This window comes from Catharus ustulatus, chromosome 12, assembly GCF_009819885.2.
Source record: "Catharus ustulatus isolate bCatUst1 chromosome 12, bCatUst1.pri.v2, whole genome shotgun sequence".
In the NCBI taxonomy this organism is placed as follows: domain Eukaryota; kingdom Metazoa; phylum Chordata; class Aves; order Passeriformes; family Turdidae; genus Catharus; species Catharus ustulatus.
Genome location: NC_046232.1, coordinates 8,307,276 through 8,592,991, shown reverse-complemented (window position 1 = coordinate 8,592,991; position 285,716 = coordinate 8,307,276). Strand labels below are relative to the sequence as shown.

Here is a 285,716-nt window from a genome sequence, read left to right as displayed (position 1 = left end):
CCTGACAAGAAAATGAGATAAAGGGCTCAGATACTGAGAAAAAAGGCTAAAAAGACTGGTATGGCAGATTATCGAGGTCCTGTCATACAACTTTGACAGAATGCTGAGGGCAGAGGAAGAAGAATCTAAGAAAAAATTGAGGTCATGGGTTCATTAGGCTAAATCCCACTTTGTTTCATCTAAAAGCTCTTTGTGGAGACAAGTTATTGTTCCCAGCATTAGAATCTGACTTTTCTAAAACTTTTTTTTTTTTTTTTAATCGCCAGTCATATGAAGTTACTGATGAACACTGAAATCCTTTCCCCTTGGAATTTGTGCCCTGAAATAAAAGCTGTTCTGGACAATTTTTAATGACATGCTTTTAGTTATCAGGTAAGCTAAAAAAGGTTGTCATTTTCATAGGGCTTATAAAGGGATGACTGCCAAAAGAGTTTGATAAGTCAAATCCTGCATCTTTAAAATGCATTTGCTTGCATATCATGTAGTCATTTATACTTTTACCATGGGAGTGTTCAGTTAGTGTAAAACACCACAAGAAAGCACAAATTCAGGTTTGTGCTGTTTTGAATATTGAGTCATAAATTATATTTTCTTATAAGGGAAGTATAGAATTAAGCTCAATATTCTTCTGCTGTGCAAGTGATGAGTAACAACTCAAATCAGCAGATGTTAAAAGGAAAAACTGATGGAATTTGCTAATGTGGAGATGATGTATCTGCAGACCATTTAGTTACTCATGAATAAAAAACTACTGCTACTGACAAAACACTGGTTCTAAGACAATTAGTTTAAACTGAAATTTTACAAGAATATTTTGTAGCTTTCCTTTACATTACTGAAGCCCAAGAGAGGGAAAATAAAAGGTAAATGATTTTTTTTTATTAATACAATCCTTTTTTTCTCCACTTGCTTCTTGGTTTTCTGGATTAAGACATTTTGATGCACAAGCAGTATGAATGAAACCTTTGCTTCTTAGTGTAGCATGACTTCACTAAAAATACAGTATATCCACATTTTGTCTGACAATACTTAGCTTTACTAAATTTTTAGTGATACCGATGGTACCTAAAGCAAACTTTCTTGAAATAAAATCAACAGATATTTACCAGACTGTTCCTTTTAAAGAGGTAAAAACTGTTTCCACAAAGTCAAATACAGCCCAAGGCATATCAGAGCTACATGTAGCTTATCAGCACATGTCAAATTCCTCCAGCTCTGCCCACTGAAGCATGTCTGATTTGCAGTATTAACCCATAATTCAACTTGAAATCACGTTTCTCAGTCCTACTGCCCATTTCTCCCTGCTTACAGCCTAATAAGCTTATTTGTGCTGCCCTTATAACCATACTGCCAAAGAGTGCTCTCATTACTGAAAAGCTCTGGTTTCAGTTAAAACCATTCCAGTCCATCTCACCACTAACTTAACTTGTTCCATCTCTACCATTCTGTTTCTAGTTCCTTTCACACTGAAACCACAGCACAAACCACGACTTACTTGGAAAAGTGTCCAAATTTTCACAGCTTCAACGACTTCAGTGGCACTACTTTAGTAACTGGACCATTTGTGTAGTATTAAAGCTTAATTTGGAAAGCTAAGTACACCACCTCTTATTCTACAGGAACCACAAGATATCTCAAAATTTAATCAAAAGATTTAAGAGTCAAAAAGCCGAAGGTCTGACCTTGAATGCTTTACTAAGCACATATTTATGCAAGGGCTTTTCCTCATCACTCAGCATTTTTGACTAGGACTGGTCATGAACTGACAAGAATTGAAAAGGTCAGATTACACCACAAAGAGAATCAGTGCCATCACAACATATACTTTCCCCATATATACTAAAGGTATCTTGACTTTGACTCCTCTACTGACCTTTTAACAAAATGAAACAATTGTTAGCTTCTCTATTGTGCTCATCTCAGACCTTCCAATCACTGCTACATCATTGCTGCTTAACCTCAGGCACACACCCCTTTCCTGAGCTGCTTTTTCTCAGAATAAAATTATAACCTTAAAGCCAATGGCCTGGGAACACAAAGGGTTAGAGGGGCAGAGTGGCTGAGGTCTCAGGAGCACGCACACCCGTGCACTCACAGCGGTCTGAAGTGAGAAATCTGAGTTGTTTTGCCCCACTGAAGACTGCAGGACACATTCCCTGTTGGTCCTTGCATTTCCAGTGCTTGCTCAAAAGCATAAAGGATGCTTTATTGTATAACATGTCATCAAGATGCTAAACTATTAGCTACAGTTGTAAGAATGACATTTCTTGATGAAGAAAATACATACCCTGATCTTTCAATGAATTCAGAAATAACACTTCTGATAAATATATATACACACCAAAGTCCTTAAAATGAGGAGCTAAACTCCTCCCAGAGACCTAATCTCAAACATTTCACCTTATAAAGTGCTGATTTGTGACAAACTTCTTTCTCATCACTATAACCCATAAAAACATACCAAATGCAAGTGTATAGTTTATTTATAGAAGGAAAAAGACTTCTTACAACACTTAACAGGTAACCTGCCAAAGTAACATTTTTTTTATTTATAGCCATACTTATTTTGTGTTTCCTACACATTCCAAGCTGTCAATAGAAGGTCACCTTCTCAAAAATCCAGTTAAATGTCTGGCAATCAATGCAGGCACAAAACAAAACAGTGCAGGAATTTGCTTACAGTTCTGAAAATAATAAGATATTAGCAGAATTTAGCTGTTCACATTGGATTCAATAAGTTCCCCCCATGCACACCCCATTATATTCATCCTTGTCGTAAACCAAATCTTGGGAAGTAAAATTTAGAGCCTAAATTTTTTCACAACCAGGTGTTATGTTTTTTATGTTATCTCATTCTCCTTTAGTTTTGTCTGACACATTCTCTTAGTTCCTACACAACAAAGTTCTGTCAATATTGGTTTTACTCTTAGTAAAAAGCTAATCATTTTTCTTAAAAGTAACTTTGCACTCTACCAGTCCATTCTATGCTAGTTTCACAACTTCCTCTGTTTCATGGTGTAAATGTTGCACTCTCCTTGGCTGAACATTCAGGATGTTGCATACCATCTCTGGTAATCCACTTTAAGATGTGATGGGACTTTCCTCAAGACCTGTTGGGCTACAACCCTAAAGGGCTGGAGTCACTGCTGAGTGACACCCACCCCTCCCTGGGGATGGGGATGCCCTGCTCCTGCGGTCCAGGGGAGCAGGGCACTGGGACCAGCAATCGATACAACCCATTTTAACTAGCAAGAAGCACCTGGTAATACCTTGTTTGTATTTCTTGAACGAGTGACACAAGAAACACTTATTTCATTCCACACAATAATTCACCACAATCAGAAGGAGCACAGTAAGGGCAACACCATCTCCCAGCTGCTGATTACATCAAAGGTTTGCAGCACAAATTCAATTTTATGATGTTAATCTCAACCTGCCACTCAGAAATTTTCTCTGAGGGATATGATTTTTTTTCTGTGGATTTCATTTTAAGAATGATTTTCTTCTTCTACAATCAATAAAGATATGTTTTCATCAAAAGACTCTATCTTGGCAGAATTCAATTGGCCGTCTCAAAACCTTTTGGTGACACAATATTAATTAAGATACTTTATGTTGCACCTAAGCTGGAAAATGGGGCAGTGAAAACATAGTAACTCAACATTTGTGCTTTTCACACTGCAATAAGATACAGTAAAACAATCTTCACTTCCTTGAAGTTCTTTTTTTTTTTTTTTTACCTCATAAACTGTTACATTGTATTAAGTTTCCCAGAAAAAATATCACAACATACTTTTTTGCTAAGTAGGTAAATCAAAAATACATCCAAAAATATAAATTTCCACTTTCTTCAATGGTCATTACAGGCTTTAGCAACATAGTAGCTGTTTAAACACCTTAGACAACAATTAATGCATGTGAGCTAGCAAACTTGGTTTTAAATCCCATTTATCAAGGATATAAACTAAGTTTAATAAAAAGAAATATATTATGCAAGTGTGTGTGTGGAGACATAAAAGACATCTTCTCTTAAAGGTAAAAACCAAAGACATTTACTGTCTGAAATATAGTGTCTGAATGTCCTACTATTAACTACAAGAATGGATATGGCTGGGGAGTGAAACTTTGCTTAGGCACTATGCAGAACTACGTGCATATGAGTTACTTGTCACTTCTAAAGCATCAAGCATAGAAAAAGTATCACCTTAAGTCATCTCCAGTGGAGTTACACCCAAATGGTGAAATACTTTGCAGCAGCAGCCTTTCCATCAGGTTTTAGGATGATCACACATCAATTCTTACAGGAAAGCACACATGACAGAAAGGACCATCAGTCTCTGCAGAATGCAAGCTTTGATTTCTAAGGAATTGCATCTTACTCAAAGATTTTTACCCTCAGTTTTATACACATTCAGTCACACTGGGGTTTATTGAAAATACAGTTTTCCCTGCAAGATAGTGCTCCATCCTTATGCTAGTAAAGTAATAGCTCCTTAAATTTCCTTAATTATAAATTGTTTTTTGAGCAGAAACACATTTATGCCCTTTAAAGAGTCAATGATCCCAACATAATCCCATATGAATCAAAGGACCTACTAAGGTAACGTCATCTCCAAGTTTATGGCATTCAGAACTTGAAAAGTGTAGAGAATAATGAACTTCAAGTCTGCAGCAAAATATCCCACACGTAAGCAAATTCACTTGTAAATAACAAGAGCTTTGATTGAGTTGCATTTGTATAAAATATCACAAATTCTGTAATGAACTAGCCATAATTACAAAAATCATCTTTATTTACACTGTTTCAACACAAAGAAGCCCATACAATGTGGTAAAGTCAAGACAGGTGAAAGCTAAAACCAAAATTTAAAGGATCTCAAACTGACAGGCAGGGAATATGAATCAAAGTTTTAAGTCAATAATTTTGTCTTCCTTAAGTGACCTTGAACTCATTCAAGACAAAAAACCCTGTTGATCATAGAAAGATGATGTTTTTGGTTCAGCTGCACTGTACTCTGGGATGTTTAAATAACAAACAAAATTGGAATCAGATGGTGAAAATAAAACAACCAGAACATTTCACCAGCCCTTGGTTTTTTTTGATTGTCATGTAATAATCATTAATCAGTGGTACAAGCAATTGCATCACAGTGAGGATTTCTAAACTCTGACAAGCTACTTTCTTTCTTTTCAATTTTATTCTGTGGATACCCTCAATTAACAAACAGACCTCTCTGCAGTGTTCTCTGCTACAGGGCATGGAGCTGTTTAGTGTAAACAACTCTGACTTGTCATATACACAGTCTTTCCTGCCTAAGTAAAAAGACACTGTTTATTATGAAGCAGGATTGAAGTCCAAACCCTATTAAAGGCATTGCAATGCATGGATTACAGTTTTCTTTACAGTGAACTTCAAATTCTAGCACTGAAAAATCTGTAAATGAGAAAACCTGGTTATTGTCATGTAATCAGTCCTACTGACACACACCTTTTGAGCAGACCTATCTCAGCACAGCAGCCATTTCTGCAATGAGTGACCCCAAAAAGGCCATAGCTCTGTCTCAGGGACATCACTGACATGTTAAAATTTCATGATGTATTAAGACAACTACTACTTTTTCTAGCACCAGCTAGAAAAGTAATCATGACAGATATGCCCCAAAAGACTCTAAGTGAGACATTCTAATTAATTTTAATTGAGAAAAAAAAAAATCTCAAAAAAAATCCCACTCTTTAACCAGAACTACTTGAAAGAGAAAATGGAACCACTGGAAAAAAAAAAATCAAAAACCAAAACAAACAAAAAAAAAAATTGGTACACTAATGCTTTGCATCTACCCAATAAGGAATACTCAAAATTGAATCATCAAAATAGCACAAAAGCACTTTCACACTTCAAGGAGCTAATATATTGCACTCTATGTATTCTCACACTACCAGCTTCCTCCAGTGAACAGAAACATGCCGAGGCAATTGCTAGAATCTATGTAACTCACTGAACTACCCTGAGAAAGCAGTAACAGACATTAACATCACACACCAGAGCTGAAAGTCACAAAGCTGATGCTACACGTGCAGCAGAGCAACAGAACCTCCCAGAAACGCACGAAATTTACCCAAGAAAGAAAGAATAAGCGTTGTACAGACTAAAAAGGCTTCTCACCCACCAAAACAGCTCTGGAGAACCTACTAGTGCCAAACCTGAGCTAAGGAAGCCGAGCCTTACGGCCGCACAGGACATCCCCAGCAGGATGAGGGGCTGAGGGGCCCCGGCGGGGACACGGCGGGGCCACGAGGGGACACGGCGGGGCCACAGCGAGGGCACGAGGGGCAGCTGCCGGGACCTGCCCTTACCTGCGGCGCCTCCCAGGCTCCGCGCGGGGCGGCGAGCGCTCTGAGGGGCAGGCAGGCACCCCGGACAGGTTTTATCCCTCTCGGCAGCGGCGACACCCGGCACGGGCGGCGCGGGCCGGATCCAGCCGGCGCTCCCCAGCGGCACCGCCGCCCTCAGCCCGGCAAGCTCCCGGGCAGCGAAGGAGCTGCCGCGGCTGCTCCGTGCCCCAGCTGCTCGGGGCCAGACGGTCAGGGGGAAACACGGGCTGGAGGAAAAGCACGTAGGGAAAAGCCGGGCTGCAGCCCCAGCGCTCCCCTCTCGGACCCGCACCCCTCCTGCCGCGGGACGGGCAGGACTCAGCACCCCCCTCAAAGCTGCCCCGCGGGGCAATGAGGCACAGGAATAATGAGGCATAGAAAACTTTTCACCTGCCCGCCCTGCCTGAAGTACGGTGAAAAGAACATTTCTGCAGGCAGGAGGCGGGTGCGGAGTGATTTCCCAGCAGCAGCTGTGGGAGCTCGGGCCCGTCACGCAGCGGGCTCACCTGGCGGCTGAGGGCTGCGCGTGGGCGAGGATGCGTCCTTTAAGTTCAGGTGTTTCTGTTTGAAAACAATTAATAAAACGCACTGCATGATTACCATAAAAACGTGAAACGTGATGTGTGTTCTGTCTTTTTCTTTTTTGTTCAAAGGTCAGTCCCAGAGAAGCTGAGATCTGCCGGTGATTCTTGTGAGAGGCGGGGCTGAACGGGCTGTGCAGGGCACAGGTGAGTTCATCTTAACTACAGAAATACTTAATCACACTCACATCTAGGCCTGCAAACAACATCATGAAACTCGTTATATGAAAAATAATTCTACCCTAAAATCATGTCTTCTTGCATTTGTTGGCCTAAAATCCACAGGGAATTGGAAGGATGTTAAGACATTTAACTATATTTTTATTGCCTATGCTTTTCCTATTTTAATATAATAAAAGTATATATAAGAGTTGCTAAAGCACAAAATGTTTTTGCTTTAGTATTATTGAATTCAGATTTATGCCAAGACTATTTCCCTGAGATATCTGCCTTGGCTTAAATAGTAATGTTCTCAAATGTGATTATAGTCTGCATCAACAGGCTATGTTTTATAGGTAAGTGAATGCAATAAATAAAGACAAAAGCATATAAAGTTTGTAATTTGTTGAAAGGTATTTCTTGCAAACTTTTTTCCTAACTTCTGGAGTTTAGATTTTAAAATATTTTTAATACAATAAAATAAAAAACTTTGAAGATGAGGCTTCTTAAATCACTTCACCATATGAATAATTTTATGTAGGTAAGTTTTAAATCCTGAAAGTAGAACTTAAATGTAAATGGTGCCATATGATTAAACTGCATCAGGCCAAATATTGAACACTAAAACATGGTATGTCAGGGGAAAATTTATAAAGGTACCTCTTTTTCTGGGCTTGGTTATGGAGATTTTAGTAACAATTATATTGATGCAAAATGAGACGATACAAGTCACTTTATGAACCTTAATACTATTTTTCTCAGAAAAGGTGAAGACTTGCCCTTTAAAGTCAATAGTGATAGCTGGAACCTCAGCTAAAGTTTTTGTAGTTAAAAAAATGCTATTGAGAAAGTGAAATAATTGTATGAGACTAAGTAACCTAACAGATAAACTAGATATTGCTTGTGTTTTTTGACACTTCATGTGAGTTGTGAATTCTGCCTGTGAACCTAAATAAATTATTTTGACAGCTTCTCCTTAATCATTGATATATGGAGGCTTCCATAACAAAAACTGTCACATACATTTTGGCACAATTTGACACAAAGGGAAGGTCACACCAAAGACCTTAATTGCATCTTATGTTCAGACAGGGTCACAAAACTGTGCAATTTCTATTTTGTCTTTCAGCATTGTATTTGTTGCCTTGGGAAAACAACTCACTCCATAAAAGTAGTATGCGTTAATACCACAGAAATATATTTTGTGCAATCCTAGAATGGTTGGGGTTGGAAGAGACCCTAAACACCATCTAGTTTCAAGCCCCTGTTATGGGCAAGGATGTCTTCCACTAGACCAGGTAGCTCAGAGTCCCTCTCAACTGGGCCTTGAATCCTGTCAGGGATGGGACATGCACAGCTTCTCTGGGCAGCCTCTTCCAGTGTTTCACCACCCTCACAGAAAAGAATTTCTAACGTCCAATCTAAACCTTCCCTCATTCCTCCTTGTCCTGTCACTACATACCCTTGTCAAAAGTCCCTGCAGCTTCCTTGTAGGCCACCTTCAGGCAATTAATAGAAGACTTTTGCTGAAAATTGTACTGTTCACATTCCACTGTTCTTTCAAAAATAATGTTTTGATTCTGAAAATTGTATGGCTTACAGATACCACAAGATTTTAATGTCATGTTGTTGAGGGTTTGGGAAGATTTGATCCGTTAATTATTTTATGGTGTTCAATATTTTTTCATGTAAACACTTTATTCATAAGTAAAAAGACACATACACATTAAGTTACAAATGTTGTGGCAAAGACAAGATTCATAGAGGAAGATAAAATTGCAAAGATTAGGTATTCTTCTGTATTTCCCTGTTTTGTGGCAGTGGTTCTTGGGAGGAGCCTGCATTATGGGAAAACTGAACAGACTCATCAAGTCCTACCTGCTGTAATATCTGCTGGGATTCCATACGAAAACCAACTGTAAGAATTACCTTGGCTCAACTTTTGTGAATAACTTGTGATGTTTACAGAATAATCTTGAATTGAAATCCATAGTGAGTCAGCACTGGGCAGGGTAGTTCAGAGAAGAATGTGTACAGAGAGTAGAAACAGGAAACAGTGGGCATGGGAAAAATCTCTCTTCAGAAGAAAGTCAGACTTCTTTCCCAAAGTGAATTTTCTGAATCACAGCTACAGGCATCAGTTGCTAGCTGCATTCCTTGGGCATTGCATTCATAGGCTGTTACAGAAAGCTTGCATTCTAATTCCAGTTCTTTTTCTTAATTTTTGGTCTGCACATCACTTCATCTCGTTCTATCCAAATATACAGTAATTTCACGACTATAAGGCGCACCCTTTTGACTAAAATTTTGGCCCGAACTCGGAAGGGCGCCTTATAGTCCAGTGTGCCTTATATATGGACAAAGTTCGGAAATTTGCCAACCTGGAAGTGTGAGCCGCGGGGGGAGCCGGCAGGGCCGCAGGCGGTGGGTGCAGGTGGGGCTGTGGTGCAGCAGCCGCTGAGTGGAGGCGGGGCGGCAGGGCTGCGGTGCCGGAGCTGCAGCCAGCAACCGTGCAGAGGGAGCAGGCAGCGGATCCTCGCCACAAAAAACAAAGTGCGCCTTATAGTCCGGTGTGCCTTATGTATAGGCAAAAGTTCGGAAATTTGTCAACACCCGTAAATGCACCTTATAATCTGATGGGCCTTATAGTAATGAAATTACTGTAATTCTTTGTAAGAGAATGCATGAAATGAAGTTTTGGTTTGGAAAGTATTTTTCAGATTCTTTTGTTGAAGTTTTATTTTGGTTTGATGAACTACTGCTTGATTCAGAAATGCAATGTTGCACTGCAGATTTGAGGGTTCATCTATTTGGGAAACACTGTGCAGCCAATTCGCCCATTAGTGGTTTACATTTCCTGTTGCTAATTTAATAAAAAATTATATTTACTTCCATTATGGAAAGCTTTGACAACTAATAATGAAAAGCACTTCAAAGCTTTGAAAAAATCCTATACAAATGTGAAAAGCTGGGCCTGTTTCTTATGATCTGGCGTTGTATTGGTACCTGTACATTCATACTTCTCACAAAAAAATAATGTCCACTCACTATTTTCTTAATCATTCAGATGATATATTAATTTCAGTGTCTGTTTTTATTGTCATCATCAGCCTATAATTAATTTCTCTAGTTTTCTTCTCTTCATAATCTTTTAAAGATTTTTCCTCTTTATCTGAATGGGTGGCAAAGCAATTTCAATAAACTGAAATATTTATCTGGCCTCAATTAGCAATCAAGGCATGTTTCTGAGATGAATAAGAGCAATTGGTGATTAACAACATTGTTGACAGCTGTCACATACTGAAATATGAAACAGCATTAGCTTACATTGCATTACGAGATAGTTGTCAAGTGGTGAGAATTTATTGTATTATCTTACGTGTAATGTGATGAAATATTGATGAAAAAAATGTCACATTTCATGTCAATGGAGGTATTGTTTTGCAAAGATAAGCTATGGGTATGTTCACCATTAGCTAGACTTGTGGAGAATGCTGTTGATAAAGCAAACCTTTATGAGAATAAATGTAATTTCACAAATTGCTGTCAAAAGGGTGAGATAAGCCTATACTTGTTACATTGTGAAAATAAAACCAGACAGTGGTAATACAGAATTCAACATCCTAATAATTTTCTTATTGTATTTACAGACTGTAGTTTTTGTTTGAGTCTTTCCCTGCCAATGATGAAACTGTAGACGCTAGATCCCACAAAGGGGTAGTTTCACAACGCTATTCATTTAAAAATAGTAATAAGTATGGGTTTGCTGTTGTTGTAAATACCAAGCACTGTCATACTCAATTTCAGCCACGAGAGGGAGCAAGGTGCCAACAGGGAGGAAGGTAAAACCCTAATTCCTTCTTTCTGCTCGGCCTGCAAAACGTGACTTGGTGTTGTTGAATTGCAGTTTAACGGCATTTGGAGGGCCTGGAAGTAACCTCCTTGTTTTGTCCTTCTCGTAAATATTTTTGAGCACTATTTCCTTGCTGTAATTCCTCACGTCACGCTTTTGTCTTGCAAGGTTGTATGAATAAAATGGATTTATTGTTCGTTCTTTGTGCTTTTCTGAGGAAAAGTGTGGAAAGGGGAAAAAATTCAAGGGAATTTTTGTAACAATTTTTCTCAATTTTAAAATTGCTCATTATAAGGATCATGACCACACCTTTTTTATTATTCTTGATTGTGTAAGACCATCTATATTTGTTTCTAAGAGTTCCTGACTTAATACTTTTGTGGGACATGAGAATCCAAGAGAAAGAGATTATTAATTTTTTTTCTATAGAAATGTGATGGGGAAATATTTGGATTTCTTGTAGGTATATATTTAACGTGGTATTAGGGTATAAAGTAATTTTTTAAAAAATAAAAGACTGAAAAAGCTGAGCTATTACAGATACTTTAAAAATATTGATTTAAACACTTCCTGTGTATTTATTTAACACATACAGGAAATAAAGAAACCTCCTAATTTTTTATTTTTGCTATGGTTTCATGGCTTCTTCTTAACACAAATATTTTAAAGTGAGCTGAAGAGAGGATTATGATCTTTAAAAGATGGGTACAGGGCTGATGTAGATTAAAAGCAGTTGTTGAGTGTCCCAGGAACAGAGCATTTTGGAAAGCATTAAGAAAAGGCTTGTTAAATTTGCAGCATCTGTAACTAATAGACTCATAAGATTATGTGGGTTAATTGGGTTAGAAAAAATTCTGCTAAATATCCAAGTAGTCAAACTCAAACTGTTTGTTTGCTTAGGGACTTTTTTTCTTTTAAGATTGGAGAGGAAGGAATTACTGAGCCTTGCCAAATTTTTTGGTATAGGCTTTGTACTGCCACATGGTTAGGTTCAAGCACTCCACTAAATCAAAAGTTCAAAGGAATGTATATGTACAAACATACATGGAACAATGAAAAATGGCATCTATTTGAGATGTATATTTAGGACAAGATACAGAGGCCAAAGTAATAAATCTAGTGCACAAGATGAATAAAATTGAAGTTTCTGAGGAAAAATAATTAAGGTACATTTTCTGTGGTATTAAAAAAAAAATAGACATGTTTACTCCCTGGGTATGAATTTCAAAAGGAATGAAAAAAGGGATAAATTTTTAGTTGTTGTCTCAAATTTTTCATGTGTACTATGAAATACAATTCCGTGTTTTTGTAATTTCTTTTGTGAGCTGTTTACTATGCTATGATTTAATAGATAAGTAAGATCTGGAAACACGCAAAGTTAATTTGGAAATGTGAAATCATTGGTGCTTTCCAGAGCAAATCAGACATGAGCCACTAGGTGTCCCTAAGTGTAAAATAAAAGCAGTAAAGAAGGTAGCTAAGGCTATGTAAGGACACATGGAACAGCAATGAAAGAGGCTGGAGAACATTTCCTTTCATAGACAACAGTGACAATCAGTTACCGAGCACAAATGTTTGATTTGGCCTCTGATGAGCCAAGATTCTTTTGAAACTTATTCCTTCTTTATTAGTACAAGTGCAGTTTAATTTTTGTGTGACAGCAAGCAATTTTACATAAATCATACCAATAAGTAGCAATGCTAACAACAAAATAAAAACTTCACAAAATCATGGTTAACTTAAAATAGATTGTAAAAAAGCAAACGCCTGCTTTTACAAGATTTATATTTCCTTGCGTTATTTATGGTCACTTTTTCTGAGCTGTCTTGCTGCACAAAGGGGTCAGTGCTTTCTGGGCCATGTGAGGTCAGTGGTCCAGATGACTGCACCATTGAAGAGACAAGAGGTCGCAGTGAGGGCAGAACTGTACCCACTTCACATAGTGTATGAGCATGTGAACCTCTGCCTGTTAATGTAGTGGTAAAATGACTGGTTTGTTCATGTTTGGTTTTATTTATGCAAAATATTCAAAATGTTTATCTTTCTTTCCAGTGCATTCTTGATTAGATGATCCAAAATCATTGTTCAGGTGCTAATTCCAACACTATTTGCAAAAAGACAGATAAGTGGTAGTTTTATGAGTACAGTAGTTTCACGAATACAAGCCGCACGGATTATAAGCCGCACTTCCGGTGCCTCGACAATGTTGCTGTCTTTGTCAATAGATAAGCCGCACCCCGAATATTAGCCGCACTTTCGTTCGTCGCGAGAATCCGTGCGCAGCTTTCACAAATTGGCCAGTTAGTAACAGGATCGCGGCATAGCGGGGTTTACTGGCTCGGGGCGGGGCCAGGCAGGCTCGGCCCGCTCATGGTTGCCGACGGGGCCGGGTGGCCCAGCTCAGCGCCACGGCTCGGCGGGGCTGGCCGGGTGGTGCTGCCGCCGCCGCCAGGCTCGCCGGCCGCCCCCCCCCCGTCTGCACCGCCGCCGCGTTTCCTCGCCCTGGCCGGCACTGCAGGCCCCCGCACCGCCGGGCTCCCCCACGCTGCTGGCCCCGATTCTGCTGGGCTTCCCCCGCTGCCAGGCAGCCCCACCCGCCGGCCTTCCTGCTTCTGCCATGCTCCCCTGCACTGCTAGCCCCAGTTCTCCCGGGCTCCCCCGCCCTGCTGGCTCAGGCTCTGCCGCCCTCCCTGCCCCGCCCTGCTGGCTCAGGCTCTGCCGCCCGCCCCCCACACTGCTGGCCCCGCCTCTGCCAGGCTTTCCCACCTCTGCCGGGGCCGGCCGGGCTCCAGCTTGGCTTGGGGCTGCCGCGGGCTCTCACTTCCATGTTGGCAGCTTTTAGAATTTTGTTAATGTATTAGCCGCCCCGGAATATTGGCCGCACTTCCGGGTTTCCACCAAAATTTTGGTCAAATTGGTGCGGCTTGTATTCGTGAAATTACTGTATTTTTAAAATTGAAATCAAGGAAGGAGAGATGTTAAGTGACACGCAAAATTTGTACACAAAACGGCTAAGGTTAATAAATGAATAATTTATTTATTTCTAAAGATTAGGACCAAAATAAAAATTATATTGTCTTCTCAATGCCTGTAAGTATTCAATCATGCAAAATTTTAAATTTGTGGTACTTATTTTTAGTTTGAATACCACTTTTCTGTAATATAGTAACAAGCCCGTGAGATAAGTGTTTTTAGTCTAACAGTCTATTAGCTCCTGTGACTATCACAAATATGACAGGTGGAATATGAATCTGTGACAAGTTCTGGGGGTTTTTTTTGTGTTAAACCTTTAGGATTTTTTTATTGTTGTGGTGTGACTTCACTACAGTTTTGGAGATTAATAACAGAAACTTCAATAAAATTTATACTCTTGATGTTTAATAACATGTAACATTTTGAAGGAGGGCCTTTCATTTGTTTCCTCTTGGAAAAGGGTCAATGGAGGGCTTTGAACTCATATATCAAGGTGATTCTTGTGAAACCCAGAATACATCACTGATTATCCCTAACCATGGTTGTGCCTATCTTTTGGAGGCAAGGACAAAACTGATCTAATTTGTAGTTCCTATCTTCAATATTGCTCATGGTATTTCAGGGTCAGAAATCAACTGATTGATTTTCTGCTTATCCTGTCACTTTGATGATGTATCTCTTGATAGCATATTTTGTTACAGAGTTCATTATTTCTATCTTTTATCACTTATGAAGTCTACTGAAAATTATAGTATACACCTGGGAATGCAGAATCTATATTTCTGAAAGGTAGAAATTAACTGCCCAGGAAAAATGATTTTTTTTTTCTTCTTGCTTTGCTGGTTGAATTCCTGTTCATAGGTTTCAGGTTTCTGTGTCACAAAAATCACATAATGATAATATAGCTATTTATCTTTGAATTTGATCAGAAGAGCGCTTAATTTTTCCCTCCTACTAGGCACAAACCTTCTCCCACTAGTTCTCATTTTAAGGCAATGATTGACTTCAAGGAGAATACAAAAAAACACTTCATGACCTACTCCTCTCAGGTGACTGGCATATTTCTTCATGGCAAGTGTTAAGGAGGTTCTGATGAATGTTGATCAGCTGAAAAATTCACTCTAAATTAATTTGCAAAGGAGAAAATTTGCTTTCTCCTTAAGGGAAGAATTTCTGAAAAGAGATAGTTAAAACATTGGTGTTCCAAAGCCATGAATTCTTTAGGACCAAACATGGGTCAGCATGAAATTAGCTGAGAAAAGACAGCTTCTTGATGGTCTTAGACAAAAATGTAGGGGATGCAAGGATACTGTTCCTACATTCTGTATTCGTAATAACAGTTGAAATTTGGATTTTTTTTCTCTCCCTAGGGTTTGTTAAAAAATATTCTCTTCTTTAACTGACATATCTTAAACAACAGTAACCTATGTTTTCATTTTGCTGTGAAAGTTGGGAGGTTGTCTTCCACATTCTTTCGCAATCAGTATTCAAATGTGCTCTGTTTTTCTTTTGCAAAACAGTATATTAGAATCTATGAGTACATGACCTTAGTCATTGCATTACAAGTATCCTGTAAAGGAGGAACTTCCTGAAAAGAACAATATGTAGCTTTAATGCCAAATAGGTGAATCATCAGACTGAAATCTCCTTGCTTTTGAGGAGTTAAATGAAAGATGCTAGCAAGCTTTGATTTGCTAATATGTGCTGTATGGATTCATATGAAGGAAGAAGTTTTAAAAAGGTAGATTCTCAGTAGAAAAAAGCTCATTGAAGGAATCATATTCTCCTTATATCAGCTGAAAATTTGAATTGAAAAATAACTACATAGCTCTCACGGAAGCAGATCCCTAAGCAGTGACTCAGTAGGTATCTGGTGACACACCCTCAATAACAGCATTATACCTAATTACTCTCTTCTATGGAATAAAGTGAACTGAAACTATAAGCAGTTTTGGAATAGTTTAGTTTAAAAATGCCATGTAAACCATTAATTGTGGGTTTTTTGTTTTAAATTTCTTTCTACATTCTTGATTCTGCATATAGGTTTATGATATTGGGAGCTTTTAATTGAAATCAACATACAGGACTAAAGTTTTATATCAGGCATTAAATAATAACTGAAATATTGAAAGGGTAAAACCTTGGGGAGGCATGGCTGAGTAATAGGGTAAGTACTTGAGGTACTGAAGCATGGATTTTGTCCTGCAGTTTCTATTCTTATGCCCTTTAGCCAAAAACCATCTTGATAGCTTGTTCCAGCTCAGTGCTCCTCACTATTCTTTTGTTAAATATAATAAATGCTTTTTCCAAATGAAAGCACATTTGCACGTGCCGTGTTCCCAGTCCACAGTGACCTTCTCCCTATGCTCAGGTATTCTTTTCATGTTTCTTACCATAGAAACATAACATCTTTCTGAACTACTCATGTAAAAAAAAATTATGTCATTGCAGTAAAGTAAATGAACAATAATGGCCACGGTGGCAGCTGCAATCCAAGGATTCAAGGAAGAAATCAACATTCCATGGGTGTGGAAGAAAGGAAGAGGAGCCAAGTTTGTGCAGTTCCAGAGGGATACAGAGATGCAGCTGTGTAAGTTTGATTCATGTTAAGGCTTACTGTGAACTCTACTTACTAAACCATACTAAGCAGTGATTAGGATTTTGTTCCAAGTAAGTATTTTTTTTCATGTGATCCAAATGCACCCTTGGTTTCAGTGTCTCATCCTGTGTGTACCAGACTAGCTTTGTTAACTTCACTAGAACTCCATTGTTTGCATAAGGTGGGAACCTGTCTCTAAGACTATCAGTCTGCTGTGGGAGGCTTGTTCAGAACAGAACTCAGAAGAGAGATAAGCAAACATATTAATCTAAAACACAAGACCAAAATGTAATAGTTTAACAGCTTCACATTATGGCATAGTTGCAGGACCCTGAAACAACGTACAGTAATTTCACGATTATAAGCCGCACCATTTAGACTAAAATTTTGGTCCGAACCCAAAGTGCGGCTTATAATCAGGTGCGGCTTATGTATGGACAAAGAAGGAAAAGTTGCTGTTTTAGTTTGGAGGACAGGTGTCTGCTGAGAAAGGCAGGAACTTCTCTTTGAAATGGAGAATGTAAACCCCCTCCCTCCAAATTATTATCATTAACTCCTCTTACCCTTTTGCTTCACACACATCTCCTCCCTGTGGAGACTGAGAAACATCACCCCAGCAGGGCAGGGGAAGCATGAAATCATTCCCACATCTCTCTTCTCTTTCTTTCACAGGACCTACAAGACACTGTGAAGCTTTAAAATGAATGTCAACCACACAAAAATCCCTGGCTTAAAATTTTGCAGGCATTTAAATTTTGCAGTATTAAAATTTTGCAGGGAGTATTATCTGATGAAGGTTGGCAATAGAGGAGGGGACCAAACTGGAGCCAGGTACCATCAGAATCTTCCTGGTGGCTAAAAGTTTTGGCCCTGCCTGTCATTTCAGGTGCTATTTCCCTTTCTCCTTGCTTTATGCTGTCCATCAGCATTGTCTGACAGCATGATGTGGTTCATTAAAAAGGGAGGGATCAGGTGCAAGATGAATTTTCCAAAAGATCTTCCAAACGACCGTGTGTAGAGGCACAGAACAGCTTTCTGAAATAGAGTTAATAATTCCAGTTGTTAATAATGCTCCACTCACAGCTGATGCTGTTCCCAGCACCCACAGCCAAGCTGTGCAGATCCCACTTGTTTGCAGGCAGGTTGGGAAGGAGAGAGAAGTGATTCTGAATAATATTTCATGTGACATTTGGCATTTAAGAATATTATGGCATTGTTTTAAAACACTTCATGATTTCTAAGCAATCCTGCCAGAGATTGCATGTATGAAAATGTGCTTATTTGTTTCTATAGGTTGACTTTGCACATGTGATCTCCTCAGCTTTTCAGAGCACTTTTTTTGGGCATTGGGACACACCACAGACTTCCCCAAATTAATTGTGCAAAGTGCACAATGTTTTGAAAACCAGTTCCTAAATAGATACTCGGTATTGAGCAGGAAAAGTAAGCGATTGGGAAAGCACATGAGTTGCTATTTACAGCAGCTGGATTTCAAAAAGTTTTAGCAAGTTACAAGCCCTCTTGAAAACAAGCAGGAAATATTCCACAGTATTCCTTCAATTCAATTGTCATTATTAAGTTGGGGTTTTTTAATGACACTGCTTTTAGCAGCTCAGACCACCTGAAGTGGACCTCCTGCTCACTGCCCTGGCCAGCAGGGCTGCAGAAACATGGCATGAAGGGTGATCAGGGCTCAGGGAGCTTCAGGGATGTGCTTCAAAGGGCTTTTTTATTACTCTGCTCATCATCTTCAGAGCTCTGGGCACTGTGTCAGGCTCTCAGCAAGTGTGGAACGGTGGGGAAAAAAAAACAAACAAGGACAAGGAAGAGGGAAGATTGTGTCTGTAACTGCTCACCTGTAATTATCTGCCATTGTGCATTCTGTTCCTGCTTCTCAGTAGCATAGAACCAGGAGAGTATTTAATTGCAACGTGGCTCTGTCCATGGCATTATCTGCAAGCAGAGCAGATCAGCTCAGCCTTGTGGGGCTGAGGGAGAGATGAACTGCTCTGATGGAGATCAGGAGGGGCAACAGGGCACAGCTTCTGGATCAAGAGGCAGAATAGAAATCACAGGGCACCAGTCTGGGATTAAATAAGTGCTGTTCTCTCTTTTTTCCACTGATCACTTGGTGGTGGCAGAGTCCCACATCCCAGCTAGCATCCCAACACGTTCTACACTGTGAGGCTGATTTTCCAAAGCATCCACAGCTGGCTGGGGGACAGGGAGCTACAGGAACCTGGATTTGGGATTGGATTTCCTGGCTGTGCCTCGCTATCCTGTCCTGTGCATGGGCATTGCACAGTGGCACTGCAATTCAGTCCTGGGGTTGCACAGGCGGCAGCAGCTGCGTGGAGAGGAGAGGAACAGAGCTGTGCTCTTGGGAGTTGTGTGAGGAGGAGTGAGGCTGAAGAATGCACTGAAATTAAGTCATGACTTGCAGCAAAAGAGGCTCTGTAGCAGTGAGATGTACCTGGCCACAACTCTGTGGATGCACATGATGGGGGATGATGTGAATTTGAGCTGCTCAAATTCAGAAGCAGAGGGAAAATTATCCAGACTTGACCTGCAGTGTGACCTGAGCACAGGGAGAGATGCTGAAGCTGTCCCCTCCTCAGTCCCTGCTCCTGTCCCCTGGCTGGAGCCCAGCTCAGGCCCATTCCCAGGTGCAGGCTGCCCCTGGCACAGGTTGTGGGTGAGTGCAGTGTGAGCCTGCAGGTCTGGCTCTGTGCTGTGGGCACTCACCTGGGTACCAAGGAATTTCAGAGCTCTCTGGCAGCACTTTTGTGCCATGAAGTGAGGAGTGGGGTTTCAAACCAATGCTCTCTGCTCTCAGCTGTCCTCTTCCCTGCAGGAAAAGGAGTTTTTATACAGCCTGGCTGGATCTGTGCTCACGAGCTGATCTGACCAGTGAGCAGGAAAAAATCAACCTCTTTGGTGTGTTAGCCAGAACATCCAAATTGCCACACAGCTCTGCAGCCACCTCATCTCCTGCTCCCACTCCCACAGCCTCCGTGCTGGTGCCCTGAAACACTGCCACCAGCATTAGACATAACAGCAGGCTTAATTAGAGCGTGGCAGCATCCTAGAGGCAGAGCTGAGCTGGCTGCACTGCTTTCAAAGGGGTATTAAAAACCCAAAAACAATACACTGGGAAATAGCAGGGCAAGCTTTGTCGCCCTGATGCTGCTGTGGGTCAAGCACCTGTTTTGCCTCAGGTTCATCCCCTGGGAAGAAGAGTTGAGCAGGGGCTCTGTGGTCCCTGACCCCACTCCCAGGATGCTCCCAGGGGTGCACAGTGTGGTGTTGAGCCACATCTCCACCCTGCCCTGCTGGAGAGGGAGATGGAAAAGTGGGATTCACCCCCCACCATCCCTGCAGCCTGGGGTGGAGCTCAGGAATTTATGCCCTTCTGTGACAAAATGAGATGACACAATGTATTTCCATGGTTATCAGAGATCTAAACATCTCCCCAGAGACCCCAGCAGGAGGGAGGGATGGTGATCACCTGAGCTGTGTCCCAGCCCTGCTCTGGAGCTCCAAAGGCATCTGCTCCTCCATCTGATGTCTCAGTGCAGTCTTGAGGCTGGAGGATCCCCATGGATGGATGCTGACAGTCCCTCCTCGGAGGAAAAAAGCACTTTTGTGTCTGGAACCCAGTGCCAGCAGCTGCACAAAAGCAGGACAAGGAGGCACCCACTGTGGGAGGAGAAAGGTGAAGCCCTCGGGCACTGCTCTGCAGCAGACAGATCCCTGAGGCACATGTGCTCCTCAGCTCGAGGCAGATAACAGACAATACCCTGATTATTGGAATGCATTTAGCACTGTGCAGTAAAGTAAAGAATAGCTCTTACAACAAAAAAAGAGAAGAATCCAGAGAAAAAGAAATCAGCCTTTAGCTTCTGAGTCCTCGCTTTGCTTCACCCTTAGGATTCGGTCCGCTGTGTGTCCAGCATAATTATTAAGCAAGTTCTGATGGAAGAATTTTATTTACCCAGCCTCAAAAAAGGAAGAAAGGAATCCTTAATAGTGGATTAGATAAAAAAACCCATAATTTATTTTTCAATAAGTGCTTTAGATGTAAGATCAATGGCTCGAGGCTGATTGATAGGAGCTGTTTGCAAAGACCTTAGATCTAATTGTAGCCAGGCAATCACACAGACTTTTTCTTTGACCAGTACTAGACACCATCCCTCTTGTGCAGATGGGGGAAGGGACCAGAAAATAGCAATACTTTGCATTGGAGAGTTGCTCAGCAACTGCCCCGTATTAGTCTGTGAGCTTCAGTTTGTGCCCCGGCCTGTTCATCTGTTTTAAATAACAATCACACACCTCTTATCAAATTTTTATAAGCGTTGATTAAACCCACCCCACCTCCCCAAGCTTTGTCACAGCCCAGCTAAATAATCTCAGGCCTCACCTGTCTTTTGAGGTGGGCCATCTTCCAGACCCAGTTTCTTCAAACTCCAGACAACCACCCCTGAACTCCCCTCTGATCCAAGGACACTCCCCTCCTTGAATTCAATACTCAGCCTTCAATTATAATATGATGGAAACTCAAAAATTTACAAAGTATAATATTCTGTGTCTGTGGAAATATATATACTGTTAACCACAATTAGAAGCAACAAAAAAAAGATTGCAATATAACCTGAACAACTAGTCATAAACACCACAGTTTTTGTAATAATTTTATTGTTGTTGAGTATAATAATTTGAATATTGTTGTAAAATGTTTTAGCATTTCATGAGAATGTTTATTATCTTACTAAGTGCTACAACAGAATTAGAAATTCATGAAGTATAATGAAATTCAATTTTTTGTGCAATACTTATTTTTACTATATTATAAAATTACTTATGCTTAGCTATAGCGTAAGTATTCTCTGTGGCTCTGCAGTAAAAGAAAAAAGCCTTCAACTTTCTGTATTCCAAATTGGTTGCTTTGCAAGTATCAAAATCAAAGCTTAAGAGCTCCAAAAGTATGTTCTTAATAAAATAGTTGCACTGAGTTTGTAACTTCTGGAAAAGATGGCATTTAGAAATGTGTTTAGATTAGAGACAGCTGCATACAGCAGATAGAAGTTGAGGAAATGAGGGTAAGGAAACCGTTGTAATATTTGTCCTTTCCTCTTCCATGTCTATGTGTAAAGAGGGAGAAGCAATTTGTCATCTGCTCCATCAGTTGATTGGCTTCGCTCCATGTCAGCCATGGGAGGAGCATGCAGCAAAAGTGAAACACACATGCAAGTGAGGGAGCAGCAGCAGAGGAGTAATTTAATTCAAGCCAAACTGTTTATTTTAATTTTGTATAATAAAATCCTGATTTTCAATGTGTGGTCTTTAAAATATTTTTCTGCTGGAATGGAACTTCTTTCTGTAAAAGGTAGGTTTTTCTTATCGAGCTCCTTCATCCATGTGACAATTATTTAGTACGTAGCTATAAGAAGTAACTTCAGAGTGGAGTTGTACTTTGCTCATTTATGTTGATGAGAATATTCCTTGCAGTATTTCCTTCAAAGGAAGCATGTAGATTGTACCCTCTCACAGCGCAGTTGAATTGCTGCAGTGTTTGGCCACTGTTCTTAGCTTAGGCCCCTCAGCATTTGTGCTGAAAGTGAAAGTTTCCTGGATGTGAGTCGTGATGGAATTATTCAGGCTGACAGATATTCTGCAAATATGGGGCAGTTCCATAGAACTATTAGGGATGTTTAGGGAGAGATGAAAGCAAAAATAAGTAATAGAAAGTTACAGAAGCTAAAGAAAATTGGAAAGGATATTGGAAAACAATGGCAATCTCTTGGGAATTTTTCCATTGTAGTGTTGCAGACTCAATTTTGTTTTATTGGCAATCTCTAGGTCCTAAGTATAGCAGTAAAATATATTCAGAAAGCAGGTTTAATTATTGTAGGACTACAGTGATGTTTCATTCAAATTAAACTGAACTGTGGTACATGTATTGACATGGCAGGGAAATTGAAAGAATATTTAATATTGTTTAAAAGTCTAAATTTACTGAACTATATTAGTCAGACGGTTGATACAAAATTAGGACCAGGTTAAATTTTCATACCTATAACTACCTGAATCACAATCCTGTTAGTTCCGGAGCATTTTTCATTAATGGAAGAGATACCATAGTGTGGAACTTTAGGTTGAGCAAAATCAGGATTTGAAATGTTCACATTTTATTTGGTAAGGTGTTTACTCAAGTATGTCCTTTCTAACAGGCAAAATAAGTACACTGTAGTAAAGGATTAGTTGTAAAATGCTAGAAGTTATTTTAGATTATATAGTCAGTCAGCCTTCTGGGACCGTTATTGGGAAGAATTTACAACTGGCATTATGATGTGATTAATAATAAGTATAATACCCTTCCTGGACACCTGACTTCCATTCAGCTCTCTGTATTTTTTAAGTTCCTATAAAGTACAAAGAGTATTCACATGTGTTCTTTCCTAAAGAATTCCAAACAATCATATTATCTTCCCATAGTGATACTTTTTAAAGTATATTTGTTTTCATTTTTTGGTTGATTTTTTTTGGTACCCTTAGATTTTCTTTTTCATAAAACTTATTGGAAAACAGTGTTAAGATATTATCTGAAACTAATAATATGGTCTGTTTGTTTGTTTTTAATACAGTGAAAAAAGGGAGGTTGGATAAAACTACTGGTAAGTCTGGTTCCTCCTTCAAATTCTGCTTTACATTTTTCATTCTTAGGCATGAGTTCTGTATCACACTGAAGAGTCATTTAAGCTTGGGACTACTTTGACATGTTGGATAAACAGTGCAGTACAAAATAAATGTGTAAAGAACTATGCGTATATTTTAAAGATGGAACTATCAACCCACGTTGTGAGCTGAGACAATTTGTAACTTTCAGTTATGAAAAGTTATTGTCTCACAAACTAGTGATATTTCCACTAGTGATATTTCCACTGGTGATATTTCCACTAAAGCAAGTTTTTACATAATTTGATGACATACATGTGTTATTGGTCAGTAGAATTTTTTTAAAATAAGGAGAGTACAGTACTTTAGCTTAGCAAGGTTAGGGAGGAGATGGTGTCTGAATTTTCCCAGTGTGGAAATACAGACAGGAGACACTGATGGACAATTATAGTGACCACGTGTAAACCCTAGGCAATAAATATGAGCAAAACCAAGTTGCTCAGGTCTACACAAGTCTGTCTCCAGGACTAAGATTTAGCCAAGGTAGAAAAGAAAGTCCAAACAGCCAGAGGTTTCTCACACATAGGTAGACTGTAAGGCCTTCAAGACATTTGCAATTACTAGTTTTCAGCAGAAGCTGATATACAACTTAATCAGTGTAGCAAAAATTTCCAGTAGATGTGTGGCTAATAGTTATAATATTTAAATCAAATAATTTGAAGTTATCTGGATTAAAGAAAGGTTGCCTGGATGGATACAGGTAGAGCTGCTAGTTCTTCTAACAACATGCCATTAAATATATGTGCAAAGTATAGACTGAAAAGTGTTTTCTCTTTCACTGAAATCCTAGTGAAATCAGAAAAATGTTATAATGTTATATTTTGTTAGTAGTCAAGAGCTGATAACTTACAGAACATGATTATCAAAATAATTTGATAAAATATAAGTAACTCTAGCTTTCACTTAAATGCTGTTGTTAATGTCATAAGTAGTGGCAATAAAGCTTGAGTGGTGTATTCCCTGATAATTGGTCGTGTTTCCTTGGGCAGAGCAATTCTGTAGGTGGTGAATGAGAGCAGCCTTAAAATGCCCACATTTCTCAAAAACTCTGTGATTCTCTTGTAGATTATTTTGTCTTTTGTATGAGCTGTTCTGCCCTGTTTTGGATTGAGAGTTGAAGATATGAGCAGGTGGATATCCTGCCTTTTTTCTTTTCACAAATATTGCAGTACTTGCCTCCAGTTTTTGACAGGTAAAGAGCTGGAAGCTTAGCCAATAATGGCTTTGTGGAAACAAAACTTCTTATCATTTAGCAAAATTAACAGCTCCTTTCCACTGTCAGGGTATTATAATAATATTCACCCGTGACAGTATTGTTCTTCAAGAAGGTTACATATTCAGTTATTTAAAAGGTAGAATATCTACATTTTCTTATTTGACACAACATTTAAAGAGGGTGAATCAGTCAAAAGCACTGAAAGGTAAGATTTAGATCCAGAGAAGAGCCAAAGAGTCCAAGAAACTACTGGGGAAATAGCTATTTTAAAAAGCAGGTAAAAGGGTTTCAGGCAACACTATAATGCAGGCAGTCCAAGATACATTTTATCTTTCATGCTAGAAAAGGAGCTGCAGTAGGATACCAGGTGATTAGGTTTGATCATCTGGTGTGGCACACAGTAACATGAAACTTTCAAATGGGAAATAATTAGAGCTGAATATGAAATAATACAACAGTGAAACAGACTACCACTAAAATTGTGGGTTTAACTTTCTACCTTGTGATTTATGGCTTCATTTAAAGGAGATACCTTTTAATTATGAGGAGGGTTGGTACTGTAGTTTTAATTTATGTGGGTGCTCTAAATTGCTGAAATTAAACACTGTGGGTTGCTAATTTTCAGCAAACCAATTTAGAGTATTTTTAAAAAAATTCTAAAACTTTGAGTTGCATCTATGAAAATGTTTTACAACTACAAAAGGTTTTGCAATTTTTTTTGTTTTGTTTGTTCCAGTTACACAGAATGGTGGTGTGTGAGCCATGCTTTGTTGATGCCATTTCTCACAAATAAGTCACCAGACATGAAAATTCATATTGACTTTGTCACATTTTTCGGTATAAAAACAAAGTCATGGCTGAGAAGACTGGTGCAGTGAGTTATAGAAAATAAATAGATAACATTGGCTGCTGTTGACTTTTTTAATTAAAAAAAAAATTTCCGTGACATGATATCTTTAGTCCTTTGGTCAAATATTATAATCGTTCCTAATCAGTAAGATTTAGACCCAGGATGTACACAGCCAACGCTGCTTCTTCACACCTTTTGTAAAGTGCAGTGTAATTTGATACAACCTATTCAATGATCTATTGTAGACAGTGACAGCTTCCCTCCAACAGCTCTGAGTGTTTGATTGACCTGTGGTAACACAGGCAGTTCAAAAATTTTGTTCTTGGCTCTGTCTTGTATATATATACTTTGGCAGCAGTTTAATTAAAAAAAGAAATCTTTTTTTCAGTCTTATCCGTGTTGATCCTTGTCTAGGATGCTGGAGGGTAGTGAAGGATGTGTTACAGGCATGCAAACTAAAAAGCCTCGTTCATTGAGATGATAGAATGTGCCTTTGTAGCCTTAGACTCCTATGTCAGGCCCTACAGGATAGAACTTCCCTCAGTTCTTTTGCTTTTTTTCTGTCAGCAGTATATTCAAACACTTTGAAATTTAAAAAAATTTATTATTTTTGCCGATTAAGTCTGATTTTATGAATAATCACACTGTGCCTTTATAAAAATCTGTGATGAGTTCATTTGGGACTGCATCTGAAACCCATTTTGCTGCTGCATCCATACACAGAACTCAATCCAAGCACAAAGACTGAATTACATATTACAAGTCTATGGCCTTGCCTTAGTTGGACATAAAAGCCCATTGGCCAGTCCCCAGTATTATTGTCTCAATTAAAAGCCAAAATAAAAATTCTAGATTGCAGAAAAGGAGTGTGTACTGGTTTCTTGTGAGAGCTGCCAGAGAGATGGATAAACAGTAAAACTCTGTCTGGAAGCTGATCCTTAAAATACTCACATTTAGGATTATATTCTCTCCCACCTGTCACAGGTAGAGAATTTCCTGTCATAATCCTACTAAAGCTAATAAGCATTTCCTTGTTCACATCCACGTATTTGACCCACACCTCTGAGTGGAGGTGTGTATGAAGTATGAGTTAAACCCTTGCTGCCATATGGTTGTGTTTTCATCTTCTGGAAGGAGCTAAAGTGGAGTTTAATGTGCTGGTTATTTGTTTTTCAGACACATCCAAAACATACATTGTTTTAAAAGTCCAAAATTTAAAAAGCACTACAATAGATAGAAGAGGAAGGGAGCCTTGCTGGGAACAAGACTTCATGTTGTAAGTAAAACTGATTTATTTGTATCTTTGCTGTATTTTTATAGCGTAGAACAATTTAGGGCATGTGAGGTCATGTACAGAGCACAAAAGCAAGGAACAAGTATCCGGCTCAGAGAAAAGGTGCCAGACTAGATGTGGGGAACACAACTAAAATTAATTTTGCAAGCTACATGGCAGATCAAGGCCAGCAGTCAACAAGGGGAAGAATTTGTCTCCAAATTTAATTTCATATAATGTTTTAGGAATACAAGGAATGAGACTATAAAGGACTCAAACTGATCCTCACACAACTTGATTTTTGTTTGCTCAGTTTCATTATGAATTATTCCTATTTTATATGCTAATTTATCTAATTAACTGCCAGTTTAGGTACTTTATTTATCATTAACTTAAACCGTTTCTCACTTCTGTCTCAGATCTTTTCCCACTTCACTCTCCATCTTGTTATTTAGTTGTTATTGTTCTCTTTTCTGTGGAGCCTTATGTACACCTCACTGGTCAGGAGAGTCCAAACACTTTTACACTGACTGACATTCTGAGGAAATATGTTTTCAACTGTCACTTCCAAAGGAGTTAAACCCAATAAATAAATAATCCCATTCTATTCTGAGTTAGTATATCAATCTCCAACATTTTTGGTCCCTCCTTTTACCTTGCACAAGTCTTTCTCTATTATCACATCCTTGTTGTTGAAAGAAAAATTTTATTCTTGAGGTCTACAGATGGTTGAAATACGTTTACAGAATTAAACATTTAATTTGCTTTAGTTATTTTTATGAAGAATATCCTTTTTACAATTTTAGTTTTTTTCTTGTCCAAGTATTTCAATATTTTGTTGAAAAAATGAGTTGTTTTGCATAATTTTCCTGTACTTTCTGGTTATCAAAATGGATAAATATAATTTGATTGTAGGCTGAAACTGACATTTTGATTGAAATAACTCACTCCTCCCTAATTTCACTTTATTCTGTATTAAAAATGGAATTTCTAAAAGCTTCTCTAATTTTCCTTCCTGGTTATTTCACATAATACACATTGTTTGGGCCTTATCTTCATCACAGGTTTTGGGTTTTTTTAAGATAGTGGTTGATTTGGGAATATTCTTTTGGTTTCATAAAACTGATTTCTTGACAGCTGTAGCAAACTGCTGTCTTGCTTAGCTGGAGACTCTGAGTAGCTGAGGAGCATTAGGTCAACATATGTACTTTCTTTACATGCCATTTTCTGCATAGACATAATGACATATTATAGAAGTCATCAAAAATTTTGACTTCTAGCCACATCAAATTAATCTTAATCTGGGGCTAATGCCTCCGCAGCTCTCTGGTCACCAGGCTTCTCCATCAGACTGTTCAGAGCCACAGCCTCAATTATCTGAAGAGGAGGATCATATCTGGCTTTGAGAATGTTAAGGAAAGTTATTACCAACAGCTGACCTTTTTAAACACCATTCTCATACTGCAGCTTTCACTTGTAGATAAATTAGTCATGTTTCAGTGTAGAGGAATCATTCCTCTGTAATACTCTGCTGTGATGATTATTCAGAACTTCACTGATTTAGGCATAATAGTTCTATAAACCATTTGGCATTCATTGGATGACGGGGTAGAAATTTCTCAGGAAGTAGTTTGATTAAACTTCAGCACTTGCCCTGTCTGTTACCTTTTGGGCAGGAGGCAATTAAAAAATGTTTTAAAGTAAGCGTGTGTAAATTTTCCTGAGAAATGTGTTATACCATTATTTAAAACATTTGATTTGCTCTTGTTTAAATGCTTTTGATCATATTATATGTAAATGGGTGTTCCATGCCATCATTAAAAATGACCAATTTATTAGGATTATTTTCTTCATTTGCAGTGTAGTAATTAGCAAAGAATACTAAACCACCTTTATAGCAGTTGCATTATGAGGTTGCTGTAGCTCCATCTGCTGCCTACTCATCTATACAACACAGCAGACTTTGAAAAGGGATTATAAACGAGCATTTACAAATAAATGTATCTAGATTTTGATAAGTATACTATAGTTCATTATCTTAAGGACTCTCACTCCGCATCTGCTGGTAAAAATTGTGTTCCATTATATGCAGATATTACCAGCCTGATTTTTAAAAGTTGTACATTGCCCTGACTTTTGATCTGCAGTTTTGCTGTTCAGTTGTCAGTTTAAAGGTTCTGGTCCAAAAATACTAGAAGATAAAAATTTGCAATTGGTCTTTGGTAAGATATTCGTAAAGAGAAAAGCTAAATAAAACAAAAATTCCATATATCTATTCAATTGCAATAAGCAAGTACAGCAGAAAATCAGACATTAATGCAGGATGGTTTTTGAGAGCAATGTGGTGATTTAAGTAGCTGTCTCAGAGGTGGCATCCTTTGCCATTCTCTGATTTCATTTGTTCTTTTCCTGATGATTTTAGGTACTCCACACAAAAAAGTTGAAGATGAGTTTTACTACTTAAAATTAATGGCGATTACATATGAGTCACAGCAGAGACACCAAAGCTACTTTATCATATTGTTCACATTTACAAAACTATGTATGTAATGAGGAACAGTCCCTGAGGAAATGACCACTCTCTTAATTCAATGCCATGGGGGAGTGATATGGCCTGGTAAAATTTTATTTGAAATTCTTACAAAACAAGGTTGTGGTATGATATTTTTTTGGTCAAAACCAGCTAGTAATAAAATACATGTCTTCTATAATTACAACTAAAATAGAGTCTGGATCTGCAGCTTTTGAAGTTGGGAGATGTTTTTGCATTGTTCCAAAAGAACTGTCCTCATCATTTTGTAAGGGCAATCCTGAACAATAAGACTTGAGATTTGGCTTGTTCAGTCTAACATTTGTGTTCGTCCTGGTAGTTTCTATTTTACAAGTATACTGAAAAACCTCCACCTCTCAATCTGCTGTAAGAAGATTATAGACTAATAATAAATAACTCTTATAGTTTGCTGAGCAGTTAAGATTACATTTTCAGTTTAATGATTTCTGTATTCATTTTTTATAGTGAAATCAGTGCTGATGGAAAGGGCTTCATTATAGAACTGTGGAAGAAAGGCTTGCTCTGGGATAGCATTTTAGGAGTTTTATGGATACCTCTTGCCACTGTGGAATATGCAACAGATGTAAGTTGACTTTCTATGGAAATATAAAACACTGAGTAAAATCCAATAAATTTCCCGTTCTTGGACTCCCCAAATATTGTAACAACATTTGCAATCAATGTATGGCTCTAACTCCTTTGCTTCAGTCCTAATATTAAGGCATAATATGGCTCTCAAAGTGACAACTGATATGTATCAGACATACAACCTAGAGAAATAGCTCAGATCCTGGGCCAGGTATAACAGACCACAAGTTAGGGTTCAGCAGCACTGAGGAATAATTAGGAAGGCAGGGATGGTTTGGTTTATATGATTAGAGCGAAAGAATTTTAGATCAAGTTCCATGGGCTGGCTGTTCATTTTGTGACCTTGGGTACATCTCTATTAAAATGGGAAAAATACTGTTGTTCTCTTTTTCATGGGAATTGACCATCGTCTCAAAGAGGAAAACAGAAATGTGCCCTGTGGTGCTACAGAAGAAATTAACAGTACAGTGAAGACATAGGAAAGGATAAGTGGGGAAATTGGGTCAATACAGGAGTAATGTATCCACCATAGTCACTTGGCTACCAGAATGACCATATCTGCTTTCAGTAGGGCGTTCTTATTTTATAAAATAAAGAAAAAACGTTTCTGGGAGTGTGGAAATACTGAAACAAACTGCAATTGCTGCAAATTTTTCTAAATTTGGAAAAGGTAAGAGATACCTTATTCTAATAATCCACAATTCTCCCAATCATAAATATACTTTCATATGCATGGTCCATGGAGGCTATTTTTAAAGAAGTAACTGTGAATTAGAGATTAATTTAATCTTTGCAAATAAAAATTGTTTGCCTTCTTTAATATTTCTAATACATTATAAAGGCAATTGAAGATGGGATAAAGGTGAGAAAATTAGAGAATAACTTCATGCAGTATCTCTCATCAGACTCTATAGCCTTTCTTTACAGGAATTATTAAACATTAATACATTGAACTGACATTTCAATGATTCTTCTCAGAAAATGGAAGTACAGAAGAAAGTAATTCCTGCTTAAATTAGAAGTTGCTCTGTATCACAGCTGCCAAGCGCCATTTCAAGCCTTAGGGCAAGTTGTTCTGCTCTGCTGCCCAAGCTGTTGCTGAGTTACAATTTGCTGACACAGAGGTTGTGGCTTACTTGTAAATACTAAAACTTTAAACAAACAAAGATGCAAGATAAGAGATTGTTTCTTAATTTCTTCATATCCTCTAAACCTTCATTTATAATTAGTCCACTGTGGAACATTCCTAGTCATTTATCTTCCTGGTCTTAAACCCTGCAGTACTGTTCTGGGCTTTATAACTCAGAAATAACCTACTAGGGAGTGTTACTTTAGTAGCTCTCTTTTGGCTTGGTTATCAACTTAGATGGATTATTTCAGTCTTGCTAGAGTGTACTTGGTTTGGCACCAGTTCGAAGGGGAACTGGAAAATCTCAGTTGATAAGAATAATTTTCAGTATTCATATTTGTTGTGTCTTTATTGTCTGACAACCTTAATATCTATTTGTCTATATTGAAGTGCAAATGTTATATTTTTAATTTGATGAATAAGAAAACTTGAAATCCTAATTACATCAACACAAGCCGGGAAATCCTAAAATGGTATTATAAAGGAGCTCCTATTTACTCAGGGGAAACTTCATTCAGTAAAAGTGGATAATGCTATAAATCCTGCCCATGTAAATGCCATAATCTGTTTTTTCTAGGAAGGTCCAGGTTCCTGGTGGAGATTGCATTCTGAAGTAATAAAAAATGGAAGTGAGATTCAAGGCACAAAAACACCAACTTCTCATGAGATCTTATTAGATATCTACTTTGCATTACCTTTTGGTAAGTTACAGATTAAGGTACAGCATTCTAGCCATTCTATTTCTCTCTAAGTTCCTGTAATTTCACCTAAGGTCCTGAAATACAACAAATAGCAATTTTTCTATAGAATCATAAATGTCTATACATCACTGGAGCATTCTCACAATTCCTACTGGTAATCCTTACTGGTAAGTAAGAACCACATCATACAAGGAGCTGGATGAGCACTTTCAGTAGCTAATGGTGATCCATATATGGATTGCAGAGCTAAAGAAGGAGGAACCTCCTTCAGGGCCAGTACTAGATAGACCCTGTGTGTTACAGCTCTGACTGATGCACAATGTCAGTTTTAGTAAAATCCAGGTCTTCACAGCATTTTTTACCTCCCTAGCAAAGGTTGATAGGCCTTTGCTATAATATAATACAATGAGATATAATACAATGAGATTGACTTTACTAAGGTTATCAATCCGTCTATATGACATGGCCTATCTCCAAATAAGGTCACAAACATGATTTAGCTTAATGTGTTACTCTTTAAATAGTCTAATGAACTGTGTCTGAAAAGATCAGTCCTAAACTTTGTGCAAGAATAAAGAAAAAAAAAAAAAGGTGAAGAAGTGTGAATAAGAAACTATATAAAAAGGAGGACTAGAAGTTATAACAAGAATATGCTCTTTCATTGTCTAATTTTTATTTAAAATGCATTATCTTTGATTAACTGTGGTAAATTGTTTTAGGGTGTTAACTCCTGTTAATACATCAGGTGGAATACATATCTTTTCACAGAGTGACTGGACTATTTTAGTTTCTTATAAGCTACAACATGGTCTACCTTTTTTCTTTTTTTTTCTTTTTCTTTTTTTAACAAAAATTACTTCTTTCTTACTACTTGGCCAAAAAACATTTTAAAATATAACCTCTGCCCTGGTTGGATTCTGTTTTTTGTTTGCTTTGGTTTTTTGGTATGTTGAATTAGCAGAATGTTTTAAGTACATCCTTACATCATTCTCATGTCTAGAAATCTAGTGTAACCTTGTATAGAAATTCGAATAGTGTGTTTACGAGATATAAATTCAGATTGTTGGTTATTTGAGGCTGCTGCTTGAAGAGAATGTTGGTTTGTATGTTGAAGCTGGTACTCTGATTTCAAACAAATATATTTGAGGAAGTTCCCAAGACAGGCCCTGGGACTGCAGTCATGGAGCACTGTGAAAATCCTGTAGAGGTCACTCTTATGCTGTAATTTTCTTCATAGAGGAAAGGATTCAACAGCATTACGTCTTGGCTGTTGAGAAAGCCAGGATTAACATCTACCTGGGGTTTGATGAGGGCATTTTCATTGCTTATCCTTTTGAATGACTCAGCTCAGCTGTGAGCACCTGAGAATCTCTCCTTGACTATTGGAATCACTACAGCCTCTTTATTATGACAAACTGGAAAGGCAGAAGACTGCAGTTACTTTGGACAATTCCTGAAAGATGTTCATTTCAAAATGCCAGATAATGGGTGGAAATGTAAGAGCCTCCCATGCTGCTATAATAGTATCACGTCATTTGGACTTGAAATCCCGCATGTAGTAACATGGAAATGTGTTTTCATCAGTAGTTCAGTGCCTTTTCTAGAAGTATCAACTAATGTCACTTGTGGTAGCAATGAAGTGGACATTTCACCATTGCCAGCTAGACTGAGCTCCGTTAAAAGGCTGCTAAGTAAAAAGAAGACCTACAATATTTAAAAATCTGCAAGAGAAGTCACAGTAATAAAATACTGACTTTAGATAAACACTACAGCCTAATTACAAACATTTTTTGTGTCTCTAAAAGTCAAGGTTTTTAAAGGGTAATCAGGGGTTTATGAAATAAGATTATCCTTCAAATTTTTAGGGGTTTTTTTTTAATGAGAGACAACAGAAAAAAACTTAAAGGACATACCTTACTTTTTTTCCTTAAATTCAGCATTAGAGATAGGTAACTTGCTCCTTAATATTGTTATACCTTACATAAAGAGTATAAGATAGAGAAATTAAAGATCATTTTATGGAAGTGATTGATAATAGCTGTAATTTGGAAAATCATTTGTGTATTTTGGGAGCTAAGATTTTGCCAAGTAGCCTACTGAAAGTCAACAGAACTTTTACCTCATTAATAATTTTGGAAAAGACCATGAGAACTCACGTCTTAGGCTTGGTTTAAATTCAACTCATTTTCCCATTTGTCATATACATTAATTAGCAAATGAAGTAACAAAAACAAAGTAGCAATGATGAGATTTAATCCCCGTTTCTGCATTAGTCACCATACTAATGCACTGATACACCAAGGGATCAGCAAATGAGAAAATTAATAGTTTTGATACAACTTTGATCAGCTAAAACCAAGGTCCTGAAAAATCATAATAGACTGATTGTGAAAACTCACCCATCAAAGTATAGAATTCTAAGTACAGACCACTTTAGTTAGTGTAATAATTCACTTATACTTACAATGTAAAAGTTTGCATTAACATATGCAGTAGGAAAACTAAAATATCCCACTTTCCAAAGTGTTACATTTATCTTTTGCATGTTTCACAAATGTTACATTCACTTGGAGTGGAAGACACAACATAAATTTCTGACAGCTTATCTGGTAAACACTGTGCTGGAAAATAAATCAAAGCATCATTCCCAATCTGTGAGCAAAACTGAAAATGGAAGAGATGGGCACACAAATTCTTATCGTCATCATGGAAGAAAACTTCTCACAATCAGGGTCAGATCATGAACCCTTTACTCTCACAAAAGCTAATAAGATGATTTATAGAGCAAAATGATCTGCAGGAAATCAGTTTGTATCTGCAGTTGCAGACTTGTCACATTTCTCCCAAAAGCCTAAGACTTGGTAAAAAAAAAACAAATCTCAGTTTTATGCCTAGCATGTGGAGTTAAAATAGAGCCTGATTTCCTACATAAAGCACACACACACACGAAAAAACCCCATTGAACCAAAATCCAATTAAACAAAAATAATAGATTTCAGAATGCTGTGCATGGAGCCACAAGAAATACATGGCAAGTTGCACTGGAAAATTTTAAAATACAGTTTTTTTCCTAATCCAGCAATAAGTCATTTTTAAACTGTAAAATGAACTTCGTCTAACCAGAAGATAACTGGTTTAGGTCACTCAAAGTTTTAAGAGTACAAATCTGAAGATCATAATTAAGATAATTATTTTTATGTGTACTTCATCTTTTAGAAGTAAAATGGGCTTTAAGATTTCTAGCAGCTTTTTCCTTCTCTATAGATACCCACACAGATTTAGATTGCAGAGGTTGGCACAGAGAGACATCCCTCCAACATTCAAGACATTCACATCAAGATACAAATGACAGCCAGTCATCCATGGAAAGTTGGCTCAGCATACAAGAAAGCAAACTCAGGTATTTTACTTTGTCACATCAGACATGTGTGACATCATTTTTTTATTTTCGATTTTTTTTTAAATGTCTGAATATCAACATGATACATCCAAAATTATTTTATGCAAGAATATGACTGCAAGTTTCTTGAACTTGTAAAGAAAATGCAGGTATTAATTAACTTTTCTATTCTTTTCTATTCTATTCTTTTCTGTTCTTTTATGACTACTATAAGTGCACCTGTCCTGTTCTCACCCCTGGGCATGTGTCTACATAGGGTTCAGCTATTCCATAGTGACTTCCAGAAAGATTAAGAAAGGAAAGGAGACAACTGCTGACATGATTTGGGTATTGTAACTATTTTATTTCATCTGGAAAGTAGGAAAGACATTTGATTTCATTTTTGAAGCTAATGTATTTACCTATTGCCTGCATTTCTGGAAGTTTTCCAGATAAGAGTGAATATTTTTCTATGTATTTCTTTTGAACACCAAGAATGCAGTGGAAAAAAAAAAGAGGGGGATGGGGGAAGGTAATTACTGTCTTTCTGCTTCTCTGAATGTGGAACATGATGATGCATAATGGTGGAAGGGGCAAGGAATAAGGTGGCAACAACTGTATTATTTCTCTGCCATCACTTTCTGCTGAGCAGAGTTGAATGCTCAGGAGGGAGCCCTATCAGGCTCTAAGAACACCACTCAGCAGTGGAGAGAGCAGGGAGAGCTTTGTCTGTGTTGGAATAATCACTTCACTTCCTTTGAACGGCAAACTGGTGAGAAAAAAAGTTCCCTCTACTGTTCATTTCGGCTTTCATAGCAGCTGTCACAGACTGTATTACATTCCATTCAGGGTGTCCTTTATCTATAGCAGTGCAGGAAAGACACTGTGAGCAGCTGACACTCCAAAAGGTGTTCTGTCTTGGTGAGGGGTAGAACAGGCCCTTGGGAAAGGCAGCAAGAATATTTGGTGTGTCAGGCACCTGGCTCTGGTTTAAATCGTGTATAACAGCAGTGGTAATAGAAATCAGCAAAATGAGAGAAAATACAATGAAAACTATTACATTATTAACTTATGTATTCTCTGAGGCAATAACATCTTGATGCACTTAAATAACCTTTTCATATACTCCGAAAAAGCAGAGTCCTGGTGCATGTAACCTCTACACAAAATTAGGAAATAAATGATTCTACAAAAAGCTCAAGCTCAGGGATGCAGTTGGAGAGTGCACATGGGCAAGGGACCACAGTACTGCTTGGGTGCCTGTCAGCCTTACCCTGTTTACATTTCCTAGTCAGTCCTTGCAGGATATTTACAGAGAAGTACGAGTGCTTCCTCAGGGTGAGAGCTGTCAGTAATGGAAGCACTCAAGAGCTGTTTCTCTATATTTTTCTAAGCACATGTCGAGTCATTAGCATATCATCTGTGCTGACGTGTCATTTTCAACAGAGATCTGAGCCTCTGAGCAGATTAAGCTAAACTGAAAGAAGTTAATCCAATCTGACTTAGAAATTCTTTCCTTTACCACTTTGTACCAAATAATTTTATTGAAATTAAATGAACTTTTTTAGTACTAAATTGAGGGTCAGCACCTAAACTATTATTTTGAGATGAATAGTTCTTTTTTCTAATAATAAGTATTTTGAAAGATTCTGAGCAGATGTATGATAGGTTTAAAACTTAAGAGATGTGTATTTATTCCAAATAACTGCATTTGTACTTAAAATCTGAAAAATTAGAGAAGTGGATGAGACTATTTCTTTTGAATAACTGTATTAAACATCAAAATTAACTGTCCTGTAAATATTTAAGTATTAATATGTTCCATATTTCTTCCTTAAGTGTTTTTTTAGACTGATATTTATTCATCAGTTCTTTGGTTATGTGCATAATTGGTGTTTATGGCTGCTGACTTTAGGTGTAGACTGATGACTAATTAAGTGTAATGGAGTAACATTTTCCCATAAAGGAAAAACTCACTAAATCAAAATTTGAAGGATGTAGTAAATTATTAAGTGACCACTTATTGGAGCAATATATTTTTTCCTAGAGGCTTAAAAAAAAAAGGCTGACAGAGAAGAGGAAAATACTAGTAAGAAATACCCCAAACCCACAAATTATCTGGGTTTTTCCCCAAATATCATAATTAATGAATCACTGTGAATTTTTAAAAATCAGCAATCAAGTATTTATTGTATACTTCATTCCTCCTCTCCATAGTAGCCATAGGATAAATCAGTTGGTTCACTCTATGCATTATTAGTATCCAGTGGTGAATGCTACTGCTTGCAGGAATAATGATTTCATGGTTAATCTCTGTGGTACCACAGAGGTAGAAATAATGTTGCTGTATATCCAGAATGTACAGATATACCTGTCAATCATAACTAAAATGTACGGCAAAAAATTGATTAAGTGCATTTCCAAAACAAGCAAAGTGGAGCAAATATTTCTTTTAAAAAACAACCAACTAACCCCAAAACCTAAGGAAGTACAGCAACAGGGACAAGGATCTTTCTTTTTAAAAGAATATTGATTTGTCTGGTGGTACTTGTTGTCTCTGTAGAACTGTAAATCAATCATTGAACAAGGAGAAAAAAGATTTTATTACATTTTTAAAAAACAAGTCAAAACTAAAAATCTGTTATTTAAATGGATAATAGACCATATATGTTTATTTCTTTCTATGTAACCCAAATGAGTAGATGTCATTTATACCTACCCAGGAAGAAAAGGAGGGATATGCTGCCCACAAAACTAGGCTAGACTTACATAGACTGTCCTGACAAATTTGGAGTTGAGTATCTTGTTCTAAAGTGTTTGCTTTAACAGTGCTTCCTCTTTTCTAAAGGTTTGGATGACTGTAACTGCTGTATTCAAAGGAGATATATTACTAAAATTGGACTTCATGACCTGCAGCCACTAGTTGATTTTTATGTAATATTCATTAAACTGATATTAACTAAAATAGTGATTTGTGACAGTAAAATGCATCTTTATTTTCAAATGGATGAAAACTGAAAAGAAAGTTTCAATGTGATAATTAGAAGCTTCTTAATGCTTGAAACATCATGAGCATTAAATGGCCTCTTAAAAATGTAATTAATCTTTACTGGTTTTCCATACAGAGAGAAGCAAACAATTGCTGAGGTTATCAGTTTACAGCCATTTTTCCAGTAATCTGTTTCATTATTCATGCCTAGGTAACAGAAAAAATGATAGACAAGCATAAAATTATTTCTAAACCATGAAAATTTCCACCTCCACCTCTAGGCTACAGGTTATGAACTCCTTAAACTAAAGTCATATTTCCATGCATAGCCATCTAAACAGAGTGTTTGAACATATACATTTGTTTTCTGTTGTGATCATTCAATGAGAGATTCCTCAAATTTAAATTACAAAATAGGTGAGCATAACTGATCTACTGTAACATGTTATTGCTTCATATTTACTGCCAAAAAGAAATAAGGTCCAAAAGAAGAAAAGAAAGAGGCATTTAACAAAATCTATCACATGCAAGGCTTTTGGCTATGAACATCCCCTGGTTTCCAGCTTTCAGAACTGGCAGATTCTTTCCAAAATATAAAAAGAAGTTGACATAATTAGCGATGGGTGGTTTTGCATTTAATTATTATTTGTAGGCTGTTCTCTAAACTGAAAATAGTTTAACTCATGTAACACTTGTGTGTTCCAAAGGCAAGATAAAAAGACTGTTTACATCAAAACCCATGAACCAAGAGACTTCCCTGAGTCTGAGCTATTTTCACATATTGAAGAGAATTCCTCTAAGCTCTTTGGCTTCTTGGACAGTTTTGTTCTGCTTGAGTTACAGAAAGCAGTGTGAATAACAAGGTATTCAGCTTTAGGTGATGTTCAGTCTTGTATAATAAATCAGTCATTTAAAACTGTAAATAAATGTTGTTATTAATTTATATAATTACGATAAGGCAGATCTTTTCAATACGAATCTTATGTAAAATTAAGCCCTTCATGTACCAGCACAGTGCTGAGAGTGCATTCCACTGTACCCCAGGCTTAATTCTCATCTGTCACTCAAACTCACATGCTCATTGATGATCCTTCCTGCTCTGCTGCCCTTTCCTATTTCTGTTCCACCCTCTTGCTTTTCTCAAATCTGTTCCCTTCAGATCTTCTGTGCCATAAAACTATTATTCTTGATTGCATTAAAAGTAGTCCTTTAAAAGACAAGTTTCTAAGGGTCAAACAACAGTGCAAAAGCCTGTGCTGGTGGGACAGGTCCGAGGCCAAACTGGCAACTCCTGGAGCTCAGGGTCAGGGCCAGTGGTGCAGCCAGGGCAGGGCACAGCAGTGAGCACCAGGCAGGTCCAGAACAGCACAGCAGGGTCAAACTCAATGGGTCCAAGACTGGGGATCCTGCTCAGTGGGTACATAGGCAGAGCTGTGCTTGAGCCAGTATTCCAATCTAGGAATGAGACACACAGAAAACTTTCCCATAGAGGAGGCGTAGTAGCACAAAAGATACAGCCAAATTTTGCATCCTGCTGTAACCTACAAAACCCAATTATGAAATAGATTACACATCAAAATAAAATGCAAATATCTTCATCAGATAGCAGAGATCACTCTTGGTTTCTTCCAGTATCTTTCCCCACCAATCCGTACTGTTTTGCTTCTCCCAGTAATCAGATGTTATGAGTTTCTTTACCTTCAGCCTTTTCACAAGTGTCTGTTTTGTTTGTCGTTATTGGGAGTGTTCTGATGATTGTTTTGCATCTTGATATGAACTGATACTGAGCTTTAATTGACTCCCTTATTAATATTCATAGTTTTATATTGTTTGTTATGGCAGCAACTTTTCATAATAAATGAGAAATCATTATGACTCTGCCTGAGATTCTGTGTACTGTAACATCATTCATGATAAATTCTTCAGGCTTGAAAGGGACAGGAAAGGTTTTGAAATTTTCTTTTACCTAGATTAATTAAACTCTATGCCTTCTTATAGGTTTCTGATATCTTGTAACTGTATTAAGTCTATTACTGTTGTGCAGTTATCTTGGGTTCCCAAAAGGTTTACTTGCTATAATGGTTAACACATTTTACTTAGACCTTACATAATAGTAAATTTTTAAGATAACCTTGTTGGCTTCTGGGAACTAGTTTATCTAATTAATACTTGTAACTGTGTGTAAAAGATTGAAAAGATTCAATCTCTGTGCAAGTATTCCCTTGAAACTATAAAAAAATGTGTTCATTTATAGAAAAGCTAAAATAGTTGTCAGGTATCAGTTCTTTTGAGTGAAATTTCCTTTCTCTGTATGACTTGATCTCTAAAAACAACAGCCATTTCATGTGGGGCCATAAGAGCTCTACATAAAGAGCTACACAACAGGAGAAAGGAGAGTTGCCATGAGAAAAGCAGCAAGATGTTTATGGAAAGTTTGATTGGGCTCCTACTGCTGTGTCATATTTCAACCATACACTGCTACCCTGAAAGATACCATTATATTCAGAAGCAGGGAAAACTTCATTGGAATTAGTTTACTATACTTGCATAGCAATTCATTTTGTTTGTTTATTGCATGCATACTCAAGCAAATACTTTTATAATACTGATTTTGACAGCTTTTTAATAAAATTGAAAGATTAGGCATTGGTTATGAAGAGAGAGATTATGTAGCAGAAAATTGAGTTTAGTTGATTGAAGAAGTATGTCTTTCTAGCATGTATTTGGGGAAAACATACCCACATTGTTATTTTTTGAGTTGGGTGTATTAGAAGGGAAAAAAATTGTTTTAATGATACAGCATTGAAATAAGTAAAAAACTGGAGACCAAAAAATATCTGCATAGTGAGAAATCCAGGCAAAATCTGGAGAAATTAATAAAGTTTCCTTAAGTGTCAGATAGGCATTGTTTGCTTTTTTGGGAATAATCGAAGATGACACTTTGACAGATTCAAGATTGATTAAAAGCTGCAACTTCACTGGACAGGAGAACAATGTCTTGATAATGTCTTATTTACATCAACATGTTTCCTTGTGTCACCTGTCTCTTGCCATAGCCTTTGGTCTTGTCAATCAGCTTCTAATTGCATGTTCCTTTTGTTCAGATAAAACACCTTGCAGTTTGGAAATCACTAATGTAGCTACTGCAGCACTGAGGAGATAATGTATCTTGTGGGGCATTGCCTTGTATTATCTTTATATCCATCAAAAAAGCCTGGAAGTTACCTTGTAAAATGTTGATTTACTGTCTTGGCAGGCCTTAAAAAGTGGAATCTTTCTTCAAAGCTGCTGTTCTATGGCAATGTAGGGGGAATATGAGCTATTACCCACTGGCACTGTATTAAGTGTACAAGATCAGTATCACAAGCTGTAGCTTTGATAGATCTGAATGACAGTTACAATCCAGTTCATAGCTCTGAGTGATAAGAATTGCAATTTTAAAAGTTTAGGTATAGATTACTGTACATCTGTGTTTGAACAGCTTTAGCACCAGGCCTGCAGTTGTGGTGGTTCTTTAGAACAAAGTTTAATAAAATGGAGTAAGTTCCTCCAACATAATGAAAACAGGATGCCACCCAGCCTCACAAACCAAACCTTTTAAAAAAAGATACGTTACTGTTTGAGAATAATAGTTCATCAGATAACAAGAAAATCCCACAGTGTTGAATCCAAAATGCCTCTACAGGTATTTTGAAGTTTAAACATTTGAAGTGGCCTAAAATACAGAAGTTTAAGTACATACTTATTGTTTCATTTTCCCTATACCCATTCTCAGCTATTTCTTTATCTGTGAAGAAAAAAAATAAATTTTTTGGGTAATACTGTAAATCAGAACACTAAAATAACATTGCTGTAAAGTAATTGTTAAAGCAAGCTGGGACTTTCTGAATCAGTTTTAGCAAAGACAACAACATACCATCACTAAGTCACACTATGATCAGGCTTCAGACCCATCTGCAGAGTCAAAAGACAAAAGGAGAGGAAGGAACTTTCCTTGCACCACATAGTTATTGTGCCCAGGAAGAGGAGTGGTGGTCAGGCTGCAGTAATTGATGGCTTATCTTTAGCAGCTGGGCAGACTTGGCTCAGGGGTATTTCTAAAGGCAAGCAGAGCCAGACCTCTGTCTTCAGGAAGACATGAAGATCAACATCAATGTGAATTATGCCTATGAGAATCTGGAGGAAAAATTTGAAATGGGAAAAAATATTAGTTGTGTCATGAGGATAAATGCATAGCTTCAGACTATTTATTTGCTCTATAGGTGACTTGAAAGATGTAGCTCTTATAAAAACACTTAAGTTCTTAATGATTAGGTAAGTAACCTGCAAAAGAGTGCTGGAGGAAAAATTGAACAAAGGCAGATATGTAAGCATATTACTTTCAGTTCATACATTGCTAAATTTTTTAATCTAAATGGCTAGAAAACATGTTATTGCTGTACTGTGTGTTTTAGGCATTTAAACAAGGTTACCTCTAAGAAATCAGAAAGTATTTTCATTATTGTAGTAATGTTCTCAAAACACAGACTTGTCCCGAAGAAACTAGGAACTTGTAATTTTAGCTTTAAAAACCACCAAAAACTCAGAACTGTAAACTATTTGAAATTAAATTCATCAGTAATATAAATGTATGATAGAAGATGATAATACAGCTGCTGAAACTTACTATTTTAGACAATAGAAAAACAAATGGAAAAGAAAAATGTGTACTCAGATTTAAAACTAGAATTTTACCGTGGGGGTGAATAACTGGTATCTGACCTATAGTAAGTTTTGTTCTCTGCTCTGTTAGTTTTAAAACAAAATTTTCAAGAGCAACTTGTATATCTGTGAAAGGGAACCTGGGCAGGGACAGAGATTTAGTGCTACCAGAAAAGTATCTTGGAGGAAACTCTGCCCTCTTTTGCCACTAACACACAAAAATAGCTATACAAGGCAGTTGGGTAATCTAAATTGTATTAATCTATGAAGGCTTTAAAAAAGCCTTACTGGGGTGTAGCTAACTGTGGAATGCCTAGATCACTTAATTTTCCTTTGCAATTTCACCACATCATAAATTTCCTTTAAATGTGATTATAACTAAGATGGATGAGTACTGCCTACAGTTCTTAGTGTTTTACTAAACTGCTACTTATTACACAGCTTTTTAATTCTAATTATTCTTTTATCTATACTGTATAATTGAGGTCTATGAATATTTAAAAATTGAATTATAGTTTTATAGTCCAATAATTCTTGATGAGATACCATTTCTATAGTTACATATCCCAGACATATTTTCCAATAAGAATAGTGTGTCATTCTACCAAGTGCATGAATTGGCTTGAAAGCTAGTGATGTAAAGCACCTTGTTTTCTTCTGAAAACTATTTCAGTGCAATCAGCTTCAGCTAATGCTGGAACAAGGACAGGCCTTTGTAGCCCAGGTGTATGTGACAGTGCTGATGTGGCTTTGGCCTGGTGTACAATACCACTGTAGCAACTGCACCAACAGAGATATTCCCAAAGAACTTGTGCTGCTGCAGTCTAAATGAGTAACAAGCGTGCAAATCCTCACAAAAATGCTTGGGGTATGTTACAAACTTCCTTCCAATGCATGTTAAATTGTGTATGTTTCAAAAGTTACAGCACTGGAAGTAATATACTTGAAAGTAACATTCTTGCTATTCTTAAAAACAGAGAGGCTGTTATTCATCTTTCTTTGTTCTTTTCTATCCCCTTCCTGAACTATAAAAGAATGCAGTATATAACTCAGAATTGTCATTGGCCTTATCTCATATTTGTACAAGAATGAGCATTACTGGAATGTTCTGAAAACCACATTTAATGGACAAAAAACCACAAACGTTTTTGTGGTAGTGTACTATCCATCTGTAAGTCTGCTTGGTATGTCCATTGGAGATTGATTTAGGCACATGATGTTGGTTTCAGCCTGACTGTTGCCAGTGGGGAGTGGAAATTGCCAAATAAAAAAATGTGATAATAGAGTGTAATTATTTCAATTTTTCTTCCACAGTTTGTTTCCAGTTATATTCAAAGCTGATGCAATTGACATTAGTGATGAATACTTAGAAACGAATGCAGATGTTCAGGACTGCCTATTACCAAAAAATAAGCATTCAGAAGATGTCATTTTTTTGTCTGTATGTGGCCACACTGCAACTACCCTATAATTAACTGCCTTACAATGAAGTCTGTAGTGAGATTAATTTTACATGAGGTGCCATGCAAATGCAAATCATCACTGCAATGCTAGAGCAATTTTAGTGTATTTGGCCAGCAAAATTAAGAGGGAAAACATCTATTAAATAAAAGCGCCAATGTAACTTTTGTTTTCTGTTAAAAATTCTTAGCTTTTGATAAACCAGACTGAAGAGCCCTTGTATTTATCTAGCCTGTGCATTCCATTGGTAAATCACTGCAACAAGATGGGTTATTTTGATTCTTTTGGCTAAGAGATGTGAAAGCTCACTGAGTTTGATGCATGGTGCATCAAAACTTCGACCTGGGCTGCCTGCTGAGCTCACCAGATCCGAATATTTTGATACTTCTCCTGAGGTGTCATCTGTAGTTCTCCTGGTCTTGTTGTTCTTGTGGCCTGCAGAGCATTGGAGACCACCCTTGGCATTATGTTGTAGGGATGGTGAATCAATATGGTTTTCAGGCACTCTCAAGCCATTTGTAATTTGTTTTAAAACTTTTTGTTGTTCAATTACTGGGAATATTATGCTCTTCTGATTATCAGATACAATTCCCTTGTTTTCTGGTTTAATGCTTGTGTGAAGTTCCCTAATCTGTTGTTGTTTATGTTGTTTCAAAAATTTATAGCAATGCCTGGCACGTATGTTCCTTGTGCTCAGTTCAGTTAGCAGGACTGGTTATTCCCAGCAGTATCTGGTGGGCTTTGTCACCCAGAGTTCCTGTGAAGCACATGTCATCAGAAGCTTTGTTCAGTATTGATAAAGTGTTTTCTGTCAGGTAACTAATTAGTTTCACTAGATCTGAATAAAAAATTTACAACCATTTCTCCAAGCTGGACCCATCACTGTTTCAGCAGGAAATGAACAGGTAGAAACTGCTCCTTGCTGTCTGTCTATGCTGAGTTTCTAAGTGGCACAAGAAGTGTGTTGAAATGCCTGATCTGACTGCTCTGCTCACCAGTCTGATCACAGATAGGTGACTTTCCAGAAGTACTGCAAACCAGTTAAGCCAGAGTTTTTGTCCCCCTCTCTGCATTATGCCACAAAACTTAAGAATACTCTTTTCTCTACTTACTTTTAGTTAAGGCAGAGAAAGTTATTTCTCTCTGAATCAAGACTGACAACTCAATCTCCATCTGACCTTGAGGTTAAATTACCCTGGTAGTACCTATGGTTAATTATTACCCAGTATTTCCAGTCTGGTTAAGAACTGCAGGATGGCATGGCCCAATTACTAGTATCACTTGGTTGATTTACCTGAAAACAAAAAACAGCTGTGAAGAGGAGAAGGGCTAGACCTGCAAACATGCAGCCTCAGAGATGAGGGCAGGGGAAGACAAGTCTCTTCATACTTAGTTTGCATCATGCCCACTCAGCTGTGCATATCAGAGGGAACATTTTTCTCCTCAAATAAAAGAGCACTGTTCCAAAAGTCCAAGATAATTAAATAGTAATGTGTAGACCAAGGGATGGCACTGAAGCATAATATAAATATCCTGCAAAAACTTTACTAAGTAAACAGGCTTCTACTGTCCTCTGTAAATTTTATGTGTAGAATTTTAGTGTATACTTTTTATTTTGCAACTTAACTGGTATTGTACAAGGCAGTGGCTTTTGAATTACTTGAAATCTTGCAGGAGTGGTGGAGTCTACACTAATTATTTTAACCTGTGTTTAACAGCCATTAATGGAATTAGTATTTTTCAGTTTAAACCAACATTCTTTTCAGGTGTGGTGAAATAGCTGAATAATGAGCCCTAATTGGCCTGTGCAACTTCTGTGTGAGGGCAACCAAATACACAACAGATTGTATTTGAAAAACTGGTTGGAGTAAGTGTTAGTTTTTGGTTGGTGGTACTTTTTTTGGGAGAGGGAGTATTGGTTTTATGTTATGTGGCTTCTCAATAACTCCTTTAGTGTAGTTGGCAAAGACTTGGTGAGTGTCCCTGTCTCACAAGGATATGGCTTTACTGAGGAAATGCAAAGGTTTCCTTTTTTGTTGTTGTTTTTTGACACTGTCTTGGTGGTTTGGATTTTGTTGCTGTTTTCTGCCTCTCCATCTGCCATTTGATGTTAAAGACCTTGTAGTCCTCATTTATGAGCTGCTGTAATAGGGAAATGTATTCCTTTGCTAATGTTCTTTTATACCTTGATAATATGAGAAACAGGAATTGTGTCTTTTCAAGCCAGTAAACTCTTTGCTTTAACAGAACCTCCTGTAATCCAAAGGTGATACTGTGAGTTACTGATGGATCTGACTTTGATCCACTTGTCCATAGATTTATCAGATTTCTTTTAATAATTTATTTTCATACTTTTCTGTTCTGAGTAATTTTTCCCTTCCTTTTCTCCAGGGGAAATACAGACCAGAGTAATGAAGGTAATTTTGCAAAAGCAAGATGGGCCAGGGCTATTCAGAAGGTAAGAACTGCTCTTAAAACTACTGATTTATCACTGTAATTTGAAACATTTTCTCAGGGTCAAGGAGAATTCGAGTTCACATGAAGCAGGACCTGAGAATATGACTGCCAAGTTTCTGTTAGTTGAGACAATTCCTTCCATTGGTTCTTAAATCTGTGTAGTTTCCTCACCTCAGGATTTTTTATTCTGAAACAGAAAGAAGATAAGATTATGAGACTTTCTTTAGTCCCAGAGGAGTGATTGCAGTTTGGCCATCTTATAGGTGTTGCATATTAATCCAAATACCATAACATCAGACATCTTTTTCTAAATAATTTTTGATACTGAGGAAAATCAGTAATTCGTTGATATTTAACAAAAATTGTTTAAAGAACATTTTTTCCTAGAAAAAAAATCTTTTAAATTCTACTGATGATACCACTGCCTCAACATGGATTTCTTTATTAGATGTGATAATTAAGGGAAATTAAAATTAATATGATAACTTGGTATCATTACTGACCACGTAAAACAGACAAAGTATTTTCTTTCTCACTGTTGCTATTAAACTGTGTGAACCACTACCTCACACCAGAGGTTGGGAATTCAGATGTCATTAGTTTTTGCCCAATCTTCTGACATTGACTGTAGTGCAAAACTATTGTTGGTAACTTCTGAGAAACACAGCAATTATGTCTTCAGTGTGTACAGTGACCTACAAGAAAATGAAGAATCTTGGGCTTCCTGTTTCATTTGTGTGTAGGCCTTTTGAAAATACTACTTATTCTCAGATAGTGCGCTGTAAAATATTGCTTCTGTGTTTTTATGGCACAAACTTGTTTAGTGTAAATATGAGTAAAAACCCATCTGAAATGCACCTTCATCTGTTCATTTTGAGGTGGACTTTTCCTGCTCTTTTGGAGACCAAGTCCTCTTTCTTTTTTTTGCTGAGTTCTCTTGTCTTTATGATAATTCAGAGACTGTGCCTGTGTGAAAAGAGGGTGGGGGGAAATCTGTTTATACTGGGGTGTTGTGGGAAGAGTACTTATCTGATTGACGTGAGCTCAGTTTCTGCATCCAATTCTGTCACTGGTTTGATTTTTTTTCTGCTGAATGGTAGCTCACTGAAGGAGACAGGCAGGAAAAATCCTGGTCTCTAACCAAAGACAATGGTCAGACAAGTCAAATAGTCAGAGGTTGCAATGGCCTTAAGATAAATTCTTCTGTGAAGAGTTTTCCTTCAGTGTGTGCTTAATTGCCTAGTCAGTGGTATAAACTTATTTCTGAGTTTAAAGCCAAATAACTAGTGCCATGCAGTCAGCAACTTTGACTTGATGAATCAGCTGAATTTTGTTCAGACATTAAAAAGTATTTGAATAAAGCAATATTAAAATTGTACTTCTTCCTACTGCTGTTCTTCAAAGTAATTTTGAGGTTAGGAATTAGAAGATGTTAAAGTAAGCAAGTTAGTATGCATGAGCAGGAATTTTGGGTTGTCACTGTGCCATTAAGTTGCTTTTTTTGTAGCAAAGTAGTCAAACTACCTTGGTGCACTGAATTAAGAGCAGATTTCTCAGTAGCTATCCAGCATCAGTGTGGGGCTGAAAGATCGTGGCAGTTATTGTGAGACTTTTAAGATATTAAAGATCAGGTGGATGGGAGATGTAAACATATACCTCACGTAAAACTTTTTTGGAAGAGGAATATTTCTATAAATATTTAAGAGGTCATTTAATTCCTGAGTTACTGTTTCATTTTATTTTATTTCATTGCAAATTTATTTGCATAAGGTTTTTCTTTTGATAAAGTTATTATCCCTGAAATGCAGCTATATCTCTAGTCCTTTATGCTTCAACCTTGTGGGTTGCCTTGGACTTTTTGCTTTGTCTTTTCTTTCTGAAGACAAACTGGGTTTCAGAAACAGTACATTGGTATTATCTCATCACTGATTTAGTACAATTGAAGTGACATTAAGTTCCATTGTTTGCCCAGAAACTCTGAGAGGCATGAAGGATGAATATCTGCCAATGCCTAATCAAAATAAACTTTACACTTGCAAGTATTATTGAGGCTATAAAAGGCCATCAATAAAAAGAAACTCCATGCAGCACAATAAGATCAGAAGACTAAACAACCCTGACATATTTTGCAGAAGATACAATACTCTCAGAGCCTCATAATGGAGGCATGCAAACAGATGAATGAAGTCCTTTCCCACAGAAAGCAATCTCTATATGTAGGTAACTCCTGTAAGATACTACTGCCACTTGGAGGGAACTGTCTCTACCCATAAGGAACTGGAAAAATAAATAACAACCTTTAGTAACCATGAAGGAGATTCTTAGGCATCAAAGCAGTCTTAGACAAGGAATCAATACCTGGAAGCTTTTAAGAATTTAAAGAGGAGTAACATTTTTGGGGGGCTTTTTTTAAACTGCTCTTGGCAGTTTAGGGAAGTGGATTTAGCTTGGAACAGGGGGAGGGGGAGTGTAGTTTACTCAGGTTGATGGCCTTCAGGTATTTCCTCACAGGTGAAACAAGCATTAATTCTTACTGTAAAAGAAAATTTATTGGTGACTTAGATTCCAGTAATAATATTTGGAATGCATGCTTTTAATGATAATCTATGGAAATATAAAATTGAATTAGGCTGGTCTGATCAAATATGAGATGACAGCCCAGTGGTTCACCAGAGGCATTGTAGCTGATGAATATTTACTCAAACATTGACTAGATAGGAATAGTGCCAAACTGTTTTGGAGAATGTTTCTTTCTAGATAATAAATTGCCTTGGTACATATTTGAAATAGTAATAGCTATGCCTTCTTGCAGTTATGTAAGATCTAACAGTGGTAAGATAAAAGCTTTAGGGAAATCCTTCTCTTTGAGAGGGGGGAGGAATTAAGAATTTGAGGCAAAACTTAATATCAGGAATTAATAGCTTTTTGAAAGACAATGCAAAACTAGATTGGGTCCTTTAATTGTGCTTCTGCTAATTGATTAAAAAAATATTTAAACCATAATTGTTTTAAAATAATGCAGTCTCAGTGTCTGGTTTTCAGTTTCATGTTCACTGTATTCCAGGAACAGTAAACAGTGAGGCGTTTTTTTATTTGCTTTAGTTTTCTAACAGCTTTATAAGTGTTGTGAAGTACTGACAATAATTATGAAAAGATACACTTAGAGAGTTTTTTCTTTTAACTCGATGTCAGCCATGAGCACAATCAAATGTGTTTTCCCCTCTCCCCTCCTACCCCAGTTGTATATGTCACTTTGATTATATCTTTAGTTACTAATCCTTAGTGAAGTAGAGACTGTTTTGCTGCTGAGATATATTCAAATAAATAAATGTCACATCTCTGAGATGGATATATTTTTCATCAAATACACAGCATAGTAATTCATTCCTAAGGGGACACTACTCATGTAAGTTACCCTTTGTATCATTCCACAACTGTATTTGTTGACAATAGTGAATGTTGGAGACAAAAAAACAGTAGCATAGTGGCACTATATTGACTGGTTTTATAATCTGCAGATCAGCAGTGAGAGTGGCACACATTGCCTTGGTAAAGCTTCCTGACTTATTCCTGGCTTTGCACAATGAGCACATCCATAGGTCACTAATTATTCAATACATTACATATATTGGTATGTTCCAGAATTTTAAGAATATCAGGTAGAATTAAATATTCACTGTGGACTGTTGTAATGCTGTTCTTTGTGCTTTGTGGGGAATTAGATGATGGATGCAGTGGTGATGTTCCTCACTAATAGAGAAGTTATCAGCAGCTTCATTTTGTCAGCTCTATTGATTTACTGTCTTATTTATAAAGAAAACTTGATAAAATAATACTAAGGCAGATATTACACAATGACAGCAGTAGGATTTTAAGGCTGGGAAAGCAGAAATAATTCTTTTTTTAGGAGCCAGGGGGCTATGAGATTAATGCCAAACTTCTCTTTAAAAGATTTCAATAGGCCCAAAGAAGTTTTTTTTTTTAAAAAAAAGCAATCTTTCAGTTGAAAAAAATTTAACCTTGTATTCCAAGTAATGCAAGCATGTCTTGAAGTGGAAACAAATAAGTATTTGCTTTTCATAAAGCATTAACAGTAGATATTTTGCATCATGATTCAACTAAAAAGTAATTACTATATTCAAGAAGCAATCAGCATTTTGATTGGGTGAAATTACTGTCAGCAAAGCAACTGGTTTTTTATTTTTGTGAATTTATTTCAAAGATTAAATATTTAAACAAAAAGTGACAAACTGACATTGAAAACAGAAATGAAGTGCACTTTCTTTTCAATTGAGTTCAGCATTAGAGCGTATTTGCCAAGCTACAGATATTTTGATGATTTGAATATTAATTGGTGCATGAGGAAGTTCAAAATACACCTGATAAGTTAAAGGAATTTCTGGAATGTCTTTGCTTTATAAATCACATTTTTAAATATATATTGTATCTGAAGAAAATTACTGATTGGTTATATCAAGCAATCCTACTTCTGTAGTATAAATGATTTTGACTGTCTTGTGCCTGAACTCTGAGTTTATATGAAGAAGGTGGAAAGGTCAGTGTGGGAAATTGGACCAACAGTCCAAAGATCCCATCATAGCTGCCATAGGCTTTCAAAAAGTGGTGTTTAGAAAGTTTATCTTGACAAAAGGAGATACACTGATAAAGGCAAAAGTTCAGAATTGTGTTACACGTCAATTCTGAACAAACTGATTTTGTTTCTTCTATTTCCTATAATTTCAGGTCATCCCTCCTAGAATGACACCCTCTGAAAGCTTATCAGGGAGATAATGTTTTGAAATTTTATCTAAGTGTGAAGAAAATAAAATGGAGATGTCTTTTTATCTGAACAGAGTTATAGTTAACTTACTTAAGGACTTATTTTAACTTAGTCTCCCTATGGTATTGTGTGTTTAGATATTCTTTAATTTAATCCCTGCCCTTCTTGCCCTAAATAGATGTGAAAGTTGAAAATTGCTTTCTTCAATTAATTGAAGGTATTAAGTGTTATGGACCCTGGGAGAAACCTTTATGAGCTGCTGTATCATTATTTGAGGATTCTGTTAGGCAAGGTCAAAAAAGAATTATCACTGCTTTTCTGTTTAAAAAAGAGTGAGATATAATGATTCACAATAGAGGATAAGAAATCTAAGTTTTGCTTTTGACCATTATTATAGAAAATCAACAAACAGAAATGTAACAAGCTTTCTTGCACAATTAAACTTCAGTTCTCTCCTTTGCTTCAGAGCTCAAAAAGGCAGCATTGAAGCATTTTTTCTATTCTTACTGTTTCAAGTAACCATGTTTTAGCATTTTGCAGGTTGTTTTTGGTCTGTTGCTAAATTATTTATTACTGGTTTCATTGGTAACCTGTGGCTAATTCAATGTGCTATAGAATTATACAGCTCCTGGTGCATATTTGTAAATAAATTGCGTGTTTTGTGAGCATTTGAGGGAATGCTGAAATGAAACTCAACAGGGTTTGAAACTCAACAGGGCTCTCATCAGAGAAAGTTTATAAGTGATAATGGATGTTTCACATAAACCAGGAAAAATAAGCCAGTTAGTATGAATCAGCTGAGTTGCTCTTTATGGGCATCATTCTGTGGAGGCAAAACCTGCTTTTTGGAATTTAGGGAAGATAAATAGGATTGTGAAGGCAAGAAACCATCATATTAGAGAGAACTGGGATTGTTAGTTATAAGGATTGGCAGAAAACCTCTCAGTGCAAGAAGGGGAAAGAAACCCTAGGGTGAGGAGAGAGAAATACTGGGATAACCATCAATCATTTCAGTGGGAGATCTAGGATAGGAGAGAGAGCTGAGAGCAGCCGAGAATGGAGCACTGATGAACTCTGAATCCTAACACAAAGAATGGCAGGTCATGCACTGAAAAGCTAATGAATTATATTGATGGCATCTAAGCAGTAGCTAGAGGGAGAAGGCCTAGGGGAAAAAAGATCCAGGAGAGTAAATTACCTTGCTTCCAGATTTCTTATAAAAGATGTAACTTCACAATTGTTGCAATCACTCATTTTCTCAAATCCTTGCAGCATGTGCCTTAGAGTTCCTACTTCACCACTATAGGTCATTCTTGTGATCTACTCTCTCGACCTATTTTCAAATTGGCAGCATTGGATGTTTTCATTCACTGCCAAATAATTATTTTTTTCAAGGTTGGTGAGGCACCCTTTTTCTAAATCTTCCTATGCTGTTGGTGCTTTTGAGAAATCTTGAGATGGCTCTTAATTAGCACCTTTAGTAGCACTGTTAAGTATATACTTGAGTTTAAGTATATGGCTGAGGGTTGTATTGAATGGAGATGCTCTAACTCTTCCACTCTGTCACTTGTTTCGATGAGCTTTACCCTGTTATTGTGGTTTAACCCCAGCTAACAACTAAACCCCACAGAGGCACTCTCTTGTTCTCCCCCAGTGGGATGAGGCAGAGAACCAGAGGGTAAGAGTGAGAAAACTGGATGCTTGAGATAAAGGCAACCTAAAACCTGTTCGCTATATGAAAAGTGGCAACTGAGTCAGATGCCTCATTTTAAAAATGTTTTAGCAAGGATTCTACTTTCCTAGATAAAAGAACTAAAACAGTTTCTAGAATTAATACATTCTTAAGAAGAACAATGAACAAAATAGTCATAAAGAAAGAACACAATGGGGAATTAAATTTCAGAAGTAACATATATTGTTCTTAAGTTATCACTTCAAATACATTACATTTCTTTAGGTGCTTCATAAGTCTGAATGGAGGAAAAAGCTCACTTTTCCCTCCTGGGTAAAAAAAAAAAAAAAAAAAAAAAAAAAAAAAAAAAAAAGTTGGTATTTCTTGGTTTGTTATTGGGCTTTCGACCCTGTAGTTGCTTTTCAGCTACGATCCCATCTTATGATCCTGTCTGAAATCAGGGAGGCAAATTTTAATTAAATTTCAGCAGGCAAGAAAAAGTTGTGGTTTTACTTTGGTTGCCTGTTCCCTTAATTGCTATTTAAAAAAAAACAAACTTAAATGTGATTTTATTTCACTTAGTAGAAGTCAAACTGCATAATTTTATAAACTTAGAAATTGTTTTGTAAAAAGTCTGGAAAGGTTTTTATATGGAATAAGAAGTAGCTTTAGCTATCTTAACTTTAGAATCTCCAAAGCATTTTTCACAGTCATCTGAAGTAAAATTTAAACTAGCTCACAGGTGCGTTATGAAATACGAGAGCAGTTATTTTCTGTTTCCTCTTCTTATCGCAAACCCTCCATTTTAGAAGGAAACATTGAGCTTCAGAGTAAAGAAAAACAATCCGCGTAGAGAAAACAGCCCCTTATCTGAGAAGAGCGCCCGTCAAACGCTGAGCGTGCCTGCCCCGGCGGGTTTGGGGTGCGGAGCCGCGGCGGGGCCGGCAGGGGGCGCGCGGGGAGCGGCGGGGCCGGCCCGGCCCGGGGGGAGCGGCGGGGCCGGCCAGAGGAGAGCCGAGCCTACCCGGCCCGGGGGGAGCGGCGGGGCCGGCCAGAGGAGAGCCGAGCCTACCCGGCCCGGGGGCAGCGGCGGGGCCGGCCAGAGGAGAGCCGAGCCTACCCGGCCCGGGGGCAGCGGCGGGGCCGGCCAGAGGAGAGCCGAGCCTACCCGGCCCGGGGGCAGCGGCGGGGCCCGGGGGAGCTCGACGAGGCCGGGGCTGCGGCCGCTCCGTTTCACTCGGGCAGAACCGCTCCATCCCAGAGCTGTCCCGTGAGATCGCTCTCTAATCGACGGCTTGGATTCAGGAATTGACAGTTATTGCCCTTCTTTGATAAATGGCGAGAAATAGCCATCCCTTAAGCAAACTGGGGAGGTGATGTGCTGGAGAAAGATAGCTTGGCTATGTGACAGCTTTTCTAACTTTCAGGCTGAAATCCATCATGAAATGCCAATTACTTCAAAGTCTTTCTATCAGTTTACAACTGTCACCGTTTAATAAAAGTATTACACAGTAGAAATAGTCAAATAATATCTCAAATGTGTTATTTGATGCTGGATTTATTACACAAAAGTAATGATGGAAATTACTGAAGCATTTTCAGTGGACAGTCATTTATTTCTAAGAATTCAAAGAATCATTTCTGGCAGTCATGATCAAGTAATTCTGCATATAGGCACAAAGAATAGCTTGTCTTTCCATGCAGGCTTATAACTGCCCATTGGGGTTTAGGATTTTGTTTGGGGTGTGGTTATAGTGTTTTCTGTGGGTGGGTTTTCATCATTTTTCTCCATTAAGCTACAGAGTTAGGCTGGAATTGTGTAAAAAGTTGAAATAACTCTCTGCATATTGTATGTGTACATGTAAATACATGTATTTTTTTCCCTTCTGTGTGTGGAAGTTGCTTCTTTAATGCTCTGTTTGGGGAATAGAGTAAATCAGTGTGAATCCTGAGAGTTCTTCAAGGGCAGCTTCATCAACATGTCAGGTTACTGCCAAGTAACCACTACAATGTGTAGGGCCCACATGCAAATTGGTCTTTGGTGTTAGTTTTTAAAAAACTGATGTGGATGTTTTCTCAAGATGCACAGGAGTTTTCATTCCAGGGACTGACTTACAACTATCTGGGCTTCCAGAACAGTGAGAACTTCAGCTACTCTGCAGAATTATAACATCTGCTCATAGTCTAGAAAGTCACCAATGTCTTATCTATGTGAGAAGTGTGTGAACAGAGGTACAGCGTAACTTTGTTATGAATTTGAGTAATTTCACTTGTATGTAATTAGCACGTATTTATACAAGAAATTTAATTCTTAATTGGTCAGTATCATTGCAAGCAAAGTCACTGTATCTCTGGCTTGGAGAAGTTCTACAGAGAATTTTAACTCCAGGGAAGATAAACCATAATGGGCTCTGAAGGTCTTTGGATTGATGTTTGCTCTTTTACTTCCTTCTGAAATATCAATTGAATAATGCATCTGGTAAAGTGTCCCACTTTTGATGGATTGTCAAATAAGTTGAATAAGTTCAGCTTTCAGCTGAAATATTCAGCATGTGGTAACACAATAGATGAGTATAAACAGGATCAACACTTAGGAACTTCCTTGAAGATGGCAACATTAATCCAGGCATTCTGACTTAATGTTATTGGCAAACGTGTTTTTTATTAAACAACAAAAACTTATATTTTTCCAAAACAGTTCCAGTATTTACTGGTTTTACTGTCTGTAGTCTTAAGGCCATTTGTTTAATCTTGCTGAAACTGATACTTATTTCTAAGTGTGTGACTACTATGGGTGGGCATGCTTGCCTAGGCTGCTTGGTTTGTCCTTTTTTCATCCTTACGTGAGCAGTGCTGGTGATTTTGAGAGGCTTTATTATTGCATCTTGTGTAGCTGGGACTATAGCACTGAGTATTGAGATCAATTGGATATTTCCTATTGTGAACTTACGAGAACATATTATTGCATGTTTTGTTGACATGCAATATGGCAGTTTTAAAGAATAAGTTTGATTCAATTTAGTTAGAATATTAAGTAATGGCTGCAGGCTAATAACTAAAGTAAGATTTGATAATCAAACATACATTCATCTGGTTCTTAACCATAAATCTAATTAATGGTCTGTTTATAGGTTGCATTTATGTCAGTAAGAAAAAATAAATATAATGGTCCATAATTACCTTTACAATGATATGCAAAAATCACAAATATTAATTTACAACTGTACATAAGAGATCTGATTCTAGAACTTTTCAGTTTATAAATTGTATGTAAAACAGTGTCCCAGGATGGCAGTACTAACAATAGTACAAGGACTGTGAAAGTACAAAGAAAGTGAAAGCTACAACCAATAAATTTTAACTATTACTAGAAGTTGTTAAACACTCTCAAGTGCTGCCTTTTGCTCAAGGTATCATTTGAAGAAAATAACCGAATTGCAAGCTTCTAGTTACAAATGTCAGTTCTTATAGACCATCCAAACTTTGAGGGTTTAATTTTTGTATAGAAAAGATACTTCAATATTCGCTATGGCATTCCAGTCATGCTGTCTCCCAAGATTGAAAGGGATAATCGCATACCTGTGGGTTTATGCCTGCACTCCTTTAATGAAGCATTTACACTTCAGCTGTGTGTATTCTTTGTAGAATGGTTTTACTTAGGCTCATTCTGGATGCATTTCTGCAGTTCTTCATCTGTCAGTTTTAAAAACGTTTTCAATACATGTAAGGCTGTATGTGGTCTTACACTACTAAATGTGTGAACATTTGAAAAAACACCTGGTGTATTCTGTGCAGGATAATTTATTAACTGCATGCACAATAATGGTCCATTCTGCTGTTGGGATTGCTGTAAATAAACGACTGAGTCCTACTGCCTAGGTATTAATTGGGGACATACAAGTGCTTTTCATGGAAAGTGAGTGATGCATTTCTTCTTATGTGGAGCACCCTTAAATCATCATGGAATGATAGTAGTTCTGAAGAGTATTTAGCAGAATCATTGCCAAAAATGATCAGCTGTTGATGAAAGCACTGCTGTAAGAAATAGCTACCCAGGCGTTTCTCTGGGTCACGATACAAGGTTAGGGTGGAGCAGGGCCCTGCCAACAGGAGCTCCCATCTCCCGCTGCTCCCCTTGCGGGCACGGATGCGCACCTGGCAGCTCCCCCGCGCCCGGCATGTGCTGTTCCTGCGAGCGAGGCTGCTCCGGGAGCCTGTGAGTGGCTCTGCGAGCAGAGGGGCTGCCTGCCACGCAGCAGGGCTGTGCCTATTGCAGCGGGTGCTGCATTCGGGAGCGGTGGCAGCAGAAAACAGCAGCGGGGGAAGTTCCCGGCACATAACGCGCCAGGATGATTACTGTTCTCTCGTGGTGATGTTGTTTTTGAACCGGAGTAGGACACTGACTCCTGCTCGATTACAGAGGAGAAACAACCCTGAGCTGCAGAATGAATTAGTAGCTAACATCACGATTACTCTTCGCTGTTAGCACAAGTTGTAGGAGGGATAAGAAATGGGAGAGGGAGGAAAAAAATCCCTATTTAATGCTGCCTAGGGAATACCGTGGAATTTAGAACAGATACCGTTGCAGACTAGCAGCATGCCTGACTGCACTTGACTTGAATCGCTGGGAAGCAGCCTCGTACTGTATCATTTAAGGCTGAAGGAAGAACAGCAAAATAGTAATGGATTTGTATACAGTGTTTCTACATAAATGGAAAATAATATAAAGATGTTGGTATGTAATTTGTATTTTATTTTTAAGAAGAATTTACTCCAGGTATGTATGCTCTTTGTATTTTTGTCTAGTCTACCTACAGTTTTCTGTTTCCTTTGTTTCCTTTGCTTATTTTCATTCTGAATGTACCTCCCACTGTTCTTGCTAATGCAATGCATTGATTTGTAACTGATTTGCTTTCTAATGCTATAATGTTGATGAAACTGTCTGGGCTTCTGGAATTAACACTTCATTAAAAACTGGGGGAGGTTATTTTGTAAGATTAGTAACTTCACAATATAAGTTGAGTAAGACAGTATGGTGTTGGATTTTTCAATGAGTTGGTATGTTTAAATTGGTCTAAAAATATAAACCAACTAATTACATGAGTAAACGGTAATAATGTAGAATGTTTTGCTTATTTATGTCAGTACTTTTCTCCTAATTTGTGACAGGATTAGCAATAAATTGAGCTTTACGGATGCTTATGTATTTCTGGGTCTTGATTAATCTCCAAGATGAACACCCTGCAGCTTTCTTTTGAAGAGGCAGCTTGCTTAGAGTACATGCTTGATTCTGTTCCACAGCTAAATCTAGGTCTTAGAATACTCTCTATAATGTATCTCCTCCAAGCCACAACCTAAAGAACCACCATCAATATTTCATACGTTTTTGTCCATCCTTTTAGATTCAAGAAGGTAACATTAGTATTTTTCCTTCTGCAATTTCAGAGGCCAATAGTAGCTGAAACTAATTTCTTACTATGAGATTGATGGTTTGTTTTACTTTCAGAGAAATAAATATGCAGGTATAAAATTATGACTATATTAATTAGCCCCCACCTTTCTTTAGTCACCTGGGTCCTTTTGCACTTATTATTTTCTTTCAGCTGACATGTAGTAAGTGAAATAGAACACAAAGCTATGTGCCCTTAAACTAAGGACACTGATAGTTATCTTATAATGTCTAGTAAAAATGTATTAAAATACTTAATACTTATTTGATTATTCATTAGTCTTGAATAATCTTGAAATTTCTAATTTCAATGCAACCTAGTTAGAACTAAGATTTTTTTTAATAACATGTTGATACAAAAAGGTTTAATATTAGTTCCAGCATCTTAATACTGTTGTTAACCCCTGGCTGACAGGATCTCTTGATGTGAAAATAAACTGTCTGTAAAGTTGCAGCTATTTTTCACAGAGAGGGTGACACTATACTTGTTTCCTGTCGATGATTATATAAAATAGTTGCCTTTCTTTAGCGTAATGCACAACTATGATCTGGCAATTGAAAATGTAAGGTTACTTGACACATGCAAATGTTCTAAAAGTCAGCGCTAAATCTTATCATCTAAATCAACATAGTGAAAAAAGCAGTGAGAGAATGCTGTTAAGTCTAAATGCACTAAGAAGAATGAAAAGTAGAATTTAAGGTTTAAGTCATGTTTCATTCATCACAAATTCCTTTTGGAAGGGATATGATGATAGAAATTGTGATTATGAATTAATATAAATTGTCATCTCGAAGAAAAAAGCCATGATGCAAGATAGGTGATGGGTCTTTCAGGGGAATATGCACAACTCAGAGTCATATAAAGGTTTTCTGTCACTATACCATTTGCTTGATCCTGCAGTGATGTCAGCACATTACCATAATGACTATATATTGCTGTGAAAACACTTAAGAAATCTCAGGTAAAGTACTGGGATTCCAGAGTGTAGGAGAATACTCATAACTGAGAATATCTCCCAATTCACTAAAGCATCAATGAGGACTGAAAATTCCAAATTTTCCTTTAACTGTAATGTGAAGGAAGAATTTAGCAAAATAGCTTCTGCCTTATGAGACCATTACAGCTCTGAAGCGTAAAAATTCTTTGGCACCTAAGAAGGTTGTTACACTGGGGTTTTTTTCCATTTATGTCATTCACTTAGGTTGGTAGCAGAGGTTCTTGCTTTCAGATACAAATCTGAGTATCATAGTTGTCAGTATATTGAAGCAAAGACAACTGAGTGATTTTTTTTAAATAAAGTTTTCGAAACAGATTTAGAAATATGTTTAATATCTACCATCATTATCAATGAATGTCATTTCAGGTGTTAAGCATGGTTTCTATCTGTGTGTGCCTACTCATCCTAGTGCATGCTGTTATCAACAGTACTTGTAGTCATTTGTGCTTGTGGTATTTTTCAAATGCAAATGTCATAGATGATTGCTACCATTTATCAAATGAAATGAAAGACCACTTCATCAAAACTGTCCTTTTCATAACCTTTTGTTCTAAAAGTTTGATGTAGCTAATAGTTTATTAGATTTTAGAAAATATGTAAAATCTCTATGTGCAGAGGAATGGAATCCAGAGGGCTTACTTTGCCCATATGAAGTTGTTCTTTACTGTAAACATTTCCCTGGGAATTTTTGTAAGTAGTTAAAAAAACATGCCCCCCAAATCTTAGAGAAAGAAAAAACAAATCAAAGCTGTAGAGTGATGTAGTGCAGACGTAATCACAGAGTTCATGGTAAACTCTGTCCAAGAGAGATCTAATTCAGGGCACTGCACTGCCCGTTCCAAGGCTCAGGCCAGTACAGTTGGAGGGTTAAAATTCTTACCTGAAAGAAAATGGAGGGGTTTTTTGGTTGGTTTTTTTTTTTAATTATATTTTCTCATGTAATCACTATCCTGAAAAGTTGCTGAAACTTTTGAAATGTTAGTATTAAGAGAAACTTTGAATACATTAATATACTATAAATATAGTTTCTGTTTATATTCACAGTTTTAGTGTAAATTAAATCACTTGAGTTCCCAGGGTGTAATGCTTAAAAGACCCTCTACTCAAACACAGGCAAAAGTAGAGACAGAACTGAGATTAAGTCAAAATGTATGTTGATACTTTCTGGTTTTTAATAGGCACTAAATAGGTTCTGATTATTATATAGCCAAGGTCATTGACCTTTAAGAACAGTTGCTTCAATTACAAGTTTTCATGTTTGTAATGTAACTGTAATGCAATTGTAATGTAAATACCACACTATAGATTTGTTTCTAATATAACAGAGTTCTAAACACCTTCAACAATCTTATTAGTAGCTCATAAATGCTTGAATTGCAAAAGCCTCAGTTGCCTTAACAAAACTTTGTAGAGAAAAATGCCAATATTACAAATACAAAGGTGTAGAAAATAGCATAACTAAAAAAGTAATTCTGCAAGTTATTGTAAAATGGTGGGTTTTTCTTCAATTTGTCAGTCTTCAACAGTAATTGTAAGAAAACAAGAAAAAAAACCCCACATCTTTTACTGTACAAAAAAAAAAAAATCCTCTCTTCTTCCATAGTTGTCATAGTGGTAGGGAAGAAGTGAGGATGACCTTTCTCTCCAGAAAAATTACGCATCCTAGCCTGCTAGGAGTTTACATTTTCTTCTAGTCTAATCTGAAGACATTGTGCTTCTATATGTTACCAAGTACTTTAATTGCAACTGTGTAACTACTAAGTTAATTCACTTATGCACGAAGTTCTATATATGACTTCTGGGTTATATGTTCCAAATCACCATGAGCCAGTCAGGTTTCCAACTATTCCAACTATTTTCCTTAAACTCTATTAAGTTATATGCTGACAGAAGAGATATGCAACAGCTGTGAATGACAATTGCATTATGACTGTTAAATTTTTTAATTGGATTCTGTAGTGTACCCTATGAATATATGTGTAACCTCCTCAGGACAGCATTAGGCCTTGAGGATAAAAAAATAAGCAAATTGTAGGCTCTTAAGACGGGTTTCAATCAGCAATTTGGTGGTTAGTTTTATTTTTTTATATTCTCATAAATAGAGAAGGCAACATGTTTTGAGGGTGGTTAGATATGCATAAATAGCATTATCCATAAAGAGATATCACCAGGTGAATAAGCAGATATAGTAAACTTTGCAAATAATTTTGAAGAAGAATAGGAAAAGCTTCCTAGCCAAAGGGCAGAGTGATGATAGCACTCCATGTTCTTGTGCAAATGTTGGAGGGGCTGAAGGGAAAGGGTAAAAGTCTGCTGCTGTGAAAACCTGAGGAATTCTTGAAACAAAGAGTAATTACCCAAAAGAGGAAGCAGGTGTCTTCATTGCTCTGGTCCCTGCCTCTGCCAGGGTCTTCGGGCAGGTCACCCACATAGCGTATGCAGTGTTAAGTGTCATTTTACCTTAAGAGACTCACAAATTACACACATTAAAAATGTCAGTAGTTAAGACTACAAGGAGAATTTAGGAAGAATATAAAGGAGCAGATAAGTGGTCTTAAGTAAGTTCTTCTGAATTAGGTCATCTGAGATGATTGTCAGTATAATGCTCCTGTTATAGTAAATTAATGAAGCAATGTGGAGTGTACACTGTAATGCTTGTCAAAAGGAAGGGAGCGTAGGTTTCACCCAGCAGACCTGAGCTGAGGGCAAGTACACTTATGTCAAGATAACCTTATTCCCAGACAAGCATAAAACTAGTAAAAGGCCATAATTAATAAATCTGTATATCTGAATTCTGTTATTCATTCCTTATGTTCCTCATGGTAAGAGAACCTCTCTTAGCCTCAGTTTCTGCAGATGCAGGGTAGACGGTTAGACAGTTTATACTTTTTTTTTTGCTATGTTTGATTATTTAATTTCTGTGGAGTATTTTGCATATCACAAAAATATATTTGTCTATAGACTCTAGTGCCTATTTTGGCAGTAGTAGGTGGGTATTGTTGCAGTTGAAGACTTCTTGGTTTTGTTTTGGTTCCCCCTACCATCTTGGTGTTGTGAACATGAACTGTCATAGCTTATTTTATAAAGACAAACTGCACTTCAGTCTCATCTTCTTGCTTGCCCCTCTTTCAATACACACAGACCCCTCGCAGTATGAAGGTTAAACAAAGCTATGGTTCTGCCTGGTTCTTGTTTTATAAGAGAACAGTCTGCAACCAAAACACTACCTCTTACTGGAGAGGGCTGCTGCTTTGCAGCTTCATTTACTAGGGCCTGAACAGAAGCTGAGCAGTGATCTAGCTATTCTATATAAATACTGAAATTATATTTTTAAGACTATTCTCTTTTTTCATAAAAATAAAGAACTAGATTTGTTAAAATAATTTTTTGAAATGTGGGTCTGGTGTTCAGATATGTAAATAAAATTATTTTAAAAGCTATAATTTTTAACTCGGCCCACTCCTCCTCCTTCTACCTGACACATTAGTTTTAGACTTGGAATAAGATCCTTTATAAATGATGCTTCCAACTGACATTTTTATTTTGACAGTGATTTGTTATCAACAAATCCAGCTCAATCTGCTTGCAACCACATTATCTGTTCACCATCAGGTTGACCAAAAAAACGATTTTCAAACTTGGTATGGGTCAAAAGTAGGTGGAAGTGTCAGTTTGTCCTTTCTTTATAGAAGGACCCCATGAAGAATTTATTTTAGTTCTAGTTTCACAAACCATAATACTTTCCAGTTTCTTGCTCTATTACCATCTAGCATAAAGTCTATACCTCACTGCTGTAACATTTTACCATGATTCTTTATACTCAGAATGGGTTTACCCAGTGATATTGAACTTCATCATAAAATTACTTTCATTCAACAAACAAGCAAAGTGTGAATTTAAAAAATGAGGTCATAATGGCTTATCAGGAGACCTGGATGAAGCCAGAAAGTCTCCAAATGACAACTTGCAGCTCATTCAAATAATTGACTTAGCTCTCTGTGGTTCTTGAAAGACTTTTCCTTATCTTACAGAGTTTAACCTTATGTTGATTTAAAATGTTAAGAACAACCTATGCAAATTTTTACAGAAAGAAATGGATGAGACCTGTAATGACTCAAACTTGATTCCATGTGTAGACACTATTGTAGAAAATTACTTTTTTGACAGAGTAGTGGTAGGCTGTAAACTGATTAACAGATCATATGACTAATACAGCTGAGATGGAATAGAACTCGCATGAGAGAACATAAATCTGCTCCATTTAGCAGATCTCTCTGTGTTTGTAGAGCTTTTAATTCACTATGGCATTGTCAGACACTGGGTTTGAATAAATTCAGTGCTGAACGTTCAGCTACTTGTAATACTTTCAGTTATCTCTGATAAAAAGCATTGGTTAGACACTGGATAAAACAAACACATATATATGTATATGGCTTGCTATGAAATCAGGATTCTTCTACAGAGAAGCATTAAACCTTATTTGAAGTGAATGGAAATGTTCCAAATTCCAGTAATAAAGTCATCATTTCTTGATGCTTTTTAGACTGAGACAGGAAACAAGCCTTCTGGCTTGTTTTAACATTCTTGATTTGAAGTCATTTGAAGAATGTCCAAGTCATCTAAGTGAAGTTTATGTAGGAGAGCATTTAAAAATCCTTGGCTATGTGGGCAGAGGAGGTAGGCAATCACACTTCAAATCTTGTTCAATAAATGGTTACAAGCATTCAGTATAAGAGCTGAATGGTTAACAAATGTTTCTACATCCAGAAACATGCCTTTGACATTGAAAAGTGTCCCAAGATGATTCCTTTCTCTACTAATAATATGTGAAAACAAGGCAGCCTTGGCTCTGGTGAAAACTTCTCAATATTCTGAGAGATGTCATTTGCATTCCTTGAAAATTGCATGCAGTCTCATGGAGCATTCTTTTGCTTCCAAATATTGCTTGCTCTTAATTCACTCTAGATAATTTAGGCATAAGCCTATGAGAAAAAGAAGTGGCAAGGACTAAGCTAATGTATATGTGTTAAAAATGTGATTCATGTCCCACAGATATTTCACCTTTTTATGAAATAATAAATAGCCCCTTTGGAAAGAGTGAAAAATGATTTCTATTCTTCTGCTCACTCTGCATCCCAATTTTGTTATAACAGGAAAAGAAATGAGTCTGTTTACATCCTCTGTTCCAGGATTCCAGAAGCCAATCAAGATTTTTAGCAGCTTTGCCTGTGCTCTATGCAGCACAGTGCCTTTTGCTGCTGCAGTATTTATCAGGGGTTTATTATTTACCACTACATATATGTATATATGTAATGAGTAAATATATGGAGTATAATAGCAAGGTCAATGAAGATGAATTGTGCAGTGCAAAGACCAGATCTTGAGGTGTGTCAGTGGACCATGATGTTTCATAAAGTGCCAGGGTGTTTGCAGACAAGGACACTTCGTATTCTCTACTCTACTTAAGATACCACTGAGGAATTTTTAACCCTTCATGTACCCTGTAGCTAAACAGACTTCTTATTCTGCCAAAGAATTTTTAGCTGCTTTATAAACAAAAAATGGCCATTTTAAGAACTTCTTTGATGGGTTTTTCAGAACTGAATTTTTCTGAGCTGGTTACCTTGTTTTTTATTCCATGGCTATGAAACTAGGAGGTGAATGACATGCTGTACAGAAGGATAGATTCATGTGTTTAAAATGTATTGACTACGTTTCTATGGAATATAAGCTTTTGTTTTATGGAACAGAAACTTCCAGATAACTCATGGAAGCTTTTCAGACTTCTTTTAGATCAAATAGCTTTCCTGTTGTAATGGCAGAAGTTTATGTCCTGCAACTTGTAAACTGTGTTTTGTGTAAGTTTGGGTTTTTTGGGTTTTTTTTGTTCCCAGAAAAATGTCAGATTTAATAACCTGGATGAGAATTTCCATTAGCTGTCATTATTTTCTGTTATGTTCTATGAATTATTTTCTTTTTAATTCTTAAAGAAGAGAAACCAAGAAGATAAGCCCACTTTCAAGTCCTGGCTTATCATAGCATGTTAGTCTGGTAGCAAAGCAACTATTTCAAAACCAAAGTCATGTACATAATTCAGTCACAAGATAGAACAGCACTTCATGGATACAATACTCACTTGTACCTGAATCCTACCTTGTTCCAAAAGATAAGGCAAGAGAGAACTTTCTACTTCTGTTTTACTAGCTAGTAACCATTTGTTACCCTGTCAGTTTTTTTGCTCACTGCCGTACTTCATATGGAGCTAAACTGAAATGTCAGTACTCTGAAAGAAAGAAGAAAGCATTTAAACAGAATTTCTCTGTTAAAGTCAGGGAATTAAACTGGATGAAGAAACCTGGAAATAAGTATAGCTTATTAATCGTTGTTAACAGTATTGCCTAGAACTGTTTCCAGCTTCAATTATTCATGAAAAAAAATCTCATCAGGCTTTTGTGGGGCATCTTCTGTGTTTTCATTATAACCTATTTAAAACATCATCAATATTATTGAATGACAGGTTTGCTTGGCAACTATTGTAATGTCATTCCCTCCTTTTTAGACACTTCAAGAAGCCATGTGCAAGAGAGTGAGATTTCGCAAGACATACAGAACATCTTCAGGATTTTGTTTCGAACATGCAGATGTGTGATTTTTTATTTTTCTGTCACATTATTCCAGAACATCAGTAGTTTTTATGGCTTTAGTCTCCATTGAAACATTTGCCAATGATCTTTTTGGAGATACAAATACTTCTGTGGGTCAAAAATTATGTTTTGTGGAAACAGCTTAAAATAAGTTACACTCCATGGTTTCTGCCCTCTTCAAGAGCCTGATCTCATCTTATTTATATAAGATTTGCAAAGGAATGTTTACAAAGAAATCGGGAAATAGTACAAAAAGGAAAGAGAGTTGTCAGAGCAAAAAGGAACAAGACTTCACTCAGATTGGACAAACAAAAAACCCAAAATTTTCAAATACTTTAAAAAGCACCGTTAAAAAGATTGCCAAGTGCCCATCTGCTCGCAACTTATCAACTGAAGAAGAGGAAAGCAATAGAGAATTTTCACTTTCTCCAACATTTAGTTATAGAGTTGCTATTGCCAATGGACTGCAAAGGCATATTTTTGTAGCAAACACTAATAATGAAGATATAGTTCAAGACCTGTCTTCAAATGATAGCTCATGTTCTGAATCATTAAGTGAAGTAAAAACTAATAGCAAGAAAAACGAATACTTATCCCACACAATGCCTGTGAGACGCAACAGGAAAAGCTTGAGCAGCCTCGCAGCCTCTGATGGAAGTTCGGATGGAGAGCGCACTTTACACACGTTGAAGCTGGGAGCCTTACGAAAACTAAGAAAATGGAAAAAGAGCCAAGAATGTGTCTCATCAGACTCGGAGCTAAGTTCATGGAGGAAAACATGGGGTTTAAGAAGTAAATCTCTGGACAGAACTGGCCGTCACCAGAAGTCAAATACTCTTGAACCTGGCTTTAGTTCAACAGGTTGTATTAGCCAAACCCACGATGTTATGGAAATGATCTTTAAAGAGCTTCAGGGAATAAGTCAAATCGAAACAGAACTCTCTGAATTAAGAGGGCATGTTAATGCTCTGAAACAATCAATTGATGAAATTTCTAGTAGTGTGGAAGTTGTGCAAAATGAAATTGAACAATTGCGAACTGGATTTGTACAGTCCAGAAGAGAAACACGGGACATACATGACTACATTAAGCAGATAGGCCATCCAGGAAACAAAGCAAGTCTTAGGTTTCTAAATGTGCCTGAAGAGCAGTTTGAAAAAGCTGAAAGCATAGTTTACAAAATATTAATGGAAAAAATGGGATTCTCAGAGGCACAAAGCACTATTAAAATTGAGTTTGCCCAAAGGCTTGGCCAGCAAAGAGACTGTCCAAATGCAAAGCCAAGACCCATTCTTGTTTACTTTGAGTCATCACAACAGAGAGACTTGATTTTGAAAAAGTCTTATAAACTTAAGGGAACTGGCATTGGAATTTCTACAGATATATTTTCCCATGAAATAAAAGATAAAAGAGGACTGCCTTCCTCTCAGACGTATGAAAGCATGGATATGAAACTTTTAACTGTGGAGACAAAATCTAAAATGCATGACTGGGAGTCACCTGACAGTGATAAAGACTTGGAATCAGATATAAATAAGAATAGTTATGCAAAAATATCTAAATCAGCACATCAGATAAAAACAAGCACTACAAAGGGGGCTACTGATTCCCCAAACACTAAAGACCTGGACAGAACTGCTGACAATAGCACCTTTTCACACAGAAGAAGTTATGACAATCAGTCACCCGAATTTGACACTATGGAAAAACAATCAAAGACTTATTATTCAGATGTGACTCCTTTATGGCATTTACAAAATGACTTTGCAACACCAAAGCTTAGCCGTTCAGAATCAGATTTCTCAAAATTGTGTCAGTCTTACTCTGAGGATTTTTCAGAAAACCAGTATTTTAGTAGAACAAATGGCAGTTCATTGTTGTCTTCCTCTGATCGAGAACTTTGGCAGCGAAGGCAAGATGAGTCTCTAAACTGGTATGGCAGCTCCCAGGAACAGACTTTTGTCCAAGATATGCAACAGTATCCAGAGCAAAATGAAGCAGGGAACGTAGAAACTGTTGATAGCGGAGTAAGCAATGGAATAATCTGTGTATCTGGAGACATAAACCATTATGATGATAGCCAGCTTTCTTTACAGGATGACATTTCCCCATGGAAAAACTGGAATCAGTTGGAACAAGGGGCAGATTTGGGCCTCGACTCATCGACACAGGAAGTTTTTGTGTATGATATGAGCAGCCCTTCAGACCAACAGACAGATTTTGGAAAGGGACAAGGTTCAGACCTCCAGTATGATACTGAAAGCTATGATTTCACTCTAGATGGCACTTCTCCATCATGTCCAGGCCTTGATAGTGAAACACAAAGTCAGTGGACTGGTCAATATGATGATTATCAGGAAACAAATTCTATCTCCTCTTATCAGAATCAAAACAGATTGCCTATGATGTACCGAAGTCAAAGTGAACTACCAAGTGACGACTCCGAGGAAACTGCCCCTAAATCATGGCACAGCCGATTAAGCATAGATCTTTCTGATAAGACTTTCAGCTTTCCTAAATTTGGATCTACGCTTCAGCGTGCTAAGTCAGCTTTAGAAGTAGTCTGGAATAAAAGCACACAAAGTTTAAGTGGGTATGAAGACAGTGGGTCATCTTTTATGGGAAGATTTAGAACATTATCTCAGTCTACTGCAAATGAATCCAGTACAACGCTTGATTCTGATGTTTATGCCGAGCCTTATTGCTACAAAGCAGAGTATGAGGAAGAATTAACTGAACCATCTGGTGAGAATGAAACAGACTATGTAGAAGTAATGGAACAAGTCCTTGCTAAACTAGAAAATAGAACAAATAGTAGTGAAACTAGTGAGCAGGTCCAAGAGTATGAACTGGACCAGTCTTTGTATGAAACTCCATATGAAATGCTGCCAGAGGAACAATATGATGCACAGTTTGACAGTGTGATCAGTGAAGAGATATTGGAAGTTGAAAGTGACATAGCTCCTGAAGTAGAAATAAGGGAGGATGAAAATCAGAATGTCCCAGAGATGATTACTGAAGTTACTGAAATTCCAAAGAAAAAAAGAATACGACCATCATTTAAAGAAGCTGCTTTAAAAGCATACAAGAAACAAATGAATGATTTGGAGGAGAAGATCCTTGCTGGAGGTAACTGTGTTTTAATACTCTCGTTCAAGTTAAACATTGTCCTCATCAGAGTTGGACATTGATTTTGTATAGTACCTTTTCTGCTCCCATTGAATTCGGCAGCAAAAATGCTGCTTATCTCTGGTTTTGTTTAGAGGGTGAAATAGTTCCATAGAAATCAAAATATTAAATGTCACAAGTTTGTTTTGAAGCAGTTTTCTGAATGTGTTTAGTCAGACATGCTTGTGAGTAACTATATTTCTTGAATTTCAGTAACTTGAAAATTAAATTTCACAAGATTTAAATTTTAAAAAAGAACTAAATACTACACTGTTTTTGGTTTTTTCAGTTTTATAAATGTATTTATAGGAGTAATACAGAGTATTCAGATATTACACTCTTGCTTTCTTCAATAGTTTTCAAGGCATGGTTAGTCCTGTATCTGTCCTAATGGGCAGTGTTCTCTACCCGCTATGCGACCCATAACTTGTTATGTATTTACAAGAGTGGAAGTAAATCCAAACTGATATTATGTCTGTTCTTACTTTAATTCTGTCTTCATTTGTAGTCCCAACAAGCTCTCAGAGAAGTAGTCAGTCCCCAGAAGGGGTGAGAAGGGTGTGGAAGAAAGACAAGAGTGTGAATGGGTCATCCATGTCTGAAGAAGTTCCTTTAGTAAGGAACTAAATTCACAGGAGGCTTTGACACTGTTTTTTTTCATTCTTTTTATTTTTCATATTATCAGGCTTCAAAGCAGACAGTCATGAATATAGCTTTAATAACATACAAAGTAGTTACTAGTAATGTACAAAATAATATACTAGTAATATACAAATATGGTGATATTCAATCTAAACTTTAATGGTAATTCCAATAACATTCATTATAATATTACATGTGCATTTGATTGAGAGCATCATAATGACTGTAGCTAGCCAGATGGTAATTGTCACCTTGACTGAATCTTTCCTTTATCTGCCTTGGAAAAATAATCATCTGATACATTCATTTTAAAGATGAAAAACTGCGCCTTTAGCCAAAAATCGTGTTCAATAGTAATGAGCTTGCGCTTCTGTGGTGTTTCTTTTGTACATGAACAGTTACTTTTGCAATAAATAGCCAACTTGAAAGTCAGTCACAAAAGCATTTAACTATTGATAGTAGTAGGGTTTACTTTAAAGTCTATTTTACATTTAAATAATGGCATTTGATTGTATACTTGTATTTTGCAAGTGTTTTTCTGCAGTACTCTATTAGATACTAGGTGGTATGTATATTAATGAGCAGCTATCAATAATGAGGATTTTCATGAATTTTCCTGATTTTATGAGGCGTGGGAGAAGGGAACCACATTTATTTTACCTAGTCATTATACAATATGAATATTATGTTCTGAGGACTTAATTAAAGGAAACACACAAGGAAGACCTCAAATTTTGAAACCCAGATTGATTCTAGTATTTAAAGTCTGTGCATTTGTGTACATTGGTAGATAACAGGTTGTTAGAGAATAAGAACTGACTTTGATACATCACATGCAATCCTTTCTATTATATGTATAAATTATATGTATTTTCTTCTTTTAACACAACAGGTGAAAGATTTCTTTCAGTCTCTGAATCTATTGACATTTTTTGTTCTGAATAGATGAAGCATTTCTTGTATTTACAGAGAATCCATTTGACTCCAAGACCAGTTTATGAAAATGTGTTATTCAGTGTAGTCTATGGGGCAAAATGTCTGTGTGGTTACCAGATGCCATACTAGGACCTCCACTTAGGTTTCCAAAAATAAAATAATATAGAATATTATAAAAGAGAAGGGAAAGAAAGGAGAAAACGAGTATGTCAGGAGGTTAAGGGGAATTTACAAATAAGCTGCTACAGTACACTGCTTCTCAGCTTATTCTGAGAACAATGTTCATTCACTCTTGAGTAGCAGCTCTGTTTCCTCTTCACACTGTGTTTTCCATGCCATCAAGGCGGAGAATATGTGTTTCAGTCAGGGATTCTGCTTCAGCAGTCACTAACTTGTTACAAATGGATCTTTGGGCCCTGTAGCACACCTAGCAATACCTATTGGCAATACCTATAGTCTTTCATGTTTTTATATCTAATGGATAAATGTGATATTCTTAACCTTTATGTCTGCAGAACACTTTAAAATTCTTCAGAATTTCTGACTTGAAAAATGTATTTTCTAGCTGGAGTAGTCTACTCAAAGAATATTTTACCTGAAAACTATTTCTGCTGAGTGACAGGTAGTATTATTGGAGCAAACTCTTTCCTAATTTAACTTTTGTCTTGCTCTCAGTGAGCTGGATAATGGGTATTACAGACAGTCTATCCACAGATAATGAAATCCACTGGTGGGTTGTCTGTCCTTGGAGACAGACAAAGTCCATCTGGACATGGTCCTGGGCAACCTGCCCTGGATGGCCTGATTTGAGCAGGGTTCTTAGACAAGGCTTCTGACGTTCTCTTCTAGCCTCAGCTGTTCTGTGATATGGAAATGCATTTCTGAACACTTTGTATGCAGCCTTTGAAGCAGGATGTCTTCTTAATGTCAGTTTGGCCGCTAAGACAAAACACCTTTTATTTCTGTTTATTACTTGAATGGCACATAGTCTAGGAAAAAACATTTTGTATATCAGTTCTGAAAGCTCTTCAGAACTCCCAAAACATATTTTGTAACTTCTCATTTTTGACAACCTTCCTTCTCTTCTTTATGTGTGGAATTAGGTAGGTCCAGAGAATACTTAGTTCATCATTTAAGCAAATATTCAATTTTCATTTTAATATTTACAGGAGCAATAATACAGTTTTTTAAAAGTGACTAATAGCTTAGCATTTACATTATTTTTATTAATGGATTTTTTGGTGTTTTTTACTCTTTTACCCCTGTAGCTGATTCACAGTCACCTTCAGATTTCTTACTTTTAGATGGAAAAGTACTAGAAAGAGAACAAGTTCTTTGAATTCATCTTCCTTATATAACCGAAACATAACCTATTCTTCAATGAATTGTTTCATCCATCCATGTAAGCAGGAGTTGTTAGACAACAATCTGTCCAAGCAGAGACAGAAGCTTTTAATACAGTAGTGTTAGGTCTCCAGTTTAATACAAAAGAAGGCTTTAGAATATGATTTTCATTCCAGCAATGCATAAAGTAGAGTCAATAAATCTTTGGTGCATAAATAATTTGTTAGTTCACAAGAACCCCATAAGATGGTCCTATTCTCTGTCACTAGCTGGAGGAAAAAATACACTCTGAGCTGATTGCTTATGTATTATTTATTAAAAAATGTTTTTGGAGGTATACTGGAATGACTAGGTTGTACAAAAGAGAGCAGACATGAGCAGTACATGAGTAATCCTCAGATTTAAAGTTCTGTAAGGATATAGAGACATTGTGTTGGTGCATGTATATTAATGGAGGGATTGATGGCTTGAAAAACTCAAAAAAATACTACCCAGTTGTTTATTTTTTGTACACTGTAATACATTTATTCATTGTTCTACTCCTCACTTTATCCCTAGTGGCTTCTTCCATTCCATCCCTATCTTATGTTTTACAGATGCCTTAACATAAGCATGATTTTTTGTCCTGATGAGAGATTCCGGAGTTACATGCACTCTTCTCAATTGCTTTCAATGATAACATAGACTCTTTCTATGAAAGTTTGTGATCCATTTGTTAAAGATCTTAGTCATCATTTTATATGCCAGATTTTAAAAATCATTCCAATTTTTAAATACCTTTGGTCTGAATTTTCAGACAAAGAGTAACCAGTAGATTGCTTATAATGTCATGATGGGTGAACTTATCTAACTCTATGCATAGGTGCAGTGGTAGCTCAAGAGGACAGGGAACAGGGATTGGATTTGCCTCTTTAAAAGGGGAGGGAAGGGTTTCTGCTTTTTTATAGGAAGTATTTATATTTCACTTTGTGGTGTCTGAGTGAAGAACAGAACTTAGAGATGAGTATGAATACACTCCGATTTTGTTTATGCTAACATCTGAAAGCAAAGGAACTGGTAATGTATTACCTCACTGCGCTGGTGGTGTGGTCATTTGGTTCCATGTCAAGAAAAGCTACCAGTAAAATAAGTAAGCTTATTTCGATGCATATTTCAAACTCTGTTATTCAAACTATGATTTTTTTTTTTTTTAAATAAGTACTTATTTTCTTATTTAGACAGCTTTTCTGGCCTTTTTAAATGAAAACTGTTAGCTGCATTACAACAGCTAACTGCCTTAGCTGCATTTTTTCAAAGAGTAAAAGCTTTAGAAGTTAACCTAACCCTGTCTTCTTGTACTCAGACTTTTTTCCCTATGTCTTAACTTTCATCATGTTTGGTTTTAATACACTTGCGTAGGTGCACAGTTACTTGTAACTAATAGCTACAGTTAATGATGTTGTACTACTTTTGTTACCTGAATGTAAGTTTTTGGATTTGGACTTGAAATGGTCAATGCTGTGGGCCATGAAAATCAATTGATCTGGTATTGTTTAGTAAATTAATCAGTCATTTTCTAGCCATTCAGATGGAAATAGGATAAATAAAAACCTTACCTTGGTTATGAAAATTCCTTACTCTGATGGTGACTATAATGGAGAAATAAAAAGCCTGTTAGAAGTTAAATTTGTTTTTATATTAAAGAGTTCCTCTGTACATAATCTACATTAACTGTATTGGGAAGTGGGCTTTAAGGAAAGACTACTGTTTGTACAAAGAGAAATAGAAAGTATATATCCCATTTTATTTCTTAATTGTTTGAGGTAACTACATTGACTGATTAAAATATTTGGATTTGTGGGGGGTTTCTGTAAAAATAAAATTCTTTCTCAGATTGCTGGTGCAGACTGGGGAAGGAAGGGTGTCCTAGACAGATGGCAGAATTTTAGTTTAGTGTTTAAAATACTGAAGCAATTAATAAACATAGAGCATGTATATTTGCGTGTATTATGCCAAACTGAGATGCCTATTCTTTCATTGACCAGTACTAACAGCTAATGCCAGTCAGTCTTGTTCATAAGGTAATATAAAAGAGGTTGTTGTTAACTTATCTTTTACCCTTTTTAATCTGTCTGCTTTTGTTACAATGAAAGTTACAGTTTACCATGTTTTGGGAATTCTTTGAAATCTAAGCACATTCTGTTCTCATTACACCTTATTTCTTCAAGTATTTTGTTGTTAAAAATTAAATATAAATTTTATAAAATAAAATAAATAAGTAAAAATTAAATCTAAACTGTCTTAAACTAAAGCAGATTTTAGTTGATATAGTATGGAGGTACTTTTTACAGTTGAGGTGTGTGTTAACTATAAACCCAGATTCCCCCAAAAAGGCTTGAAACTGAGTTGTGGCCACACCTTAAGTTGCCTGGAAGTTTAGCATCACCTTGTTCAAAGTAATGAATGAAACATTTTATGTGATGTCTTTGAGATGCTTCTCCTGGACTCAGCCCAATGTAATTTCATGTCTTTCTAATTTCAGGCACAGTCTGAGGGGGGGAAAAAGTGACTGAATGAATGCAATTAGTCTTTGCATCATTGGGAAAGAGTAGTCCAGACAGAAACACTTGTAGTTAACAAAAGCAGATTTTTTGTTCTGTTTGAAAACATTGGAGCCACAGTATTTAATGCTACGAGGTTTTGTTTGTTTTTCCCACGTCTCATTTATTTATGGCTTGCTTGGTTTTTTTACAAGAGTCATAAATTAATTCATTAATATAAGGATTGATTGTGTATTCTGTGTGGCTGATACAGTTAATCTGCAATGTTTAAGGAAAATTAATATATATTCACCAAATGTATCATCTATAAAGAGATGGATTTGGGGACAGAATACTTTTCAATAGAAGATGATTAATCTATTGCCATTGCCCTTCTTTTCATATGTAAATAATATAAAAAGGCAGATTCCAGAAAGTTTCCATCCGTGTAACTTCCCTTCTTTATTTATATCAGAAGATGGTCATAATGGAAGAGATGTATTGTGTAAGCAGGCTGGGGAAGAAATGGTTACTCTTGCTGTGCATTTTAATAGGTGTCTGGTACTGAGGAAACAAGATTACTGCAAGTAAAGGAATCTGTTTTGGTGCTGTATAGGGAATGATAATGAACCACAGAAATGTAATAATCCATTTTTTTAAAAAAACCCCTGTCTTAGTTTTCTTTCTCAACACCATGCTTGTGTCTGTCTTCTCTTCAGGTAAACATAATGATAGATGTCTTTAACTCTTTTTTGGGGTGGGGGGATGGGTACATGGTTGATTAAGAAGTTGTACAGGATGTAGAGGACACAAAATACATTTTCAGATGCTGTGGGTAGAAACTCATTAATACAATACTCCTGCACACAAACTGGTTAGCCACAATGCCTTTTTCACGCATGTAGGTGTGCATTCTGAAAATCCTCCACTAATATTAAAGGAGGCAAAATAGTATTCTAAAGAATTATTAACCACTCCATGAGTTCAATGAGGATGGTGCTGGTGAACCAAGGTATATTGATATGACTCAGCTTTGTATGCTTGTTTTGTGCACAGGAGAGTGTGTGCATTATTTTCTTGCTACTGGTTTCACTGGAGTCAGGCATAAGTCTTTATACCCTTCCCTTCCTATTTCTTTACTGTCCTTTGATGGAGAAAAGGATATCAGAGATTTAAAACAGAAAATGGCAGTCTGTCCAGCGTGAGATTAAAAGATTTGTAGAAAGGTTACTTTTGAAAAATTATGGCAGGAAATCGAATCATTTAGTCATAAAGATGATGCATCCATCTTTTTATCTGTGAAGAAAAAGCAAGTAGTTAATTCACCACCTACTCTAAAGTTGGGGCTTTGTGAAAGCATGCTCTCTACAGTTGGTTACTACACATTCAGTCTGTACTTTTTTTCCACTAGTTAAGTAAGTGAAAGAATTATTTTAAAACCTGTTTAATATATCTTCCAGGATATTCTTCTGGCTTATTGTGCTTTAATTCTGTAGTTACAGCATTTGTTCTTATCAGAAAATCTTAGATTATAATACTGGGTCTCTTTGTAAACAGGATAGTAAACAAATAGATTGAAGAGCAACAGTTTAATTTAGCATAGTAATTCCTGCTAAATCGGTGTGCATTACATCAGGGAAATGTGTGTCACAACATTTGTGTAACAGTCGCAGATTCAAAAAATTACGCTGTTATCAGATGCTCTTTCCTAGAATAGCTACACTCATTCTTTAAACATAAAAAAAAATAAACCAACCAAGCAAACAAACCCAGACAAAACCCCGAACAAAGCCAAAAACCCAACCAAACAACTACAAACCAAAAAAACCCACAACAAACTACAACATCCCCACCCCCAACATCCTTAATCAGTGAGGTTTAGCAGAAATCCATATTTTGGCTGTTGAATAAAAACAAGTTGACAAACCAAATAACCCAACAAAGCACAGTCCACCTCAAACCCCTTTTGTTTAGAGAATGATTTGTCTTTTTAATAAAAGTGATTTGTTGAAACTGCTAGCTTCCTTCGTAAATGAAGAATGTCTCTGCTACTCTACTCACAAAAACAGGAGGCCATTTAACACTATTTTCACTGACTTTAGAATTAATGTAGATTAATAAATATTCATGCAGTTTGTCTGCTCTTTTTGAGCTTAAACAGATTTAAAGCTGGTGGAGCTAAGTGGAATGCTGGCCATGAATGTCAGTTCCAAGGGTTTTGCTGGGAAGATGAACACAATATTGTATCATCAAGATTAAAAATAATTTTTATTTCCAAAATATTAAAGCATTTTCTTTAGATCAATGTGTTCTAGAAGTAGAAATAACATGCATTATTTTTGAATGCAGCTTTGGGATAAAAGGAATTTTGTTAAAGCATCAGGCTGAATCAATATCTAGACATGCATTTAAAAAATGTAATGACTTGGAAAATATGAATTCATAAATAGGCTCAAGTATTCCTCTGGTATATTTGTGAAGTAGAATATTACAACAGAGTGTGTAAGAGATTCTCTGTTTCGCTGTCAAAGGGAAATTGGGACTACTTCTGTGGGACAGGTGCCAGACTTTTCCTTGTGCACGTTTTCCAGGTGATCAGTGGAACACCTAGAAAGTTGTCTCTCAGGAACTCTAAATAGAAGGAAATACCTGAAACCTCTCTAGTTATTGCTGATGCAAAATTATTGTTGGTACTGGCAGAACTTTGTTAGCCACAAGGATTTTTATCTTGAGGAGCTGACAGTATTCTTAAGATAGCTTGCAAGATAAAAAGTTTCAGAAAATCTGAAAATCAAGACTTACTGTTCTATTGATGACAGAGCCATTTAAAAATGTCTTGGATACCATGATAAAGAATATGATGTGCAAAAGATACAAGGATACAAGTTAGCTAGAAAAAAATACCACAGAAAATACTGTAATCTGTTTTCACTAAATAAGTAGTGCAAAGAGCAATCTGCTGACTGACACTTGAGTAGCTTCTCTGGAGTAGATTATTGGAGCAGCAGCAAGTGATTTGTCAATGCTGTCACAGACCCGTAAACTATGTATAGCTCTGGGTATCACCAGTGCAACTGCAGCCTCAGCTGTCCTTCAGCTGCATATATACCAAGATGGAAAAAGGATAGACAGATGTGATAGATGTACTTTCATTGAATGTGAAAATAAACCAGGAAAGAGGAATATTTATAAAATGGATGAGTATAAACCGAAGCACTTTTTAATCTTCTGTAGCTCTTCCTGTTCCATTTGGCATAAACAGAATGGAGCTGATGCTCCTCTGCATCCATAAGGCAAGGAGGGTACTGCAAACATAAAGCAGTGGAATTCTCCTTAGGAACTTTTAAAGGCATGTTGGGTGAAATTTTCTTTTTCTAAAAAACCATGAAAATAAAGGACAAGGAGACATGCCTTTTTCTATTAACTATAAAAAGGGATTGAGGATTTCAGAAGGATTTATGCATGTCCCATCAAGCAAAAAAAGTCCGGTAGTACCAGAAGTCATCCTTTGAATTCCAGTGTACCAGTCTATAGCTCTTAACATCTGTGGCAATCTTCGGTGTTTGGGCATAATTATTCCAACTTATTATTTCAAGCAGAGCCAAAAAACCCTATAATTTGATTTTGAGTTTACCTATAGCATAAAAGATAACAGTAAATAACCATTTTTAATGGCTTTATGCTAATCATATTATTTCAAGTATTTTTCTTCTCTTGTATGTTTATCCAGTTTCTTATCAGCAGAAGAAAATCTGATTTCTTTGTCTTATCTTAGTAAGTTATATTAGTTTGATGTCATCTTATTTTGTATGTGATTATATATTGACTCATTTTTTCTTTGACTGCTCTAAGACTTGAAATTAGCTCAGCTCATCTAAATTTTTTAGCTTTCTAGTTTGGGGGTTCTGAAGATAATGTTTAAAGTGTTTGAGACTATTTTAGAGAGTTTTTAAACGTTATCGCAGAAGTGGAAACAACTCCACAGGAGAAGAAACAATTCATGCCAGCAGCAGCTGTGAATATCATACCCTTTGAAATATGTGATTGCTGCCCAGACACTACGTTCCAGTCCTTTGTTCCTGATCCTGGTACATGTTATTCTTGCTCTTTTAACAGTAGTATGTTTCTATGACTTATGCCACCATTAGCATTTTATTTTACAACAGGGGTTCACTTTTGAAGCACATCTTTGTCATCCCAGTTTGCCACATTTGGTTTGATCACTGGAATGGCTGAGTGGAATCAATGTTTTTTACTAATGCAACCAAGTCAGATGCTGCTCTTCAAGATCACGTCTGATGTGCTCAGCAGCTAATGGGCTTTCAGTCATCAGGGCCAAAAATAGAAGTGGTATGCAGTAAATGCCCCTGAAACATTTTTTCTGTGAGTGCTTGTGTCTTTGTCACCAACTGCTTTGACCTTCTGCTCCGCCCTTATGGCGCTCAGCTCTTTGCTATTGCACACTTGTTCTTTGTGGCCCAAGGTGGACACAGCTCACCCCTCTGCCCCAGGCTGCCACAGAACATCCCTGCCCTGCTGTCACTTCTGTCTGCGCTGTCTCGGTGCAATCCTCATGTTCAATGCAAGGACCAAGGAACATGTTTTTGGTTTGTTAGAGTCCAGAGGAAGTACTCTCACATTTATTGTCCAACCAAAGGACCGTTTGCTTGGATTTCTTTGGAAGTAAACCAATCGGACTTCAGCTTGCAACTCAGACCATGATACAGTGATCCAAGTCAAACATTTTGTGGCATTGTTAGCTGTGTGATGCAGAAAGATTTGCAATAATCAATTATCTGTTTGTTTTTATAGCAAATAATTAATTACTTGGTTTTACGTACTGTTATCACATGTATTGAGGGAGATAAAATATGCCTTTTCATCTTTTTTGGATAATGTATGCCCTATAATTTTAATGCTTTCTGAGGTCAGAAGAGATATTTAAAATGCATGCTTTTACTTCCTACCATCACCCTAACAAGCCAGAGTCTGTCAAGAGAGCCCAGTCTTCAGGAGAATGGTAGCTTTTTGAGCTCTCTACATTCTGTAATCAAATCGTTTTCTTGACAGACTATAACCTACTGTTTTAGAGACAAATTCTAGAATTTGGTAGAAGTGTCTATTAGCTGTTGAAAAACAATAGAAAGCAAAGCCATTAGAAGTCAAATAGGACTCAATTTCTGAACACCAGAGATGTTTTTTAAGCATGTCTTTTTGTTTCAGGTTTGCAGACTACTTTATGAGTAGAGACAAAAATGCAGTTTTCATCTTCACCAAACTGACCTCCTGTTTTGACTCTCCATGTATCCGCTAGTAATTTTTCTACATCACTGCTGGTAAAGTGCTAGCAGCAATTCTTCTATTTCTCCTGTCAACCAAGCTTTATTCAAGTTTGACCTTCTCTTTGTCAGACAAGCATCACTCATCTCTTATGATGTGCTAGCTTTAATATCTTTCAAGCATTATATGCCATCTCCCTAGAATATGCTTCAGCAATACGACATCCTCTGGGCTTACAGAGTGCAGTGTTCTGTTCTGTAGTGACAATAATAACTTCTGGGTGCAGCATTTACTATTTTAGCATGGCTTAATTTGTGTCATTGTTTTGGCCAATCTACTTCTATAATGTCCTGCCTCTATTCAAACCTGGGTTTCATCTGTTATTTCTCTTTCTTGGCAATGCATGCTAATTAAAATTGTCCGCCTCAGACTTCAAACTACTTCTACCTGTGGGTACTTTACACATGTTATTTTCATGGAACAGCTGTATTGTTATCTAATTCCAGCGAGTTTTTGTCTGAAGGCTTTGCTTCCAGAAACAATGTAATTATCAGCCAGTTTGACATTCTTGCAGCCATTCTGCAGAATTAAATATTGCAATGGTACTTTGAGAGAATAATGAACTTTAATTCTTTTTCCTATTTGATGTTGTGCTATAATGCACACTTACAAGAGTAGAAATCAATGTTTTGATTAATTTTGATCCTAACAGTTTAGATTTTTAGAACCTTGTAACAGTTCTTGTTCTAGGACAGGGAGTGGAGAACTGAATTTTTGCAGTCATTAAAGAAAGAGGAGCATATTGGGACAATGTTCTGCTGCTCAGAAAAGTGCAGAAATGAAATGATACAAGACTTTTGAAGGAGGGTTATGACTGGGAGGCAGAATCACCTGAACCTCTTTACTAGAAATACCTCTGCTGACTGATAGAGCCAGTTGTGTCACAAGCTACAAAAGCAAAGGTCTGTGTTGACTACCATATCTTCATTGCTAATACACTTTTCATGCAGGAAGAGTCTGCCTTTTCAGTATCCTTTATAGATTTTTTTTTTCCTCAGAAATTCAAGTATTGAAACTGGTTGTCTTGTGTGATTAATATCTGTTTAGTGTGAAAAGTTACAGATGGCAGCATTGCTAATAGAGTGAATAAATTGGACCATGACAATCTGAAAACAGTTTATAACAATGTAAAGTTAAACTTTTCTAAGACCTGTAAATTTTCAAGTCTGAATAGTAATTATGCAGCAATAATAAACACTTGTTGGAAATTTACTTAGCCTACATTTAAACTGATAGGTGGATAGAAAATAACCAGGGGGCTTATTTGAGATTACTGAAAAAATGACAAGCCCCTCTCACCTAATCCCCACCTATCCCCATATGTAAACCCCTTTCAACAGAAGCCAAGATTTAGTGGCTATGCTGAGTATTCTACAGCTTTTTAATACCTGGAACTTATTAAAGGAAAGTGAAAGACTAATTTTATCTAATTTCCTGCTTAGTTATCTGATTAAATGTAATTAACTGCCTTAACAAATAAAAAGGGTTTGTGAGCATTTACCTTTTGTCTTCATTATTTGACATTAGTAAAAAAGAATTTTCAGTACTATGTAAATAGATAACCACCCTGCTCTTCTGCTACACAGGTTTGTAGATATCAGTGTGGACTACACTGAGCTGAAATAGCAAAAATTAAGGGCCAAAAGGATTTTTCCTACAATCCTAGTAAAAACCACTTTCCTCTTGTCTAAAATGGCCTGTGGTATAGAAGCACTATATGAAGGCCATTACTGATATTTCATAATTTAGTGAATTTTCAATTAAAAGAAAAATTTAAGGAGAAACAATTAATTAAAGTAAGAAGACTTAGCTGTATGAACTAGTGTTTGCACTGCTCCTACGTGCACTCATTAGTTTTTTAGGTTAATATTTTGAATGCGTGAATGACAGGAGCAAGTTATATGAAGATAAAGCTCTTTTAAGTAAATCATTGTCATTCAGCAATATAATATGAGATGTCTAGCCTTGAATCCCTGATTTAAAAATACATCCAGTGGTCTCTTACATAATCACAGTTCATTTCTTATCTACATCAAGGAATGTTGCTGTCTATTCTGGTAGCCTAACGACTACTAAAGTGAATCGCTTGATGACTCTGTACACTTCCTGATCTGGTGCTCTCACACACGCAGAGAACACTTCCACAGTTCAGATTATTTCACTCATGGGGAGTTCAGAAGAAGCAGTAAACAATGAAGTTCTTTAACTAATTTTGTCTCTGAAGATGTGCTCATTTGAGATGTTCTTAAAATCTCTTTTTTGGGAAAATTGCATCCGTTGTCCACTTTATGTAATTTCTATTGAGAAAAGAGACCATTAGATGGGTCCATTTTTCTTTATATGTAATGACTGCAAAGAAAAGCAAGTTAAGCTAAAAACATACCTTTCCTCCTTGCTAATTTTTATTGCCATTCTCCTCACTAAATTTAGGCAAAATTAGGCTCCAGTAAAGGAAATGTAGTGAAATTAGATGAAGGTGGCTGAAACCAAGAGAAGCAAAGAAAATTTTATATATCTATCTCTCGTGCTCTGAAAAATTTCATTTTATGTAGAAGTCTCAACAATTTTTAATACAACTTTTTGAACAAGTGGATTACATGAAGAATCAATATGATTCTTTAGGCATCTGATAGCAAAGTATTTGCAAATCAGTTAAGAATTGCATTCCACATAAATAATACTGAGATTTATTTACTCTGTGTCAGTATTACCAATTTTATTATTATGAGATATTCTAGAGAGAAGGTGCAGGTTGCATGAACAGATTGTGGTGAGGCATCTTAAATTACAAGTAGTGTCTTGCTTGAAACTTCCCTGAGTCCCAGATTTTTCTTCACTTTTTGGACTCTTCCTTTTTCACAGGTTTGAGAATTGGTGCCTCTGTCTCTCCTACCCTGTTGGTTCATGCTGCCATGTCTTTTCTCTCATTGGTGTCCAGATGCTTCTCCAGCCCTCTGGTTTTAACTCATATTTTCTTTATGCCTCATAAGAGCACCCCCATCCTGTTTCCATGGCCAGCCTATCTTACAGTCACCTATTTCCTCCTGGCTATGCTCTCAGACTGCTTTCAAAGTGCTGCAATAATTTTGGAGTGGGAAAACTAGATCATATTGTTGTCCATATATTCTTTAGATGCTTGAAAGAGTAGCCAATACTATCTGGTGTTGTGAGACAAACATATTCACAATTTCTTTTTTTTTTTAATAGAATATTTAAAGAGTAAGCTCATTTTCATAAATCCAGTCAGCCAAATGCTTTGATCATGTAAGCAGCCTCTAAAAGTAGTGGCAGAATAGAGCTTTTTAGTTCCCTGATTGTCATTACTGTACACTGTGCAGCTTTACAGTTGCCAGTATATTTTGGATTTATGTGTTTGAGTGTGATTTTTCCTGTACATAAACTAGTTTAAAAATTAAATGTGGCACATATTTAATATGTAAATTGTTATTTTCAAATACGTGCAACCTGAGATATCTCCAAACATCTAAAGAATATCCAAACTATTTAAAGGGTCCTTGAGCAGTCCCTTTGGGGAAGATCAGTAAGGTGACAATTAAAACAATGCTGTTTCATGTGTGCACTGTGCTGTAATATGCAGATGTGACAAGACAATAAAATAAGGCTAGCTTTTTCTGTCAGCAAGTATTTTGTGTCTGATTGCAAATTTTCACAATTGCTCTTGCATTAAGCAATTTAGAATAAGACATTTATATATATATGAAATAACATATACTTTCACAATTGTAGTTCTGTTGGCATTTGGGAAGTAATTTCTGCCATGTTATGAGTAGCTGTGATAGAAAAGTTACAGTTCAGGAGTTGGGGTGGGGAATGTGGTGTTTATATCTTTAGAAACACTTTCCTTTTCCTTGAAAATACAGCATTCTTTATTTGAACACTGCAACTATATTAAATATGTATTCATTATTATTTAAAATATATTTTTAAAAAAATTAAAAATCACATGGAGATGGGGTGTAGTATGTGAATTATATGCTATCCACACAGTCTTTCATATGTGGGAGTGGTTCTTATCTACCAAGAACATCTTTTTGCTTGTTTAAAATGTAGTGACGGTGATCTTGCTACAATTACACAGCTAAGCACAGATAGATGTTACTTGGATTCTGGTCTACATTAACAGATTAAAACACTGACAGATTTTATAGCATAAGATTTTTTTCAGAGACTGCTTTTTCTAACCTATATTCCCCTTCTTCCCAATTCTCTTTCAGATAGCGGTTCTGTGGATGAAAAGGTTTAAAATCACCTATTTGCTATAGGGATCATGTATTTTGTTGATGTTTGTTTGTGACTTATTTGACCTGTTTTGTTCCTTCATTTTAGTTGTAAAATCTGCATGGTTTTTTCCCCAGCTTTCCACTCTTTTGTTCTCCTTTGATTGTATTGCAAATGTGTTGCATTTATATACAGGGTAACCCTCACTGTTGTGCTTTCTGTAATTGCCAACACAGGGGTCTGCTACTGTCAAACATGATATCTGATTTTTGCCTCCAATTATCACCTACCCTGCATTCACTATAGGATTTAAAGGGCAACAATATTTGGGAAGCAACACCTCTACTTTCCCATGGGTTCTTCCATTGTGTGTCACTAAATGCTGAATGCTGCCAAAATGTTTCCCAAAGGAACATGCAGTCTAGCTTTGGCCTGGAGCTGACCCTGCTAAACATTTTCATATGTCTTATATGTTTGATGCAGTTAAATTCTGCCCAAAACTTACCATAAGCAACCAAGTAACTGTACTTTTTTATCTCTATTAAAGGCTCGGTTAGTAAGTGCAAATTCCTTGGATGCTTCCAAGCTTTATGCAGTCCAAGCATTTGCTGGGTAAGTAAAAATGTAAATGAATTTTGTTATTTGCATCTGAAAATTAGTCTTATAGCACTGTGGTATTTTTTCCAAGCTTTTTGTTTTAAGAAATTATATTAAAACGAAGATAGTTTCATTGCGTATGTCTTCCCCTTTTAATTTTTTTAATTCCTTGTTTTTTGAGAAATTAATACAATAATTCTGATGCTGAGGTCAGTTAGATAAGAGACTTTTTTTTTTTTACCTCTCTGCATATAAGTGTCCTTTGAAGCTGTAGCACAATTTTGTCTTCATTCTGTTAGATGTATAGTAATGAAATTCTAGCAATATAATATTGCTGTAGTACTTGAAATTAAAAAGTCAAGAGAAAATATCTTCCAGCAGCTGACAGTGAATGTGGTAGAAACCTGGACATTTTGTTTTGTCATCTCCAAATGAAGTTATCTTGCATCCAGTTCTAGGGGTTCCTTCTTACTTTGAATACTTTCTTATTATTCAGGAAAGGTAAAGAAATAAAAGCGTTTAGTAAAATTTATCAGTTATATCAGTTACATCAATTACATAATTAAGAGGGGTATAATCCTCTTGCTGGTGCACTTTGTAAGTACTTTTTATTATAATTACAACTTATTAAAAAGACAAGGTGATGAGATTAAATTAATCATTCATCTTCTGCTTTTCTGTCTCGATTGCTATACAGTTGACACTATGAAGTTTTTCCTGTTTATTTTCCTGTTTTGAGGGGAGGTGGGTGTCTCTAAAAGGTAGTTAGGGCATTACAGTAATTTCACGAATACAAGCCGCACCATTTTGACTTAGATTTTGCTCTCAAACCGGAAGTGCGGCCAATATTCAGGAGCGGCTAATATGTGAATAATTTTCTGACATTTACAACCCCAGAAGTGCCAGCCAGGGCGCCGAGCCCAGCGCCTGCCAGTAAAACACAGGATTTCGCAATCATTACAAACTGGATACTGTGTTGCGCGGCAGGTGGGGCCAGCACAGTGCCGGCAGCGTGGCGGGAGGGAGGAAGGCATGGGAGTTCCCTACTTCAGGCTGGGGAGAGGCTGTGCTGACATCCCCACGGCTCAGGGAGGAGGCGGGGGGCTCCGCCCCCGCTGTCCGCCGCCACGGCGGGAGCAGGTGGCGTTCTGCGCTCGTCCGCCACCGCCGTGCCCGCCCGCCGCTACCATGGCGGAAGCAGGCTGCGCCCCGTGCTCACCTGCCGCCACCGCGGTGGGAGTGGGCCGCGCCCCGTGTTCACCCGCCGCCACCGCGGCGGGAGCGGGCCGGGGCGAGTGACCCCAGAGGCAGCAGCCAGCCCCGAGAGGCCCCGCCGAGCAGCCCCACCGGGCTGGGCCACCTGGCCCCGTCAGCAGCCCCTAGCGGGCCGAGCCTGCACAGCCCGAGCCAAGCCAGTAAACCCCGCCCTGCTGCGGTTCTGTTACTATTTGGCAACTTTGTTGCACGCGGGTCCTCGCTGCGAACCACAGAGCGGCTTATATTCAGGTGCGGCTTATTTATGGACAAAAACCGAAATATTTGCCAACAGCCAGAGATGCAGCTTATACTCAGTGCGGCTTGTATTCGTGAAATCACTGTAATTTGTTTAATATTATGCACATGCTTCTATGGAAGGGATACTCAGAGTAACACCTGTACTTATTGCTAAACTTTAAACAAATTTATGAGTAATCTGCAGCTTTTTTATGGTGTAGATAGTTTCCATATAGTTTGTCATACCTCAAAGTGTTGTATTCCTGCCCTTTGCTCCTAGAACCTTCAAAGTCACTGTAAGAGTGTCAGGACACATGTGACATTGTGCAGGATCAGTCACCAAATGCAAACCAGAGGAGAAACATTTTAACACCGGCTTATTGTGTAGTTAAGGACAGAATTTTGTAAGCAGACTGAATGCAGGTACTGACAGTCAAGTATTGTACCTGTCCCTGTAGAAAGCTGCATGTGACCATACTGTTTTGCTTTATCTACTACTTTCCCAAACCAGTAGGTCAATTACAGTTTCTTAACAGATGTAGACCTTTAAAAGGTAATGTGGAATTCCTACTTTTGTGGGTTGCACACAAAAAGCCATATCACAGGTGTACGGAGAACTTTTGCCACTGCCAAGGACTATATAGACTGAAGCTGCTCTTTTTTATGCCCTCTATTCCATTCACAGGTGAATAAATTCAAATATTGAATCCTCTGAGAATAAGCTGTGTCAATCCCTTGTGCAAATATCCTGTAACCACTGCAAAGGACTACTTCAAATGGCTGACAGTAGCTCAATAACAGCTCATGTTTTTAGATTAAACCTTACTACTTTTGCTGACAAAGTTTAGACCTGTCCTCACCTTGCCTTGCTGTCCACAGTATCTTTATTCAAGCCTCTGTTTCACTAGGCCTCCCTAAAAGCAGTTATGCAATTTTCATTAAACTTCTCATTCAGGCAAAGAATGCTGTCATTTCAAAGACATTTGTGGCTCTGTTTTAATCACACTTCCCACTCTACTCCTTCGTGCAAAAACTAATGCTAATTTCTAGGATCCCTCAGTCTTTTTACTGCCAGCACAGCTGACTACAGTTAGCTATGACTCCTTCTCCTTCTAACTCTCTCCAAAAGGTGTTGCCATTTGAAGCGAGGGAGGGGATTGCTTCCCTCACAGCCATTGTTACCATGCTTTATCTATGCAAAAATACCCCAGCTGACTCTTCTCTGCCTTGCTCTTCCCTCTCATAGCACATTGCTGTGAACCCACCTCATGCACCAGCACCTCCCAAGTCCATGGCAGGGACAGCAACTCTCCATTCTCTGCAATGATCTTCGCTTGGTTGCATGAAATGAGAGAACAGCCCAAGACAAGAAAGTAAAGGCAAAGACCAAAGACAGCTTTTCTGTGGCTTCTCATGCAACTTCTCTGTTAAAAGGCAAAAGCACCACCTTTCCTGGTTTTTCCATGCCAATATCACATAATATCATTTTCATTTTATTTTTCTTCACTGTCTGATAATGAGACGCTTTAGAGCTCATTATTTCCATATTTTTCAAAAGTGAAAGTAGGTCAGGTGTAGTTCTCATCAGGTATATGGATCCTGTATAGTACTATTTTACTTTTTCCAGAGACTTGCTCTTGTATTAATTTACTGCTTGCCTAATGAGGAGTCAGAGACTGATAATTTTACCACATGGCCTAATCCATTCTGAAATTTGCTAATGATACACAGATGGTGCTGCATGCAGATGATTACTCCTTTCCTTCAGTTCTCTATGGTAAAACAAATTTATTTTTCTTGAATTCTATGACAAATTCAAATAGATTACTGTTAGAGAGAATATTTCCAGAAGCACCAAAAAATAGTCTATATGACAGGTTTTTTTCCTTGCCTTGAATGGTAACTTTCATCAAATTATTATGATTCCATTTCAACATCTTCTATGTCAAGTTATTGTTGGGTTATAATTGGAAGTAGGTAGGGGAGTAGAGAATTCAATGTATAACCTACATTAACATGAAAAGTTTTTCCCTTGCTATGTTGTTTTTTAATGATGAGTAAAAGGAGTTCAGTGAGAACCTCCATTTTAGTCATAGTTTTATGTTACAGAGCAGAATAATAGATGGAAATCCTTTTACCTCTAAATTGCCTCTATGTGAGCATAAGAATGCCTTATACACGATAAGTTTTATTTACTGCTGATGGAACTGCTCCTGAGTAGCAAAAAGCCCTGAGTTTATTTCTTGGTCTCTGTACATTTACTTTTCACGACCTCAAAAATGTTATTTTATTTCTATCACACTTTTGCTGGGTTAGTAAGTACGTTTGGAAGCTGCAATTTGGGTCTACTTTGATATTTATGTTACTGGAAAAAAATTCTAGTATCACAACCTGGCATGGAAAAATGGTTGTGTGAAAATATAAAGGAGTTGCATAAACAGATTATGAATTCTTTTCCCTTTCTTAGACAATAGTGCAGGTGCATCAGAAGGAAGTGAAAAATTCTTCACTAATTTTAGTTATATCTCTTTTCACACAATAATTGTTACATGCAAAATAAATTTAGGGCTTTCAGATTATAAACTCTTTGTTGTGAATGTAGTCTTTATGTACACAGAAATAGAGAGAAATATAAGAACTTAGAAGTGTATTTGAGGCAGTGCCAAACAAATTACCATGGAAAGGAAATTACTGGGTCTTTAAAAATCTGATATCCCAGCTTCTCTGAGGATTTCCAAGTATCTCTGAACTAGAACTGTCAAGCTATATGGAGATCTTCCAAAATCCTCTGTGGAAAAAGTTCAGGAGGATACCTGTGTCAATTGCTTGGAAGAGTCAGAGAGAATGAGGCCAATTTGTTATCCAGATCAATATGTATTCTTTAAATCCTGTTGGTGTGTCAGCCTTTCATTCTTTGAAGTGACTCCAAGTTACTCTGTTGTTGTTTCCAAGTCATAGGTGAGGTATAACTGTGATTTAATTGTGTGCTCAATGAAACAGCTCAAACCAGGCAAGAGAAAATAATGATGGCCACCATGGAATTTTTTTTAAAATGAGACAAGTTCTGTTTTCCACAGTCACATGGAGTCATTTGAAATGTGATAATGTATTTAGCTAGATATTTTAAACTTTGCATCAAATTTAATACAACAATATTCATTGACATTAATGATGTTCAATACGTAATGTTGGGCTGCATCTCAACTACCAGATATACAAGAACTTATGATGGAAAACTCTTCTTAAAATCTCTAAATCAATGGTAAAAGGCTTTATGAGGTATTAAGCAACCTTTTAGCTACTCTGCTTTGGGTGAATGCCAGAAGAAAAAGCACAAAGAACACTGGTTTTTCATTTGGAGCACTTGCCTTTAGGTGATAATGGCTAATTTTGATTTTTAATTGTAAATAGAGATATTATAAGCAGTTCTTAAGAATGTAGTCTTGTAAGCTCCATGTTTTTATTTTCTTCCTTGCCTTTTTGTCTTCTGCAGTCGTGGACTGTATGGAATTGACAGCATGCCAGACCTCAGAAGAAAGAAATCTTTTCCCATTGTTCGAGATGTGGTGAGTACCTTCTGAAACTGTTGATTCATTTGCCAGTTGTGTAGGCCTTTCGTTAATTAGTATTGTGCATCTGAATGACAGTTTGCTAAAATTGTTTTATGGAAAAAAATTGTCTTGAGAGAATGGATTGAGGGCAGTAAAAATCAATGAGGCAGTTGCTATAATGGACTAGGTAAGTCTGAATATCTCATTGGATATTTAGATATTACTTGTGTAATCGAGTAACGTGCATTTCATGCAGTTATAATCTACTCATTTTCACAAAGATGCTATTGAGTGTTTGGGATACTGTTTCACTTGATTTATTTTGAAACTCAAAGTTCCTTTTAAAAAGCAACCCTTTTTCACTATTAATATTTTAAAGATTATGAATATTTTAGGTACAAGGTGAGGTTATCAGGGTTTTTAACAGTCATTGTAAAGAAGAATAATTTAAGAAAAGAAATTACAAAGTGGAAAATAATGGCAGCTCCTTTGATATTTATTCTGACTTCCAGTCTAAACAAGATTAAGTAGAGTCTCTCTGCTTCAAGGAATTTCAAGTGCTAGTCACATTTCTCTTTTTCTTTTCTGGTAGTATAGAATTCATAATTCAATAAAATACATATTTAGTTTCTGATGTTGGTGAGTCCTCAAGTAAAGAAGTGATTGGGTGTTAGGCTAAGTGAATGATTACTATGGTTGTCATTAAAAGATCAGCCTTAGCCAATTATTGCTCAATGCTTTCTCAGTTTCTGTGTTCAGTTACTCTATGGTGATCCACCACAGTCTGAACAGTCAAAAAGCGAAAGCACAGCAACCATTTTAGAGTAAATTTCCTTCTGAAATTCATGAAAAGTTACTGTACAACAAAGTAGAACCTGCATTCATTTAAATCATCTTTTTGACAGCAGCCATTCCACTATTAGTTGTATTTAACAAGTATGGTCTATTGTCCTGCTTTAATGCATGTTAAATGACACTTTGCTTTATTCTTAATTGTTGGAAGTGCTTACAGAAAGATTTAGCTCAGAATATATTAAGACATCAAAATAAATGTAAATGAACCTTTATTATGCTTACTTTTGGCCATTTTAGAAAAACAGAAATAATATTGTTAGAAATGAGACTCTTTTGATGGTGACTAAAATATAACTACTTTTTTTTTTGGTTGTGTAATGAATCTGACAAATTAATATTGTTTATGATTTCTTTCCTGTCTTGTCTGGATTTTTAAGGCTATGGTAAGTACTTTTATATTTGTAAATGTTCTGAAATTATCGTAGTAACTGTTATGCATCCCATTAATATTGTGTTTTATTATGACCTTCTATTGGAAAGTTTTAAAATTATTTTATAACCAAGAATTTAATCACAAGGGCAGTGGTGCCTTATGTGAATGTGTTCACCTCTGCATCACATATACCAAAATTGTTAGAAAAAGTTTATATTAAAAAGTTATCAGTATATTCCAAATATCTTTTCTGATGATATACAAGCACAATGTTTAGGTCTCAAGCATGAAGCTTCCCCCTGTGGTACTAGAAAGTCATAGATACCTACAGAAAGAGAAGTTCCAAGTGTTCCCTACTTTTAAATTCTCTTGTATCAATCAGATATATTTTTCCTTATTTTCCTAGTCTATCTGCAATTCCAGTTGCACTCCATTATTTTCATGGTTTCAGCATTGTATCTCAATACAATTATTATAAATTATTCACCACAATCAGGTAGGTCAATCAATAAGGCAATTTATTAATTCGTTGATAAGGAACAGGCAAGCAGCGCTGGGGACACGGGGGGTCTGTGCTCTGCCAACACATCTGTCCTACCCCTGGGCACTGCCCCTTTTATAGGCAGCCTCTGGTGGGCTGTGACATGCCCACTGTGCTGGGGTACAAGTCTGAGCAAGCCTGAATATGCTGGCTAGCTCCCAAGCAGCAGTGGCTACAAGCCCTTTCCATGTCTGGACAAGGCTCAAATGTGTCGTCAGGTTACACTCCTAGCAAGCAGGTACCAGCAGTGACAGGCCTGCTCATGTCCAAACAACCTCACAGTTTCCTTATACATAAAAGTGGACACAATTCATTATTATAGTGAAAAAAAAAATAATAAGAACGAAAAATTAACAATTTACAACAAAGTGATTTAAACAAATATAATTAAATAATTAGATTTTTCCTGTGTCTGTGCTTTACTTTGGATTCAATATTCTTGTTTATATTGATCCCATGGTGTGTTTTCATAATGACACAAATCACTATGTAACATCTCACACAATGTTTATCAAAATTCTGTATGTTTTCTTAAGATCATATCTCCGACTCCCATTTGTTTCCATGAATTCACATTTTTAAAACTCCAATTTTCAATGCAGAAGCCTAGAAGATGTTGAGGTAAAAGAGACCCACAAGGATCATCAGGTTCAACTTCTGGCCCTGCATAGAACTATTCCCAAAAGTTACACCCTGTGCCTGGGAGTCCAGATGCTTCTGGAACTCTGTCAGGATGCTGTGGCCACTGTCCTGGGAAGCTGTTCCAGTGCCCAGCCACCCTCTGGGGGAAGAACCTTTCCCTGATACCCAACCTAAGCACCCCCTGACACAGCTTCAGGCCATTCCCCTGTGTCCTGTCACTGTCCCCAGAGAGCAGAGATCAGTGCCTGCCCCTCCTCTTCCCCTCAGGAGGAAGCTGTACCTGCAGTGAGGTCTCCTCTCAGTCTCCTCCAGGCTGAACAGACCAAGTGCCCTCAGCTGCTCCTCACACAGCTTCACCTCCAGACCCTTCACCATCTTCACTGCCCTCCTTTGGGTGCTCTGCTCCTCCTAAACTGCTGAGAAGTTTTTGTATGCTTAGTGCATTGGGAGTGTCTGCTTATTTTAGATTCGGTCATTAGAGAGGATAAGGCAGTCAAAATCCACCTGCAGGAGCAGTTCTCTTTGCTGCAGTCATGGGTCATTATTAGACTTGTGATAGAATAAATAACTACAGTGGAGATTAGCAGTTTTTAACTTGTGGCCAAATAGGTGTGATCTGCCCAGCCATAGCCAAAGGTAGCTCTGTTTTACTCTTTGCTTCTGTTAATGCCTGTCATCATTTAGAATGTTATAGAGACTCGAGAAAAATCTTTTGTTTATTCAGTTTGAAGGTGATTTTATACAATGTAATCACTATAATCAGGCAAATGTCTTCTTTTGATCAGTCAAGACTGTATTGCTCCCTAGCTTTATTATTTGATTATAGGAACACAAGGATAATTTGTGAATCTTTGCTGCTGTTGTAAAGCAGTCTGTTGAAGTGAACACACCAGATGAAACAACTGCCTGCTTCAGCTAAAATGATAATGCACTGAACTTTTTTCTGTGTCTCCAGAAAAAAAAAATTATTAGGCTGGAATTCAATTATGGTAATTTAAAGATTCATATAAAAAGAGATTAATTTAAATTGCAGATGTCATATTCTCTGCTTTTGTATTTTGTCAGCTAAATACCTGGACTATTTTTTTGCTAATTCTGCTGTCAGCAGTCCATTTTCTTAACTCCTTTAATCATTGATGGGCAAATTCAGTTATATTACTAATAAAAATATTCTTACATTAAGTAGATAAATCATAAACTAGTAAGTATTTGTATACTTGTGAGGGCTTTTTAAAGTCTACTAAAGGGAAATCATAACAATGTAATTATCTTTGAGGCTGAACTGATCATACTTTTGTGTCTGTGCTACAGATATGAAGAAAAAGTAGATGATACTCAGTTATGTCCAGTAATGATTGTGTAGTGCAGCTGAATTGCTATTTTTTCTAAATCTGTTTTCTGGGCTTACTACTGCAGTTCTGTTGAATATTTCAGCATTAGACATCAACATTTTTAATAGAAAAATTATGGGACAGGGCTGAGTAATTTCCCTCAGTATCTTACTTCCTCTCAAGTTATTTCTTCCTCCTTCCTCCCTCCCTCCACCCCAAGAAATGTTACAAATCTGTCTTCCAAAATAATAAAGTTGAGATCCATAGAGTGACACACCAGTAGTTGCTCAAAAAGAAACAGTTCTGGAATTGTGCAGGTTTTAAATGCTGTAAACAGTGAAATTTTGTCACATTCACCTCTAGTGGGTAACTTACATCACATTAAGAATAATATGAGCATCTGTGAAGTGATAAAAAATGGTTTGCCTTCAACTTTTCTTTCCCCCACTTACAGCAGGCTGTAGATTTTTCTTAAGGAAAAAAGAAAAGATGATCAAGAAAACTGAAACCCTCTGTAAGAGCAGAGGAATGTGTATGGCATGGCACAGCCAGCAGCCATGAAGTTACATGAGCCTGACTGTTCTGTGCGATTTTAGCTGTGCAAAGACACAGCTTCCCTATTTCATTGTGATAGAGGACTTCTTTTTTTTTTTTCCACAATGCAACTGATCATTTAACATATAATTGTAGAATGAGTCCAATTTGCTTTTACTTACAGTTAACTGTTTTTCAATGTTTTTGCTAGAATGACTTCTAATTATATTAATTTATTTATTTAAGCTGCTACGGCAAATTTGGAGGTAATAAATTCAACAGTGTAGATACAAGTTATTAGTTAATCTAGAAGGCCTTGAGCATAAAGGAGACTAATTTATTTTAAATCCTGTATTAGGGAGTTGCAAAACAAATTAAAAATTAAATAGACAATGATCAGCTTTATCATCTTCTCTTATTGTTTGGGGTTTTTGCTAGGCTTTTTGTTTTTGATAATTTTTTCATATGTTCATAATTCAACAGTACATAAGTTTATTATGCTCTGGAGGTCAAATTTTTTACCTAAGGAAACATATGAGGTCGTATCTGGACATCAGTTTGAGAGGGTAAACAAGTATGAACTGCTGACAAGTTCTGTGTGCTGTTAAAGGAGAGGGATGAAACACTGAAGGTTCCTGTTGCTCTCTGTATTCTTTTGACACCCTGACATTTTGGACTTCCTGGAAGTTCCAGCTGATGAACTGCACTTACCTTTCTTTCTTGCTGCTACTTGAAAACAGAGAGGCAAGAGGGGCAGAAGTTTTCTCATGTTCATAACCTGTCACCTTGTTTCCCATAGATAAATCTGGCAGCTTTTTTTCTTTCTCTTTCCAAAATGCTCACTCCTCCTTGTTTCATTCCATACTTAAGAAGTGATGCTGCCTTGTGTTCAGTGCTTCATGCTGTTGAATTATCACCAGCTTCAGTGTTTAGAACAGAAGCATTTTATGGGCTTTCTCCTGTAGATGTAGTTTGTTCTGATGGTGGTGCATAAATGGAAACAATCTTTGTCAGTTTTTTTTCACCAAAATCCCTGTAAATTTAATCGATCTGACTGTTAAATTTACTGGTTTATCACAAATCCCACTAGATATCACTTTCTTCCAGCATGACAAACACTTTATTAAGAACAGCCTAATTATCTGTTTCCTATTAGGTTATTTTATATAGGGCACTGTACAATAATTTTAGACACATTTCTGTTTAAGAAGCAAAGTAGTAAAGCTCCATGATTCCAATGGCACCCCTTGGGAGAACTGGACTAGGACACATGGCAGAGTCAAAATTGCTTCCCATATTTTTTCCTCATAGGAAATAGTATCTGTTTATTGACTTATAGTGATAGCCTGAAACTGCAGTTCTGCTGGCTCATGTTCTTTGATATTGCTGGAGGACAGAACACAGCAGCAGTCACTGCCCTATATTTGAGGTTAATGTTCTTATGCCCTTTGTGCTCCTGTCCTGCCAAGTCGTTCACATTGCTCTATTGCTTGGAATGGCTGGGATTGTGCAATTGGTACCTAAAAGGGTCAAATCCTTTCCTAAGTGTAAGGGACATGAAAACTATAAAACTAGCATAGTGGAGGCAAGTAAATCTACATGGGTACTTGGCATGACTTTGAGAAAAAACCTGTGCTTCAAGAGGGATCAAAAGGATGATGCTTTTAAAGTACATTGTTTTAAAACCAAAAACTCTACTGATTACAAAAATTGTTTCTTTTCCTCTTAATGATCCAAAAGCATTTTTACTTGCTATTTTTAACTTTGATATGTGGATCTTGTAGCATTGGGTTTTGACACAAAAAAGCATGAAAAAACAAAGCCTGAATATTGTTTAATCTTTCCTGTGGCTTTGTCAATCTCACTGGCATACACCCATGGAATTTCCCACATTCACAAAAATAGAATAAAAGGATGGTCACAGAGAAGTAAACAGAATTATTTACTTAATAATAACAGAATGGAGAATCTGGTAGCAAATTAATGGCATAGAGTTGGTAAATTGCTGCATATAAAGGAGGGAAAAAAAAAAAAAAGGAGGTTCTTTGTAATAGGAGAAAGATGAATCGAATACTACTAAGCCAAGGATGATTTCTTACCCTGTAATTGGTTTCACAAGATTAATAATTCTGTGTCAGTCTGCAAGTTTAATTATTATCAAGAGAAACTTATTGAAAATTGTATCAGGGAAAGTGAACATTTAAAATTAAAATTGAACAGTCTTATAAATAAATAAATAGAAATCCATTTTAAATATACCAGTGTTTAAAATTATATAATTGGAAGAAATTGGAATTGTCTCTTCATCCAGAGATTAATGATGCAGTTCCTTTGCTGATGTAAGCCTAAATCGCTTCTGGCCTAGTATGCATTTAACAAAAATAAGAATTTCACATACAAAGTATCATTTAAACTTTTGCTGTAATAGTTCTATAATGATGGAATATAGAGAGCCACTTCACAGTTAGATGAAAATCTGCATCCTCACAACAAAGGCAACAACAGGCTTACGGTTAGTGGGTGGTATAATTGATCCATACACTGCTAAACTGTGAGGGCAGCAAAGCATGACAAAGCAGATAGTGGATGGCAGAACAGAGATAAGGCACAAGTGTACAAACACTCTTGGAATGATTTAGAATAAGAGAAAGAAGAAGTGAAAACAACACTGCAGGTGCTGTCCAGTAATATAACAGTGTTATGGTTGATATTGTGCGCAGTGGAATAAATCTCATCTGTGTCTGTCAGGCCAAAAGGATTATTGATAGTAGAAGTGATATTCAGATTTGAAACATTATTTGTAAAACATAGAGAACTCATTCACCCAGGGTCCTTTCTGATCATTATGCTCACTAGTTAATTCTCAAGGAGTCATTTAAATTTCAGGAGTGTTACAATAAGGAATATAAAATTTCCTTGGTTATTGTATATTAAAATTACTTTATTTTCAATCCCTTTGTATGTACCACAGCAAAAGAGTTCACCTCTGCAACCAAGTGCATTGTCTTCAGAACCAGAAGTTGTCCATATACCAATAACATCTTGTGGCCTAATGAGGACAGATTGATACAGAGTTCTGGTCTCTTTTCTTGTCTCAAATAACCAGACTATTTCTCCATATAGCTATCCATAGTACTGAATTAATATTGCCTTTAAGGAAAATAATACTTTAAGATTTCTTGAGGTCTTTTTATTTAAGTAGCGTTTTATATACATATACACCGTTTAAAAATGCTCAGTGAGTTATAAAAAATTATCCAGACTGACAACTTGACCATAAGACTACTGCAAAATGATCTCTCATGTTGCTGCAGGCACAGTCAGCTTCCAAATTAGGGCAGGATGCTTATCCTTGTACTACATTAATTTGGTTGGCAAAGCAGAAAAACAGTGACAGCCTGTGGTTTAAAAAACCTGAGTCACAAATCTCTGAATACCAGGTTTTGTATTAGAAATGGCATTTCAGCTGGGCACTGCTGAAAGAAACAGTAACAATGATGGAAAGTGAACTTCCATTATGTACTGAAACCCTAAAAATTGTAAGCTACAAACATTAACTAAAAGGTTTTGTATCTTCTACAGTTTAGTTTACATCCAGTAGTTGAATCAAGTACTATTTGCCTTCCATTAGATTCAACAGCTGCTGTTACTTGTGTAATTGGTAATTCTTTTGCACTTTCCTTAAACAGACACTTGCAGCTCGAAAATCTGGTATTTCCATGGCCATGCTCATCCGGACCTCCATAAACACAGATGAAATGGTAAGTGTTTCCAATGACAGGTTTAAGACCTTTAAGTAACAGAGAAATTTTTGTTTAAAGATCCCCTAAAAATTATTTCAGCCTCACACTTAAATCTGGATGAAATGGAGAGTATTCCATTTATTGTGTAGGAACTTCCAGGGAACTTGAGCAGAATTTGCTGCTTGATATTACTGAACTTTAAAAAATGCAATAATTTGAAGAAATACAGGCCCATTTTGTGTTCCTCAAATTGCTAGTGTATACAAAACCTTATAATATACATCCTATTTGGAAGGAAAATGAAGAGTTGAATTTTTCTTACACTGTTCTTAAGGTCCATAGCAGAAGAATGGGAGAACAGAAAATACTGACAGTGTTCTGGGAACTGGAACACGTAGGAGGAAATTGGCATCCATCAATCTTACCTGGTTTATTGTGAACTTTCTGTGCTTATATGGTAATCATAAAGTTATGATTTGGTGGTGCTCAGGGATGGATTGCTGAGGTAGAAAACAGCTGGTATTTGAAATGTTCTTCCAGTAGAGGCAATAGTTATTTTATTCTGCTATCTCAAAATAGCCACAAAGGTTAATAGAACAGAAAACTATGGGGTCTTCAGGAGTTCAAGGCTGAGGGAAAATTATAGGGGAAGAACTTATGGCATTCAAGTGCTACAAAATAAAGACTTTTTTCAGCTTTGTTATAGTTTGTACCAAAATAGCTGAGTTTAGTAAAAGACCCTAAAATACTCCATATAGTTTACTAAAAAATGTTTACTAAACAAAAAACATTATATATAAGGATTACTACCTTTTATTTTAAAAAATACAGCTTCATCTGTTTATTTACATGCCTTCTCTAATGTAAAAACTACCAGGCTGTGACTTTGAAGGGCTAAAGTTGCAAGTTTTGGAGAAAGTATTAATTGCCAACAAAGGCAGGACAAGAAAGAATAATTTGGGCTGAACTTACAGGTTCTTACATAAATAGTCCTGTTCAGGAGGGGAAAAAGGTAGCAAATCTCAGTGAACAGCTCAGTGCAAACATGTCTCCAGTGCTTGCCATCAACCAGAGAAACTACTGAACTCTGATTCAGGAGAAATGGAAAGGGGAAAATTCATTTGAATGTATTTTTATACCTCTATATTCTTTGGCCTCCATTTCAACTGCGCCATGTGAAAACACCTGTGTACAAGAAATAGTTATTTCTTTAGAAATCTTGAAATAAAAATGTAAGTTCAAAGGCAGACAGCAAATGTAATTTAGACACATGGAAGCTCATTTGATGAGAAAATTTAAAAGCTGATTCAGAGTAGAGGTGGATAAGAGAAGCCAGTCCTATGTCAACCCTCACTACACACACCAAGGAGCAGGGAGTGCTCTTTCACAGACAAATGTAAGAGTACAACCAGTAAAACCTCTTGCAAGATATTTAAAACAAGGGAATGGCACTATTTTTCTACTGCTCTAGGTAGCCAGCCAAACTTAATAACCTAGGGCATCATTACACTGGGTAGAACAAGATTTGAATGCAAAAAGGACAGACATTTTCAGGCATAGAAGAATTCTCCAGGTATTCTCCACAAAATGAAGATGTGAAATGCAGATGAAGAAATGGAGTCACCAATAAAAGTTAAGGGAAAACCTCCCCTTTGGGCAAGTTATTCCTCTGATTAAGGCTTTTCTAGTTTTTACCCTCCCTCAAGTTTTTCTGGAGGGAATATTAGTGACTCTGGTGGGCGTGGGTTATTTGGCTGATTAGATTCAGTATGAAAATTCTTTGAACTAATGCCTTTTATTAAAACTCAAGTGCCACCTACTCAAAAAATTACACCCTGAGGTTAAGGCTTTGAGCTTTGCCACCTGTCACTGCTATCCTTCTGGTACAACACACAGTGAGTTTGTGTGTTCTCAAGCACAGATTCAAAGACATTTTAAGCAGTGTAATACTTAGACATGTTTTCAGTTGAGCACACATTTGATTGCTTTGTTGAACAAAGAGCTGGACAATTTTGAAAATTATACATCAATGACATCGACAAGAATTTCAAGTAGTACATGACACAAGTAAATTTCCCTTCGGAGGATTAAGCAGATAACTAAATAATTCTCCTATATATCAGTAGTGCTAAATGTTGCCAAACCAGTTATTAGTTATATAGTTATATTGGAAGTTATTAGTGCCCTGTTGTTATGCTCTGTAACTCACATAACAAAAACATTTAAACAGAGAAGAGTAATAGGAATGAAAGCCTCTAGACAGTAAGAGAAATAAAATTCTCCTTTGCAATTTGCTTTATTAACAACAGGGGAAAGAACATGTTCAGCAGCAAAACCAATCTACAAATTGTGTCTTCCAGCTGAAAATTTCATTTACCTTCAAATGTTTATTTTAAGGCCTGTTGAGGGTAAATTTTATTACTTACTGACATTTCAGAAAAATGTAAAAGTTACTGGCAAAATTCCAAAAGTATTTATAATGTGAAAAATATTGAAGCTGAACAGGGTGAAAGGGCAGGATTTGTACTGAGGCTACATGAGCTCTGGAGTGGAAGAGTGTAATCAGTGGTTTCTGAGAAACAGGATTCCTCAGCAAACTATGTATAAATTGACGTTAGATTGCTTTAAAGTTTCTTTTCTGGTTCCTGTAACCAGAAGGCAGAAGTGGAGTAATGTACAAAAATGAGTTCTCCAGAGTTAGGCGGCCATTACTGTACAATTCTTAGGGTCTGCCAAATCAAACTGGTGCCCACCTTTGCTTGCTTTCAGGGTAGTTATTAGGATAGGCTAAGAAGTACCCTGGAGAGCAATATGTTTTAATCTTTTCTGCTATATGAGGATTTTCCTTAGTTCAGTTCTACTGATGTGTTCTCAGATGTGCTCAGATCAAATGCCCATGAAAAGTCTCACCATATGTCTTTGGCCAGGCTTCAGAGGATGAATGTAATGCTGCTTTTTTTTCATTTTATTACTGCCTCAAAATATAAAGGATATATATAACACTTTGTGTTAATTGAAAAAATGGATTCCAACATAACTTTGCTGTTTGTGTAATCAGACAAAACAGTCATGCAGAGTTCTTTTCAGAGTGTAAAGAAAAATTAGTAAATCAGTATTTTGCAAATTATTTTATACTTCTATGTATATTCTGATATTTTGTAACATTTTAAGTGTAAATGGCATATAATTCAGAAATGGTTCACTTGTGTTACACAATACAGCTGAAGGGTTTTTTTTCTTACTCAACAGAAAATTCATGTCTTCAAGAAGACCCTGCAGGCTTTGATCTATCCAATATCATCAACTACACCTCATAACTTTGAAATCTGGACAGCTACAACTCCCACATACTGTTATGAATGTGAAGGCCTCCTTTGGGGCATAGCCAGACAAGGCATGAGATGCACCGAATGTGGTGTCAAATGCCATGACAAGTGCCAAGACCTCCTAAATGCTGACTGTTTGCAGAGTGAGTATTTCAAGACAGCTGAAGTGTTGTATTAATTCACACCTTTTGAATTTGTGTGCGTGCTCAGCTGAAATGAGGGACCAGATCACCCAAAATCAGTGAAGGTGTATTGGTGCCCCTCTGTTGAGAAGCTAGCCAGAAGCTTTGTGGAAAAACTGCTGTTAGTTATGCTTTCTTGAAATCTGTCAAATTGTTGCTGGGCATTTACAAAATAATGCTTCAACATCGGTGAATTATTTGCTTTCCACTATGCCTATGGCAATAACTGGAGCAATTTATTACTTCACATAAACCCTTTTTGTTTTACTTAACTCAAACCACAAAAAATGTCAAAGGAAATATTAAAAAATATTCCTGCTACTTACTGCAGTCATATTAATGTCCTATATAATGGCAAAAAATATGGAATGGTAAGTAGGATCTTGTCCCTTCAAAATAAAACCTGTATGTGTAAGGGGGGAAAAAATTATTCAGTAAGCCATTTGGCACTAGAATTAAGGCAGAACAACCTTTTCTTTGCTTTTTCCCTCCTTAGCATTAAGGCAGAACAACATTTTTTTTTGCTTTTTCCTTCCTTAGCTTGGTTCCAGCCACCATGCATTCTCCTGGAAAATATAACAGGTTTATTAAAATTATTCTTAGATTTAAAAAAAAAAAAAAAAAAAAAAGAGATACTAACCAGTAGAAAATCAAGACCTGTGCATTTTCTGATATTCTGATTTTGGAATTGAATGGGCTTCCATATTCTGGAGTTAGTCAGCATTGTTCACTGTTTTTATGTAGAAAAAACTACATAGATATTTCACTCAGTTCTTCTTTCTTTTCACTGTGTTCTCTATGTGAGGAGCTGTCATGAGGGATGGATGCTCAAGGTTTGTACTGCTCAGGAATTAATTTAAATCTCCCATGGAGAATAAATCAGTGATGAATTTCTAAATCAAACTTCCTAACTGTGCTTAATCGTGATTCCGCACTGTGGTTGAAACTGGGCCGTTGTCCCCTGACCCACATCACCAGCCCCCGACCACAATTAAAATTTAAAAATAGTTCCGAGCACCATGATGCATTTGGTGAATTTTTACAGATATATATGGATGATAAGTCTGAGAGCATGCAAAAAATAAAGAAGATTGGCAGTCATCTGTGGTATGAACAGTTTGAAGACATTGAACAACTGAGTTTTAAAAGAGCAAAACCTCTAGACAGCAAATTGCAGATAAAATATTTAACATGCCTAAGGGATTCCACTCCTCTCATAAGTATGCAGATGTTTCTGAGCATCTTGTCATATATTTTGCACCAGATTAATTGTTCAGTGTTCATAGTATACTACTTTGAAAATTCCATGTTCCTTGTTTTCCATTATAAAAATGAACTGACCAATTGCTTAAATCTTTATTTCTGAGAAAGCTGATGCTAACAGTGTCATAAAGTGAAATGTAGTTATTTTTCTCATAGTCATCCTTTCGCCCATCTCATAATCTGTAGGATGTATTGGCCTTCAAACTTCTGTGGTTTATTTTTGTTAATATATGATTGCTAATGTAGACTGTAGAGATGAATTCACATCTCAGGATCTTTAGGGTCAATATATGAAATTGTTCTAAATTAGATTTAGAAAAAAACCAGTAACACTTTCATTAGCTCTCTCATCTTCTATAAGATATCCCTTTCTATTACTAGGTGCAATATTAAATTAGAATTGATTTCAATCATGTTGAGTTTGTGTCAGTCCCTAGGGCAAAAGGAGCTTGTTAACTTCCTGTGCAATGTAAGTTACACTATTGTCTTAATTAGTTTGATCAATACTGCAAGAAGAGTTGTTGATAGACAGCAGTAGAGGTTTTCAGCAGTAGGGGATGTAAAACTAGTTGCAATAAATGAGTATAAAGAGAAAGATATTTGCTTAAAGGAAGTTGTATTTTAACACATATTTCAGTTTTATCTGTGCTGTCCCAAAAATCAGCAAGGTTTCTAACAGGAATATGTCATTGCCATTCAGATTGTACCCAGGGTTTATCATTCAGTTATGTTGTTGCATTTCTATGTTTTAAGGAAGGACAGAAAATAAGAGAAAAGAAAAAAAGTTCCATCCTGCATCTTCTAATGACCTGTCATGGTTTCCAGGCAGCTCAGCAATCATCTCTTTTGTAATAAAATCACTAGAGAATTTTTAAACTGGTATTTTGCTTCATGGTAGCACATAATTCTATTTCTACTAATTCCTAATTTTTCAGTCTGGATAATCTTTAATCACTAGAATTTTGGTGTTCCATATTAAAAAAGATTAGGTACTCTGACCAAGAGATTTTCAAGATTTCTCAAGATTTAGTAGCCATGGAAAACTCCTTGAAGAAGACATGTAATTCAGCCTTTTGGCAGTCTGGGATCACTGGTATTTGGTATTCCAACCCACACTTCTCCAATCTTACAACATTATGCCTTCCCACTTTACATCTCTCTCTACATAGAGATATCTGTTGCCCTCCAACATGCTAAGAAACCTTCAGACACATTGAAAACTGAAGAAAGGAAAGCATGTAATATTTGGTTTGTAAGACTTCACTGAAATTTTATGCTGAAAGATTACCCTTTCCAGCTCTATAGAGTTGATGATTTCTTGTTTAGCCATTGCAAGCTGAGTGCCTCAACAAAAACTCCTTCAAAAAAATATATTGGTGTTTGATGGTATTGTAAAGAAGAAACTCTATGCTTCTTCAGTGTTGAAATATCTGAATTATAATTATAACAAGTTGTTCAAAATTATTTTGTTTTAATTTTACTAACCCTTTTAAGGGAACAATAACACTTTAATCCTCCCAGGATTTGAGGATGGCTAGTTGGATGATGTTTACACGACTTTTTGGAAGAGTGAAGTACTTACTGCTGTTAATGATAATGATGATTCTGACATTCAATGCCACAAGCCCTTGGGTAGTGTTTAACAAAATGAACCAAAATTCAGCAATGCCTATAGCAAGTGGCAGTGTGTCATTGGTTATAATTTTTTAGTATTTTTCTATCTTGCTTTGTATGTTAATATCAAGAGTTCAAGTAGCCTATTTAGCACTGCAGGAATTTAAATTTTTGCTTCCTACCACTCTGATCATACAAGTCTGCTGTTTCTTTTCTCATACTCAACTGCAAGGTTGATTTTTGGGGTTTTTTTAAGAGTATATTATAGAGAAATTGATTAGAAACCTTTTCCTCTGACAGAGAAAGGACATTTTATGAGGTGAACTTCACTTTTTTTTTTTTGAAAGGGCCTCTGAGATCAGTGACAATTATTAGAGAAAAAAATCCCCCCAGAGCACTTCTGAAAAGAACAGTGAATCAGATCTGCAACAACTCAGTCTACTTAAAATATTTTTTTTTCAGTTTAAACGAATAAATGTTGTACTGATTTTGATGTCCCAGAAAAATTACCTGAGTTTTTCTGCTTGACATGCCACCAAAGGCTAGATACAGTCTAGAAGTATTCTCACACAGATAATATCCCTTGATGTCTTCTACCACCCTCCTATACTTACTGAAATTATCAGTAATGACCATTTGATGGGAGAGGGGAGCCTCTCTGTTCCATGCCTGTGATACATTATTTTCTTGGGTAGGCTCTCCTTTCCAAAAAGTCTCCATAGGTGGGGTGTCTAGTGATCAAGTTTTGATATCACAGATTTGTGCTCACTGCTCATTGAAATGTTTCTACAGTATTCATTGGCACTGAATAATATTGGGTTTAACAATTTTATGTATAACACATAGCACTGATGGAAGCTGAATATTAACCAGTCATGTGGAACTAAATCAACTGATAATTTTAGATATCACAAAGTATATATATGAGGTATTATATATATATATATGCAGGTACTGATGCACCAAGAGTTGACTGGAGACCCTGAAGAGGAAAAAGAAAAAAGTTAATTTTCAATAACAATTGTGACCTTTTCTCTCATTTCAGGAGCAGCTGAGAAAAGTTCCAAACATGGTGCAGAAGACAAAACACAGAATATTATTAGTGCTATGAAGGAAAGAATGAAGATTAGAGAGAAAAATAGACCAGAGGTGTTTGAAGTTATCCAGGAAATGTTTAATATTTCTAAAGAAGATTTTGTACAATATACAAAAGCGGCAAAACAAAGTGTTTTGGATGGAACATCCAAATGGTCAGCAAAAGTAACTATCACAGGTAATTTTATTCTGTTCTAAGTGCTCTTTCTTTTCTATTCCCCTGGTTCAGAAGCAAGATTTTTTTATAAGTAGAGCTGGACTGTGTGTTCAATTGTAAACTTGATGCATCAGCTACAAACAGTTGAATTTATAGGATGCCAACTGCAAGAGTTGAGTTTTAAGTTGCCAAAACCACTTTATATTCTATTTCTCTAGGAAGGAAGACAAGTAAAAATACTGGATACCTTATTTATTCCTTTACCTCCTACCAGTATCTCCTGTGCTAATGATGAGCTTTTTGCCACCAACTGCAAGAGTCAAAGTTCACAAAAAAAAAAAAAAAGTGATTAAAAAAACACTTGAGCTTGCAATTCCAGATCCCATTGGTTTGAAACTTATTATCCATTCACGTTACTTGACTAAGAGTATGTTCCATTTTAGTGATGCTGATGTTGCATAATTCTGCTCACTCCAAACATATTCCAGATGGCTTCCAATTTCATTAGCCTGGCTGCTCATGAAGATTTCCAGGTCCTCTGACTTTGACATTTGAGTTTTTTGAATTAAAACCTCAGCATAAATGGAGGCTATTCTGAAGGTTGAGAGGTGGTGCATGAAACTCAAAAGAATAATTGTGGAATTTTGGGACTGTCACCAAGCACTAGGGACATATTTAATTCATATGTTTATTTTTAGTTCTACCTCTAAAGGATACTGAAGGCTGTCTTGTGTTCAGGCAGTATAATACATACAATTTAATCCTTGAAGACTTTTGCTAGTCTGTCCTTTAATTCTACTGCATAAATAGGGAGAGGGATACTTCTAAAAGTATCTTGCCTTCTAAAGGTTTCCTTGTAGATTTAAAGTGAATAGAGAAGACAAAATATGCTATTTCATTCCTAAGAGTGTTTTCAGAAATTGGATGTTAAAGAAGAGCAGAATTTTACTTCTTTCATTGAAGTCAGCACATACAATTGAACCACACCAAGAGCTGATCTGCTGAGCAAGTGCCATTTTTAGGTAATCATTTTTGTGAGCATGCCAAGGGAGCTTCATTATCCAAAATGATTGACATTCGAGAATGTTACCACTGAGATGATTTCAATAATATGTGCAAAATAACAAAAGCCAAATGCTACTAAATTGTAAGAGCCAGAGGAAGTGTTTTAGCTGTATTTCTCTGGCTTTGGTATGCAGCTCTTTGAGAGTTCTGCTCTCTCCTGAGATTTCCACTTTTATGAATCGTGATAGAAAATCAAATTGTATGTATTTGTATTTGCCACTAAATTTATATCCATTAACTCTACACCCACATTAACTGTCAGAAAGGATAGCAAACAGACAAACTGTTGATGATAATTGATCTGAACTGTCACCCCCTCTCTGCGATAGCGTAGAAAGTATTTTAAAAATTCATCTCTGAAGAGAACAAATGACAAATTATAATCATGCCCCTCATTTTTAGTTCCATGATCCACAGGGCATATTTTTTTTATTATTGGAGGTTTTACTTTTGAAATGTTAGTTTGGATTATTGGAGAAATTTTGGAAATGTTTATTTATTTATTTATTGGGGGGCAGGGAACTTTGGGGAACTATCAGACTCAAGACAAGTTATACAACATAATAATCCTTACTATTTTATTAAACCAAAGTTTGAGAAAAGTATTTGAATTATGTATGAAAAGTATTTTTTTGATGCTCAGCAGTGAATCTTTATACTTATTACTCTATATTTTAAAATATGGTACAGTCCAGAAGGGTAGTTAGACAAACCTTGTCAGTCTCCAGACACTGGGAAAATAAGCAGAAACCTTTCCTTCATGATCCCTCACTTTGAGGCCTTTATTTCCTGTTGCTGTTGTCACTCTCATTTACATGTTGGCTATAAAATTTATGAGGGCTAGAACACATTTTTCTCCTTTTGTCGCAGTTCTTTGTGCTCAGGGCTTACAGGCTAAGGACAAAACTGGCTCAAGTGACCCATATGTTACTGTGCAAGTTGGCAAAAACAAGCGAAGAACAAAAACTATTTTTGGAAACTTGAATCCAGTATGGGATGAAAAATTCTATTTGTAAGTATTGAAAATGCTTTTTTTAATCTACATTTAGGTAATGTAGCTCTATCAATTAAAATATTGACTTCATTAAAAATATGGTTTTGTACTATGCATATTCATAGCATTATGAAATTAGCAAGATCTGAATGGAGAGAGCATCAAAATTTATTGTGATTTCATCTTGCAGTGATCATGCAGCTTATAATTAAGTCTGTTTTGGGCTCTGTTGGTAGTCTCTGATTATTCTAATCTTTAAGGGAACTTAAGTAGCAGTTTTCATACTTCAGCCTTACATACCAAGTCTTGTCAGTAGAAATGCTTTCCTATGTGCAGATCCTGACCACGCAAGGTAAATGTGTTTATATTTGACACTGATTCTCTGAGGTGTAACTGGGGAATTTGGTAATAACTGATGTGCTCCAGGTATGGGGTCAGTGGGTTTGTAATGTCCATACTTTTAAAGAGGCTGAGTATTGTCTGAAAGTCAGATGTGGAAAGTATGGTATGATGGCATTGTTTAGTTTATTCTCATATTTCTTTAATTCTTATAAAGAGGGAAGAAGTTGTCACTATTCCTATTTACATAAGCTGTGCAAACAATTTCTGTGAGGGTTCAGGCATTTGAAGTAGAGCCCTTTTTTCTTCAAGAAGGTGCAATGTCATAACATGACAGGTTACCTTCTTATTATCTAGGACTTCCCTAGTTTTTGACAAAAATCTGCTTACCTTATTGAGGAGGAGGTTATAGTTTCAGTAGAGTTTGAAAGGGTTTTGGTCCAAGATGCTGCTTCTATTTGTGTGGAAAAGGTACTAGAGAATCCAGCTGAATTAAACAATATGTGCCATTCCTTTCACAGTTTCAAACACCTGCATTGGAAATTAATAGGTAATTCAGAGAAATCAAACACCTAGAAACTTTTAACTTAGGAAACTACAAGCTTCTTCTATCAGGAAAGCGTTTTCTTTCTGAGGTAACAGCATAACTCTGGTAACAGTTGAAGAGTCATACCTCATTGAATGGCTTTTAATGACCAAGAGATTAATTACTTTATTGAATTTTAATTGTAGGAAAAATTGGATGAGCAATTCAGCAAATTTCGTAGGAAATTTGTTGAATGTAGTTTCTCAAAGACGTGAGCAGGGCTATAATAAAAATCCCTGGAAACTTGAAAATATTCTATTTTTTTCCCCAGCACTAGGTATTATTATTATCATCTGCTGCCCTAGAAATAATATTCATACCCCCCTCCAAAACCTTACTATACCATGAACCTCCTGAGCAACTGCTTTGCACGGAATATATTTTCCAACATTTTTATAGCACATGTGCTTTCTGAAGTAATCTCCCTGGCTTATTTAATGCTTTGGATTTCAACTGAAAGTATATGAGAATTTCCAAATTGTATTAAATAAACTATAAATATTTAATCAGAAGATTAAATCTAAAGTGAATCAATATAACTATTCAAATTACTCAGGAAGTATTGTTTAAATTAGGCTCTATTAGCGGTAATTGATATTTAAATCCTGTTTAAAATCTAATATTAACCATCATTATAACTTTTAAATGATAAAATGCAAAAATAAGATGTCTCAAAAATCTTACAATCTTATACTTACATATTATACCAAAACATGTTTTTAAATCCTCCCATCTGCTCCAAAACAAGGACTTGGAAAAAACATTGGCTCCCCACTGAGCATTTGCTCTGTCATAGCACCTGGAGTGAGGGCAGTGTTCTAGTTCTTAGAACCACACATAACCCAGATATGATTGCATGGTAACAGTGAGAGGATGTTTCTAACAAAATGTAGTGTGACCTTCTGCTAAATGACCGTGGGGACACTGCTGTAGATTTTAACAGGGAACCTCATAAAGCATAACTAAAGTAGAGCTTTTTGGTGCACAAGGTAGAGAAGTAAATAGGCCAGCAGATGTTCATTCAGTGAATGTAGTATAGGTGCTAAGGGCTTTGATCCTTTCTCCTGGCATTAGTAGAAATGAGATAACAGAGATGTTTGGGGAGTTTTTTCAATGAAACATCAGTGATAGAAGAGTTTCTTTCAATGCCAGAGGAAAGAGTCCTGCAGCTGTCACCTTTTTCTGGTTGAGTGTGGCATCTGATACAGGAAAAGGAACTGCATTTCCTTCTTTTTTTTAGTATAGGAAGACATACTCTGGCTGTATAGCCAAAGCTTTCAGCTTTGTAGAAATCTTTAGATTGATACACTATAATAAAAGTCTACTCTCATTCTTTTCTTGACTATTTTTGACAGTTACTTACTAAAATATAGAAATGGTTTTTTCTGACAGTGCTGTCTAGGCTAGTACACATCCCCTAATTGCCCTGCTGACTTTGCAGGTATCACATTTCCTCTGACCATTCATAAATACCTCAGACACAATTGTATAATACAGAAGTCTGGTGTGATTATTTTGCATTATTTATTTTTCCTATTTTGGCTATCACTGAGCAAAAGGGCTCTAATAAACATCTTCATTGGATTTATATTGCCACCTTGAAATGAAAACATTTGCTCAAACTGATTTCAGTCATCCTGCTGTAGATGTTCTTTCTTCAGAGTTATTTTAAAGCATATCACTCTCACCTTATTTATTCTGAAATAAATGATTAGTGGATTCATTGTCAGTGGCCCAGGACTTCACTGAAGTCCCTTTCAACTATTATTTTATACATTCTTGATCAGCTGAACTGGCTTAAAAATACAGTCTGCATTGCACCTGAAGATAACATGATTGGATAACTGCTTAAATGGTGCTCCAGTTTCTGGCCATATCTAAACACAGTTTTGCCAGAATTGTTGAAATAGCTCAGGTATTTCCTCCTAAGCAAGAGTATGTAATAGAGAATTATATTACATAAAACCAATTGAGTAATAAAACCTACACATTAGTTTACTAGATTCATCCATTCTAAAAGTTCTTTAATAATCAGCCAAGTTTCTGAGAGACATTCTACTAATTAAAATAACAGCCCAAATCAGGAGAGCAGAACGCCTCTAAGAAGCAATTGCAATGATAAATTGTTTGTTCAGTGATAATGTTTTTCAGTTTCAGAGTACAGCATGCATGGTCTGAGTCTTTTTTTCAAACTCCTGTCAACCCAGATTAATTTTATACAACTCTCTTTTTGTTATGACAAAGTAAAATAATGCAAGAAAAAGCATAATTAGTTTTATTCTACTTTATCAGAAAGCACAGCCTCTGACAACACTGCTAAAGCATTGGGATTATCCACACTAGAGAAGAGACAAGTAGTGGAGGTAAGGATGTCCTTAAATACATCCTTTCTCCTGCAAAGAGGAACGGAATAATCTGTTTTCCATGCTTACTGTTATAGTAGAACAAGAAGTAGTAGCCACAAATTACATTTAGAGAGGTTTAAATCGGACTTCAGAAAAGATGTGCCAACAGTGGGACTGATGAAGTTCTAGAAGAGATACCCTGAGAGAACTGTCTGTGAACACCTAAGAGCAAAGTGGACATAGCAATGGTATGGCCCTGGTTCTGGCTTGCAGTAATGCCAATAATAATAAACATGAGGGGTAAAAATAGCAATGAGTGGCTTCCTGAACTTACTGAAGGTAGCACAGCATCACTTAGTTGTCATTTTAACACTGGGTGCAGATCTCTTAGAGGAGATGTACAAGCAGGTCATGCCAGTGCATCTAATATCAAATTTATATTGGGGTACTATTGTTAAATATACTTTATTATTACAGTTTTATTACTCTAACCATTAGAATAAGCTGGAATTCTTTGAGGATTATTTCATGTCTATGTGGCATTCTGGAAATGCAGAAGTTATGTAGAGTCACCAGATTGTTGGTAAATTATTAAAACCATCTCTTCTGTCTTGCATCTATGAATAGGCTGCAACTTCTCTAGTTTTCAGAAGCATCAGTACCTCCAGTTCTCTGTGTGCTAGAGAACAATTTCTTTCTCATCTTCGTGTATCACACTTCTGTGAATGCTTTTACTGAGCATTAAAACAGAGTGGCTAGAAGAGGAACACTGAAACTAGCATATGTTGCCTAGCCTTTAATTCCCTGGGCTGATTTTCCTGGAGTAAACAAAAGTAGGAATTCCACCCAGAGCTTCTGGACAGATGTTAGCAGTGACTAAAGCAGAACGTGCATGCCATTACATAGGACTCTTTCTGAGTCTGGGCAGGTAAGCAGGATCATTCTGAGACAACTCTGTAACTTCAGCAGTAAATCTCCCTGCAGTCACACTGCCACAGGGCAGCCCAGGAGGAAATATTTGCTTATCCACTCTTCAGTTTTTAAACACAAATCCATGCTATTTTTGTGGTCTTGCACAGGAACATTACAAATGTAGCAGAGTTGACTTTGTGCTGAAATTTCAACACAAAGATGAACACGAATTAACGCTTTGGTTATGCCAGGTCTCGCCATGTTTCACTAACTTAAGATTAAAGGAGAAAAGGATGCTGAGGACAACTGAGGATATCAGGCAATAGTACATCATCCTGACCATATGAATAAATATTTCTTAATCAGCTAAGTGTATATCAGAGGGAAATTTGTGTTGTTTCAGGAGAATAAAAATAAGATGTTTGTGCTGAAGTAAACAATGACTTTTTGTATGCAGCATCTGCCAAAGAATCAAAGAAGGAATAAGATTTCTATTAAAAGCACAGGTATGGTGATGAGGGTCACATAAATACCTCACCAATGACAGATCTCCCTATGTCACTATAGAAATCCCCTGTCAATTATTTCTGTTGGGTGCAATTGCAATTCAGGATTCAACTAAATGCAATTCAGGACTTTAGCTATGTAAAGCAGTAACTTAGACCTACATTTCAGGACAATTAAATGGGTTTTGGGTTTAGCCTAGTTTCTTAAGGCAGCAATGTTTATTTGGTCCATCTCTATCTTCCTATATTTTGTATGTCTTTGTCAATAGCTTTTGAATTTTGTTATCAGTAAGAGAAATTTCACAGATTTCCAAATAGTGTCATGTTGTATGAAAATATGCGGTCAGAGACATGAGATCCTAACTGTCCTCAGTGTGACCTCACCCCATAACAGACACCAGGAGTTCACATGAAGAGGTGATTCATGAAAACCCCAACTATGGGAGAAGATTCAATAGTTGATTGCGGTTGGTTGTCAGGGAAGCCAGTAATAAGACAAAAGGAAACTGCACTTTATTAGTTTTGCTAATCACAGAACAATGTGCATTTTAATTACCAGAATTATCTGCAAAGTTAAAATCTGGAATACAGACAGACACAAGGATTTCTGTGATACTGAATGATGTCACAGTGTGGCAGAGTAAAAGCTGTGCATGCAGTTTTTAGTGTCAGATTGGCCTTGACAGCAATAATATCATTTACAACACTTTATACTTCCAAAGCCCATTACCACCCCTAATTAATTCTTAGAATACCCCTGAGGGGTGCTTCTTGGAAGATAAGTTGGAGTATTACTGTTTTAACACTGAAAACAGAGAAAGATCACTAAGCAGTGAAATGCTTGGACTAGAATGTGAGTAAAAATCAGGCATCGAAGTAAGGCCCTGCTGAAGATGAGAATTTGCTGCTATGCGTCAAAGTCATATTTAAAGATAAAAAAATATGTAATATATAAATATTTCTGCAGCATTAGTGAATGTATATTAAAAACATACTTCGTATGGATGCACAAGTACGGGATGTATTTAACTGATGCCAGCTCTGTAGTAGTCAAATGTCAGCAAGAAGTTTTTCATTAACCCAAACCTCTGCTGTCAGTGTTGGGATATTCCAATCAAGTGATCAAAAGCCAACACCAATAAACAGCAAACAGTCCTCATTGTGCCTTATAGGAATAAGCAGTAATAGAGTTGCATTTCTATTTCTGTGCAAATAAATGCAGGGTGCAGCTGGGAGTAAAAATTTTTATCCACTGTGTACTCTGCAGATTGCAGGTGAAACCACCTCATTCCCTCATACATCCAGCAGTTTCTCAAATCCACTCAACCCAGGAGGGGTTAGTAAGCCACTTAAATTTTCAAGAAATTTTTTAGAACATGGCATGGTCCCTACTCTTTCTTCTTACCACGGAATGGAGGTCTTGAAGAACATTAATGTATCTTTTTTAAAAAGCAGCTGCTTATTTTCCTGGGGTTTTCTGATTGCCTTTCTTTTCTCGTGATGTTTGTGCATACTTCTTGGTTTTTAACAAAAGCTTCCTGACACACACACACACTGGAAATATTCTTTAATTTTTTGTTGCTTTTTGTATTCCAGACTAGTATTTTGATGGTTTACTGTATGTACTACATGGCATTCCTAAACAAATAAACCTGACCTAACTGTATCTTTCCTAAGTTACTTGTTAAATAATAGCATCAAGAAGTATGAATTTCAAATTAAAAATTTTAATAAGCAGTTATTGACATTCATAAATACAATCTCTATGTAGATATAATTCAATCAAGTTATTCTCTTTATATGTAGTACTTCTCATAGTAATTGTAGTTTCGTCCCTGGCAGTCTGGGATGGCCTTTTACTCTTCTGGATGTTGCAGATTGTTTGTGCTTTGACATTTGGAGCAGTTAAGCAAGTGTGTGGAGATTGAGTTTAATGAATTAGACAGCAGTATAAAGTAATACAGTTTATATATCACTCACATTTTGTGTTTTATTTTTGTTTTTCCAGTGAATGTCATAACTCTACAGATAGAATAAAAGTAAGAGTATGGGATGAAGATGATGATATCAAATCTAGAGTAAAACAGCATTTTAAAAAGGAATCAGATGACTTCCTTGGGCAAACAATCATTGAAGTAAGAACACTGAGTGGAGAAATGGATGTATGGTATAATTTAGGTATGATTCTTACTGATTTTTAAAAACAAAGTTAGGTAGAGTCTTACCGTCTTTAACTTTATGACTTCAAAATATGTAGCTTTGGTACCAACGTATGACTTTTAAAATATTAAACATTACAGATTGATTTTAAAATGAAAGATAGAACCTCCACTGCCCATCCCCCTGTGCCACTGGCAGGGAAGGAGTAGAGAAAATCAGGAGTGAAGTAAACCTGTGTGAAGCCTCTGGCCAAGCCTAGCCCGGCTGTTAGGGTCGGTGGCTTCACTGAACTCGACAATTTTATGCAGAAAGAAAATCTGACCTGATCGTTCGGGAACTAAAAAGCTTTAACACTAGAAAAGAACAAACAGCAAGCTGAACAGTTTGTACTAACCAACCAGGAAAGATGGTACAGGGTGGCTAGTTCCATGTATGAGGACAATTACCTAAAGCAGGTGTTAGGGCATGGCAGGGGTATTTATAAACTTGGAGGAGGGGAGGAATTAGGGCAGAGTTTAGGGAGGGGATCCAATACGGAAGGGTGATTAGGAATATTAAAATTATTGCAGCAAAAACAGAGAACTTTCTGGCAATGATCAATGTATGGAACTGGAGGATTCTGGGGGAGATATTTTACTCACCCATACTGCAAAGGGTTTTCCCATGGCCTTAAGCCATGATCATTCCCATTTTTATTGGAGTTACCTCCAACACCTGTGAAGGAGGGATGGGTAAGGGAGAGGTGTGTTTTAAGATCTGGGTTTATTTTTCATTATCCTATTCTGATCTAACTGGTAACAAATTGATTTTCCCCTGAGTCAAGTCTAATTTTGGCCATAGAAGTAATTGGCCATCCTTCTCTCAACCTGAGGCTTTCATTAAATTTTCTATCCCCTGTCCAGAGAGGAAGGGAGGTGATAGAGCAGCTTTGGTGGGCACCTATCAGAATCAACCCAGCAGACTCAGACAGAATAGTGAACGTTGTTGGTAAAGTCTTCATAACTAAAGGAAAATCATAATCATTAGTATAGATATCAGGTAGAAAATTAAAGTACAGTAATTTCATGAGTATAAGGCGCACTGGAGTACAAGGTGCACTTCCGGGCATCAGCAAATTTCTGAACTTTGTCCATATAATAAGGCGCACCAGACTATAAGGCGCACTTTCTTTTTGCAGCAAGGATCTGCGTGCAACAAAGTAATGAATTAGTAATGGAATTGCACGATTGCAGGGTTTACTGGCTCGGCTCGGGGCTGGGTGGGTTTGGCCCCGCTCAGGGCTGCCGTGCCCCCGGCCCTGCTCGGGGCTGCTGCCAGGGCCGGCCCCAGCCCCACTCGGCGCGGGGTGGGCTCGGCTCGGGGCTGCTGCAGGCTCGCAACTTCCGGGTTGGCAAATTTCCAAACTTTGACCATATATGAGGCTCTCCGGGGTATAAGGCGCACTTCCGGGTTCTAACCACAATTTTAGTCAAAAGGGTGTGCCTTATACACGTGAAATTACTGTAATTTCAACTGAAAAAGGGAAAGTAGTAAATAAATAACTGGGCAGTCTTGTTTGAATATGGGACATAAAATAAGATTCTTTAATTCTTTACTTCATACTTAGATATTCTATTTTGTGGCCTGCACCATGTGTGAGGTACTAAAAAACATTTTCATTTTCAACAGCGGGACTCCCTGACTTTAAAAAGATTAAAATAGAATGATTTATGAAAGCTTTTAATATGACATACATGTGTTCTTGGTAGTTCCTAATGTATTGTTTTTCCACTCTTCAGAAAAGCGAACAGATAAATCAGCTGTCTCTGGTGCCATCAGACTGAAAATCAATGTTGAAATTGAAGGAGAGGAGAAAGTTGCTCCCTATCATGTGCAGTACACCTGTCTACATGAGGTATGTTGGAGAAGTTATAGTATAGAGTATAGCAATTACCGTTCAGTTGCTGCATGCATAAGGAAAAAAGGCTACAGAACATTAGAGTGCTGAAACAAATAACTGCTGCTGTACTTCAGGACAAGTTTATTTTAGACTTCCCATTCTGTATTGCTGAGAAAGTATCAGGTCCAGAGGCAAGGGTAGAACAACATAAGACCAACAAACAGATCATTCCTGCCAGGAAGTGTTAGAAAAAGAGATTGAGCCAATAAACTCTGCCTGTACTGTTTTTTGATTTAGCACTTTGATACATGATTGCTAACACCAGGAATATACAAACATTTCTATATAATACAAAATATACTGTAAAGTATTTCTTTTGTTTTACAGTAATTTATATTTTGGAGAGTGAGAAAATGGAGAAACAGATGTTATAAAATCTAATGTTCCTTTCATCTAGTTTGCTTTTGTCAACATTGAAAAAATCATCACTGATAAATAGGTGTGTCTTCTGAACGATTTTCTTTGTGATTGATTGCTCTTCCTTTAAATAGTGATCCATGTAGAATTTCTATTATGGAAATACAAGTAGTTTCTGAAATCTGATAGATAATACATGGCTGAAAGCTCACCACTAGCATGTAAATACATTGTTCACTGTTTGTAAAATTCGCTGTTAAGGGAATTTGTGCTGATAGATTTTGTGCTGAAATTGAAAATGTTGGACCTATTAAGTAAATTACAATATCCAAATGCTTTAAAATAATCCAAGAGACAGTTATGGGCCAATCAGCAAAACCATATGTATTTTGAAGTTTTAGGGTTTTTTTTTCAATCACTGACAATAGGAAATAAAATCTGTTGGATTTTGTGGATACGTATGGAGTTGTGGAATTCATGGATACACATAGAGCCAGGCAATCTGAGAAGCATTCTATGCCATGAATGTCAGATCCTAGCTTTGCTCCCAAGGGTACTAAACCTTGAGAGACGCACAACTTGAGAGGCACCTGCAGTATTTCTGTCAGCCCCTGTAACTTAAGGACTTCAGTAATGAATTTGAAATTTATTGGTCACAGATACAATTAAAATTGAAACACTCTGTAGTAAGTATTACAACATCACGATTTCATTCATTAGCAAGGGCATATAAAAGAGAAGTTTCTGCACTGTTTTATGTCGCAGTCTTTCTGTGCCAGTTAACGGACAGGACTTTATATTGAGGAGATATCATGTGCTGAATCACAAGTCTGCTGACTATTTGAGCCAGTCTTTGGGAAAATAAACAATTAAAAATGAACAAACCATTAACATATTGATGACTATATGTAAGATGTATTTTCAGAATACTTCTTAAAAGCCAAAATTTCATGTTTGGAACATTTCTTTAGAACCTGTTCCATTACTTGACGGAGGTGAAGTCTAATGGAGTGGTGAAAATCCCCGAAGTGAAGGGTGATGAGGCCTGGAAGGTGTACTTTGATGATGCTGCACAAGAAATTGTGGATGAATTTGCAATGCGCTATGGAATTGAATATATTTATCAAGCTATGACGTAAGTATTATCATGGCTGGCTTTCTGCTTTGCAGTCAACAAGGTGATTGAGGGAGGGAAAGAATTTCAAGCCTTTGTGTTTTCTTTCACTATTTCTCTTCCATTCCTGATTTATAAGTCTAATTATTTTTTGTCCATCTGATTCTCATTGAAGTGCTTCTCATCTGCAGTAGCTTTAAGATGTAAGCATTTTATAAGCTGTTACTGGTATTACTGCTAATGCATTCCTTAATCCTTATGATACTGATATATAGCACGGTTCAGAAAGACTTCTAGTGTTCCAGATGCGGCTGAAAAAGGGTTTCACAAGCTCTGTGGTCTTTTCCAGGACTACAGAACAACAGCAGTGGCTATAGTGAGCTTCCATAGCATATGTAAATAATTTCTGCAAACCATTTTGAACAGTACTGAAACCTATTACTACATCATGCATTCTGAAGTACCTGTCTGAACACCTTAGAACACAGCACCATATAGGTCAGAGGCTTGGAGACATGACAGATCTATCATGTATCCTCAATTTATCCAGCAAAAAGCTTTCTGGTGAAAAGGACTATATTCTGCTGGAACTGTAGAAAACCAGAGGACTCCAAAGGAGGCCTCTAAATAAAAATACATTTTTTTTTCTTATAGAAACCTGATATTGTGGAATTTTTAACCAGAACATCTCCCATTTTTTTGCATCTCTACCTCCTAAAAAGATGAGTCTTATATTAAGCATGAAGGTACATAAAATCTGAAGTTTTCTCTTTATTGCAGAATACAATGACACCACCTGCTATTGCAATGAACTTGTCTTTCACTTTATGTAGCTGTCTGTGAACTATTGTATTGTTCATCTAATAGAAGGGCAGGGAATGTATTCTGTACTATACACATTTTTAATGATCTTCCTTCAGGAATTTACAAAACATTGCACAGAATATTTAATGAACCTTGAGAGCTCCTCTGTTTTATATTTAAACTGCATATGGAGGGATTTATGTGTTGACTTTCATGAGTATTCATGTTTCTATGTTTAGTTTCTCTGTAGCTCTGTGTGATTGTTATGTTATTTATTAACTTATCCTGGTATTATAATTTTATAACTTGATTTTAAATGGTATGGCATTGTTACCAAAATGTTAGTGATAGAGTTGTTCCTGCTGTGTGTATCAAAATTAATTCAAGGTTTGACCAGAAATGAATTGTTAAGAGCTATTAATGCCAAAGGAGTGTTGTTATTGGCGATTTGAATAAGAAGTAAAGGGCTGATTTAGCATTAGTTTTTTCTTAACTATAGCCCCAGTAGTTGATCATCTCAATATAACATGGCTGCATTTTTGACAGACAACCTTAACTGTAAATTTATTTTTAATTTTGTTCTTCTTCATCTCTTGATGTATTCAAGTACTGCAAAATTTTCCAGAAAATTTTGAAACTGGTTTTAGAAATTCAGTTGTTGCAAAAGTCAGCATTGAAAAAATAGCAATACAACTGATGTGAGTATATTAAATCCTTTTTACTTAAAAGTGGTAGAAATTGACAGGTTATATTTTTATAAAAAGAAAATGCTTCTCTTTTATCTCAGTAAATGACACAGCATACAGATATTCATGAAAAGCAAATTTAATCTGCACATCTAACATGGAGCTGGCCAAGTACTCCCAACACATTTTTCAGGAGTCTTAATTCAAAAATTCTAACCAAGCCATTTTAAGTTAGTTGACCTATTTTGCCTCTTCTTTATGTTCTTACTTTCTTCTATACCTTTTCCCCCAAATTTCCTTGGTGTTGTTGACTGCAAACCAAGTATCTGAAGGCAGATGTAATGAGAAAGTGAATTCGATACTGGTAGTCACAGGAAATAAAAGCTAAGATTTCATTGCCCCCATACCCTTATCCTTTTGTATTTTAAAATGTTGCATGTCAATAATGAGCACTGGCTTTTTGAGGGGATGGCCCCAGCCTGTTTAAGTTAGGAATAAATTAAGTGATGAATGTAATCTCAAGTAATACCTGGAGATGAATATATATTCATATACATTATTTTGCTGATTCATCTGCAGACGCGTCTCAGAGCATTCAGACTTCGGGGAGAAGAGTAGTGAAGACACTAAGTCTATTTGTCATGAGGAATTTTGCTTTGGACTATTATCTGCTGGTTTTATTTCTTTTTATGAGATTACCTTTTTCTTCTGGAACAATTTTAGTGGCTGGAAGAAAATGTACAGCTTCTTGATTTGGAAAATAGAATTATCAGATTGCATTTGGTAACAAAGATCTCCTACTAAAACAAAAGCAATTTCTACTATACGACATAGAGAGAATTTGAATGTAATCACTTTGCCCAGAGGAATATTGTGTAAGCATTTTTTGCTTGAGAATCTAGTTGCAGAGTACTTCTACTGCATGTCTCATGATAACATTGGAAATTAAAATGTTTGTGTTTGTAAATGCGAAACTAAGCTTTAATACCCCAGGATCCAGACCCCAGAGAGCATCTGCACGTCATCAGGCTATGTGAGTTTTAGGATGCTGCTAATGAGGTGCTCTTTTTGCCTAAATGTAATTTTTAGTGTTCATATTTGTTTTAAGATCAGCTATTATTTAAAGTTTCAGTGCCACATAATGATAGTCAGTCTTGACCCTTTTAACTGTGGATATATGGCATATGCTGGAGTAGGATCATATGCCTTTCTACATTTCTACACAACATAAATCTGACTAAGCTTCTTTAAAGTGCCCCTGTCTAAAGTGATTTGGCATCCTGTTCAACTACAGCAATAAACAATCCCACTTATCTATAATTTCTGGTTCATGATGGTGGCTTTGTCATCTATGATCTCTTAATAAACCCTGAAGATTTCCTCCTGGCCCTCAATATTTATTTATATCTATTCCCTTAGAGCACAGAAATAATATTTCAAAAATTTAGTCTTGATTTTCTAAATGCAGTAAATATGCTCATAGTGGAATGTGGGAATCAGCCCAGAAGATACCACACAGGTGCTTACCTGTCTGCTCTAGTCCCCAGGGAGACCTTTCTCACCAAGCTTAGAAACAGAATGAATTCAGGTCTGGTTGCTCCTCTTGCTGGATAGGAGTATCTTCACATCTTTATAAGATAAATGTAGATGCTTTTCCCCTATAGATGCTGACTTAGAAGGGGTGTTTTACCCTCAAGGTACAGATTACAACAGCACAATTCCTGAGCAAGGAATCTGCTTCAAGTTACCACATGTGGAATTCATGTGAATAGAAAAGCAGCCATCAACCCAAGCCCAAATACAGCAAAAAGATTGATTCTGTTGCAGTAATTGCAGCTCTTTGAAGTCTTGACTGTATAGGTTACATAATCCACTCTTCCTTCTTATGATTATTTTATTCTTCCACTCCTCATGGAGTCTGTATTAGGAAAGGAAAAGCGAGACAATTACAGACATTCTTACATGGTTCAGATGAGAAATTTTTTTTGCTTTTTGTGATGGATAGCAGCCAAACAGACACTGTTAGCCACACAACTGGTATGTGTAATCCCAAAAGTACAAGCATGGCTGTGTGAGATGATAGGGAGGAAAATAAATATCACAGAAAACAGGAAGAAAAAGTAGAAAAACAGCACAGTGATCCAGCTGGCCTTTATTTTGATAACTCTAGTGATTGATGGCAGTTGATGCTGTAAATTCAATGTCTAGAAGGAATCATACCAGAACCTTTATTTACCTACATATATTAAGCCACACTCTGCAGTGAAGAAAAAGTAACTTTTTTCCTGTCATTCATCCTTCAACATAATTTATTTCTCTTCAGAAGGCAAAAATCTCAGCAAGTATTGAAAAAGTGTTTGACTAGAGCTGAAATTGCACATAATATCAGCAACCTGAATTTACTGTGTAATAGAGTGAAGTGCAGTAAAAGCTCTATTAAGATCTTTACTTCTTACTGGCAAGAGTCACCACAGGTAGAACCGAATGATTCTCAATCAGCAACATAGCAATCATTCCAGCAGGTTAATGAGCACTAACCATGTCATCCTGTTCTCCTGCTAGTTTTCAATTAATGTGGCAGCATTACAAAAAGCACACAGATCGCCCATTAAACTAATTTTTTATTGATAGCATTTGCTTACTGATGAGTACAGCACATGAATTAGACTTCTTTCTTTGCTACATCATGCTAGAAGAAATATCAGAAGAATCCTGGGCACTGTCTGTTGGTCAGGAAATTGCATAGTAAGAAAGCTGAAGCAAGCAAGCCTGGTTTCAGACACCACTGTAGCTTAAGCAGTGCAACCATGCTCTAAAATATGTGAGACTTAGCAATGGTTGCTGTGACATCATGTGCCCACTAGAAATTGTTGACAACTCATGCTATTGGCTGCTGTTTTCAAAGACCTGCAAGAAAAAGGACTGGGTTCACTTTGGTTTATTCATTTTAGCAAGAAGGAATCCAGTTATCTTGCAGGTAGCTGATAACCTGAGTTACCTGCATTCTCAGAGTCATGACCCACATTGTGTACTTAATAGATTCTGTGAGGATTAGAGATTTTAATTAAATGACGGAGAGAAACAAAAATCTGTCACAGATGCTTTATCATAATTTTCACTAAGCACATTACAGATGAAACAGTGCAGTGATACAATAAGGACATACATTATACCAATTGTTTTAAATTTTCCTTGTGGAAAATTGGTACAGTTTGGGTCTGTTTTCAAGATAAGAGTTCAATACAGGTCATGGGTAGTTCATTGTGAAATGGTTAGAGAAACCTGCAAAAGACACCTTAAAATGTTGATCCAAACAATATTTCCATGGTCTGTCATGTCTTCCCTGAAGGCAATTGAGACAATCTCAGTGATTTCTCTGCTGCTGACTTATCCTTTTGCCTGCCTCCTCCCTCAGCAGAGCTTGTGTTACAGGTGTGAGTCTAAGGCCAGTTGGATTATTGGTGCCTTTTAACCTCCAGATTGATGACACTCATGCACTAGGGACCTTTAAGTCCACTAAAACACTTTTGGAAATTAAAGGTCATCAGTATAAGTATTAATTATTTTGTCAGTGTTTTGGAAACCATTTCTGATCATCCCTACATATATTTCCCAGATTTACTCATAGATAAGGAGATATTTCTATTAGTTTTAAAGGTTACCTTTATTGGTGAGAACCACCTGACATCACTGTATTGTATTTTATTACAAAAGAAAGTACTGTTCTTCTACTTGACAGAAAACATGTAACATATAATGAAAGATTTTTCCCAGGGGTAGAAAATTGTGTTGTTCTTTTGTTGAATTCACATTTCAGTCTTGAAAAGCACTTCTTGAAAATACAGGCAATGAATTAAAGGTTTGGTAACACTTCCATGAGCACATAGCTGTAAATGCTGGGTTCTAGTCCTGGCCCAGGAAATTGGTTTCTGTGCAGTTTTGAGCAGTTTCTCTCAGTTGTGTAAAATGCAGATAATAGCACTTAATGCTATTTTCCTGTAGGGGCTATATTGCCCCTGCAGGAAAATAATCTAAAATGATGCCTTGAAAGATGATTTGGGCAGTGGCAACAGTTAAGGGTATTTGTCTTAAGTTCAGCAGGAGAATTCAATTGTACCTTGTGTTAATTCTTTTCTTGGAAGGCATAGTGCCCAGGTGGTCCAGGCCCAGCACACTGCTCTGCCTTATGCTCCTGAGGAGGAACATGAGAGAGGAGCCAGAGACTCCAGCTAAGAAGAGCATGTGGCATAATCAGGACCTTCAGTCATATGGAGACTGATTGGAATTTCCTAATCCTCTTCTGTTTGACTGTACACCCATTTTTACCACCATCTTCTCCTAATCCCCCTCATTCTCTTTCCTATTTGTGTACATTTCGACTTTATCCTTTTATCTCCTTCCTGGTTCAGCCTAATTATAAATCTTGAGCTCAGGAATTTATTTTTGCAATGATGATGTTCACTCTCCTCATGGGTCAGATCTTTCATTCATTTGTACCTCTCATGTTTTTTTGTGTTATAAGCTCTTTGTATGCTACCAGCAGGCATCTCCTGTTTCATTAAACAAGTAAAGAGTGCTGATACTTTGCACATCTAGTTTTGGCTGCTTCAGGTTTAACAAACTGATTGCATAAATTTTACTGGCCTGGATTGTAGTGGAACAGTTTCAGTTATGGCCTAATTCAAGTCAAGGTGAACCCTGAAGCTTCTTGAAGCACCTTTCATTAATAATGTAGTGTAAAATAAAAGCCAAACTAAAATGCTGGCTTGAATCTTTTTGTTGGCAACAATTAAATCTTCTTCTACTATACATCTCTGTGACTTTCCATGATCAGTTAGAGTTTTCTTTTTGGGTTTTCTTTAATAATGAAAGTTTTGCTTAATAGCAATTAAAATAGTTGAGTCATGTTTTTGTGTTTAGGATTAACAGAGTAAGAACTGAATGTGAATCTAATGTGGATAGTTTGAAAAGATCACTGTGCAACAAGTGGCAGTTATATCAAAGGTCTGGATTTTCCTCATCTGCATCTGTACAATTTTCCATGAGCTAGCCTGACAGCTACATCATTGGAGTTAGAAAGAAGTTATAATGGAGAAGAAGCAGATTCTCTGCCTTCTTTAATAACTGCTAGTTTGTTTGAATTGCAGGCACTTTTCCTGTCTCTCTTCTAAATACATGTGCCCTGGTGTTCCAGCAGTTATGAGTACATTGTTGGCCAATATAAATGCTTTCTATGCTCACACAACAGCAGCAACTAATGTATCTGCCTCAGATCGCTTTGCTGCTACTAACTTTGGGGTAAGTAGATTTTGTTTTTTAATTGAGTTCTAGTCCTTTCTTTTTCCTAGTATATTCCGTATTAACTTCTACATTTAATTGTTTTTAATTGCTCATTTTAAAGAATAAGGGTTGTTGTTATATTTTGAAAATTTTATCCTGTCTTTAAAATTAATTGTCATAAAAGCCAAAGAAGATGCTGCTCAGCTCCTTGTGAGGTGTAGAGGGTAGAAAGCACTGGCACACATTCACAGCACTAAAATCTCCAACAAATAGGTTTTTGTTTTATTGCAGTGGGCCCTGCAAACTGCTAACTGCGGTATTGGATGCAATTCCTTTCTTGGGCTGTGTCATCAGTGAACTCATGTTAACATAATGGATGTAGCCATAAATGCTGCTCTTCTCACAAGTATCCATAATAAAGGACTCTCTTATTTTTGCTGAAACTTTTGCTGGTGCATTGTCCGAGTCCTGGATTTAGGTATCAGGAATTTTAGGAGGAATAATAGCATTTCAGGAAGTGGTAATACTTCTTTCGTTATTGCTAAATTTTCTTCTGTGGATAAGTATCTCAAAGCGTGGACTTCCTAGTCATTGAACATGGTAATAGATAAAGATACATTCACTCCTTATTCTGATTTCTTTCCCCTACTCTCAGAGGAATTGAGAGCAGGAAGGCAGAGCAACAATTTAAAGAGGTTGCCTTCATAGCTCTGGTATTACACATGATACAGAGAGTATAAACACAATCTTATGATAAAAAATGCATTTATTCTTTCCTCTTTTTTCTTTTTTTTGAGGAGTACTTTTATTTTTAGGGCGATATCAAAGGTATATTTGATGTAACAGTTTTCATAAAATACCATTTATTGACATGAAATAAAATATTAATTGCAATTAAAATTTATTACATACAAATTAAAATTTCAAATTAAAAAAATTTATTTGAAGTGGTGTTAGAGGCACTAGCACTCTTTTCCAGTATTAGAATACTAGAGGAATTATAAATTTTGGATTTTCAAGACAAAATTATGAAATTATACATTTGGATGAGTAAACCAAGAATTACTTAATATCTTTGTTGAAACAAGTCTTGTCTTCTCTTTCAATGCTCAAGCTTTATTAGGCCTTTGACTTTGATGCAACTTTTGAAATTTCAAATAGTTTTGCTAAATTTTTTTATCCTTTTTTTTCCCATTTTTCTAATGATCAGAACTACTTTTGTCCTCAGACTGGGCAGAGATTAAATCCTTTCTCTGATGTTAATGCCAGTTTGCCTTTGACGCAATTCCAATCCAATTCATAGTTCAACAGATGGATGGAAAAAGAGTAGTAGGCATCACTAATAGAGATTTGGAGCTCTTTTTTCAAACAATTGACTTACAGGCAAAATATTAGATTATTCTTCTCTCCTGGGTCAAAAGGCATTTTTTAGTGAATAGCTGCGCATCATTCATCAAAAAGAGCATCTCAAATTCAAGTCCTCAGGCTGCAGCTGGGAATGATTTGGCTGACTGAATATTTCAGTAGAGATTTATAACATGACAAAAAAGTTCTCCTTTGATTGATCCCTTAAGGGAACTGTGCCAAATTAGTGGGGTTTGGTGTAGGTTAGAACTCCACTGATGAGAGACAGTACACAAATGCTCTATTGTCAAGTTACTGATCATCACATTTGAGGGATGGTGCAGATACAACTATTGGCTCCTGCTTCTTCCAGAAGTCTCTGCTTTCACATAGGCTGAGATTTCACAGTTTGTGCAGTAGACTATGGAATATGTTCTAACACGGTAATTAAAAACTCATTAGTATTACTTGAGAATGGCACAACTCAGCTGGAAGTCTCACAGCAAAATACTTTCACTGCTCCTTCATCTATCAAGATAACAAGTTAATCTTCACATTTGAAAGGGAAAAATATAATTTCATTGTATTAGTATTACTTAACTTATTCCTACAAAAGCCACTGTTTCAGAAGTATAATTTTCAATCATACTTTTGCATCAAATTCTGTTGTAAATGAGCATCATTTCTAACTTATTAAAGGAAGGGGAAGGTGCTGTCTTCAAGAGTTTAATCAGTTGCAAGGCAAATGTAACACAGGAAAATGTTGCATTGCAAATTCTTTGTGACCTCACTAATATATTGCTCAACTGCACAGTTTTTAATGCGTATCAGGCGTACAATATTGATAGAAAGGGAAAATACAGTAAAAGATGATAACATCGCCTGGCCTTGAAACACAGATATTTCAAACCATCACTTGTATATGAAATAATGGAAAATAAGTTGATTTTAAAATAAGAGTGGAAATAAGTTTTCTAAAATCTCAGCAATTACAGGAACCTGCAAATTCCAGTGCAACATATTCTTGTTTTCTTCTTACAGAGAGAAAAGTTCATAAAGTTGCTGGATCAATTGCACAATTCTCTGAGGATTGATTTATCCAAATACAGGGTATGTACAATGTATTCTATCTAGAGTCAACATGAGACCCCAAATCCTTTGGAACAAAAATTTACAGAATTTACTGTAAGCTGTTTAACATCAATATTTTTCCAATTTGACAAAAAAAAACCCCACCTTAATACTTTCTTTCCAAAAGCTAAGAATGGGTTAGCACATATTCAAGAAAGAGTAGTATTCCACAAATTTGACTAAATTGGCCTATAACTAGTCTTAAGTTGATTAAGTTAATTCATCTGGGAATCACCTTCACTGACTCAGGTAGTGCAGTTATTGCTGTATTTCTTCTGAGCCTGACATCGCTGCTACAACTTGCATGCTAACATCCTAGTAATATTGAAAGAGTCTTGTCTCCTTGTTTTTCTGTGTGGTAGGAGTTTATTTCATTTCTGCCTCATGGAATCTCTTTCCACTGAGCTTTGTTCCACACCAGCCTTCCAGGAAAGCAGGCACTGGGTACCTGCCAGTTACCATTGGGTTCTGAACGCTGTCTCCAGTCCACTGGATCATGAAACTTTTGGACCACACCTAAGTTAGGGCGTCATCACTATGGCTCTCCTTTCAGCTTCTAGGAGTGGCAGCCTCCAAGTCAAGGATTTGTCTGTTCATCTGGCCTGCTCTCCAAAACTGGAGGAGAAAGGGAATATTTAAAAGAACCCCAAGGCATTATTAGAGGGAGTGGAAGTTGCACATACTTAGTTTGTAAGACTATATCCTTCATGAAGGAGATATATTCATGCTAAGATGTTTTAATTTTGAATGCTATCCAGATAGTTTCATAGCATGAGGCTGATATTTCATTAGTAGGGAGTTATTTAAATAACACTACTTCACATCAATCTGTTAACCCAGAGATCATAGCAAAAATTTAATATTATTTCTACATTAATTTTACTACTGCATTATGCCTACAAGTGATGTATGTGCCACATGAAACCCATAAATTATTTTCATTAACAACAGTTTCCAGACTTCTTGCAACATTTCTTTACTCCTTTCACATTTTGGAAATATCATAATATTTTAAATTATTCATATTACAAGTGCAGGAGCATTATCAAAGGTGTTCCTACTCATGTCCAAGGGATACTCATCATTAACTACCTCACAGGCAGAATTTGGGTAATGTGAACATCTTTAATCCTTCCAAGCAGCACCTTATGTTTTCATAGAGGGTTTTTGACTGGTTGTTCAAGGATTTTATCTGTAACTCAAATTTTGCATGATTCCTCTGCCTGATTCACCAGGATAATTTTCCTGCCAGCAATTCTGAAAGACTCCAAGATCTGAAATCAACTGTGGACCTACTTACCAGCATTACTTTTTTTCGGATGAAGGTATTGTCCTTTACTTGTACAAATAAATTTCCTGAAGGAAACAAAATATTTACCTTTTAAATTAGATTAAAGTCAAGTCTCATAAAGCATACCCAGCTGAACTCCTTAGGAGTTGTATAGAATAATGGTTTTCTACTGTTATAATAAAATCACAAGTCAAACAGCAAAGTAGATCGGATAACTGTTCACCTTAGTCTCTCCAAAGGTTGAGATCTAAGTGGTCAAGCATGGAAATATTTTTGGAATTAAATGGTTCACATTAATATTACTGAATGAAAAAAGAGAAACACAAAGCAACCTTTGTCATAATAGCATGTGATTCCATTGCATTAGGCAACTACATAAAGAGAATTAAAATAATCCGATAAGTTAAAGTTTGAATTGTTGCATCCTGAAATGGAGTAAAGAGATGAACCCTTTGCTTTAAATAAATAACTATCTGGCTGATATTCTTATTCCAAGGAAGGCACATAAGTATATGGTTTACTTATTTCCTAAACAGTAAAAATACTTCTTAAATGTAAAGCCTAAGATGTAAAGACGTAAACTCGTGGGCACATATGCCATTTTTATAATGTAAGTATTTTAATTCAAATAAAAATGTGATAAAATCTACTTGCATGGGTTTCAATGTATCTTTGAACTAAATCCACCTTAATTTATAATTTTTAATTTTAATTTTTTATCATTGTTTTATTTGAACACTTTTCATCCTATATAACAGACCCACTTTCAACACCTAGATTTGTTGTGCTCAATCTAATTCTGACATTCTCCCATTTATGAAATATTTAATTAGGTCCTGGAATTGCAGAGCCCCCCTCGAGCAAGTACTGTGGTGAAAGACTGTGTAAAAGCTTGCCTGGATTCAACTTATAAATACATTTTTGATAATTGCTATGATCTCTACACCCAGTTAGTGGATCAGGTAAGGTCAAAATGAACTTGTTTTGTGCTATTGCTCATTCATTACTGTTAGCTTGCCTTTAGTAAACAGAAGCCTTCCAGTGCTCCTTCATATTAAAGCACTCAGATTTTCATTTTCTTTATGCATGGAGGACCAACATACCATAAATACAGCCATAGAGAGCTATGAACTCTAAAATGTTTGACATGAGTTCCAAAATGGACACATTAACTCATTATGTAGTCATCAGGTTGGACATGACTGTGAGATTGTTCAGTGGTTTGGGGAAGATGACATTGGATTGATTACTGTTTATTTAAGATCTGTAATAGGAAAATGGTTATTTAAAATCTAACATTTCACTTCTGTAGCTTTAGAAAAAAAAAATATTTGCTGAAGATGATATAATCTTTCCAGCTGTAGATCTTAGCACCTATGATGTAAACTTGAGTCCAACCTTTAGTAATTGCTTTAAGAAAGCAGAGGATAATTCTGAAACATTTCTTAATATTTGTCTATCAGGTTGAATTGTCAATGCAAAATAATTATAGCATTTGTTGTTTTCCAAATGTCATGCAAAATCCTTAAGAATACTTTTTATTTAATATAATATGGTCATTTTATAAGTAATGTTAGAATTAATTACTGTCTTAAAGGAGCAACACTTCTTTATCATCTTACCTCCTGTACCTTGTATTTGCTTTCTGGATGGTACACTGAAAAAATGGCAGTTCTGTGACTATTCCAGCTTTGAACAGAATTAACTAAGTTCTTTGGCAAATGCATTTATTTTTTGTGTGTATATAATTAATAAGAACACTCATACTAATGATATAAGGCTTCAAATGAAATTTATTTGAAAGTATATTTCACTTGAATCCAGAATATGAATTCCTGTATTTTAGGAAAGGTGATATTTGCTATCAATTCAAAATTTCTGAAATGAGGATTTTTTTTCTCATGTTGGATTCTTGTTGTGTGAGAAAACTTAACTGTAGCTTTTAATGTAAGAATTTCTCACCAGCACAAATAAGCACTCCTCACTTGGCGCTGATGTGTGTTTATCCTACATTATTATATTGTGAGCTGAATAGGAGTAGAAATTAGTGGAAGGAGCAGCTTCAGGCATCACATCTATTTACGTCATAAACTGTTCTGTTTTCTCACTAATGTTTACTCTGCAGCAATTTGATCTTGTCTGGTAAATATAATATGAAGTGCTGCTAGACTGACTATTACATAAGTCTGCAGTTTATCAGTAGATTCTAGTCCTCAGTAAAAAGCTAAAAGTGATAAAGTCTTACCTCTGCAAAACGTTGTGACAACTGCAAAAGCTTATCTGTATTCAAAAAATTCACAACTTTTTAATGTGAATCCATACAGACATTTAGCCTGTCTATTTTAAAATATGGTTTTAAAGTGCAGGGATATTACAGCTTTTCTGCTTGGTAGAGAGTGTAAAACTTTAAGTAAGGGTTCTCTGCAAATTATATTTGAGACAGAACAAGCAATATTGTTGTTATATTTTTCTCTCACACAACTCTACTGAATGGTGGAGAAATAAGAAGTCCTGAAATAAAAAATTTAAAAGAAAAAAAAATCCTCAGGTATTTACTCAGCTGGAAAACTGAGTTCACTGTATTTCTGCACCTCTTGAGTTCTCTTTCACAAGATTTCCAGCAGGGGCAGTTTTTATGGAAACTTTAAGCAGAAATTTGTCTGTACAGTTACAATCACCAAGCAGTGCAAGAATCTTCAGTGAAGAAGTGTAAAAATCAAAATTTAAAATAAATAGATTGCATTCAAAATAATTTACTTCTAACAGCAAATCACATCAACAATCAAACAAAAAATTCAAGCAACAATCACATATATAATCTTAATGCCAGACAGTTAAACTTTCACAGAAAGGAGACAATTCTGAGAAATACAAGTGGTCTGGCTTTAAGAGAGAGATGAGTAAAATTAATTCAAAAGACTACCTGAATTCTATATCAGTTCTTGAGTTGTACTAGGAGACTTTGTTCAGCATGATCCTCTTATGGTTTCCTATCAATACATCCAAAAGTGCATTTGGTTTTAGGAACACTTAAGTATGCAGCTTGTTTGGACCTATAGCTCGGGGGGGGCTTTCCAGTGAATCCAGGTGATTGGCTTGTGGTACCACTGTTATAATAATGAAAGAGTAACCAATATTGTAATTAGAATTTCATTAGCTTCGTGTCCAAGCCCCTTAGATTAGACCAGATTCCACCCTTAAGCCTGCCTCAGGGTCACTCCCTGATCTCTGCTCAGCTCCCCATCAGGTGAGGTTTCCTTCCTCAGAGGGAGGGAGTTCATCCGTGGCTCTGCAGCACAGGGGGTTCATGTTTTAGCTGCACAGCTGAGCTTTGAGCTGTGAGTACTGAGAACTGAATCGATGAACCCCAAAGCAACAAGAAATGGTTCTTATGTAGGTCAGCACCTGCTCTCACTCAGGGGAAGGACTGGCAGCTGTTGTCCTGCTGAGGCCCCTGCATGCCCAGGGTGTGTCTGGGTGTAACTCAGGGCAACCTTACGCAGTTGCTTTTGGCTGCAACCTAAAATTCTTAGAGATGCCTGCCACAGTATTTCTAGAAAATATGCTTCAGGTCTGATTGTGTGGGATTGTTTAAGTTTGGGGTGAAATAGAGCAAGACTGTTTAAATGGAGGGGCTCAAACTGGAGTTTTTGGATATTTGGCACTTCAAACGGAAAAAGTAAATCACAAAATATGCTCAGCAGTTTCCAATTCCTCTTTTTATTACTTTTTACCTTTGTGTCAGGCAGATAATCACCATTAAAAAGCTAATGTCTTGCAGCAAAATATCACCCCTGAGGATATTTCCTGGAGTGAAGCATTGCAAACGCTAACAGCATGCAAAAATGTCATGCTACAGCTCCACACCAGAATACAAAGAACAGCTGATGGCAAAAACCGATTACTACCACAGACAGTAAAACATGATAGCTTGACAGTCTTACTGACATGTGTATTGCTATCCTCATTATTGGAGATAAAACCCTCTGATGAAGAACTATCTGGTTCCATACACAGCACATGTGGTATTTCCTCTTTTTAATTAACAGTTATCTGAGTGAAGTGCTTAGCTGCCCTATGTTAAAAAAAAATACCCTGGAGAAGTGGTTTAGGAAGCACTTTGATAGCTTTCTGACTCAATTTACAGATACGTCACTCTTTCTGCTTTCTTGAGAAAACGAGTTTTGAAATCTTTGCTGTTGCTCACAGTGACTGAAGTCCCTTCAATAATTCTTTTTGCAGTCTTCTCCACTGAGTGACACCAATGAAATGCAGGCCCTTCATGTTTCTCAAGAGCTCTTGATCACTACAAATAATTTCATGGCTGATAGCACCAATATACTGGAATAAAAACATTGGAGTACTTTATATTTGATACCAGCTCATCAGAACAGGCCTGATATTCTACCTGATGTTAGGGGCCTTTACTTGAGTCCTTAGTCAGCTCTGAATGTTGTCACAGCACAGCTTGGTGCAGACAGGAGGTAGCAAAAAACAACTGACTCTTTCAGGAGCCAGGTGTTGCACACTTGTAGCAGCACAGTACTCTGCCCTTGCCATTTATCTCTTGCAGGGCTACAGCACCTTGGGTTGGGTTGGTAAGGCACTGAAAACATCCCAGCCCTGGTAATCAGAGCTGTAGATGGATGGGCCCATGCTTTGGGAGCTGGCTCCATTTTGCTTTACCTAGCTGTCAGTCCCTGATCACTTTTCCATTTGGGATTTGGGAATCCAAGTCTCATAGTTGTTTTGGAAAGTCTACTTTTTTCTCTTTAGTTGAAACGACAAAAAAAATCATTGGATTATTAATTTCCTATAGAAATGCTGCAAAATTGAAGCATGGCTGTGGTCTGTGGTTTTCAAACACATTCAGAAGTATGAAGTGGGAAATAAAGTGCAGTAGCAAAAGCTGTTTACTACTATTTTTCAGGCATGCAAAGTTCAGTGCCAAGTAATACTTCTTGTGGGACCCTTTGTTATATTTACATATTGCTTTTGTTGCACTGAAAAAGTTCTGACTTCTTCAAATCAGGCATGCAAAGGGAACTTAGAGATCTCTCCTTGTGTTGGAGCATTGTGTTTGATGGGCAGCATGTTAACCACAGTAATAGAAGAACATTTGGTAAATTGCCTCAGACCAGAAGGATGCATTTTGTGCTGTGATATTTCCAACCCCATTCTGAGAATTCTCTGTCAGATGAAGACCAAATCTTACAGATATAATTTCTTCTTAACAGCTTGTCCGGGAGCACTGGTTAGAAAATCAAAGAGCTTGCAATACGTGAGGGGCTCACTTTGGTCTTCCTCCACCCATTCCCTGCAGAAGCAGAACACTTCTGGGTGGGTGGGTCAGATCAAAACCACAGCAGCACTTGGCTGGCCACTGCAGAGGAGGAGGAACTGCCCTGAACTGATAGACTGGTGAAACCACCTCCTTTCACATGGCAGTCCTTGAAGAAAAAGGCTGACAATTCTCAGTGAGAATTAATCCAAAACAATTCTGTTTCACTTCAGTTGGTACTGGAGAAGACATGAAGTTGCCTAGAGAAGGTGTGGGTGCCCCATCCCTGGAAGTGTTCTAGGCCAGTTTGAATGGGACTCTGAGCAACCTGGTCTAGTGGAAGGGATCCCTGCCCACAGCAGGAGGATGGAAAAAGATGATCTTTGACATCACTTTCAACCTAAACCATTCTGAGATTCTATGATGACTCTTCAAATAGGGTTTCCGTTTCAAATTAGAGTTTAGGAGTCAGTTACTGTGCAACAGCACTGCACAGGGAAATCCCTCACTGGTTTTGAATGCATGTCTGCAAGTGGTTTCTGGCTTTAGGCTATCTTGAGTGAATTCTGTAAAGCCAAATTTTTATTCTTTTAGATACTAAGAAATAATTTAAAATTATATAAAATTCCAAAAATAGACAGGCATAATATTTGAATGTCTAAATATGTGTATATTTTATATATAGTGCATATTGCATATTTTCTGGTGATTCTACATAAAATAATGTTGTATGTAATATTACATGTAATATAAGTAATAAATATGCAGTTTCAAATATGGAAGAATTATTTAAATTATTATTTCATTATCTAAGACTACTCAATAAGATTGCCCTCTGTAGCCTTGTGCTGATCAAAGCTACTGCATTGGTTTCCACTGAGTTTCCACTCTAACATTATTTATGCATAAAATATTGTATTCTGAATCCTAGCTTGGGGCTTGCAGCAGACAGCAATAGATAACTTTCTGATATCATAGGATTCGATTTATCAAAGTCACACAGATAATAATAGATATTGACCGCACAGAACACAACAAAATAAAACCAAAGAAAATTAAAGCAGACATTCATCTTAAGATCCGGTAAAATCATTGATGAGAGAAGTTGAAAGCCCTCTGTTTCTCAGACCAGTCTTTACAGATTTGTCTCACGGTAATAGAGATGTAGATTTTAATCTTGCTTCACACTGTGTCTGAGATTGCTTTCTCCACTCTGAACTATTTTTCTAGAGTACAAAATGTTTGCTTGTCAACAGTTCAGCTTTTTTTTTTCATTACATTCAGAAAACTCCCTCTATATATTTTTTTTTCTTTAAGAGAATATCAAAACGCCAGTAATGATTTTGGAGGCTCTATGTTGCATGATCCATTGCTTGCATATGAATTCAGGTGACTGGGAAATTGACAGTAAAGGGGAATTGAGCAAAACATGAATTTGGTGCAAATTTATTTCCACTCATATCCTATGAAAAATTGCTCTTACTTCCTCTTTCTAATTTTGATGTCTTCTGAGGCAAAAGATTAAGAGTTATGACCTAGTCCAGATGTTGCATTAAAAAACCCACACAGAGTCTCCAGTACCTACTGTATTTGTAAATCTTAAGTGATTAATATGAGTTCTCTTTAGTGACACTTTTCTCATAAGGTGTTTGCTACCACTCTAGATTGATGCTGAAGACAAGAAGTACCCAAGTCAGTTAATCTGAGAGTATAAAAACCCATCTTGTTGGTGAGATATCATCTGCTCTTACTGCTAGTTTGGTATGCCAGCAGAAGCCCCTGAGGTATATCACTGTTGTGCCTTTGGCCAGTCACTTACTGAGCTTTTAAGTACAGGACATCTTATGGCATTTCATGGTTCTGTGCATGAGGGCAGCATTATCATCCCAAGTGATGTTACAGGAGGTCAAGATATTTTAAATAGCCTTTCCTGCGTGAAAAAGCTCATGGAAAATAAAGTGATTCTGCTAATTGACAAACTTTCATTCATATCAGTATTTGGAAAGGTCTCTTGGTTATTGGAAGAGCAGTCTGGGATTTGAGCTTGTTCAGTGCTGCATCAAACAAAAAAGGAAATCAGGAACTTCACAAAATCATTTATTTTAAAATTAAGAACCACTAATATCATCAGTTTAATTAATCATTTTGTCACCTTTCTATATCAAGAATTTATGTTCCTCGTGACCTTTTCAGTTGTATTTTTTAAAAATTCTCATTATTATCATCCTCCACAATTGCAAGTAGAGGATGATAATATCAATTGCTCTTGTATCTTCTCACTATATTTGTGCCAGTGTGGCACTAATTAGGTATATCAGCTATTTAGTTCATGCTTTTACACTGACAGTTTTTTTCCAATGGATATAACAAGAGTGAAAAGAAATCTAGATTGAAATCAAATTTCCACCACTGTTTTACCTCATTACAACAGCACTGCACCAAGCAGAGTTGGGGAAGCACTGTCAAACACACCGTGTGGTTTTGGGCATTGCCTTGTGCAGGAATCCAAGAGCTGGACTCTGTTCCTTGTGGGCCCCTTCCAACTTACAGTATTCCATCATTCTATAATGCTTCTACAAAGGCATCTGTTGTACATAAAGCAAATTATAGTGCTGACAATAATAAGGTAAAAAGAGCTTGAATGATTCTGAGCATTTCTAACACACTAGGTAGATTTTAGGATAAAAATGGAAATAACTAGGGATGGGCAGAGTATGCACTTTCTTTTCAGAGCATAAAACTACATCTGTAATGTGGGACTTTTTAAAAAAATATCTTCTCTGGGCCATTTGAAAAGGTCATACAGATTTTAAAGATATTTCTTTTCCAGAGAATTTTTGTAGAAAGGACCTCCTGTGCAGCTATTACTTTGTAAATTAGTTACATTTTGCTATCTGTGTTAAAGAACAGAATTTTGCATTCTGTGATTCACATTCACAGCCATGAAAAGCTATCTCAGCTACATGTCACTTGCTGTGAAATACAGTTCTTGGATAAGATGCTGAGCTACATCTGAGATGGCTTTGTCTTCTACAGCTGCCTTTCAGTTGATTTAACAAGCTTCTGAGAAAAAAATGGTCTATTAGACATACATCTTTGATATAGAGGCAAGGCCTTTTTAGTAAAAATATCATGTATTCCACGGAAAGTCCTTGTGAGTGACATTAATGGTCCAATGTTCATCTCTGTTTTGAAAAGCTCTCTCATTTGTATGCACAGTTGTTAATTGTTGGTGACATCAGACCCACCTGTTTCTGAGCTTTATTTCTGTTTCTTTAGACACTGAGGTGGTACCCTTTGTAGTTCAACTGAGTATTTAGCAGTGTGATTAATAATATTTGTCTAAAGTATTCCACAGTGGCCACAAAGACAGTTTCAAATAGATATTGTTGAAATTCCCTTTCTGCCATTCCAAATGCTACTCATAGATAAAAGTTAATTGAGGTTGAAATAACATTTAATTAATTCACTGTGACACTAATATAGTGTTGGGCATATTCAAAATTATACCAGGTTGATTGAAGTGGTCATAGTTGGACTAGGAATGAGAAGTATAGGGAATATGTTTAAACTTGCAGGATCACAGACGTGTTTATTTTCTGACTTACTAGCTGAGACCCCGTTCAATCTCACACAGTAGTGTAGAAGAGCATGTGCAGCCTAGCTCCCTGTGGCAGAAATTATTCGTGTTAATTAAAACTATTTCTTTTCATTTTGGGGTCCCTACTATGAAGTTTTTTATTGGACGTTGAAGGAATCTGATCCTTCTGCCAAGCAAAGGAATGCAAAATACTTTTGCCTAGGAAATTGTAGGCTAAGAGTTCATAAAAAAAGACTGTAGAGACAAAGTCTATCTGTAAATGCACATTTTAGTGAAATTAAAGAATATGAAGTTTTCAATAAAATAAGGGAAATTCAGCTGCTTCTTCATTTAGACAATACATCATAAGCAGCTGTTAGGCTGAATACCTTCAGCATATAATTTAAAACAAAGCATTAAACACTCCTCAGCATTGATTTTTTTCAGTCTTTATTGTGTTGGGTATAAAAGTTCTGCCTTAACAAGCAATTCTACCTGTGCTGACTCTCAGCACAGCAAAGAATTTAATAATGTATCTAATTACAGTGTGAGCATGCACTAAAAAAGTCTCTATTGATCTTCTTTGCTGACATGACAATCTTTGCACTATGGTTCTTTATATTTGTGCAAACCAAGTACAGTTTTTCATATGTTCTGCTCTGTTAGTTAGCCAGTCTTAGTCCAAAACTTCTAAAGATTCTTAATATGTCACTCTTCCCAATCAAGGAATGATCTATAGGTGGAGCTCCCATGGTATTTTCCCTAATAAAATTCAATCTTGTTTTAACAGAGTAAGAAACAAGAAGTTCCTAAAGAAGAACAGGGACCAACAACAAAGAATTTGGATTTCTGGGCACAGCTGATTACTCTGATGGTCACCATTATAGATGAAGATAAAACAGCATATACACCAGTCTTGAACCAGTAAGTAATTACTTTCCCCATAAAAATTAAGAATCATTGATTTATAAAAACAGTTATAAGAAATACACCTGAATCAGAAGTTTGTTTTAAATAGACTCTAGGAAGAGATTTTTATACAGAATGTAGCTCTGACATAGTTTGATAAAAACTTAGTGCTCTGATAATAGAAAGAAAATCTTTTGGTTTAGGAACATTAAAGACAGGTGGTATATGAGTCATCTCAAAACTTTAAGTAGCAAAATATTCTTTAAGTGAGATAAATGGACAGAAGGGAAGTGTCAGTGACATTTCAGTGAAGGAAATTGTCAGCATGTTGGTGTTGATGGTATGAGGGTATTGTGACACACCTGGTGTTCTAATTATGCTGAAACTCTTTTAAGTATGATTTTTTTAGGCATGGAATTGTAAAAAAAAAATAAACTTCAAAAAAGACGCTCTCTGAATTTGTAATTGACTGGCCAGACTAACTTGGAAATGTATAAAGTAAAGAGCAGTATCCTGGAGATGGAGCTTGACTTCGCAGAATTGAAGATGTAGCAGATGAGGGAGGTCCAATCAATAAACAAGACAAGTCAAATAACTTCAGTTTGATACATGAGTACAAAGGAGAGAAACAATTGATAAACACAGAAAAAGAAGGCAGTGCTGGTGTTTGAACATGAAATATATAGAAGGAGTGCAAAGGAGCATGTTTCACATATTACAGCTGGAGAAACAGGCCTCGCACAATTGGAATGTGAAGTGATGAGGCCCTGGGGAAATGTTTTAGCTCTTTCAGCTCTTTGGAGCCATTTTACAGAGAGATTGCAGAAAATCTGGGCATAATCTGGCTGTGATGATTTAGCAAGTTAACATTGAAACCTATATCTGTGTTACGACTAAACAATTCATAGAAGTTTCTGCAATTGCATTTAATTGAATGCTCTGAAGGGGAGCAAGAACAATCTGGTTTTTCAGCCAAAATAGTGTAGATACTAGAAGGTACTCTGCACATCATGGAGTTGTGCTTGTCTTGCTGATAAAAGGTACCATTCTATTTATGACCCAACAGTAAAAGTGATAAAGAAACCTCCTGGTGATAACCAGAAGCTGAAAGATATTTCATTTAACTTCTGACTCCTTGCTCTACTTGAAATAAATGAAGTTTCAGTCCTGGATAATAAACATTTCTTTGTTTAATCATCTGTTACACTGACCTTATTATGGAATAAGTTCTTAGCCTGTTGAGGAAAGAAACACTTTTCCTGTTTACTCCATTTTTATGATGTAGTGTTGAGTTTCTCCATTAATGAAATCTCAACCTTTAGTCTGGCAGAGTGTATAAATAATAGTCATTGTAAAATATCTAGTTGAGACAAATACATATATGTGATTCATTTCAGTCTCTTCATTGAAATTAAACAAGTGTAATAGCAGATTGATTATCCCAAAAACTTTTATAGCTATATTTTTATACAAACATGAGGGAGAAAGTGAAGGCATAAGGAACAGAGTTCTTCTAAAGGGATTAGGAGGTTCCCTAAAGTACAGATGAATGATTGTGTAAGATGTGAAGAGAGAATCAGGAGTGGACGGAATTGGGACAGATTAAGGGAGAGAGCTCATGTGTCTGACTTCTCTCTGGTTTTTGCTGTTGTTTTGTGAGTGAAAGAGGGAACACAGGGAATAACAGGTCTTTTAGAAGTAGGAGACATCAGAAGCAAAAGATGAAGAGGCTGTAGCTGGAAAAAACCTTGAACTGTTTAGAGTTGCTTTAGATACATTTTTTTCTAAAGAAAAGCTTCTTCTAACACAAAACCAGCATGTAACAACTGTTGAGAAAAAAATAAGACAGCCTCTTCCCCCTTGCTTGTCCCAGAAAAGAAAATGGGCTAAAATTGATGAATGGGAAATGTAAGTTGAATACACAAGAATACTGCAAAAATATGACTACTTATTAGAAATACATGGCCATGCAGTGTCTCAGTGCACTATTCAGGCCTGCATCCATTTGATTCCTATTTTAGAAATGAGGTAAGTGAAGATCCCCAGGAGAGCATTCTGATAAAATTTTTCACAATTGTATAATATTCCTCAGAATTCTACTCCTCGACCAGTTTTTGGAAACACTATTTTTATATCTGCCTTAGAGGCAAAAATTAGGCTGTCATGGAGTAGTTTGAACCATAGGAGATTATGAATGCAGATGAAAAATGGCATGATGGCCTCAGCAAGCACTGCAGCCACTGACAGACCAGACCAGTCTTTCCAGTGGCAGTGTGGGAGCAACTTGCAGTTCTTACATGATGTGAGAAACTTGACAAGTTTGAGGGAAAAACATGGTCTGGTATTGAAATCCTCATTCTAGTAGTTAAACAATGTAAAATGTGTTTGAAACCTGATTCACAGGCTAGTCTGGGGCTTCCTGGCACTTCTGAATATGCATTGTATGTTCTGTGAGAAACTGCTATCAAAATAAAATATTTATTCTAATAAAAGGAACATCAAACCAAAAACAAAAAAAACAAAATATTCGACTCAAATATGCTTCTGTATTTTGAAAGTAGGATCTAAACTTTGGACCTCTGCACTTTTTTTTTTTTTTTTTTTTCACTTAGAACAGTCAAGTTATCTCTGTAGTATAAATTTAAGAAACAAGACAGTTCTAGTGAGACTTTGAAATTTGTTCTTTACTGATCCTTAGATCACTGCAATGTTAGGATCTGTTTTCTCTGTGTTCACATTGCTATATTCACATTGTTTCACACAGTATGGACAGGACTAACACATTAAATCTGCAGGAGCAGATTTCCTCATGTTTCAGGAGCTGAGATGTTTAATAACTCTGAAAAGTTGGGAATAGTAACTTGTATTGTAGAAACAGCATAGTTGTCACCTACATGTCAGTGAGTTATGAAACAGAGGTCAGTGGAAGAAAAAATGATGGAAGGAAGTGAGAAAATCAGAGTACACTGTATCATGAATTGGGCTGTGTCAGCCTAACTTCAGAATGCTTCTTTCATGATGGAAAGTGTTTCTGATAGGTTTTGTGTCTTGATCAGTGATATTCCCCATTATCAATTACACATTTTTCTGTGTAGGCATATGAATATCGCTTCTTTCATTGAACTTGTGAACATTATCCTCTTTAACAAAGCTGTTCTCATTCTTTCACAATATCCACTGGAGCTTCTCACGTAACAATGCAACACTGACAGACCAGATTAGTTATATTGACTATATACAGTATCTGTCTCGCCCATTATTTTTACTTCAGGGAAAGAAAAAGTGTTAAAGCTTTGTATAGATGAGGACAGAGCAGAAAATGTAAGAATAAATGAACTCTTTGCTTACAGTTTAAATAGAATACCTATTTTCCAAAATCAAGTAGAACCTTTGTCTTAAGGGTTAGTGAAGCAGTGGCCATGGCCAGCACTCCACAGATGGTTTGATCTATGCTCTGCTGCATGCACAGCACAAAACTGAATGTATTCACCCCCTAGGACTGGTGAGATTTAGCACTTGAATGAGACTGAAGCCACCAAACATGGAAAATGAATGAGAAAGTGCATCTGAGGTTCAGTTTTTGATATTCTGAAGATGTAGCAGACTGGAAATTTGGCGGCACAAATTAAGAAAAAGCATTTTTAATTGTCATGATAGATTTTCTCACTTTAGGGTTGAATTAGAGACACACAGTACTGGCTGGGATAAATACTTTGGGGGGTTATATATGTTTTGCTTATACATTGATTCTTTTCACTTTGTTTTAAGCTGAGTTCAATTTCATTCCATTGATCTGTAGTTTGATACATAGCCCTTTGTTAGAACTAGCCAATAAGAACTGTTTTCACTAATTTTTTCCGTAATTAAAATCAATAGAGAGAAGACATAAGTGTCTGTCTTGCATATGCAATTTGGTATTTTTGGATATGGTCATGTATGGGCAACATAACTCTTCTGGATACACTGACGTTTTATACAATTCCAAGAATTACATAGAAATTGGGTAAATTATGGCCTATGGGGGTCAGAAACAACTGTAGCAAGAGCAAGCTAAATGACTGACAGAGCACTCTGCTGGTTGTCCTTTTGCTTCACTGAGGCATGTGAAAATACATGGCTTTTACAAAGATTAGAAAATGTAATGTGTAGAGATTTGAATGGGAAATTTCTCTGATATTTTGCTCCTTAGCGATCAAAATTGGAAGTAGTTTGAAGAAGTTTTCATACCTAAGAATAAGGTGATAAAATACAAATAATACAAAAATACCATACTTATATAGATGCTTTAGTGTTTAACCTTTGATTATCCCTTCCCTTTAATAAGACAGCTGCTTCTGTTACCATTTATCTTTAGCGTGTGGAATGTGTTGTGTGCTTCCATTGTGCATTAGCTATGTCAGCTTCTCATATATAATAAACTGCAAGGAGAGCTCTGGTATTTCCCTCATGCCCATGACTGACAGCTGTGCAATGCCCACCAGTCTGTTAGAAGTATAAAACCTGTCACCAGTTTTAGACTTCACCTAACTGAAGCCAGGTGGGATGTGTTGAACTAATTTAAACAACATTGATAATGTTTGTGTGTGCATGTGCTCACACAGGTTAAAATGCATAGACAAATCTATTTATCACTAATCAAACAAGTGCATTTTATCAGCCCCAGCCTTGCCTTATGGCCAGCCTTGCAATATGCTCAACAGACTGTCAATATTAAATCAGCCGTGAAATACTGCCTCAGAGCAACACTGTCAAAGTTCAAGTCTGGTGCTAAGAAAGAACTCAGAGTGGACTGGGTATAAAGAGATTAAGACAGCTGGAATACATTTCAGCTTTTGAACAGAAATTAATTTTGTGCTAACAGAATTAATATGAAGGTCTTTAACTGAGCAGTCATTAGCATATAGAGGGTTCAGTAAACTGAGCTACTGCTTCCTATTAAAGTGGCAGAGCTAATGAGCTGTTTAAGTACTTTTTCTTTGCAGATATGATCAGGGTCAAACAGGTCTCTAAAATGAATGCATTACTTAGTTCATACTGCTACCACTTTAAAATTGCACATAATTCCCATTCTTTCTGTGCCAACAAGACCATTGAAAATTCTTACATTTTTACAGAAATTATTGCAGAATATTTTCTGAATTTGATTGGTGCTTTACTAAAAGGTCAAAATACTTCGGATCCAATTCTCTGCTAGTGTAAAGTGTAATACCCTCAACATAAAAGCCACACAGCTCTGTGTGTTTCCTCATTAATAGATTTCCTATTCTAAGTATTCCTGGTAAACTGTGGGTGTATTTGTGTGGCCCTCACTACATCCCTGTGCTATAAACAACTGCTTTACCCCACTGGGATATTCTGTGTTCTGCTTTCTGCTCTTCATCTGCCTGACCTGCCTGGCTCTGCCTCTGTGTCCTGAGAACAGCTCATATTAATATCAGTTCCAAACTGCATTAAAGACAGGCCTTTTTTTAAGACAAAAAAATGTGACATAAAACACAGTGTTGATCACTAAAATGCCAGCTTTTGCTAGTTGCTAGCAGTGAAAATGGTAACTCAAAGATTAAAGCCTTTCTTTTGCATTGAATAAGAAGCAGCTGGCACCTATGAAAAAATTTGTGTAAAAATACTTAATTGATAACAGCAGAAAGTATCTAAGCAGGGCTGTTTCTCAAAGATGACATAAAGCAATAGACCAAAACCAAAATTTTTAATCAAAATCTGCATTTCCCTAGTTGTTATATTTTTTATTATTTCATCTATACATCAATCAAGGTGGGAGTCTTCAGTGAATTGGATTCTACAAGTATATAAACCAGTATAGCTTCACAGACAGTTTCACTTTTTTCAAGTTTCACAAGGGAATTAAGGAAAACCTGTGGATGCTAAACTTCTGAGCCAACTGTTTCATGTTCTTCATAAGCCATCTGATTTATCTAAAGTTGAGAAATCATCTGCAAGATAGATGAGTGTTTCTTGATTTAAAATGTCATGTAAGGGAAGTTTTTATTTGAAGGTTGGATGGTTTATATAATTGTTACAAAACATAAAATATGATAAGTATAAGCATACATGGGGAGTTATTTTGTGGAAGTATTTGCCTTTTTGCTGTGCAGCTGTAAGCATCATTCCTAGCAGCAGGTGAACTGATGTAATGTGATTGATTGCAGGTTCCCTCAAGAGCTGAACATGGGAAAAATCAGTGCTGAAATCATGTGGACTCTGTTTGCCCAGGATATGAAATATGCTCTGGAAGGTAATTAGAACAAACTATTAATTACACTAGTGAGTTCACCAAGACTGATTTCTACTGCAAGTAATACCTGGCATCAGATTTCTGTGTGTGATTAGAGCTTTCTGGTGTACTTGTTTAAGATGCTTTAAGCTGTAAGTTAGTGAAAAAGAAGGGTTATAAGGAATCAAATCATTGCACTGTGAATATATAAAGTTTATTGTGAAGGAAGAGCACAAAAGAATTGTGACTTGAAATGCTGCTTCTTAAGTCTGATAAAAATATTCAGTGTCCAAAGAGCACACATGTGCTTGCTAGAGAGCATTGTAGACACTCCAATTTTTCTCACTAGCTGGAAATTGCTAACTTGCCCATAAGGAACATTTGCAGAATGAAATTATGGAGAAAGCACACACTTGTAATTAAATCTTTTTGTGTTCAAAAAGCAGGATGTATTCATTCTTGTTCCAGCAGAATCAAATGCAGTTTCATTTTCTCTCATAAGATATTGTGGTTAACCATTGTTAAAATACGTGGGTTTTTTCTGTATAGCAGATTGTCTCCAACTAATGGCTTCAGACACACAATAAAATATGGTTATTGCAGCAGACCACGTAAAAATACCTGCATGAAACTGGCATTGTCTTTAGTTCAGGTCTGCTACTGACTACAGAGCAAGTCTGGAAAGGGTAAGAAAAAATGTATGAGGTTAGATTAAAATAAAATGCAATTGAACAAGCATAAAGGATTTAAAAACCCAAATATTTGAAGGTACACTTCTATATTATAGTCTCTAGAATGTCTAATGCGATAATATCAGTTCAGTAGTGCTTTGATGGCATGGCAGATTTTCATGACAATAAAGAGAAAAGATGAGTGGCTAGAATGGCTATTGGTGGAAGAACTGTTTTGTTCATCTGCTATTGTGTTACTTTCTTTTAATTGTGTTATTTGAATGTGGAACTTCCATACTAAGGACAGAAGAGGAAAAAGAGGAGAAAGGAAGGAAGGTACAGTAATTTCACGACTATAAGGCGCACCCTTTTGACTAAAATTTTGGCCCAAACCCGGAAGTGCGCCTTATTGTTCGGTGCGCCTTATCTGATGGACAAAGTTCAGAAATTTGCCAACCCGGAAGTGTGAGCTGTGAGCCGCGGGGGGAGCCAGCAGGGCCGCGGCTGCCGGGTTGAGGTGGGGCCTCGGCCAGCAACCACGCGCGGGGAGCTGGCGGCAGATCCTCGCTGCAAAAAAAAGCGCACCTTATAGTCCAGTGTGCCTTATATATCGGCAAGAGTTCGGAAATTTGCCAACATCCAAAAGTGCGCCTTATAATCTGGTGCACCTTATAGTCGTGAAATTACTGTAATTAAAATATGTGCAACAACAACAGAAGACATGAGACATCTTAGATGTGGGTAGAAGAAATGTTCAAACTATTGTTTCAAAGTACTGTTCTGTAATCATGTCAGAGTGAATCAGAAGTGCAAGTTTGATAAGAGATTTCAGGCAGGAAATCATCCTTTAAGAGTGATCAGTGAAGGCAAAAGCTTCCAAGAACTGAGAAACATGAAGACCAATTGAAAGACACCATTTTAGATTAAAGCATGTTCCTGGTCCCACCAGTGAAACAACCTTCTGTTTGGAGAGGCCGTCAGTTAGGAACAGCTACCAGAAAACTGCTGTTCAGCAACTCGGTGTTGTGATTCCCTTACAGATGACACAGATTACTGAGGATTTCTAATAGTCACCAATTCCCATGACTTCATAACCTAGGGGGTGTAGTTACACTCTGCACAGGGACATTCCTGAGCACCCAGAGCTTGTAGTGCTTTAGCCATTGAACTATAAACATTCTGCACTGCAACCAAATAATTCACAAAACCTCACTCTATTTGTTCATACGCTGATGACTCCAAAAGCAGCTTCAGATCAAGCCGTGGTTTGTTTCTCGGTTGTAAAGAACAGAACAAGAAGCTCGTAAAGAAAGAGTTAATTATACAATATATAAAGTGTGGAAGTTGAGACTGAACCAGGACTTTAAAACAAATATTAATGTTAATATTAATCCTTATTCTGCAGAGAGAGATATAGAAAGCATTTGACTTCTTATGTTTCAGACCAGTCCCTGAATATGGTCTCATTTCTGTGTTGCTGTGGATACTGACTTCCTGAGGAGAGGAAATTCCATTTTGGCATTAGGAATTCTAAGCTGCTCCCAGAATCATTAGTGAAACAGTTCCTGCATATAAATAACAATTAAAGAAAATTGAGATTAGTATAAGTTATTATTTTTAGATTAGTATAAATTATTATAAATGTTCACCATTTTGCCTTCTATTATTTTGTTTCTAAACAGGAACCTCAATAAATCTAGTCACAAAATATAGATCAGTATGTTGATCCTCTACCCACTTTCCTGGGACTTGAATTATTGATTATTTCCATAAATATTCTGCATACTGGGTTTAACTCCATTGTTGATGAAAACAATATTTTTTCTTTAAATTCTGTAAGATTAGAAGCAAACTCTTAAATATGTTCACAGTTGGTCCTCCTGTTTCTAATGGAGTTCATTAAAATGCATTGCATTCTGCTATGCCACTCTCGCCTTCCAAGTTATTAACATAGGCTACCATCTGTTCATACCTAGTGTCCAGGGCTGTGATTGCAATCTTTCCCTACTCCAATTTAGTATTAATCTCCTGAAGCAGCATCTTTTGTGTTACGAAGTTGCTTCCTTTCTGCATCCAATCAAGAAGCAATGAACTAGTCCAGCACTGTTTGCAAAAGGATTGCTCATGTGATAAAAAAGTTTAGATTAGTTCATCCGAGATCCTGTTTCTGGTTTTAGCCACTTTATGTATTCACAAATACATCCAGCCACATCCATCAACTTAAAATCAGGAAAAAGGAAGACACTCCAGCAAACACTGGAGCATCCACTTTCCATTCCTTTTCCCTTTCTCCTGAGCACAGTTCAGAATGGCTGTTCAGGCTCTCTCCTCTCCCTGTAGAGCTGAATCCCTCCTGGATCTGCTCAAGGGGTGTGCACTGCAGATCTGCTCTCCAGCAGTGCCCTCTGCCCACCTCCTCTTGTAGAACAGCCCAGCAGCCCTGTGAGAGGCACCAGCTGGCACCACACACCCTCTGCCTTCTCCTCTCCCTTGGTCCTTGCAGGACACTCCAGCAAGGAGGCTGCTGCTGTGGCATGGAGAAGTCAGAGGGGACAGCAGCTGCCATGGCCTTTGGCTAAAGAAGAGCAAAACCATGTCTCTGAGTACCAAGGCAGGGCACTGGCAGTACAAACTCGGTTTTGTGGTGAGGGAGGAAAGGACATCCCAAAGCACAGTTCAGGTCAGCACAACTGCCAAGATCAGGGCTACACTGCGCCAAGCTGAGATGCCTTGGAAACAAAACTGTACTAGAATGTGGTATTGAGTTAGTAATTTCATTCTAGATTTTCTTCCAATTTAGGTTAATTAAAATGTTTAGCCTTTGCATACTGTTAAATTTTTTAGACAAACTTTAACAAATTGAGTTTACACCAGTTATATTTCTTTTTTCTGATCTAATGGATTATTTTCATGTATAGATTTTGCATGAAGAAGGTATCACATGTTTCTCTTTGAAAATTGTCTTCATTAGATGCGGGCTCTTCAGGGTGTTTTACTTCTTTGCAAGTTATTCATGAAGCATCAGCGGTTTGCATGATACATTATTGTCATTTGGCATTTAGTTTACACAAACATCTGATCTTGTAGGATGGTTATATTTTTGTGCTGTCTGATCCTCCAATTATTCCATATTTATGCTGAAAACAAATGAGAACAGAGAGAGAATTTCACCAATAGTGCATATGATTTGTTACTGACTTCATATGGTAGAAAATCTTTTCCTTTACAAGTATGAAGCTGCAAAGGTTAAAAGATGATGAGAGAGTAATAAGCTGAAATTAGACATGCAATTGCGAAGTATCTTTTTTTAATTATTTGTTCCCAGAAATGTCTTTTTTCAGATCTTTCATATCTCTTACTTTGAATAGGTCAGATCAAATGTCTGAAACTATCCAGTCTGTTAGAAAGAGAACATCCTAATTGCTGTTATTATGATAATCTAATTCTGGTAGTGGCCAGAAGTCAAGACCAGAATCAGACCAGAAATTAGTTGGCTGCTGTGTAAATACAGCAATAGGCAGTTTCCATCCTACAGAGCTAAGATTCTAAAGGCCTTATAAAAATTGGAAAAGTAGGTAGTCATTCCACCATTTTATGCATTTAATGCAGGTTTGCTTTTCAAGTTTGCTGTTGTCTCAGTGCTTAAGATACTGTTTTCCTGTTTCTGACAGATACTTCTTCTGTAATAGAAACTGGTAAAGTGATTTGAAAGAGAAGAGGCAGGTCTGGGAGTTGATGCTGAGCACAGAGACAGCATAGAAAAAAGCCAAAAAGGCTAATGCTGCCCAGAGAAAGGTCACGCCATTTGGTGGCAGATTTCAAGTCTATTTTCACCCCAAATTCACAATTTACAAAGTTCCCCTTAAGATGAAATATAGTCTTGATTTAGAGGGAGGCTACAGAGATGAGGGAAGGCGTGACTGAGGTTTTGTACCTTTGGACAAGAAGGCAGCATCCACAAGAATGCAGGATGTCATCACTATCAAAATATAAAACCTTTTTATTTTAGTTGGTCTCATTTCTGCCTTGGCACTTTTCAACAAATACATTCCATGCTTATCTTTTCAGACACCTGAGGAATTAAGAGTCCTCTATGGCAACCCAGAGAGTCTGTAAAGGCAAAATCAAGGAGATTGCAGTTGGAGTTAAACCTGCCTTTGGCAGATAAGATAGAATGTTGCCATGATTAGAGGAAGAAGGGAGTTAGAAATGTTCTTTATTCACCATAAAAGACAAGGATGTTAGTAACAGCAGGTTCACTCTGTACATCCTGAGGGGCTGAGCTTCATGAGTATGAGAATCCACCTGTCAAGGGCAAAGCAGAGCTCTCCAGGCTTGCCTAAAAAGCACCATAACCATGCCAAATGGCACTATTTTGTAGGAGTTAATTAGACCCAGTAATTAAGACAGATGAAGTGAATAAATCTTCTCCCAGGGGCTGAGTTAATACTTCTTCATGGCTTCATATTGTGCTGTAGCATGTGTCATCTTGCTTGGAACTACCTCAGAGATCTCTGGTATGGCACAACCTTGCAACTGGGACTGCTATATCTATAATTTCCTTGTTCTCTAACCTGTTTTCTTGGATTTAACACATTGAACCATCATCAGATCAATGAGCAGTAATGCAGTACAAGTCCACAGTACTCTCAGTAAGTTCCAGCTTCTCTATGTCTGGCTGTAGGTGTATTCATGGTGCTAGATTTACTAGAAAACATGTAGTGCATCAGTGAATGCCTGACTTCATTGCTGTCTTAAACTTGTCACTCAATGTGTATATTGTCCTATATATTTAATAATGATAACTCTGTCCTTATTTATTCTTCTTCTAACCAATGGCTATTACTCTTGTAATAGTACTTGAACTCTTGTTCTTAAACAATGTTATTACTCAGGCAATCACTTATTATAAAAAAATTGTATATAAACATTTCCTGAACATTGCCTAATTGTGACAAAGGCAATTTTTTGTTAGTGAGCTTATATGGTAGCACCATTTTGGATAGGTTATGGATGTAAATGTGCTTTAAATGAACCCTACATTGATTAATAGTTACAGGTTATTTATAGCTCACGTGGCCCTGCCCTTTCCACAGATGAGTGAGTTGAAGGAAGTGTTCTGTTCAGCTGGATGGGTTGTAGCAGCAGGGACAGGCAAGACCTCCTCCAGAGTTTGTAGCTATCTCAACCCAGAAGAATATTTTGCTTGTCCTAGATTACAGTTCTTTACCACTAAGATGATACCACTTTATTCCATCTCATATTTTTACAAAAGCTAGCCTTATATCTTTTGTCTGAACTAATTTTATGGCTGGGGAAGAAACAAACCCCACACAAACAAAATCTCTAAGCAAAAATGTGTCTTTGTCCCATCAGACAGTCCATTAAAGGACCTGCATTGTTTAGTGCAGCTCTGCATCTGCTGGTTGGGGAAATCTTTCATCCTTTTGTTTTCTCGAGGGGTTTCTTCCCCTTATCTCTGTCAGAGTGGAGCTGCATGATTGTCTCACAGCAGCAGTGGAATGTAGGTTCTGCACCTCTTTGTGCATTCTGTGAGCTAATCACACAATGAATCCCCTAATATTTTAGACTTCTTTCATTGAAAAACAGTAACTGATGACAGCTTGCTGGAAAACAAATAACTTTCTTTATCTACTAGAATAAAATATTTGAGTTAAAGAAAATTAAAAATAACAAGCAACCTCTGCTGTCTTTAATCTTACCCATTTTTACTTGAAGCTTTCCTCACACAGTAGCTGTTCTTCTCCTGGTCTCTGTTTTCTTAGTCAGTCTTTTACTTTCAGGGCTGTTCCACTTAGGGAGATTCACTTGTGTCTTTTTCTGTATAGAATCAGAGGTCAATTTTCTCTTATGGGCAAGTGCATTAGTTTGAAACTAAACATTTTATACTGCTTCCCCCTCCACCACCACCAGGAGAATAGGATAAATCTGTTAAAACTGCTTGTTTCCACATTATCTTTTAATAAGCCTTAAGTGCAATTTGCTGGGTAAGAATTGGAGAACATATCTCTGCTTTTGCCTTTGCAGGCAAAGCCAGATAGAACACAAATCATTTTTTAAGTGCAGCCTCACATTTATCTTTATGCCAGACTCTTCCTGGTTTGTACTTCATTCTACTAATTGCTTGTAAAATGCAAACATGCCTATTTGATAAGGTTTTATGCTCACTTTGCATACTAGTGATGAGGTAGAAAAGCAGAGAATCAGGTCTTCATTTTTTAATTAAGCAATAAGTAAATGGAAAAAACCTATCACAAAAATTACATTGAACATGCAAAGCTGAGTATTCAGTAGTTAAGTTCCACTGCTATTGAAGTGCTCTTTGTTACCTTTAATCTGTTTTCCATACCAGATTCAAGCATTATACTATCAAATCACAAAAATATGGAATGATTTGGGTTCAAGGGGACCTTAAAGATCGTTCAGTTGCAACCCCCTATGCCAATGGCAGGGATGCCACCCACTAGACCAGGTTGCTCAGGGCCCAGTCCAACCTGGCTTGAAGACTTACAAAGATGGGGCATATATTCTCTCTTTGTTTTGCAATTTTTGTACATATTAGATCTTTAAGAAAGTTTAATCAATATTGAATTGAACTCCTATATTAGCATTACTTTTCTTCTTTTATTACATTTATTACTTTCATTACTTTCTTTTTTATTACTTTGAAGAGATGTTGAAATGTCAGTATGAAGTATTTAAAATTTCAATCATATTCTTCAGAACCCAGACTTTAATTATCATAATAGATCTCATATCAGATAGGATGGACTATTTTGTCTGCTTCATTCATAGCTTCCATTTCCTTCCACATTCCATGGCCAATAAATATACCCAGCAAGAATTCCACCAACAGTAAAAAAAGCACAGTTTGGGTTATTTCACTCATTGGAAGCAAGTGCTTTTTCCTTTTGTATTCAATAGTAGCCATGTGCATCCAAAGACAGAATTTTATCTCCAAATATTTGTTCTTTGACTATTATCTATTTAGTATCATGGTATGGAAATTTCAGTCTGATACGATGTTGAAGGGTGAAATTTATACTAAAGTTGATCTTTAGTAGTTACTTGTATTCCTGGCATTTTTCTTTTCTTGGCAGGAGGCAAAACAGCAAGTTTATGCATAATCAAGCTATACATCTTGCATTGCCCTTTTGGTGATAAACCATCCACTTTTCTGGAACTTTTGCAGAAGTATTTGGCTTTGGAACTAGTGATTAATTCATGAGACTAATAGGAGTAATAAGGACTACAAACAAGCACTAAAAAAAGTGACTGAGTAATGTTAATAAGATCACTAAGTTAATTTGCCTAAGTAATCTGAAACATTTAGGCAATGTAACACAGTGGGTAAAAAATGGCAAATGCAATGTTTAGAGTAAAAGATTGTAGTTTGGATCAGGTTCGTACATCCCTCATGATCTTACACATTTCCTCTCTTAAGTAGTATATGACACTGGTATTTGATGCCCTTGAATTTCCCATGTTACCTCCCTAGGGAGCCATGTACAGCTCTGCCTTTTCCAACACCAGGCAGGCGACCCTGAACTCTCCTGCACCTGCTGTGAAATGTCAGGCAAAGCAGAGCACTGAGCAAAAAACTTCTTGCTTTGAGAGCTTCTCATTGAATGTAAAGGGCAATGTCACATCAGCTTTTACAGTGCACTGCGTTAAGCCAGGGATTGATTAGCCTCTTCCTCTGCAGGTAGGAAGACAAAAAAAGAACAGCTAATCCATTTTTCCTCACCATTCAGAATAAGAGTCTGTTTTCCTTCCCTGATCTCTGTCACAGAATCACAGAATTGCCAGGGCTGGCAAGCACCTGTGGAGATCATCCAGTCTAACCCCGTGTGAAGGCAGGGTCACCTGGAGGTGACAATAGGAGTGCACCCAGGCAGGTTTGGAATTCCTCCAGAGAGGGAGGCTCCATAGCCTGCCTGGGCAGCTGTTCCAGCACTCTGCTACTCTCAAGGGAAAGTTCTTCTGCACTCTGAGATGAAACTTCTTGTGTTTAGTTTATGGCCGTTCTTTCTTGTCTTGTTGCTGGGCACCACCACAAAGTCTGGCACCATCCTCTTGACACCCTCCTTAGAGATATTTATATGCATTAATGATCCCCCTGAGTCCTTTCTTCTCCAGACTAAAGAGGCCCAGCTCCCCTCCTACATCTCCATAAGAGAGATGCTCCAGACCCCTTGTCATCTCTGTGGCCTCCCCTGGACCGTCTCCAGTAGCTCCTCTGTCCAGGGGGAAAATATGACTACATAGTGAGGACGTCTTTGAAGAAGATCTACACTGCCTTTCTTAATCTATGCTTGTTGCCTTAACAAGTGTACTTGGTCTCTTTTTTCTTCAATTTCCCATTTGCACCTCACAGAGATGTTCCAGGTGCAGTCCATTATATTTGTGAACCATCCAAAGATATTTTGATGAAAATTTCCAAGTAAATGGAGAGAAAAGATTGACTGTGTAGAAGTCTGTTGTGAAAGATACAATATATATTTTAAAGGAGAATTAGAGAATTAGATATAGATATTAGATATTAGATATAAATGTAACCCAAAAAGGAGGTAATGACAGAAGTTTTTCAGGTTTTGGTTTATTATATTCATCTTGACACAGAGCCCTTTCAGAAAGGTCAGTAGTATTTCACATTATAAAAAGCAATGTAAATTATACATAATTATCAATTAGTTGTGTTCTACTGTCTATTTCACTTAATAACCAGCGACTTTCATTGCCTTTAGCAAAGTACAAGAATCTGGGATAAGATTCTAGTAGAATGTAATGTTTCCTTCTAAATCAGTGAGGGACTTTGAGTTACAGTAGTTTCACGAATACAAGCCGCACGGATTATAAGCCGCACTTCCGGTGCCTCGACAATGTTGCTGTCTTTGTCAATAGATAAGCCGCACCCCGAATATTAGCCGCACTTTCGTTCGTAGCGAGAATCCGTGCGCAGCTTTCACAAATTGGCCAATTAGTAACAGGATCGCGGCATAGCGGGCTTTACTGGCTCGGGGCGGGGCCAGGCAGGCTCGGCCCGCTCATGGTTGCCGACGGGGCCGGGTGGCCCAGCTCAGCGCCACGGCTCGGCGGGGCTGGCCGGGTGGTGCTGCCGCCGCCGCCGGGCTCGCTGGCCCCCCTCTCCCGTCAGCACCGCCCCGCTGCTGCGTTCGCTAGCCCTGCCGGCGGGCCAGCCGCCGCCGCCGCCCGGCTCGCCGGCCGCGCCGCGCCGCGTTCGCTAGCCCTGCCGGCGGGCTGCCGCCGCTGCCGCTGGGCTCGCCGGCCGCCCCCTCCCATCTGCACCGCCGCCGCGTTTCCTCGCCCTGGCCGGCACTGCAGGCCCCCGCACCGCCAGGCTCCCCCACGCTGCTGGCCCCGATTCTGCTGGGCTTCCCCCGCTGCCAGGCAGCCCCACCCACCGGCCTTCCTGCTTCTGCCATGCTCCCCTGCACTGCTAGCCCCAGTTCTCCCAGGCTCCCCCGCCCTGCTGGCCCGGGCTCTGCCGCCCCCCTGCCCCGCCCTGCTGGCTCAGGCTCTGCCGCCCACCCCCCGCACTGCTGGCCCCGCCTCTGCCAGGCTTTCCCACCTCTGCCGGGGCCGGCCGGGCTCCAGCTTGGCTTGGGGCTGCCGCGGGCTCTCACTTCCGTGTTGGCAGCTTTTAGAATTTTGTTAATGTATTAGCCGCCCCGGAATATTGACCGCACTTCCGGGTTTCCACCAAAATTTTGGTCAAATTGGTGCGGCTTGTATTCGTGAAATTACTGTAAATTTTTTCTTCATTTGTGAGCTGTATGCTGTTACATTCATACAATCAGAGGATTCAGTTTCTTTCAGCAGTAGAGGGATTAAATCTAGAGCACAATAATCATAATGCCCACATTAAAAGAGGCTGTGCCACAGCATCTGCTCCTGTATTGTGGGGAAATTGCACTCAGATCAAGTGCACTGAACATTAACTTCTACTTTTATCCAAAATATAGGTGCATCATTTGATGCAACATTTCACAGTGATTCAGAGGGAGGTACCCCAATTCATACCCCACCCATATCATTCCTTACCAGAACTTTTCTGCCTCTAGCTGTACTCGGTTTTGTGTTCCCAATTACCCTTCCCTGCAAGTTTGGAAATAGTAGGTTTTCTGAAAGAACAGTTCTGGAAGAAATAGATAGCAGCTGGTAGTCTCTAAAAAGATTGGTAGGTAATTATCGCAAATAATATGGAATTATGTCACAATGGCTGAAAATAACAGCTGAGTTTTGATGGGAAAATTTGCAGCTAATCCAAACACAAGTCCCATATGCTTAGTCTCAACCATTTCTGTTTAATAAACTGTAGAGCAATAAAATGTATTGTCAGTCAAACCAGCTGGTTGTGATGTAATTAATTTGCTACACATAAATATTCTTTATAGTAGTTATTAATCCCAGAAACATTATCTATAAAGTCTGTAAACTGAACACTTTTTTTTTAGATAAATATATTTATGTCTATGTAGCCAATTTGTTCATTTTTTACAGACTAATTTCCTTGCAGTTCTTGTTCATAAAGATTTGAAATATATTTTAAAACCATCTTATCAGAATCCTTCAAGCAGCTTAACTATGTGTTTTTACGAAAAAAAATTGGCCTGAAAACTGCTGTAGAAAAAAATTGCTTTGAGTTTTTGTATCCAAATAAGGAAAATCAGAGTTGAACAAAGTATCAGTTTGATTATCTGAATATTTAACATGTTCATCTTTTATGAAGGTTGTTAGATTACCCTTTTTTCCTTTTTTAGCAACTAATACATATCAAAAATTGCATAGAAACTCAGAGTGATGTTATTACCTCAAGGTTAAAATGAAAAAAGTATTCTGTAGTGAACAAGATTCTATTCCAGTTTGTGAAGTGACATTGTTAGTGTCATGTAGATATTTCTGCTTAGTAAGTCATCATTGTGACTTTTTTATTTGTTGCTTTAAGAAAATCTTCTCAGCTTTCTTCAGCAATTGCTGGAAAAATGAGCAAAAAATCAAACATTGATTCAAGTACTGTTGTTTGGTCAAGGCCTGTGAGGAAAGTACTTTGGATTATAGTCCTTCCTATTATGTTTCTTTATCAATTTTTCTCTAAAGGAACTGCTGCCTGCAATTGAATTACATGCCAACTACACCAGGTCTGTGCTGATTTCATCACACACCAAGTTCTTTTGCATATATTAATGCATTCCCTGTAATAGCTTTTAAAAACAATCTCTCCTCATTCTTGGTCATACAAATAACATTGGAGCAGATTTTATTTTTTCCTTGCAGTGCTTTTGCTTACTGGAGGTCTTCTCAAGGGAGTTCTCATCTCTTTGATTTGTACCAGTGAGATGGAAAAATTCCATAAGTTTTATTGTGGTTGCAGTTAGAGTGTCTGCTGCTGCAAGCCTGTGGAAGCACATGTGCATTGCAGCATCATCCCTGAGGAGATATTCCCCAGGAAAAGTGGCATCAATAATGTTACACTTAGTGGAACTGCAATTCCTCAAAGGAACTAAAGTGCCCCATACACACAACTGAAGTTTAGAGATGTTGGAGTTTACAAAAATCTTATCAGCATTTTTTCGTTGGTGCATGACACAGTATATACAATATGCCAGCATGGGAACTGAATATGACCTCTTCATGAAACTATTAGATGAGTAGATGCTTGTAAAAATATGATGCTGCACTACAAGAAAAGGAGTAGCACAAAATAAAAAACATTGTCAGCATTATGCTATACTGGAGATTTCCTTACCTAGAATCAGTTATGAGAATGTTCAGGTATTTCTGTCATCACCTCTCCAGAGAGCACATTTGCACACAACTGCAGGTTTAGTTCCAGACTGACTCAGTAGTATAATCATTTTGCAAAGCAAAGGTGGACTTTTTAAAAAAGAGTTGTATTGTGCAGCTACATCTGTCTTCCAGAAAACCTAAAATGGATGTGTCTGTATAAGGAAACATGGCACTAGCTTTCCCTCCAGGAAAATAGACACAGATCTTCAAAATGCTTCAGGTATACTGTGCTGGCTCACATTTATATTAGCTTGTGCAAGTTTTCAGAAATTAAGGAAGCAATCTATTGGCCCTAATCTAAATTCAGAACACCTACAGTGATGTTGCTGCACTTTGTAACCAAAATCCATGGTTACCATGGATAAATCCGTCTATTATCCAGTTAAAATTGTCACTGCTGACTCATATGGGCACCTGTTTGCTCCATTCTTTGGTTTACATGAACTGGAGAGGTAAAATGCATAGATACTAAATTACTTCATAGGTCATGGGAAGTGTTTGCTGATGTTCTCATACATTGATGTCAGGAATTCTGGATGCATTTTTCACTTATATGTAACTAGAAATAATATCCTGGGAGACTCTTTAGATATTCTCTACAAGGCATAACAGCCTGCAGAAAAAAGATCAATTATTCATGAATTACTTTTGTGCTCATCTTTAATGTGTTATAAATCTTAACCTTAAAAAGAAAATATCAGTGAATGGTGTGTGTAAGTTGTACCCTCCTGGACAAGTTTATCAATTAGCAGCAATAGCTCATTTCTAAAATTGAAGTAAGCATTTCCATGGTTTGTGAGACTGTAGCAAACATTCTTAAGTTACAATTTATAATCTAACAGCCCATTTATGCAAAACTTGAATGAATAAAAAGTGCTATTAATTTCAGAAATTCCACTCTTTGGGTATGCAGTCTAGGATAGATTTTTAACAATGACTTAAGCAGTAAATGTGCAGCAAATTTCACAGCAATAACATAATTATTCTCAGTGAAAGACTGGTCTACCTTGTAAGAATACCTTTTAGAGAAAATAGAGAAAAAGTTTTGTCCATCTAGCTTTCTATAATAGTTTGTGAAAAACCTGCTACCTAAAAAAAAAAAAAAAAGATTCCTCAGAGCCACAAGAGAAGGCAACATCCTTCTCTCTGTGGTCCTGTTTAATGCCAGTTTAACAATGATACTGTGCTGGGGAGAGTTCATAGTACTCTCAAGTAGCATGAAGATGAATAAATAGAATATTTAGACAGAAACTGATTTAGTGATTTTTCTTGAGTGTGATGGAAAGGCAGTGAAGGTGAAAATGCTACTGCAATGCTAAATAGGCAATAAAAGCCCACAGGGGCACTTCATAAGCTGATTTGCACAGAACTTAGTAACTCACTGCATAATAAAATGCATCTGAAACACTTGTCAGATGGCATGGTGTGCTACTGGAGTGCTGATTTGGCATAATAATAAAACTAAACATTTCCTTCTAATGTACCTGGCTAGATCTGAAAACATAGAATGTGTCATTCACAGTGCATTCTCACTGACAGAATCCAATGTATTCAAGTGTATGACAGAGGATGGGATGCTCCTGCTGTTACAGAAAATTAGATTCCCATCCCAATATATGAGATTTTATAGTGCTGTGTTGCAAAGCAAGCAGAAGTAAGGAGCAAAAAGGAAGTTTGGAACTGATAAGTTCTTAATACATAATATTTGCTCAAGACCATCATTCCTGCTGAGCACCTGTATTAGGTCATTTTTTAAGGGAGCTGGGAAAAGAAATTACTCTTTTGCTTAGGAAAGAATGTGCAAGTGACATGACACCTCAAACAGATGAGATCTGTGGAGATTTTTGGAAGCTGTGAGCAGTAAACAAAGGTATGATTACTCTGCCCAAGACTTGTGGATCCCTAGTTTCATGCTGAGGGAGAAGGAAATGAAATATTTGAGCAAGGATAAAGTGCCTGTTAGCTAAGGGAGAGAAGGAATGGAGCTGTCCAGGTCTGCAGTGGTTGGATGAACAATACAGAGCATAGTATGCAAGCTAAAACAAGGATCAAAAATCTTGGAAGAAGGATGGACATTTGCTCCAAACAAATTAAATCAGAATTCAAAAATGCAGAAAATGGTTACAGGTGGCTTTATTTCTGCCACCCACCTCCATCTGTATATTCAGTATGTGGAAAACAGCAGGACACTGAGAAGGTGAAGTCCATATGAAAAATTTCAAAACACTTTATTAAACCATCTTTTCTACTTGTGCCATAAATCAGATGGTTGTAGAGCTGTGGATTTTTCTCCTCTTTCTTTTTCTTAGCTCTGATGAATGCAGGTTTCACAGATTCATGTAGGACTGGCTCTTATAGCTGTTACTTACTCTGGCTACTACTCAGCTGTCTTTTCTAGTTTGACACTCAAAAGTTTCTTAACCATTTTTTAACAGCAATAGAAGGATCTAAGGAATGGGAAGTCAGCAAATTTGTGGTTTTTTCTCACTGCAGTGAAGAGAGGGGAGAAGTCTAATTTGTGGTTTGGTCTTTGGTTTGTTTTGTTTTTCCCGTGTACTCAGATCCTGAAAATTTATACTGTGGATATTACTACCTCTAGAAAAATCAAATCAATTATGCTTTAAAATGCAAGTCCTGTATTATTATGTCACTGGTGCACTGAGGCACAAGGATGTTATTTACTGTTGGAATGCTATTAAGTGCTTTTATTTCCTGTCCTTGTATTACAGAACATGAAAAGCAGCGATTATGCAAAAGCACAGATTATATGAATTTGCACTTCAAAGTGAAATGGTTTTATAATGAATATGTGCGAGAACTCTCTGCTTTCAAGGATGCAGTGCCTGAATACTCTCTGTAAGTGGTGTTTCAGGAAGGCTTCTGACTCTGGGCTTCCTGCAAGGTTTATTTTGGTCAAATATTTATGCTCAGGTTTGTGCAAGATCTCAAGGCGTGTAGCCCCAACAACTACTTTTTGCACTTCCTTCTCTTTAATTCTTCATTCTGTCAAGTAAAATAGTCAAGGTGTTAAATGTGCAATTAGCTATTTCATAGGTTTCTACAGTTTTTTAACTCCAGCTCTTCAGAGGTGACAAAATTATTTGGTCAGAAAATGTCTGAGGAAGATTGAGATGCAGGAACAGTAGCACTATTAGTTGTAGGTCTCAACATTTGTTTTATAACCAAATTGGAATAAAGCTGTAATGTTAACAGAATATACTACTGAAATCATTCTTACTGGATCAGGTTAATACTCAGCTACTGTTTTTTATTCACCTTTCTCTCTGCAATAAATATATTCAGTCCTGTCCTTGCATATGAGTTGTCCTTAATCTTCTGCAAGTCTGCTGGTCTGTTATTACTTTAATTTTTTTTTTAATAAAAAAAAGCAAAATAAAACACAGTTTATTTTTACTAAAACTAAGTTATATATTAGTATTTCATGTACAAATAAAAAAATAAATGTTACCAAAGAGCCAATATTGATAGAAGGCAGATACCTGCCATGTTTCACTGTAGAGAATTGGCTACTGCTAATTTTACATCATCAGGGTACACCAGTGAGAGTATTGTGAAACTGAAGCCTGAAAAGCCTTTTGATAGCTGCAGCATTTTGGTGACAAAAATGTTCCCAGGGTTGTTGGAATCTGTAGCAATTAGAACAGATATAAAAACACGAGGTGCCAGACTTCAGGGTAGTATGACATCTCTCCTCTTGGGATCTTTATGAAATCTACCTACTTTACTTTTCCAAATTGCTTTAATTTTCAGGTGGTTTGAACCATTTGTCATACAGTGGCTGGATGAAAATGAAGATGTCTCAATGGAATTCCTTCATGGAGCACTGGAAAGAGACAAAAAAGATGGGGTGAGCCTTTACTTTTTAGAGAAGAGAATAAATAAAGTATTAAGACATATATTATTACAAAACCAGAAGTACATTTGGTACCACAACGTCCTTCTTAGACTTCAGGAGATAACAGCTTTTGGAAGATACCTTATGGAGAAATTCTCATTCTAATTCCCTGTAATTCCTTCTGCCTAAGTCCCCACAGAATTTATTCTATGCTATCATTTCATTGACCTATGATGTGATAATGATGCCATGAACAAAAATTCTTGTTATATTTTAAAGAAGTTCAAAAGTATCAGAAAAGTAAAAAGCCACATTTCTTAGCATCACCAGGAAGACTTTTTTTTTCTTTGTTACTTTTTATGACTCTAGGAGGAATTTCAGGTATAAGAATCAATGAATACAGTTTTGATCTCTGAACAAATATTAACATTTGAATGTTTCTCTTTAGTTTCAGCAAACATCAGATCATGCCCTCTTCTCTTGTTCTGTGGTTGATGTCTTCACACAGCTCAATCAAAGCTTTGAGATTATTAGGAAATTGGAGTGTCCTAATCCAGAAGCACTATCTCATTTAATGAGAAGATTTGCAAAGGTAAATTAAAGTCAATGCATCTCAACTAAGCTTCAGAGGGAATGACACTGTGTTGCCATGTACTTAAAAGCTAAGTGACTCCAATGCTTTTTAGAATCAGTGCTTTCTGTCTGATTGGGATCCTCAGAAATACATGCTATCTGTGGCTTAAGGCTGGGTTTTGTCCACTGTGTCAAAATGCTTTACCAGTTTGAGGAGTTCTATCCTCTCTGAGATTTCACATTTATGTATTTTATACATATATGTATGCATCAATTGTTATCTTGTAAAGAACTGATTGCAGTTCCACCAATGGATCCATTCAGTGAAATGCAATTAACTAATTAGGCAGTGCAAGTGAAGGAAAAAGTCAAGGTGTGGCAATAAAATATTTTTGTTTGAAGTCCTGAGGTGGTAGTTATTCACCTGTTGCTTGATAAACTCAACTCAACCAGCTTTCCATTTGGATAGTTACATTTCCTCACAAGCTCTGAATTTCCATTATACTCCTGCTGGCTTTAGAAAAGTTCACATTTACATTTAATTCTTTTCTGTCATTGCAACAATTCTCCATTTGCAGAGTTCTTATTTACATGATTATTGTAAGGTAACTTATTTTGCCAGGCTTTGAGCAGATCTCCTTTTGTCTTATATTTCCATTATATTTCTAGTCTACATATTGTCACCCTGGAGGATTTTTTGAGCTTGCTAGTGTTCCATTAATTATGTAGTATATTGCAAGGAGTAGAGTTCCCAGCGCTTCTCAAAAACAGTACTGCTAAAATTAAACCATCTCTGCTAGAAGATTGCTTTACATTAAGAACTACCCACCATCTGCTGTGCAGGGATTTGAAAATGTGCTCACAGGATTGTTTATATTTTATCTAAAAAATATAATATACTATGTGTGTAAGCACCTGTAAAACCTATCATTTATACAAACCTCTTCTTTTATTATTTTTTGTTTACATTATGAGATTCACCATTTCAAAGAGTCTTCTCCTCTTCTAGACTATCAACAAAGTACTTGTTCAGTATGCTGCAATTATTTCAAGTTACTTCAGCTCCTATTGTGATAAAGAAAATGTGGTGAGTAAGAAGCTGTGGCTCTTTTCTGCCTCAGAAATTACCTTAAAGTGACTTAGTGTACCTTTTGAAAATGTAATAATTTTATATGAAAAAACATGAATGGAGGGAGGTCAGCATGTTTTCATAGCTGCTTACAGTGATTTATAAAAGCTGTGATAAGTGAAATTAGTTAAGAATCCTAGTTAATAATTTCAGTATCAAAGCTATAAAATAATTACAAAATGGCTACAAACATGCCATGGAAACAGCCTAATACTATGGTGAACATGGTGAATGTCTCTGCATCTTCTTTTCTCAAACAGAAGAAAATACCTTTGTTTAGGGCTTTCACTTTGCATTGCCTTGCCTCTCTGTATCAGTTTGTGCATTGGAGAGTTTCTAAGACTGCTGTTCCCTGTGCAGGGAACATGTGCAGAGGTTTCTGCCTCTGCCACTCTCTGTGCTTTACCCCTGCAGGGGGGAAAAGAAAATTGGGCTCTTTTGTTGCCTCACTGCTTGACAAGGGAGTCCCTAATGAAGGACCAGATTGCCATGGACTCAGAAATAAATGAGATACAGACACTAAAGATGTAGTTGAGCAAATGGAAACATTTTCAATATTTTAACGAGACCAAGAAAAAGCGTTCTTGGGACCTGGCTTTTCAATATCATTGATGTTCAATCAAAGCTAGTTCTCCCATGTCAGGCAGCTTTTAGCACAATGTGTGCTGTATTTAGTAGTGTTTAGTTCAGCTGTACCAAGCTGCAGGTGGATCAATAACTGCTGCCCCATCTTCAGGCTGTTTACCTTTAATGGTGCAGCCCTCAGCCCATCACAGATCTCAGCTGTCCTTGTGTCACATCCCTGTGCCTGACATCTGCCAGTGCTCAATATAATTAGGGGCAGTGTGATGGTCTAGAGGTCACCAACATAAACACAATGATGGGATTTAGAAAGACATCTATTGCAGTTAAATATCAAATATTGGGAGTTCCTATTAATTTAATGTTAATATTAAATAAAGCTCACTGATTTCTACAAGAAATTAGTTATAATAAAGCATTGAATCATCAAGTCTAACTGTCTGTGTAGCCTTTTGGCCTATCCAATGGGATTTTTTATTGTTGGAGTGAATAATTTCTGAAGTCATCCTCTTATACCTATCTTTATTAAGGCTTTAGATGAAATTAATCTCATTATGAATGAAAGAATGGCTTGGGCTGGAAGGGATCTTAAAGATCACGTCCTTCCACCCCTCTGCTGTGAGCAGAGACAACTTCCACTAGACCAGATATAAAGTATTGTATCAAATGCCTTTGAGAGACATAACTTTTTTTTTTTGCCTTACATGCATTTGTCTTAATAAAATTCCATTTGATCTGGTAATTTCACCTACAATAAATGTTCACCTACGTTGAAATTGATAGAAGAGATTAAAATTAATACTTTTTATTATTTAAATTAGAATTTGGCACTCTTTTTCAAATCAATGCTTTTATTATTCTTATTAAACACTACAAAATATGCACATAAACTGTTCAAATAAAAGCATATCAAAGATGCTATTCATAAAGGTATTTTTATAATGTAAAAACAACCCCTTATCTTCCACCTCGTGTCAGCATTTACAAGCAAATGTGAGTTCCGGTATTGTACTTATCACTCACTTTTACCTGTTGTTGCATTTGTCTGATTCCTGTAAACTGCTGCACAGACTATTCTGAAGGACAGGTGATAATGAAATACAATGAGAATATTTTTAAGTAATGTTCTTTACTTGACAACAATAGTAAAGTTTTCCTTGATCCAAGGGAGGCTTAATCTCTGAAAGAGCCACCTGAGCCAGCCTCAAAGGGAACTTTGAAACTGCTTCAGTGTGAAGTATTTCTCTCATAGCTTCACTACATTGCCAGATGCATTTGCATTTGTTTGGAACAAGATGTTATATTCAGCTATATTCATTATATCCCCATCACAAATCATAATTCTCCTAACTATTGACTTGTGATATTGCAGATAATTTCCAAAATAATTCATTTGTTACAAGTCAGGTGATAGTACAGGAAAGGAGGATACAATCTTAGTGATTGTAAATTGATAAAAGGTAGATAGAAAAATAGAAGTGGGGTTTGTGAATTTTTCAAGAGGTGAGGAGAGAGGTGTCATTTCAGCTGTACAAAGCCAGCTACATTCTGTAGGAGGATGAGCAGCATGCTTCACTGGGAAGGAATAGTCTGACTGGTAAGAAGTTAGACCAAATTTCTTTTTTAATTCTTCAGTTGAGAAGTACTCTGACACCAAATTCCTATGAGAGTAATGTATTAATAATTAAAGCTAAATCATGTTATTGATCCCATCATGTTTCAGGTCTACATTGGAACATGTTATTAGCTAGAAAGGTACAAAGGAGTATCAATCACTGTAATCATTCCATCACCACACTGTTGTTGAAAAAAGTCTATGTGTTTTATTGAAATACCCTTCCTCAGTGTCTAAATTAATCTAGTCATGCACTAGAATACACTGGCCTTGGCCAGCCACAGTTGTTTTAGTAAGTATTGTCTAATTCCTTCATTGTGCACCATAACAAACCAGTATATGATGTCATTTAAGTACACCAAATTCTAGTAACAGATTCTTTTTCCCTGATTTCTGTAACTAACTCCTTAATTTTATTGACATTTCACTTTTCACCTTATATTAATATAGAAATTGCTTTTGCAATGTCTTTTGCATAGTGACTCCTTCACACAGTGTTCTGTCTTTAAAAAAATTAGCTTAAACAGCAAAATTTCCAGATTAAAATAATATGATTGCAGAGTTCTATTGCCTAATTTATTCACCAGCTTTTCAAATAATGCAAAAATGCATATTTCTAAAATCTTATTCTGTTACTAGCAGAACTGCCTCTTGATTTATTCAAATACTTAAGCATCAGCCATTGTCTGGGTGACAGTGTTGTCACAGTTTTCTGCAAAGCCTGGGTCTAGCAAGCAGTGTGGCAACCCCTTTCCTGCAGCCTATTGTCACTCTCAAAGCACTTTGATCATTGCTGCCTCTGCTCTCCACGGGATGATGGTGTGCTACTTGCATTAATCCACCAGATGTAACTGTAATAGGTATGACAAGAAACTACCTGGGATAGCTCAGGATGTGGAATTCTGGGATCTGAAACCTGTCCAGCTGGCTGGGAGATGGTATCCAGTTCCCAGCACTGCTCTTAGTGGGCACTCATGGGCTGAGCAGGCAAAGAGAAGGGTCAGTAAAGGAGGCAGGAGGGGCACAACTGTATAAATGAAGATGGTCTTAGAAATCTTTTCCAACCTTAATGGTTCTATAATTCTGTGAATGGTGGGGCACAATCTCACAGTTGATGCTCTCTCTGTAGGCCTGCATCTTGATGAACAACATTCAGCAATTAAGAGTCCAGCTTGAGAAAATGTTTGAATCCATGGGAGGGAAGGAGGTGAGTCATATCTGTTTCCTGGTTCATTCAAAGTTCCTTAGAGATCATTAGCACCATGTTTGCAACCTAGTCAAAGCTTTCTACTTGCAAATATAGTCAAAATGTTTTAAAAAATATTCTTCAAGACCTATTTACTGTCCTGACAATACTGGAATGACATAATGCTATTTCACAGACACATGCTAATGATCTGTAATGTTCTATCAGCACTGGGTGTTTTGTGTTGCGATCTGTAGTGCCAGCTTTATTTTAATGTTTGTATCGGACTATACTTTGCTTTTTATGTATTGGTACGTTTTGTCTGTAATGTGTCATTGTCTTTGTCTAATGCCTTTGACTTGCAATCCACTGAGCAGAAGAAAGAAGGAGAGAGATTCTCTTATGAGGTTTGTGATAGTAAGCATCTTTTATTATTCCTGACCGTATTTTCTAAGGCTAAGAACAGTCACATTTTCTACTTATTTCCATTGATGCATTTGTGTAATTCCCTAAGATCTAAAATCAAAAAGAGCTATGCTTGGGCATTCAGCTGACACTAAACTGGAAAGTTTCACTAGGCAGATAGTGTAAAACCTTTCAGAGTTTTAAAAAATCTATAAAATATTTTAAGTGCACTTTTCAGTATCTACAGGCCTGCTTATATGCAAGATACCATTTCGCCAAGAACTGTTATTCAACAGTTCAAAACACCCTCAGCTTTACCCCCTTTTTCATTTCAGAAGATTTAACAGTGCCTGAAGTCCTGTCCAACAGTAAAAGGACATAAACAATGCTTCAATACCTTCCTGACTAGTCTTTTACTGTTCTGAAACAGGATGAAGAAATTAATATATCTTCAAGCCACAGAAAAAATCCTGTCTACTTGTTGAAAAGCAATGTTTAGAAAATGAATATCCTACCCATATTCAGTATCTGGCTTTAAAAATAAGTTATGCCTACATCATTCTCTTCCTTCTTGAGGCCGTAGCTTGATAGATTCACAAAACTTTGATCTAATGTGGCCACACTATATAGAGAAAACTGGAAAACACAGCATTTCACATTTCCACATCCACAGTGCAACCCTGCAGAGGTGAGATGGGTCCCCTGTGCAGGACCTGTAGCCTCCAAATGCAACTACAGCCAGAAACAGCTCCCTGAAGCTGCCACAGCAAAATTATTTCCTGCTGCAGATAACAGGAAATAAACTTCTTCAGCCTTGTCACTGCAAATTTCTTACAAACTTTGAAAATAGATATTCATCATCCAGAAGTGACTGTTTTTGTGGTTCCTGTTATACCCTTTTCCCTCTCTGAATATTACAAGTAATTTTGTCCTCCATGCTTTTATGTTCTGTGCAAAGTACTTTTGTATTAGGTCTTGGATCCAATCTTAATTTTGAATGTCATGATTCATGAAAACAGGTAAATGTCCATAAATCAGGATAATGACAAGAGCAGAGGAAAGCTGAGTCACATTTTACATGTATTTCTATCTAATTATTTTCAACCAGAATATTTCTTTGAATCCCTATAATGTCCCTTTTCTGTAAGAAAATATTACAGTAAATTCACGAATACAAGCCGCACGGAATATAAGCCGCACTGCTGGTGTGTTGGCAACATTGTTGCCTTTGTTAATAGATAAGCCGCACCCGGAATATTAGCCGCACTTTAGTTTGCAGCGAACTTTCACAAAGTCGTCATTTAGTAACACAATCGCGGGATCGCCGGGACTTACTGGCTTACTGCCGACCTCGGAAACATTGTTTCCAAGTGAAAAAAGACACACCCTTTATTTACAAGCCGAAAAAGACAGGAACAATAGTGTGGTCATTTTGTGAGCATTCCCAATGGATCCGTGTTGCCTTTAAACAGCCACTTAGCCACGCAGGCAGGCAGCTGAGCTCCGAGCGGAGCCACATCTCCGTGCTGGCACAGGAGCGGCCGTTGTAGCCCTCGCAGCCGGGCGGGGGGAGCGGCCGTTGTAGCCCCCGCAGCCGGGCGGGGGGAGCGGCCGTTTTAGCCCTCGCAGCCGGGCGGGGGGAGCGGCCGTTGTAGCCCCCGCAGCCGGGCGGGGGGAGCGGCCGTTTTAGCCCCCGCAGCCGGGCGGGGGGAGCGGCCGTTTTAGCCCTCGCAGCCCGCGGGGGGAAGCGGCCGTTGCAGCCCTCGCAGCCCGCGGGGGAAGGGGCCGTTGTAGCCCCCGCAGCTGGGCGGGGGGAGCGGCCGTTTTAGCCCTCGCAGCCCGCGGGGGGAAGCGGCCGTTTTAGCCCTCGCAGCCCGCGGGGGAAGGGGCCGTTGTAGCCCCCGCAGCTGGGCGGGGGGAGCGGCCGTTTTAGCCCTCGAGCCCGCGGGGGAAGGGGCCGTTGTAGCCCCCGCAGCCGGGCGGGGGGAGCGGCCGTTGTAGCCCCCGCAGCCGGGCGGGGGGAGCGGTCGTTTTAGCCCTTGCAGCCCACGGGGGGAAGCGGCCGTTTTAGCCCTCGCAGCCGGGCGGGGGAAGCGGCCGTTGCAGCCCTCGCAGCCCACGGGGGAAGCGGCCGTTGCAGCCCTCTCCCTGCGAGCCGAGTGGCCGTTCTACCCCTCTCCCTGCGGGGAGAGAGGCTCCCCCAGCCCTCTCCCTGCGAGCCCAGCCAGCCCCGTAGCCGCACAAGACTGAAAACACTTTAAAAAGTACAGAGAAATATCACACACTTTTATCGAACTGCCGAGGTAACTCGCCGAGGTAACTCACCCCAATAACAACCCCCGCCCCTCAGTAACGCCGCCATCCACAGGCAGGCAATAAGCTGTTCTCTGATTGGTTCATCGTCGGAACAACGGGAAACCATGGATTTCAGACTGTTTTGGCTCGGGACTGGACCAGCATGATACTAGGTAAGGGCAGATATCACATTTTTGTCCATAGATTAGCCGCACCGGAATATTGGCCGCATTTCCGGGTTTCCACCAAAATTTTAGTCTTCTTGCTGCGGCTTGTATTCGTGAAATTACTGTAGGTTTTCATTTGCTTCTAATGCCTTATATACTTTTTTTTTAAATTAGGAATTTTTCGTAGCAATTTTCTCTTAAAAGTTCTTATGACTTCTCATCCTTTTTGGTTTCCTTTTGATATTAATGAGGATGAATTATTATTAAGGTTGTTACAGTATCAAAGCAGAATTTCCTACAAATATGATGCAACACACAACCCACAGAGACAATTTGGATAAATACTTCTATAATCCCTTCATTAAATGCCTTAAGTGCATCTCTGATTCACAGTCTGAGAGAAAAGATCTTAAAAATACATTCAGACTTTTAGAGCAACTTCTTGAAGAAAAGTACGTTCATGTTCAATTTTTTTTCACCCATATCAAAATGCCACTAAAATCTTTGTCCTCCAATTGGAATACTTATTCCCCTCACTATTCCAAAAGCACAACTGCTAATGGCCAATTTGGCTCATTGAACTGGTACTTATAAGAAACAAAGCCAGCCATAAAATCTGTAAGCAGTTTCCTTGAAGGGAAAAAAACAGTTTAATATTTCACTTGTGGAGGGCATAAAAGTCAGATGATTTTCAGCAAAATAATGAGACCTATTTCAGTTGAAGCAAAACTAATTCTAAGAAAAATTAAATGCTGTTAATCTCCTCAGTGTCACACTGTGAGCAGTATGTCTTTCAAACTGTGCAGTCAAAATAACCACAATCAAGCAGCAGTCCCTCTGTTCAGAGGAGGCTTATTGCACATTGCAGGCAGGGAGCTCTATAAATAGAGAAAAAACTGGTTTCTAAGATCCCCCACCATTAAAATAAAATAGTCTGAACAAGATGAGCTTCTCTATTAACTGTCCTCCTCTGCTGCAGCAAAGCAGGGAGGGTACTTACAAATCATATCAATGAGAACAGTCTGCCATGAGAAAGAGTAGCAAAGTGCATCCAACCCACTGTTTGTTTGGGTTTTTTTAAATCAAGTCCAAAAACATGGGAACAGATCATCATCGTAGAATTTTGGTTTATCTCCTGGGTTTTTTTCATCCAAAAGGAATGCATACATTTACACCAAATTTTTTTTCATGTCTGACAAGCTGGAAGCTGATAAAAGAGAAAGGAGAGAAGCCAAATGCCTGTTTTGCTTTATACCAGATGACAGAACATGGCAAAAAAGAGTTACAGCAGTTAGGATCAAAAAAAAAAGGTGTAAAGCAAAAGGAGGTTGTTTATGTATGACAAAATTATATTAACTGTAGATAAATTATATTCCCACTTTGGTAAATTCAGTTCCAACTTTACGTATAAAGCTTAGGAACTCCTATAGGAATCTGTATGTGGCCTTGAAGACTTTGTTGGGGTGACAGAGGACTGGAATCCAGCAGAACAGTTCTGAAGTGTCCATCTTTATGTCTTGTACAGAGGCCCAAGTGCTTTTCAGTGTGCTCAGAGTGGTGGCAGCCAAACATCTCACATCTCACTGTCCCAAGGGTAATGTCTATCAGAGACAGAAAGAACCACTGAAGTGATGGAGCTGATAAACACCTGTATCTTTGCTAGATATACAGAAAATATGTAAAACTGTTTTCTGAACAGAAGTAACCAGGCAGTCCCAATAGGAAACTATAAGTAATTAGACCCGTGAAATTGCAGATAAATGGAATTCAGATTAGAGAGGTTCCATTTAACTCATGCAAAAGTAATTTGCATCTCTGTAGTTTCCTGCAGAAACATCACCAAATTTGCAGTTAACAAGATTATGTCCATACTAGTGCACATTAAATTGCAGCAGGGAATACCTCAATCTAACATATTGAAAGCAACCAAATTCATCAGATTTTTAACTCAAAAGAGAGGCTTGTCTGTATAAAAAAAACCCACAGTTTTAGACAGGCAGAAGTCGGAAACTGTGATGTTCAAATATTTCATTTTTTTTCAGCTGTTCAGCAAATGTGTTCTCAATTTTTGTGCAGCATTCAGAAAAAGTCAAAGTTCTAATTATCTCTTTGATAATACATAATCAACAGATCTTACGTAGTGTGCCAACAAATTTATGAGTATATTCCCTTGTGGGTAAAAATTAATTCTACTATTTCAGAACGTGGTAAAATAACAGAAATATGAGCCTAGAAAAGCCAAGAACATTAAGAATTGATAGAAAAGTATGATTTATATATTATTAATGAAATAAGGTTGCTCCTTTAAAAAATCCAATTTTGACACCTGAGCAACCTACCCCAATGTAATATAAGGCTAGTCCCCATATGCTGTAAACTGTAAATGGAATCCAGAATACATTTGTTCAAGGGATTAATGCATTGTCTTTTCTCTTTTTGTGCTTAAATTAGGTATGGTACACTAATGGCACTCATGACTGGGTTTTATTGTTGTTTTGTTGGGTTTTTTTTTTCCCAAAATAATCTGCTCAAGTAGAGCCTTCTCCTTTTAGTTTCCTGAAACATATTCAGAGAAGTTTGTTAGTTTTCATTCCTTCTTCATCAAACTCTGTGAAGCAAATGAGACTTGAAGAGAAAAAGAGAAGTCCCCAATACCATAAATACTTCATTTTCATGTCTGTGTATCCCTCCATGACACCATCTCAGATGCTGATCAGCATTGCCTTTGGTCTCACTTCATGCTTCCATCCTAGCTCTACCATATCAGGAAAAAGAAGCAGGTCATGCTGTGGCATATTTGGATGATGCTGGAGGACAATCATTAGCACACAGAAGGCACATGATAAAATCAATGAAAAGTGCACATTTTAGTTCTGGTGAGACACTCAAATCACCATAATTTCCAGTACCTAAAGAGAAGCAGCATTTAAAAATCTTGCTGACATCTTAGTGACGCGGCCATGGCCAGGAGTGGAGCCCTGGCCGGGCAGCCCGCATACCTCTTTGTGTCCCACTCCTCCCGTGCCACCCCATGATGAGCATGAGCATGGGTACACACAGGCCTGGAGGCCCTGCCAGATGCCTCCAGCTGTGCACACACAAACTTGTTCATGCAATTTGTGAGCACAAAGCCTCTAAAATGTTTAATAGTTGCATGCACCCTTCTATAACGTGTGTAATGTCCCCAATCTGGCATTAGCATTTAATCCTGTTTTGGCTGGACTAAGTTCAATTCCAGGTGAATTTAGCAGATGCATTGTGTTTTCTGGTTATCACGACCACCTCTGATAGAAAGTACCTACATTGACCTCTGTAGGCTCACTAACAAGATGATTCTCTAGTTTGTGCATGATTTGCTAAGAAATTTTGAGTCTTCTGCTTGCCTGGTATTTTGTTTTCCTTGAAATGTATCATGTTCAGTGTGAATGCTTGTGCTTCAGTGTTTATTAAATGTTTATATTCTAGTGGGGTTTGTATGTATCCCTCCAAAGAAGACAGTATAATTCCCTAGTAAAATGCATTTTCTGGAAAAATCTTTGCCTCTGATAGTAAAGTTTTAATTTGTTTACTAATATAGACATTGCAGTAAAATTAGCTTTTTAATTCCTGCTTTTCATATGAAGGAAAGCAATCACTTTAAGTGTTATGAACTGTCAAAGTGTATCTGCCAGGGACACTACTAAGATATACAGAAGCAACAGAAGTTCTTTCAATGCAGAGTAATTCAAAACTAAATCAGTAAGTAGTCACAGTAAGTACTTAGAAAAATAAGTAAAATATGAGTGAACTTCTCAGATTAGAAGAGTGCTACACAACACTGAGTATCTTCTAAAGGTTGTGTGGTAATTCCCTGTTGTCACCTATTCCAGGTTCTTGTCAAAACCTGTAGTGAAAATCTTGAATTTTCCATTATTTTGATCCACACATAACCTCTAAGGAGATAAAGAATTGTCTAAGATTAAAACACAGTAGATCATTGCATCTACTTGAGCTTGCTTTGCTGTAGAATTCCTGTGTAGTAAATTATCCAGTGAGCTGTGACAACTTCCCCTTGTCTCTGAAGTGTGATTAAAAAAAGTGACCTGGTGCACCACAGTGCTCTGAAGCACCAGAGGAAAAATAAGCACCAAACACTACTCATGCAGTTGAAAGATAGAAAAACACAAGTAGAAGCAACCCTGATTAAGTATTCTAAATGTGCAGTGTCCTTTGAAATTGTCAGAAGATCTGTACCTGACCTTGCTGCAGAACAGAATCCACAAATTAAGGGTTATCATTGAAAATCATTCCTTAACACTGTGATGTAGACAGCTGAAAGACCTGGAACATCAGCTATTAATTTACATTCAGCTGTTGATCCTGGTGATCATCTATTATATCCCAGAATGGGTTCTAACTATTTTTCCTGAGTGCTAAAGATCAGGGAGAAGAAAAAAAAAATATTCCTTTTCAATTTGAAAAAGAATCCATAGCAAATAAACAAGTTTGCTGATCCATATCAATAGGGTATCTTTTTGATTAAATATCTAGGCATGCATCCTCATCCCTGTAAATGTAAAATTATATTTCTCCCCTGCATTAACTTTTTCCTATGTTTAGAAAACCTTTATCAGAGCATCAGAATGTGTTACTCTGTGATTGAATTTTGTTTGCCCTAATGGATTTTAGAACCAGCAGTACTGAAATTTGATAAAGTCCCTTCCCATATACTCTGTCAGTAGAATTGGCATGGATCAATTCAAGCCATCTTTTTCAGTGCTGGCTATTCTAATTTTACACTGCATTATGGAAACATATGAAATACGGAAACAACTTCAATGCAAATCACAAAACAAAATACCAATAGTAGTGAAATGTACAAAAATAATAAAAATATGGAAACATCTGTATTGCTGTTAACATGAGCACTGACTTTTCCTTCATCCTTCTCTTGGTGTGCCTTGTTGAATACCCCTGACCTGAACATGGTAGTTCTCTCTTTGTGACTACCAACACAGTTTCCACAATCCAACAGAAAGTCATTTCTCAATGGCACAGTTTTGATTCCTATCAATGTAAATATTCCCTACTGTAATCAAATATTTTTCCATACTTTTTTAAATGGTAATTGTATTTCGAGGCCTACTAAAGCAATTCTGTGTTGCAACAGGTGTTTCCACATTTGGTTTTCCATAGTGCAGTGTATCTTTGAACATAATTCCTAATTCATTGATTGCAATGGAAACCCCAGAAACCTAGTGTATAAATAAAATATAATGCTATTTCTCTCTTTGCAGTTGGATCCTGAAGCTAGTGTTGCTCTAAAAGAACTTCAGGTGAAACTTAGCAATGTATTGGATGAACTCAGTGTAACGTATGCCGCAAGGTAACAAACCCATTGTACTGCAAACCTTAGAGGAATATTCCTGCTCAAAAAATCTCCCTCGTTGATGAAGTCTGGGTGGTTATTTGGATGATCTGAGGCATGGCTTGCTTCTGCCCTGATGGAGTGGGGTGTGTGTGTGTGTGTGTGTGTGTGTGTGTGTGTGTGTGTGTGTTTAGACTCTGAAACAAATAACAGTAACCTCGCTGTAAAGACAACTGAACTTCATTTGTGGGCATGAACGTGTTACAGAGGTGAGCCTGATGGCTTTTGTTCTGCTTGTTGGAAAGCAAAGTCACTGGTTTTTTCTTGCCTGATGCTATGTTAAACTTTCCTCTCTGCCATGTTTATGTTACTTCCTGAGACTGACAGCTCTTTCCAAGTGGCCTGCTTCAACCAGGGACGTCTGCCTGTGTTTAGCCAGCTTCAAGGGGTCATTGTGAAGGGCCTTCTTGGGTCATTTGCTTGCCTGTGGCTCTTCAAAAATTGTCTACTGAGCCTTACTCTTACATTAATCAGAGTGCACACTGCAGTCCTGAATGAGTATGGTACTGTGCCAGCAGTGCTTGTGGTATAAGAAGTAGCAAGTTACATTTGCTTCAAATTAGAAAGACATTTAAGAAAGAGGGATTAGTGCTGCAGTGGTGCTCATTAAGCAAAGTCTGTAGTTGCTTATTTAATCCATTGATGGGCAGTCTGGGGGGACAGTCTGCTTATTTCTGAGCATGCTTAGTTTGCTGTATTGTCTTGCTGTACTTTTGCTCCCAGGCTCTGCTTCTCGGATCATTGACAGTGCATGAACATTATTTCTTTCCAGGGCTTCTTTCTGAATGAGCCAACTAGGTTTCTGCAACAGCAAACCCAGAATAGCTCAGTGTAGGATATGCTCCAGATAGCTAGAACATTCCTCATGGGTCAGTTTATTGCTTGGGTCTGTGAGGTTAACAATGTTGGAAAGATGTCTAATGTCAAGAAAGGCAATGCATTGGTTTGGCTTTTGTTGGAGGAACTGGTCCCAAGAATTTCCATGAGCAGTTTCACTAGCTGCTCATGTTGTTTTTATCTATGGCTTTAAAGTATATAGGTAAGTGTACTTCCAAGTGCATTTGGAAAACTTTCTGACTTTTCCAGTGATTTCACATGGAGGTTTGTTTTCTCTCTTTACAATTAGCCATGCTACTGAAACAACTCATTGTTTCTTTTCTCTCACAGTAAATTCTCTTTTACTTCCTCAAGTTTTACCAATTTATCTTTTTACTTAGACATGCCCCATATATTTTTGACTTCTGCTTTGCATTTCTGTTCATAAACTAATCCTAAACCATTTCAATCCATCACAAGTGAACCCATAAACCAAATTACTGTGTGTGCAGAGACTCTTCCTGCCTCTCAACTGGTGACTGATTAACTGCTGCTCTGCTTTGTGTCAATATGTTGCCCAAAGATTATCACATCAATAGCACTTTAAGGCTGTCAGACACTCAACCAGATCAGTTAGGAAACAGAACAGTTTTCAGGAAAGCTGAGCAGGTACAAACTTGAGGAGAAAGGATGTGTTCAAAGTCACCTTGAAGTGAAAAAGATTCCTCCCAGGAGAAAGAGGCTGAGTGCTTCTAAGCAAGGGGGGTTTTGCAAAAGGATATTTTAAATAGTCCAAGTGTTTTAACTCTGTGTAGTTGCAAAGAAATAACTGCAACCTTCTGATGGCACTGACTGTGTGAAATCTGGAAAAAGTCAAATGGAGCCAAAAAGGGCAGAGTCGGTAGAAGTTTTTGATTTTTACCTCAAGAATAATATTAAAGCTTGGTTCCTATTAACCATCAAGAGAAAAATCATCACCTGTTTGTATCATTCTTTCACACTAAAAATCAAATCTTGAGAAGTTGTTTCTAGCTGGTAGTCAATCACATCTAACCTATAGATTCTGATACATCTTTTACTTTCGGAAAATAAATATCTGGCACACCTACAAGGGTATGAAAATTGTGGCAGAATGGAAGCAAGGCAGGGAAAAGATGAAAACATGGCATGAATTACTTATATGAGCTGTGATCCTCAGTAGAACTTATTTTCAGACTGTAACCACAGCATCTTCAATTTTGAACATTGCATCATTGCAGAAAATATTTAAGTCTTTTTGCACCATCATCCACCTGATGCAAAAATCACCGTTATTGTTTTCTCTCCCTGAATTCTTTCATCTCCTTTTTTTTTTCATCCTATAGTTTCCAGTTTGTTATTGAAGATTGTGTAAGACAAATGAGCAATGAGCTGAATCAAATGAGAGGAAATGGGAATGCAGCAGCCAATAAGAACAGTGCAGCCATTGATGCTGAGATTGTGCTTCGGCCTCTCATGGATTCCCTGGACAAAACGTGAGTGTGGCACCCTGCTTTGTGTGGCAGGGAGATTGGTTTGTGTGGCAGACTGGTTGGTGTGGCAGACTGGTTTGTGTGACAGACACATTGGTTGGTGTGGCAGGCTGGGAACTGGATGCTGCAGTCAAGCACACTTGGTTTTACACTGAAGCACTGAAGCAAGCTGATACCTGGAAGCACTCTGTAGTATTTTTAATATTTCTACTGTTCACTGCATGCAGAATCCCATGCCTAGCCTGCTTACTTACACTGAGCAATTTTTTACGTAAGTTACAGGCTTGTCTTTCCATGTCTTGTCTTTTTTTGAGTCATTGAAAATGAGCCAGAGTCTCTCCTCCACAAGCTGTGTTATGAAGATTGTGCTGAACAAAAGAACAAAAGTAATTCCCATACTGAAATTGTCTGGCATTTGTTCTAGGATTATACCCAATGTCCCACTGTTTACTGATATGCACCTCTGTGTCACCAAAAACCAGGTCATCATCTAAACAGCAGCTTGAATTTTTTTTATATTTAGTAAAATGCTAAGTTTTGAGAGGATGCTCCAAACTCATTCTGGCTTCTGTAAGTAAGCATAACTTAGGCTATCATCATTCAACAGTGGCAAGTTCTGAAAGGCCATGTGCAGCACAGCTGTAAGCACATTGATGTCCTTGGTCATTGGTGCTTGTCAAACACCAGTGGCCTTTTGCTGGAAGTGGCTGGGAGGACAAGCACCGAGCCTGGCACTGCCCCTGTGCTCGGAGTCTGCAGTCACAAGTTACACACCCCTTTGGTTCCCTACATGGGTTTTCCCCAGCCAGAAATTTTCAAAATGAAGATGGAAAAGGTGCTCCAAAAATTTAATTTTACTGTAAGTAATAGATAGCAAGATTGCTCAGACATGTCAGTACATAGAAATAAATGTTTCCAAACAGTAGCTGGGAATTTGCATTAGCTGTCAGCAACCAGTTCTATATCCCAGTAGAAACACAAAACAAGAGAGACAGTTGCTCTTTATTTTTAAGGCATAAACAAATTATATACTAAAACTTTAATTTAGGGGTGTGGGAGTGCTAAATTGTATCATCCATCAAACTTTATAACTCATCATGATTTTGCATTTTCAATAAATATGCATCAGTGATATACTAAGCATTAAATTAGGTAGTGAAGATTTATATGAGTTTGTGATCTGCAAGTCTTTTTACCAAAAATATTGACTGATAATATTGCAAAATAATTTAGCTACTGAGAATTTTTTTATTAGTAGAGAAAATATAAGTGTTAATGGCTATTAATCTAAGCATGATAGAGCACCTCTGAAGCCTTAATGTTGGTTTTGGTGACTGCTTTGTGGTTTTGTTTTATTCCAGTTTAAGTGTCTCTGCAAAAATCTGTGAGAAGACAGTTCTGAAACGGGTTTTGAAAGAGCTCTGGAAGTTAGTCTTAAACAAAATAGAAAAACAAATTGTGCTTCCACCACTGACAGACCAAACTGTAAGTGTTCCAGAGTAATTCTCAGTTGATATAAAGGATTGTCATCATGTGCCTGATCTGGTGTTGCCAAGGGCTCTGACACTATCCTGCCTGTACCCTGACCCCAAGGATTACACCTGGGCTGCAGGCAGTGTGTTACTTTCTGGTATCTCTTAGCTGGTCGGGAAGACTTCACTCCTTCATTTTACTGCCTGCCCCAGCTCAGAGCAGTTTTTGTGAATTCAGTCATGTGGAGAGATGCAGTCGTGCTCTCATACAAAGGGTTTTAAATCTGATTTCTCTCTCAGCTTCACTGTGCACAGTAACATGAAGAGTGCTCCTAGTCATGTCAGACATTCAATCACCTCAATTTTTGTAGGTTTGAGAAAGCCAGGGATGCCCCATCCCATCCTCCAACCCTGCCTGCTGTGCCATTCCTCATCTTGAGGCAGCACTTCATTAACATCAGGAAGCTTAAGCCAAATATAGCACTAAAGATTTGGTGTGTTTTAATAGCACACTTGACAGGAGGTCCTCTTTGGGCAGAACTGCATTTGCAGCCTGCCAGGAAGAGGGAAGGGAGCTGTACTTACACACTGCAAGCTGCACAGGAGATTTTGTGGGGCATGGCCTGAAGTGAACTCTGGTGGCTGAGCCCAGGGCAACACTGAAATCTGATCCTGTCCAAGGATCACCAAAGAGAGCCTGGCTTGGATGTCTTTTCATAATTGCTTTATTTTCTTTTTTTGGGTTTGGTGTTTTGTTTTTTTCTTTGCAGGATTGGGATAACGTAACTCTTAATGCTTCTTGTTTTCAATCTTGTTTAAAAAAATTGACCATTTTATGACAAACTAACCATGATGGTGCCACTGTGTGCCTTTGGCAGCTTTGCTGTTACACATCCATGGTACCACTTCAGCTGCTTATGGTCAGAGTCCATAAGTTAAAAGTATATCATTAAATCATATTATAATATATTGGAGATGCATGAAAGAATATTGCTGGATGGGCAAGAAAATCTCTACTTGAAAATGTATAAATGGTGCAGAGATAATAATGAATTTCCTGAACTATTAAAAATTCTAGAGTAGAGCCGATTATGGCCAGGATTCCAGTCACTGAATTTGTTCATATTTACTGTCATCACCTTGTTAACTCTGCGTAATTAGAAACAACCTCTCTATCAGTAAGTTTCAAATTTATGTTTCTGAGGTCTTTAATGTTCTTTTCAAACTTTCTGTGCAAATTCTATCTGCAAATACAGAGATAGCATTTCATTGGGTAACTGCATTTTCCATCACGTGTTAGGAGCATTTATTAGATTTATGCAGGATCAATTATTCATAGGACAATCTGTGCAGAGGTGAGTTTCTTTAGTGGTAGCCTCTATAAAGAGTGTTTCTGGCAGGCATTGTGAACTATTTTCATTTATTTACTATTGAACACATAATTAAAGAAAAGCACTGAAAAGTAGGATACTGTGAGAGATTTTCTAGCCCTGAATATTTCTTTCTGTCTGAGGGTAAGAGGTACAGGCACAGGCATTCAGAAATTGAGTTTATATTTTCACTTTTATATATATATACACACACATATTTATCTTACCATTCTCACTACTAAAAAATAATGAAGATTTAAGCTGTAGTTCTATATTACATTTTTTCAATTGAAGCATTTAGGAAGCAAAATTATTCCTGGAAAATGAAACTCTTTGGAACAGAAAGTCTAATGAAAAATCAGTCCAGTGTAAGTTGGATGAACCTTTTTTCTGAAATCCAGATAATCAGAACTATGGCCTGCTGAATGGCCATGTAACTGCACTGGTAATTATATTGCTTGGGGTGATAAAAGATGTGAGGATGGAATTATAGTAGGATTCTGTTTGTCTGAGACAAATGTGTAGGCATTGGCCTTTGGTGTCCTGCCAGGATTTGGCTATTGTAAAATATTGCTTTAACTTCATAACACTTCAGTATCTTTTCTTTTAGAAAAGGCTCTGGCTCACAGTACACCAGTTTTACTTAGCTGAGGTTTCCTGCTACACAGGCTTTTTCAGGTTCCTCAGGGCTGCTCACTTCCCAGTGTGATTGTTCATGTTAGCTCAGCACCTGAGAGCTGCACTTAGGGACAGACATCTCACTGATACACACTGAGAACAATCACAGCCTTAGCTTTCAGTATTAAACACAAAATGAGACAGCAGAAAGGAGAACACAAAACCACTCTCAGCAGAAAGTGCAATATTTGTATCAGCTCTAGGATACTGGAGGGAATCTTGCTGCGGGCATTCAACCACTTGGCCTTATCAACTGAATGAAAATGTGTCTCCTGTGCAACTGAAACTTTTATTTAGCTTTGCAAAACGATGACTTTGGCCAATGTCCTAGCAGAAAATAAGATTGTGTTGACATAAAAAGAAAACATGTGTTATGAGTCTGTTTCCTTAATTTTCAATGTGATTACAGGGGCCCCAGATGATATTCAGTGCAGCCAAAGATCTTGGACAGCTGTCAAAACTCAAGGTAATGGAGCCAGATGAAGCCATGAATGGCTTGCACTAACAGAAAAAAGGAGGAAATATTAGTGACTGTGAGGCCAAACCTCATTCCTCATTCTTGTTCTTATATCGTATAACAAGATTGAATATGGCAGGAACTAATCAGAGGTGAATAATTACTGTACAGTTTCATCCAAACCAAGTTTTGAATAAAAGACTCTATGCTTATATGGTAAGTGATCAGTACATGGGTCAAGAAGCCATCATTGCACAAGCAGGCCTTACAAGCATTAAACATCACAAAAAGCAAAACAAAACAAACAAACAACAACAAAAAAAGGGTATCTTTGCTTCTGTAACCAGTTCCTTTGAGGTGAGAATACCAGTAATTTTCTTTCTGTGGACTATTTATGAGCACTGGAACATAGTATGTACCTCTGCAGAAAAGTCTTCAGCACTTCAGTGCTGGAGTCCACTTGATGGACAGCAGAGATGTTTGATATTGATGTCACTTGTTTGCCAGTCAATTCTGGCATTAGGATTTCAGATTTGTACAGAAATGTGGTATTTGGAGCCTCTATGAATGACTTTTCAGTTTGCTGGAGGAGTTCAAATATTACCTAAGTAATGTGGACTGTTTATTTCAACAAAGATTTAACAGGAATGTAGTCACTCCATGTCTAACATGTTCTAATAGGAACCCCTCTTTATTTTAAACATAGGGTATTAACTAACATCAGGTTTATTAATAAAATTAATTACTTCTATATCATCTAATTTGGTAATTTTAAGTTAAATTTTAAGCTTTCCCCCATCCCCCAAAACAGAGAAACAATGCATCCTAGGAAAAGAAGTAATGCTCAGTATGAAATAGTGGATCTGGTTCTCTACAGTCTGTGTTTTCAAGAAACAACACAATTGCTCCAGGTTATAATTTGTTGTGAAAGGATTCTGAATTAAACCCTGTTAATCATAGTCCTTGGGGGGCATTTGGTGGATGTTTGTTTGTTTTGCAGAGAAGAGATATTCACAGTATTGTCTCTCTGAAAACCAACTGCAGTCCTGTGTTGCTTTGCAGGACCATGTGATCCGGGAGGAAGCCAAAAGCCTGACCCTGAGGCAGTGTGCAATAATGGACGTGGCACTGGTTACTATCAAGGTACAGCTCTCTGGGCTTTCTGCTTCTGCTGGAATGCCCCAGAATGACTGATGGCTTTTAGATAAAAGGCTGGAGACTTTCATACACTCTTCATGGATTTGCTTTCTGAAGTCAAAAGAAGTCATTAGGAATATTTAATATATTATAAATTAACGTATTATTTAATTTGCTTATCAGCCTTTTTCACATTAACCTGGATTATTACTTGGTGTAAATAATTTTAAAGCAATCAGTTTCTAGAATAACAGCATATTTTCCTGTCTGCTGGGGAGAGGCAGCCCATCAGGAAGGTAAGGAGGCAGCTACTGAAGTATAAAATTGAAGGTATAAATAAGAGGAAATACTTACGATCAAGTGTTTTGAAATAAACAAGCAAAAAGCAACAGAGGGGGCTCCCAACTGCCATTTTTTGCATCGGTAGTGGAATTGGCATTTATTTCAGAAATAAAAATAATTAGAAATTATTAATGTTGTGGAAACAAATCGAACAAATTGAAAAATTGAATAAATTGTAAGTATTCTCCCAAAGCAAGCCATCTGAAGTAAAGTATGTGAATCTAACAATTTTCCTTTCAAAATATTTATTCTAAACAAATAAAAGCTGAGAAAAAATTAAACCCTTGCCTAAATTTCCAGTGCTTAATGGCTTACAGATGGATAGATAGGTATTGACCATTTTACTAAAAATGTCTAGATTTGGGGGGAAAATATAAAATAGGAAATTCCCTTTTTAATTCAGCATCCTTATATCTGTGTGCTAAATTATAATTGTTAATTCATAGCATTCATTAAGTGAGCTAAAGAATGCTTCCTGAGAAAACTCTTTTCAAATTGTAAGGCAATGACTGTGTGCATTTTAACTGCCTGCTGTACTTATAAGCTGATATGGCAAAATCATTTCCAAAATACTTAACAAATAACCTTAATCATGCAGAAATTTGGCTTACACTGGTAGAAAGACAAAAAAGGCAAACTTCATAACTCAAAAAAAGAAAAGACTGCTATGTTTATTTAGGAATGCAGTTCATAAGTTTAATGATCAAAATACAGATTTTTTTTTTGTAATGCTTAGTAAATACAGTTTATTTAAAAGCAGAAATCATGGTTGCCCAGATAAGAATAGGAGAACGGTAAAAATGGCATGCTGTGTGTGTTCAGAAATTGGGTAGCTGATTATGGTTTTGCAGGGAAGGGTATCTCTACTTTGAGTCTTTTGTATTTTTCCTTTCATTTAATTCACTGAGAAACAATCATTATTTAATTGTGGATGATGTTATTATCCTTTGACAAATATAAAATAAAGGAATATTTTTTAATCTTAAATATAAATAGCATATCATCAGTCTTTGTATTCTGTAAGAAGAACCATAGGAATTTATATAATTACGTAATATTTTTCAGCTTAATTTGCAAATTACAGTTAGGAGAATTGGCTTTTTGGCCTCAGTCATCTCAGACTGAGTTCTCTGCCCCCTCATTGTATCAACCCAGAGACAATGTTCATTGATGATACTGTCCCAGTTCCCACTGTGCACCAGAGACCCTCTGCAAAGAGAAACCAGCACCCAAAGTGGGTGTGTGGCACTTGGCAGGTTTGGGCTGAGGCTGCAGTGGCTCCAGCACTGATTTCCATGCATTTGACCTCTGCCCCTTGCATTTGTCAGTGTGACTGTCAAACCTCTGGGGTCACCTACAAACCTTGAAACAGCTCAGAGTGGCAAGAGAAGCAGGGGAATGATTTTAAGGTTTCTTTCTCTAAGGAACAGGGTAAAAACAGATCCAGAATCTGTAAAACTCTGTTTACTCATTATCTTTCTGTATTCCATTCCATACAGTAATGGTACGTTCTTATTGCTGGTTTTACTTGTCAAATTTACCATTTATGGGAAAAACAAAAAAAAAAAGTTAAAAACTGAGGAAAACAAGGGTGAGATGTCTTTGTTTCTTTATACAGCTGTTAGCTTTCAGGGAGCTTTCAGCTATGTGTAGCTACTGCAGAAAACAGTACAGAACATTTTACTGGGAGACACAACTTCAAAAAAATCCCAGTAATTGTCAAAATAGCAGGAAATATTAACAGATTTTAGCACTTGCTTAGAAATTGATTATGATTTTTAGTGAAATCATGACTAAACTCATGAGCAATTAAGATGAGAGATTTATTTGGAACATATTTTATGAAATAATTTCCCTGTGCAGATACATATTTTATATAAGTGTGTAATGATGAGAAGATAGATTTATACAGAACCTTTTAAACTGTCCCCATAGTATTACAACAATATAAAATGTTGCAGCCTGATTACTTCATATCCCATTTTGCTCCTGCAGATATTTTCTCCCTTTAACAGTCAGTAGAAAGCAATACAGAAATGTAAATAATAACTGTTATGAAACACTTATGTTTCATCTCCTGCAGGATCTTGAGAATTGGAAAGTGAAATGTGTGCACTAATTGCAAAGGGCAGATGTGGACTGTAGGTCTGAGCTGTCCAGATAAGCCTGGAATACAGCATTTAGTGGAACACAGCATTTAGTGGAGAGGTGTGTATGTGAGCTGGGATGTAGATACTGCATCTATTCCTTTGGCAACACTGCAAAAAGGCAGGGACAGTGATTCTGCCTACAGCCCCACACTCCCTGTACAGAGTGGACCAATATTGCATCTCATCAAGTAGGCATTGTGTTCCTGAAAAACATTGTTTGTTTTTACTAATTAATGGGAGCTTTATTGATCTTGAGACCTAGAACTGTAGTGGTGGTTGCAAAAGGCTTTGCAAGGTGTTTGAACAAAATGAAGGTACGCAGCACATTTATCTTCTCATTGTAGCCTAATGTGTATTAATTCATCTAGCACTGTCCTGTAAAACTTTGGGAAAAATTCTTCATTGTGAGAGTAAAGAATTTGTCCCCTAATTTTTCTGAACTCAACTTTGGGATTGAAAACGTAATATAATACATTTATTGATATAGTTTATCTGTATATTGTTTACATAGGCTGTATGGCATCAAAATCATAAGCATATTTGTTTTTCCCAATCTAGCTGTGCCAGCAGAACAGTAGTCCTCTTCTCACACTGCTACTCAAAGACTTCATACTCTAGAGTATTCTCTTTTTTTACAAAATTCGCTTTTCCCTGAAAAGGAATATATCCTTTATCTGTGCTTGTAAACCATGCCTTCATTTGAGAGGGACTTGTGATGTTTTGAGGTTTTTCAGATAAAGAATTAAAACTCCTTCCACACTCTGCAACCTAGAAGAATGCTTCAAATAGTTTTCTAGTTTTGGCAAATGAATATTTCAGATCATGAAGAGGAAAATCAAAATTTTGTATATTTTTTTCTTCCCCTTATGCTTTTTTTTACCCTTGGAAAAGAAGCTTTTTTACTAGAGATTATGACAGTTATCTCAAATGCTATAATAAATCTACACATGCCTGTTGCTACTCCTAAACATTCATTTCAGAATTTGACTTCAAGTTGTATGTCTGGAACTGAGGCCTTTTTTAATCTCTGTGAAAAACCATATTTTTCATTTTAGCAATACTTCCATGCTGGAGGAAGTGGGCTGAAAAAGAATTTCCTGGAAAAGAGCCCAGACCTGCAGTCCCTCAAATACGCTCTCAGCCTTTACACACAGACTACTGACGCCTTGATAAAGAAGTTCATAGCCACCCAAACTTCTCAGAGTAAGTGATCTGTAAGGGACATTCAAATGCATCCTATTCTATTTTAAATGTTCTAAATTATTGATTTTTCCACCCCCTATGGTATTTTAGAGTTTATTGACACAAATGTGATGTTATTGATGTTATCCCTTCTCTAATGCTGTTGTTGGAGCTTATCTGAGCACTGTTCCTTTAGGGGCTTGTGGCTGCACAGCAGGAGCAGTTCCTGAGCTCTGGCTGCACACTGGACACCAGGGTTATTTGTTGGAGCACTGCACACATTACATTCCAAGCTGAATGTTTTCTTCATTCTAGAAACCACAAATTTTTGCACAATAGTAATCTTGACTGGATTTCGTTTGAACACAATGAGCATTTTTTAAAATTACTTTGTGTCTTTGGGAAAAAATACAATTTGCTGATATAATTAATTACCCTGCTTCAGCTCGTAAGAATCAAGAAGTTTTAACTGGACAGTAAAACTGGAAATCAATTGCTTTTACTTCTGAAGTAAAATATTTTACAGTATAAAAAGCATGAAACATGAGTTTTGTAGCTTGTCCCAGTATTATTTCCAAGGAATTATTTCCTAAACTGTTTCCATATTAAAACTGAGATCTCTGTTGATAACTTATATATTATAAATGAGAAAATAGCTATAAAACTGTAATATGTAGGAAATAGAGTCTTTACCCACCCCCCCACCCCCCCAAAAACCAAAAATTAGCAATATGGATTCAAGCAGAAAATTGTTACTTGCTTTTATTTTTTGGTTGTTGGTTTGGGGTTTTTTCCCTGTATTTTGCTTTTCTTCAACACATACCTTCATTGTAGCTTCAGGAGGAAAGGAATAGTTAAGTTGTAGCCATTAGTGATCTTTTATAAATCCTGAACCACAAAGTTGAATTTTCTGATTTTCATCATTGTTTCAGCCTGAGGTCTGTGTTCATTTCTGTGCACACATTACCATGTCTCTGTTTGCACACCAGTATTGTTAGAAATGTAGCCACTGGGAATGAAACTTGAGGAAAAGTGACTCATAACTTTTCATTATCCTTTAATGCCTCATTTAAAAGAATTAAATCCTCATCTATTATGATCTCCAGCCTCCCAGCTATAACTGTATCATTAGCTTTTAGTTAAAATGACCCTGTTTGCACATCAGAAGCTTTCTCTGGAATATAATCAGATTGATATTTGGCCACTTTTTTTCACATTGCCAATCCACAATCAATAGACAGTTGGATATAATTAAGCCCAAAGCAATGTTAAAAATACTGTAAAGAAAGCATATATGGTACAATAACTATATCTGTAGATAGAATTGGATGCTTGGTTTCCCTGTGATGACTACAAGAATCAGATAATAATCAGGCTTACTTTTACCTACAGGTTAAAGTAGTTTCTCACTCACCAAGACTAAGCTAAAGTTTTTCTAAGAAACTAAAGAGCAAAAATTTCTCTGACTGGCATGAAAAGGAGGAGTTAACTTTACACACAAGCAGAAAGCCTAAGGCTGGACTTTATGATCTTGGAGGTCTCTTCCAACTTTAATGATTCTCTGATTCTGTGATAATGGCTCTGTAGAAGTGTGTTATGGTCCTTGATACTTCCTGTATTCATGTTCATCCAGGATAACATTCAATTGGAAAAACCAAATTATCCAACACTATGATCTGCACAGTTTCTAAAGAAACATGATGGCTTGAACCAGAGTTTTGTTTTCCAGCCTTTGTGCCCACACATTCCTAAAGATCTTGGCAACAAATAAATTTGCATAAAATAATAATAAAACCATTCCTAACTTTTAAAATGGTGAGTCAGGGATTCATTGTTTTTCTTGTGGTGGTTTCACCTCACTAAATAGTTGAAAGCACAATTCCTACTGCCTTTTTCAAATGCACAATGAAATTAACTGCTGTAATCTTACTCTGATGATTTTTCTTTTCAAAGCACCACTGTAGATCCTCAAGACTCTTCAAAACAGACAGGTGTTGGAATAAGGAAGTGACAATGAGGAGTGTAATCTGGCATAACTTTTTCAGTAACAACTTTTTAAAAAAATTTTCTCGTGAACACAAATCTGTAACCACACTATGAAAATAAAGGATAAAAGAAAAACATTGTCTAATAAATAAAGATACAGACAGTACAGGTACCAGATTAGCTTTCTCAGTGCCATAACTTATTAAATACCTGCCTTTCTGCCTGGCAGAGGAGGAGGAAGAGGTTTCTCTTCAACTGTTATCCCAGATCGGCCACACACTTTCATTGTGTTTGTTTGGAGATTAAATCCTGTGGAAACTCTGATCATTACAGATTTTAACATAGGTATCAATAGGATAGTAAGAGGGATATAATCTATGACTGTCCCTTTGTATAAACATTGCCAGGAAATAAGCAAAGCCTGCTAAACTCTTGTCCTGTTTTAATCCCAACCCAGAAATGTAAAACATGCAAAGCAGCATTTTCTTTTGCAGTTAAATTATCAGTATTGTTTGATGGGAAAACTTTTTATAATAATACACAGAATGATTTATAAACTAGTAATGAAATTTAGTTCCACCTGTCTGAGCTTCACATTTACTATTACCCAGAAAGGATTCAGCTGATTCTGCAGTGCCTGTTGTAAGCACATTCATCTGGATCAATTTTCTTGTTCAGTCCTACACCAGTGCTGTCACTGCCAAGAACCATTCCATGGAGCAGGTCACTTCTAGAGTCTCTAAATAAGACACTGATACAGAGCTAAAGGATTTAGCAAAACCTGAAGGTAGTTAATGAGGAGAACTGCATTCCAAAGCCTGAGTGATCAGTATTTAACAAACTCTGAGGTCACTGGTACCTCTGCAAAGAGCACATAATAAAACACAGCCAGATGAGAATTGTGCACCATCAGTGCACCGGTACCGAGCAGATCACCTGAGGTCCAGATCTCAGATTGATTTTCTTTACTCTGGACTTCTGTAAATTGTCACTTTATTTGTGCACTAATAATAACCATAGTAAACATTAGCTCATTAGCTGTAAAACTGGGTGAATTTATTCCTCTAAATTCAGCTACAGGATAACATTCTTGCGTACATTCATATTATTATATGGATTGCTTTCAAAATCTTTTGTAACCAAACCATTCTGTATGCACAGTCTGCTTGAGCCAAGCACGAATCAGTTGTAAAATAGCAGCAGAGCCCCAAGCCACCTGTAAAACACAGCTCAGTTGCAGGAATTTGAGGGTTCAGTGCTGTAGGGCTGGAACCCCATAGCTGGTTTGCAGCTGAAGGCAGCCAGCAGCCAGCCCACAATTTAGGGAAAGCTCCAAGGATTCTGAAAAGACCATGTATTTTGTACATTGACGAGAGCTCTAGACAAATTGGAAAAATTTCAGGTCAGGCAGGACATGATAAATTTTACCAAACTTGAGCTAAATTTTCACAATTTTCACAGTCAAGACAGAACTCTAAAAGCCAAAGGACAAACTCTCACTACACTTGTGTTGGCCTCTTGCATGAACCTTCCTGCCCCATGGTACTCGCCCTTACTCTGTGCTGAGACCAGTGAAACTTCTCTTAAGTCATTCCTGGAAAAAGAAAAGAGAAGTACTCACCTTTTTAAGTTGTACCTTCACCTTTTAAGCTAGTTAAAGTATTTCAAAATTAAATGGCTATGGTTTAGTTTAGCAAGTGCCTTGAATCTTCAGCAATTTCATAAACTATAGCCAGTGCTGTGAATAATTACATTTGTTTTGCACCAACACTAATACCATTTGAACAAATATTTTTTTAATTTTACCAAACTACATAAAAAGACAGAGTCTCAAACAGAGTTTCCTGAATTAGCTCTCATTTATTACCACTAATTTCTCCAAAGTAACCACCACTCTTGCATCTAAAATGGTTATTTGTTGGACATAGAGAAATATTTTTTCTTACAAATTTGCAGCAGCTCCAGTTCACAAATGCTGTTAGAGAATAATACATAATGGCAGGATTCTGCATTATATTTTTCAGCCTGACTTAAAATAGTTTGTATCACTTAAGCAGAAAAATCAATACTCATCACCCAACACAGAGCTCGTACTGCAAACCCTGCCTGTGTGTTACAAGGCTTCAACTGGTCTGATTCAGATTTCTTTGTTCTTATGCCCGACAATTGAAAGCTAAAGAGGGAAGATGTATCTGAAAACAAGAAAATATAATACTCATCCTCATTAGGGAAATATGCTTATCTCTAACAGTAACTCCATCCTTGTCTTGTGAAGTCACACAGGGAAGGAGGTTACACAATCAAAAATGAAGACAAATTCTTTTCAACTGCCAAGCCAAAATTCAGTTCCTTGTTCCTTTGCAACCTGTAATTGTACAAAGTAAAGCAGAACCTCAATATTTCATAACTATATGGAATGACATTAAAACAATCTGATATTAACTATAGATCAAGCAAGCAGATAGATGACATCTTATTTCAGAAAATAAAAAATTCCTTTAATTGTTTAACAGCTCTTATAGGTGAAAAAGAAAGACCTTTTTTTCTTTTGCTTGTCAAAACCATTGTATTATTAATTGTCATGTTTTGAAAGCTATACCTGTGTTCTATCAGGAAATTTAAGTCCTACAGAGCATTTCCAGTTCTCTCATAACCCATACTTCAGACAGAATTTAACTCAAGAAGTAATCCCTGCTTCATCCACTGTAGTTTCAAATTGAGGTCAGAACCATGTGTTACACAACCTTATTTCATGGGAAAAAAAAAAACCAGACCTGCATTACAAGCTGCAAAATCAGCACATTATTACAAGCAACAAACAGGAAAGATAAGAACAAACAAAGAAGAAATTTGCAGAATTACAACTAATAAAAATATTGCAGCATATGCTGATAGCAAAGCTAATACACTCAGAATAGTGGCAGAAAAATAATTATTTTTAAAGTTCACATAGATAAAACCAGACTGCTGGTAAAGCATAAGGTCTTTACAAAATATTTACTTAAAGAGGCTGACACATAAAAAAGTTTCTAGTTGTTCTTTAAATGAAACAGCAAAGCATCTAAATTAGAAACAAGTTGTATACCAGTTTCTTCTGTCTTCAAGAAAATAAACATAAGCTACAGGTAACCATCAGTTATATGACATTAATTTTAAAAATTACTTCCTACTCAAAGCAGGGCATTCAATACATTAAAAACCTCTTGAGAGGCTGGAGGGCCATCTGGGTGAAACACTGGACAGAATACATGCATATATATCAATATATTTAAAAAATAGACATACAGCTCAGCAGCAACTCAATACCAGACAAATGTATGCACTTTATTGGCCTCATCCATCAAAAGATGACAGATACTTGTCTGGATTAAATTGTTGATTTCATAACTTGTGTAATTCCTAGAGCATCAGAAACTATGAAAGCTTGAGTATTTGTTCAACTGTATAATTGTTATGTCCCATTTAGAAAATAAGGCCAAAGCACAGGTCCAGTATTGAAATGAAAAAGCCAGTGAGGCAAATGGCAGAGGCTTGGCTTCCCACAGGCAACAGTGCCTGGTCAGCTGGGCTGGCTCCCAGTGCTCAGCCAGTTTTTGAATATTTGGTAATAACATCATGTCACACATGATTATTAGTTTGCAGATAGCTGCTTTTCTTCTGAACTGGATTCCTAATCCTCAGAGTCTAATGTATTTAGCAGGAATATTATCCTAGAAAATATAGGGCGTTACTGTTTTGTTTTTACAAAACATACATGACTCATTGTTCCATTTGCATATTCTGCTGTTTTCTCAATCAGAGTGCACAAGCTCACCTTTTCCAAAGATAACAGCTAAGGAAAAGAAGGCAGTGGAATTTGTGACCATGTCATGATCTTTACTATCACGACAAAGAAATATTTAGCTTGGTCCTTGGTCCAAAATGCCTGTTTTCTGTCAAACTCAGTGTTATAACAGCTCTCACACTGATGCCATTCCAGGTGCTAAATGAGGAATAAAAGCCTGACTTCTAGCCTTTCTAGTCCCGAGGTGCAAGCATCTTTGACCAGAGGAGATTTTTTTTCCTTCTTTATAGTTTGTTTGCTGCAAAAGAATGACTGCATTTTAAATGCACAGGACCACTTTAAGACCCACCAGTAAGAGGATTCTGCATTTTGAATTATATAAATATACTAACAAATAAAATGTAAAGCAGATTTTAGAGAGTGAGTAGTAATAATTAAACATCCATAAGGTCTTCAAACATGAGGCAGAATAATTTATAAGTTTGTTAGCCTTCAAATGAGTTATATTACAGTACGAAAGGAAGAAAAGTGCAATCATCCTCTGCAGTGCATGGAGAGATTTATTGTCAGCTAAATTGCCTTATTAAATGTAGTAGGATAAATGGACCTTTCTATAGTGCAATCAGAATCACTAATTCCTGCTGTGACTGTACAAGAAGTGGTAGCAAAAGACAAAACAAAACAGCAGAAATAGACAGATCAGAGACTTTAAAATGAAGTACCAGTTCTTGAATGTCAGCAAGAGATGCTATAAGCAAATAGTAAATGGCCTGGAATTGTATCTCTAGTTTGTTAAGCAGGTCAGAAAAGAAGATAGATGGGGTGATTACTAAAAGAAACCAAGTTTATATTCTAGACTCCAGTAGAAATTGTCTCTGCTGGCTGAGATGCTCTGCAAAGGTTTTCTCAGCAATACTGAATGTAGGGTCATTTTAATGTCAACTGCATTTAGTATAAAACTGGGTAATGCTTTGCACAGATTTCTTTATAAATATATCAAGCACTACTCTACATAGAAGACTATTCACACTAAATATTTGCAGTACTCCTTGGAGCACTGTTATAAATTATGGACTACCAGGAAAAGGAAAGAGATACCAATTAGGACACCTTTGTAAGACTATATTTTGCATAATTAATTAAAAATTTGGAGAAACAGAACAAGTCTAATCTTACAGATTCATAGATTCTTGTCTTGATAAAATCCTACCTGTCATTATTAGTGGTTAACACTGCACACATCACTGTTACCACCATCCACAGCCTCTCAAGGCTATCAAATAAAAATGCTAATTGTCTTCTTTTAAAACTTTCCTGGGGTTTTGGGTTGGGGTTTTTTTTAAGCTAGAGGCTAAAACAAGTAATTGACACCAGATGATAATTACAGTGATGTTCAGGATCAGCGTAATTCATCTTCCACTGCAGCAAGGGGTAAATTGTTATTAATTGTGATTAATTATATTAATTGTGATTAGGAGAGAGTTCAGGAACTTCTCATTCCCTCTCTCAGTTCATTCAGTTTATCCTATCCATGTATCATCCCTAGGTAGTACAAATTCCTGGTTCTCTTCTCCTGTCTGGCTTGGCATTGAAAGCTTTTTAATTGCAACAGAGTTACAGTATGTTCAACTCAAACTTCAGAGCTGAAGGAAGGCTATCAATGGAACCAGAAGCATCATTCATAAAGAGGTTCACCACCACAAAAAGTGCCTGTGCTGAGGTTGAATTCCATGCATTATGGAACAGCCTGAAAAGGTGGAATGGAATTTCCCAATATGTAAGAATGAGACAGATTAATGCTCTAGGACATCCAGTCCCTGCTCACTTTGATTTACTTTACAGTATCACAAAGCCATATACCCTGTATATAAAAATATATTATATATAGTTTTGGATTCCTGTCCTAGGCAAGCTTTTTTCTGAATTACAGGCACTGTCTGCCTTTAATCCAGGTAATCTGCATAAATATAATGGAAGGTTTTTTCACACAAGTCATCACACAGTCAGGGTTAAATGTAACTCCATTAAAAACACGTTACTCATTGATATATGGCCTAATGACACTGTGTTTGCAAGAGAAAAGAAAGCCAACTTTAACTTTATGACCCCCACCAAATGAGAATTTCCTTTCTCTTCACAAGTAAAAGCAAATTTCACTATAGTCAGATAATACTTCAGTCTGTGCTTTTAAATAAAGCCATTCTTTTATTCTTACTATTTAGCTTTTTTTGCTCCATTTGCGTCCTGCCTTTTTATACAAATTCTTTTTCAAAATTATGTATTATTACTGTGAGCAAGCCACAGAATGTTTCACTAACTCAGAACTTCCATATAGTACAGCTTTAAGTAATTATCCAAATACAAGAAACTTAATTGCTGCCACTGAAGCTAGACCTCTTGTCATTAAAAAGCTGATGCCTAATAAATTTCTTATTTACATGTCAGTGGTGGTCCAAACTCTCTGACTGATGATGAAATACATCTAAAAGCAAAATTTGTGCCCTGCAATTGAGAAGTGGCATCTATAAATAGAGTAAGACATTGGCACTGTGCATTTTTAAAGCACTGCTGTGTTTCAAAAGTAGATTCACCATAATTCCAAGCCAAGCTCACCTGAAAGCTTGGAAATGCACAATAATGTCTAAGGATTCTGAGCATGTGAAATGATCACTGAGTCTCCATATTTTGATATATCAGGTAAAAAAGGCTTGTTCTCTGAAGTAGTAGCACTTGGGGTAAGAGTATTTAATTGACCTTGCAATGCTCATGCCATCTGGAGAACATAATTACAGACCAGGCCAAAACAATGAATAAACATCACTGTAGAGCTCATTTCTAGAAAGCCACTGGTGAGGAAATCCAGGAAAGAAAATCACTATGCATGATAACAATAAAAACTACTCCAGTTATAAACTAATTTAAGGGGGAAAATGACTTTCCCCACTATTATTGCACAAGACACCCTCCCTCTTCTCTGTACCCCTTCCTTAATTTCTGTATGAACTGCTGGAAAAATTCTAAAGGAATGTTTGCTTCTCCTCACATATAGAGGGATGGGGAATCAGTGGCTTTATAAATAAGAGGAATATAGAATCTTTTCTCTGCTGCCCCCAGAAACAGCAGCCAGTTGTAAAGGAGTAGCAATTTACTTTAGTATGTGGCTCACAGGAGATTATACTGGGGAGCAAGTGCAGTTCAAAGAATTCAACATTCACAGTCATCCAATCAAAGAACAAGTCAACATACTCAATTTTATTTATGTGGTACTGTTATAATCTGATATATTGAGCTACCTTTCAAGAAAATATTTAAAGTGCTTTTAAAGATTCATTCTGTATAAAATATTTATAACCGACCCCAGTGCTCAAAAGCAAAAATTTTAAAAAATAAGTACCTGATTCCTCTGCCATCCCTTCAACCTTCTTTCATTTTTAAGCCCCTCTGTCTGTGCTAGTGCAGAACTTCAGTCATTTGTTGAGATAAAACCTTCAGCAAAGGATTCATCAACAGTGATATAGAAATGACTTTCCAAATACACACTGAGCAATAAGATTTTTGGGAGGTACATTAAAAGCTTGACAAACCCCCCAACTTCTGCATTTCAAGATGCAAACACACCTAATGACAACCAGAATGGAAAGTTCCAGATGAACAGGATTTTTTATTTCACTGAGGCACTTCCCATAGATATGTGCAATTACCCCAGTTCTTTTGTGGCATTTATGAATCTGTACCTGATTCCCACTTAAATGTGAAACACGTCAGAAACTTTTAAGTGTTTCTAAAGGAAAATCCCACTCACCTTTGACTGTCTATTTCTCTTGATGCATCCAAGAAGCCAGGTGTGCTAATTGGTAATTCTTGTTTCAGGTCAAACTGCTAATAATTCAGTGGGTGAGATATCTGTACAGGTGGATATCTCTACCCATCCTGGAACTGGTGAGCATAAAGTCACTGTGAAAGGTAAGTTTCAAACAACCAACTTGAAAAAGAAAGCAGCAACAAAGACCAAAGCTCCAAGCAGTACATCCCAAGTCAAATATATCAATATTAAAATAAAAAATGAGAAGTATAATAGTACTTGAGAAGCTATAAGTACACTTCAGGTAATTAGGAGTGCACTTTTTGCTTGCTCAAGATCAGCAGAAGTTCAGGTTATGCAGGTACATATTGTCTGTGCTCCTCTGTATAGATTATTTAAAGTTATTATACTAAGTTATAGAGTTATAAATTAAAATGTGTCAAATTATACTTCTCAATTACTTGTACATAATTCAACTTCTAAAAAATCACAGCAAAGCTGAGTAGTGAGTGACTGCACCAAGCCTTTAGAAGCTGCATTTTTTTTAAATGCATTTGTTCTGCACAAACTGAATTTCAGAAGTACAGGATCATTCAGATTAGTATAAGCTGATTTTTTTTAATTGCAGTGAAGGTAGCAGACAAAAAGAAGCTGTAAATGTAAAGGATTTATAAAATACATGTTTGTATTTGATATTTTTGAACCTAAAAGTAATCAGACATCTTTACGTGGGTAGGGGCAAAGCTCCTCCTAGGCTTACCAGGTATTGATCTATTGGTCTAGTAAAGCTCTCAGGTCACTTTTCACTGGCTATACAAAGTCGTACACAGGGTAATTGATTGGAACTCTTTCAATGGAATTTTATTTAACTTCATTTCTTTTATCTCTTTATAGTTGTAGCAATTAATAACCTAAACTGGCAAACAACAGCTATGTTCCGGCCCTTCGTGGAAGTTTGCATATTGGGTCCTAAATTAAGTGACAAGAAAAGAAAACATGGAACCAAGACAAAGAGCAACACCTGGTCACCAAAGTACAATGAAACTTTCCAGTTGTAAGTATTTTATGTCTGGGAATTGCATATTTTTTAAAATTTTCCTAAAATATTTTTGCCTTTAAACCATGAACAAAAAAAAAAAAAGCCGTCCTAACATGGATATATACACACCATTTCAAAATTATTTTCTATTTTGTATCTTTGCTGTATATGAAGATGAATGGCAGTCACCAAGCTTTGAGTCCTACAAAACCTGGTTAAAATGTACAATTAATTTCCCACAGAGGAGTAACTGTTTCTCTCCCTAGGAATCTGTTGGCCTAGGTATTTGTTTGGACAGAAGAATTAATTATTATTTCTAGATATCTGGCCTTCTTTCCTGTAGAGCTATCTAAATGTGTATTGGTTTGTGCAAGTGTTGAGAGTATTGTTTATCTAATGCTGTTACCATTTAATCTTTAAATCAGTAAGAGAATTCCAGCTAACCTGGAGTTTTAAATTCAGTACTTCTCCATCCTTTTCTGAGACCAATTTATTTTCCTCCCCTTACACTCCAACCCTGACTGGAAATGAGTTCACTGTCTGTGTCTCACCACAAAGCCCCTTTTGATGCCTGCTGCCAGGGATTTTCTGTATATTTTGAAGCTGATTTAAAGTCACAGTGCTGACAGTTGATGTACTTTCATGTACTGAACATTTTATGCACTTTCCAGGGAAAGGTAACTGCCTGTTCCAGCTATTGAGGGAATTCTGTTTCTCTTCAGGCTGCTGAGAACAGAGGCTCTATCACCAATACGTCTGAAGGGTTACCTGTGTAGAAAGTTTAAAATTAGATGTTCTGTTGTAACAAAACGGAACTACAAAACTTAAACTACCACTCTCACTTGAATTTTTCCAAGATTTCTAGAGTGAATTAATTCCTTGAGGGAATTAACCTGCCCCCCTTGTTCTAAATTCCCGTTGTTAATGCCCACAGCCTGCTGAGTAACGAAGACAAGCCAGGAGCCTACGAGCTGCACGTGTCGGTGAAGGATTACTGCTTTGCGCGCGAGGATCGCATCATCGGCATGACCGTGATCCAGCTGCAGGGCATCGCCGACAGGGGCAGCTGCGCCTCCTGGTACCCCCTGCTCAGGAGCCTTGCTGTGGATGAGACTGGCCTAACAATCCTTAGAATACTTTCTCAAAGGAACAATGATGAAGTCGCTAAAGAATTTGTAAGACTTAAAACAGAAACAAGATCCGCTGAAGAAACGGCCTAAACTACCCAAGTAATGCAAGATTGTCACCGCCAAGAACATAAATACAACGCTGTTGTCTGACTAGTGCATGCATGTGCAAATCTGTGGGAATGTTTCACTAACTATGTTTTCAGTGTTTGCCAGTACTTATGTACTATATTTGCAAGGTATGTCAAGGAGCTGTATATCTTTTATACATATTTTGGTCTTCGGTAAAGTAATTGTTCCAATGAAGTGCCAAAACTAAGATTAAGAGTAAATGTTTCATCATCTCTTTTTAAATGTTGATTTCACCTCATCACAATTTCATTATTTTTTAACATTTATTAATAAATAAGTAGCTTTTTTAATTGATAATAGGTTATCTCTGTTAAACTGTGTTGCTTATTCTAAATTAAGTTACATCCCTTACTCTTATTTTAAAAATGAGGTGTACCTAGTTTTCTTCAAACTCTCATGTTATGCAAGCCTCATTTTAGGTGTCTTACTGATGACTTTTTCTATCATTACTACAGATGCAGTTACTTATAGAAAGTGTTTGTAATTTTATAATTACCAATATAAAGTAATGATTTTTGCATAAAAACTGAAAAAGGATGGAAATATTTTATGCTATTATCTTTTTCCAACCTTTCATAAATATCACTGTGAAGAAATGCTGTTAAAGCAGGTTCTCTAGAAGCTGTGCTTATCAGAGTTTGTTACTGATGTTTGATATCTTGAGATAACTTTGTTCTTCAAAACTGCCACGGTAATATCATATTTGTATTAAAAGAGTAAGTCAGTATCTGTAGAAACAGGTTGCTGTACAGTACAGTATATGTGCTTTTAAAAAGTGATTTTTAAAATGATAGGGTACTGTACAAGGGGTAGTAGTATGGAATATGTAATGCCGGTTTGTGGTTTGTTTCTAGAAATTGTTTATAAGAAGAAAAGATGCTGTTAGCATTTTCACTCAGAGTTATTGACGTTGCTTTACATACTTAGCTGTAACATCAGTTAAGTGCTTTATTTCTTTAATTTTTTTTAGAAAAGTTCAACAGTTTGTACTTATGCAACATTACTATGTATTGCACTAAAGCAAACTCTGTGTCCTGTAAATATATTTAGTGAGGAATTGTAAAATAAAGTATGCAGAAACTGCTTTCTAGTTTTGTCATTTGATATTATTTATGTAACTATTGGTTTTATGTGCATGTGAAGCCCATGGAGTGGGCTTACTATATAGCTTTATAATATATTAAAGTATGATTTGCACTGTCTGGAATCTGGCTGTTTTATAAGCGTACATTTTGATACATCAGTGTCCTAGAAAAACCAATTAATTAGGTTGGTGTATATATATATATATATATAAATACATACACATATAAAAAAGAGTTGTGTGATGCTCCGCATTTGTCATCAGTTTTGGTCACAAGTGTTTCTCATTACACAGGTTGGAGTTTTCAGCTTTGCTTAGAGAAAAAGTAACTAAGGGAAGGGAGGACACAGCTTGTATGTTGATATCAGCCTTCTGAAAATGGGACACATGACTCCACACAGGTAAACCAGATTCTTTCCAGGAGATATTTGTGAGATATTTAGATGAGATTTTAAGGTCTTTCAACATCCTGAAACTTCTTCCTTGAATACTAAAAATTAGATTTGTCACAAGTATATTTAGACATTTAGAGATGTCATGCACAGTCTTTAGAGAGTTAAGAACACTCCTCTAAGATCATAGATTCCAAATTGTATTTCTATGAGGTATAGCCCAAAGTGTAAACAGTAGGCACAGAGTGCTTACAGTTAACAAAATTTGATGTGAGAAAACATCAGCAGACTCAGTTTCAAATGAAAAAGAAGAATCAAGAGATGAGGTGGTTCCTGCTACAGAACACTGTTGTGGACAAAATGCAAAAAGAATTCCACAATATATTTGTGGCTCTGTGAATTAAACCAGAAAGGCTGGAGTAAACAGCTTCTGGTTTTTTACCTGGAGCATTTTCATCATATTTTTCTGTGTCTGTTTATTCTGCTGTAAAATGGCACACATTTTAGTGCAAGATGTAATCACCAACCATTTAACTGTTTATCCCTGAGATTCAGAATAAAGGAATAACAGAATCAGCCAAGTCAATTACTGCTCTGAGTGGTCTCCCTCAGCTGCACAGAGAGAAGCAATCAGGCAAGCTGGTAAAACCATCCCTTGTAATCCACAGCTTTACACAGTGCACTTCAATGTTTCACTGTTTTTAACAGAGAAATATTTATAGATCAAAATTTGTCATGTGGAAGAGGAAAATGCATTAATTCTACAGGATAGGACTGTTTTAAACATTCTCATGAATCAAAATACAAGTAAATGCAATGGTGAAGCACAAGCAGTGGGACCTCACACATTTCATGCAGTCAAAATTATTGACATGGAACAGTTTTCAGTGCTGTTTTAGAAGCTGTTATAATCTCTTTTAGGGAAGTAAATACCCAACTGAAAAAATTCAACTAGAGAATTTTCTTAATTCAGCTAAGCTAACCTAAGCAAACTGACAGCTGTTCCTGCTGTTTCACTTCTCAGTGACAACTGACACAACCAAAATTCTAAATGGAATTCCATTTGTATTGGTGAGTTAAGATAGCAAATATACACATATGCACTTAGGGAAATAAAGGAAAAAATAAAGATGGCAGAGAACACCAAGACAAATTTGAGAAAAAATTTTCCATTCTCCAAGGAACAGTTACTACACAGAAACCATTTGATGTGCACCTGAAAAAAGCAAATACATTCAGAGAAATCTGTCATATGACAGCTCTTCAAGTCAACCTGTACACTCAGAGCCGACAGTTTTATATAAAACTGTTCAATAAAGAATGAGAAAGATTTTTGCCCTTTTCATTTTGTTTTCCAGGATGAAAATGTAAGAGCCAAATACAGAAACTGAATTACATTTTCCTTAATGCATTTCTTAGCTAATATCTGTCAAAAGAAGGGAAGCAGTAATATGTGAATTAAAGACATAAAAGAAACTGAAACTAGCAGCCATTCTGAATCTCCAGCACCTTACCCAAAATACTTTTTTTCTTAATGCCACAATGAGATGACACCTGCATTAAGAACCCAGTGCTGAAACTGGCCTTTCCTCTGCAGATGGACACTGAACCCAGGAACTGATAAAATACCAAAGGAAGCATCTGTGAGATGGAACTGGATGTACACAATTTTTCATACTTTTTATGTCTTCTGGAGACTTAAATTTGCATCAAAATAATTCATGGGTGTTGGGCCATCATCAGGAGGCTCAACCAAACCTAGTAGCAAAATATGAAACGTTTTTCACATTATTTTGTCTGTACCCTGGAAGAATCAAGAGACTTTTCATAAAGAATTCCTGACATGTGCAAAAGCCACCATTTGGCTTAGGTAGATGTGACTCCAGTGATTTCCTTGAGAAGCTTACAGAAAAGAATAATAATAACAGACCAATAACTTCCTCTTTTTTCCCCCTCAATTTGTTTTACTAGTTTTCATTTATATTCTCATGCTATTCACTGTAGAAATCAAATTTGTAGACAAGTACTGAAAACAGAATAATAATTTACCATTACTGTATTAGTCTGAGTTAAATGCACATTTCTCACAAATCCCTTGAAATCTAAAGACCTGAACAAATATGGGGAGAATATTAAGTTATTGCATTAAATTAAATTCAGCTAGCAGACATAAAATTAACATAAATGGAATGTTATTTGCAAAATACAGCTGGGCAAGTGTTGGAAAGCATTCAGTTGTTTACACATGCTTATTTTGATGGTATTCTCATATCACTTTGCATTTTGGCACCAGATTTATGTGATTGACTTGTACCATGAAAAAATTCATAGAAATGAATCTTCTGGAGATAAATTCTAATTTTTTTTTTTAAATTATAATCAAGATATGATACAATCACTGGACTGAGACCAATAAGCAGAACTGGGACATTCTAAAAATGTGTCACTAGAAGTCTTGGCTGAGAGAAAGAAAAATTACAGTTTGTATCTGGAAAATATCTGTTTCTCTTGGGTGTTCTATGCTGAATAAATGCACACACACTACAGAGTATAAATGCATTTCTAAATTATGAATCTATAAAATCTGTTTTGAAGATCAACCCAGTAGTAAACAAGTGAACAAAAATATCTTTTCAAACAGGTTCTGTAGCTGACAGCTTACCTAAACAAACTTTTTTAATGACTCAGCCTATGACCATTTCATTGTAAGAATTCAGTTTCACATTTCAAAGACTCCAGCAATTACAACTGAAAGCCTTCACTATCAATTTAGCAAAATTAATTCACTGCAGAATATGAAATAACAAGTGGGCATACTGTGATACCCATTAAAATATCATAGATTAATTTTCAACTAAATAAGTACAAGATCATCAGAAAAGTTAACCCAAGGAAGTAAAGTCTGCTCTTTAATATTTTTCTGTTATTTCTACACACTACAGTGCAGTTCCAGCCTCCAACCTGCATTGTCTTGGAGTCTCACCTAAGTTATCACCCGTTTCTCTGGGGTGTTTTTGAGCAGTAGTAGGAGTTCCAGGCAAAGAGGACAAACCACAAAACAGCTTCCTGAGCTGTTCCACCTGTAAACTGGACCTATGCTGCTGTTTGACAGATTATACAAAGGAAGAAACAAAACAACACTGGGGCAAGCACAAGTGGAGGTGTAACAGATCAGACACAGGCAAAAACCAGAGATCTCCATCTTCACTTGCCCAAGATACACAAGAGCTGCTGACAGTCACTGAGGCAGCTCTAACTTGTATTCCATTCAGGTTTAACAGGCCCTACACATTTTGTTCAATCATGTTTACCCATTTAAGCAAGAGGATTTTTCTTGCCAGTGATGGCACTGACTGCAATGTGAGTTAAGCCTCCGGGCCTGAGGTCATGACAGTGAGAAAATAAATGTCAATTACTGACTAGCAGAAACAAAAACTGAAAAGGAATTGCAAAAACATGCAGTGTGCAGGAGAACACTAATGGAGAGCAGCAGAGTGAATCCATTCCCCTCCTCTAGACAACAGTCCCCGTATGATGCCAGCTAGATGGACTTTAATTTACAACATGGGGAAGGGCTTGGTCCATAGAACCACCCTGAGTTTCTAGGCATTGCACAGCAGTCAGACATAAAAAGCACTTCACAAGCAAATTGGATATCCAGAATAGCTGGACTGTGTGGAAATATACTCAGAGGAAAAGATGAAGAGGGGAAAAAAAGAGGAATGGATGTGGAAGTGAAACACTAATCTTAAAGAAATTAGGATTTTAGTTAAAAGTTAGAAGAAACTGGGCTTGAGATAGTTACCTGAAACTTCAATAATTGATTGCCTGTCAATTTATGTTTGCTTAGCTGTGCTTGCAATGGGAAAGGATGAAACTGGTAGTTAGGTCCAAAGAACATGAACAATTGCAACCAGAAACTCATTCTTTGCAAAACTGGAGTTACCCCAAAAGCCATTTGTATTGTCATTAATAGAAAAGGTCAGGGCAAGGAAGACTCACCTTACTTCCTCCTTCTAAGATCCCTCCCCACAAAACCGACCCCAGACTTAATTCAAGAAGCCAACCATGCATGCTTAATAGCCATTCCAGCTAATTACCATAGGAAGCAGGGGATGGGAGGGGCTGGTATTATGAATATGTATTTATTTAAACCTTTTGTCAATAAATAGACTCTGTGATCACCTGTAATTTTGCAGTGTGTATTAGGGGACTACCCCACGGTGCTGCCCAGCGCTGAATAAACATTCACTTTCTAACTTTCAATTGTTAGAGAGTCTTTCATCCTCACAGTTGAGTATCGGTATTAGACCAATACTCATATTTTGGTAAATCAGAAGAAGGCTGACAGTGTGGATTCAGACTGCATTCCTAAACTTGTGGCAGAACCAGAAAAGGCTGTTACCAATAATGTCACAGAAAGGCAGATCTGTCTGTATTTTCATCATGTTCTAGTCTAGTTCAAGAGTTACTTCTGTTGATTTTGATTTCAGTAGAGGTACAAGATCCCTGCAAGGTACATTTGATCCCTGAAAGGGTCTCCCCCCTCTTTTTGTACTAAGTGGAGTCTGAACAAATGTGCTCTGCATGTCACTACCCTCTGTTACAAAAAGATAAACGTATTCCCAGCCTGGAAGCCACCATAAACAAGTTCAAGCTACAGAGCCTGCAGATATTATTTCCCTGAATAATGTACATCTAAGACACAACATAAACGAGGTGGAATATTCTCTGAGGAGCTTGAGAAACAACAGCAATTTGGTTCTAATGATGCATCAATGTATCAACACGTGAATTTGTACCCAGGAGACAATAATAAATCAATATGCCCTTAAAACACTATCTGCTTTTCCTGCGTAATTTGCAGGGGAGCTCCTGTGCCAGACTGAGCCTCCTCAGCACGGTGACCACTCCGAAATTAGGTCAAGCCCTTCCTTCTCCCCAGCTCAGCAGCAGAGACAAAGCATTGCAGTAACTACTCAAGTGAGCTGGAGTCAGTAGCAGCAGTGAACTTAACTCTGCTACTACTGTGCTTTTCACAGCAGCAAAAAATAGAAGGAAAGAGTGCTGTTTACACTTAGCAATAATTTACTACTTATCTGATGGAAACAATGAAGAGTGTGAGTCTGAGTATATATCCTTCTCTATCAGAAGGAAATAAACAAAATTTATACACAAAATTTATTATATTAACTGAATCTCTTTGAAAATAATAGAAATAATAAATAAAGAGAAAAATGCTCATAAACAGCTTGAAATTTTGGCAAATGCTCTTATTTTGACTGGCTGGCTAAATAACCTGTGAGAAGGGGTGAAATCTTTATTAAATGCTCCAAGTGAGCTACTGAGGCTAGTGCCAGCTCAGAGAGTCCTGGCTGGCTGAATGCAATGCCTAGAACCAGCTTTTTGAAACAGAGCAGGTTTTAAATCCAGCTTGCCAGACATTGCTAATGAAACAAACACAGCTAACTGGAAAATTTAGATAATAGAACCTGCTTTTGTGCAGACAGTAAAGTGAACATAGAGAAGACAATTTGCCAAATAGAGGAGGAAAGTCTGGAACAGTATCATTATTTACAGTAGCAGCTTGTACCTGGATGACAGTATTAAATAAAATATTGCTGAAAAAGAGATACCTAAAAGCCAACACAAGAGATATTTCAATAAAACAGAAGGAAGGGCAGAATTGAAAGAAAAGGACCCATATAACAAAGACTGTGCTATTCTAAATCAGACTGCCACCTAGAGAATCCTTTGAGACCTTTACACCATAAATTATTCAAACAGACTGATTGAAGATAATTAGCACACATCTATATATCAAGGTGAATGTGACCAACAATAAGAAGCAAAAGTAAAAAACTGAAAACCTCTTCAAACTATCCAGGAAAGGAGTTATAGTAGGAAGAATAAAGTTCTAGATTCATTTTGAAATTCCATTATAATAACACTTTCAGTATCTCTTTAGCCAATAAATAATAGGCAAGAGACTTTTCCCATTCTTTGTGTCCACACACCAAGCTCATAAAAGGTTTGCTGTCAGAACACTTTTGTAGAAATTAAAAACAGCTCCTGAGCTCATCAGAAACAAACACAGCACAGCAACTTTTGCTATGTTAAATTATAGTTAGACAGTACCATAGTAGCAGAAAAATAAATAAATAAATAAATAAACTAACTAACTAATAAATAAATAAGCTAAATTAGAGGGGCATACACAACCCCCTGACACCAGTCATGTGAGTTGACTCTGTCCTGTCAGAGGTAAAAGCAAACAGAGTGAAGAGACTGCAGGGGCACCAGGTTACTGCTCACATGATGTTTTGAGCTTATGTGCCTTACCCACATATTATTTTGAGGCAAGCAATGTCCCATCATTCACACTGAAATGTGGAAGATTAAATTTTTTGTTTAAATTATAAAGGGCAAGCGACAGCATCAGAATTGACATTCAGATTAGATTCCAAATTTATGGTCTAAGCATTGCACCTTGTTTTTCAGCCAAGGCACAACATGGGGGATTGTCACTATCTCTGGCTACAATTATGGGTGTTTACTGCTTGATACAATTCAATCACTTTAGTGACCAAGTAGGAAAACTTCAATCAACTTTTCAAGCAATCCTGCCCTCTGATAATTGTTGACAATAAATAAAAATAAAAAAGTGAATAAGCCGACTCCTTGAAATTTCTAGATCAACATGCCAATATGAAAAGTAAATCCATTTTCACTGTGAAGGTATCAATATTCAGATGCAAATAAATCATTAATTTATAATTTGAAATTCATCACAGATTAATATTTCATCATGTTCCTGTACCTATATATCCAATATATATAGCCAAACAAATCAAAAACCCACAACCTTTTGGAGATCTAAAGTTCTTCAATTGACTACAATTATATTGTGCAACTGACACCTTAAATTCCTGTTAGTCCTTTCTATGGGATATAAGCAACAAGTAAATGTAATAAATAAAACTTCTGGGCTTCTCATTATAATGAACAAAAGCATGAAGCACTTGGGAGCACTTCTGGCACAGCCCACGCTGAAGTGAACCTTAAACGTACAGCTCAACCTGGGGCTTCACAGGCAGCTCCCGAAGGAAAAAAAAAAAAAAAAAAAAAAAAAAAAGAAAAAAAAAGAAAAAAAAAAGAAAAAAAAAGAAAAAAAAAGGAAAAAAAAAAAAGAGAGAGAGAGAAACCACACAACTGAACAGGCAAATTAATTAGAAAAGCAAAATCTGAAGCTTTTTGTCTCATTCCAGAACCTTCTACAATTATACAATTACCACTTTTATTCAGTTAAGCTGTGATGCCATGTACCCACAAACACTAATCATGAATAAAATTTGCTTTTCTGTCAAATGGCAAAGCTGCCAGGGTTGACAAGCAATAGCAGAAATCAGGCCTTAGCTTAAAGCTTAAATCTATATAAAGTTAAAGAATATAAGTTTAAATCTATATAAATTAATTATCCTTTTTACTGATCTTCCTGTTGATTCAGTCCATATATGTTCAGTTCATCTCCTTCTTTCTGCTATTAATCAGAAAGGTATTAACACTTCTGAGATTTCACCATTAAAAGCAGTCATCCGTTACATTTTCTGAAGCATTCATTGTTTTGTTCCATGTGAAAATACATTGCATCATCTATAAATACTTGAATTTTTCTCACACAGCATGGAGAAAAACAACCTTTTTTTGAAAGATGTAATTCAATAATTTTATACCCATGCTCAGCCAAAAATGCAAGAGTTACCACTGGAACTAAAAGCTGTTGCATGCACCATCACCATCAATAATTCCTGCAAGACAATTAGCAATGTTTTGTCCTAAGCTGTGAATAACAAGATTACAAGTTCTTAATTAGTGCACAGCTTCACTAAGACATTACAAAATGACTTACATTTAATAATTTTAATGTATTCTTTAAAAGTCAATCTATGCAGGGGCCACAGTGTTTTTCAGCTTTTGATGTACACTTTTGAAATTCTAGAGTTGCACAGCTCAACAGTGATTCTCTGGGTGTTTTAAAGGCATCTAGCTGAAAGAGCACTCTGCAAAAACAAAATCTCATGACACTGTAGGAACCAGGAGTTGTTCCCTAGATACAGAATAGTTCACAAATAAATTACAGAATAATTCAAAAATACCCATAAGATTTCAGATCATTTTCAGGTGTTTCTTTATTTCACCAAATTCTAATACTTGTATATTTGCCATGAATAGGTATCAAAGAAGAAAAATATCAATTACCCCAAAAGGCAGAATACTCTCCAAAATTCATGGAACTATTTAAATTCATTAAGCTGCAAGTGCAAATTGGCATCCAAATTTAAAATTAAAAGCTGCCAAGATTTTAATTCAGATTTAACATGCTGTCTGATCTATGATTATACTGAATTTTAAATTAAGTTGCAAAGAGCTGTGTAAAATATTTTCCTTCAGAAAAAAAAAGCAAGGCAGAAAGGATTATGTGCTTATGTTTGTGGTTTAGTGTGGCTTTTGATTTGAGGCTTTTTGTGGGGGGATTGTTTACTTTAGCATTTAACATCAAGAACAATAGTATATCTGGTACGGATATGCTTTGCATAGGTCAGCTATTATTTGTAGAAATGCAATCAGAAGTAGATATTTGCATTGAAAAGGCATTCCCAAAGTAGATAAGGCACAGCAGAAGGAGGGGAAGCCGAAGCAGAGACTGGAGCCTGAGCTCACACAACAAACCCAAGCCAGAAGCAGGAACAGAGCCAGAGCTGTGAATGCCAGCCCATCCCCCTCTGCAGGTTCTGGGCTTCACAATCAGTTCTGCAGGGTTATTCTGGCTGGCTGACCCCAAAACTGAGGGGGCTTCAATGCAAACTGGGACTATGATGCTGCTAAAAATCATTTGGGAACATAAAATGCAGAGAACTCAGGGCCATTTGGAAATATCACTGAGCATTTTCACAAGCCCACACACACAGTCATAGGGATTTGATAAATCTGTGTCAGTGTTCAAACTGGAAAAATAGAGCCTGCAAGTCTTATTAGCCTGAACTTCCCAAAGCAATTTTGTGTTTCTTAATGTAAAAGAACCAACTGGAAACCATTCTCCCCTACAACTCTAAAAGGCCCTGAGTCCAACCGAGACAATCTTTATTGTTAATTTGAATTTGTCCAGTAATTAAATTGTAATGAAATATTAAACATTATGTGGTAAAGATGATTTGTGTGTTTTGGAGAGCGAGAGGCAAGTCTGCTGGACACTGAGGACTCAAGGCAGTTCTTTTCATTAAAAATATATAATTTTTAGTTATTACCCAGGAGGTGCTCTTACGTTATGAATTAAACTTCACAGAAAATTACTTAGATTAAAAATAAGATTTCTTCAATCATTGCTGAAGTAATGAATTCCCATTGGATGATCCTAGGGTAGCAGAATAAATATGTATGAAAAAGAAGTAAAGGCTGCACTCCGCCAAGGTTATTCTGTCAGCTGGCTAGAGTTACACAGCACAAAAACAAACTTTTAAAAAATGAGGTGCATCTCAGCTCCAGCTTTAACTGTCAAAGTACTAAACTTCTACACTTGAAGACCTGACATAAGTACTACAAATTTAAGTAGTACTGCCAGTAAATAGTTCTACTATTTCAGTAGTTTGGCTTTTTTTCACAAAATATATCTGAAACAACTTGTCTTTAAATAGAGTGGATAAAGCCCATTTTTAGAAGGTTGAATGTGTAATGCAGTGTCTGGGTACAGTTATTTTAGATTAAAAACTTGGAGAAGAAATAAACAAATTTCAAGTAGTAGTCAATCCAAGGACATGAGAAAGAAGAAAGACCAAGAAAGGAAAAGAGTTCAGTTAGAAGTTTGTCAGCAAAGTTATATACAAAACACCTTCATTAAAGATATCTTATTTCCAGCTGTACTTCATTATTTAGCATATAGCTAGCTTTAAAGTCTTGACTACCCCTCAAATTCTTTCCTAAATAATAACTCAGAATAATTACTTAGGCATACTATTCCAAAATATGCTCAAGAATAACCCTGAAGGAACTCTGCATCTGCCTGAAAAGGAGTATTTCTGACCAAAAAAAGCAGCTCTGTTTTGAACATGCTCTGGTTTGAACATTTTTGAACTCATTAATTATCAAGAGTCAGAAACACACTGAGATGGCTCCTACCAGACACACAGATCATAAAGCTGACCAATCTCATTTGATTGTGATGAAGATGACAAGAGCCAGATCCCATTCCTGGACCCAGCACTCAGAGCTGCTCCTGCAGTTTGGCCAACACAGGGGAGCCCCAACTGCTGAGCCTGCTGCAGATAACTCCAGAGCAATTAGAAGGGGGGAACTGGATACATTCCTCAACACCTACTGAACTTGAAAAAGCAAAATCACCATCACCTGAACACAGAAAAACACATTCTGAAAACCAAGCTCAGCTAAAGAGAAATTCATACAAACATTCTAAGAAACAGAAGAGAAAAAACAACCAAATTATTAGAAACACATGAAAAAGTTAAAAGGAAAAAACCCAAGCACTCTCATTGCCTTGACTGACATTTAATAATTCTCATTTTAATATATTTTAACATAAATTACTTGTTCATATACAGATATTTGCTAAGTTAGCTACTAGATTCTGACAATACTAACTCAAAAGGGGGAAAAAAAGCTGACTATCAGCCCATAATTTTCAAATGGGCAAGTCTTCTTCAAATTAGACATTAAATAAGAAAGGCTTAAATATAGAACGATATTTTCTTCAGTATTTATTATGTTTAATTATTATTCCTACAGAAAACCATGTTGTAATTTCCCTGATCTTTTCTAAATATGCAGCAGCACAAACATTTACTTCCTAATTGTTTAGAGAATACCTAAACCACACATCAACCACCATAGCCTCTAGCCATGAGGCTCCTCCTCCTCCTGCTGGATTTTAGCTTGGTAAAAAAAGGGTTCATCATTTCTTCTTCTCAGCTAAGCTGCCATTAGGTCACGCATCAGTTTCCTTTAATCACAACAACACAGCATTGCCATGTTTTCACAAGGGTTTTAAATTCTGGCTCAGCTGTGCTAAAGCACTTTACATACCCCTAAAAACTATAAATGAGGCAATGCAGACTGTCAGTCTCACAAGTAATTGCACATGCCATCCTGCTAACAGCTGGAATCAAGACTTTAGCAGTGCTAACCAAGCCCCTGTCTTCACCAGGAAACACATTGATAATCATCTCGCTGCTGCTGACACAATTTCCCCTCCAATGAGCTTGAGATGAATGGGCAGAGTCCAAATTTCAAGTATGAAGCAGGCATATATGAAGTGCTATTTTGCACCGTGCTTCCCAGAACGGATTTTGCTGAGAAACTTCCTACAAAACACAAACATATCAGAATCAAGACACTAATCTTGGAATTTTTGCACCTGTAACAGGCAAATGTGGAAAGGAAGTGACATTTATAGGTGAAGTTTACAGGCTACAATCAAGCTGAAAAAAACACCACCTGAGGAATTTTTTTTTTTTTTTAACACCACTGAGAGGTTGTACTGAAACTGCATGGCAAATCTCTGAGGAGCACAGAGAAGTTCCTGTGCTCAGATGCTCAATGTTCATAGCAACCTCTTAGTGAAGGTTGACTGGATGTCTCTATTTCCATCTGGTAAGGGAAAACATCATACAGATAGAATTTTTTTATATTCAAGGTCTGATCTATTGTTAGTGATGCTTAATTGAATCTTTTTCAAGGAGCCTTTTTTCACTTGTATTTCATTTGTCTGCCTTTACACTATTCACTCCAAGAAAACCTTTGCCTAAAAAAACATTTTCAAAGGAAAGAAACTAAACATTCATAAAATTCAGACAATTTTTTTAAAATCAAAGACACTAATTCATTCATCAAGTGGAAGACAGAAAGGTGATACTCTAAAGAAAAGACTGTCACCTTTCTTTTCTTCTGTTTACTGGCTGAGGGCACAATGAATAGTGTTCAATTAAAACTGCAGAATAAAGGATGCCTTTCTGGAAGTGCTGAAAGCATTGAGGAGAAGTTCTGCAAATTCAAATCCTCCAGAGTGGAAGCTTTAAGAGGAGAACTGCTATTTATAGACAAAAATTGATCCAAAAAAGTCAATCAGCATCTGACACAAAGTTTGGGATCATACAAGAAGTTTGGGATCATTCAGGCTCCCTAAAACAAAACTCTAACCCTTCCATCACAAACTTCTTTCCTAGTTGCTGGACACACAGTCTATTTCTAGACATCCAACACTTATCAAGACCTGATTGCTCCTTATTCTGAACTCTAAGAGCAGTACAAAAAGGTGTAAGAGAATCACTTCAATGTCTACACCTCTTTTGTAATCTTCTGTGTATGGAGAACTGTTTTGTCCAAAGCAGCAGGGAATGATATCCTCTTCACACTGATGTCAAAAGACAAAGGGACTTTCCAACCTGGACTTCAGCAGCCATCCATCAGCAAATCTGTCAGAGGTGTGTCCTGCTCACTGCTTTTTGAACAAATACTCTAACCCTACACCATGCAAATGGAACTTTATCTTTCCACAGACTCAGGGATGTTGTTTCTTATTGAATGTGCCACTGAGAGAGTTTCTCTCCCCATGACCCTGTGAGGCCAGGGAACCAGGAACAGCTCCTCAGGCTGAGCAAAACCAGCGTGATCCAGTCCTGGTTATCATCAGGCAAACTGGGTGCACCCTTCAGATGAAATCATGGGGCACTCCAATTACTGCCAGAGGCCAAGGTCACATTCTGACTACAACAATATTGTTTGAAAGACAATAGAAACCTGAGTTCAAGTAATTAAAGCACCTGAAGATGAAAGGATCTCCTATAGGTTTCAAAGCAGTGATCTTTGTCTGACTGAACCAATTCCAAGACACTTTTCAGCTGCCTGTCCTTGACTGTCTCCTTATGTGTAGCTGAAGTCTCCCATTAGAAAACAGAATGAATTTCAGTCCTGAGATTAAAACACATTCTGAGACTGAGATTTCACATTACAAATGCTTCATCCTGAATGCTGTTGTGGAGTTCCTAGGTGGGAAAAGAAGGAACTGTGTGATTGAGGAGAGAAAGTGTGGGCATTTTGCTTTCAATGAGCCACTCAGATCCATTTTGAGTTCTTACAATCGAGTCTTATCTTTTCATGTCACATATCACTTCAGAACGGCCCTGAAATGTGGCACAAAGCATCCAGTTTCAATCAACCACCAGAAACTGAATGTGCAGTAACTGCCTGAGCTTCCTATCCTCAAGCAGCCACTATTTCAAGAAAATTAGGACACCCTTCTCTGCAGCACAGTAGAAACACAGTGCAGTTATAAACAAGGTAATAATGCAGAGATGATGGAGTTGGACATCATTGAGGAAATTAGCTCTAGTGCTGGTGACAAAAGTAATATGCAGAAAATATTGCTGTGTCGCAACACAAAATCCCTGCAAAAAGCAAGATATATTCTGGCACATCAATGAAAAAGCACAATCAGTGCTTAGGTTTGGGGTTTAATGGGTTTTTGTGATGCTGAACAATAACAATTTGCTTTTGTTACCATTCACTGCTGTGTAATTGCCCTAATTTTCACAGAAAGTCTGGGGATGAACAGAAAACGTCTGACTCAGTTCCCCCTTACTTTCTGATACTTTTCTCTTTAAAGCCCTAAAAAACAGCTCCAGTCATTTACTGTACAATTTGTCATTTACTGCTGTGACAATAGACAATTCTTATCCTCCACAGACCCAGTTTGCTGTGCTAACATTCAATTGCAGAGGAGGATTTCTGAACTGCATCAATCTGAAAATCTCCCAAGAAAAGACACCTGCAAATCTTCCAAGGTTTATGATTCTCCTTGATGAAACAGTGGCTCAGGAACACAGCAGGATGAGCCATCCTGTGCCTTTTGAGATTTCTCATTACAATGTTTTAGATCTCAAGGACAATCGAAACTTATGCAAGGAGCTTTATTGTGCATTTTCCAACTCTAAATAAGAAAGCACACACACAAGTGGGAAAAAAAAGAAAAGAAAACCCAAGAAACCAAGAACTGAATTTTGGTTGACATAGTTCCAAGGCCTGGACCTCTGAGTCAAGGCAAATAAAAGCTGGATTCAGCTGGATGCAGAAATCTATTATTGAAGATAACATCAACAAATTTGCTTTACAATTAGACCCCACAGGGAAGTCAAGATTAGGAGTTTAGGGTTTATCTTTCTGTTGGTGCTTTATAGCATTCAATTTATGATGTAACCAACCCTGACAAATATTTGCCATTAGAGATTACATTAGTTGTTCTAGAAGTCACATTAATAGAACCAGTACTTAATTAGGCTCACTACAACTTATGAAAAAACTTAGTTTGCCCACAAAGAACAATATTTTAAGCATCAGGTAATGCCACCTGCTTGAAAAAACACAGAATACACAGCACCACCTTTTTTTTTTCTCTTCTTCTTTCTTTCTATCTAATTTTACATGATTAATCAGATGCACGATGCCCAGCTTTCTACAAACCACAAAGCAAAGGCATTGCTATCATAAAAAGCTACTTTTGCATAATCAGATAAGATTTAGCATGCCATTCATCTTCATTATACAACTGATAAGCAATTCCCAAGTTGCATGGTTTACTTCTCCTGCATGCTGATTTGCTATTATAAAAATAAACACGTTTTGGAGCATCACAATATGTTGATATAAATAAACAAGAGTTGAAATAAAGAAAGAGTGATATATAACCATTTTAGTACAGTGTGTAGGAAGGATATATATGTCAGAAGCAGCAGAAGTTTTCCCTTTTTTCCAAAATATACCTTTATTTGAACTCCCCTTGCCTATACATCTGGCAGTTCATCTGACTAATAGGCCTTTCAGAAGTTGAAACATGCAGACAAACTTCACATACTTCCAGGAAAGATGTGGAGAAAAAATACTATAAATATCTACAGAAAGGGGCAACTTCAATATCCTGAAACCTCTTGACCCCAACTTCTTTCCAAAGTCTGTCTCCAGGGTACAGAGGGAAGAATAAAACTAAATATTTCTGAAAATATTGAATCTTACATATTAATTATTATGGAATCCATTAAATTTAATGTTATAACATCTGCTCTAGGTACAGTCAGCATAAAGCTGGATATTTGAAAACTCAATAAAAACCAGAGCAATATTCAGTGTAGCAGCAGAGGCAGAGTTAATCATTGCTGTACATGTAACTTTGTGCAAACTACCACAAAATTATTTCATTTGTTCATACAACTAAACTGCATAACAAGATAACTTATACTCAAACAATATATAAATAGCACTTCCAAGACAATAATTAAAGAAAAACAATCCACAGTATCGCTAAGAAGCAATTGCCTCTATCAGCTTCAGTAAATACTCCTTTATCAGATTGTGAAACATTTATTACTGATGGCTGCCTGTTCAGGGGCTCTCCAGGATCATCACCAGAAAGATTCCTTAGGTGAAAGGAACAGTGCTATGTTTAAAAAAAGAAAAAAATAAACAAACAAAACACTTTTGTTTTCAGTGTATTAATATTGATGAATTAATATATTTCTCGCAACTCACACAGTACTGAATTACAAGATGTTCCTGATCAAAACACTTCCCTCACAGCACCTGGTCTCTCCAGGGACCACCTTCCCAAGCTTTCCTTCCTGCGCTTTATTCTTCTGCAAAATTTGGAATTTAGCCTGAGGAGCTAGACAAATTTGGATGCTCTCACTCTTTTCTCAGTGGCTTTGTGCCTGTAAGTATGTGCTCCAGATAGAGGTTATTTTTAACCTCAATTAGTTTGCTGTATTAGCACAAACAAGGATGTGACATAAGGTTGAATAAGCAAACAAGTGCAGGGAAAATTCATAAACAAGTATTGCTCAAAATAAATTGAGAAAAAAGAAAAAAAGAGGGGTATGTGTATATATACACACACACTTCATCCACTTATCCTTTCATTCTCCTGCAATACCTTTCTTTCTTCCCAGGGTAATTTTCTGATCCAGTCCCTGGCTCAGGGATTAACAAAAGGATCATTAGCCTGCACAAGTACAGGTGAGCACAGAGCAGGATTTCCATGCACTTTAACCATCAGAATGGATTTACATCCTTCACTGATACCTCTACCTCTTAACTAAGGACTGTATTTATCTGTGTTGTCAAGCCATAGTGTATCTATGGCCAATGAGGAAATTAAATTTGCTTGCTAGAACACACATATATTCAGTTGCTTATTTTTTCTTTGCTTTCTTCCTTAAAAGAAGTAGAGCCATCAAATTTGCCAGACAGATCATTAGAATGAAATAACACACGAGGTTATTGCAAAATATTTTTTCCTAGTTTCCCTTTCTTCCCACAGCAGCATTTATTCTGACTCTGCCCTTTTGAATGATGGCAGATGTCTGGGGCCAGGCAAGTCAGCTTTCTAATGGAAGAGAAACCAGTGACGTCAAGTCCGAGTATAATTCAAGTGTAACTTGCTCCTTTTCTGCAGGGCCTCGGTTCTAGATTTGACAAAGAAATTACCAAATTGCCTCTGGGCAATCTCTTCCTTCAGTAACAAGCCCAACAGCAGTGGGCAGTGCTCAAAGAGCAGCTCTGCCTCGAGAACTGAATTGAATCAGAGCCCTGGGCAGAGAGCGAGCTCTCCTGCTGCTCTCCCAGCCCCTCTCCAAAAGCCTTGTGTCCTGCCTTGGCACTCAGTGAGACTTGCAGAGCCAGTGCTACAGCAGCACAGCTCGTCCTGCAGCACTGAACGTGTGCTCGTGGGCTGAGGAAAAATCCTCCTTGCAGGCTGCCTGTAACTACCATCTGTTGACCTACACACCCCTGCTCCTCACCACTGGCAGAGACAGCCCCTACAGGTCAAACTGGAGCCTCTGTTGTGCTAGACTTGCTGCAAACAACCCACACGACAGTCAGCCTGTCTAAACACTCACCCACAGCACAGAAGCACCAGCAGTCACTCACCAATGACTTGCACAATAAGGACACTTTTATAAGGTTTGCATGGAGCAGCTCTTCAGACGTGTTTTTCACCAAGTGGGATTTTATGTTTTGAGATACCTAACACACAACATCCATGCTAAAATGTCAGATTTGTGTGAAGTAATAATTTCCCTCATTTATTACGAGATTGTCTGAAGAGTGGGGATGTATTTATAGCCAAGATTACCAGCCAGTAGCTGAGCTGAAGCCTTGGCAGGCATCCACTGAAGATGACAGCTATGTTAACAAGGACAGGGCACAGGGGAAAGAAGTGACCACAGAGGCAGAAATACAGTTGAGGAACAAACCTACTGGATTCTGCTAGTCTGATTATGTAAAACAGCTCATTATAATGAACTCTATTAAAAACTTTAAAAAGCATAAAACTATTTCTTCATGATTTGCCAATGCTAGTCAAATAACTCTAGATCAAGACCATAAGGGAAAAATCCAAGACATTTCCATCTCTCCACAACTTCATGAGTTGGATTTCAGAACTGAAAGCAATTCTGTTTAGTACCCTAAAATAATCTGTAGATTAAATTTAAATGTGATCAAGGAATATATTCATGTTTTTAACTTTCCACGTGTGTTAAACAATGTTTATCATGCAGCATTATGTATGGAACTAGTAGACAAAGAGGTGTAACAGCCTGCTAACCTATACAGCTTTAGAAACATGAGAGGCAGGGAAAATTATCTTCCCAGGCATTCCACTGACAATTAGAACTGTGCACTAAAAACAGTAATGCTACACACAGTCAAGAAAACCCAGCATCAGACTTTCTAAATTCATTCATTTTCATGTTCACTTCCACAAACACTGTTATTAACTTGAGTGTTATATGAGTCTCCAGTTACCAGTGATCTCATATTTCAGTGGAAATACATGAATGACAAGGTCAAATAAGGATATGGACTAGAATCACAAGCAGAATTCCTCCTGAATAAGTGACCCCAAAGTTTGCAGTTTTTCTAGACATGTCTATATTAGAGTTCCCTTCATGGATTAACATCCCATATTCACAGAAATACCAGGTTAAAGTAAAACTTAATTATTACATCTTAAACTGTTATTTATCATAGTTTGCTACAGAATACATGATCCTCACTACTGTTAAACTTATTAACTGGTATTCCCAGCTGGTTTAGATTCAAAGCATTCAAGCACGGAAAGCATGATCCATTGTCTTTTTACAGATTATTAAACAAAAAAATGTTTTAAGAGCCCTGAAGAAAAATCCAAAATCAATTTATATTCAGAATTTGACTTAGAACAATTAAAATCTAAATCACTACTGCTAAAATTTGGAACATTAAAAAAAACAGCAGTATGCTTAAACATTTCAGTCAGTTGTGCTCACTCAGTTTCTGTTTGAGACTCTTCCAAAGAAAACAACCATAGGTTTTACTGAACCAACCATATGATAGAGTCAGGGACAGATGGAGAACGAGACTGTGGCAGTGCACTCACAGATGGAAGAGACTGTAGATGATATAGTAAAGATATTTTACACCTCTCTGTGTTTTCAGTAAACAGTGAAATAAGATACCAAAAGGCCATCTCTGTTGGTGGTAGAAGTGACAATTCCTATTTGCAAAACCATGCTACAATCTATACTTGAACCACTACACATTAAAGTAGTTTTAATTTCTGAAATGCCCTCATGTCTGATTTCCAAGAGATGAGTTTTAGTAACTATTGGGAACAGTGGCTTAATCTAAACCAAAACAATTAGGGGTAGTTTCCCAGAAATTCTCTAATCTGATTGCTCTAAAGGCAGGAGTGTCAACAGTACTGGCCAAAAATTAGACCTTTTCAAGAAGTTACATAAACAAAGAATTATTTCTTTAAATGAAGAGATCATGTGATCACACATGAGATGATTCAAAATGGTAAAATAATTTATCTCAGCTACACAACAAAACTAAATACTTGCATTGTACCAGTTGGATATTTTAATGTCATGTTTTTCCTATGTCGTTTTCCTACCCATCCAAGATATTACTGGGAAAGGGCAGGAAGAAGTTCTCTCACAAACATAATGGAGAAAAAATTTTAAAAAGTGAATGTGGCTCAAATTATGTTTGCAGTAATGATTCTTTCCAGAAAAAAAAAATGCAATTATTAATTTATTTCTTCATAAAAGAAAGTATTCATATGAATATGAATATTTAATAGTCTGAATACAGTGAAGCATTAACCAAGAAATTGTCATTAGCATTCATTCTAGGCACCTCAGCAAGTTTTAGATTATGCAATATCTTTGTTTTAAAGAAAAAAAAATCTATTTGGTTTCCTAACTAAAAATACAAAATTCTGTAACTTTGAACTAAGATTCACTAAGTTTAATTAAGCAAAGAGTTATAATTTATACAGATATATTTAATTTTAAATAAAAGCAATGCTAATCAGCTTGATGACATAAACATCTGATACAAATCAATAGTAAAAATTCTGTGGTCTTCTTAATTTTTTCTCTAAGAGAATAAACAGAACCTACCACCTGCTCATGCCTTTATCAGAGGACAGTACCTGCTGCAATAGTACCAGCTTTTATGCTTCACCTTCCTCTAGAAGGCAATTGTTATGTGCTGCAGTCTCTTGGCCAGCTTTTACCTTTACCCAGCTGCATTATTTAGTATTTAGTCTAATCCCTACCTCCTGGCCTTGATTGCATTGTCCTTTATCCATCAGGGATGAATGTCAGGTTATAAATATTTACAGATGTTTACACCAGGTATCCAACTCTACTCAAAGACAAGTGAATCCTATCAACTCTGAACCACATTGGATTACAGGAGGGATCTCATATATTGAGCAAAACTCTGCTGACAATAATGCAAGAAAAGAATTATACATCTCAGGTGGCTTCCAATGTTGCTGCTGAGAGCCACACATGATGTATATGTGCCACATGAAAAGCACAAAGGAGCCTAAAGGTACTGGTCCCTGCTCACACAGTTGTTAAACACCCTTCTGCTTCCTCACAAAATCTGACAACCATCAATGTGTATCTGCTCCTACTCCTGTGAAATATGTTATCTTCACAACATTCCTCATTAACACAAGTTTTTCTGTGGAAGAGCATCTCTGGCTGCAATAGTGCTCATGGTACATCACTATTTCAGTTTGATATCAGATTTGATGAAACTTTAGCCCCAACTCTGGCAGTGCCTATACACAGCAAGGACTGATCACAGCAGATTTGTAGAGCAAACCCAACATTCTCAAAATCCACATTTCCTGGGACCTGGCTTTGTAGTTGTGCTGGTTGTGATTGCAGTTAACTTTCTCTGCAGTGGCTGCTGTGCTTTGGATTTGTGCTGAACACAGGGCTGATAACACAGAGATGTTTTTGTTATTGCTCAGCAGGGTCACCCAGAGCCAAGGCCCTTCCTGCTTTTCACAGGGCCACGCTGTGAGGGCTGAGGGTGCAGAGGAGGCTGTGGGGAGACACAGCCAGGACAGGTGACCCCACTGACCACAGGGATGCTCCAGACCACCTGACATCATGCTCAGTGTATAAACTGGGGGGAAGAGGAGGAAAGGGAGGACACTTGGGGCAATGCCACTTCTCTTCCCACGTCACCACTGCACGTGCCAGGGCCCTGCCCTCCTTGGGAGAGCTGAACACCTGCCTGCCCCTGAAAAGCAGGGAATTAATTCCTGTTTTGCTCTGCTTGTGTGCACAGCCTTGCCATTCCCTACTAAACTTTTCCATTCCCATTCCTTCAGCTGAATCCATGAATTTCCTGATATTTACCCTACAGTTCTCTCTCCCAACCCCACTGGTGGGGAGTGAGTGATCAGCTCTCTGGGGCTCAGCTGCTGGCTGGGGTTAAGCCACAGCAGTAATTAAGTTCCATGGCACATCATACAAAGTCATGAAAGTTTCATGCTCCATTTCATGATATATGGCAAAGAATTGTAATCTGGAATGATCAGGAGATTGATTTCAAAAGTATAACCCATCCAAATTAAAACTTTACCATAGGCATATCCTTTGAATTCTTATTAAAAAAAAACCCCTGGGGTTCCCATTCTTTACACTCTTAATATTTGCTTCCTTTAGAACTTGCATAATTAATAAAATTTCAAATTTCCTTTCCTCTTATTAAAATTTCTCGGCTAACCAGGGGTTCTCAAGAACTGCTGTAATAAATGAAGTGGAATATTTATTTCTGTTATTTCAGACACGTTTTTTAAATATCATTTGCTTTGTTTTAGGAAATGAAATATAAACATATCAAAAGCCACTCTGCACATTTTTGTGCAATTGAGTAGTGGTAGTTAATTTGTGGTTCATGTGTTCAGGTGCTTAAAGTTCTCCAAAATTGTCCAGCTTTTTGTGAGTTGAAATTGCAATCTGATATCACGCAATTTTAATTTAATTATGCTGCAGAGTTATACAGAATCACCTTCAGTCAAGATTAGAAATATAATAAACTTTAAACAAATAACTGCAGTGACCCTACCACTCTGACAACTGCTATAATATCAAGGAGGTTTGCTAAATGAGATTAATAAGTATCCCTATCCCTGTTAGTAGTACAATAGATTCACCTTTTTGGAGAGATCAATATGGCAAACTGAAACAAACACCACTGTGAGGGGAAGGTGCAGAACATGGAAAGACTTCTTATTTCTCATTACATATTGAACACCTATAACACAGAAAGCAGTATGAACAGCTGATAATTATGCCTTTGTTATGTCCTTTAACTCTGGCCTCAAATAAAGTTGACTCATTTACAAGCCTCCTCGCAGTATCATTTGTTCCAGAGTTGTCTCCTCTGCCACACACTCTTCCTACAATAATCTCTTTTGATCAACTAGTGTAACAGGTTTTTCCTACAATTGCAAATTATGTCAGTGTAATGCAAATTAAGTTTTATTATTTCTTATTCAAAAGATATAATCCCAGGAGACAGACAGATGCTCACTGCTTTGATCACCAATAGAAATGGCAAGAATTAAGCTTTTCATTTATAAAAATATTTGTCTTAGAAATCTTTTAAAATCAACACTTATTTTAAAATAAAATAGGATGTTATTCCAATAGCATCCAAAATAGGATGCTATGCTTGATTTATAGTATGAAAGCAGTAACATTTTTGGTAACAATAAACAGACTTATGTAATGTACAATTTGGATCATTAAAAGTAGCTAATAAAAATTCACAAGTATTGATGAACCAAGTGAAATACTGAAACCTTGATCAACTCTGCTGAAAAATACACACAGTAACTCAAACCTAAACAGATCATTTTGCCAATAAGTAGTGTTGATGTCTATATGCTTTATAGAGCTTCCATAGCTTTAAAACATTCTGTAATCATACTTTCTGCAACAGAATGTGCCTGTTTATTCCTAGACATCATGAACTATAGTTAGTCAGTAGCTAATATCATAGAAAATGTCATTTAGTAAAGCTTCACATCAGAGAGAGAACCAGCTCTGAAAATAAAAGATAAATGTAATAAACATAACATTAAATTGTATTAGCAATTAGCAAATGAAAGCAATAGACCATTCAAGATTAGAGGTACTCTAAGTTCTCCAGCTAAAGTGATGGAACTTAAATACAGGTAATAAATGCTAAAAGTAAAACCATCCCAATTGACATTTTACCTTCTACACTTGTTTGTATTACTGTGAAATAATCAAATACCAGTCTTTGAGCAGTCATGTTTCCATGTGACAAGTAAAGAGCTTACTCCCATCTTCAGTTTATTCCCCTTGTATAAAACAGCAGCTGTCTCCCAAGACTGAACTCAGGGCAGAAGCATTTGCAAAAACTTGGAAGCTAAAACTAACAATATCACATATAGCTAAATGTTTAAGGGAACCAAATGTATTTCTCATGTTGCTACATGTCAAATGCATCAATTATCTCACCTCATGTGCCTTGTCAAACTGAAAGCTGATCTTGCATCTTTCCAGGTCACGCATCTATTTTTTTATGGAGTATAATGTTCAGTACTTTGATGATTTATAAGTAATGAGGGAAGCTGCACTATGTTTTCCCAGACTGAAAAAGGAGTTCAGACTAAAAGAGGAGTTCAGAAAGCAGCAGTTCCTAAGCATTTTCCCATCCCTTTTTATTGATGCACAGTAAATGAACTTCATCAAGACTTTGATGTAAAACTTCCAAATTGAACCAGTTATTGAGTTCTATACACTTTGAGTTCCCAAATTGAAAAGTCAAGGCAAAGTGTCTTTTAAACATTAGCTTTGTCGGCCACATATTGTTGGAAGAAAAACTATTTATTATGGTACCATTCCCTCCTAGTGTGAGGTGATTAACTTCAGATCAAATGTATTAACTGTGTTAGCTACAATATTCATCTTTTAATGCCACTCTGTTGATAGAACAACTATTCACGTTACACTAAAAATTCCAATACTGCAATTAATGAACCTAGGTAATGTTTAAAGCAAATAAGCCCTTTTAGTATAATAGGAAAGAAAGTATTTACATGTGGATGAGGTACAATAAAGCAACCTGTTCTTAGGTTTTTGTGCAATTCCTCCATGCAATTACTTCAGCCTGAGAACTACAATGTGAAACCCTCAAATTAAATACAATTAGTTCCGTGGATTAACTTCACACCAAAGACACTTTAATACTCCCAGAAGACTCCAGTCCCCTCTCTTACTAGTGTTCACATGTTTTTTGTAAACCCTTTTAACTAGATCATTCTGTCTTCCTCTCCTGTGCTACACACATTTATTCCTGGCACTAGAATCCCTCCATTTCTCTTTGAATTTTGGGACTCATCTGAGTAGCATTGTGGCTGAAAACCATTACTGTTACTATTGGGTGCATGTAGGGAAGGACAATGAGTAAATCAGTTCAGGGCCAAACACTGTGTGGGTGTAAGGAGCTCAGATCCTGCTAGGATACCATATTCCACAGACAGATGAGAACTCTAAGGGTTAACCTTAAGTAGTCAAGTCCCCTACCTCATCTAGTGCATAATCTCCTCATCAGTATGGGCACAGAGAGAGGGATATTATAAAACCATTACCATATGCTTCTGATTCAGGATGTAAAACCCTGCAGGGCATGTCTGAAAGCAGATGGACCTCTGCAGAGATCATGGAAATCCATGGCACCCTGGGGACACTCCAAGGATGGCACTGTACCACAAGACTGCCTCCTTGAAAATGCATGGAGCAAAAGAAGAGACCAACAGAGTACTCACCATGGCAGATCAGGCTACAATCAAATAGCATTTCATCATACAAATAAGAAAGTGGTCACTTATATATGTGATAAACACAGGTGGATTTCAGGTCGGGGGCTATAAGAGTTAATTTCATGAAGCCATCAGATTACAATGCAACGGCAGTCAAAAAAGGGTAAATTGAATCTAAGACAGTGTTAAGAAAGAAACAAAGACGCAAACACCATTATGCACTTCATGGCAAAGCATCTTGAACACCAGCAACTTTGGGTCTCCCTGCCCTCCGAATAGAAAAGAATAATAGAAAGTACAGAGCAGGCTGACAAAAATGAGCAGAGATATTAAAGATTTGTATTAGACCCAAAGGCTCCTCAGTCAAGATTAAGGAAGAATTTTGATAGAAGTCTATAAAAATCAAGGGTGTCATGGAAAATAAAGCATGTCATATGACAGGCAGATGGCAGGTTACAAAGAAAAAAAATGTGCTCCTTCACAATATTCAGAAATTACACTTAGGATTAAAAAAAGTGGATGCTTTCTTCGTTTATAGGAATTCCTTTTTGTTCTACATCTTGAGTAAATCTCAGAGAAAGCCAAATCAAGTAAAGCATGAGTGAATTCAACAGGGGATCATAAATCAGTAAAATGAGGATTCCTTTAAAAATAGGTCAGGATACATTGCAATATTAATCCTTCTCTAAGTACAGGTTGCTTCATCTACATCCCATTTTCTTACACTGCAAATGCTTTCAAGCATCATATTAGTGTCAAAGCAGTTCAAACAGCACAGAACTCTTGTTCAGCACTGGAAGGTTTTCTCATATTTTCCTAAACAATGGCAAAGGAGATGTATATACACACTACATCAGGAGTTACCGATGAAGCAGAATAAATGGGTCACACAGTGTTTTTAAAAGTCTGCTACTGTGAAAATACATGCCCACTAATGGGATGTAAAACCAGGTTCTCAGTAAAGTAGGTCATGCAGCATTTTTATAGACTATTAGAACATACACATGCATACTAATGGAATACAAAACTGGATTCTGTAAAAGTAAGAAGATTAGAGAGACCAAAAAAATCCTGTGACATGGATGGGTCTGAGGTTGCTCTATTAGACAGCTGTATATATTTGTCAGGGATAATCTGTTTCCTGAAATATTTCTGTCTCTTTTCTTGCAAAGTTGTTTGGAACAGCCTCTAGGGGAATTGTGCTTCTCCGTTAGCTCACAGCAATAAAAATATAGCTCACTACTAAAACTGGATGTTAAAAAATAATTCTGCCTCTAGAGAGCACTACTGTAAGCAGTCCAAAGGTTGAGGAAAGGAAGCTAGAAGATGACAGAAACAAAACCAAGCATAGTATGTTTAAATCTATCATTCATTCTCCTATAATTTTGTTGACAGACTAAGTTTACATACAAAAATAAAAACCACCCTGGACTGGCATAATGTATAACTATAATAAAACTACAGCAGCATAATATGAAGGATATAAAGCAACATAACTTAAATATAAATACCTATCTTGTTTTATTTAGGAATATAAAATATTTATACTTAATGCTCAATTATTTGAGACCTACTAGACAAGTTCATCATTTCTACTCCTAAGACTCATTTGTCACAACAAAATCAAGATAGTTGAAGCAAAAGATCTCTGACAAGTGAAAATACAACATCAGTTTAAGCAGCACATTATACATCTCAAAAGTGCATTGATCTGACTAGTTACAACTTTATGTACCAGATAAAGTCTGCACTGGGCTTTAACTATTCCAGAGCCCAAACACATTCACAGTTTAAATGTGAATTTAACTGTTGAGTATCTTGACCTTGCAGAAGGAATTAATCTTTTGTGACTGTAGGCTGCCCCGAATGAAAGCAAGAATTAATACAGCACATTCTTCATCCTTCAGCACGGGGGGCTTGCTGAGGCCTCCCACGGCTCCCTAATTTGAGAAACACAAACTCCATTAGAATGACGTGACATCACAACCTGTCATTCATGTGATGTGAATGCCTGCAAGATAAGACATCTCTATCTTGCCAGACTCTTGACAGCCTCACTACTGATTTGAATTGTGCTCTGCAGAGACTCGAGGGTGTCTGCCTCACTCACAGCCCAGGCAGGACTTTTAATACAGTCAGAGCTGAATGCAAACAGAATTTAGAAGTTGCCACTTACAAAATCAAAAAAGCAACCAAATCAGAGCAGCTAAATTTCCCATCATTGCTGTTCTGGTACTGTAGGGTGTGGTAGTTTTTCTGGATTATTCTCTCATCCTGACCCTCTCACATTACCACTAACCGAACAGCACAGCCAATGCAATCAGAACCTAAGGGAGGAATTACTATTCCAGTTACAAATCAGAGTGATGTCAATAAGGGGGACCATCTTAGAAGCAGCAGGAGTAGAAGATAATTAACAGTTTTCAATCCCAGAAGCCACTGCAGATTTCGAGGTAAAAAAATAACTTTTTAAAAATTAAAAGTTAGTTAAAAGCTATGGTGTGAATCACAAGCACAGAAGGCTGATTTTGTACCAACAGATCAAAACCTTCATTCATTCAGTATCCTTTCACTTCTTCCCTTGGCTGATGGAAACTAGAGGTAGGATGCAGCACAAAACTGGCAGGAACCCAGCACAAACTGTAATAAAGAAATCCAATCGAGATCCTCACAGGAAGAATTCAGATGAGACAGGGTGAGAGGATAGATCTTTCAGGGAAAGTTGGAAAGTGGTGATATATCCAATTTATTTTTTATTATTATTTAATGTTTACCATAAACATAGCCTTAGACTGAGAAGTGGTAGCTTTAGTTTTCCATTGAAATTAATAAATTAGCACACTATCTGATATTAGGTTGGCATTTACATTTTTACAGTTAGCTCTTTCAGCTTACAAAATTACCTCTCATCGTTTTTAGGTTATAATTCCACATTTTCAAATATTTGCAAGAAATTTCAAGATAATCATTGATTCAATGAACAGGTGCCAAAACAAATACAGTAACAGAGTAATATTTTGTAAATGCTTGTCCCAGATTAAGGGCAACTGAATGAACTGAAGATTTATTACTATCTTTGCCAAATTTATTTCCAGATCAAAACATAGACTAAAAAAGTTACTCTGATGAGCCTGAGGAGACTTCTGGTCCTGCTGTCCCCCAGTTCACGTGGGCTTATGCTATTTTATGTCACAAGCTAGGATACAAGCTGGAAAATGTAGCTCTCTAAATAAATAATCCCATCAATAAACTACTGAATTTAATTCCTTCAATAGGTTTGATTTGCACAAAAACACAAAGTTTCTGATGGGTATGGGATTTGTTTTGTTCTGTGCTACTCTGTCTCTCTGAGGACAAGGAGCTCATTCTCACCAGATTAACCCAGCAGAGGATGACTCCTACCACAACCCCATTCCCTTTACTCCTAGAACTCTCCACTCCTACTTGGAAAACAGGGGTGAGGAAATCCTCCCTGGTTTAGTAGAGGATGTGAGGTGCAGCCTGGGCAGCTGCCTCTTCCCTCTCCACCTCCCTCTGCTCCTCTTCATCACCTCCCAGGCAGCTCCTCCCCAGAAGTGTTTTCCCCCTTTCAGGGCACCTCCCAGTCCTACTGAACACATCCCTGGTTTTAGGGGACACCCCAAACCAGACCAGGTTTGGCAATGGGCCCACCAAGCTTCTCCTAGCAAGTCTGTCTTCTTTTTCTGATTTACAGTTTCTCCATTGTCACATGAAAATCACAATTTCTAATAAGCAAAATCAACTGGGCAGGTTGCTTTTTTTTTTTTTTTTCAAGTCTGGAAACAAAAGCAAAGAAATAGAACACACTGAAATTGTACAAGCTCAGAATATGAAGACAAGCAGAAATCATTGAAAACAAAGCAACCCTTAGATAAAATAGAAAAACTTGTACAAAGAATATATATGTATACTATCAAAACTCATTTTGTGATGTAACTTGCAAGATTATATGCTATATCTAACATTCTAGAATTAGAAAGCATAGCTTTTAAAAGCAAAACCTTTTTTAGCACCTAGAAGCTCTAAAACAAGTTTTAAAACCCAATGGACCATTCAGGCACCTGGATGATAGTCACTATAAGTAATTTCCTGTCATTTCATTTTTTTCCACCAGCAAATAACCCTTGAAAAATCAAAGGCCCACCAGTGTTCAGGGGGCAACAAGAAACAGAGTAAGAAAATGTATAGACCTCATTCAAAATGCAACTTGAATTGTCAGACTTCACTGACCTGCACCCAGGTCTAAGTTAACTTTCAGCTCTTCTTACCACCCATAGGAAGAACTGTAATATCCCACCTTGCTAAAAGTAAGAAAAATGCATTCTGTTCTGCATCTGGGTGTTCAGGAGTTAGTTTCACTTACTTCTTGTCAGCTTATGACCCTTAGGTTTTCCCTGTAGGTTTGATTTCAATTGAATTCCCAAAGTAAATCGCTTCACAAGGGTTCTTGACTTTCAAGAGCTATAAAAAATAACTCCTAGTGTTTGCAGAACAGAACATTTTCATTTAAAATGACCTTCTCATTTCTGATGCTTTCACCCTGAGCAGATTGCCTTAGGAATCAAAGGATACAAATGTCCATTCAAATATCTCTTTTTATTTTATATTTTGGGTTTAGTCTGACACAATCTTTTTGACATGCCAAGAAACACAAATTTTCATCTTATTTCTAGCTCTAAAAAATTCAGAAATAACAAGAAAAGAAAAAATATTCAAAATTCACTGTAAGCCATCTACATGGAATACTTGCACTCCACAGCTAAGGCAATAGTGCACAGCATGTCAAATAATGTTAACATTATAGCAGCTGATCACAAATAAAATTAAGTTGTTCTGAAACGACCACCAAATGTTTTTCACAGTATTCTGCAGTAACACAAGGGGTTCCCATTCACTCTACAGATCTTCCAGTGAGAATGGTGCTGTGAAAGAGCAGGAGGTGTTTCAGATCCCAGTACAAATTTTTTTCATGCTGAAGGATTGGAGAAAATTCTTCTAAGAAATAATTTTTATTGAAATCCCACTAGGTGACCTTTATGGAGTCATTTTAGCCACATTCTAGGAGTGTTCCTATAACATCTGAACAATTTAAAGTAGATCATTACAACAGGCTTTGTTTTTCTTTCTGAATTGTAGTTTCTATGCAGCCTTACACATGCACTGCCTGAAGGTGACCCTGAGGCTGCTGGCAACAGATGAACGGCCCTTAATTCTCATGGGTGCATTTTAGAAACACAGCAGAAACACAGCATGTGTGGAAAACCTCTGTCAGACTCATTAAGCAATTACGATGATTTCTCAGGGGAAGACAGCAACTGCTCTTGTAGTAGCACCCTTAAAAAACAAATACTATTCTTACAGATGCACTGCATTGCTCTGAAATTCCCCATTTCCTAGGCTGCCTCATGGGAAAACTTTCTGCTATGCATTCACTCCTGAGTGGGTTCTCTCAGTACCAAGTAGCATTTCCACATCTCACTGGGACTTATCCTCTATCACAACGATTGTTTCTTTAAAGGCATTTTCATTTAAGTTTGTTTTTTTTCTTTTTTTTTTTTTGTTCTGTCCTGAAAATCATCCTTCTTGGGCAAATGCCCGTATTTAATCATATATAATGCTAAAAATCTTGCTAAGAGTAAGATACAAAGTAATCAAGAAAAAAAAATTTAGGTTTAAAAAAAAAATCACTCTATAGAAATGCAAAGAGAAATAAAAGGAATGGTTCTCACCCCACACATTTTTTCCAAATTTGCATTCATTGAATAAATACTAAACAAACTTATAAGAAGTCCACACCAGCTTTAGGTACTGAAGAGAGGGCAGAAAAGGAACTCAGTTTTGCCTTGAAGAAAGGAGGTGGGGTATTTATTTACTTCTATTGAATACCACATGAGAATTACTAAGTCAATTTGCAGGAAATACCCAGTTAATCTGCTAACCTAAATTACTGATCTTGAGTTTTTGTAAAAAATTATTCCAGAAATTCTCACTTTATCTGCAAAAATATTAATTTCAACATTTAATCTCTGAAGTTCTTAGCCAAAAACAATTACATTGCTCTTAAATTCAGCATAATTGGTTATAAGAATGTGAAATCATGCAAAGGACAGTTACTCTTTATAGAAAAATCTCACCGACCTCACTAATTCAACTAACAAGAAATAGTCTCCTACTCAGATTATTTTAGACAAAGGAGTATATTCTACTCTGGTGCCCACCCATCTGGCTCCTCAGCATGAAAACACTTCCAAAGAGCCCAGTTCACAACAGCCACTCTGCCACAGGAAAATTCCACCCACATTTTGTGAAATAGAAAGATAACAAGTTTGAAATGTACAACTCAAACTCACTTCAATAAGTGCAAATGCAGGGCACAAAACCACGGTACAAAGCAGATTTCACTCCATGTACAGCATCCAGAGAACATTTGGGTTTTACACAGAACACTGAGAAATGAATGGAAAAGAAAATATATGGACTGACTGCAAAGGAATTTGGTCACAATGGGAGTCCTAATGCATCACTTTTACTTGAAAGTATTTTCAAGCTAACTTGTCTATAATGAAAAATAATTTTAGAGAGTCCAGTCCCTTTTAGCTGAATTGTTTATAAGTGTGGGTGATTAAGGCAATCTGTCACCATCATTGCCTCTCAGAAGGGAAGGCCAATGTGCAGCACTTCTCCCAGCATCTATTAGTTTGCCAGAAGAAAACAGGTACTCTAAAGCCAGCCTTACACCTTACAGAGCCAGAAGTGCCAAATACTGGAGCAACTGTCAGAGAGATCTCAGAAGAAAATCTGGCTGACCAAGTGGAAAATATTAGCCAAAAGCAAAACACTTCCAGCAAATGCATCTAAACAAGAATTTCCCTCATTTTGCTAATCAAGAATCATGAGGAAGGCAGAGTAGGAAGAAGGCTGAAGGAAAATTTCTCTGAAATGGACAGGAAGCACATAAAAGTGTCAGTGTTGACTAGACTGTGCTTACAGGTGTTTTAGTGGGTATGTCAAAATAATTAATTTTAATATGAATTTTAAAGGGGACACTCTCCAGTGTACACATGGGCAACCTCGGGACATGGGGATTTTCCTGCTTTATGCACAAATACGCCAGATTACCATTGTTCAATAAAGTGGAAGTTTACTCTGAAAGCATGTCTTGGTTTGAAAAGACAGGCATCTGCTAAGGAAGGCAGGAGCCTCCCTTGGAATGGAAAATGTAAATCCAAATTATGATAATTTTGAATTAAGGAGCTCTCAGGCAAAGATAAGAGGGTGGGAATATTTCCTCATCTGTGGACATTTCATTAGTAATATTTAAGAGTCATACCATTTAAATATGAATGCTAAGGAAGTGGAATGTGCCAAGAAGTACAGCTTTTACAGTTACACTTTAAGATCTGTTTAAAAATTAAGTTGCTGCTCCTGAATAGATTCAACAGATGGGAGTCTCCAAAGATTTTTCTTGGCACAGCATAAGGAAAACATTGAAAGAGTTTGTAGTGCTTCATATACTCTCCAAGTATGCATGCATATGTTGTTTCTGCTTTTCCCCAGATTCAATGAAAGTCTTGCAAAATATGTATCCAGAACTTGTTCTTCAGCTTTTTTGTGGTTTTCACCAGTTATCAATTGAAACAGCTAAACCTTTTGTAAGTGTTATTATGCATTAACCCCTGTGAATGCCGTTACACAGCTTCAGGAATTTTTTTTCCATCTAGCCTGTTAGTATGATACAGAGATCAGTAAGAGCACAATCAAATTCATGGTCTGTTAGTAATGGTGTAGTGGCAAAACTAGGTCAGGGAGAAAGGATGTGTGTTAGTTGTGTAGTAAGATTGTACCAGAAAAATGGATAATGATATGTTCCTCCTTTACACTTTGCTTGGCCTTAAAAAAAATCAATCAAAAGAGCAAGTTTAAGTGAGTTATTCCATTTCTTTAAGTAATTTAAAGAATGCTAACCCTCAATACAAAAGGGAAAAAAAATCAGAGCTTTGGTCCAACCATTCCCACAAGTTAGAAACTAGCTATGTATCATTAACATTTATACAAAAAAAAAAAAAATAAGCACATACACCTAGCATAAGTAACATAAAAGTTCAGGAAAAAGGGATAACATAATTGCAAATAGAATATGTGGATATGTTCTCCATAAACTGCAAGGTACACTCTTGTTTTCACCCTTTTTAGCTCAATTCCTTCTCTCAACTTTTACTTAATATAGTCCTTCAGCTGAAGAGATTCTGCTGGGATGCAGTTAGAAAGTCACAGGGATATCCAGTTGACAATAACAAGCATCAGCAGGAGCTGAGAATGTGCTGAGTTCTACCACAGGCTGTTTTGGCTTTTCAGACCCCTTAGACACTGCATCCTCCTCTTTTTTCCTACATCTTATATACACACACACCTTAAAAACGCAGCTTGTCTGTATTCCACTTTCTGACTCACCCTGGAGTGTTACAATTAATTTCCAATTCATCTTCACCATTCCTATGAAAAGGTGCTCATGTGAAAGGACACTTTTACATAAAAAGAAGATTCTGCTTTAGTTGATGCTTTGATTTATTGTTTTAGGAGTCAGCGAATTTACTCATCTTCAGCTGAAGATTCCTGCATCTGTCCTTGTTATGAATTTGGATGCTTCATTTTATTTCTCTCCCAGTTTATTTTAATATAAAAGTCTTTACACACCTGCAATGTTGCTCACTGGTACAAGAACTAGTAAAAAAAGAGCAAAACAGAAAAATAAAGAGAAAAGGTTATCTTAGCTGTACTATAAAGAAGTACATTTCCAGGAGGTAGCCAGGCTGCTTTGCAAACATCACAAATCAACCCCTGTTCCCAGTAAGGAGATTTAGGACTTAATCAAAACTCCCTGACCTATCTTTAATCTAGGAGGATGTCCAAAGACAGACTGGAAGGGTGTATTTGAAAGCCTCAATAAGATCACCAAACCAGGCCTTCCCTCAGAGCTAGGGAAGGCAATTGTTCCCTGGTGTGAAGAGGCCAGATCAACCTGGACAAGCTGTGCTGACATCTTTACAGAGCAGGGGACTGCATTCATTCAAAAAGATAAAGATAAGAGAGTTCAAAAGTGACTTCAGCTCCCTTTCATAAAGTATTGAAATGAGAATTTAATCAGATCCTGCCAACTCGAACATTTAGCCCTGAAGTATCCCAAAACATTTGCTTTAGATCAATTTAACTATTTCCTTGTTACCATGAATCTTCGTAAATACCGAGACACTAAAAATTTTTGCAGAAAAAATACTGGACACTTCTGTCTTCCCAGAATCAGAGAATTCACACTTTTTCTGTTCAGCAGTGGAAATAGACTTTCTTTCTTTCCTCCTAGCTCTAGCCCTGTTGCCTGTTACTTTGTGTACCCCTTCTTAATCGAAATTTCTGACCAATTCTATCCATACAGATCCATTCTATTCCTTTCCCTTACCTACAGACCTTTTCCCCCATTTTGTATGATTTCAGTGATGAGCTCCTGATACAGCCATTATGGTCTGCGTCTGTCATTTCTCTTTCACCTCCACATTGTATAACACCTACATAAGCAAACTATGTCACCCTCAGGAGCTGCAGCCTTTTATGCCTTAGCTCATCTTCCCAGGAAATCCTGTATAGCAATTCCTTGAATTTGCCAAAGACTGTTTCTCTGAAATGTTTATTCTGTTTCTCCAATACATTCTTTTCCTTCAAAAAGTGAGTTCCATCTTACAGCTTTTTTTTTTTAATCTTGTGTTTTCAACTTCATTTCTTAGTTCCCCCATTAACCAGAAACCAGTCTGAACCATCTGCTACGATAACATTTCACAGCTTCTGAAACCAATTGCCCAGCCCATTTCAGGACCTTTTTGTACTGGTAGTAATGGTATAATGTTACTATTGTGTCCATTTTCACACATATACTAATAATTAATGTATAATTGTAAATAATAATTGCAAATAAATATAAAATATAATTATTTGTAGTCTAACATACAACATGCATACTTTTATTACACGATTTGTAATATACTTAACATCACTACTCAAAAATATTCTAATAGTATGAATGAATTCATACAAGTGGTTATAACAGCTACTCAGAAAACATTATTTAGAGTGTCTTCCTTGATTAACTTCACACACAGTGCTCTCTCCTCTAGGGCAAAGACCTCAGAAAAAGTATATTCAGAATAGCAGAACATAATATACTCAGCCAAAATTCTATAAAATAAATCTTTCCTCAGAAAAAGAATTAGAACATTCCATCAAGACTCTAGGATAAAATCATTCCTCTCTATAAATTGATTAATAGTAAAAGTAAGAATTCATGCTTCTCAACAAAATCTTTGCAATTTTCAAGAGTTTCAAGTACTCTTCTAGATAATCATTTTATCAATTACTGTTATTTAAAGCATCTATTCTCCTCTGTAATCTTTTCCTATAGTTATTACTTGCAGACTACAAACAAAACATGCTGCAATAAATAATGAAGTTTATATTTTACTTCTTTCCAGACAGGGAATTCTAGGAGATGAATTATTCATGCATTATTTTAGATTCAGAACAACTCTATGGCTTCTTTTTATGCAGCTTCAAATACACCAGTTAGAGATTAACAGAAATGAGATGGATCTATTCAAGTCACTACAAGCTCTAATGCCACTGATCATGATGAGAAATATAAGATGTCCTTTTTACTTGCTACAGAAAATAAGTTGTGCTGATAATGTAGTAGAAGCTTCCCATAATGTTTGTGGAAAATAATTCAGCATAAAAAAAGATAATCTTAAAACACTGCATTAGGATCTCCTGCTCTGAGAAACCCTGCTGATTCGGCATCAAGGTGAATCTACAGCTCTTGTCACTCCTAGAATTAATGAGAGCAGAATCCCAAATAATCCTGATATTTCTGCCAGCAATAACCACTTTTCTAGTAGGAAAAAAAAAGTCTCTGTAATACAAGTAACATGTCAATTAACAAAAAGTAGTCTGACAGCAGCCTTAGCAACACTGCTCAAGATTAATGCTGATTTGCAGTTTACAGCTATTTAACTATTACTCAAAAACTGTCCTGCTCTGCAGGTGGGAGATTGGTTTTCCTAAAACCACTATTTCTCATGACTTGAAACACTGCAAAGGAGTGGAAATCATGTTCAAAAATCCATAACTTTTTGAATTATAGCAAAAATTGGCATTACATATCCATGTAGCCTCCAGTGACCATTCATTCTCTCATACTAAAATTTTCCTCTTGAACATCAGGCAGAAGTTTACCTGCCTTCAGAGTCCTGAATTAGGCTAGCAGTGCACTATGAATACTTATCTAGAAAAACTTCATCTCTAACTTCCACTACTTTAAAATGAAAAAATACAACTTGGAATTTATCTGGTTTTTTTCACTGTTTAATAGTATGATGAATTATTTCCTGGTAACTAATTGCAGTTTATGAGTCATTTGAGAAGAGATCACTCTGTGCTTGTGATTTGCTGGTTAGTCATATAAATGGCAAATTTTATTCTCCAAGTGAATAATGTTGGCTTAAAGTTAGGAATTCTAGACAGCAGAAATGTGAAGGTAATATTTATTTAACATTTTAAAATAATTTTCTCTCTCTTCATATACCTAGCTCTACACATTGATCTAATAACTAAGTACTGTTATTTATACTAATAAAAAGACATTACTTTCATTAAAGGAATTACAACACAAACATATAGCAAAAAAAAAGAAGGAAGAAGTTCTCAATGTCGAAGGATGTATTTAAAGGGCACTTAATAAACACCCAAACATTGAGTTTTCCTGGAGAAAACTAGAAGCAAGATAATGTTACAGCTGTTGAATTTGCTGTGTCTTGCAGCAAATGGAAGAGTTTTCTCTGCTGTCAGTGAGGAAAGCAGAGGACAGCAGAATCAAGGATCCACATACAGCAGAGTCCTCTGGACATGTCTGTTCAGAACCTCAAAACAATAAATCTTCATTGAGATTCAAACCTCCATTCTGCAGTGAAAATGCCCTCAGGAGAGCTGTAAAACATTTTTGCAGCCATTCCCATCAGCTGAGAAAACACCTCTCAAATCTTCCCACAGAAACATCCTCAGCGAGACCAGTAAAACAAACAGCAAATAAAGAGTGATGAAGTTATTTTGGGTGAAAAAATCATACTCTGACGACATCATTATGACAAAGTATTTGGTTTGTATGTTTAAAAGTAACACATTTTTTTTCCTTTTCCCTGAGGACCAGAAACACATAAACCTTGGAATCAAACAGAATAGAAACCTACCTGAACATCCCTCTCTTCTCCAAGTATGGGAAGTTCTAGCAGAAGTGAAGCAGACTTGAAGACAGCCATGGAGGAAAGCGCGCAGGATCAGAGACAAGTTCAGCAAACAGTGCAGCCAGGTTAGCTGGACAGTCTGAACTCCCTTGAGCAGAGCTTCTGCTTCAAACTTCTACTGAACTAACCCAGGGATATTTCCCCACACTGGAAAGAAACTCTGCCCTCAGAGTAGAAGTTGCTGTTCTCTGGAATGGACTCATGGCTGAACAGCTGCAGAGCCTGTCCTGGTTACAGTGAGGAAATGCTTTTGCAGAGAATACTGTTCTTGGAGAACATTTGGCTTAACACCTCACAGGCAGAATGAGCAGAATCTCACAGGATGAGCCTATATTTTTGGGAGTTACTATTCAGAGATACAGGAAAATTCTATCACGTTCACAACATTTACTGTAAACAAAAAAATTGGATCCAAATATTGTTGTGACCAATCATCGTCTTTGACCTTTTACAAAGTTACCAAAGCCAGCCAAAGCTGGCTTTTGACTACTGGTCACAAAGCTTATATTTTTCCAATGTTATTTAAAAAATACCAAAAGCTGTCTGGAGCAGGGATGCAGAGTTTGGAGCTTCCCTAGATGAGCAATAAAAACATTGTGGAGTCAGCTACAGTGCCACTGCTATTCATGCAGTCTAGAAAAGCCATGAAGAACAAAAGAATATGTAGAACTTGAGAAAAGCACAATTATCTCAGCAGCTACTAAAAACAGCGACCCTCAGGTACTCAGAGCTTTGCAGGGCACCTGCAGAGGTTTTCACCTGCAGCAAGCTCAGGAAGAACACTAGTAGTACTTGAACTCCAAAAAGAATTTTCATGGGAATTAAACTAAAAGAGTTGTCATCTTAAACAGAAAAGGCAAAAAGGAAAATTATAACAGAACACAGTAAAAATGAAGTAGAAGCAATTCTTGCCAGCCTACTGTCCATGTAGGCACATCTTTCATTCTAGAATTGATTTTCCTGATCTTATAAATTTTCTGAGCTGCAAAAAAGTCTACCCAGCCTCAGGATAGGTCATTCATGCCTCTAAAGCCAGGTTGGCTGGTCCCAATTTGGGCTTTCTCACTTGTTACCATTTTTGTCTTCATAACCTCCTCTCCAGGCAGGCTCAGTTCCACCCAAGTCTCTTACAGAAACTTGATGTCATTGCAAGCACAAGAATCTTAAAAGATCGAATAATCAAATACTACCCATAAGAGACAGAAACAGGAAAAAAAAGAAAATATTAAATGGAAGAAACTACTTTGTGAGTTTTTATTTTCACAAATTCAGAATAAACTGCTTTGCCTTCAGAATATTGCATAATTCAAGCACACATTCCCACATGGGAATTCTTAGTTGGTAGAAAGAGGAAAAAATTGTGCTTTTCAAAGAGAAGGTACATCATCTTAGTCACTAGAAGAGCTCCATAGAAGAATAAACAACTACTTTAAAGTTCTTATAGAGATTTTTAAAAGAAAAGGCATTTCAAGTATTCTTAGAGAAAATACCTCTACTCTCTATCTCCTCCTTTCTAAAAGGAACATTTAAATATTAGTAAACACCAGAACATCTAAATCCTAGTAAAGGATAGAGAAAAATAACCCTGAAGTAGCTCACTTGATGATATCTCGAAGGAAAATTTATCTAATAAGGAATACAGACCATGAAAAAAAAATCCATTTTCTTTTGACATTCCTCCATCTCCTTTCTAAAAGGAGGAGAGACAGTAAAGGGGGGGAAAAAAAAATCAAAACAAGACAAAACTAAAATGGCTTTTGCACCATCCTAAAAGTAAAATAAATGAGTGCATAGACTGGCATAAATATAAATACACAGTGCCGCAGAACCTGGCTCACTAGAGTTTGTGATTTATGCTGCAGCTTTACAAAACAATAACTATGTCCAGCAAGATAGTGAAGACCTTTTGGATCAAACTGCAAGCTTAAAAAGCAAATCACCAGAAAGTTTCTCACGTGCAATCCTGCATTCTGACTCAGAGGCTCCCACCACTTGTCAGCCCCACCACAAGAAGTGTCACTGTCCAAGAACTGTAAAATCCCTCCCGACACCAGTTATAACAATTGGAGAGTTGGCAATTTAAATCTGGCACATAATATCTTCTGTCAAAATAATTACAGTCTTTTGGGAAAGGTTTTCCTGTGCTGTCTGGATTTCTTTGTGCAAGGTTGTCCCCTTGTCATTTGCAACCACATCCATAACATTTTAATGGCAATTGCTGGACCTTCCACTCTGCTACTGAGCTGCCTTGAATAATTTTGACATATTTTATTCCCAAGACTAAGCCTGATGAACAGTTTGGGCTGGAAAACAGTACCAAACAGCCATATCTGTAATTATCAAAAGCACTCGATCTTAACTATTGAAGCCACTAAAATGTTTCAAACTCAAAAGCTTATATAATAAGTTTCAGGACTCCCACTCTATCACTGAATAAAAATATGATAATTTTTAGAAAACCCCACCCAACCTATCAAGTATCCTCAGGAAGTGATTTTTAAAGTATTTTCCAGTTCTCTTCCTGCTACATCTTTGAGTTTTAGACTATAAATGAGGTACAATAACCTAAGGCATTATGAGAACAGACATCAGCCTTTGCTTGCATTTATAGATTACTTAGAGACTACTAAATAAGGATAGAGAAAAATAACTAAAGTAGCTCACCTGGTGACACCTCAATCAATTATAACCTATCTAGTAAGGAATACATGCAATGACAAAAAGAAATCAGTTTTCCTTTCTACTTTCTTTTTACTGTACTTCAGACTGCAAATATGGTATAACTGCATTCCAATTGAATTATAAGATACCAGGAGCTGAGTCTTCCCTGTGGTCAGTAAACCTGACTTCAAAGGTTGGATAGATTTTTCATAAAAAGACAATTTAATTCTGATTTAGCATCGGTCTCTCTCAATTTCCAGTTCATGAAACCAACAAATATGAGAAAATTTTGCCCTAAAAACACTGAAGTGCACTATTCCTGAAACAGAAGGTCCTGGGGTGATGTGACAGCAATGACAATTTACTTACAGTGCAGCACAGCAGACCCCTAGAGCTGGCAGGGCTCCTCCCATGCTGCTCCCTGGGCAGAGGGCCAGGCATGACCCAGGCTGAGCCCTGCAGCCAGCAGGAGCCAGGGAGCTCAAACCCCAACCTCATCACAGGCTCAGGGAGCTAAAGCAGGATTCAGGACAGCCTTGGTCACTTCATGCCTGGAGGACTGAACTCAACACACTCTAGGGCAAAGTTGCTATGGAAAACCTGTATGAGCTGTACCCCAAAGTTTCTATTGTGCACAAATATAACTGGCCCAGTACTGTCACCCAGCAAAGGAAATGGATGACTTTTCTTGTCTTATGGGGATTTTATTTCAGAAGAAAATGTTCTCCCAGCTCCTGTTACCAATTACTTCCCAAACAATAGGAAAATCCCAAGACAAACAGCTCTGAGTGCAAGCAGCTGCAGCCCTGGTGTTAATGCAGGGCCTGTCCCAGGCAGGCAGCATCCATCAGCTGTGTCTGGGTGCTGCACAAAGGCTGACACAGCTCACCACCATCCTGAGCCTGCCCCAGGCAAACATCAGGAGATTTCCCTGAGCACAGGGTGTCTCTAATCAGCTTTTTGTCAGAAACCAGTGGGGCATCAAGCATGGAAATAAATAACATCTTCCTCTATTGCCCACGTCTTAACTATATTTGTATTTTAAATTAAATAGAGTTTTATCTGAACTGCAGTCTATGACTATGTATGCACCACATCATTTGAGGATCTATCTCTTGCATTTCTGTGGGGTGGCATATAGACTTCCACATCCTAAATGTTTCAGTTACAAAAAGGCAGGGAGGAAAGGCTGTTTAAACATAAAGGTCACAGTAATCAAACAATTATTTGCATTTTTTTCTTGAATCAGTGAAGAACAAGTTGAACTTAATTATCCCTTTCCAAAGGGAATCTTCAAATAATTTTAATTAATTAGGAATAGTTTACCAAGATCTTTGCTTAGTCTTCTGCTTCTTGGGGTCTGAATACATAACAGAGGAATGGAATACAGAACAACAGGAATGTCATCAGAAGAATTACTGAGCCCACTCTGCTTGGCCATTACACTGAGCTGGCAGAATAAAAAGCTTTTTTCTTCCTATCCTCTCATTGCAATAGGGATCAATTTGCATTTAGTTCATAAGTCTATGAAAGGCAGATTGTGCAAGAGACTGCTTAAGAATAAAAGCTTCTAAAGCATTTTTAATTTTAAAACTACACAAAAAAAAGTATTTATCTTAAGCTCAAAGACATGTAATCTTTGTTTCTGTTAATCACTCCATGAAAACACTGCATTTTTTTATTTCTCTGGTCTGTGACCATTTCCAGCTAGCAGATCTTAGCTAAAATGGAGGAAGAGTTTCTTACGGATTATTTTCTTAGAAATTACTGAAGTGTGTTGACCTGTCTTCTACAAGTCAAGTTTCAAAGGCCTGAACATTGACCCAAGAGACAGAGAGTAATACAAAGATTCATCTGAAGCACACACAGCTCCAAAAGATATCTTTTTGGTCAAGCATTTTAAAAATAATCGCAACTCAACCATTAGCAAGGAGGCATTTCTAACAATTGGCTATCACTAGAAGGCGAACAGATCTTTTGTCTAAGATAAACAGGATTCTCCCACAAAATGCATCTTTCAATGTCTGGACAGTATCATGTCTATACACCAAACAAAATGAAAATAAAAAATAAATTAACAGCAAGTCTCCCTGTACATTCCATTCACTTTACCTTCTTTGCATGCATACTTAAATATCAAAGCCAGTGGAATATCTGCAGCAAATAATCCTGTATTGATTTGAGGACTTATCCTCCAGCTTAACATCCACTGGCACAAGTTTTATATCTGCATTATAAAAATATTTTTAATTCTCTACCTTCATGCATACATCAAAAATAATGACAGCAATTTGCAGTATCTAACACATACAAACACACATTCATTTTATTCTACATATTGTTTGCAGTTCCAATGTAATGCTTTCAACATTTTAATAGATTAACACTGATGGCCATTGAAAGCTGGAATAAAGCAATAAATGCTCTATAGACTCTCTCCAAAAGGATACAGATCATCAAAATGTATGATACAGGTACACAGGAGGGCAGAGGACTACAAGTTGAAATATCTGAGGTAATTAAATTGAGATCTAGAGCTAGGGTTTAGAAAAGCAAATATTCAGATGAAACTATGACAATAATTTTTTGAGGGTTTTTTTATACTAAAGCCTCTTGGACAATGAGATCATATCACTATCCTTCTTGTTTGAATACTTCCTACTGCAATGCATTAAAAATGTCTGATTGGGAACATTTTTGTGCCAGAGGGAGAAGAAATTAGAATTTTCCAGCTTGAATCTGTACTTTCAAAATGATGGGTGTGTTCTTAGTTTAATATTGAAGACTAGAATTACACTAAATTCCTCTTCAATTTTCTATATGTGAAGTATTTAGGTGGATCAGCTGAGAAAATACTGTTCTTGCTTTATGAAACACTGAGCTTTGTATGTACCCTCCCCAGGCAGGATTACAGAGGATTTAACACATGTGCCCAGTGCTTTTTAAAGTTTAAATATTATTTCTCAGTTTGGGGCCTCAGTATAGTTATAGACTGAGTTATACACATTTGTCAAACATGAAACACAATTTTCTTAATGAAACTTAATACCTGTGTCCCTGTCCTACTGAGATGTGTAGTATAATTAGGAATCTATCTATTGCCCATTTGATTGATAAAGATCTAAACTTTTAACAACCATGAGATTAAAAAGGGCTTCATGTCCTTCAATTTTATATTGTGTCATAAAACTACAGTGCACTTTCTGATACGTTAAGTAGATATAAACTAGTCTTGCAGTCTCCCATGACACTCATTACAGAGCTATAAATATCATTGTCTTCCATTTACAGAACTTGAATAAAAGCATAAAGTTTCTGCAGCTACAGAAAATACATGATGTTAACATCTGAGAATTATATCTGAGCAACTATTAAATATCTCAAGTAAATCCTAAAAAAGTCTGAAATGCTTTCCAAAAGAAGAAACAACCAGTAAGTTAGATTTTATTAAATCTCAATGTCTTATTTATTGCAGAACAGATTGTAAAATGATTAGTCTGCAGCTGGCATATTCTCAAATGTACGACATCCAGAAGAAAAGTATTTATTCCTTCTTTTTTTTTCAGTCACTGACATAGTAAAATAGTTTGATTTATTTAAAAGGAGACTTTTTTAAAGCAGTCCAAGTCTTTCCATAAAAGAAATATATATTTAAATATTTTGAAATAAAATCCAGAGAACATCAGGCAATACTGGTAGAATTTTGAACAATTATTTCATCTATCCTCTCACACATCCAAACAGTTGTAGCCCTGATGCCATATGGCACATCTGTCACTAAAATTTGATGTCCAGATTGATTTGTATCTGGTCATTCATTGAGACACAATTACCATTACTACTTGATCTTTTGTATAGATAAAATCTGTTTGGAAAGATGGTGCTTCAAATGTCTGACAGCTAGGACATGCTAACATTAAATAAATAGAATAATGACATAAGAAAAAAATATTTTTAAACCATACATGTTTCAGTAATTCTATTGTTATCTTGACATGCAACTATCCTCAGAAAATCACATCAAATTTAGTCTTTGGTTCAAGTCACTCACCTGTCCTGAGCTATACTGTTCAACTAACACCTGAGTGCAGAAACTGCACTCCAGAAACTGACCCCAACAGAATATTTGATTCCTTTTCTGAAAGGACAAGCCTCTGGGTATAAAACAAGAAAGAAAATTAAGTAATTTGTATGCGACACCATTTGGAGCTGCCCAGGCAAAGTTAGAACCAAGAACAATTGTAAGTGCATCTGTGTAGTAAATACAAGGTAGTGTGTCTAATCTAGAGCTACTTCTCATAGATGAGAAAGCTACTCTGTAAAAAACAGAGTGAATATATCTGTGGAGATCACAAACATTCCTCAATATGAAAAGGAACTTCAGTACACACACCTTAATTTTCCTTTTCAAATCAAATTTTTTCAAAAGCCTGAAATCCAATAATGTTGTGCTAAAGGTCATGATTAAATTTTCAGCTCACAATCATTAGAGAAATGCTAAATCTATAATAAAATACATCCATTTTGATCAGTGTAATTACTAACTATGAAAATAATAATGAGTCAGATTTTTAAGATGGAACCTTACACATCCCATTACATTAGATTTTAAAGCAAAGGTGCTTAAACTTCATCACAGTCTCCATTATATTTAATATAAATCCCTCATGTTATAAAAGTACATTTAATTTAGAGCTGAATAAGTGATTAATAAACTTTTTTAACTAATTAAGACACTCTCTGTAGGCAGATAGCAAATTACTGATTACATCGCAGCTTAAAATACTAAAAAATATTTTTCAAGGAATTGAATGTGAATATTTTGAACATTATATGTTGTTACTGGGTAGAGAAAAATACAGTCATCAAGGGGCTTCATGTACACAAGTGTTTAATTACTGATAACAATCATACATTTTAAAAATGAAAGTACTCAGATACACATCTACTGAATCATCAAATATTACAGTCATTTTTTTCTGATGAAATTTGTTGTTTTGCTACCAAATATGAGCATGCAGACATTTGCAAAGTTAACACAAAGGGACGTTCAGCAAGGCATAAGGAAAGTCACATTATAAATGCAGTGTGTGCGGGTTCTTGCAGACACAGTTCTTACCCCATCCTGCAGGACCCAGTGGTGGGGAGCATGTGGATCTTCTGCTGTGTGTGCAGAACAAAACCAGCCACTGTCCCAAACCCTGCCAAAGCCACACTGACACATCTACAGCTCTTCACGGGCCCGGGCTGAGCCCTTCACATCCATTGCAATTTAAATCACAAATTGTTTTCACCCATACCTCCTTGTATGAGATCTATTAACAAAGTGAGAGTGACATCCTGAATGAACAAAAGGATCTGAATTGCTGGTAGGACACAGGGTAGGAACACACACACACCTCTTCAGTTTGGTTGTATCTGGAATTTTAATTGCCACATTATTCCTTAACCTGTGATTTTAATACCAGTATTGCTATCATCCTGAATGTGACTCCGTGGGTACCCTTTCATGCACTACTAGAAAATATCTTTATGTAAAAAAACACACATCAGATGAAAGTTCCATATACAGCAACAGCTGATTGAAGTTAATTACTGCTGTTTGCAACAAAAATCCACCTATTGCAGGATACCCAAACAGAGATTTCTAGAAGTAGCCATATAATAAATGACACTCCAATCACAAGACCATACTGTTTCCCATTTCAGGTTTTCTGTCACAGGATATAATTTGGGAGGACGTTTAATATTTGGCAAGCTTCAGCTCTAATATAAATATGCAAATAATAGAGCCAGCATTTTGTCACTGTCTGCTCATTCTAGCTCAGACAGGTGAACTGCCCTGAAATACAATCTCCCTCTGCCACACTGATGGATTTTCATCAGATTTCATCTCCAAGAGCATCTTTGTCATTTCCAGTTAAGTTTCAATTTCATTTCTCATCTTGACAGACTGTGGAAACAACACTTTAGGGAAAGGGGCAGGGGATTGGTATCATGAAGACCAAACTAACAGTGCTTGGTTTGCCAGTTTGTGATTCTTCTGCTTTGTCTGTTAATCTAAATAAACATATAGCTATTCTCAAATATCAATTTGAACTACAAGTTAAATCTCTTCCAAAATTTTATACTAAATCCATGCATATACAGTGAACCATTTTGTAATAGGAGAGTCAGAGAGACTGATCAACTGATCTACACCTTGTTTAGCCAAATACATATAAAATAAAGAGGCTTTAAAGGAAACAGTGTGAATCGACATCCAAAAGGTATCTATGCCACAGAAGCAAAACCTGAAATACTCAAAACCCTCTGGTACCTCCAGGAGTACCTGAAGTTCATACATGGGTAACTTTTCAAAGTGGAAATTTGGCATTACATAATTCTGCAGAATGGTTCCAGGCTGGGCAGAGCAGTGCAGACCTTCACATGAGCCAATCTCAGCCATCCTCTGAGTGAGTGGAATTGTGTCTCTCTTACTGTGCCAACCCACAGGCAGTCCAGAGGAGCTGGTTATTTCAGGCCCAATTATTAGAAAACATGTTCAGAAAATTAATAGGCTGGTACCACTGTCAGGACCCTTCTCTCTCAAAAAATAAAAATTAACTCACCCCTGGGTTTAGAATTGCTCCCTGGCCTTATGGATCAAGCAGTCTTTCCTTCCTAACATTCCTAAATTCCCTCTCCTTTCACTGCCATCAAGGTTGCTGACAGGCTACTTTACTCTCTATTCAGCTACAAATGATCTCTCTCCACTTTCAAACCTGAATCCTATAACCCACTGGAACTTGTGGTGCCTGTAATCAGCATTGTGAGTATATAGAGTTTACATTAGATAGCAATGATGCTTAATCCTGACTTCAGAAAAACACTGATACTCTATTCCAAGGGATTTAAGGTAATTCTCTATAATAAATCTAGTCCTGGAAATTATAGGTTATACACTATAAACTACACACTCAGTTAACTACTCAGAATACTTATTTCCCAATTATTAAGCTTAATCCTCAGAAGACAAATGTGTTAATGTACTTGGTAAATAACTAATATAAGCCATATGAAAGACACTGTAATGGGTCAAACAAATAAAAGACTAGTTATTCTGTTTTTCAATAAACCTGAAGAACACCCCCTATCCTACAGAGTAAAATACATGGAATTTGACTTGGAGACTCACAGAAAGAGCTAGGAAGTGAATTACATAAATGGGCAATGTTATCCCTCAGTGACAAAAATGAAGTCTCATGAATATGTAAACTATTGAGTTTTTAGACTAGTAAAGTTCATAGTTCATTTTGCTTATTCACAGCCTCCAAGTTCCTAGTTGGGTACATTGTGTTTGTATGGAAATTAAAACTAAATATTAAATAATTGCCATTTTCATTCAAAAAAATTTTTTCCCAAGTAAAAACCAAACACAATAAGAACTATGAGGTTTCAAATGCTACTGAATAATTGAGTCTGATTCTCCTAGGTCTCAGTGGAGCACTTGAATTATTTGCATAATTAACTTTTGATATCCATATTGTTTAAAGATTTTCTATGTAACTTGATCTCTATTAGAAAATAAAACTTTATTTTATTAGGATGGTGGGTAAAATAGCAACCTAAAAAATGAAAGAAGACAATCTAGAGAATTACATCAGTAGAGAAGTTACAAAACAAAGTTAAGTACAATCTCTAATTTGTGAATACAGAAGATGAATCTCAAAACAAGGAAAACTTTGTTCTCCAATTCCAGAGCATGGGTAACTTGCATATTTTGTAATTATGCAAAATCCTATAAATCTCCTCACTTATACCAAATTAAGATACCACCATCCCAATTTACCCACCAGAAAAAGCAGAGTTATGCATTATTAACACCTTGAAACACAAGTGCAAGCTAATGAAGTTTGCTCACTGAGTCAGTGGCAGAGCTGTCTGGAGAGCCCGTGCACCACAGGCATTCCGTGGTAGATATGTCTTACAAAATCTGTTCTTTATAATTCATTTCTCAAAGAAGAAACAAATTGACCAGCCATATATGAAGCTTGCCCATATTCATAGAGATGTAATTGTCATTTTCTTTCACTCCCTTCCAGAATGCATTTTAACCTGCAGCTCATCCTTACAGACACAAATTCACACAAAACAACCTTACACAGAGAACACTCTCTTTCCAAGAACTATTCCAGCACTACTATTAGCTCTGGCCTTGCCCTTTAGGCAAGGGCTTTCATGTGTGTAGTTAATTAATAAGAAACACTGCTTTTAATATGACAGGAACTGTATATGCTGCATTAACTGAACCATGTAAGTTGTATTCACAAGATCAAGTAGCAGATGGTAAAACCAGATTGTACTCTTCCTTCACATTTCCATCACATCTAATATAGTAAAGCTTTGACTCCAAGCAAGGTATTTAGGAGGGAATGGAATAAAAATTAAGTAACTGATTAAACCAACACAAGGTAAATTCTAAATTTCATAAAGGACATACATAACACTTCATTTAAATGAAAAAATTGTTTTATGTATTTTTCCATTGTTTTTCATTTTAATAAAAGCCAGTTAATGTCCTGAGCCAAAACAAAATAATAGAACAAGTGAAACCTCTCCTAGTTGCACACATAGATATTAGTAGGGAAAAATATTTTACAGCATAGTAACTAGATATATTCCTCATGTAACATTAGTCCTACAGGCTTTAATAACCTGCTACTGAAATCTCAAGAGTTTGTACTAAAGTAGGTGATTTATGACCCTTGTTTTCAGACATGCTTAAATATTGATCTGTTCAGTAAAAGCCTCACGGTGAAAAAAGGAAATCCATTCTGGGTTTCAGTGAATGAAGCAATTTGGTAAAGATTCATGAGCTTTATATATAATGATCTAAAAATCAAAGTTGTATGATGAATGAGGATTCACACCCTTAAGTATCAGTGAATGATGCCATTTGATAGCTGTTTAGTGGCTTTAGTGGAAAAGAGCAGTTACTTCAAAAGGATGCACTTTGGGAGCAGCGCCCCATAAACCAGCACAGGCAGCTGCATTTCCATCCTGGCATGGACTGCACCAAGTCTGAGAGTTTCATTTAAGGTCCCAGTGCCTCTCTGCACCTTCAAAGTGGAAAACATGAGTGGGTCAGCCAGACCTAACCTGCCTACCCTCCACAACCACCAGGTTTTTGTGCTGTACAATTTCCCAATAGCAGTGAGTGCAATGAGACAGGTGATGCAATTCTGAATTATCACCTTTATAAGAGCATTGCAGCTCCAGGGCTGGACTAACCCAAGAGCTGTCATGAGCAGGGAAACCTCTGCATACACAATGTTCTGCAGGTGTGCAAGACACTGCCCTGCTTTGAACGACTTTCTTATGTAAACTATTCCCATTTTGTGTTCCAATAGCAGAACTTTTATGGGAAAAAAACCTTAAAATAAAAGTTTGGAATCGGAAATTATAAATTCAGTATTACTGCTTTTCAGTTATAATTCAGTGGTTTCCACAGTATTGCTAAGAGTAGTTTGTTTTTATTCTTACTGGCTCACAGATCTAGAGCAAAAGCCCATTTCTTCCCTGCTTGTCACATACAATCAGTGCCCAGGCTGGGTTTCCAGCACTTTTCAGTTACAATTTTCAGGCAAAATCTCAAGGCAATGAGGCTGCACAGGTGAAGTGCAAACTTTGCATCAAGACAGTGGAGTCAAGGGCCATAACTTGGACTTAAAGAGCATCCAGAGTGATTTAAGCCAGGAAAAAAACTAGATTTTTAACCATCTGTCTCATTTGTCATTTTATAAAATTATTACTTTTGCCCAAAAGAAAATAAAACATAGAGTGGGACTCCAGATCTATATTAATTATTCATACAATAACCAATACAACACAGTCAGCACACTAATTATAAAGGAAAATCTCTGAGATTTTTCTAGACTTGAATCTTCTAGGCAAACAACTTTTGTTAATTTTATCTGCAAAACAGAGACGAGTTTTATCTTGCTATGAAAATGAGTCTTCTGTAAACAGACTTCCTTTTAAAGAGTCTACCTTTCCTCTGGCATATAAATGTATCTTTCACATAAATATTTAGATTCATTCCAACAAGGAATGAAGAAAAAAATCTTGAAAATGTCTTCTGTGACTAAGGGTTTGGATGAGAAAGATGCATAAAAGAAGAAAATACAACTCTAAAGCACCAAAATAGCCTGCAAGTATTCATTCTTTTGATTCTTATCACCCTGTTTCACCTAAAGTAATTGACTGCTGCAATTGCTTTGCTGAAGCCTCCTTTAAATTCAGGTCTTCTTTCTCCCATCTTTACTACCATTAGACAAGCTTGACTGGCAGTCTAAGCAGAAGATCCTGTTCAATATATTCTGTCATTTGTAATATTCCCTCAATGAGTACTTGTGTTACAACTGATGTCATCCTTTAGCCACCTTACTTGGCAACAGAGAAATCTCAGAATAGATTTCTTTCATGAAGGTCTTACTCTGCACTTGCTTTTACTTAGGTTTTTTTCTGCTTATAAAATGCAAAGCTCTGTGGAGGTTTCAGTGGCTGGATTTCCCACCTAAACTCAGAATTAACCTGCTACACACTGATACTCACAGATGGAATAAGGCAAACAATAATCCATCATAACTTTTTTTATAAACTTGAACTTTGAACTACAGTCCTAAATCAAAAATAAAATCTAAAAACTTATTTTGATCATCCAAATCAGAAGTAATCATTTAAAAATGAGGGTGTTATTGTTTTATTCATTCACATCTTACCTGGGTGGAGAAGCAAGTCAACAAGCAAGTCAGAACCATCTTCCTGTGTTGCAAAAATATTGTGTGAATACTTCACTATACTTCACCTAAAAATGCATTTCCAGAACAACCATGCTGTTCTCATTGCTTTCTGGAAGCCTGCAGGTTATTAAAAAAGAGAATTGTATTCATGAGTGAAGCTGTTTGGGAGCATTTTCAACTGCCTATAAAATGCAATATTAAAAAATCTGCCTGTTTTTCCTAACTATGATTATGACCTCAGGTCACTTATAGTGCCCCTCTTTTCACATTATATTGTCCCTGAGATTACTCTGAAATTGTGCAGATGTAAAAAATGAGTAACTGCTGTAATATCAGTGGATTTGCTGCTGCTCTGGTTATGTATCTAATTAGGCTTTAAGATGGAAATAGATGGTGCTAGATTTTGATCCAAATATGGATCTAAAATTCAGCATTGTTTTCCCCAGAATATGAATTATAACATTCTATTCCATGATAGACAAATGGCTTTCTTTGTTTTTATGAAATCTCATGTTATTAAAATACAGCCTTCTTTCCACAAACAGTTTCCTTACAGAGAGGCCAAAGGCAAACCACTGAAATGTGTTCCTCTGCTAGAGAGGTTGTCACATCTCCAGTTATCCTGTCTCTATTTATCTGGTTTATATCACCAATTATATTCAGGCTGGGTGGGTTCAGCTCCACCAGCCCACTGGAGCTCATTTACCCCAACATGCATAAGCAGGGTCAGGCATGTAATCTTTACATTTGTACCCTAGTTGCAGCACATCTGCTCTCAACAGAGACAGGATCATGAAATTTAGCCAGAAATTAATAAACAATGCTTAGATATTGACAGTGGAAGAAGTATTATAGTCACTAACAAACATAAGTGTGTGGGGGATCATCTAGTATAAATACAAGGAATCAATATACTAAACATAAATGTACTTGGCACTCTACATGAGAGGGTAAATTTGTGTAAAACTGTCCTCAATATTGCTCTGCTATTGCTGATTTCCAGGCAATAACATAATGAGTCAAACAGGTCATAAAAAGAAGACAACTGCTTCAACTGCTAATTTTTAAAATTTTATTTGTCAAAGTATTGTATACTCTGCCTTCAAATAGAACAAGTAAAATAAATAAGTTAGTCAGAACCTTACACAGAAAAAAATCAAATAGTTTTTAGGTTTGTTTTTCCTCTTCTGTCTCTAATCCTGTCTTAGAACTGGAAATTTTTCTCCATGCAGTTTTCTACTAGAGCTTGCTAAGTTCAGAAATCTGAAATTGAGGCTATTTCAGCCACAAGAAATTCAAACCTGTCAATCAGAAACTACTAATGACAAAAAACTATATTATCATGAGTTTGAGCAAATACATTACCAAGAATGCAATACTTTTGAGAGACCTGAGACGGATCAACCAAGAGTGTGAAAAGCTAATCTTTCATAAATGGAGTTCCATATAAATTAACTCCTTGTAAAACTTGGCAAAGAATGGGTCACTCTACCTGGAGCACAGGTGCACTGAAGGGAATGAATTGGAAGCTGTCCAGCATTGCACGACAATCTGCCTCCGTCTGCAGTTTCCAGCAAAGCATTGTGAGCTTCTCTGGTGCATGGACAAGGTGCCTTTCATTTGTATCATCAAAATCTCCACAAACTTTCAACTGCTGAAGAAAGAGAATGTTTATTCAAAACTAGGCCAGCACAGGCAGGTCAGCTAAACAATTTCACCTTTTTTTGCATTACTTTATTAGAACACAGGGAGGAAAATTATGTATTTGAGGTTCAAATTATTTAAATTTCAACAAAGATAATTTTAAAAATGCAAACTCCCTGCATTTAACAGAGAATGAAAGAATTGTTTCATAGCTCCTACAAACCTGAGGCCTGAACTACCAACCTCACACAGAGCTGATTAGACACTGAACAGGTAAATATAGACCCAGGAATTTACTATTCCGTGCAAGTATTCAATTTCAAAGAGTTCAATGTATTTGACAGCCAGCCCAGCATGTTCACAGTGGGACATTTTTGGACACACAGTAGATGTTATGTGACCAACATCACAACCATTCTGTAGGGGACAAATATGGGGTGGAAAAGCTCCCCATAGAGAGTCCCAATTCTGTGTAAGAGACAGAGGCCGCTCTGCTAACACAGATTCCTTGCTTTCTGCACACATGCCAATGGAAGGGCACGAAAGGATGGAGATGTGCAGCATGAGCAGATATCCATAATTTCCACTGGATCCTTTAGTGGACACTACAGATCCCTTGAGGTTGTGCTGACAAGTATTACACAGTCATCAGTGGCACTTAACTGCCACAGAGATTGAGTTTCTGCACATCAGCCAACATCTGAGAGATTTAGAGGCAAGCCCATTGAAGGGCGACAGAAATTCCGTCTTTCCATTGACAGAGCAGCAAGAAAAGAGCTCCATGGGGGAAATGGAATTACCATAGATTTTTAACTCTCTGAGTTTTCATAGTGCAATCTGAGAACAGTATTAATGACTTCCAGTTTATTAGTAAGCTGACAAGCCTCCTCAACATTTTGCTGGGATGGCCATTGTACAGACAGGGACATTGAAGTGCAGGAAATTAAAAGTCATATTTCAAAATTGTCTCAAATTTCATTACTTGGTTTTCAGGGGGGTTCTATTTCAAAACAAATGTAGAGTTTACTTTCAGTAGTAATTGGTAGGAAAAGCAAGTGTTCAATTCTCTTGAATCCAGAAAAAGCAAATAGCTAATATTAGATAGCGGTAAGGCATGGACAACCTAAAAATGAAGGTCACACTTGAAAACTTTGCTCATTTCCCAGAGTTCAGTGTTAAATTAATGAGTGAGAGCAATTTTGTTTACTTCCCATATTTTCTGCATGTACAGCTGAAATGGTTGTTAGTAGGGTAAATGGCAGAGGATTCAGTAACACCCTCTCCTGGGCACAGATGCATCACCCTGATAGGACAAGCAGAATCAGTTGGTTCTCTTTGGTTAAAGTTTGTCACCCATTTCTGAGGGAGGCAGACACACGTTCACCAGGTTAAGTTAAAAGCTTTGCACTCTAAAATAATAATTATTTTCTAATAATTTCCAAACCATCCATTTTGTGTTCTCAGCAGAGCAGAAAAGCCTTCCCACAGCTGGAAATGCTCATATGGTTATGGCTGTGTATCACCTGTCTCAGATGATGTGACACAAACTCAGTTTGTACAGCTTGTGGTATATGTATTGCTGTCACAGTCAATATTTTGATATCTCCAGAGAAGCATACAGGGTTCTTTAAGTGCCAAGAGAACCCCCACCTATCTAAGGAACAGATCACTGAAAGTCTGTGGGAGGTTTTACATCTGCAGCTGTAGACACACATTTACATCAGAGGAGAGACTGGGATGGTAACTCAGCACCAGCTTTGCATTGCTTTTTGCATCAGATGAAGATCAAGAGCCATTAACAAAACAGGAAAGTTTTGTTCCTCTGACAATGGAGAATTTTTCTTGCTCCAACAAACTCTTCAGTTTGCAACCCTGTTTGAAGGGATATCAATGATATTCATTACCCTGCTAAAGGTTAGTAGGTTGTTTTCTTTGATACTGTGTCTTGGTTTGGAGGACAGGTGTCTGCTGAGAAAGGCAGGAGCCTCTCTTTAGAATGGAGAATGTAAACCCCCTCCCTCCAAATTATTAGAATTTTGAAATCAAGGGGGTCTCAGGCAAAGATATGGGAATTAGGAATAACAGTTCTTTACTAAGAAATTTAAAAAATAGATACAGTACTACAAAGCATAAACCCCAAACACTGACAAAGTCATAGTACAACCTGACAGTCTGGGTGTTGGTAGCAGTCCCATTAAATGGTGGCTACAGTCCCCTTGCAGTGACAGGTGTGGTTCTGTTGAAGCAGTGGTTTTGTAGAGGGGTGCAGTTTTCTTCCAAAGGTCCAGTGATGATATGGAAAGGTCCGGTTTTCTTCTGGAGCTCAGATGGAAAAAAGGCTAGCTTAGTGTCCCAAAATCTGTTTTTATCTTGGTAAGGAAGGCTTGGCTCTTTCCCCCTGGCTGGAGCACCTCCCAATGGGATGAAGTCGTCTTATCAGTCACACAGTGAGATTCAATAGGCCATTAGCAGAAGATAATTCCCTGCAGGAAGGATGGGTTGTGAAAAGGATAAAGAACAATGCCCCACCTGATTTCAATAGATAGCCCATTAGCAGAATATCTCCCATGGAGACAAGGATCACTGCCCCACCTGGTCTCATCAGATGGTGATAGAACAGATACTTTTGATCCCATCCTGTATTGTAACCCAAGACATACTGTAATCATTTTAATGGTTGATTTCTGTAGGCCAGAGGGCATTCCTCATGCTCTTATTTCTCAGAGATAATATCTACACCAAAGAGAGCAAACTCCCCTTATTTCAGCCATCCCATAATATCTTTAAAAAAAAATTCTTGTCCTGAGTCTATTGCAAACATGCCATTCTATTTCTGAATTACATGAAGTTATTCAGAAATATTGCATTTGGAAAATTTCCAGCGTACAGGATTGCTTTCCTTTGAGTGTTTCTGAAAGTATTTTGAAACAGAAACTTTCAGCGCCGAAACACCAAAACTGCTATTTGCAATAGTAGAAGGAGCAGTTTTTCTGTCACTCTGTAAACATTTATGCAACTTAGTAACTGATAGTTCGTGTGACTTGTTTCCAAATCAAGTGGAAAAAAAATAACCAAGCAGAAGAACCAAGCATCCAGCCTTACATACTGAGAGTATTTTAGTAACAAACAGTTACATTTTTCTTTTTACAGGACTATCCATGGCCTCTCCCGAGGTACAGTTCATTATTGGAAGGTGCCACTATATATTTTGTAACTGAATATTTCATTTGCTTTGTATTAGTTGATCCTGAGGGTTTTTATACTATTTATATGTGGGTCTAGTGGCCTTTTAGACCAAAACCAGATGAATGAACTCTGAGTAGAGAAACTCAGTGCATTATCCATGTAGCTTTTCATTGCTTGCAGTGACCATGTGGAGGATTCCTATCACAGGTGAATTCTTGGAAAAGGAAGAATGTGAGAAACTGCATCAGAATTAATGCACAGGAAAAGGAAAGAAACTATAAAAAGGAGGGGGAAAATCAACAGGATCAGAAAATTTTCCTATAAAAGATGAAAAAATGCACATATGAACCCTATCATGAGGATTTCAATTTGTTTCCTGTCAGAACAGTAGGAAGGAGAATGCCCTGTGTTAAAATCCAGACAACACAATTTCAATTCTAGAAAGAGGTAACAGAAGGGAAGTATGAGGCTGTCATGGATTAAGGAAGTCTGGTTGTTAACTGGGGGTGGTGCACGGGCTACAGGGGTGGTGCCGTGTGGGGACTTGGCAGAACAAATTAACTGGTTAATTTTGAAGACTGACACCCGGTTAAACCACTTTAAAGAGTTGGTAACACCTCCTAGGAATCACGCACTACAAACTAACCCCAAGAAGCTCTATCTTGCTTCCAGCCTTTGAACAGGCAAATGTCCAGCCCTGGGCTGGGCTCTGCTGAGGTGCCGGTCTCTTCCTGGGGAGCCTCCCAGGCCCCATCCTGGTGGGTTGGCTGGGGCTCCTTCCCAGCAGGGCCAGACCCTTCCCAGGGAGCCTGTTGGTCCATGCCACCGGGGCCATCCCAACCAGGAGCAACCACGCAGCCAGGACAAGCACCAGGAATGGCCCCATGGCTGGAGCTGGGGGCGGCCCCGAGGTTGGGACTGCTCAGCTGAAATCAGCACGGCGGCACAGCCATGGCTATCTCAGCATGGCTTGCAATGAATTTTGTTTGCTAAGCCAGCCACACTGCAGACAGAAGGACAAAGGCTGCACCAGCAGCTTTCCTTTTTTTTGGCACACCACGTGAAGAGAAGGTGCAGGGTGACCCCAGCAGCCAGCGCGACTCGCGTGGTGTCAGTGGGGACCGCGGGGACCATCAACAGAGAGGCACGGCGAGCTATCTCCCTGAAGCAGAACGTGGATGAGATCAAGCTTTCAGCGCTGTAGAATTCCATAAAAACTGTTTCAATTGATAAAGCTTGAGAACAAACGAACCGGCAAACACCAATTCTCTCCCAGGTCAGGAAAAGGAAAGGGTGATGAGACATAGAGAAAACACGGGACACGGAGGTCAGTGAAGATGGAGTCAAATTCTAGACGGGAGATGGTGGAGGACATGCCTTAGTCTTGGGCTGAAGTTCTTTTGTAAGGCTATGGTGAATGTATATTTAAAATATTAGACTTTTTTTTCCCCTGTAATTCATGGAATGCATTGTGGGTGATGTAGCGTTCTAACTACAGCTGTGAGCAGAAGCACCAGTGTTGAAGTCAGCAGATGTTGAAGTAGCTGTGATCCAATGAGAACTTCGAACAAAGAGAGATGAGTGAAATGAGACACCTTGCCCAAAGGATAGAAGAAAACCTATGCTCCCAGAGATGAATGGAAAGAACTTTTATGCTAGAACAGCTCATCCTTAAAATAGTTCCTCAATAAGTTGAAGTGGCCCATGAAAGCAGGTGTGGGAGAGTTCTAGGAATGGGAGGAACTTTCACATTGTGAACAGACTTTCCTTTCCCAGGCAGCTGATTCACTGTGACATTGATGCCATGAGAGAACTGTTCCCTGTGGAGAAGTCTCCATGGCATGGCAAGAAAAACTCCTCTCCCTAAGTGGACTGAAGTAAGATTATTTTAGAATTGGTAAACTGACTGAAAGTCCCAGGTTTAGTCTTTTGATGTTGTCAGTGGGAAAGAAAAGAGGGTGTGAGGGGAGTAGAAGTGTTTTGAAGACTTATTCTGATTTCTTATATTTTTCTTTTAATTCTGTTAATAAAGTTCTCTTCATACCCTTTAAAGTTTTGAGCCTGTTTTGCCCTCCTCCTAATCCTTATCTCGCAGCAGAAAATGAATAAATAATTCTACTTTGTGCACTGGTATTTGGCCAGCACTAGACCCACTACAGGGGCAGAAGATGAGGACAGACATTGCAGTGCAAAGAGAGCTACAAACATAGGAGGTTTGCAGGGAGTGGCTTGCCAAGGGAAGCCAAGTACCTTTTTTCACCGGTGCACAGCTATACTGTAAGCAAGTTTAAGTATGGCCAGGTACATTGTGGAGACATAAGCTCAAAAGGAGTAATTAAATAAATGTATAAGAAATGGGTCCATTAGTTGCTTTCACACATACCAGTCCCTCTACAACTGTCAGCTCAGGAAGATCAAGTTGTTTTCCAAAAGAGTGGTTTAAACTTGGGAACAAACTGAGCTTCCAGTATGAATAATAGATTGCTTGTGTTCCTCATATTGATGAGTGCCTGGTGTTGCCATATGGGCCACACACAATGAAAGCTTGATGATAGCACAGAATGTCATTCTAACTAAATTGCTTTTTGTAAAACTTCATCTGATATTTCTGGTAAAAGTATTATTAAATATTTCTTTTCAATCTAAGTTAAGATACATAATTAGCAAATCCTGCTCTCTACAGATCTCAAAACACAAGACAACAATCCATGTAATAAATGAACTCTGGTCAGCTCCCAATCAGGTGACTTTGCCTTAAATGCCTCCAAGCTGAAGCACAAACCCTTAAATAGAGCAAGTAGTTTTAACATCAGCTAGAACTTTTTCCAGTGTAAGTTTCAAAACTGAAAAATCCTATTTAATAAACTTGAAAGAGAGTTTATATCAAATAGTTCCTTGAATTCCCTTCTGATTCCAAGATGAAACATAACGTTTCACTTTCAAATTATTCAATTGCTTCACCTTTTCCTCATTTGCATGACTTCTGTGCCTAGTTAGGAAGTGGAAACTTTAAGTTAATAATAATGAAAAATCTTGACTTTACTTGTTTCCCCAAATGGAACATTTCTTGTATAATCAGCCCATTTTTCAGACATTTCTTTTAATAGAGAAGTTGCTTCTTTTGGGGTTTGTGTTTCTTTGTATTATTTTGATTTAATGCAATATTTATTTAATCCAATGTACTTTGTAACTTTTTTCTTCTGAAAAAAATATATTAAGAAAAAAGAGAAGAATTGTAAAGTAGCCATCTCCCAAAACCTTTTCCTTCTTTCCCTTTCTTTGTATGTAAAAGCATGCCTGCCAAGAATACTACATTTCAAATTTGAAACACTGGAGAAAATCCTACTGGAAGCCAGCAATGCAGTAGATCTAAAAACAAAGGAAACAAAACAGAATGGCAGTTATTAATTATTAATCATCAATAAAATGTACTAGCATTTTAAAAAGGTATGAAGCAAAAGGTTAATACCCACGTTACAATATTTATAATTGTAATTTATACAGTATTATCAGCCAGTGGCTGATAATAGACACTGAAGGAATCAATCAAATAGGCAATGGGGTCACAGAGATCAAGAACATGTTCTTAAAAACAAATTCTGAAAGTAAGGCATATGCCAGGTGCCTTATACAGGTAGTATAAATATCAATTCATAAAATTAATACATGCTTCTAAATTTTTATGGTACATTTAGAATAGAATTACATGGCCTGTAATGAAAGAAGATGCATGGAAGCATCTGGAAAATAATTTCAAGGCACAGAAAATGAGCTTAGGGGCTCTCTGGACTACTGTCAATTTCTGTTCAAGCCCAAAAAATCTAAGGAAATCCCAAGAACAAAATGTTCTCAGTGTTATTAGAGTGTTATGAGCAGTAAAAGGGGTGGCTGGGGAATTGGAAACTGGTCAGCCTTCTGCAAAGCCTGGAACAGATAACTTGTACTAGGAAATACGTATTCAAATACCATCAATGCCAGTCAGCAGTCAAAATATAACAATTGATGTTTTCCTAGCAAGTCAGTCCTGTTAGAAGTCTGTTCTCCTTTCAAAAAGTTGCAGAGCAGTTTGATAAACACAGATGTGTCAGTGCAGTCCACCTGGACTCCTCCAAGCTACCTGACTTAAAACAAAAATCTTGCTTGGAGGATTGAAAAGAGAGCATTTCTTAGTTTTTAAACTTTCTGAAGCAACCTCAGACATCAAACACTAATCAAGCCTCAAATGTTAGGAGACAGTCATTCCAGGAGAAATCACCTTACAGAAAGTATTTCAAATACACTGCAGAAAATGTAGTAATGAAAAGAAAGGCAATTGCAGAAGCTGCCTACACACCCAGGAAATTATTTCTTTTTCAGGAAAAATGTGTTGTTTTTCCATTTAACTTGATGTCCTGTCTCATTAATAAAGGCATCCCTGAATATTCATTTTCATGGGAACATTCTGCCTGCTGTTGAATATGTAACACACATCATTTTGCCTTTCTAGCTGGGACTGTCTCCATAAACCTCAACTTTCATGTTTTATTGACCTCCTTCTGTTATTCAAACACCAGGAGTAAAGATAGTTTAATACTGCCACATAATTTGAGGTGTCAGTTTGCAAAAACTATGTTACTGTTATAGAACAACCCAGAAACACAGCTATAATGGAAAAATAATGACCCAACAGGCTCAAGATATAGACACATTCAGCAGATGCTAAAATAATATCATCAACTTCTAAAAGTCAGCATCTACACAGAAGCAGCAAAAGATCCATGTCCTCTTTTCAATTTCTCAGAATAATATTTTAGGTGGCAGTGATTTATTTCCTTTCACATATTCGAGCTTTTTGCACTCTCACATTACATATTAACATTTCAATAAAAATATAATAAAAACTCAGAGGCTCTGAACTTGATGGATGAGGATGCAAAGAAGGGTGAAAACATGAATGTAAATGTGCTTTTGTGCTAATCTGCCACAGAACAACCAATTTAAAGGGGTATGGTTCAAAATTGTGAAAAGAATTGCATTTCAATAGAACTAAGTATCTCTGACACTTTATAAAATATATTCTTTAATGTCAATGGGAAAAGTAGGTATTTCCTGCGCAATGTAACTGTTCAAAATACACAATTCATTAATACAAATAGAACATGACAATGACAAACTGAATACTTTTCCAAGTAAGATTTGGACCCCTTGTCTTTCTAAAAAGTAGATATGTATTTTGGTGCTCTTACAAGCAGAATTTATTCCCAGACCACCACTATGCTGGAAAATGTATTTCCTTCCAGAAATCTCTATCATTATTTTAACAGCTTTCAAAACCATTGAATCCATCTCAGACGTGCAGCCCAAGTTCTGCAGCCTCTTATTTTGAATGCATTGAAATTGCAATGATAATCTTGTTATTATGAAATGAATGAAAATTAAAAACATAGGATCACATGATATTAACATTACCAGCTTTAGTATTCAGAGTTTTTGCACTATTTAATGCTTTTAACTTAATACCTATAATTAAGTAATTTTTCATCAAATTACTCCCTCACACAAAAAGTATAGTGGAATATATATTTAGCTGGAATAGGAAGTTATTGCATGACATCAATAAAACTGATATCTTCAGATTACTGAAAATTATTGCAACATATATATGAAAAGTATAAATACTATTTTAAAATAACACTATTGTTTTCTTCTGATCTCTCAAGATATAAATAAGCAATCAACCTGTACTTCATTCTTTAAAGAAAAAAGACTCCTCCTGTTGGGTGAGAGGGCATTTGGGGTCATGCTGGCAACCAGAAAGTGGAAAGGAAGGTCTGGAATTCTACTTCAGCTGCTGTGGGCACAAAGGCAATGCAGAAGAAAATGTCAATAACTCTGAGTGCTGACTGTACATTTCCAGATTTATATTTCTAGCAGTTGTACTGTTAAAAGGAACAAAATATATCTTGACTCCTAATATATTTTGCTACTCCCCAAATCTGGGTCTTTATACATGTCCATGATTTAAGTCATTCATGGGATTACTTTAAATGGGATTTATATTGATTAAAATCTACCAAAACTGAACAAAGTAGACTGTGCAGAATATTCCAAAAAGACAATCCAAAGAGTTTACATAAAGATTGAGAAACCAAAGAAATCCACAAATGATGGAATTACGAAACAATGGTTGAACACAGATAGAATGAGATCTGAAACCACAATAAGAAGATTATATCAGTTTACAATGCATTTTATTAAATGCGAGTAATGTTAAAACTAACGTGGTATTTTTCTTCAAATTTGATTTGCTTTCTAGATTTCCTCAGGACTCAGTTAAGTCTGAAGAAAATCAGTTTGCTAAATTTCAGTTAAAAACATTTAAAGCAGCAAATCCTGGGTCTAATACAAGTCAGAGTGGATAAATTCAAAGCTAGAGGCTCCCAGTCTTCCAGCATGGCTTTAGCTTTGACTGATTCTAACAATACATGTACATGGAGTGAAAGGGACACAGCCTGAACACACTGGGTCATTTTTACTGTTTGAACATCTATTATTTGAAGTACAATATGTGTCAAGAACAAACTTAATCTTTCAGATAGATATATATACATATTTTTAAAATATGTAAGTATTTAAAGCTATGAAACAAGTCAAGTAAAAGGACAGACGGTAAAACTATATGGTCAAAAAAAACCAAATCACTGTCTCATACACCCATGATATTATCTTACTTACATTAAAACTAAATTAAAGTGAAACTTTTTTTCTCAGTCTAAGCAATACTAATAGTCCTCAGCCTGTCTATTTTTGCAATACTTTTCCCCAGAAGAAAATGGGCTGGGTTGGGTCTCTTTTTTTCTAATGAGAAATATATTATTTCACCTCAAATTAATTTAGAATTGATTGATGGGAAAATTAAACCTTGGACAGAAGGCAATTGTGGAGGTTTTTTAGCCAATAGGGAAACGCTCTACAAAATTATGGTGTGCAGAGACAGCTGTTGCTATGGAAACTGTTTTGCAACCTTAAATGTAACAGCAAGTACCAGGTGTCTGCTGTAATGAGGCTGTAAGGTAATTACAAATTGTAAATAAAGTTTGCTGCCAAACTGGTGTAGCAATAAGGGTGAATTCAAACCAGGTATGATCTCGAGACCTAAAGGACAAACTGTCTCTGGATGACATGCTGGGGAGAAGGTGTGATTTGGTGGTGGCCAACACAAAGCTCACAAGTAGTTGGCGCTGCAGGACAGGTCCCTGCTCCCAGCCCCAATGCCTGGAGGAAGGATCCAAGCTGGGCTGTGCAGAAGGAGTTACAGCACATGGCCAGCATAGGACACATCTCTGGGACAAACGAGACACAGCACAGCCACCAGACTTCACCTTTGGTCACTCCCCAAGCTGGAGAAACCCCATCTCCACAGTGCAGCTAAAGGGAAAGGGAAGCACAGCACTCAGAGGAGCCCAGCTGCAAGGGCCATTTCCCATACAAACATGTATTTCCTTCCAGCACTGACTCAGCTTCTTAGAATGCTCAGAAATATTAACAGATAGCTTCCCCCTTTATCCTGACAGTATTATATATCAAAATTAACCTGCTGCTTTTCCAGGTTATTTTAGAAGACTATGATACATTTATTCCTGCATTTAAACAATGAACTTCAATTTCCAAAGCTCCAGTTCTTAAAATGCACTTTAGTAACAGGCACTCTGGAAGTTACTCACATTACCATTGCTGAGTCAGAGCTCAAATCTGGAATTGTTGAGAACTCAATTGAATTTTCTTTAGATGAGGTCATTTTTGGTAGATACATCTCTACAAACTTTACCTCAAAGATGCTTCTAAAAATTCCTCTTCTGAAATGTATCTGTTTCTACCAGACACTTTTGGGTTTCTCAGGTCCTTTCAGTGCTCAGAAATTCTGAACAGGTACATGGTAACAGACCCATCTCAGAGCCACCTGCAGGGAAAGAAAACTCTTATTTGGTGCTTGGTTGCTGGCTGGGGTTGAACCACAACACTGCAACGCTGACTTCATCTCTGCCAAGGGCATCCCACACCGGCAAAGGAGAATGGAGGGAAGCTCAGTCCCCCCTGTCTGCACACACAGCGGCACAACTGGCCCCTGTAACCAGTCTGGGGACAACCTTAAGAGCTATCTCCTCACATGCCAGCAGTTACAATCTCCTGGGCTTGCTCAGGCATTTCTAAGCCTACATAACATTAATGATTTGACATGGAAAGAGATCCTTTATAAAAAACAAACCCACTTAAAACATATCCAAGAGAAAATTGTACTCTTCAATACAGATTTTTCCACTTGCTATGGGGAGTTTCTGGTTGCTACCTGATGAAATTTGTTTCTCATTATAATCACATGGACTCCAGACCCCTCAAATGATTGCATTTATTGAAGGGCACGTGACTATTTTTGGTTGGTTGCTGAATGTTGCTAAGAGAAGCCCTGGAAGTCATGCCTTGTATCCCAGACGTGACATCAATGGATTTGAGTAGAGCTTTACAACACAGTATCAGAAAGTCAAGTAATGGTAACCTTGACAAAGAGCCAACTCTAAAAAAAGCAAAAGCACATTCATATGTCCCTGTCGTGCTGGGGGGTTGGAAGGGAGCAAGAGGTGCAGTGGAGCATAGTCATTTATTTCAATTATTGTCTGCTTTTCCTAAATTAGTTTTGACAAGTATTACATTTCATAATATCCACTATTCTCTCAGCCTTGTTTGGTTTGGTTCTCTCTCTCCATATTAACAAGTTAATTGATATCTCTCTAAACCACATCTCCTGCTATCACTGCTGAAGAACAAACCCTGGGCTGGGTTGACCATCAACACCCACATGCCATGTTCTCACAAAAGGGCCACAAGTGATGCCTTTGCCCTTGAGCATGGAACACCTCTAAGGGAAGATATTTGTTCCTCTGGGTCCCAGACCCAGCCAGAAGACCTTATCTGAAAATTATTAATATGATTTTAGCAGTTCTTAAACATGTAGCAATTGAGGGGGAAAAAAAGGGGGAAAAAAAAAAAAAAAAAAGCAGGAATAGTGCAGAGATTACTTCTTCCTAGGGAATTTTCTTGAAAGAGGAAAAATGGTTTTCAAATTGTGCTGTAAGTTGTTAAAAATATTATCTTACTTCAAATACGTGATGACCCTTTTATGGGGCTCATAAACTAATGCAAAATTGATTTCTTTCATATACAAAAACCAGAACATTTTATGTTTTCAGTATTGGTAATTGACAGAACTCTAACCTAAAGAGAATTGCATTAATGAGGCTACTTTGCTAAATGAGACAATATACCTTTCTACTGTAATGCTAGCAGGAACACAGCAATAGAGAAACTTTGATCTCACAATGGGGAAAATAGCATTTTTTAAAAAAGCTTTGATTCTTTTTTTTTCCTTTTGTGAAAAGAGAACGATATCCCAGCACAGTGTATATTACAGTACCACCATGAATATAAAACCCTTTGGTTTAATGCAGCTATTATGTTTGTTCTCTGTCTTTCAATCTCTTACCTTGTGGAGGTCCCTCTTGAAATAAAAATACTAACAACAACCATTCCACAATTTGCTTTGCCTTTAACCTGATATTTTTGAAGAGAGAAAAGTTATATCCTTTTCTTAACCTTTCTATACTTTAAATATTCAAGAATTACAATGATCAGAACATCTTCAATGACAAATTATTTTTTAATTTATTTAACCCCTACAGGGAAGAGCTTTTTTCCTGCCATTGGGTTTTTCATGTTGAGAGGCTAGAACTGGAGAACATGCATAGTTTTATGTCCAGGTGGTAAGAGCATCAATTTCTCCTTTTAACTACATCAGATATCATGCTCCAATGAATGAAAGTGAAAAGAGTTTTCATTTATTAGACAGTTGTCCATTTGTTTTTTATCTATTGATATTTCAATAGGTCTTCAATATTTTACTTCCAAAATACTGTCACTAAAGAAGAACAAATTATGGCTGGTCCTGCCTTTGTTTCAATGCCTCTCAGAGGGAGAAAGAGATTTTTTTATGTTATTCAGTGCATCAAGAGTTTTAAAACAGAATGATATTGATCAAAATGATTTATATGGAATAATTAAGCTCAGCAATTGATCAGGAATGCATGATCACTAGTGCTGCTCTAGCACAACCATAATAAACAATGATGGCCACCTGAGAGACCAAAACTGATAGCAAGAAACATATTGGAGGCACTAAATATAAAGTTCAAATAGATCAGGAAGATTAAAAGGGATCTACAGAAGGAAGATTCTGACCTAATTTCTTTTCCTCTTCACTAATGAAGTGATAAATATAACAATGATCTACAACAGAGAAGTACCAGAACCTCTGGAAAGAATCTTTTGCTGCTCTGAATGAAAAAATCACTTACAAGGACAGAGGTCATCAGCCAGAAAAGGAAACTTTGAGGAGCATTAAGTATAACATTAAGGACAGAAATTTTCCTGGAGCAGAAAACAAACAAAACCATGAACTGTATCTGTGTTGAACATGGCTAACATGACACCAAAACTATTTTTCTTTATAAGTGTACAAAGATTGACACCAAGTAGCTCTGCAAAACAAACAGCTTTTTTATTCAGAAGATGTCTTCTGTGTAGTTCATAGACCATGTTCCAACACTTTTGTAGTGAAAATTATACACTCAAAAATATCAGAATTATTATGAATGAAGAGGAAAAATTTCTCAGCTATTTGTAATCACACACTGTGTGCTCATTAGCCCTTATGAGCCTGTGCAAAACACTCTTGGAAAGATCACACATTTCAATATCCAATCTTTCCCTTGGAACATTTCTGTCACTTAGTTATGAGGCAATTGTCATAACTAAATTCACCAGAAGACTTTCATATTTGTATGTCTCAACCAATATAAATTAAAAATATAAATAGGAAAACATTGCAGCATTCTGAGTCCTCCAGCTTCTTATTCCTCTTGGCTCCCTTTCTGTACTTAAGAGTTCCCTGTTAATCTTGTAGGCTCCCACATGGATGTCAGTTTTCCTCCTAACAATCCAGCATCAACACATTCTAGACATTCACTGGTTCATCAGCTGAAGCTTGATTTTTATTTCCATTTAGTACTATATTTTTTGAAACCATTTTCTCAATGGGAACAAATTTTGGCTGTAATTTTCAACAGAGAACGAAAAGTCAATTCAAGGGAAAACTTGCAAAGTACAGTAAGCAAAATCTTTTCAAAATCAGAGCATCAGACAGAACGTCTACTGTGTAGATGACACAACAATACAGCTCTAAAATGTAACCTAAATAAATCTAGTTCAGTAGTACTGCACCCTTAACAAGAAACTCTATAAAGCAGCACATCTCCCAGCCCTGCCCTTGCCATATTTCCTACTTTATTATGTCACATTACTTAGACTTGCTTATTATAGGAAAAAAAGATCCAAAAAGAATATGCATACAGAATGATTAATTTCTCTCACATGAATGATGTGTGAGATTGTTATTCATCATTCCAGGCAAACACCAAGATGTGTGCAAAAACCCATGTCCGTATTCACCAATCATAGCAAAAAGACCCCAGAAATTATCCTAAATTGATTTTGATGAGTCAACCACTTGGTAACATTTCATGCAGCAGAAAATTCTGGTTCACTGGTTATCGGCACAAGGTCCCTGAACTATGAAGTTGGAAAGAGAATTAAGCATAATCTGGAAAGTCCAGATAAATCAGACAAATTCTTTCAGTTATATGTTTGGCTTCTAATTTGCTTACTGACTTCAGAACTGGAAATTAATGGCAGTGGCATGGATGACATAAATAGTGCTTTGTATTATTTTACCTGCTAATCTAATTCCATTGAAGCCAATTAGTTAAAATAATATGAATTTGCTCCAAGGTTTTTATCACTTCAGTCTTGTCTTTTTTAATGAATCAAACATTATTAAAAAGATAATCCAATAAAGTTACAGTTATATTTGGGGTATATTAAAAATAAATTCATGTGATACCAACAGACAGCTCACAAGTTAGTTCTTTCACTTATAAAATGCATAACACCATGACAACCAATGGAATAAAGCAAAATAAAATTCAAGGAATTACATTTTAATTTATAGATTAGAATAAGTCTATAAAATAAGTTTTATGCACATAGTGATACACAGACTGAAAATTCTTCCACTACTTAATTAACACAAAAAAAATTATAAGGTTACAAATGAAAAAATTTGAAGTACAAGTGAAGTACAAGTGAAAAATTTGAAGTACTAGCAATTTTTTTGTTCAGTGATTATAAAGGTATAAACTAATATATTATTCTCCCATGAAATAGAAAAAAATTAACATCTGAAAAAAATGATCAAGAAAAAGACACAGACATAGAGTCTGCTGCAATTAATACTATCCCAGACTGTTGGTTGCTGGGCAGAGGTGGCTCCCCTGCAATTACTAATGGTCATGAAAAGATTAAATGTCTTCAACTGCTATTTCTCAGTTTTAGCGACGTTTTCCAGTTCAGCTCTTTTTACCATTCTTAAACTCTAAGAGATCAATGGAAAGGGGAAAACTCAAACACTAGACCTTTGACCCAAATTGCTTGCAGGTAGTCAGGATATCAGAAGTCTGCAATTATGGGTACAGTACAGTTCCTTTTCAAAGAGTACTTGACAAAAGTTTCATGGCATTCAGAGCTCTCACAAGAAAGTTCTGTGTGAGGACTTCAATTCTTCTTTTAAAAGTGCCACAGTCAGCACTGCCCCAGGGGGGGACAGGGAGGGAGAGCTGCAGTAAGCTTTGTGTTGCCGGGAGCAGCGATCAGTGTGGTACCTCCCCCAGACAGACCAGATCATTAGTCAGAGCAGCTCAGCCAAGCAGGACTATTTTAAAGTTGAGTGAGTCTGAGCAATGGCCAAAACAGTGTGGAATCACCAGGATAACAAAGAAAGATGACCTGATTCAAGCATGCCCAGACAACCTCTCCAAATTCAGAACCTGCAGTGGCTCAGCCTCTGGACGAGGTACTTGCTGTGCCAAGTGGCTGAGCAGCAGCCAAGGGCTGCAGCCTTTCCTGCATCTCTGCAGCTCCGAGCATCTTCACCCAAACTGTCCTGACAGGTGTCAGCTGGCTTCCTTACCTTATGGGAACAACTGGAAATTGGATTTGCTTTGCTCTTCAATGTGCAGTTTCTAGTGATGCCTTCAATGAAGATCTTTCAATAATCATCATTGTAGGTTTCATTCCCTTAGCCCAGAGCAAGAACCTGAGATTTCTTCAGTCATTTTCGTCTCGGTATTTTCATTAATAAACTCCACTGGGAACACAGAGTTTTCAGTAATTCTGCTCTGCAAAGAGGGTATGGATCTGCAACACTTTCCTCTCACATATCCAAAACATTTTCATGCAAGACACAAAAAATATTATTAGAAGTATACTAATGTATTTACCTGAATGCTATCTATATTTCCTACAGCTATTTTTCCCACCTACAAAATGGTTTTTCCACTCCAACAATTCCACAAATATTCAATTAACTCCATTTAGCAATTACTATTTCCTTGACATTTCTTACTTGCATTAACTTCTCCTGGTTTAGTTTGCATTTTCATATGCTAAAACACCTAGGAGGTATGCAGTAATGGCTATAAATAGTCATTTCCAATTATTATTTCTCTGACCTTTTTGTCTCATGTTCTTGCCAGTGTTCCTTTTCAGAGGAGCCAAATGACAATTTTGTCAGTAGTTTTTGGATACACTCTCTTCTCTCCTTTATACTCTTCTGTTTTTCATATACAAAAAAAATCTCAGTGAACTTTTCCAGTTAAATTATACATCTTCCTTTTGTTAAGAACAAGTTCACTCGTGTAGCTTCCAAATTACAGCTTATATATATCTTTATTGTACACAACCTCACGCAGTTACACCATCTTTGCTCTTTTCCCACCCTTCTGCTGTCTTTCTAGTCTTTCTGACTCAGTAAGAAGTAATAGACTCACCTGCATTATTATAGTTTCTATTTACAGAGACTCTCCATGTATGCTGATTTTTTTTAAAATGTTCCTTCCTTTGTTTTCTAAAATAAACCTTCAGATATTATCATACAAGTGCCTTGGACCTGAAGTGCACAGAGAAATGACTGAAAATCGCTATCTCTCCAAGTCTTGCAAGAGGATCTTGTGTGAGAAAAAGACCTGAAGGCCATATCTTGCAATTACAGGTTCACTGCTTTAAAAACATATCATACAATAAACCAGTGTTTTCAGTAGCATCACTACCTAATTTTTCTGGCTTCGGCACAATAAAATGTAACAATGTAATATTCTTGAATAAGAGCATAAAAACAAAGGAGTAACACTATTTGCAACTGTTTACACACAGAGTAATGGAGCGTAACTCTTGCAAACTTAAGCCTCAAAACATATTCCTGCTATAAAGTTGCACTACACACAGTCATCTGTTTTAGTGGAAAGCTTATTCAACACTTGAGGCATAAAGGAGTCATCAGTTTGAAACCACTTCACATGTTTGGAACAGTCTGGAAGCAGCAGCCAGAAATAAGCACTGCAGGTGACACTGGGTGGAACTGAGAGAACTGAGGTGACAGTGAGGACACTTACAGGTTTGGCCTGTAAAAGTTGAGTGAGGATTTACTTATCTATTCCCTTGTTCTTTTATGACTCCATTAATGCAGGACACACTCACACGAAGAGCTGTGAAACATTTCAGTCCAACCAAGGATGGCATCCATCCAACACAGTTTGGTGTGTGAACCTGAGGGTTTGGTCTGGTGATCTGTAGACCCCTGGAAGGGCTATACAGTATTTATAAAATGTCTGCAATATGTAACTAAGAGCAAAAAGCCCATTACCAGTAGGTTTAAACTTGCAATACAAGAAACTGAATTCAACCAATAGTGGTTCGCAAGAGAAAAAAAGTTGAAAGTTACATCAGGTATCATACATTAGGCAAGGCTCCTGCTGCAGCTCACAATTGATAAAAATATAACACTTTTTCCATTAATATCACAGCTGTACTCTATCAGGAGATGATAGATCAGAACCTGCCTATAAAATTGTCCTGATTTTTGTCAATATGTACTGAGCAGTTCAAATAACATCAGCCACATCTTAACCTCTATTATATTTATTTAAATTTGTCAGTGGTCTGCAGGATGAACACATGATGAAATTGCCATACCATGCTGCTTAGGGGAAAAATGAGGTTACAGAAAATAAGATCTATAATATTTTCTTTTATAGCTCTGCAGCTGACAGTCAAATCATGAAAAAAGTGACAATAAATGCTTGAGATGTTCTGCAGTTTAATTTCATGTCTTCAAACTTCTGATCTAAGTAAAAACCTAAACAATTTGGAGCTCTTTGAATATTGCTTCTAGCACTCTTCAGAGAGCAAGTTTTCCCACAGAACCATACAGACTAATGGATAATGGCCTTTTGCCAGTAAGACTGCACATCAAGTCTATTGGTAGAAGAAAGTACAAGATATTCAGATTTGACTTCTCACCTCAGCTGATCAACAAATGTAGGAGGATTACAGTTTACCAATCCATATTCACTCCAGAGAACACCAGAAAGGATGTAAACTTTCTGCAAAATTGATTTAAGGATACTTTATAATGAAGGCAATTCCTATATTTCTTCAATTTTGCAAGGCTTTTAAATTCACATATATTTATTGTACTTTTTTTAATTTCTGATGTCAAATCCTATAGTAGTGAAATAATCTGAATGAGAACCTTCCACAAAACCAGAGGTGTTGGATGGGTTTATGCTAGTGATTCATAGAAATGTTCCTTTTGCTGAGAGAGCAAATAACCAACAAGATCTCCTGGAATACATCAAGAGACAACATTCTGCCTAAGGAATAAAGCCTGACTCTTTGACATTTTCTCATCATTAAGATTTCATAGAGCCATTTGTAAAAGTCAGGGACACTAGTCCTTGAATGCTGGCTCAACTCCAATTTTTACAATTACTGCCCGACAGCTTAAATTTCCCTATGACTTTGAAATATCTTCCTGTTCCTTGTATAAAATCCCTACCACTTTTTTTTTTTTAGAGTATCTCTGCTTTTTGTGATTCAGACTTGTATATCCTGATTTCTAGATGAAAATTAACTTTACTGTTCTGTACCCATCTCACTACTGGAAAGGCCACAATTGATGCATAACATGCTCTGATTTCTCTATAAACTATGGTCATGAAGCACCAACAAAACCAGAATGTGCTCTCAGTCACACTCAAATTATTTACATTAAAGAAATTGGTTAAATTTACTCCTCATGGTTCAGTCCAGGGAGACAGGACTCCAAATTGCTCAAAGAAAAAATTGGTCAAAGAAACCATAAAGAAAGCAAAGACTCTGAAGTCTGTGAAGTTTAATTCCTAGGGTGGAAAGGCATAGAGAGAAGTCCTGGTTATAGAATGTGAACTGCAAATACAGAGCAATTTTTTTCTTTGTTTTTTCCTTCAAGCCTTATGAGTTCCTGTTGTTGTTTGGAGATTTGTATTTCCTCTGCCCATCCTTCCAGTCTCCTCCATACAGTTGCTTTTAAAATCCATGTACAGTGGTAGGCCTTGCTACTGGTACAGAGAGGTTTGGAATCAAAACTCTGAACTCTCCCACCCTACAACAAAAACACTTTCAAGGTTGGACATAGTTATATTTACCAGCCTTGTGGTTTTGTTTGGGTTTTAATACTATATTTAATGAAAATAACACCTGACACACAGAATTCTGAAAAAGAGGACCCCAGGAAAATACTGTGAAATTCTACTTTACCTTTGACCCCACCACAGGCAAGGCCTGGATAATCCCCACATGGTGCTGGATTTCACTGTAAGGTTTTAATTTGCATGTAGTGAAACTGGAGTTGCTTAGATTTGATGCAAACCACTCTATTGAAACACTTCTGCTTAGATCTCAAATTCACCTTCTGCACACAGCAATAACCCACTTTGCTAGAGCAAGAGTCCTTTCATTTATGAATGTGAAATGTTCAGCTAATCTCTAGTACCTCTGTGAAGGAAATAAATGATTTACGGACAAAAGTATCATAAAAAAATGTTAAAGATTACACTCAATTACTTTGAATAGTATCTGACAGCATGTGAAGTCTTCTCTGCAGTCATCAGAACTACTCCTGCACAAGAAAGGGTCTGAGCTTGAGGGGATTTTACATGGCTGGCCAAGGTCATAGAGCACAGCTGTGACCAAAGTGGGCAGACAGCCCAAACCTCTTCCAGCTCCTGCCTCCTGTGCCTCCTCTCACAATGACATTCAAAAGCTTCAGAGCTCTTTAAAATACTGATACAGTACATTAATTTCTAAAATATTTGGGATAATGTATATTGTCCAGTGGTATGCATACAAAGTAGAAGTCACAGCAAGGAGAAAGGTCATTCATAGGGGGCACTGGAGTTAAAGCACTACCACTCCTTAGCCACAAATGGCTCTGTGCCAGTGTTACCTTCATACCAGAGAGCTTGGCAAGGCCGTCTGAGCAAAGGAAGTGAACTCAGGGCAGACAGCACGCTCATGGCAGGGTCTGTGCAGCCTGGGAAACACACCCACACCCCCAGAATGGCTGCAGAACACAACTTAGGAGTCCCTGAGCCACATTACAGCCACACATTAAAGAGTTCTTGACTCACTATTTTCTCAGATGTATACAGCTACAAAGAGCTATAAAGAAAAATCTTTATATAATTTTTTAATGCTCCTTCTTGAATGCAGCTGTGTAACGCTAGAGCCATACTGACTTGTTCACCTTGAAATGTCACTTTGTATCTATTGCAGTCTGATCCTTTGGCTGATGACCAGATGCTTCTTGCCAGCTGCATCCACTGTTTGCATCTTAGTTTTCACCTTTTAACTTCACTTCTTCCTCTGCAACAATAACCTCAAACAATCCTGAAATAATATTGGGATTTCTTGCAGCTTTCTCCCGATATAAATATGTCCCACAGCCCTCTGCCTTTGGTGCTTTCAGACATCAACATCAAGTGACGAACACTGGCAGGCAGAATCATAACAGCCCAGACACCTCCTTCTGCTAACTGCAGGCAAGAGGGAAAGAGCTCATAAACATTGTGTGCCTGCTAAGCCAGAGTTATTGTGAAAAGCTTTTTATTCCCACTGCTGAAAGATGAGAAATTCTGGCATTCTCTCAAGAATATTAGCAGCTAAAGAGCAACACCAAGAAACCTGTCAAAACAGCTGACTTCAACAATTTTTGCAAAACAAGTCCCCTCACCCCACAGTTCCTTGTGCTGGTAGCAAGTGCAAAGAAGTTTTCACATTTTTGACAACTCAAGTTGCTGCAAAGTAAAATACAAGGAACATTACTCAACATTTCTCTAAAGGCTGCCATATGGAAAGGGCTAGAGTTGTTATCCTTCATGGACTTTCTAGGAGCTTCCATCTTTGTAAGAGATTTGTGGGAGAAGCCATCCCCAGAAAGGAATATCTGAGAGAACTCATCATCTGCCAGTAACCTTGGCTGCTCAGAGCATGCAGCTCATGGCATTGTGTGTCCTGTTCTCCCTGCCAGCTCCACAAGCTGCAGGCACCACCATCCACCCCATGCCTCCACATCAGCACTTCAGAATTTTTCATACTCTAAGACAGTCTTACTCAAGGACTTTGATGCCAGAAGATACTTTCTTCTGCAGTTTTACACAGGGGATGAGTTTCCTTCTGAAACTCTCTTACAAGGTACAATCTGCCTCGGTCATGATTTTGTTTCTGTCTCTAACATTGTATTCTGACATATAAACCAGAAAAATAAGACAGTATTTCTGTGTCATTAACCAGCAGTACTGACAGAATGATGAGTAACTTAAAGAACATTGGTATAGTCTTGTTAATTTGATTTATAAAGGTAATTGCTACTAATCAATTATGTAGTGAATTAGATACCTCCACAACCAGGTTCAGTGAAGGCCCCTTTATTATCTCCGGCATTTGCAGCAAACAGCACCAGCACTACGTGTTCCTCATTCCCCAACTTTACATCCTCTTGGCTTTCATAAAACAAAAGCTATCATGTCAGCACCTCTGTGAACCTGTGAACAGCAAAGTGAGTGAGCTTGCAGTGCCGGGAGTTAAGAGCAAATCTTCACAAAGACAGTGCAGGCAGATTCACAGCAGCCACGCAGCAGCTCACCAGGTGTCTCCCTTGGTTACAGATGGTTTCTTTCAGAAAATTGTCAATGGAGATAACCCAGATAACCCTACCTCACGTGTCAAGAGGAAGGGTATCTAAAAAAAACCCAACATAATACTCTTATCTAAGTATGGAACTAAAATAATTGTACCCACCTTAGCATTATTCAGGACACAAAAGAATGAAAGGTTCACTAAATTAAAATTGACTCTGATTTCATTTTTTCAGAATAGCATGTTTGTTAGCTATGTCAAACACCATCATTCAATACATTATTATTAATTTAATAAATTCAGATTAGCAGTCTTAGAGCAGATAAAGTTCAGTAAAGGCAAATAAATCTGAGCAAAAAATTAAGCAAAGAAATGAAGTGCCACAGTTTAGACAAAAACTCGGTGTCACTGAAGTGAGCTGTGCTCCCCAGCTGTGCCAGGCACTGCACTCTGGAAATATCATTATGTAACAATGCAGCTCCTCACCTGCCAGGCAAAAATCCACCAGAGGGAAGCTCTGGGGAAAATTCCGTCATGAGGAATGTACGCAATCATTAATTACAGCTTTCTTCTGTGGCATAGTTCTAGACCTTTGGAACATGGCCACTGTTTCTGAACAGTCTGCAGTACACCACAGCAGAGACGTGTCAGAGGTTGAAACTATTGTTCTCAGAAAAATAGGGCTGTTTATATTACTTTCTTTTTCTTTTTGAATATTTATAACTATGCCACTAGTGCACTGTAGTGTGGATGAATGGTCTGTATTTCATATTGATCTTCGGCAACTCAGCAAAGGCTTTCTTTAATCTATAATTAAAAATTAAAACCTTTAGGGGAGCTATTCATCAGACAGTCAGTTTTCTTCTTGCTGCCCTCTTCCAGTAATTAAGTTTTGCTAGCACTTTAAATTTTTTTCAGGACTTGGTTTTTTACAATTTTCTCCATATTTGTTGCCACAAAACACCAGAGGTTGATGTGACGCCAACAAATTCCATTTAAAAAATCCCCACAGAATAATATGAAAAATGCATTTGAAGTACTTGTACTACCAATCTGTATTCTGTGAAAAACTGTACTGCATTTCCCTCTTCATTGCACTGGACCTGTTACAAGTAACAGCTACACTTTGCAGAATTAAGAATGTGGCTTTCATCACTCGGAATTCTATTTTGTTTGTTTAAAACTGCCTGGTTTTACCTAGGAATTTCAATCCAGCTGAAGGATAATCAGAAAGGACTGATACCATAAAACACCACCAAGTTGTCACTTAGCAGGCAGAGACAGGTGCTGATCCAATCCCAACACTTTGTTACACGAGTATTCCCTCCGAGCTGCCCCAATGGGAGGAATGCTGATACTTGCATTAACCACAGCACTTCTGCCCAAAGAGCTCAGAGCACTTCTCTAGGGTTGGGCACCATTTCCACTTCCCACATGGGCCAAGCACTCCAATGACTAACCTGAGACCTAATGCTAAAGAAACAAATGTTTTGTAGACTTTCACCAAACCTTTTCACATTAGACCAGATAACACACAGAAATGCCATCAGCAAAATGCCTCAGTAATGCCAAACAAGCAGAACTTCCTTGCTGCCTAAAAATATTTTACTTTCATCTCTGCTTGTCAAATCAGAAATCATTTGTTTACAATAGAGAAATATGGCACTTGGCACTTTCCTTATCAGAATGGAGGCTCAGGAGGAAAACATTTGAAGAACAGCTCTGCAGCAGCACACCCCTGTGATTAGGGGAGAGGCATGTGGTGCTTGACACTGCGAGTCTTGCTGGAAGGAAAAACTACAAAGCAGCCACCAGTCTTGCCTAAGCCTGCCAGCAATTGTAACACTAGGACTTTAAAAAATAGTAGTGAGGATGGGATCTCAATAACCACCTGCTGGGTTACACAGTTACTCCAAAAGGTTCTCAATCACTAAAATGAAAAATGCTATAGGAGAAACAAAAATTATTTCAGTTAAACAGCCAGGGGTCGTAGCTAAAAGCAAGCAAATCACTGTGCTGCTGCATTTCAGGGAGCATTTAGAATTTCAGCCCACACTACCATTTTTTTTATCAGTACAGATAAAGAAACATTAAAGAGTTTAGATTTTAACCAGATTTAGAGTGTCAAACCCTGGAGCTAAAATGTTCAATGTCATCAACATTCTTCCCACTTTTATAACACTTATTCAAATGCAAAGAAAAGCTAAAGGATCTACACTAGAGCAAAATTAAGTAGGTATTTAGAAAAAGTAATTTACATTCTTTTCATGCCATACTAAGAGGTTAAATACATCTGCATGTGCAACATAATTAGTCAAAACAATTCTGATATGAATGAGATAAATATATCTTTGGTACTAATCAGAGGAACATAGAAGATAATGTGTATTATCCAGGAGGAAAGGCTGCAAGTTTAGAACATGAGTGCGTAGATGTAAAATTGAAATATATGGTGAATTTGATGTCAGCCTAATCCCCAACAGTTACTTGGCTTATCAGTTCCAATTTAAAAACACAGAGCTGTGGAAATAACTATTTTGAAAGACATTTGAATTTCTTATTAAATGGAATGAGAACACGAAAACAAAAGAGCCAAGTAAGCTCAGCACAAACCCAAATCCTGCGACATTGACAATGCCCTGAGGATCATAGCCATAGCTCAAAAAAAGCAGTATATTTTCTGCAGACTGTTTCTGTTTCAATTCATATCCTTGCATATTTATGAAGCCCAAGAAGGAAGTGAGGAATCTACTTTGTAGGAGGGGAAACAGGATGCTGGGCCTGCTTGTTTTATCCAGGATAGGAGGATTACAGGAGGATTTCTGTAATCTGACAGTCTGTGCTCACTGACTCTCAGTTACAGTGGTTAGGCACATTTAACCTCCAAAACAGAAAATTACATATGCCAAAGTTCTGTTTCCACTACATTTTTCAATTCTGAGATCTCCTGCATTGTGCTACTACCTATTTTTCTGAGCTGAAACAATATGTGGTCCTAGATCCTCCCACCAGCATACGCCAAAAAACCAAAATTAGAATGGCATTAGATATTTTGGCTGTTTGGACCTTTCACCAAAGGCAGTTTTTCTTCCATTTCCTTTCTTTTTCAAGACTGAGTTTCTAAATTGTTGGACATACTAGGATACATATTCTTCTCCTCTGACTGCCATGTATTACAAGACCTGACTTGGCCAGTATCTCAGGGCAGAACTGCTTCATCACTTCAAAAGGCACCAAAGGTCTCCAATTTACAAAGCCAGACTTCACTAAAATGAAACATATGGAAAACAAGACCAAGGTGACCTTTTAAAGCACAAAGGTGTAGACCTGCTGGAATGGACAGACCAGAATTAAATGACCTGCCTGCCTGCCCTGCTGGAGCACAGCCCTGCTCACCCTCAGCACGTGCCCACAAGGAGCTGCCAGGCTCCCTCCATCCAGCCAAAGCCCTCTCTCCATGCTGAGATCCAGCAGAAGCATGACTGACTCTCTGGAGCTCACAGCAGCAGCCCAGGGAACAGAGTAGAGCTCCATGGCCACATGAAAATATGTCACACTGAAAATAAACTGCAACACCCATTTCTGTGCAGGCCACACGTTCACAGAGCAAATAACACAAGTTGTATAAAGGGCATTGTTGCATGGAAAGCAGTACAGCACCCAGCCCCAATTGCAATGAGCATTATTCTACAATGCCATTTTACATTCTGTTTACTCATGAAAAATGAGTATTTCCATAAGCATAAATACCTTCATAGCACTGCTCTTAATGCTGCTTTTGTTTCACTGAACCTGACCTAGCAGGTTACATAGAGAAATTACACAGAAGCAGCATGGGTAATTCTGAGAATGTCTGTGTTGACCTTGTCAGAGGGGGGAAGATAAATCTCTGTGGCTTTATTTTTCTTCTAGAGAACTTCTACATTCTGCTGTTTCAATGTCTCTTTGTATAACTCAATGATCCTTGATCCCAAATGAATATAAAGTTTGGCAGTTTTATTTTCTTTTCCTTCCTTGTTTTCTATTAGCTGTTACTATGAAGATATTGGATTTTTTTCTTTGATCCATCAGAAGAAAATCAATCTTTGTGCAGAAAAACAAGCAGAGAATTGTCTGCTGACAATCACTGTTCGTCTGACTTTTCCTACTATTTGAAATACTGAAAATGCCTCATTCTACTGTAACAGTATTTGTACTAACCCCAAGTAGTCTCCAGGGTTTTCCATTTTACTATTTAAACAAGAAAATTCCCTTTTCTGTTAGTTCAGGGTCTGTAGCAGTCACAGCATATGTTAAAGCAAATACTGCAGATTTCCTGCTCAGTGATTAAGACATGACTAAGTTATAAATCAAACCTCAGGTAGACCAGAGCAGAAAATCTGTATTAAGGAAAAGGTTTTTTAAAAGTTTGATATCAAGAGTTGCCTCTCAAACTCAACCATTTGCACATTCCCAGAAGAGACCCTGGCCAGAGCTGGCTGTGAGAGTGGCACAGGTGATCTGTGCACAGGCAGGCAGTGCAGTGTCACTGTGCTCACTGTGTCTGCTGGCCCATATGATCAGCAGCCCCTTTGGCACGGCAAGGCTTGCACTGCCCTTTGTGCTCTTCACTGCACAAATGGCTGAGAAATGTGCACAGGACACTCTCCTAGGACACCCCAGCCTTCTCCTGCTTTGTTGGAAGCTTTCAAATCTTATTTCCTGCCTGTCAGTTTGATGCTATTAGTTAATAAGCATTGCCAAATATGTTGAAAAAAATAGAAAAATATTTTTTTCTGGCTAATAATTCACATTTCAATTAGAACTTGCATAATGGTCTAAGGTGAAGTATACCATGACACAGAAAGTAATTTGTACTGGAAAATTTGAAGAAACTAGTATATTTTCAATATGTTTCCTCACATAAATACACAACAATCTTATTAAATTAAGGAGGGACAGGCCAAATCAAGAAGAAAGTATATGAAGATTGATTATATTCAAACATCATGGTATATATTGTTCTTTTTCCCCCTGAGGTCAAACATAAAAGCTGATTTTAAAATTCTGTTCATCTGCCTATGTTAAAAGTGATCATCAGAAAATCTTGATCTCCCTCAAATACAATCCCTTTTGGTAGTGTCTCTGAAGAACAGAAGGAAAGACATTATAACTGACATGTCAACAATACTGTAAATGGCTTTTCATACTTCAGAGAAGACAAGGGTGTAATCAAAATTCCATGCTTAAAAACCAAAGCAAAGGAAGCAAGACAGCTGCTATAACTAGATCTGTCAAAAATAAATATACAAATACACAAATAAAGAGACAATTTTTCTGAGAAACAGAATATAACTTCCCTCCCCTGCCTTGGGGGGCAAAAGGTGACTTCATTAATGGGTCAGTGCCACAGAGAGGAACAATAGATACATTCCTCTCAAGTATCTGCAAAACAGAAAACAAGATGGGTGTTTTTAGGGACCTTTCAGTGTTCAAACTGCAGAAATCTCACAGGAACTGATAGATTGCAGCTTTTTTTTTTTAATTATTATTATTCCTTAAAATCTGCTCACATAATTCAGGCATTTTCAGAGTGAAATTGGAAAATATGAGCTCAACTAGACTGTCTTTAGTCTAGCTAGGAACTGAGTGGAGTTGGAGATTTTAGAGTCAGGAAATGCTGTGACTACCTCAGTCTTCTGGAGTGGATTCCCAGAGCCTCAGTGGAGGGTACCAGGTGTCCTTTGCTGAGAAGTTCGTGTCAGACCCCAAGGTGCTGCCCCACTGAAGGATCTGTCCTTGCCCTGCAGCCCAATCCAGGAAGCAGAGAAACTGAGGTGACAAATCCAGCCTGGTAGGGAAGGTGCTTATTTTTCAAAAGTGGTGCTGTTCCTCAACACACATAGACAAAATTTTTCCATCAAAAAATGCCAACCTAGCAAACCTTTTCAAGGGCAAGTCAGTTTAGTCAACTCTAATGACCCAACCTTCCTGGCTCCCAGCCCACTTGCCTGTTTCCCTGCCATCCCATCTGTCCCAGCTCTTGATAGCATTTCCTGGTTTCCTGCAATAAAACTGGAGCCAGGATGTGCCACCCTGAGCGGAGATTCCCAGGGCGTCATCCCTGCACAGGGGGCAGACATCTCTCATTATTACTGCTGCTCTTACTATTTTGATATAAACATCCTTTCAGAAGAGCCAATGAAGAGCATGCTGAGCATCCAGGTGCTTTCAGTATATTTTTGTATGCCATCACACTAAAGCCCAGAGTTCCAATATAAGCATTAAGGGGAGGGCTCCTCTCAAAAGCATCATTCATTTCCTCACCTCATGTTAGAAGACATGTTTGTGGCCTAATTAGATGCTGTCAGGACTTCATTACTATGGTCAAAAGCAACCAGACAAAATTAGAAGTGCTGATGCTTTGTGTAGAGATTTCTAAATATTTTTCTCTCATGGAAAAGAGATCTTTTTCCAGTAAGATTAGACAGAGAAAGATAGGAGAGAAGAGAAAGGGAAAGGGGAAGTTTTAATTCAGAGAAAGAAATTACAGCTTTTACCTCCATAAATATATTTTATTGCTGCCACAAGACTTAATAAATGGTTTACTGCACATACAATGTGTGTGTTATCTTCAGTCTACTTTATGTCAGTTTTGACTAGCTATAGGGAATTAAGAACACATTGTGTATCCTAAAGAGCAGGGAATGGTGATGCAATGCAACCAGAAAACATACAGAATGGCTGTGGCAGTGAACAGAACTCCTAAATCACTTTCAGCATGCTGGATGATTGAAGAAGAGTATTTAAAATGCCTAACAGAAAAGATTTCTACGTGAATTTACTATTAGATAAGGTGCTGCATTGACAGTGAGTCTCTATTTCCCATTGTTACTCAGTACCTCACAGATATTTGCTTTCATCAGCTCTCCAGGGTCTGTAGATGCTTTTCTGCACTGATGAGATAGTTTGAGAGCTTATATTTTGGCATCCCATATATCTTGCAAAAAATCAAAACTGCAGAAGATTTGAATACTTCCCTACAATATGAAAGCCTTAATAACATTTAATTCCTGTTGAATTCTGTCAGGAGAAACCTTTGGGAATCTATGCATTTTTGTTCCAGAAAAATGTTTTTGGGAAGGAAGCTAAGTCTAGGTTAATTTCTTGTTAGACCAGGGCTAGCATTAATTTTTCTTTTTTTCTGAGATATTACCTTACATTAAATCCAATTGCCACATATAACAAGGATAAAGTCCTAAAAATGTCAGCAACTCAGAGGAAAATCAAACAAAACCCACTCCAAGATCAGTTACTCCAGAATGAACATCCATACCTTCCTGCAAATGAAATTATCCCAGTCTGCATAACTCGCCCTTTGAATACTAAGTTTGTTCCCCACCCACACAACTATGAGTAGTTACTTTCCCAATAAAGATTTTTGCAGGAAAGGAGGGTCTTATATCAACATTCCTTCTGAAAAAAACCCTCCATTTCATCAACTGATCATTTTCCAGTAGGTAGGTAATCAGGGAGATTAAAGCACACTTTCATACCCAAGCTAAACAGATAACTACATTAACTTATTATCTCATCCATTTCTGAAGCTGCTAATGTTTATAGCACTGCAGTGATTGCAGAAAATGGCAACAGTGCAGCTATTTATTTGCCTTGCTACAGACTTTCCACAGCTTTAGGATACTGATTTATGCTGAAAAGACTTCTTTTGTAAGAACTGCAAACCCCTTGAGAGCAGGTTGTGCTCTGTGAGTGAGGTACTGACAACCTCTCCAAGATCCAGCCAAGATTTCTCTTGGCTCTGTAGGAGCAAGAGCAAAGCCCATGTGATTTAATCAAGAACAGTAGCGTTACAATAATGCAATATAAACATTAATTTTCATGATTTATGGAGCACCTATGCTGTCATCTTAGCTCTCATGAAAGAGCCATAGATTACTCAATAGCAGTTTCATGAAAATAACTCCTGGCTTAATTGCAAATACAAGTTAAACATTCTCCGAACCCAGGAACTGGAAGTTTTATGCCATAAATTTTCCCTCAGTTTTCATCTGATGTGAAATCAGTTTGCAAGGCTTACTATTTTCCCAATGCTCCTGTAAGTTGAGTTTCCATATCAACTAAGACACACACCTACAAATTTATTTAAAATATCAGAAGTAGCAACTGAAAATACTGAGATCTAACAGACATCACCTGGGCAGACACCAGCTGGAGCCACTGGAGAAAAGGGCAGAGAGGAGCAGAGTGATGTGGGGGGCAGGGAAAGGAGGCAAAGGCCCAAGCAGAAATACAGAAAGAAACAGGGAAGAAAGAGCTGCTCAGGGTAGAACTTCCAGGGACTGATGGGAGCTGAGCAGAGTTTGCTGGTGCCAAAATTGAGTTAGACAATACAAAGCTTTAGTCTATAGGCTCACCTGCAAAGACTGAAGAACTCCATATAAGGTCCAACTGAGGTTCCACCTGCGCTGGGATTTTCAGATTTTTAGTTTTAAACATAAAATCTTTGAGTTTAATTCTAATAAAACATTTTAGAAGGGTATGGTTTAAAGACTTTTGAGAACTCTGGGCACCTCACTCAGAAGACCGTTTAGGCATGTCCACTTTAAAATTCTGTCTGCCCTGGAGCACCATCACACCTAAAAATAAATCAAGAAGTTACCTTTTTTATCATTTGAATGTAAAACTGTTAGCAGAGGTAAGCAAAGAGGGTTCTGTAAATATGTTGATTTTTATTTGTTATTGTCCTAGTTTGGAGGACAGGTGTTTGCCAAGAAAGGCAGGAGCCTCTCTTTATAATGGAGAATGTAAACTCCCTCCCCCCAAATTATTATAAATTTAAAATCAAGGGGCTCTCAGGCAAAGATATGGGGATTAGGAATATCAGTTCTTTACTAGGGAAATTAAAACAGAAATACAGTACTACAAAGAAACAAACTGCAAACCCTGACAAGGTCAGGGTACACCCCGTCAGGCAGGGTGTTGGTAGCAGTCCCATTAAATGGTGGCTGCATCCTCCTGCAGTGACAGATGTGGCTCAGTTGGAGCAGTGCTCCTGTACAAGGTGCAGTTTCCCTCCGGAGGTCCAGTGGTGATGTGGAGAAATCTGGTTTTCCTCTGGAGTCCAGTGGAGAAAGGGGCTCCCTTAGTGTCCCAAAACCTCTGTTTTTATCTTGGTAAGAAATGTTGGGCTCTTCCCCCTGGCTGGAGCAACTCCCAATGGGATGCAGTAATTTTATCAGTCCCACAGTGGGACTCAATGGCCATGAGCAGAAAATGACTCTCTGGAGGAAGGATGGGGTGTGAAAAGATAAAGAACAATGCCCTGCCTGGTTTCAATGGATGGGCCATCAGCAGAATATCTGCCGTTGAGATAAGGATCACTGCCCCCACTCTCAGCAGATGGTGATAGAACAGATACCTTTTATCACACTCTGTATTGTAACCCAAGACAGCTTTTTGTTCCTCACAAATTTGTTCCTCTTTTCTTTTTTATCCTCATCTTCCCAAAATACAACTTCTAGTGTGGCAGTTACAAATTGGTGAGAATAGTTTGTAGTCAGAAAAAGAATTCTATAGAAGATGACAGACCAACGGGGTAGATGTGAAGGAATTGGCCTTGGTGCTGTAAGCTGGTATTGATGAAAGTCAGAAAGCAAAGAAAATTACTGAAGGAGAACTCAGTGCTGCAGTAGGTCACAGAAAAGTATTGAATTTAAGTTAGGCTGGCCCAGAGTCACCCTGCTAATTGTTACCTGCTGTGAGCACCCACCTTTCTTTCATGACCTTTGTTTAGGTGTAGAAAACCAGGGCTGTGTGATTGCAATCACAGCAGCTGCTCTGAGCACACAGAAATGACACTGAAATATTGACCAGGGATCTGTCACAAGCACTGACTCTTCCCTAAATGAGGTTTTATATCAGCTTACAATTGTCAGTGCTGAATCTTTATGTTTAGACAATAATAATGTCAAGTATATAGTATTTTTTAAATTATGGCTTTCCTGAACCTTTCATTCAAAATTACCCCCCTGCCAAATCTGAGTTTCACCTACCTTATAGCACAAATCATAGCACAGTACCAAGCATTAATACAGCCTGCACTATTTATAACTGTCACCAGCTATATTTTACCCCTACTAGTGACAGCCATAAGCTTGAAAAATGCTCCAGAGCATTGTTTCACAATTTAAATTTGAAGTGTTATGGGAGGCGAAAGCTCTCTCTTGCCTGTCATTCAATTAATCCAAAACTGAAGCATATATCATCTTCTTTGATTACATTTACTTTTATCTTCTTCAACAGAAAAATAATTTTAAATTCCTAACTGTTTTCTGTTCAGGTTTTGAAGTCCCATGAGATTGTTGAAAGTCAGATTATTTGTAACTGCAGTAATTTGGGAAAATTGCAAACTAATAGGTGCAATTTGTATTGGTGCTGAGCATTAGAAGCTCCCTGGAGTGCATACAAAGAGTATTTTTTGTGATGCAACACCTTTTTCAGAGTAGAAATTTTTATTTCATTGATGCTCAGAACAGCTACAGAATAAAGGACACCCCACAAAAAAATTCTGGTTTTTGAGGGAATACATAAAACTTGCAGCCTTTGTAACATAAAGCTTCCTCTCTTTTACAAAGGGGAGAAGGATGAAGAGGAAGAGATACAGAAAGAGCTCAAGGCTTAAGACTGCAGCATTTAACAAAAGGGGAACAAGTGTTTCACACACATCAAAACTATAGAAAGAGAAAAGAAAAAATTCTGTATATTGGTTTGAGTGTCTCTGTCTCCTCTCTTTAGCGACTCTGCTGGGGTGCAACAGCCATTAACAGAGAAGAGCACAGTAAATACAAGGTTAATAGCTGCAACTACTATAACACTACACTGTTACTAACATCAAATGAGTGCAAAATTCTTCATTGCTGAGGATATTGATCCAAGCAGACTGATCTCACTTTCATGCATACAGTGCCAAGCTGGAGAAAAGCTCCTAAGAAAAATGAAGCATTAGTCAGCCCTCAGTTCCAATGCTCCAGCAGCAGCCCCTGATGAAGTGCCTGCCTGCCTCCCAGGCAGTATAAAACACGTCTGTCTGCAGCCTTTCAAAAGCTCGAAGACATGCCATAATTACTGCATCACTGCCCAAATCCTCATGTTTCACAGACCAAATAAATTCCAGCACCAGTCTGGGTTCTCTTCAGCCATGACTCAGTACTTCAAACCATTACAGTAACAGCGGAATGAAGCCATTATTTAAACAGGTAACTAAAGGTTTAGGTAGGAGAATGGAATAAAATTGAGAGAAAAAAAGACCAAATTAAAACCAAACTGCTTAAATTATCATTTCCTGATATTCTTTGTTCACACATGCAAATGACTAAACCACTTTAAACTAGAATATTTTCTTTCTTTAATCCCCACTTACAACACGTTGTTAATGTGTAAGTACCACTCCTAGAGGAGTTTGTTTATATACATAGGCCAAGATATTTAATGCATCATTGATCAGACTTTGTTTCAGTTTAGTTCCTAGAAACAATATAGTCACAATGTAAGTGGCTTTAAATAGTTTTATATTTTATGATGATTTGCAGTCTTCAAATTGAGGCACTTCCCTCAAAAAAAATAAAAAGGAGTAATTGAAATGTCAATTATTGCATTTATAACTAGATCTATTCAATTGTCTTGATTTCAAGACATGACCAGAATAAAAGTCCTTCATAAAATGCTTGTAACAAAAGAGTGACTAAAACCTATAGAAAATGGATAGGTTCTATTTTTCTCATGGAAAATGGCATTACAGTTCCTCCTAGTTTTGTCTCGATGGTTCTATCAGCACTCAGCACTATCCACATCAATAACAGGCTACACACAGATCTTTATAGAGCACATTTCCAGATCATGGAATCCATGGAGGGCCTGAAAATGAAGCTGTCATCACACCAACTTGCAACTGTCTTCATACAAACTTGAAACTCTTCGATGAAATAGATTGTGACTATTTTTGTTGTTGAATTGGCCTTAACTGAAATGTATGAAAATGCAGTTTGTCTCTATACTGTCCAGGTATGATTACCAATGTATTTGGAGTGACAGAAAAACCAAAGACTAAGAGGGAGTAATTTAAAGGGAGTGCATTTAAAAATAAAGATTTCTAATTTGCAATTACAGCCTCAGACAAGAATAAATAAGCCATACCCCAGGGAGATAAAACAGTATTTAAAACAACATTGTAACATGCTCAATACTTCTCCTATTCCTAGAAGAAAATATGCTCCCTAGTTAGACTCAGCTGGAGGATCCCAACAGAGCACAGAAACCTGTCTTAAAGAATTTGGGTTGCTTTGCATTTCTTTATGTCAGTTAGCAGAAAAGCAGCTGACAGACTACTGCATACATTTCTCATTTGGTGCCACACTATCAATATTCCCAGCAGGTTTCTGTACAGTCTGCTATTTCAAAGAGTCACATTAGATTGTCACTAAGTGGAATTTACTATATTAAAAGCCTTTTCAGTGAAATAATAATCACTGAGTGGTGAGACAGTCTCCCACATGAATCAAAAGAGACAAATATGTTCACCTTCTTCTAATCTGCTTTAAATTGCCATGTATTCAGCTACACAAATAAATACACTACACCAGACAATAACTGGGTTTTTTTAAACATATACATAACAGTGGATGCACAGCAGCCCCATTCCTACTTAACAGGAGCACTATCTGCAGTACTACAGTCATTAATATGTCAGACAGTTCAGTAGACAAACTCATTTACACAATTTATAATTGTCTTCAGGATACAGCACAACACAAAAAGTTTCACATGTGTTTTAAGGGGTTTAACTAAATAAACCAAGAAGAAGAAGCGGAAATAATCCTGCTGCATAATTTCCATCTCAGATGCCAAACAAAGACAGCACAGGAGGAGCTCAGAATATTCTGACTTTACTGACTTCAGTATCTCAGACAAGATCAGCAATTCAGATTATTTGTGGTCATTACAGATTTTGTGGCATATTTTATTATGGTTGAGAGGTGTTCATGACAGTGACGTGCCCTAGTTCTGATCAAAGAGATTATACCC

The 285,716-nt window shown here is 37.1% G+C and overlaps 1 protein-coding gene across 3 annotated transcripts; it reads left to right on the top strand.

The window, feature by feature from the left end:
- Positions 1 to 57,142: 57,142 nt before the first annotated feature.
- Positions 57,143 to 198,361, top strand: UNC13C (unc-13 homolog C). Of its 3 annotated transcripts, XM_033070292.2 has the most exons (34): positions 57,150 to 57,796; positions 66,026 to 69,239; positions 84,295 to 84,317; positions 84,846 to 84,910; positions 89,883 to 89,955; positions 91,173 to 91,178; positions 97,906 to 97,977; positions 101,209 to 101,428; positions 105,390 to 105,617; positions 107,532 to 107,673; positions 114,352 to 114,521; positions 116,282 to 116,397; positions 117,771 to 117,934; positions 124,551 to 124,701; positions 127,069 to 127,137; positions 128,394 to 128,483; positions 129,283 to 129,411; positions 138,101 to 138,234; positions 144,387 to 144,472; positions 159,684 to 159,810; positions 160,726 to 160,822; positions 161,259 to 161,402; positions 162,393 to 162,470; positions 165,839 to 165,916; positions 166,273 to 166,302; positions 174,039 to 174,127; positions 176,350 to 176,499; positions 177,858 to 177,981; positions 180,426 to 180,482; positions 181,536 to 181,616; positions 185,158 to 185,305; positions 194,925 to 195,017; positions 195,751 to 195,910; positions 196,830 to 198,361. In XM_033070292.2, the coding sequence occupies exons 2-34, from the start codon at positions 66,272 to 66,274 to the stop codon at positions 197,113 to 197,115; spliced, it is 6,648 nt and encodes a 2,215-aa protein (XP_032926183.1). In that variant the 5' UTR covers positions 57,150 to 57,796; positions 66,026 to 66,271; the 3' UTR covers positions 197,116 to 198,361. The 3 variants fall into 3 exon arrangements, with proteins under 3 accessions (XP_032926186.1, XP_032926183.1, XP_032926184.1); XM_033070293.2 differs by lacking the exon at positions 166,273 to 166,302; XM_033070295.2 differs by lacking the exons at positions 174,039 to 174,127; positions 176,350 to 176,499; positions 177,858 to 177,981; ... (4 more) ...; positions 195,751 to 195,910; positions 196,830 to 198,361 and adding an exon at positions 172,386 to 172,417 and having other exon boundaries at positions 57,143 to 57,796; positions 166,273 to 166,312.
- Positions 198,362 to 285,716: the final 87,355 nt, after the last annotated feature.

What these genes read in the sequence shown, in the direction of transcription:
- UNC13C (XM_033070292.2), top strand. Translation starts at nt 66,272, where the DNA reads ATGGTTTCTGCCCTCTTCAAGAGCCTGATCTCATCTTATTTATATAAG. An exon ending in TTACTTTTTTTCGGATGAAG is followed by an intron (nt 128,484 to 129,282) that starts GTATTGTCCTTT and finishes ATATTTAATTAG; the next exon opens with GTCCTGGAATTGCAGAGCCC. An exon ending in CACCACTGACAGACCAAACT is followed by an intron (nt 177,982 to 180,425) that starts GTAAGTGTTCCA and finishes ATGTGATTACAG; the next exon opens with GGGCCCCAGATGATATTCAG.